The sequence below is a fragment of the Coturnix japonica genome, chromosome Z (genome assembly GCF_054131305.1).
Source record: "Coturnix japonica strain WE chromosome Z, WE-NBRP24, whole genome shotgun sequence".
NCBI lineage: Eukaryota > Metazoa > Chordata > Aves > Galliformes > Phasianidae > Coturnix > Coturnix japonica.
This window is the reverse complement of record NC_140702.1, coordinates 3907858-4152348: the sequence shown is the minus strand read 5'-3', so window position 1 is coordinate 4152348 and position 244491 is coordinate 3907858. Positions and strand designations below refer to the sequence as shown.

Here is a 244491-nt window from a genome sequence, read left to right as displayed (position 1 = left end):
CTCTCCAGGTCTGCACTTACTTATGTCAGAATCAGCTCATATTTCTGTGCTACTGTTTCCCTTTCCTTCTGAAGGGCTTGGATACAACTTGGATTAACCTCAGGAGCAGAGTTCCTGCATAAAACAGCCAGTACTGAAACAGCAACCCAACCTGGCTGCAGACTGAGAGAGAAAATGAGAGTTCACCAAAGTCATGGGACAGGACAGATGTTCATGTTCATGCTAACACTGAACCCAAGTGGCCACATGAGGACAGCATCTAGTAGGAAATCAGATAAAAGCATCCTTTCAGACGTCCCTTTGGAAGGTGGCATCTACCAGGGCACAGCAGACCCGTGTGTTCAGTAACCAGTCTGATGCTTCAGAGCCAGCTGATGAGCTACAGACTGGGGTTTAACCAGTGCAACACACGGAGGGAAAATCTGTCATAAGCATAAAGAAAAAAGAGAAAGGTATCCAAAATGACTAACCAAGAAATGCCCAAACTGCCCATGAAGCATTTCTTCCTGTGGTACAAAACACCACAAGAGGATTTATTTGCTCTTTCAGTTAAATATACCATGAACCTTTAGGGTAACTGACGTCTTGTCTTCGGCTGCTTTGCACGAGTATGTTCCCTGATCTTCATATTCACACTTGTGAAAAATGAGGCTTCTCTTATTTCCCTGGGAAGAAATGCCCACTTTTTTACTTTGACGCAGCTCCTTCCATTCCTAGAAGGGAAAATACCAAGTCAGATCTACACGAGTCCTTCCATCTCTGCACTGAGCATAGGCAGCCTTCAGATCTATGCTTAATTCACCCACTCCCCTAGAATTAATGGAATTGTGCTTACTGGAACATATGCTGAAGCTTAAGCACAGTGCAGTGTTTTCAACATGTAGGAATGGCTATAGAACATGCATAAATTCTGGCTGACCTATGACAGCTTAAAGCACTGTGGAAAACTGTTAACAAGCCCGTTTGGACATCACCTTGAATAAATGACGTTATCCCCAAGTAAGGGAAGGAACAGCTGAGCACCGGGGAGGTACACAAAGTGCCAGAGCAAATTCTCACACTGTCAGGTGCAAAGAAAACTCAGATTTCACCCTAAAAGCCAGATCACAACAAGGCTACAAAATCCTGGCTGAGAATTTCTGTGTTAGAGTTGAAGCTCAAGACTCTACACCAACCAACAATATTTTGTGCAGCAAGACCTCAGGAGTTCACAAGAAACACAAAACAAACTTTCATTTCAACTTGATAAATGAACTCAGGACATAATAACAAAGAGTGCTGAACTGGGCAAGTAAAAGAGCATAAAGAAAAGAGAGCAGTGCAAAAGCTATCAGGCAAAAGCTTAAACTCTCATCCCTTGGAAGTGAAATTAAAGGCTCTCATTCATTTCCAGACAAGTCAGAAAGGAAAACACCATTACATGCCATACCTTGAACCACTTGATGTCCACGTTGGGCCTGGACAGCTCACACTCAAATGTGACCTTGTCCTTTTGTATGATGCTAATGTCTGCCAATGGTTTGCTGATTTACAAATGCAGTTCTGAGAAGGAGAAAGAAGGATGTGGATTTAGTTGGGAATGAGGTCTCTAGGAGCATCTGGCATAAGGAATAATGAAAGGCAGTGCCTACTCTCTATGCTTACTAGAACTTGTCATTAACAACAAAAAAACCTATTGTTTTGAGCACATTATCATTACTTGTGCTAGGGACAATAATGTTACAACAATCCTCTTGATATATCAGGGATACTCTGGTGGCAATGGCCCAGTGCAAAACATTCTTATATGCATTATTGACATAATTGCCAATAGAATATTGGCATAACTGCCAATAGAAGTGATAAGTGCACATTTTGGGACACAGAGCAGAATTTTGTGACAACTCTCAGTCCGGAATATGTTGATGAAGAAGATGTCCTAACAGTGCATGCCAGTGATTTGACAAACCCTGCTCTATATGACACAGTTCGTCTTCAATTTTTGGGAACTTTGATTCCCAGTTGGCTCTTAGGAAAAAAAAAAAAAAAAAAAAAAGCCACCCAAACAACCTAGTCCTCCCTCATCTCACCCTTCTCATCCAGCTGCTGCCTCACAGAAGGGGTAAAATAAAAACTCTCCTGTACTAGCAGAGAGATTTGCAACGGAGTAACTCAAATAAGGATGGGAGACTGAAGGTGCTGGGGAAGACATCCAGGCTTTAGCTACAGGGCATGCATGCAGAATCACAATACAAAGGCCAGTCAGAGAAATCTGAACTTCATGAGAATTAATGGGGTTGTTTCTACATGCCCACCATATCTGCCAGTGTAAAACCTTCCAGTGAAAAAAAGGAAAGCTACATATAGGTGGGGAGAATTGTTGGTGAAATTATTTGTGATATTTCTGCTAAGAATATGCCCAAAATCCTGGAGCAAGACTTCAAGTTAAGCAACTCAGTCTGTGTAAGTAGACTTACAGAAAGGAACCATAAAGCATGTGGAAGGAACTGTAAAGTTAATCCACAGCTAAAACAGAGTAGAGACGAATTGCAGGAGCTTGTTTACTTTGCACAAGTGTGAGCTTTAACCACTGCTGAGCTCCTAGTACAAAAGTCTGAACCAATGCAACAAACCAACCCGTCCATGCTGTACGAAAGAATGTACTGACACCACCAGAACACAAAATTCTATGGCTGAAAATACGCGCAAAAATCATCCAGCCCTTCTCCATTGCTCCAGGACATGCTCAGCTCTTTGTGCCCCAGATATTTCACTAACCTTTTCTGAAACCCACAGTGAAGGCTTCAAAGCCCCTCCAAATAACTAATCCAGTCATCCAACCATTAAAGGCTTTTTTGTTGTATAACTCAAAACCAGCTATCATGTTATGTATGAGCACCTTCAAAGAGCCAACAGAGTCAATGATTTTATTGGAAGCTTCAGATTTTATGACTTGCAGTAAGTGATCACCATAACTCACACTCACATCCCCTGCCTGTAGAGGAGATCCTCCTTGCATCTACAAAGATGCAAGAAGAAAAGAGGCAAAGAAGGGGTAAAAAAAAATCCCATCTCACATTTGGGATTTTTAATTCCAGCCTTGAAGGCTGATTTGCCCACTTAACAGCTGTGCTCTTCAGAAGCAGTTGTTCCACAGTTATTTAGAGAGAAAGACAAGTTTTGTACTTGGTTGTTAACACAGAGAACAGCATAAACACACAAATGAACTCAACTTTGCAGTGTTGTAATGGCTGATGAGGGAAGCCAAGGATCCTTCCACACTGTCAGCCTTCATTTCCAGAGACATACCTTTGGGGGTGATGGTAATGCTGCTCTTGTCATCTCTGGACTCACAGAAGTACTCTCCCTCATCCTCAGCCCGGATCCCTGTTATTGTCAGGGTTCTTCTGACCCCTTCCTCATCAATCTGGAAACGTTTGCTGGGTTTGATCTCAACTGCATTCCTGCACTACACCACCTTCCCTTTGACATGGCTCACTTCCTCTTCCTCTAAGCCACATAAACAGCTGCTTAGTGCTCCCAAAGCGAATGCTCACCAGTTGTTTCCAACTTGAAGGTCATCTTCTGGCCAGCAGCCTCGCAGATGTATTCTCCAGCACCTTTCTTCTCCAGCTGCTCCACAACCAGACGCCGTGTTTTGCCCACAGATTCCATTCTGAACTTTCTGGAGGAGGCAAGCAGTCTTCCATCCTTGTACCATTTTACTCCAGTTGGATCCTGTGCTACTTCACAGCTGAGGGAGGCACTTGCTGCCTGGGCAGCACTCACCTCTTTCTGCACCTTCTCCTGGTTTATAAACACAGGTTTTGGCTCTGAGGGAAGAAAAGAGAAAGTATTGACTGAGGGACTGAAATGAGACCATCTTGCAGGTCTGTATGTACAGCTTGGAACAGGTTTAGGTTACCACTTGTGCCCAAACTAATAGCCTTCACTAGAGAATATCAGCTCTTCTGTTGAAACTAAGTGTCAAATCTAGGCAAGAAAGAACCTAGGAACTGAAGGAACCAAGAGGGTCCTTGAACACCAGTCCCATGGTTGCAAGTCACTATGCAAACATATTGAACCCAAAAGAACATCTGTCCTGCAGGAAGCCAAAACCTGAGTTCCTTTTACTTAAGACCCACTGTGAAACATCAAAACACATAAACATGTGATAGTCAAACCACTGGCTGCCTTTTCATGACCCAGAACAGTACTCCTGGCTTCCTGAACAGACTCCTCATGGCCTCTACCATTGCCACAACTGTGACTGTCAAAGGCACAAAGGAAATATGCTCACCAACGCAGTCCTTAGTTCTTTGTGTGTGATTTGCAGATATCTATTTTACTTTGAGCTCTGGGAATAGTCAGCTCTACCAGGTCTCTTACTGGGAGTAGCAGACTCACCTATCCAGATGCAGCCTCCAACATAAAGGCATAGTAAAAAGGCAGTGTACTACTAGGAGAAGTTCCTGCTTCTCCTGCCATGAAAGGCTGCACGTACAACATGCACTCCAGCCTCACTGCACATACTTATCTTAGTCAAATGTTTCGGTGAACAAGAATTACAGTTTGGGATCTCAGGCACAGGAGAGATTTGAATAATATCTTGAATATTGCTTCCATTGTACATAAATCAGTAATTATTATTCTACAGACAGACTGAAACAGGTCTTTGTGCCATACTAAAACCAAATACTTTCTACAAACCCAGGCAATCAAGTCTAGGGAAAAAACCTCAGAACAGACTACTGCAACTGGATCACTGTATAATAGAAACTAGATTTTACTTTACTGTTCTCTGCTGTATTTCAGACAACACCTGTCTCACCTGTGACATGAATCTTGAAGGTGAGTTTCTGGCCAGCAGCCTCGCAGCTGTACTCCCCTGCATCTTTCTTCTCCACCTGGCTCACCACCAGCCGATGCTGTTTGCCCTCTGACTCCACCCTGAACTTCTTGTTCCAGGTGATCAGTTTCCCCTCCTTGTACCAGTTCACCTCCGTCTTCTCCTGGGCCACCTCACAGCTCAGCGTGGCATTTCCTGTTGGTGCAGCCTTCACCTCGTTTTGTACCTTCTGCTTGTTGATAAAGGCATCCTCTGCTTCTGGAACTGGAAAAACATTGGGTAAAACAGACATTAGATATGAACAGCTTGTGACTGGAAGACATTAAAATTTGCTTCTATGTTGTACTGTGCAATTTCCTGCAGCAACACTGCTTCACAGTGTTTATCACACATTATAATGCATCCTCAGCACAGTCCTTATGGTCATCCCATCCCTCTCGGTAGTCTTTACTATCAGCTGGGACTCCTAATTTTCAGATTTCTTCTAATGAAGACAATGACAGATCTTCATCTGTGTGTCTTTTTGATATTGCTCCACTCTATGCTGGAGATCAGCCAAATACAGCTCAATTAGGAAGACCTCAAAATCAGGAAACCATAGAAAATTAAGAGCAGAAAACCATCTTTTGACTCTACCCTATGGCAATGATATAGCCCTTAATATGGTGAATACTTGGCCTACATTAGATTTTGTAGCTCCGTTTTATGCATAAAGCATGGTTTTCCACTCTCAGCAACCTCTGATTCTTCAGAGAACTGGCTGAGGTCATCTCCTCTTAATACCTAACACATATAGAAGAAAGTGTTTAAAGCCCACCTTACCCTTTGTGACAACAAATGGAGTTAGCATCAGAAAGACATCAAGTGTAATTGGTTAGGCATACACACTTCAGTTAAGGTGGTTCAGTTAATCACCTTGCTAAGTGGTGTCGATTGATACATCGAATCTTTAATTGATTACTTTAATGACTGTTTTATCTGATTCTTTTTTTACCAACAACTGGTTGCTGAGAGCTTTCATGCTAGTTCCTATTTGAGGCGTGGGAGAACAGATAAACCCTAAATAAATGGGCTTCCACTTCTATTAAATGGTTTGCCCTACAAAAGGCTGTAGAAGTGCAGAATATTTCTGACGCACTTACATCATGGATTTCTCTAGTGCTAGCCAGCTTCTAACAGCAGCCCAATTTTGAAGAAGCTTCCTATGCTTGTTTGGGTCCCAGGAAAGATCCCAGGGTCCTGATGTTGATACCAAGACAGAGGCTCCAAGGATGAATGCAGGACTAGCAGGTGTGAGGGGGACTGACATTGTCTTTTATTTGCAGTGGAGACATGGAAGACCACTCATTCAGATCATTCGTGCAAGCATATTCAGGCATACCCAGCTCAGGTGACCGGGAAGGCTCCTGCTCCCCAGCAGTCATGGCAAACCCTTCCAGGACCTGTCCCCTATCTCCTTCCTCCCCGCTGTCACTCTGTGAAGCCTTCTGCTGCCATCCCTTTCCCTTCCTTCATGACTTTCTCCTCTGCATGCTGTCTGAATTCTGAGTGGCAGCAGCTGCCCAGGAGGGTAAGTTCAGCTCAAGTTGCTGTGCTGCTGACCGTTGCAGTACGTGCAATCCCAGGATTCACACCACAGCTCTACCACCAGCACTGCAGTCCACTGAAGGCCAGGGAGCAGGGCAGCAAGCCAATGCAAGAATGCAGTTGATACACTCTACATTTGATCTCCCTGCTTGTATTGACTGTAGAAGCATCATTCTCTCCGCCCATCTCCAACAGCCCCTGTTTTGACTGATGGTTTTCAGGGGAGCTTCAAGTTGGATGTTAAGAAAAACTTCTTCTGAAGAGGAATGGTGATGTGGTGGCACAGCTTTGCAGGGAGCTGGTGGGGTCACCATCCCTGGAAGTGTTCAATAACCATGGAGATGTGGCACTGAGGGACGTGGGCAGTGTGCATGGTGGGATGGGTTGAGGCTGGATGTGGGGATCTTTGTGGTCTTTTCCAACTACAATGATTTGATGAAGATCAGAAGGCTTGCTTATTAGCAAGACAACAAACATGGCCTAGACCAACCAGGTGATGCAAAACTTCTCACAAATGCAATGGAGCTTTGGCCCACTTCAAGTAAGGATTTCAGCGTGCACCACAAATACTGAGAGAATGAGATGGCAGAATCAGCCCTTTTTACTCTAGTTTTCTATAGGTTTCCAAGGTGTGCAGCACTTGTTTCTTTTAAGCAAGAAGGTCTAATCTGCATCCCATAATGCTCAACACTGAGCACCTAACATTCACGATGTCCTTAAAATGGGATTGTTCTGTGCTACCAGTGGAACCCTGGGGTAGAGGAACCCTGAAAATCTTTCTGAGTGCAATGGGAAGAGGATTAATTAAGACTCAGAAAGCCATTGCACTTTGGGAGAAGCTAGTAAGATGAGGATTTCTGTAGTGAAAGAGCCAGCCACTCCAAGAGTACTCATAATCCCTCCTGACTTTCACACCACATCATTTTGCAGTGAGGGCTGGACTGGCACGTCATGTTACAGTGGTACACATGAGAAATACAGCAACGGTAGCTAGGCAAGCACTCTCCACGTATGGCAGAGGAGGAGGTATTACATTACCCTGTGCAGCCATGAGGTCATCCGGTCTGAAAGAGAACAGAAAACCTTTGGTTTCTGAGGCAAACAGCTAATAATAGCCCTCAGCTAGTAAAATTCAAGTGTAAAAGCACTACATTTCTGGGTTTTCCCCCTACACCTCTGCAATAAGACGTGGGCTGGCTTTGGCTGCTGAGGATTAACTTGGTTGATTCCAGTTGTTGCCATAATCTTTCTGTCATCATTTATATTTCATTTTCTCTGACAGATACCTCCCAAATCTATCCTTTCTGTAATCCACTCTTTGCTGAAACTGCCAATTTCCTGAGCCAAAAGCATGAGCTACACAACTCACGGAACAGATCCAAAGGCCACAGAATCACATCCACGTGGTGTGGGAACAGTGAGAGCTGATAGTTTAGAGTCTACACCACAGGCAGCAGCAAAACTGTCTACTACAGGAGCAGAGATATATTGCACACCAGGGACTGAAGGAGCAGAATGCCCCAAGACGGAGAGAGCAAAGACTGCAACCTTTACAAGGGAACAGAACGCAAGCTATGCCCTGCAAGGACACCAGATCTGTGTGAGCAGAAAGGCAGTAGACTCCCAGTACAGTTGCTCCTCCACAGAGCTGATCAAATGCCAAACCTTGACCAGGATTAAGCTCCAATGTGTTCACTGCCATAAGAAAGAAGAGGAGAAAACAGATTCCCTGTCCTGATCAGCTCAGAATACAAGACGAGAACTGTAAAGTTAACAGAGAACAAGTTGACTTATGAGCAAAAACCAGTAGAGTGCAGCTACAAATAAAACAGAAGACAAACCCTCGTCATCAGCCAGCTCACTAATGGTCACTCAGAATGCAGCTGATGTGCCCATGGCTATCTGGAGTCTAAGTTAAAATTTACCGGATCTTGTGCAAAATATACTGACACCAGAGCAATCTCTACTGCAGCTGGAGTGAAAGATCTACCTCCGTGCTAAACTCTCAGACTAATGAGAAACGTACAATTAGAAAGGTATCAATGGATTCACGACTGATCATTACATTTACAGAACATGAAACGAATGGTCGTCAACGTGGGATTCAACAAGCCAAAGGCAAGTGCAATGCCTCTGACTAAAGGTTCTTAGGACACTGACAACCAAACCTTCTCAGTGCAGCCACAGTAGAGATCTGTAAATAGTACTGTTGAAATATCAAGTGCCAGAGCAGTGTTGCACATTGTACAAATCACAGTTGGACATCCATGGACAGCTGATGATAAAAGTAGTCCTAGGGGAAGAGATAGATAAAACATTGTTAAAAACAAATAATCATTTTAGCTGCACGTTTGTAAGCATTTCTTGTCTTCCTCGCCAAAACAATTTCATGGCAGAATCAAGAGGACACGTTCACACAGACATTTCCACAGCCAGACTATGGAAATATGGAATAATCAAAGAATATCAACCAAAATGTGTTTCCTACCAGTTACATCAATATTGAAGGTGAGTCTTCTCCTGGGCCACCTCGCAGCTCAGCATGGCATTTTGAGTCAGTACAGCCTTCACCTCCTTTTGTACCTTGTCCTTGTTTGTAAACACGTCTTCTTTCTCTGCAGGGACATCACAACAGTCACACCGTTTTGCTGTAGTCTGTGGCAGAGCTTACTCCAGTTCCCTGTTTTCACTATACTTGCCCTTGACAGGGAGCATCATGATGCCTCATTAAGACAGGTAAATGCTTTCCCCTCTATTTTGCCTTGGGAAATGATAGGCATATCATATCATATCATATCATATCATATCATATCATATCATATCATATCATATCATATCATATCATATCATATCATATCATATCATATCATACCATATCATACCATATCATACCATATCATATCATACCATATCATATCATATCATATTACATCATATCGCAAAGCTAAACATTTTGCAGTCTGATAGCAGATTTGGACATGAGATTTAGAACACCTGCATGCACTGCTGAACCTCCTCCCTTCTCTTTTTTCCTTCTGATGTCTTTCTACATTTCCAGTAAATCAGAAGGGAACAGCCCTCTAGAACAGGTTGCCCAAGGAGACTGTGGATGCTCCATCCCTGCAGGCATTCAAGGCCAGGCTGGATGTGGTTCTGGGCAGCCTGGGCTGCTGCTTGGCAACCCTGCACATAGGAAGGAGAGGGTTGGAACTGGATGAGCACTGTGGGCCTTTGCAACCCAGGCCATTTATCAGTCTGATTATTGGCATTTTCCACCTCATTGTGTCATTCAAATTTTGTAACCAGATCTCTTCAAACACCTCCCCTTTTCTCACTCCTTGCATGCCCGGTGTGCTCTTGCACTGTAACCCTGCAGACACCAGCTGACTACAAGAGCTGCACAAGTTACCCTCCTTGCCTATGGTTTGTTGCAGTAGTTCATTCCTGGATGGAAAAGCACATGTAGAAAAGTGTTGCTATGACACTAGATGACAAAGAAAGTCCTATAGCCAAAATGTTTTGCACCAGAGAGGCTGTCAGTTGATCCTCCAAACGCAAGACACACCAAATGAAGCGTTCCTTTATCTCTGGGATTCCAAGCATTTTCTCACCTCTGACTTTCACTTGGAATGTTGCTTTGTCATCTTTTGTTTCACAGCTGTAGCTCCCATGGTCTTTCAGGGTCACATTTTTGACCATGAGCTTGCGGTGCGTCCCCTGGGAGATGATGGTTGTCCTCTGGTCCTGCTTCACCTCTGTTTGATCTTTCTTCCATACAACAGCTCCGCTTGCAGCTGACACCTCACACACCAGCTCCAGGTCTTCAGAAGGACTGACTGATATTTCTGGAGTCGTTTTGGGCTTGTTGACAACATTAATGGCTTCATCTGAAGAAAAAAAGAGAAAGTGGTTTACATCCTGACTCAGGCTTATTCAGCACAGCATGAAGATACAGTTAGAACTGATTGTAATGTCTCTGCTCATTACATTTGGGTGATTGAGTTTCACCTCTGGAGGTACTCACATACAAACGTGTGCTTGATTCTCCTGTGTAAGGAAAGAGTAAGTTCTATGCAGACAGTTCTTATTTCTTCTAATCAATTCTGTATTCTGCACATGTTCTTCTGAAGCTAAAATGAAGGCAGCTAAGTAATGTGTTTTCAATACATGAACAAACCTATTCAACACCTTGTGTCTAAGCTAACAAGCAGCGTTTGAGGAGCACATCAGTATTTCATGCCCTTCATTCCATCCAGACACAACCTGCCTGAGGAGCAAGCTGATGGCTGTCAGCTACAGGCAGACCTAGCTTAGTATTGCATTTCTTAGAGCAACAACTGTTGCTTTCAGTCACTGAATATACCAAGGCCAATTGCTATGCCAGGCACATTTATGGCATCAGTGAACAAATAATGAGTTAAAAATTGTAATAGACAGGAGTCATCTATTCTTTTAAAACTAGGTGACCTAAGAAGAACAGTCCCACTAGAGTCAAGCTGTTAAGAACTAATAGCATCAATCAATATCACATAGAAAGATTACAGCGAAAGGTTTTCAGTAGAGCTTCAGTTCATAAATGAAAACTGGGTTATGGAAAAGAGGCTCAAGATAGAAAACAGAAAACAGATCTTAACGCCAGGTTCTGTGAATGCAGCCAGCTGAATTTCACAGATATTGAATTTCAATGACAATTTCTTGTGTTATTTAACCCACCAGCTCCACCCTGAACAGGAACATGTCAGTGACAAGCATTACTCCTCCAGGCTTGACCTGACAGTGCTTTACTTGCACTATGAGCTAATGGCTGTGCTTACAGCACCTCAGGGAGACACCTCAGAGATCACAACGTCCTTCGGGTACAGCAGGAGACACTCAACTCTCCAAATGTGGAGTTTAATTTGTCAAAAGAGGAGACTGGATTCCCATGCTAAGAACTTAGGACCATTTCAGTCATAGGTTTAAAGATGATGTAAGTGCTGAGGCAATTCATGAACTAGAAGAATGAAGCCCAGATGTCAGGGCTCAAGTCGTGACTCCAGCCCCAGCTGCAGCTAAGGCTGTCTTGAATTCATCACAACACAGTTACATTATTTGCTCATACTGTGGATTTGCATAGGGACAACAGGAAGGTCAGAACTGCTTCAACAGAGCTATGCAATCTTTGTGCTAAATACTGTAAACCCACAGGGTTGGACAAATTAAATGAATTAAGTCTGAAGTGCTTTACATGGATTGTGATCCCATGTTTGCCTCACAAACTTACCTGAGACTTTCCAATCAAAAATCAGAGTGTCATCTCCAATTCTGCAGATGTATGTTCCCTCGTCTTCTTTCGTTACACCTGAAGCCACAAGCTTATGCAGTTTCCCTTTATCTTCCGTTGTGAATTTCTTACTGGTCGTGATTTCTTTGCCATTTTTGTACAACTTCACCATGACACTGGCTTCAGAGGTCTCAGAAACAAATTCAGCTTGTTTTCCAGCAACGGCCCTGATAACTCCTCCAGTTGTCTCTTTGTTTATGAAGTCTGCCAGTGCTGAAACAAAATATGGACACACAAAATATGTATGATGGTAAAGAACTGCAGGGACATTGCTGACCATGAGGCATTCATTTATCATAAAACCAAACGTACACGTTTAATCCCAGTTCTAATTGCTGGATTCTAATTCAGAAGCTGGCAAATTGGCAGCTTTTATAAACCACGTACCAGATTACCTTATATCCACAAGTTTAAGGACATACACTGTACAGGGGACGGAGGCAAAAGAAGAAGCCGAAGGCTTCAAGAAAATGTTTAAAATAGGAAAACTGAGGAAAGAATTGGAACAAGCAAACTAGAAGGAAATCAATGGAGGGGGTATCTATTACTGCATTGTAACCCCCTGGCAAACAAAATGAGCCTAAAAGATGGAGATATCACTTAGGACTGAAAAGAAAATCACAATTCCTTTATGGAAATTAATTGGAGCGCAAAAGTTAGATGAGGAAACTGGCCCCTATTAACACACAGTGGAATAATTGACTTCAAAGATTCAAAATCTCACCACTTTCTTAGCCAAAAGTTTAAGCCTATGGGCACGGTCCTATTTTACTCTGGGCAATGGAGTTTGTTTTCCAACTTCTTGTTAACATATCATTTCAAAACAGCGCACACAACTGAGTTGGGTCTGTTGAGACAGCGCAGTCAGAGCTGCTAAAATCAAAGTCTGGATTATGCATGCATTTGTTCTGCAGTTCCAAGAACACGCATGTATAATACAAATTCAACAACATTCTACAGCACGCCTGTCTTTTAGGAGCTCGAGAGCCAGCTGATGGACACTGGGATGCCTGAGATCCTGTCAATACATTTAACTCCATCCTATCATACAGTCAAATTTCATTCATTTTTTCAGCAACTGTCTCTTATCATTGTAGTTCCCTCACCACTGCTGGATGTGAGCCCAGCCACACAAAAGCAGCTGCTGGTTTTCATTGCAGATACTGCAGGAAGGAGGAACAGCCTCCGGACTGGACCAGCTGAGCGTGGCCCTACCAGGATTTGCTCCAAAGGTCTTATTACCAGTAGTGCTTCCTGCTGAAATACATGGGGGTCCTCCTTTGATTCCAACCCCAACCCACCTCACCATGCCCCCTGATAACATCCATCAGGGCCACATCTCCACAGTTCCTGAACACCTCCAGGGATCCCACCACCTCCCTGGGCAGCCTGTGCCAGTTAATTCTGTGGGCAGACCTGCCAGTATGAAATATTATGCTAACGTGACAAAGAGGGAGAAGAAAAGCAAAATTAAGACTAGCTGACAAGCCTTGGCAGGAAGTTCTGCTCTCCATCAATTTAGTCCTGTTATTCAATTCTGTTTGGAGCTGTCTCCATGCCTCTCTGGAGTTTGTTCATTGAGAAGAAGCAATTAAGTAAGCTCTCCAATGCCAAAGTGCATACACTACTCTAGAGCTTTGTTGTTTCTCCATGGATCAACAAGGGTGACAAGCCAGCAGAATATGATGAAGAGCCTCATTCATATTCAGTGTAAAAAAAAAAAAAAAAAAGGCAATTGTTGCTGGGAAGAAGGTGCATTTGCATTTGTGTCATCTGCAGAGGGTACTGCAGAAATGGAAAGTCTTCCACTGGAGCAAACAAAGGGCTCTCATTTATTGCAATCAAGGCCCAGCGTGTGGATCTCAGAGATCAGACCTACACCCTGCAGCAAAACAGAGACCTGCGTGGGAAAGTTCAGTTTCTCTCTACATCTGTGTCAGAAAAAGCCCACCATGGAATGACAGCTAAGGAAACATCCCTGTGACTCTTCACAGGTCTCTTCTACATTTGGGATCACTGCTACAAAAGAGCTGTTGACATCATCTCTCGTGGCCACCCAGAGAGAAGAGCAGGAAGGCTGGGATGCTCTTTTTCCTATCTTTCCCTTCATTTCCTCTATATCTTAGGGACGAATCACAGGACAGAACACAGAAATCAAATGGCTCTACAAAGCAGATTGGCCAGTTCAAGTCAAAACAGCCACTGAAAACACCCCAGATGCTGTCTGACAACAGCTGGACTGTCCGGGAGTCAGGTGAATGCAGTCTGCTGGCCCTGGGCAGGAAGAGGACAGCCCAGACTGTCACATACCTTTCACTGAAAGCTGATAGAGCATTTTATCCCCCTCACAGATGCACTGACAACTTCCAGCATCATCCATTGAGACGCTGTGAATTTTCAGGGTGTGCTTCTTCCCCACAATGTGCAGTTCATATTTTTCACTGGCCTTGAGCTCCTTCCCATCCTTCATCCACTCCACAGTAGCGCCTGTGTCTGAAAGCTCAGCCTGCAATTTGGCTTCCTCACGCAGCCGAGCGGAGATCTTTTCTAGATCTTTGCTCTTATTGCTAAATCTCACTGCAGCACCTGTCAGGAGCAAAGGCCTTGTTATTTCAATTTAGATCAGGCTAACGTGGTCAATGTTTGCTGCAACATCTCTGAAAAAGTATCACCTTCTGTTCCTGCACTCATCATTGTGTCAGTGCTGAGCAATTCAAGATATTTCATTTGCTCTTCTTGCCGGATTTACTAAGTAAAAATCAACCAAACATCTCCTTCTACTGATCAATAATGCTCTAAACATGCTTCTGCAGAGGTTTCCACCCAATGACAAACAGCTCCTCCCATAATGAATGTTTATTTGTTCTACTTGGTCATGCAAAGCTGATTGATAGAGATATTATTGGCATGATTTCTCCCCTACTTCTAAACTATTCCAGTGCAATCAGAAAGGCTGTCTGAACCTGGAGCTGAAAGTACTGCTCTATGGTGATGCAGTGGTAAACCTGCTGACTGAATGCACTGGCCAGTAGCTGTGAACTGCAGACATTCATCAGCTGGCATGAAGCAATCTGGTTCAGATACCAAGCAGCTGGGTAGACTGGCTTACCCTACACTCAGTGCTATCATGTTTAGGTCATTACCAGGACTCATGTCAGTCCATGGGATGCAATTTCAGGTATTTGGTACAGGCAGTGAATGCCTGCAGCCCCAGTTCTAATCATCAGATCACAGCAACTATGCCTTGACTGTAAGAGGAAAGGAGAAGGATCAAAGCAAATACCTCTCACTTTCATCTTGGTGCTGACATCAACATTTTTGGCAACAAATTTCACTTCTGCTCCATCATCGTTCTTGGTGACGTTCTTTATCATTAGGCTGTGAGTAGTTTGGGTTCTCTTGATGATGCAGGTCTCGCTTTCCTGTAAGACTTTACCATTGATGTACCAACTGCCGCAACACGTTGTTGTAAGGTCAATAGTAAACATGGCATTCCTTCCAGGTACAGCTTCACCAGTTGTTAGTGGGGATTTCACAGCCAGGACTGGTTCTGAGGAACAACAACCTGTATGTCTTAATGCTCTTTAGATGCAAGTCTGGGATCTCATTTAGAGATGGAAGATTAAATCATAGGGACATTTCTACTTCTCCCTTTGCATGAGTGCTGGAAGAAGCACTTCTATGCTTCAAATCTGTTACAGAAAGTTCTGCCTCTTGCACATGTGAGATATCAAAAGATAAGGATATTCATGTCTCTGATTAAATCATAGGTACATTTCTACTTCTCCCCACAACCCCTAAATCCCTCAGAGCCCCCTAGAGCTCCTAGTCCTCCTATGGCCCACCACAGCCCCATATCCCCCCTAGATTCCCCCTCAACTCCCTTTACAGCCCCTGCACAGCTCTATAGAACAGTCTTACAGAACTACCTCTAGTAGAAGCAATCTCCACACAGAGATCCTTTCCCAGTGGCACTCAGCCCTTCAGTGGGGTCTAAGAGAGCTGCAGCCAGACTCAAACACAACTGCTCACACAGCTCAGCTGCCTTCACCTGTGCTCCTGACGCTGACACATTGCAGCCCCACATCCCCCTCTGCCCCCCCACAGCCCCACACCCCCCTGTCCTCCCCGCACTCCCCATCAGCCCATCCCACCTCAGTGCTGCCTCTGTCTCTTCTCTCCTCTCCCCGTCCCAGCGCCGGCCTCCCCCGGCCTCCCATTGGGCAGCGGCAGCTCCGCCGGCTCCGATTGGCTGAGCCGCAGTGCGTGGGAGTGGCCGTTGTGGGGGGGGCAGAGGGGGATGTGGGGCTGCAATGTGTCAGCGTCAGGAGCACAGGTGAAGGCAGCTGAGCTGTGTGAGGATATGGGCAGGTATGGGGCTTGAAGGGGTGGTGTATGGAGAGATAGAGGGTTGTGGGGGCCTTAGGGTGATATGGGGCTACTGGGGGCTGTCGGGGACTGTGGGGAGGAATATGAAGTTGTAGCAGATTGTGGGGGTGTAGGTGTGGTATATATATGTACATCTATGGGAATATACATATGAAAAAGATAGATCAATGCGTGTTCTGGGCTGCACTGAAAAAGGGGTGGCCAGCAGGAGAGGGAGGTGATTGTCCCCTCCTGCTCAGCTCTTGTGAGGCCATATTTGCAGCACTGTGTCCAGGCCTGGGAAGGATGTGGAGCTGTTGGGGTGGGTCCAAAGGAGGGCCACTGTGATGATCAGACGGAAATTTGGGTGAAGCTGCCTGATTTTATGAAGCTATTCCCATTATTTTCTTGGTGCTGTGTTTCCCAAATGAGTGGTTTCTGGCTGTGCTGCAGCACCAGTCTGCATGTGAACATCAACTCTATTCACCATCTGGGAAGATCACGACTTCCCTTCTCCCACCAGCACCACTGAATTACAGTTACTCTAAGGAATCCTTAAAGAAGGGTTTATAGCTGTCATGTTATCTGAAGTGCTTGGGGCATTCTGATGCTATTAAGCTCTATGTATTAACAAGTTCAAAAAGAAAAGGTAGGCATCTGATTGTTGTGCCAGTTTCTAAGTTATTTGGAAAGCTGTACCACCCAACCACTCCTTCTGTTTGATGGAGGTGACAAAGCTCAGTTTAATTTCTGACTGCTGTTTAAATTCTGGAGCTCAAGCTGGTTCCTGGAGCAGAAAAAGCTCGGAAGCTGTCCCTCCTACAAGCAGGCACCTCTGAGCAAAATATGACATCTCAATTTCTGATGGTAAGGTCAGGAGATCTGATTCCAGCGTCTAGCTTTTGGCTTCATGCTGTGTTAGTGGGACCTTTGGCATCCAGCACTGACTAACAGCAACTGACAGGCTGGTAACAGTGCACATCAAAGCAGTTATGTGTCAGGATGGGTCAGGAAAATTGTATGGCATTGAGATTTCCTGTCTTTGCTCTCTGCAGATCTAACTAGCTGCTGGAAGAATCCTGTACGCCATGTTCACACCATTTTCAATGAGCTGGATGAGTCTGTTGTTGGCATTTTAATGCAATTGACCAGGCAGGCAATATGTATGGAGTATTTGGCTCTCTCTACAGTAATGAATATTTCAGTGTCTTCAACGTGTGGCTCATTGCTTCCATTTCAGGCTGCCCAGAGAAGCTGTGGATGCCTGTCCTTGGTGTTGAAGGCGAGGTTGGATGGGTGATGGGCAGCCTGAGCTGGTTAGTGGGCAGCCAGCCCATGGCAGGGTGTTTAGAACTGGATGATCTTGAAGGTTTCTTCCAACCCAAGCCCTCCCGTGATCCTATGATTCTGTGATTTCATTCAGGTTTATTGAGATGAGATGAGTTCTCCTAAATGCGCTGTTCTCCATATGATTATAATTGGAGTCTTAAATTATAATTGGGTGACATAAAGCAGACACCATACCTTCTGATGGCCAAAATGAAATGAAATCAATCCTTTACTGTGTCAGTAGTCTGTAACTAGAGCCCATCAGGTAATTCCCAGCCTCCTGCCTGTATCAGTGGCTGCATACAGTGAAAAAGTCTGATGGGAATTTAACCTCTAAAATGTTCAGAAGCAACCAGAGGGTGAATATATTCCCTATGCAAATACCTGCAGGAATAAGCTTGTCATGTATGTCCTCAGGTAGCACAGTAGTTAATGGTGGGACTCAGTAGGTCATGCTGAAAGTTGAGTCTGCTGATCTTGAAGGTCTTTTCCAGCCTACATGACCTTATGCTAATATTTCTGTATTTCTTTCTGTTCAGCTCCCAGAAAACCTCCCACCCAGCCCCCAGCTGACCCCGTGGTGAAAAATAAAACAGAAACCTCAGTGACGCTGGCATGGTCCCCTCCGAAGATGCACCGCCCCATTCCAATCGATGGCTACATTGTGGAACCCAATAAACTAACTGGCTTCACCTGGGTGAGTGCCACAAGTCTCATGTCCCCGTCCCAGAGTTCACGGTGAGCAATCTGTCTGAAGAGGCTGATGATCAGTTCCGAGTGTCTGCAGTCAATGCGCATGGACAGAGCCCGTCTCTGGAATTCCCAGGGAGCGTGCACCTTGGTAAGCACAAAAGCCCCAATGGAAATGGGTCAGTGTGTGCTGAGCAGCTGTGTTGGTTCCCTAAAGTTGTTTTCTTTGACTTGAAGGATAGTAGTGCATTAACACACCAAAGACTTTCCCTTATTCCTAGTTCTCCTATCTCCTATCAACCTCCAGCTACCACTAAAGTGATACAAGTTATGTTTCTGTGACAGAGACATGAATATTATTATCTTTTGATATCTCACATGTGCAAGAGGCAGAACTTTCTGTAACAGATTTGAAGCATAGAAGTGCTTATTCCAGCACTCATGCAAAGGGAGAAGTAGAAATGTACCTATGATTTAATCTTCCATCTCTAAATGAGATCCCAGACTTGCATCTAAAGAGCATTAAGACATCCATGTTGTTCTTCCTCAGAACCAGTCCTGGCTGTGAAATCCCCACTAACAACTGGTGAAGCTGTACCTGGAAGGAATGCCATGTTTACTATTGACCTTACAACAACGTGTTGCGGCAGTTGGTACATCAATGGTAAAGTCTTACAGGAAAGCGAGACCTGTATCATCAAGAGAACCCAAACTACTCACAGCCTAATGATAAAGAACGTCACCAAGAACGATGATGGAGCAGAAGTGAAATTTGTTGCCAAAAATGTTGATGTCAGCACCAAGATGAGAGTGAGAGGTGTTGCTTTGATCCTTCTCCTTTCCTCTTCCATTCAAGGCATAGTTGCTGTGATATGATGATTAGAACTGGGGCTGCAGGCATTCACTGCCTGTACCAAATACCTGAAATTGCATCCCATGGACTGACGTGAGTCCTGGTAATGACCTAAACATGATAGCACTGAGTGTAGGGTAAGCCAATCTACCCAGCTGCTTGGTATCTGAACCAGATTGCTTCATGCCAGCTGATGAATGTCTGCAGTTCACAGCTATCGGCCAGTGCATTCAGTCACCAGGTTTACCACTGCATCACCATAGAGCAGTACTTTCAGCTCCAGGTTCAGACAGCCTTTCTGATTGCACTGGAATAGTTTAGAAGTAGGGAAGCAATCATTCCAATAATATCAATCAGCGTTGCATGACCAAATATAACAAATAAACATTCGTGATGGGAGGAGCTGTTTGTCACTGGGTGGAAACCTCTGCAGAAAAATGTTTAGAGCATTCTTAATCAGTAGAAGGAGATGTTTGGTTGATTTTCACTTAGTAAATCTGGCAAGAAGACCAAATTAAATATCTTGAATTGCTCAGCACTGACATGTAGAAGAGACCTGTGACGAGTCACAGGGATGTTTACTTAGCTGTCATTCCATGGTGGGCTTTTTCTTACACAGATGTAGGGAGAAACTGAACTTTCCCACGCAGGTCTCTGTTTTGCTGCAGGGTTTAGGTCTGATCTCTGAGATCCACACGCTGGGCCTTGATTGCAATAAACGAGAGCCCTTTGTTTGCTCCAGTGGAAGACATTCCATTTCTGCAGTACCCTCTGCAGATGACACAAATGCAAATGCACCTTCTTCCCAGCAACAATTGCCTTGTTCTTTTTTACACTGAGTATGCATGAGGCTCTTCATCATATTCTTCTGGCTTGTCACCCTTGTTGATCCATGGAGAAACAACAAAGCCCTAGAGTAGTGTATGCACTTTGGCATTGGAGAGCTTACTTAATTGCTTCTTCTCAATGAACAAACTCCAGAGAGGCATGGAGACAGCTCCAAACAGAATTGAATAACGGGACTAAATTGATGGAGAGCAGAACTTCCTGCCAAGACTTGTCAGCTAGTCTTAATTTTGCTTTTCTTCTCTCTCTTTGTCACGATAGCATAATATTTCATACTGGCAGGTCTGCCCACAGAATTAACTGGCACAGGCTGCCCAGGGAGGTGGTGGGATCCCTGGAGGTGTTGAGGAACTGTGGAGATGTGGCCCTGATGGATGTTATCAGGGGGCATGGTGGGGTGGGTTGGGGTTGGAATCAAAGGAGGACCCCCATGTATTTCAGCAGGAAGCACTACTGGTAATAAGACCTTTGGAGCAAATCCTGGTAGGGCCACGCTCAGCTGGTCCAGTCCGGAGGCTGTTCCTCCTTCCTGCAGTATCTGCAGTGAAAACCAGCAGCTGCGTTTGTGTGGCTGGGCTCACATCCAGCAGTGGTGAGGGGACTACAATGATAAGAGACAGTTGCTGAAAAAATGAATGAAATTTGACTGTATGATAGTATGGAGTTAAATCTATTGACAGGATCTCAGGCATCCCAGTGTCCATCAGCTGGCTCTCGAGCTCCTAAAAGACAGGCGTGCTGTAGAATGTTGTTGAATTTGTATTATCCATGCGTGTTCTTGGAACTGCAGAACAAATGCATGCATAATCCAGACTTTGATTTTAGCAGCTCTGACTGCGCTGTCTCAACAGACCCAACTCAGTTGTGTGCGCTGTTTTGAAATGATATGTTAACAAGAAGCTGGAAAGCAAACTCCATTACCCAGAGTAAAATAGGACTGTGGCCTTAGGCTTAAACTTTTGGCTAAGACAGTGGTGAGATTTTGAATCTTTGAAGTCAATTATTCCACTGTGTGTTAATAGGGGCCAGTTTCCTCATCTAACTTTTGAGCTCCAATTAATTTCCATAAAGGAATTGTGTTTTTCTTTTCAGTCCTAATTGACTCCATCTATTAGGCTTGATTTGTTTGCAATGTCATGGTGAAGCGGTACAAAAATGGCAAAGAAATCACGACCAGTAAGAAATTCAAAATGGAAGATAAAGGGAAAGTGCGTAAGCTTGTGGCTTCAGCTGTAACGAAAGAAGACAAGGGAACATGCTTCTGCAAAATTGGAGATGACACTCTGATTTTTGATTGGAAAGTCTCAGGTAAGTTTGTGAGGCAAACATGGGATCGCAATCCATGCAAAGCACTTCAGACTTAATTCATTTTATATGTCCAACCCTGTGGGTTTCCAGTATTTAGGACAAAGATTGCATAGCTCTATTGAAGCAATTCTGACCTTACTGTTGTCCCTGTGCAAATCCACAGTATGAGCAAATAATGTAACTGTGTTGTGATGAATTCAAGACAGCCTTAGCTGCAGCTGGGGCTGGAGTCACGACTTGAGCCCTGACATCTGGGCTTCATTCTTCTAGTTCATGAATTGCCTCAGCACTTACATCATCTTTAAACCTATGACTGAAATGGTCCTAAGTTCTTAGCATGGGAATCCTGTCTCCTCTTTTGACAAATTAAACTCCACATTTGGAGTGTTGAGTGTTTCCTGCTGTACCCGAACGATGTTGTGATCTCCGAGGTGTCTCCCTGAGGTGCTGTAAGCACAGCCATTAGCTCATAGTGCAAGTAAAGCACTGTCCGGTCAAGCCTGGAGGAGTAATGCTTGTCACTGACCTGTTCCACTTCAGGGTGGAGCTGGAGGGTAAAATAACACAAGAAATTGTCATTGAAATTCAATATCTGTGAAATTCAGCTGGCTGCATTCACAGAACCTGGCGTTAAGATCTGTTTTCTGGTTTATTTCTTGATCCTGTTATCCATAACCCAGTCCTCATTTATGAACTGAAGCTCTACTGAAACCTTTCACTGTGTATGTTCATGCTGCAGTGCAGCGCTTGTGACCTTTAACAGCACATTCACGTTCCTCTGATCACAGGATCCTTAAGGTTGATTAATACCCTCTAGTCCAACTGCTCACCCATCTCCACCATGATGCTCACCATCAGCTGGCTAAAAACTCAGCAGAGATGATAGATCAAGCACAATACTGGATTTGGGATGGCTAGAGATTCCTAAGATATTGAAGGATTGCTTGCAGGTGGTGTTGGCTCAGGTATTCACCCTGCATCCCACCTCCCATTCTGTTTGGTTGAGAATCATGCATTCTGCAATTTCACTTTGTAATTCAAAGACCCTGGCTTTATCTGTTGAAAAACTGATCTAAAACAAGCCGAGAAGACTCCGTTGGAACTGGTTGATGCAGAACAAAGGCATCCCCAAAGGACAAGTTGCACTGTTTGATGAACATTATTGGATGAGAGCTAAGCTAAGATTTAAAAAGTTCTGGGGCTGTCTCTGAGCATCAAATCCAGAGGAAGCCTGCATGATTCCCTGAGAATGGATACCTCCTACTTTGGTGTAGGGTGAAGGGAACACTAGCAGTAACTCCTATCACAAAATGTCACATGGCTCAGACAAAAAAGCCATCAAGAGGGCTTAATTAGGAGCACCAAATGCTCACAAGTTGGTCTTAGGGCAGGGAAGTAATCTATCTATGTGATACTGATTGATGCTATTAGTTCTAAACAGCTTGACTCTAGAGGGACCGTTCTTCTTTGGTCACCTAGTTTTAAAAGAATAGATGGCTCCTGTCTATTACAATTTTTAACTCATTATTTGTTCACTGATGCCATAAATGTGCCTGGCATAGCAATTGGCCTTGGTATATTCAGTGACTGAAAGCAACAGTTGTTGCTATAAGAAATGCAATACTAAGCTAGGTCTGCCTGTAGCTGACAGCCATCAGCTTGCTCCTCAGGCAGGTTGTGTCTGGATGGAATGAAGGGCATGAAATACTGATGTGCTCATCAAACGCTGCTTGTTAGCTTAGAGACAAGGTGTTGAATAGGTTTGTTCATGTATTGAAAACACATTACTTAGCTGCCTTCATTTTAGCTTCAGAAGAACATGTGCAGAATACAGAATTGATTAAAAGAAATAAGAACTGTCTGCATAGAACTTACTCTTTCCTTACACAGGAGAATCAAGCAGACGTTTGTATGTGAGTACCTCCAGAGGTGAAACTCAATCACCCAAATGTAATGAGCAGAGACATTACAATCAGTTCTAACTGTATCTTAATGCTGTACTGAAGAAGCCTGAGTCAGGATGTAAACCACTTTCTCTTTTTTTCTTCAGATGAAGCCATTGATTTTGTCAACAAGCCCAAAACGACTCCAGAAATATCAGTCAGTCCTTCTGAAGACCTGGAGCTGGTGTGTGAGGTGTCAGCTGCAAGTGAAGCTGTCGTATGGAAGAAAGATCAAACAGAGGTGAAGCAGGACCAGAGGACAAGCATCATCTCCCAGGGGATACACCGCAAGCTCATGGTCAAAAATGTGACCCTGAAAGACCGAGGGAGCTACAGCTGTGAAACAAAAGATGACAAAGCAACATTCCAAGTGAAAGTCAGAGGTGAGAAAATGCTTGGAATCCCAGAGAGAAAGGAACGCTTCATTTTGTGTGTCTTGCATTTGTAGGATCAACTTGCCGCCCCTCTGGTGCAAAACATTTTGGTCAACTAGTGTCATATCAACATTTTTCTACATGTGCTTTTCCATCCAGGAATGAATTCCTGCAACAAACCATAGGCAAGGAGGGTAACTTGTGCAGCTCTTGTAGTCAGCTGGTGTCTGCAGGGTTACAGTGCAAGAGCACACCAGGCATTCAAGGAGTGAGAAAAGGGGAGGTGTTTGAAGAGATCTGGTTACAAAATTTGAATGACACAATGAGGTGGAGAATGCCAATAATCAGACTCATAAATGACCTGGGTTGCAAAGGCCCACAGTGCTCATCCAGTTCCAGCCCCCTCCTATGTGCAGAGTTGCCAAGCAGCAGCCCAGGCTGCCCAGAACCACATCCAGCCTGGCCTTGAATGCCTGCAGGGATGGAGCATCCACAGTCTCCTTGGGCAGCCTGTTCTAGAGGGCCGTTCCCTTCTGATTTACTGGAAATGTAGAGAGACATGAGCAGAAAAAAAGAGAAGGGAGGAGGTTCAGCAGTGCATGCAGGTGTTTTAAATCTCATGTCCAAATCTGCTATTAGACTGCAAAATGTTTAGTTTTATGATATGATATGGTATGATACGATATGGTATGATATGATATGGTATGATATGATATGATATGATATGATATGATATGATATGATATGATATGATATGATATGATATGATATGCCTATCATTTCCCAAGGTGAGTCTACAAACAAGGACAAGGTAGACAAGGAGGTGAAGGCTGTACTGACGCTGAGCTGCGAGGAAGCCCAGGAGAAGGTGGAGGTGAAGTGGTACAAGGAGGGGAAACTGATCACCTGGAGCAAGAAGTTCAAGGCTGAGTCAGAGGGCAAACAGCGTCGGCTGGTGGTGAGCCAGGTGTAGAAGAAAGATGCAGGGGAGTACAGCTGCGAGGCTGCTGGCCAGAAACTCACCTTCAAGATTCATGTAACAGGTGAGAGAGATGTTTCTCATCACAGAATGGCCCATGAGTCCCACTTGGTTTCCAGTTATACCTGAAGTTCTCTAAAGATCCCTGCTGGCGTCCAGCTGCTGTGTTAGAAAGGGAAGGCTCTCCTAAGAGTGCCGTGTAGATTTCCCAGCCTCATGAAGACATCTTGGATGCACAGAGCATGTCGAATTGCCCAAGATGCCTGAATGTGGGGAACTGGATTATGGTCAGTTGTAGTCAGTATAGTCTGAGGAGTGAGCTGCCACCATCTGCTGTAGGGTGAGGTGAGTCACCCACTGCCTTCCACTGAAGGTCACCACTCAGCACAGCACAGCTTCAAATCCCTCAGTCTCATTGGGAAACTGAAGCTTGAATGTTTTCCTATGGGAACCAAGATCAACCCTAACTCTCAGGTGGCTGAAGTTAAGTGCAGTTAACTTGTTTCATGATGTCGTATTGTTTACTACTGAGAATTAGCTGTGGCCTCTGAGTTTCAGTATCTAAACCTTATTTACAATATTGAGGATTTGGTAAAGAAGTGAGATTGGTTTGTAGGTATTCAGTGAAAGAAGTACTCCTGTTGACAGGGACAGAAATGAACACCTTATCAGGAGTCATATCAATATTGCATGAGTACATTGTTCTGTGTAAATGACATTTCAGTTTTGAATAAGAAATATGTAAATCAGCACTGCTTTTCTAGAGTGTAATTCGTAACACCTGTATGTCACTGAGCACAACATGCTTATATTTGGTGTTTGCTTTGGCTTCCAAATTTTGATGAATGTAATCATATTGACCCCCTCTAAAAATAGTTTTTTTAGGAACAATTTAAGCAAAGCTCCAAGAACCACAGAGAAATTATGTTAAAACTGATCTCAAGTGGTGCATATAATGCATCCTTCTCTGCTGCATTAGTAGATTCCCATCTGCTTATGGGGGGAGATTGCAAGGATTTAAATAAGGTTTAAATAAGGAAAATATTTACTCACAAACCTTAATTTTTTCAAACTATTGAATGTAAGAAGAATATTTAATGATATGAATGTGAAGGATATTTAAAGATATGAAGAATATATTTAGCATAGTAATGGACGATGAAGTGTTGGGTCACTGGTAATTAATAGAGAGAACGTATTTAATCTGGATCATGTTTAGTATGAATGAGACCATTCCAAAATTACAAACATACATGAAGTTGTCACAAGCAGCATTTTGTGTTTGGTTTTGAACACATTGGACAGCGTGAATGTAGCTGTGCATCCTAAATGCTCTCCCAATCTGCAGAAGCAGAAGATGCTTTCATCAACAAGCAGAAGGTGCAGAAGGAGGTGAAGGGTGCACCAACAGAAAATGCCACGCGGAGCTGCGAGGTGGCCCAGGAGAAGATGGAGGTGAAGTGGGACAAGGAGGGGAAACTGATCACCTGGAGCAAGAAGTTCAAGGCTGAGTCAGAGGGCAAACAGCGTCGGCTGGTGGTGAGCCAGGTGGAGAAGAAAGATGCAGGGGAGTACAGCTGCGAGGCTGCTGGCCAGAAACTCACCTTCAAAGTCGATGTAACAGGTGAGAAAGGGTACTTTTTGACCTTTCTATTTCTAGAATAATTTCTCGAATATTTATAAAAATGATTATTCTTTTATAAGAATATTTCCTATTGGGTGTCATATTTTTGTAAACCATGACTGGTATTGTTCAGGTCTGCTGGGAAAATGGAGAAAATAGTTCTGAATATATTTCACTTTGTATCTCCTCCATAAAGCTTTAGAAAGTCCTTAGGACAGGCAGCTCCATCCTTTAAAAACTGGCAGAGTTTCCCATTGCTGTGGGAGCAGATCCATACACAGGAAGGTTGTACTTGTGCCTGTCTATCCCCACACACTGGTACAACTGGAGAACTGTGAAGTGCAGCTGATTCTAGGAATGATTTAGAAGAGGGGCATCGTGGTGAGCATTTGGGTGTCAGCCCAATGTCTGATCACTTTTTATTCATCTTGGAAGGTCTTGTCTCATGCTATGGGGAAGATATAACTGAAAGGTTTTCTGTAGATTAATGTTTCTGGGGCATCAAGTAGTTGGCAGCAAGGGGAAGAAAGTGGTGTGGCGAGTCATCCAAGATTCATTGCCATGCTGTGGCTCCAGAGTAGGAAAAACACTTTTGTTTTCTGACCTACTCTGCCTCCCAAGTGACCTGACTAATGTGCCTCCAGGACGATGAGGATATTCCACCATTTGGATGCAGTAGAGGGTTTTTAGAGTTAGGGTACTATGGTTAGGCTGTGGTAGGAATTGATGATCTTCAAGGTCTTTTCCAACCTGGGTAATTCTATGATTCTAATAATGTGAGATAAGCTTAGCTCTTCTCAGGATGGGATGGGAAATAGTGACAAAGTCCTGAACATGGAGTCCTGGTCCGTCACTCTTTGCAGTGAACAGAATGATCCAGTGCTGACAACAGAGGCAGCTACTGGGATCGAAAGAAATGAATGCTATGTGTCTCTGATGCAGCACGGTACATTTCCTGACGCTAAAATTTGTCAGTTTGCACTCAGCTTCAACCAAAATATTTCCTCCTTTGCAGCGAAGTGACTTTAAGAACCCCTCAGGTGATCTCCTACCTTGCTGCACAGAGATAGTTGCTTTGTCACAAAGAGATTACTAAAAGCTTCTTTAGGAAACAAAGCTTCATCAAACAGACAAGCAAATGAAAATCACCCTCCATGGCACAGTTTGCATGTTATCCCAGCAGATTTAGGTGTGTTCTGCCAGGTCAAAGAGATGGTTTTCCATTGTTCCTGTAAGGTGGAAGGGCAGTGGGCACATTCCTATCTTGGACATGAATTATTTTCCCTTCTAAGAGCCAGAAGTGGTATTTACAAACAAGGAGAAGGTGCAGGAGGAGGTGAAGGCTGCACCAACAGAAAATGCCACGCTGAGCTGCGAGGTGGCCCAGGAGAAGATGGAGGTGAAGTGGTACAAGGAGGGGAAACTGATCACCTGGAGCAAGAAGTTCAAGGCTGAGTCAGAGGGCAAACAGCGTCGGCTGGTGGTGAGCCAGGTGGAGAAGAAAGATGCAGGGGAGTACAGCTGCGAGGCTGCTGGCCAGAAACTCACCTTCAAGATTCATGTCACAGGTGAGACAGGTGTTATCTGAAATACAGCAGAGAACAGTAAAGTAAAATCTAGTTTCTATTATACAGTGATCCAGTTGCAGTAGTCTGTGCTGAGGTTTTTTCTCTAGACTTGATTGGCTGGCTTTGTAGAAAGTATTTGGTTTTAGTATGGCACAAAGACCTGTTTCAGTCTGTCTGTAGAATAATAATTACTGATATATGTACAATGGAAGCAATATTCAAGGTATTATTCAAATCTCTCCTGTGCCTGAGATCCCAAACTGTAATTCCTGTTCACCGAAACATTTGACTGAGATAAGTATGTGCAGTGAGGCTGGAGTGCATGTTGTACGTGCAGGCTTTCATGGTAGGAGAAGCAGGAACTTCTCCTAGTAGTACACTGCCTTTTTCCTATGCCTTTATGTTGGAGGCTGCATCTGGATAGGTGAGTCTGCTACTCCCAGTAAGAGACCTGGTAGAGCTGACTATTCCCAGAGCTCAAAGTAAAATAGATATCTGCAAATCACACACAAAGAAGAAAGGACTGCGTTGGTGAGCATATTTCCTTTGTGCCTTTGACAGTCACAGTTGTGGCAATGGTAGAGGCCATGAGGAGTCTGTTCAGGAAGCCAGGAGTACTGTTCTGGGTCATGAAAAGGCAGCCAGTGGTTTGACTATCACATGTTTATATGTTTTGATGTTTCACAGTGGGTCTTAAGTTAAAGGAACTCAGGTTTTGGCTGCCTGCAGGACAGATGTTCTTTTGGGTTCAATATGTTTGCATAGTGACTTGCAACCATGGGACTGGTGTTCAAGGACCCTCTTGGTTCCTTCTTGGTTCCTAGTTTCTTTCTTGCCTAGATTTGACACTGTGTTTCAACAGAAGAGCTGATATTCTCTAGTGAAGGCTATTAGTTTGGGCAGAAGTAGTAACCCAAAGCAGTTCCAAGCTGTACATACAGACCTGTAAGATGGTCTCATTTCAGTCCCTCAGTCAATACTTTTTCTTTTCTTCCCTCAGAGCCAAAACCTGTGTTTATAAACCAGGAGCAGGTGCAGAAAGAGGTGAGTGCTGCCCTGGCAGCAAGTGCCTCCCTCAGCTGTGAAGTAGCACAGGATCCAAGCGAAGTAAAATGGTACAAGGATGGAAGACTTCTTGCCTCCTCCAGAACGTTCAGAATGGAATCTGTGGGCAAAACACGGCGTCTGGTTGTGGAGCAGCTGGAGAAGAAAGATGCTGGAGAATACATCTGCGAGGCTGCTGGCCAGAAGATGACCTTCAAGTTGGAAACAACTGGTGAGCATTCGCTTTGGGAGCACTAAGCAGCTGTTTATGTGGCTTAGAGAAAGAGGAAGTGAGCCATGCCGAAGGGAAGGTGGTGTGGTGCAGGAATGCAGTTGAGATCAAACCCAGCAAACGTTTCCAGATTGACGAGGAAGGGGTCAGAAGAACTCTGGCAATAAGAGGGATCTGGACTGAGGATGAGGGAGAGTACTTCTGTGAGTCCAGAGATGACAAGAGCAGCATTACCATCACCCCCAAAGGTATGTCTCTGGAAATGAAGGCTGACAGTGTGGAAGGATCCTTGGCTTCCCTCATCAGCCATTACAACACTGCAAAGCTGAGTTTATTTGTGTGTTTATGCTGTTCTCTGTGTTAACAACCAAGTACAAAACTTGTCTTTCTCTCTAAATAACTGTTGAACAGCTGCTTCTGAAGAGCACAGCAGTTAAGTGGGCAAATCAGCCTTCAAGTCTGGAATTAAGCATCCCAAATGTGAGATGGGAGTTTTTTTATTCCTTCTTTGTCTCTTTTCTTCTTGCTTCTTTGTAGATGCAAGGAGGATCTCCTCTACAGGCAGGAGATGTGAGTGTGAGTTATGGTGATCACTTACTGCGAGTCATAAAATCTGATGCTTCCAATAAAATCATTGACTCTGTTGGCTCTTTGAAGGTGCTCATACATAAAGGAGCTCATACACTTAGGGACACATCTTTTATGTGCTCCTAAGTGGTTTCTTCTTGTCCATCATCTCACAGGGTGGTGAAATTTGTTGGTTCAGACTTTTGTACTAGGAGCTCAGCAGTGGTTAAAGCTCACACTTGTGCAAAGTAAACAAGCTCCTGCAATTCGTCTCTACTCTGTTTTAGCTGTGGATTAGCTTGACAGTTCCCTTCCATAAGCTTTATGGTTTCCTTCTGTAAGTCTACGTACACAGATTGAGTTGCTTAACTTGAAGTCTTGCTCCAGGATTTTGGGCATATTATTAGCAAAAAATATCACAAATAATTTCGCCAACAATTCTCCCCACCTATATGTAGCTTTCCTTTTTTTCACTGGAAGGATTTACACTGGCAGATAGGGTGGGCATGTAGAAACAACCCCATTAATTCTCATGAAGCTCTTATTTTTCTGACTGGCCTTTGTTTTGTGATTCTGCATGCATGCCCTGTAGCTAAAGCCTGGATGTCTTCCCCAACACCTTCAGTCTCCCATCCTTACTTCAGTTACTCCATTGCAAATCTCTCTGCTAGTACAAGAGAGTGTTTATTTTACCCCTGACTTTTAACTGAGTTAGTTCCATTAAGTGGCTGAAGCCCTAAGTGATCCAAGAATGAAAATTGCAATCAAAATTAGCGTCACTCAGAAGGACAAGGTCACATTTGAGTGTGAGCTGTCCAGGCCCAAGGTGGACGTCAAGTGGTTCAAGGTATGGCATGTAATGGTATTTTCCTTTCTGACTTCTCTGGAAATGAATGAGAGCCTTTAATTTCACTTCCAAGGGATGCAAGTCTGAGCTTTTGCTTGATAGCTTTTGCACTGCTCTCTTTTCTTTATGCTCTTTTACTTGCCCAGATCAGCACTCTTTGTTATTATGTCCTGAGTTCATTTATCAAGTTGAAATGGAAGTTTGTTTTGTGTTTCTTGTGAACTCCTGAGGTCTTGCTGCACAAAATATTGTTGGTTGGAGTACAGTCTTGAGCTTCAACTCTAACACAGAAATTCTCAGCCAGGATTTTGTAGCCTTGTTGTGATCTGGGTTTTAGGGTGAAATCTCAGTTTTCTTTGCACCTGACAGTGTGAGAATTTGCTCTGGCACTTTGTGTACCTCCCCGGTGCTCAGCTGTTCCTTCCCTTACTTGGGGATAACGTCATTTATTCAAGGTGATGTCCAAACGAGCTTGTTAACAGTCCTCCGCAGTGCTTTAAGCTGTCATAGGTCAGCCAGAATTTATGCATGTTCTATAGCCATTCCTACATGTTGAAAACACTGCACTGTGCTTAAGCTTCAGCATATGTTCCAGTAAGCACAGTTCCATTAATTCTAGGGGAGTGGGTGAATTAAGCATAGATCTAAAGGCTCCCTTTGCTCAGTGCAGAGATGGAAGGACTAATGGAGATCTGACTTGACATTTTCCCTTCTAGGATGGGAAGGAGCTCCATCAAAGTAAAAAAGTGGGCATTACTTCCCAGGGAAATAAGAGAAGTCTCATTATTCACAAGTGGTGAACTCTCATTTTCTCTCTCAGTCTGCAACCACGTTGGGTTGCTGTTTCAGTACTGGCTGTTTTATGCAGGAACTCTGCTCCTGAGGTTAATCCAACTTCTATCCAGGCCCTTCAGAAGGAAAGGGAAATAGCAGCACAGAACTATGGTCTGATCTGACATAAATAAGTGCAGACGTGGAGAGTTAAAAGGGATTGTGTGTTGTTCAAGGGATTTTGAAGCAAAAATGTCCTCTAGGTAAGATTTGAGGCTGACATTCCCCATACATTGTGGGCACACAAGCTAAGGAGAGACTAGTGATGAGCATGCAGAGAAGCCAATGGTTCAGACAGGTTTGTAGTTTGGAAAATAAAGATGAGGTGATTGGTGGTAACCAATATGGCTTCATCAAGGTCAAGCCATGGCTGACAAACTTGGTGGCCTTTCATGATTGAGTAACAGCATTGGTGGATAATGGGAGAGCAACTGACATCATCTACTTGGACTTGTGCAGAGCATTTGATCCCGTCCTGCATGACATCCTGGTCACCAAAGTGGAGAAAAATGGTTTTGATGGATGGACCAGTTGCAGGATAGGGAACTGTCTGGATGGTCACACTCAGAGAGTTGCAGTCAATAGCTGAGTGTCCAGGTGGAGGGTGGTGTTGGGACCAGTGTTCTTTAACATTTTTGTAGGCAACGTGGACAGTGGAATCAAATGCAGCTTCAGCAAGTTTGCAGATGACACCATCTGCAAGCATTTGGAGGTAACCAGCTGCAGTGAAGTGAGCAATTTCAGTGCCTATTTCTGATGGTGGCAATGAGTTGAGAAGTCACACTTAATTGACGGTGCCTGTTTCCATTCTGACAAAGGCTGTAGTTGCAGCTGACTTCCCGAGGCTGCCATACGTGGTGGTGACGCAGCCTTGGGCTTCTGCGTTTGCATGACTCCCACCTTTCCTTTCTGTGTCTTGCAGGTCAGCTGGTGCTGGAAGCGGCCGGTATCTGAGCAGGAATGAAGGTGAGTGCAGGAGCAGCTGCTGAGGGGAGGAAGGAAGTCCATGCTAATGAGCTCTGAAGCATCTGCGGGTACAGTACCAGAATAGGCAGCAGTGATGCAGGGAGCTCCCCAGCAGGAAGCTGTCTGATCCAAATGCTTGCTGAGAGTTTGGAAGCCCAAACCCTTATGGTCTCTGTAAGGGTGGCTAATATAAAGACGTTAACCAAGATGGTGGTAAATAGTCAAAGGTTGTTAGCAAAGGAAAACTCACCAATGTCGATGTTTTGACCAGAAAGCTGAGGCAGTCTCAACTGGGGAGCAGTCACCAAGAGATGCTGCCTCAGTGGTGGTCAGCCCTTAAATGAGGTCTCAGAGGAGGTGGAGTCGAGATCCACCCCTTCTGTGAGCACAGCTCCATTACTCTCACCTGTGCTCCCGCAGCTGACCCAACACTTGCCTCAGCTGATTAATCAGAGGTTCAAGCTGTGATTTCCCATACAGTCTCTAAGCTGAAGGCAGCATCTCCTTGATCTGATGGTGGTGTGCCTGAGTGAGGGAGTGATCCAAGCTGGATGCAGAAGAGTCATCTTAATTTCTCTGCTATTTTACTTCAGATGACACCTATTGGGTGTTGGTTTCTTAAAATTTGGATCTAGGAGGTGGCCTCTTCCTTTGCTTCTGGTGAAAGCACAGTAGTGCAGCAGGAGTAGAAGACAAAGAGGTTTTCTTTGTGACAGCAACACCGATTATTTGATTCAAATGTGGAACAGTGATGAAGATGGTGAAGAACAGATACACCTCAAAGACATGCTTGATCACATAAGGAATGAGCATGTGATCCAAGACAGTCAGTGTGGCTTTAGCAGGGGAAGGCCATGCCTAACTAATCAGGTGGTCTTCTATGATGGAGTGATGGCATTTGTGGACAAAAGGAAGGAAACTGATGTCATTGACCTGGACTTGAGTGAGATCTTTGACATGGCCCTCCACCACATCCTTATCTCTAAACTGGAGGGATGTGGATTTGACAGGTGGACCACCTGGTGGATAAGGGATTGGTTGAAAGGCCACAGACAGAGGGTGGTGATTCATGGTTCTGTGTCCAGGTGAAGGCTGATAACAAGTGGTGTCATCCAGGAGTCTGTCTTGGGACCAGTGCTTTTTTACATGGTTATCAGTGACACCATCGATGCAATGGAGTGCACCCTCTGCTGTTTGCTGAGTGGTGCGGCTGATGCAGTGGAAGGAAGGGATGCCATTCAGAGGGAGCTCAACCGAGAGGTTGGCCTAGGTGAATCTAATGAGGTGGAACACAGCAAAGTGCAAGGTTTTGCACTTGGGCTGGAGGAATCCCAGGCATTTCTACAGCCTGGGAGGAGCAGTCCTTAAGAGAAGCCCCGCAGAGAAGGACCTGGGGGTCCTGGTGGATGAAAAACAGAACGTGAGCCATCAGCGTGCTCTTGCAGCTCAGAGAGCAAATGGTCCCCTGGGCTCCATCAGAAGAGGGGATGGCCAGCAGGGACAGGGAGGTGATTGATCTTCATGATCCTTGAGGTCCCTTCCAACCCGGGCCATTCTATGATTCTGTGATTACACTCGCTGTCAGAAATAACGGCAGCTGTACAGAAGCTGGATATATTTTGGGACAGTTCTTGTAACCAGCTGATTTTAAGACCTTGCCCAAGTCGTGAGTCTTAATTGCATGTCAGAAGAAAGCTGGGAAAGTGGTTATTGCTCATTCTTTCTCATTTGCTGATTCTTTCTTTAGTGTTCCTTTTCCAAAGGAGATTCTGGTGATGGAAGCAGTTGAAGAAAGAACCAAAGCAGCTCTTGCCAAGAGTGCTTGAAGTCCCTGTGGAGAGAAGCAAAGAACTTAGGCTTCCTCTGGGATGCTCCCCACCATGTCTCAGGAAGGAGACAACTGCTGTTCCACTTTCTGCTCTGTGTGTGGAAAGGTACGTCTGTGTTTCTTCTGCTTGTTTTTTCTTTCTTTTTCTGGCTTTGAAGGAGAAGGGGTAGAGCAAGGGGAGACCCACTGGTCATTTGTCACCTCAAGAGCAGGATGGATTCTGCATTGACTGTGAAAAACCTGGGCTAGTAGCATGGGCATGTTTCAGGCTGGACTCTTCTTTTGCTGCTTGGTTTCCTTTTGGTTACAGGGAGACAGCTGTCTAAAGGTGTGTTTTCAAACCCACTCTCCAAAACCACGTTTCATTGTTGCAGGTGGTTCAGTGTGCTCTTGCAGTGCAGATGCTGTAGTTTGGTGTAGAATCTGAATGGTTTCTGTTCCTAGGGGAGGACTGGGAGGAGGTAGTGAGAAGAGAATTCAATGCCTGAGGTGTATCTTAGTGAGAAATGTTGGCATGAGGTGCTGAAAGTCTTGAGCTGTCAAAGGCCAGTGAGGCTCAGACTCCTTAACCTGCTGGAGCAGGGTGGAAGCAAGGAGTGGGCACTGCCGTCCCACAGGCTGCACTTGGTTCTGGTCTGCCAGGTCTGTGCTGGCCTGGATTTCTTCTGAGAAGTTTGTTGGAGCTGCTTGGAGTAGTGAAGGGTGGGGAAGAAGTGCTGCTCAAGAGCTAAGGCTCTGCTTGATCATTTTGGATGGATTTAACCATGGTATCTGAAGACATAGTTTCCATCAGACTGATCCCAGCATTGTGCAAGTGTCTCAGCTGAAGCCCCTGAGCAGATGTGTGAGAGCACCCTCCTACTCCAGCTGAGCCATAGGAAAGCTGACTATGCCCAGTAATTACAGCTTCTGCAGATTGAATGTGCTTCCAAGTGTTTTCCTTAGTGATCAATCATGTCCCAGCACTCTGATATTCCATCTCTGTCACAATCTGGAGCATCTCTGCAATCCTTGGTTGCCCATTCCCACCAGCATTTCTTCCTTTCTCTCTTTAGAATCAGTGTGGTGCAGTTCCCTGTGTTTGTGAGCAGCAGCCAGCAGGCTGCAAGAGATCCAATGGCAGATTTCAGCACACAGAGGGATGTGATGGGGACAGACTGTACTTACCGCCATGCAGAAGGGAGTTTTTACTGTCCTCTATCAAGAAGTATGAAAGAATAGAGTTTGAATGTTACTTGTGAGCAGGTGCTGTGCTGTAGGGGATGTCAGGTAACCATTAATTTGGGGGTGCAGGAAGGAGCAGTGAAAGTGATGTATTAGTTTGTGTTTTGACTGTTGGAGTGCAGTTCCATTTTTGGGAGCAAAACTATGGGCTAAGATGGAAAACAGAAGGGAGAAGGCTGATACCTGGATCGTGGGCTGAGCTTTGGTGACTGCAGCCATTTGCAGTCGAAGTTTTGCACAGTGGGGCTCAGAATGGGAGCTGATGATGAATGGGAGCTGCTCAAGGGACAGACTTCCACGTACAAGTTCCAGTGCCTCAATGACTTTCTTGTAGCGAGGAGCCCAAAACTGAACATAAGACTTGAGGCGCAGCCTCCCCAGTGTTGAGTCCAAAGGGATGATTACCTCTCTGCTCCTGCTGGCCACACTATTTCTGATACAGGCCAGGATGCCGTTGGCCTTCTTGGCCACCTGGGCACACTGTTGGCTCATGTTCAGCATCAACCAACAGCCCCAGGTCCATTTCCTCTGCACAGTCCTGCAGCCACTCAGCCCCAAGCCTATAGCGCTGCATTAGGTTATTGTGGCCAAAGTGCAGGACCTGGCACTTGGCCTGGGTGTACCACATCCCATTCACCTCAGCCCAGTGAGGTTGATCCAGCTTATCTAGATCCCTCTGAAGGGGCCTCCCTTCCCTCAGGCAGGTTGACACCAGCTCCCAGAAAAAAGACAAAAAGAGAAGAAAGCAGAAATGAAGAAGGCTTCTCTGAGAGCTGCCCCTGCACCTGCAGAGGTGAGTCCTTGTTATGGACAGACACAGCTCTTGTTGTCAGGGCCTCCATCTGTCAGACATGAATGAGACTGTAAAATCCTGAGGGAAGTGGCGTCCTGTTTCTGCACTTGCTTTGTTTCTTTGCAGTGTTTGAAGTGTTACACAAAATGAAGGATAAATCTCTAAAGCAGGTGGTCGGGATGCTGGCATGATGATGTTACTTATGTAATTAGTGCTATTATTTTGTAGTATGTTAATAGTTTGCTAATAAACAAAAAACAAGGGGGGGTTGGAGGGGTCGGTAACAGAGGAAGGGGTTCTGGTAACAGAGGATGCTGAGAAGGCGGAAATACTGTATGCTTTCTTTGCTTCTGTCTTTAGTGAAAAGGCATTCCCTGAGGAATCCCAGAACCTGGAGGTTAATGAGAGAGTCTGGGGAATGGGAGATTTCCCTTTAGTCAGGGAAGAGGTGGTCCGTGAGTGCCTAGGAAACATTAATGTCCATAAATCCATGGGACCTGATGGGGTGCATCCACGGGTGCTGAGAGAGCTGGTGGAGGTCATTGCTGAGCCGCTCTCTGTAGTCATTCAGAGGCCTTGGAAACTGGGGAGGTGTCTGAAGACTGGAGGACGGCCAGTGTCACTCCGGTCTTTAAAAAATGGCAAGAAGGAGGACCCAGGTAACTATAGGCCAGTCAGCCTCACCTTTATCCCAGGGAAGGTGATGGAACAGCTTGTGCTGGATGCCATCTCCAGAGAACTGGGAGTAAAGCAGGTTATCAGGAGTACTCAGCATGGGTTCACCAAGGGGAGGTCGTGCTTGACCAACCTGGTGGCCTTTTATGAAGATGTCACTGGCTGGGTGGATAGGGGGAGAGTGGCAGATGTAGTCTACCTTGATTTCAGAAAGGTTTTTGATATTGTCCCCCATGACATCCTTATAACAAAGCTGAGGAAGCATGGAATAGATGAGTGTACAGTGAATTGGGTCAAGAACTGTCTGACTGGCAGAGTGCAGAGGGTTGTCGTTGGCGGTGCTGAGAGGGGATTTGATCCAGGTTTATAAATACCTGAGGTGTGGGGGCCATAGTGGCACGGCTGGTCTCTTTTCAGTAGTGTGTGGGGACAGGACTAGGGGTAATGGGGTGAAACTTGTGCATAGGAAGTTCCACATGAATGTGCACTATAACTTCTTTATGGTGAGGGTGACGGAGCACTGGAACAGGCTGCCCAGGGAGGTGGTGGAGTCTCCTTCTCTGGAGATATTCAAGACCCGCCTGAACACCTACCTGTGCAACGTGGTGTAGGGAGCCTGCATTGGCACGGGGGTTGGACTCGATGATCTCTAGAGGTCCCTTCCAACCCCTACAATTCTGTGATTCTGTTGGATTGTGGGAATTCAAGAAAGAATATTCTGAGCAAAAGCTGTGGAGTGAGATAAATGGCATGAGAAAGCAAAGCTGATAACCAAGGAGGGCTCCAGAAGAGAAAACGAAGTCCAATAGGGCATATTTAGAGACAGGTGAAGAACCCTTGATGTCACTGAGGAGTACTAGGGTGCTCTGGAATGTCTCTTGGGCTCCCTACAGCACACATACTTGCTCTGGGGCATGTCTGGATGTCTGTAGAGCTAATTGCGGGGCCCTGAGAGACCTCTGGGGCACATTAGGTGGCACTGGCTTCCATGTAAGTGTTCCCAGGTTCCCAGAAGTCAACAGGGAAGCCTTTGGAGACCCCTTGGGAAGACTCAGTGGGGCCCTAGAGTGATGTAGCAGCTTGTGTTGGTTGCATCTGCTTGGCAGGGAAGCGATTTCCCTGGTGGGAGCTGACTGAATGGGAGGTGATTTCCATGGTTTAATTAATTACCTGGATTATAATTAAATAACACTGTTCAGCGTTCAATCAAGATTATATTTTTCCAAAGTACTTCAGTCGTGCATCTGTAGCAGCTTTGCTAAAATATATCAAGTTTATTCAAAATTCCAGTGATGCTCCTAAAGCACTTGAAGTGCATTTGAGGGGGGGAGTGACAAAACAGCTCTGAGAGAATCATCATCAAATCAGAACATGGGAACGGTAACTAATAGCAGAGATTCTGAAAAGAATATTTAAATTTTCAAATTACATTTTTCTGAAGTTGTATTTCACCAAGTTTCATCAATGTGCACACTGAAAAGCTGACTTGCTATGTTTCTTTTTATAAAAAATCATGTGTTACAATTGAGAAAAGAAGGTATAGCATGGAACATTCTCCAAGTAAAGTGCAAAAAACATTTCTTCACAGTTCCAATTAATGTCTTATGTTTTGTTCAGACTCACTAAATGATGTATTTCAGGGTACATCACATGGGAATATAAGAAGACTATTCAGAGCAGGAGCTGCAGAGCAAGATGAACGGCATGAGAAGGTAAGGCCGGGAACCAAGGACACAGCTTTTGTGTCACTCAGCCACCTGTGGCAGAGGTCAGGATTTCAGCAGGGATTTCTGCAGACGTTCCTTGAACACCCCCAGGGTGGGTGACTCCACCACCTCCCTGGGCAGTCCATTCCAGTGCCTGGCCACCCTTTATGAAGTAATATTTCCTAATGTCCAGCCTGAACCTCTCCTGCCGCAGCTTGAAACCATTCCCTCTAGTTCTATCAATAATGACACGAGAGAAGAGGCCGACCTCCAGCTCAATGCAACCTCCCTTCAGGAAGTTATAGAGAGCAATGAGGTCTCCCCTGAGCCACCTCTTCTCCAGGCTGGACATTCCCATCTCCTGCAGCCTCTCCTCATATGGCCTCATTGTGCTCCAGACCCCTCACCAGCTTTGTTGTCCTTCTTTGAACACGTTCCAATGCCTCAGTGTCTTTTTTGCAGTGAGGGGCCACAAACTGGAAACAGAATTCGAGTTGTGGCCTCACCAGTGCTGGGTACAGGGGGACAGTCACCTCTCTGCTCCTGCTGGCGTCACTGTTTCTGATGCAAAATGTAGGTAAGTGTCACATGTGTGACATCCTTTTTGATAGAGTTCTGTGACTGGAGTTCAATGGATTTGAGAGCTGACTTGAAGCCTGTGGGCATCACCCAGGAGTTGGGGTGAGAGGATGAGGCGTAGGAACAGGAACCTCTTTGGTCGTTATTAACTCCCAACTTTTTGGTCAGGAATCTCTGTGTGTTTCTTTATCATGTAAAGAACAGAGTCATTGTGCAGCTTATGAATGAATTGATTCACGCCTGCTGATTGGTGCTGTTCTCTACAGGGAGCTGCAATGGAAATGGGCACTTGTGGTCCACTGTCCAGCCCCCTCCCGTGTTGGATTTTCTGGGCTTTGAGACACGTCTTCCAGATGCACTTTGTGTTATTTCTGATGTGTTGACCTGTTGAGCTCCAGCCCCAAATGAGGATTCAAGTACTACCACCGCAGTCCATTGGGACTGTAGTATTTCTTGCTAAACAGAATTCGTGTGCACCCTTGTCTTTCGTCTGCACAAAGGATCTTGTAATCATCTCTGTCTGTGTTTCTTTTAGACCCAGAGATGGAGCAGAGTGGAACACAGACTTGGGTGGATCTTCATTCAGGAGCAGGGACACGTCATGCTCATCTGAGGTGTCTGGCTGACAACAAGAGCAGAGAGGTAAGTTTCATAGGGTCGCGTGCACATTTTATTTTATTTTTAATTCATGATGCATAGAGGCGTTCCCCAGACAAAGTGAGCATTTCTCAACTGGACTTTCTAGAAATGAGCTAGGCAGTGAAAATGGGTTTGAAGCATTCCTAAGAGCCCCGCAAGAGAATGCTGAGGGTTAATCTGGCACCCTCCTTTGGAAACGTCCGTTGTCTGTCAGCTCTTCAGCTGTGCCCTAACACCTCCCATTGCGCTGCCACACCAGGATAGAATTCCAAGCCCACACTGAGTCCTGGAATGTTGTGGTGCCGTGTTGGAATCAGATGTGACCACGTGGTCTTGGCTCCCCGCCTTGTGGGGGGTCATGGTGGACCAGGCTGTTGGCCGTTGGTGATGTCATAAGCGGCCGGAATGAGGGGAGGAGCGGTGCGTTCTGTGTTCCTTTGTGGGTGAGCTAGTGGTCGGAGTGGTTGGTTGTCTTGTGTTCTTGTGCCTTTTGTGCCGTTAGTTAGTTAGTGTTGTTAGTTAGTTAGTGTTGTTAGTTAGTTAGTATTGTTAGTTAGTTAGTGTTGTTAGTTAGTTAGTATTGTTAGTTAGTTAGTGTTGTTAGTTAGTGTTGTTAGTTAGTGTCGTTAGTTAGTTAGAGTCGTTAGTTAGTGCCGTTAGTTAGTTAGTTAGTTAGTTAGTTAGTTAGTTAGTTAGTGACTTTATTGCCTTTTTCTTCACACCGTCGTGTGCAGCAGCTTGTAGGTAAGCTGAGCTGGTGTGGGATGGATGGGTGGGCAGTGAGGTGTTGAGAACTGCTGGCTGTCGGAGCTCACAGCACCGTATTGCTTACTCTTGACCATCAGACGTAATTTTCCCCTGGTACACACGTTCCAAAGGGGGTATCAGTAAAGTTGGCACCTGTCCCGTGCTTCTTCCATTGTCTTTGCTCAGTAGTGGAAGCATTGTAAAGTTGCTGGGCGGACAGGCATCACGTAGCCTGAGACTCAGCATGTCTTGCAGCAAGTGGGTGGGAAGGTTGTGCTGTGTGTGTTATTCCATGGCTGTCTTAGCCCTGCTCACTGACCTGCTCTTTCTCTCTCCTCTCCTCACCCTCCGCCCACTGCCTCGGTGCAGCTTTAGCTCTCATTCCATCCGAGCAAAGCGACAAGGAACTGCTGCAGATAGCTTGAGGTGATCTCACTGCCAGGTACGTGCCATGATTTGTCCCCCCACATGGTTTTGCCGCAGGGTATGCGCGGGTAGCTCTGAAGAAGTCTGTCCATACTGTGCTGTGTGAATAGAGAAAACAGAAGTGTGTTTCTGCTCTGTTCCAGAGTCTTCACACTTGCTGTGATGGGCGTCGCGTGCAGTGGGATCAGCCGTGAGCCTGAGGTGGCGGCGACGGAGGTACAGTATGAAGCTCTGTCTGGTCTTTGTTCCCTGTGTTGAGCCATTAGAAGGAGCTGCAGATGTACTCTCCTGCAGGAAAGAATGGGCCAAAAAGGGCCTGGCCAGCTGTCTGCGCCAGTGCCATTGCTGATTAGTCTGGGTAGAGAGAGATGCATCTTTGCATGGCCTGGCAATGCACGCCAAAAAGGGAAATAACTGTGATGAGACGTGCAGCTCCTTCTGAAGTGCTCCTGATAAGGACGGAGCGCATTTGCTGCAGCTTTCTCTGCAGATGTGCTCCTCACCTTGAAATCCTCCTGGTTTGTCCTCAGCTCCTGACCACGGTCTGTGCTTTGTTTTGCAGGCTGATAACATGCGGAAGCCGCAGCTGGTACGTGCTATGTCATCTTTAAACGTACCAGCGATTGCGGCGGCCCATGTTATTAGGAGCCACGTCGCCCAGGGGCCAGATGAGCTCTCCCTTGAGGTAAGCAGTTCCAGGCGTTCCTTGTTGTCATACATGGGAGAGTAGTGTAGGGTGTGAACGCCTCAGGAATAGTCTCAGACACCTTCAGAATATCTCCCTTGCTGTCAAGCTTGAGGATATTCTGCAGCACAGAATTAGGCAGTTATTTGAGCTGTGATTTCCTGCCAGCTGTGCTGAAGCTGGGATTGATGTTTCAATCTCTTGCAGGTTGGAGACATGGTGAGCATTATTGCAATGCCACCAAAGGAGCTGAGCCCCTGGTGGAGAGGCAAGCGTGGCTTTGAGGTAGGCACATGTTTGTGACTAGAGAGCACAACTTGAGTAGAGTCGGGAATCTCAGGTTGGAGCTGCTCTGCCTGCACAGGATGGCTGCTGGATGCAAACAGTTGCCCTGTGTTGGTGTCAGAGGACCTTCCCTTTGGCTCTGGGCTTGCGCTAATGCCCACCTGTCTTTTTGATTTTATTACAGGTTGGGCTTTTCCCTGGTGAGTGCGTGGAACTCATCAGTGGAAAAGTTCCCGATTCCCTAATCAACTCATTGCCAGAGCCAGGTACGTATGTTACATTTGATAAGTGGGTTAGTAAAATGGGATCAAAATGTGGGTTTCAGGGGATTTGTTAATACCCAAGTACAGCAATCTCAGCAAGAGGACTGCATTAAGCTCCTTGGGCACCTCCAGGGATAGGGAAAATATGTTCTTGCGCGTCCTTGTTGGGAATGCTCTTCCCGATGTTACATGCTTTGTCGAGTGCATTATGTTTGGCCTCGTCCAACCGAGCCAAGCCTGAAATTGAAATGAACTGGTTTCTTTGATTTGTTGTGCAGTGCCAAGGAGACGGGGCAAGTTCCTCCCCTTCCTTCGCTCCCTGGTGAAGGCCCGTCCCAGGAGAGCGACGGAGCCGGAGCCGAAGAAGGAAGGGGTGTTTGGCTGTGACCTGGGGGAGCACCTTCTGCGCTCTGGCCGTGATGGTAAGGAACAGCCCATTCCTGAGATCTTGCTCCATTGGGCAAGTTGAGCTAACCGCTGGCTCTTGTTCTGTAGTCCCCCAGGTCCTGCAGAGCTGTGCTCAGTTCATAGAGCATCATGGCGTGGTGCGGGGGATATACCGCCTCTCTGGCGTCATGTCTAAGATCCAGCAACTACGGTAAGAGTGCTGCGACTGACACAGCTGTCAGTAGGGGCACGTGCCATGCTGCGGGCGTTCAGAGGAACCCCTTCCTTTTCTTGACCGTATTTTCTGTGGCTTTGGACTTGTTTTCGTCTTTCTCAAAGCCCTCTACCCAATTCTGTGTCTTTCTCTGCAGCCATGAATTCGATACGGAGCAGGTGCCAGAGCTCAGCGTCCAAGACATTCACAGCGTGAGCTCCCTGTGTAAGATGTATTTCAGGGAGCTCCCAAACCCGCTGCTGACTGACCAGCTGTATGACAAGTTCTTGGTAAGCACAGGGCAATGTCTTGGAAATGATACATACCTGTTCCCTGGGAATCCTGGCCAGTGGTTGCAGCAGTGCCCCAGCTCTGAGGTCTTCTTTCTGTTAGCCCCATAAGGCATGTCTTTGCCACATCCTGCCTCTCACTGATGGCACTTGTGGTGGTGCCGAGAGGTGCTTATTTAAGCTATTCACAATGGTTGTGAGAATTCCCTTTCCTTTGCTGTTCCCCAGCTATTGGTAGAATGGGGTTAATAGCAAAGTGGACTTGGAGAGGAATGCCTGCTGCGAGGAGCTACACTGAGCAATCAGGCAGTAAAGCCCCCAGAGCTTGCACTACTTGGCCTTGATGGCACAGGCTGCGTGCTGCTGTGTTCCCCTGATGCCTCTTGGAAGGCATCGAGTCTGCCTCGGTGCTGACCACCAGCGCGCTGTCCCCATAATTCCCAAACCTGTGGCAGCTCTCCAGCCTGACTGGTGTCTGAATCCCTTCCTGCCTTTTTCCAGGACGCTGCCGGTGCTGCAGAGGAGGAGCGCGTGCAGAGAATGAAAGATGCCATCCAGCAGCTGCCCGCTCCTCACTACAGGTCAGTGCTGCCCTCGGTCTGCTGAGCTCAGCCCTGCTGCCTTTCAGAGGGCGATGATGTGATTCCAGGTGTTGTCTCACACCTGCAACATCATGCCTGTGCACGCTGCAGCGGCTGAAGGCTGCATTGGGTCAATTGATTGGGTCAGATCCTTGGCACGGGGGCACGGTTGGTGCAGCTGATGGCTGCGGCTGTGCTTTGTGGGGCTTGGTGCTGCAGCGTGGTGGCACGGGGAACGTTTTATCTACTTCATATTCAGGGTGGTAGCAATGACAACAACCAGCATGAAGTGATGTTTGTTTTGTGCACTGCAACACGGCTTGCTTTTTGGTGCTGAACATGTGCCTCTCTTGTTTTCCAGGACGCTGCAGTACTTGATGACACACCTGGAATCTCTGGCCAGGAACTGCTCCGTGACCAACATGGATGCTAAGAACTTAGCAATTGTGTGGGCTCCAAACCTCTTAAGGTAAACTTCTTTCTCCATTTCAACATGATGCTTAGTTCTGCTCTCCCCCAACCCCAGGGGACAGTTTCTACTCACTTGTTTATCTGGGATCAGCCAGGAGAATTTCGTCAGTGGCATTGCTGATTGCCCACTGTGGAAGTCTCCGGAGCTCAACTTGACAGTTTTTCTCTGCAAAAGCTCAGACATGGGGAAATGACTTTGGGGAAATGACTTATATGATCTGCCTTTTCTTCAGATCCCAGCAGAGCCCGTCTGCCTGCGCCAGTGAAGCTGCCTGTAAGGAGCTGCAGACACAGTCGACTGTAGTCGAGTTCATCATCAGCCACGCAGATGTCCTCTTCTGCTCCACACCAGCTGTGGGAGAGGGTGAGTGTCTTCCCGCATTAGCTTAATCTGACACTTTGATGTAATCCAGGCCTTCTCCAAGACCTTTGCAAATGCTTTTGCTGTCGAGGAGACAGCAGACTTCTGGGGTTAGATTAGAATATGGCGCCCCATTTCTGGATCCTGAGAGTGTCCAAACCCAAACCTTACATGGAGAAAACTGTCACTGCTGTTAAGATGTTTTGTAAGGAGGTGAAGCTTGATTGAAATGTGGCAACAAAGATTTCTGAGATTCCTGCCCCCTAGTGTTTCTAGGCATTTTTGTTTGCCTGTTATGATACAGAGAGCTGCTCTTAATTATGACTGTGTCCTCTGCCACATGCATACCTGTGAGCACAGAGTTATTTTGATCTCCTCTTCTTTGAGTCGCTTGGATATGCAAGTCTGAGAGAAATGCAGAACTGGGATGGCAGTGCTGTTGCTTTCGGATCCTCAATCTTACCTGTGGTTTTCTCTTGCAGGGCACAGTTCTCTGGATCGACCCAAGTCTGTGTGGGTGTCTCCTCCACCCACAAAGCTGCTCACACTGCAGGAGGCACAGGCTCAGAGAAGCAGCCAGAGCAGCTCTCCTGCAGTGACACAGAGCAGCAACGTCGAGGTGGAGGAGGACCCCACAGCTGCTCAAGGGAGATTCCACACCATCATTGATTTTCCATCTGAAAGGTAAAAAGGACTTCCCTTTCCAGCCCCTGTTTTGATTGGTTGGGTGGGTCTTATTGGTTTATTTTTAGTCCATTATAAGTGAGCCTGCCAGCTCCTGTCCTGTCTGGCTGTGGAGACTTTGCTCATGTGCTCCGCATCTTGCTCGACATGGTTGAGAGGAATTTAGCTAGCAGGACGTCAGGACTGAGCAGATTTCAGCAGAAAGCAGGCAGTGCCAGGAGGAGGGAACTATAGGGGCAACAAACGGGCAACAATTGGCAAGGGCTCGGAGCAGCTCTTTCTTCAACCTGCACAACAACTGACAGCATGCTCTGTTTTCTCACCAGACCGAGGGTTCCCAGCAAGACAAAGGAGTCACCAGCTGGCAGTTGGTGTTCATGCTTTTGCCTGCGCAGACCATCCACTGTGGCTGAACACCAACTGCAGAGCAGTGCCAGGGAGCCCTCCGAAGCCGAAGTCGTGGTCCTGGCAGGTAAGGGTGCAAATCCAACTTTCAAAACACTGCTTGTCAGCAACACAGGTAGAATTCATGCTTTCAGTGGGCTTGTACCTTTTTCTGGCGTTCAAGCCCATGCCTGACATCTTCAGTTGACCCCTGTCTTTCCCAAATGAGTCTCTTGTCAACACAAGAGCTGGACCTGCATGAGTATCACTTTCAAGACAGTGACACTGTTGCCAGAAGCCTATTTGCTTCTGCCCACCACCACTACATAGCCAAATGTCAAGAACCTGTTTCATGATTCATCTTGTGAACGTTCGACACTAACCGTGTGCATCTACTCCTTCCTAGGTGACTCCAGCCCTTGTGTAACCCCAAGACACAGCGCATATGATGATGCAGCATCCTGTGCTTCCATCAATATAGAGCTCATGGGAAGCACAGGATGCTGCAGTTCAAAGGACAACATTGCATGTGAGTGCAGCAATAGAGAGAAGAATGTCCTCCACGTTCAAGCCATAATTAATGCAATCCCTGATGAAGCTCCTGACCTGAGCCTGCCAGACACTACAGGCACTAGCCTAAATTGTAACCCAGTGGCCTTCGAGGACAGACTAGCACAAGCACAGCCCGAATGCCCTGACAGCAGCAATACCATGCAGGCTCAGGTCAGCATCACCGACGAGAAGCCGAGCATCTCGGAGGAGGGCGTAGAATCAGGCCACCAGTCCCAGGCTCCTGGTAACAGCACGGGCTCTGAGCAGCTCTCATGAGACATAAGAGGATGAGTCCCACTGTTCCAGCAGACCTCACACGCCCTCCTTTGTCCCATTGAATAAAGGCACACTCGTGCTCAATCAACACTTTGGCTGCATTCCGAGTCTTCATTCACAGAGATTGGGATGAGTGCAAGAAACATCAAGGCAGCTCAGCTTACAACGCTCTGGCTGTGGGGTGTGTGTGGCCGAGCTCTGGGTGTGTTCCCAATTTCCCTGACAGCACCTGTGAGCTGTCCCTGCAGATCATCTCCAGCCCTGCCATCATCGCGCTGCGGCAGGAGGAGCTCACCCTGACCAACATCAGGCAGTGCTGCCTGCCTCTCTCACTCTCTAGACCAAGTGTAACTACACTGTCGTGGAGACAAATGCTTTCTGTCACATCCTCCATTCCCTGCAGACATTCACTGGTAGGCGGCTCTTGCAGAAGAAGATTCAAGCAGCAGAACCTTTTGCTCAGCTACAGCACACGAATGCTACAAAAGCAGGAACAACCCTCAAGCTCTGGGTCTGTTTGTCTTGCAAAGGCATGAACCGACTGCGTTTGATGGTACCCCCCATCCTTGATTTCCTTCCCTGCTTCTTGTCTGATGGCACTGCTGAGCCAGGAACAAGCTGCCCAGTGTGGCAGAGCATGGTGCAGAGCTGTGCTGGGACCTCCTCCCCTTCCTCTGCTGCAGATCAGTGCCCCACACGTGCCATCGGGATGCTCTGGCACGGGATGTGCCTCCAACCCAAAGCTCCTTCCCACCTCCCAAGGAAAAGCAAAGCAACCCAAGCATCTCCAGCAAAGCTGCCCAGCAGACAGCAGGGAATGCAAACAGCTTCTGGCTGCTCCCCTGCACTCCTGTCCTAAGTAAGAGACCCCACGAGGAATGGCTGGGAAATCAGTGCATGACACGAGAGTGTGCACAGCACTGCGCAAAGCAGTGAGGTTCCACAAGTTTGTGTGTGTGTGTATCTCTGCTGTTAAGAAAGAATGGGAAGACTGCTTTACTGATTCCAAGAGAATTACCTATCCTCAAATGATTTTTCCTGGCCAAAGTTAGAGCCTCTCACAGGTAATCGAGACCAACAGGCTGTTGTTGCACAATCAACAGGCACAATCTAGATGATCAGCTGAGGAAAATAAAGCATCATGTCAAGGGAACTAGATAAGTGAGCAGCTTGAGATCTGCACATTTATGGGATACTCGTGGTCTTAGACAATATTTGCTTAGTGAGGTCACACAGAATGAAAAAAAAAAATCTAATGAATGAAAACATACACAGGAGAAGAAGCCTCTGAGGCTTCTGAAGTGTTATGACCAGGAGACATAAACTCTGTTAAAGCAAACATTTCTCTCTCTTTTTCGTGTTCTTCCAGAGAGGCCTTGATTACCACCTGAACACATGCTGTGGAAGCCCAGCTTATGCAGCACCAGAGCTAATCCAGGGCAAAGCGTCTATTGGCTCAGAGGGATGTAGAGCGGTGTTTGTTTTCCCCTCTTTCCCTTCCCTCTCCACAGAGCATTTCAAGGCAGTGGAGCTCAGGTAGGCTCTCTTGGTTTCCCTTCTGAATTCTGCTAGGTTGCATTGCTTGGTAGCTCTCAGAAACTTGTCTGCAGCAAGGTTTCCATGTAGTTCTATGCATATACTATTCACAATGGTACCCTTCAAAAAGTACTCCAGGTCAGCTTTTGATTTTTTATATTTAATTATTTTTATTATTTTTAAAATCCTGATTATTTTTTTATTTGATGAGCTGAATAATGCATGTGTCCGAAGTCCTGATAATTGTTTTTGACTTCTTGGTGGCAAAGAAAATTAGTAAGTTTCTTCTCTGAGAAGCTGAACAAGTGAGGTTAACTGACAAAACCAGGGAATGTAAAGACCTCCAAGAGTAATTGTTTTCTCTATACTGGACCATAAAATAAACTCATTTTCCACCACTGGAAGAGTTGTGTGACTGTCTTGAGGCCAGAAAGGTTCCTCATCTAAAATTTACTTAATTATTACTCTTTCTGTATTAACAGAAATATTACAAAGCCTGTCAGCTGACCCTAGGACTGAAGGTTGCTATGGGCTTGTCCTCTCAGCTTACTCTCACAACATCTCCTCTTTCTCCATTCTGTGTTCATCACTTTTGGAATGCTCTTTCCAGTGCGTTGGGTATTTTACACAATCTGTTCGTGCTGATATCTTAGCTTGTTGTCTGTCAATAAACAAAATATATAGTGTTAGGAAATAGGTGTGCCGTTCCTGTAGAAGACCTTTGTCTTTGATTTGCAGGAGCTTGCTTATTTCTGAGTCCATCAAGAGTAGTTTACGTTATTCCAAGGTTACAGGGAAGTCACTGGCAGAAATGAGCCTAATCCCCTTATCGGATCAAAGAAAAACACCAACATTAGATTTAAAAAGAAAATAAAAAGGTGCAATTTTTTATGCTTTTTTTCTCAGTTATTTCTGAAAATAATTTCGTACTGCATGAATGCCTTCTACAAATTTGGTACCATATTTGTGCAGTTTGTTTCTTGTATGTAACAAATCTAATTGAGGGTTTGGGAAGCTATTGATATTTCTTTAATAACATTCATTTGCATTCAAATATATTTGGAGGGGAAAATAATTTAACCTTGTATTTTGCAATACAGTGGCCTAATAACACTAAGATATACATGCAAAAATATTTTGAGTTAGATATAATGATTCATTTATTTTTTGGCCTCTAGTAACTTTTCTATTTCAAAATCAATGGAATTTCTTTTTTCCTTATCTCTTGTGATAATACTTCCTTTTTTCTACCTCACTGGTAAAATTCTTGTACAAGTCATGGTTATTTCTTCTGAACCTGTATACTGCAGCTTCTTCCTCCGCTCTGATGAAGGTTACTCTATGCATGATAACGCAGACATAGATGCAGATTTCCAGAGTGTGAACACACATTTTTAATCTCAAAACACATTTTCATTGCAGTGGGTGGTACAAAGAATGCAGGGAAGAAAAGTGACACTCATCACTTCTTTGTTGCTTACAGAGTTCTCAAAGGTAGTCCCGAGTGGGTAAGATAGACAACCTGATTAGTTTTCTTTTCACAAAGACTGTCTAATATTCTTTTAGTGTAAGTCAAGTACTTCATCACTAGATGGCAATGTTGTATGAGACTTCGGACTGTGTTTCCAGAAGGATTTAGTGAGACCTGTGGAAGGAGGTGGTGCAATTTGTTCACAAGAAGGAGCAGCCATTTTTGACAAAATTCTTTTATCTCCTTTGAAGTACCTACAGTGGGGGGTCAGAAACGATAATTTTATTCTTTGTCAAGTACAGAGAAAGACTGGAAGAAAGTTCTTAGGAAATTCAGCACATGCAGAAAAATTAAGCACACCTTTCTTGAAGAGATGTATGTTCACACTTCTCTGTCCTTTTTGCAACTCCTTTGTTATTTATTATAAAATAGTTAATGCTCAAAGACATTTGCTAAGTTAAATCAGCTGTAGGCAAGATTTTTGCCAGTTGGGATTTCTCAGTCCAAAACAAACAAACAAACAAATAAATAAATGAAAGTGAGAAAACAGATACTATTTAAGTGATCACCAAAGCTCTGAAATTATAACTTTTACTGATCTTAAGACATCAGCTGATTATATCTTTTATGGGCTTGCATAATTTAAAAAAGTTATTTTACTTTGTCTTGAAGTTTCTTGGCAATTTAATTCTACATGCATAGAATTTTTTTCCAGCTTGCATGGATTATTTTTGAACAGAAGTAGTGTCAGGAAACATTTTGCACTGAAAAATCATTTGAAATTTCTGCCACTTCAATCTACTTGTGTTATCAATTATGCATTATCAGCACAAATGACCTAAGGAGTACTAGTGTGTTCCACAGTGTGTCCATAATACTGAGTATGATGTTAAGATTACAGTAAAATAGCTTACTTTTAAAATCTGAATATTAGGAATCTAAGTTGCAGAAATAGGTGAGAACATATTTCATCCAAACCAAAGGCAAAGTCTTACTGTGAAAGCAATTCTAAAGCTCAGTTTTCATGGTGAGAAACATGATTTAATACAGGTACACTTAGTTAAACAGTGTCCACAAAAACACAAAACGTTTCCTTGCATTTCTGATATCTTTTCTCCATGTGCACCCCACAGGTGAAGCTGAAGTAGTCGTAGCATCAGTAAATTGGATGTGGTCTTGTCCTAGTGAGTTCATTCTTGCCTGAGGTGCCCATGCTAGATGACTTCTTGCCTTTGGTACCTCTTTAAACTTACAGTTAATTCTGTCCAACATTTTCCTGTACTGACTCCAGAGGTGCTACCAGTTATGTGTTTGTCTGTACCTCTGAACTTCATCGTTATAATTACAGCAAACTGTAAGATAAGGTTAAATGAAAATTGTCCAGAAACCAGAGAATTACAGTCAGTTCTGAGTGGTTATCTTGCTTTGTACTTCCCAAGTATAGCTTTTCAGACGAGTGCTGTTAGTTCTGTGTTCTGGTTTCAGCTGTTGATAGCACAGTGATGTTTTTGTTAATGCTAAGTGTTGGGAGAGCTCTTGGGACCAAGCCAGTCTTCTTACAGGGGAAGAGCTGCTGCCTTTACAGTACAGGGCAGGGGTTAGGGTAGAGCCAAGACAGCTGGCCTCAATTAAGCAGGGAGTTATTTGATACTACATGACAGCATGCAGAAGGCTATAAATCTGTGGAGGAGTTCACTGGGAAGTGCTTGGTGGATGGTAAGACTTTGCATCACCAATGGGGTGTTGGTCTGCAAAAAGTTATATCGTTAACTGGGTGCTGGTCAGAGGATGGTGAGTAATTGTACAGTTGGTTTGTGTGTATATATATATATATGTATGTATATATATATATTCATGTGTATATATAAATTTTAGTTTCCATTCTCCTTTTCTGACTTAGTGAATAGTTTCAGCTTTCTCTCTCAAGCCACTTGCAGGGAAGTAAGTGAATGGCTGCCTGGCTAGGCTGAGTCATGACAGTCCTTTTGGGGCTGGAGGGGTTGAGATCTGGTCAGAATGTGTTAAAAGTAAATTGCTATAAGAGTTGTATTAGTTTAATAGTTACTGGTCACAATGTTACATTTTTCATTTTCAGAGATCAGTCAGAGCTCTTTCATGGAAACCTGTTATTTGATACCTTACTCACTATATATATGATCCCTGCTGCATTATGTATTATTTCTGAGAGATAAATTAAGGTTATCATTTTTCTGCATGGTATAACACTGACCATGAAGCTAGTCTGGTGTTAGTATTTAGTATTGCAGTCATCTTCAGGCTTGAGGAATCTTGTAGCAGGGTGTGGGAGTGATGAACAGGAGTGTTCAAGCCAGTACACTAATGTTTCTATGCCTACTAAATGTGTTTCAGAATTTGCATAAGATTAAACAACTATTAACAAATCTCTTCTAGGAATCTGCCCTGTAGCTAGATATTTATGAGTGGCAAGGAGTTTGAGATGGTATAGGCAGGCACCTAGAACAAAATCCTGAGAAACTAGTAAAATATTTGGAAAATGTATGCTGCCACTCTGGCATTTCTAGAGAGACACGAATCATTGCAACATGCCTATGCCTACAGAGCCATGTTCAACAGTTCAACACTAGTCAGCACCCTGAAGGGAAAACTGAGTGGTGTGGTTGACTTACAAGAGCAAAGGGATCCCATCCAGTAGGACACAGGCAGGCTTAAAAGGTGAGCCATGCCAACCTCGTGAGATTCAGGTGTGGAGCCCTCAGTACAAAAAAGATATGGAGATTTTGGAAAGGGTCCAGAGGAGGGCCACGAAGATGATCAGGGGGCTGGAGCACCTCCCCTATGAGGACAGGCTGAGGGAGTTGGGTTTGTTCAGCCTGGAGAAGAGAAGGTTGCGGGGTGACCTCATTGCAGCCTTTCAATACCTGAAGGGAACTTACTCCCAGGAGGGGAGTAAACTCTTCGAAAGGGCTGACAATAGCAGGACTAGGGGAAATGGTTTTAAGTTGAAGGAGGGAAGATTTAGGTTGGATGTTAGGGGAAAGTTCTTTACTAGAAGAGTGGTTAGGTCCTGGAACAGGCTGCCCAGTGAGGTTGTGGATGCCCCGTCCTTGGAGATGTTCAAGATCAGGTTGGACGGGGCCCTGGGCAATCTGATCTAGTAAATGTGTATGTTTGGTGGCCCTGCTAGGCAGGGGGGCTGGAACTACATGATCCTTGAGGTCCCTTCCAACCTGGATAATTCTGTGATTCTGTGATTCAACAAGACCAATTAGGAAGTCCTGCACATGAGCTGGGGGCAATCCCAAAGATGTAGGTTGGATGGTGAATGGCTTGAAATCAGCCCTGAGAAGGAGGATTTAGGAATGCTGGTGGATAAAAGACTCAACACGACCATCAGTGTGTACTTGCAGCCCAGAAGATCAATGATATGCCATACCTGGCTTGCATCAAAGAAGTGTGGCCAGCAGGTCAAGGGAGGTGATTCTGCCCCTCTGCTCTGCTCTTGTGAGACACCACCTGGGATACTTGCGGGTTCTCAACAAAAGGACACTAAGGTGTTGGAGCAGGTGCTGAGGAGGGCTGCAGAGAGGGTAAGAGGGCTGGAACACCATCCCTAAGAGGATAGGCTTAGATAGTTGGGGATCTTGAGCCTGGGGAAGAGATATCTCAGGGGGAATCTTCCAGCACCTGATGGGGATCTAAAGGAAAGATGGGAAGGGACTTTTTTAAATGGAACTCTTCCATTCAAGGGACTTCCTTACAAGATGGATATGGTCTCAGCTGAAAGATCTTTCCTTCCTTTGCCCCCCAAATTCTGTAGAGTACATGCCATTCTCTCTTAGTTCTGTTTGTATGTCTCTGGCAGAAGACAATTTGAGAGTGTGTTTAATAAGAAATTGTGGAATGAGGAAAGAATATTTGCACCTACTTAATTTGATAAATAATTACGGGGGGAGAAAGAGTAATACTTTAAGACTGAGTTATAATGACTTCATGTTTATTTTAATACCAATGCAGTCAACTTCTGTCATGAACCTTGCTGTTTTGTAATTTTTCAAAATAGATAAGACCAGTTTTGTTCTGTACTTTGTGTAAGGTCCAGAAGAACATCAAAATTCAGTTTTGGTACATGTCATCACTCTGTGCATTACAAGAGATGCCTCCTACACCTTTTTATGCTTTGTCAATGACACAACTGATTATTCTTTTTTGCTCCATGCAGATAGTCTTGCCAATGCCAGTCATGAATCATAGAATCACTATGTTGGAAAGGACCTACAAGATCTTCTAAGTCCAACCATCCTGCCGTTATCGATGCTGTCACAAAGAATGAAGGCGAGCAACATCCAGATTCTTTCAGTAGAGAAACAAGTAAACAGATTAACTAGTAATCCAGAAGAACAAAATGCTTTTGTTTTTAAAAAATAACAGATCTTTTATATGTTCAGGTAATATTTTGCTCTGGGGAGAAGGAATATGGTACAAAGGATAAAATGTATAATAACTCACCAGGCTTCTAAAAATGCACTTTTAAAACTAGAACACAGGTTTGATAATACACATATGAGCTGAATTTTGCCTCAGAAGTCCTCCTGTACAGCCTTGGAAAAATGTTTACTTTCCTACCATCTGTAACACCTGTTAATGCTTGTTTTTGAGGCTGAGCTGACTTCAAGAATTTTTTATTTTTATTTATTTATTTATTTATTTATTTATTTATTTATTTATTTATTGAGAAAAGCAAGCCTATCGGCTTTAGAAAGAAAGAAACTGGTGTAGGTAGAAGCACACCATGAGAATCTAAAAATAGGTAAACAGAGTTGAAAATAGCCAAACACAAGATCTAGCTGAACAGTGCAGTGTGCTATGTGATCCTGCTCTAGGGTAGGAAACAACAAACATAAACACTGATTATCAGCACTAGTAACATTATCTGTATGGACACATATAATTAAGACCACATTGTGCAAGGTGCTGCACAATAAAATGTCATGAAAATGATAACAGTATGAAACATATGAAACAGTATGAAAGAGAGCGTATAAACAGGAGGGGGAATGACTGTGTATGAGGGTGGATAGTGATAGGACAAGGGGGAATGGTTTTAAACTGAGACAGGGGAGGTTTAGGTTGGATCTTAGGAAGATGTTTTTCGCTCAGAGGGTGGTGACGCACTGGAACAGGTTGCCCAAGGAGGCTGTGGATGCCCCATCCCTGCAGGCATTCAAGGCCAGGCTGGATGTGGCTCTGGGCAGCCTGGTCTGGTGGCTGGCGACCCTGCACATAGCAGGGGGTTGGAACTGGATGATCTTTGAGATCCTTTTCAACCCAGGCCATTCTATGGCTGTACAGTTCCATACTGGAACAAATATAAAATGCTAACTATGTAAAACATGGAGTCAAACCTGTGTGATTTGTCCAGACCAGGAGGTGATATGGCAGGCAATATGTATGGAGTATTTGGCTCTCTTTACAGTCATGAATATTTGAGTATCTTCAACATGTGGCTCATTGCTTCCATTCCAGGCTGCCCAGAGAAGCTGTGGATGCCTGTCCTTGGTGTTGAAGGCAAGGTTGGATGGGTGATGGGCAGCCTGAGCTGGTTAGTGGGCAGCCAGCCCATGGCAGGGTGTTTAGAACTGGATGATCTTGAAGGTTTCTTCCAACCCAAGCCCTCCTGTGATCCTATGATTCTGTGATTTCATTCAGGTTTATTAAGATGAGATGAGTTCTCCTGAATGTGCTGTTCTCAATATGATTGTAATTGGAGTCTTAAATTATAATTGGGTGACTTAAACCAGACATCAATCTTTCTGATGGCCAAAATGAAATGAACTCAATCCTTTACTGTGTCAGTAGTCTGTAACTAGAGCCCATCAGGTAATTCCCAGCCTCCTGCCTGTATCAGTGGCTGCACACAGTGAAAAGGTCTGATGGGATTTTAACCTCTAAAATGTTCCAAAGCAACCAGAGGGTGAATATATTCACTATGCAAATACCTGCAGGAATAAGCTTGTCATGTATGTCCTCAGGTACCACAGTAGTTAATGGTGGGACTCAGTAGGTCATGCTGCAAGTTGAGTCTGCTGATCGTGAAGGTCTTTTCCAGTCCAAATGACCTTATGCTAATATTTCTGTATTTCTTTCTGTTCAGCTGCCAGAAAACCTCCCACCCAGCCCCCAGCTGACCCCGTGGTGAAAAATAAAACAGAAACCTCAGTGACGCTGGCATGGTCCCCTCCGAAGATGCACTGCCCCATTCCAATCGATGGCTACATTGTGGAATGCAAGAAACTAACTGGCTTCACCTGGGTGAGGTGCCACAAGTCTCATGTCCCCGTCCCAGAGTTCACGGTGAGCAATCTGTCTGAAGAGGCTGATGATCAGTTCCGAGTGTCTGCAGTCAATGCGCATGGACAGAGCCCGTCTCTGGAATTCCCAGGGAGCGTGCACCTTGGTAAGCACAAAAACCCCAATGGAAATGGGTCAGTGAGTGCTGAGCAGCTGTGTTGGTTCCCTAAAGGTGTTTCCTTTGACTTTAAGGATAGTAGTGCATTAACACACCAAAGGCTTTCCTTTATTCCTAGTTCTCCTATCTCCTATCAACCTCCAGCTACCACGAATGTGATACAAGTTCTGTTTCTGTGACAGAGACATGAATATTATTATCTTTTGATATCTCACGTGTACCAGAGGCAGAAGTTTCTGTAACAGATTTGAAGCATAGAAGTGCTTCTTCCAGCACTCATGCAAAGGGAGAAGTAAAAATGTCCCTATGATTTAATCTTCCATCTCTAAATGAGATACCAGACTTGCATCTCAAGAGCATTAAGACATACATGTTGTTCTTCCTCAGAACCAGTCCTGGCTGTGAAATCCCCCCTAACAACTGGTGAAGCTGTTCCTGGAGGGGATGCCATGTTTACTATTGACCTTACAACAATGTGTTGCGGCACTTGGTACCTCAGTGGTAAAGTCTTACAGGAAAGCGAGACCTGCATCATCAAGAGAACCCAAACTACTCACAGCCTAATCATAAAGAACATCACCAAGAATGATGGTGGAGCAGAAGTGAAATTTGTTGCCAAAAATGTTGATGTCAGCAGCAAGATGAGAGTGAGAGGTATTTGCTTTGATCCTTCTCCTTTCCTCTTACAGTCAAGGCATAGTTGCTGTGATCTGATGATTAGAACTGGGGCTGCAGGCATTCACTGACTGTACCAAATACCTGAAATTGCATCCCATGGACTGACGTGAGTCCTGGTAATGACCTAAACATGATAGCACTGAGTGTAGGGTAAGCCAATCTACCCAGCTGCTTGGTATCTGAACCAGATTGCTTCATGCCAGCTGATGAATGTCTGCAGTTCACAGCTATTGGCCAGTGCATTCAGTCACCAGGTTTACCACTGCATCACCATAGAGCAGTACTTTCAGCTCCAGGTTCAGACAGCCTTTCTGATTGCACTGGAATAGTTTAGAAGTAGGTGAGCAATCATGCCAATAATATCTCTATCAATCAGCTTTGCATGACAAAATAGAACAAATAAACATTCAGTATGGGAGGAGCTGTTTGTCATTGGGTGGAAACCTCTGCAGAAGCATGTTTAGAGCATTCTTAATCAGTAGAAGGAGATGTTTGGTTGAATTTTACTTAGTAAATCCGGCAAGAAGACCAAATGAAATATCTTGAATTGCTCAGCACTGACACAATGATGAGTGCAGGAACAGAAGGTGATACTTTTTCAGAGACGTTGCAGCAAACATTGACCACGTTAGCCTGATATCAATTGAAATAACGAGGCCTTTGCTCCTGACAGGTGCTGCAGTGAGATTTACCAATAAGAGCAAAGATGTAGAAAAGATCTCCGCTCGGCTGCGTGAGGAAGCCAAACTGCAGGCTGAGCTTTCAGACACAGGCGCTACTGTGGAGTGGATGAAGGATGGGAAGGAGCTCAAGGCCAGTGAAAAATATGAATTGCAAAATGTGGGGAAGAAGCACACCCTGAAAATTCACAGCATCTCAATGGATGATGCTGGAAGTTGTCAGTGCATCTGTGAGGGGGATAAAATGCTCTATCAGCTTTCAGTGAAAGGTATGTGACAGTCTGGGCTGTCCTCTTCCTGCCCAGGGCCAGCAGACTGCATTCACCTGACTCCCCGACAGTCCAGCTGTTGTCAGACAGCATCTGGGGTGTTTTCAGTGGCTGTTTTGACTTGAACTGGCCAATCTGCTTTGTAGAGCCATTTGATTTCTGTGTTCTGTCCTGTGATTCGTCCATAAGATATAGAGGAAATCAAGGGAAAGATAGGAAAAAGAGCATCCCAGCCTTCCTGCTCTTCTCTCAGGGTGGCCACGAGACATGATGTAAACAGCTCTTTTGTAGCAGTGATCCCAAATGTAGAAGAGACCTGTGAAGAGTCACAGGGATGTTCACTTAGCTGTCATTCCATGGTGGGCTTTTTCTGACACAGATGTAGAGAGAAACTGAACTTTCCCACGCAGGTCTCTGTTTTGCTGCAGGGTGTAGGTCTGATCTCTGAGATCCACACGCTGGGCCTTGATTGCAATAAATGAGAGCCCTTTGTTTGCTCCAGTGGAAGACTTTCCATTTCTGCAGTACCCTCTGCAGATGACACAAATGCAAATGCACCTTCTTCCCAGCAACAGTTGCCTTTTTTTCTTTTACACTGAGTATGCATGAGGCTCTTCATCATATTCTGCTGGCTTGTCTCCCTTGTTGATCCATGGAGAAACAACAAAGCCCTAGAGTAGTGTATGCACTTTGGCATTGGAGAGCTTACTTAATTGCTTCTTCTCAAAGAACAAACTCCAGAGAGGCATGGAGACAGCTCCAAAGAGAACTGAATAATGGTACTAAATTGATGGAGAGCAGAACTTCCTGCCAAGGCTTGTCAGCTAGTCTGAATTTTGCTTTTCTTCTCTCTGTTTGTCATGTTAGCATAATATTTCATACTGGCAGGTCTGCCCACAGAATTAACTGGCACAGGCTGCCCAGGGAGGTGGTGGGATCCCTGAAGATGTTCAGGAACTGTGGAGATGTGGCCCTGATGGATTTTACCAGGGGGCATGTTGCACTGTTTGATGAACATTATTGCATGAGAGCTAAGCTAAGATTTTAAAAGTTCTGGGGCTGTCTCTGAGCATCAAATCCAGAGGAAGCCTGCATGATTCCCTGAGAATGGATACCTCCTACTTTGGTGTAGGGTGAAGGGAACACTAGCAGTAACTCCTATCACAAAATGTCACATGGCTCAGACAAAAAAGCCATCAAGAGGGCTTAATTAGGAGCACCTAATGGTCACAGGCAGCACCTGTCTTAGGGCAGGGAAGTTATCTATCTATGTGTTATTGATTGATGCTATTAGTTCTTAACAGCTTGACTCTAGAGGGACTGTTCTTCTTTGGTCACCTAGTTTTAAAAGAATAGATGGCTCCTGTCTATTACAATTTTTAATGCATTATTTGTTCACTGCTGCCATAAATGTGCCTGGCATAGCAATTGGCCTTGGTATATTCAGTGACTGAAAGCAACAGTTGTTGCTCTAAGAAATGCAATACTAAGCTAGGTCTGCCTGTAGCTGACAGCCATCAGCTTGCTCCTCAGGCAGGTTGTGTCTGGATGGAATGAAGGGCATGAAATACTGATGTGCTCATCAAACGCTGCTTGTTAGCTTAGAGACAAGGTGTTGAATAGGTTTGTTCATGCATTGCAAACACGTTACTTAGCTGCCTTCATTTTAGCTTCAGAAGAACATGTGCAGAATACTGAATTGATTAGAAGAAATAAGAACTGTCTGCATAGAACTTACTCTTTCCTTACACAGGAGAATCAAGCAGATGTTTGTATGTGAGTACCTCCAGAGGTGAAACTCGATCCCCCAGATGTAATGAGCATAGACATTACAATCAGTTCTAACTGTATCTTCATGCTGTGCTGAATAAGCCTGAGTCAGGATGTAAACCACTTTCTCTTTTTCTCTTCAGATGAATCCATTAATTTTGTCAACAAGCCCAAAACGACTCCAGAAATATCCATCAGTCCTTCTGAAGACCTGGAGCTGGTGTGTGAGGTGTCAGCTGCAAGTGAAGCTGTCGTATGGAAGAAAGATCAAACAGAGGTGAAGCAGGACCAGAGGACAACCATCATCTCCCAGGGGACGCAGCGCAAGCTCATGGTCAAAAATGTGACCCTGAAAGACCAAGGGAGCTACAGCTGTGAAACAAAAGATGACAAAGCAACATTCCAAGTGAAAGTCAGAGGTGAGAAAATGCTTGGAATCCCAGAGATAAAGGAACGATTCATTTGGTATGTCTTGCATTTGGAGGATCAACTGACAGCCTCTCTGGTGCAAAACATTTTGGCTATAGGACTTTCTTTGTCATCTAGTGTCATAGCAACACTTTTCTACATGTGCTTTTCCATCCAGGAATGAATTACTGCAACAAACCATAGGCAAGGAGGGTAACTTGTGCAGCTCTTGTAGTCAGCTGGTGTCTGCAGGGTTACAGTGCAAGCGCACACCGGGCATGCAAGGAGTGAGAAAAGGGGAGGTGTTTGAAGAGATCTGGTTACAAAATTTGAAGGACACAATGAGGTGGAAAATGCCAATAATCAGACTGATAAATGGCCTGGGTTGCAAAGGCCCACAGTGCTCATCCAGTTCCAACCCCCTTCTTCCCATGTGCAGGGTTGCCAAGCAGCAGCCCAGGCTGCCCAGAACCACATCCAGCCTGGCCTTGAATGCCTGCAGGGATGGAGCATCCACAGTCTCCTTGGGCAACCTGTTCTAGAGGGCCGTTCCCTTCTGATTTACTGGAAATGTAGAGAGATATGAGAAGAAAAAAAGAGAAGGGAGGAGGTTCAGCAGTGCATGCAGGTGTTCTAAATCTCATGTCCAAATCTGCTATCAGACTGCGAAATGTTTAGCTTTGTGATATGATGTAATATGATATGAAATGATATGATATGATATGATATGATATGCCTATCATTTCCCAAGGCAAAATAGAAGGGAAGGTATTTTCCTTTCTTAATGAGGCATCACGATGCTCCCTGTGAAGGGCAAGTATAGTGAAAACAGGGAACTGGAGTAAGCTCTGCCACAGACTACAGCAAAACGGTGTGACTGTTGTGATGTCCCTGCAGAGAAAGAAGACGTGTTTACAAACAAGGACAAGGTAGACAAGGAGGTGAAGGCTGCACCAACAGAAAATGCCACGCTGAGCTGCGAGGTGGCCCAGAAGAAGACGGAGGTGAAGTGGTACAAGGAGGGGAAACTAATCACCTGGAGCAAGAAGTTCAAGGTGGAGTCAGAGGGCAAACAGCGTCGGCTGGTGGTGAGCCAGGTGGAGAAGAAAGATGCAGGGGAGTACAGCTGCGAGGCTGCTGGCCAGAAACTCACCTTCAAGATTCATGTCACAGGTAAGACAGGTGTTGTCTGAAATACAGCAGAGAACAGTCAAGTAAAATCTAGTTTCTATTATACAGTGATCCAGTTGCAGTAGTCTGTGCTGAGGATTTTTCCGTATACTTGATTGCCTGGGTTTGTAGAAAGTATTTGGTTTTAGTATGGCACAAAGACCTGTTTCAGTCTGTCTGTAGAATAATAATTACTGATATATGTACAATGGAAGCAATATTCAAGATATTATTCAAATCTCTCCTGTGCCTGAGATCCCAAACTGTAATTCTTGTTCACGGAAACATTTGACTAAGATAAGTATGTGCAGTGAGGCTGGAGTGCATGTTGTACGTGCAGCCTTTCATGGCAGGAGAAGCAGGAACTTCTCCTAGTAGTACACTGCCTTTTTACTATGCCTTTATGTTGGAGGCTGCATCTGGATAGGTGAGTCTGCTACTCACAGTAAGAGACTTGGTAGAGCTGACTATTCCCAGAGCTCAAAGTAAAATAGATATCTGCAAATCACACACAAAGAAGAAAGGACTGCTTTGGTGAGCATATTTCCTTTGTGCCTTTGACAGTCACAGTTGTGGCAATGGTAGAGGCCATGAGGAGTCTGTTCAGGAAGCCAGGAGTACTGTTCTGGGTCATGAAAAGGCAGCCAGTGGTTTGACTATCACATGTTTATGTGTTTTGATGTTTCACAGTGGGTCGTAAGTAAAAGGAACTCAGGTTTTGGTTGCCTGCAGGACAGATGTTCTTTTGGGTTCAATATGTTTGCATAGTGACTTGCAACCATGGGACTGGTGTTCAAGGACCCTCTTGGTTCCTTCAGTTCCTAGGTTCTTTCTTGCCTAGATTTGACACTTAGTTTCAACAGAAGAGCTGATATTCTCTGGTGAAGGCTATTAGTTTGGGCACAAGTGGTAACCTAAACCTGTTCCAACCTGTATATAAAGACCTGCAAGATGCTCACATGTCAGTCCCTCAGTCAATACTTTTTCTTTTCTTCCTTCAGAGCCAAAACCTGTGTTTATAAACCAGGAGCAGGTGCAGAAAGAGGTGAGTGCTGCCCTGACAGCAAGTGCCTGCCTCAGCTGTGAAGTAGCACAGGATCCAACTGGAGTAAAATGGTACAAGGATGGAAGACTGCTTGCCTCCTCCAGAAAGTTCAGAATGGAATCTGTGGGCAAAACACGGCGTCTGGTTGTGGAGCAGCTGGAGAAGAATGATGCTGGAGAATACATCTGCGAGGCTGCTGGCCAGAAGATGACCTTCAAGTTGGAAACAACTGGTGAGATGGGAATTTTTTTATTCCTTCTTTGCATCTTTGTAGATGCAAGGAGGATCTCCTCTACAGGCAGGAGATGTGAGTGTGAGTTATGGTGATCACTTACTGCGAGTCATAAAATCTGATGCTTCCAATAAAATCATGGACTCTGTTGGCTCTTTGAAGGTGCTCAAACTTAAAGGAGCTCATACACTTAGGGACACATCTTTTATGTGCTGCTAAGTGGTTTCTTCTTCTCCATCATCTCACAGGGTGGTGAAATTTGTTACGCGTCTCAACCACGTGGCTTCTGAAGAAGGCAAAGAGGCTGTGTTCAAGTGCACTGTTTCTCCTAGTGATGCTGTGGTCCCCTGGTTCAGGAATGGCGTCAAGATTGAAGCCAGTAAGAAACTCGTGATCTCACAGTAGGACACCAACCACAGCCTCACCATCACCGATCTGACACTGGAAGATGCAGCTGAAATCTCTGCCAGTGCTGAGGGCGTAGAAAGCACAGCCAATCTCAGAGTCCGAGGTAAGGGGCTGTAATGCCCCATTGATAGGCTGTCACTGGTGCTGTGGTTTGTGGGTTTCACATGTTGCCTTTCCTCTGATTATGGTGACGATATGGAATTTTGCTTCCTTAAATAGGGTTCCCCTGAATGCACTGGGACTGGAACCACTGTTTATATTCTTTCTAAAAAAACTGTTTGGTGGATTCACTGTGTTCTTACTGTTATTTTTTCTCACTGATCAGAGGCCTCAGTCTCATTCAAGAAGAAACTGGAGCCTAAAACTGTTGAAGAGAGAGAGACACAGTGACCCTGGAGGTAGAGCTGACCAAGCCTGCAGAAGTCAAGTGGATGAGGAACAGCATTGTATTGAAGGCCAGTGAAAAAACAGAGATCAAAGCTGAGGGAACAAAGTATATCTTGATAGTTAAGGACATCTCCTTTGCAGACAGGGACTTTTACTGCTGCGAGAGTCCTGACGACAAGAGCCAAGCCAAGATCAATATGGAAAGCAAGTGGAATGATTGCAAGGTCTGTAAAGACACTGGATGTGATTTGAACTTGGTTTCAGGTCTTCTCTATGATCACAGTGGCTACTGCCAGCCCTACTTGCCATGGGGGCAGGGAGACACAGCCCTGGGCTTGGACACCATTGTAATGCTTGAAAGAAGGTGAAAGAGAGGGCAGTCTTACCACTAACCCTCTTTATAATCTTTATAAGCAGTCAGAGCTAAAAGAAAAAATAAAAATAAAAACACAAGAGTGCATCTATCTATGGATGCTTTCCTTTCAAGTAAGCTAACGGTGTCTCAGCTGTAGCCCTGTACTTCTGTCCTATTTCCTGCATCCTTTTGTCATGTTTGCTACGGAATGGACAAGGACAGAATTGAAGGTCTATCTGATTTTTGTCTACAAAGCCCCTGCCACCAATTGCTGCTGTGTAGGTCATCAACAGGTACTGAAAGGCTTGATAGCAGGCTTTGAGTACATAAAAGGCTCTTAGAAAGTGGAAGCAAACAATCTGTTCTCTGTGCAGAAATAATAGACCTAAATTGCAATGATAAAGATGCAAGTTATACAACAAAAAAGCTTTTTAATGGTTGGATGACTGGATAAGTCATTTGGAGGGGCTTTGAAGCCTTCACTGTGGGTTTCAGGAAAGGTTAGTGAAATATCTGGGGCACAAAGAGCTGAGCATGTCCTGGAGCAATGGAGAAGGGCTGGATGATTTTTGCGGGTATTTTCAGCCATAGAATTTTGTGTTCTGGTGGTGTCAGTACATTCTTTCGTACAGCATGGACGGGTTGGTTTGTTGCATTGGTTCAGACTTTTGTACTAGGAGCTCAGCAGTGGTTAAAGCTCACACTTCTGCAAAGTAAACAAGCTCCTGCAATTCGTCTCTACTCTGTTTTAGCTGTGGATTAGCTTGACAGTTCCCTTCCATAAGCTTTATGGTTCCCTTCTGTAAGTCTACTTACACAGACTGAGTTGCTTAACTTGAAGTCTTGCTCCAGGATTTTGAGCATATTATTAGCAAAAATATCACAAATAATTTCACCAACATTTCTCCCCACCTATATGTAGCTTTCTTTTTTTTCACTGGAAGGGTTTACACTGGCAGATAGGGTGGGCATGTAGAAACAACCCCATTAATTCTGACAAAGCTCTGATTTCTCTGACTGGCCTTTGTTTTGTGATTCAGCGTGCATGCCCTGTAGCTAAAGCCTGGATGTCTTCCCCAACACCTTCAGTCTCCCATCCTTACTTAAGTTACTTCATTGCAAATCTCTCTGCTAGTCCAAGAGAGTTTTTATTTTACCCCTTTTGTGAGGCAGCAGCTGGATGGGAAGGGTGAGATGAGTGAAGACTAGGTTGGTTGGGTGGCTTTTTTTTTCTCAAACGTCCCTTCCAACCTAAACCTTTGTCTGATTCCTTTGATGATTCTATTTCTCAGCTGCTTGTGTGAGATCTCCAACCTGTCCCCGTTGTCTTTCAGTGCGGCAGATGAAGCTGGTGAAAGGTCTGCAGCCCCTGGAATTCCCTGAGAAGGGAACTGTCACCTTTTCGGTGGAGGTGTCCCATGAGGATGTGGAAGGGACTTGGCAGAAGGACGGCGTGCGGCTGAAGCCTGCACCAAATATCACGATGGGTGTCCAGGGGAAGAAACATTCCTTGACACTTTCTTCTGTGACCCTTGAAGATGCAGGACTCATTTCCTTTAAAGCAGAAGGCATGAATTCATCGGGGAGGCTCACTGTGACAGGTATTGGTTGGTGCAAGGTGTGCTTATCTGCTCCTGTCCCAGATTACTTGAACAGCAGAACCAGCTTTCCTTCCAGCTGCAAAGAATGTTATGCACTGGGCCATTGCCACCAGAGTATCCCTGAAATATCAAGAGGATTGTTGTAACATTGTTGTCCCTAGCACAAGTAATGATAATGTGCTCAAAACAATAGGTTTTTTTGTTGTTAATGACAAGTTCTAGTAAGCATGGAGAGTAGGCACTGCCTTTCATTATTCCTTATGCCAGATGCCCCTAGAGACCTCATTCCCAACTAAATCCACATCCATCTTTCTCCTTCTCAGAACTGCCTGTGAAAATCAGCAAACCATTGGCAGACATTAGCGTCACTCAGAAGGACAAGGTCACATTTGAGTGTGAGCTGTCCAGGCCCAACGTGGACATCAAGTGGTTCAAGGTATGGCATGTAATGGTATTTTCCTTTCTGACTTCTCTGGAAATGAATGAGAGCCTTTAATTTCACTTCCAAGGGATGCGAGTCTGAGCTTTTGCTTGATAGCTTTTGCACTGCTCCCTTTTCTTTATGCTCTTTTGCTTGCCCAGATCAGCACTCTTTGTTATTATGTCCTGAGTTCATTTATCAAGTTGAAATGAAAGTTTGTTTTGTGTTTCTTGTGAACTCCTGAGGTCTTGCTGCACAAAATATTGTTGGTTGGAGTACAGTACATTGCTGAGCTTCAACTCTAACACAGAAATTCTCAGCCAGGATTTTGTAGCCTTGTTGTGAACTGGGTTTTAGGGTGAAATCTGAGTTTTCTTTGCACCTGACAGTGTGAGAATTTGCTCTGGCACTTTGTGTACCTCCGCGGTGCTCAGCTGTTCCTTCCCTTACTTGGGGATAACGTCATTTATTCAAGGTGATGTCCAAACGGGCTTGTTGACAGTTTTCCACAGTGCTTTAAGCTGTCATAGGTCAGCCAGAATTTATGCATGTTCTATAGCCATTCCTACATGTTGAAAACACTGCACTGTGCTTAAGCTTCAGCATATGTTCCAGTAAGCACAGTTCCATTAATTCTAGGGAAGCGGGTGAATTAAGCATAGATCTGAAGGCTGCCTATGCTCAGTGCAGAGATGGAAGGACTAATGGAGATCTGACTTGGTATTTTCCCTTCTAGGAATGGAAGGCGCTGCGTCAAAGTAAAAAAGTGGGCATTACTTCCCAGGGAAATAAGAGAAGCCTCATTTTTCACAAGTGTGAATATGAAGATCAGGGAACATACTCGTGCAAAGCAGACGAAGACAAGACGTCAGTTACCCTAAAGATTCATGGTATATTTAACTGAAAGAGCAAATAAATCCTCTTGTGGTGTTTTGTACCACAGGAAGAAATGCTTCATGGGCAGTTTGGGCATTTCTTGGTTAGTCATTTTGGATACCTTTCTCTTTTTTCTTTATGCTTATGACAGATTTTCCCTCCGTGTGTTGCACCAGTTAAACCCCAGTTTGTAGCTCATCACGGGGCTCTGATGTATCAGACTGGTTACTGAACACACGGGTCTGCTGTGCCCTGGTAGATGCCACCTTCCAAAGGGACGTCTGAAAGGATGCTTTTTTCTGATTTCCTACTAGATGCTGTCCTCATGTGGCCACTTGGGTTCAGTGTTAGCATGAACATGAACATCTGTCCTGTCCCATGAGTTTGGTGAACTCTCATTTTCTCTCTCAGACTGCAGCCAGGTTGGGTTGGTGTTTCAGTACTGGCTGTTTTATGCAGGAACTCTGCTCCTGAGGTTAATCCAAGTTGTATCCAAGCCCTTCAGAAGGAAAGGGAAACAGTAGCACAGAAATATGGTCTGATTCTGACATAAGTAAGTGCAGACCTGGAGAGTTAAAAGGGATTGTGTGATGTTCAAGGGATTTTGAAGAAAAGATGTCCCCTAAGTAAGATTTGTTGCTGACATTCCCCATACATTGTGGGCACACAAGCTAAGGAGAGACTAGTGATGAGCATGCAGAGAAGCCAATGGTTCAGACAGGTTTGTAGTGACACGACATTGTAGAGTTCTGTCTAGTTCTCCTTGGCATAGTTTGGAAAATAAAGATGAGGTGATTGGTGGTAACCAATATGGCTTCATCAAGGTCAAGCCATGCCTGACAAACTTGGTGGCCTTTCATGATGGAGTAACAGCATCAGTGGATAATGGGAGAGCAACTGACATCATCTACTTGGACTTGTGCAGAGCATTTGATCCCGTCCTGCATGACATCCTGGTCACCAAAGTGGAGAAAAATGGTTTTGATGGATGGACCAGTTGCAGGATAGGGAACTGTCTGGATGGTCACACTCAGAGAGTTGCAGTCAATAGCTGAGTGTCCAGGTGGAGGGTGGTGTTGTTACCAGTGTTCTTTAACATTTTTGTAGGCAACATGGCCAGTGGAATCAAATGCAGCCTCAGCAAGTTTGCAGATGACGCCAAGCTGAGCGGTGCTGTTGATGTGCTAGAGGGAAGGGATGCTACCCAGAGGGACCTGGACAGGCTGGAGAGGTGGGCCCTTGGCAGCCTCATGAACTTGAGTGTGGCCAAGTACAAGGCCCTGCACCTGGGTCAGGGCAATGCCAAGCACAGGTACAGGCTTAGAGGAGAATGATTTGAGAGAAGCCTTGACCCTGAGGAGAAGAGTTGGTCTGGAGGGAGGTGTCCCTGCCTATAGCAGTGGGATTGGAACTAAATGACCTTAAAGATTCATTCAATTCTATTGTTTTTCTACCCTTAATTTTGCTTGAAAGGTTTTAGAATAAATGAGATTCTGGTTTCCATGAAAACTGTTTGCAGGGAGCTCCATTGTAGCTAGTAAGTCTATGTTTAAGTTCAAGGGCAATAATGCATTTACTGTGTTGAAGACAGAAATGACGCAGGAATGGATGATGGTTTAGAATAAAACAAAATCCTACTTATTTTCTATGCAAATATGTGTAAGGAAAAGATGCTTGACTCATTTCTGGAAATACCCTGACAAATATATCTCTACTGTTTCACAGCTGGAGATATCAAGATTGTTAAACCACTGGAAGATGTGGAAGTGAATGAATATGGGAGTGCATCTTTTGTCTGTGAGATTTCACACGATGAGGTTCAGAGCCAGTGGTACAAAGATGACAACAAGCGGAAGGCTGATGACAACATCAGAATGCAACAAGATGGTAGGGTGTAAGAGGGGGATCTTTCTCCTGAGTGGGTGGTGGGTTGGAGATCAAGCAGAAAGGACATCTGAAATGAAGTGAAGAGGGTTCAGAAGGGAGTTCCCCTTTTGTTTTGGGACTGAGGTTAGGGTGGAACAAGTGACATGGTGGGAAGCTTAGTGTGGGAAGTGTGATGCTATCCCACCATCCCACACTGCCAGGAGCAGGTAGGAAATGAATGCAGTTCTTTCCAAAGTGGGGGTGAACAGGGCAGTCAGTTCACCTCTCCAAAGAGGTTTTGTCTGACAGTGAGTGTGATCCTTCTGTATCAGGTACTTTGAAGGTGACGGTGGCCGCATTTGTTTAGTCCTTGTAGAAGCCATGTTTAGATTCCGCTTTGGTGGGGATGTGGATGTAAGGGAATGGGTGGTTTAATTGACATGAGAGAACAGGTACTGATGCTGTGAAACCAGATGGATGATGCTCAGCCTGGCCATGTGCCTCAGAGCTCTTTGCTCAAGGAAGCCAAGTGTAGTTGTGGGTTTGCTCTCAAGAGCACAGTTTGGTAGGAATGAGTTGGCAGTTGGACTAGATGACCTTATTGGTCTTTTCCAGCCTTAGTGACTCTGTGGTTCTCTGCTTCAGGAAAGACCTGCTCTCTGACTTACACACGTGTCCAAGTCAAGGATGCAGCAGAATTAAAATCTGTATCAGAAAAGGCAGAATCTCGTGCCCATCTTACAGTTAAAGGTAATTGTGCTTCTGATGACGATTTTGCTTAAATTACCTTATGTTATAAACCAGCTAACATCCTTTGCTCGAATGTCAAGGAAGTTAAACACCACCAGGACCTTTCACAGAAATAAAAACTCCTACCTACCTGCCTTTCTGCCCACAAAATATCCAGCTTGTCTTTTGGGATTTACTTTTGCTAAGTAAAACAGATTATTTTCCTAGGAAGTTGATTTTCTACCTTTAGACTTCAGATTTGTGTTTGAACGTTGAGGGATAAAAAATATAGCTTGACTTCTTCTTCACTTTCTCTTGCTGTTCGAAAAGAGCACAGTTTTTTTTTTTTGTTTGTTTGTTTTTTTAAAATACAATGTTAGGGTATATATATGATGTTAAGTGTGATAAAGAAAAGGGAGACATTTGAGTTAGCACAGTGCTCAAGAGTTCAGTCCCCAGCTTTGCCACTGTTATAATTATAAGGGCAAGAACATCCTAGAAGATGAATTTCTACTAAGTTGAGTCATTACATTTGAGCTACAGAGACCTTTACTAGGTGAAAACTTGTTTTTACGAGCTAAGTTGCTGTATTTAATCAAAGTAATTATGAATGTCCGTGTTTCACTGATGCTCTATTCCATCTTGTAATGTGAGGAGTTTGATATCGGGATGGGAAGGTCATGGTTTGATTTGGATGTTGGACTGGGAATCAGAAGATCTGGGCTCTCTTCAGGTTGTCAGTCTTACTGTCTGACTTCATAACAACATTCCTTTCTATTCTTTGTTTAATGATGTTTTAAGGCATTTTGAGCTGATAGGTGTAGTGTTCATGTGCAGTAATGCTGACGTGAGTAAGTAGGGTGATAATGTAAGGGTTTTTTACATTCCTTCTAAATCTCTGCTTTCTCTTGTTCCATCCTTCTTAAAGAGCAATCCATTAGTCTAGTAAAGGAGCTGTGTGATGAAGATGTGACTGAGCTTGAAGAAGCCAAATTTGAATGCGAGATATCCATTCCTTCTGTGAAACCTCCCAAGTGGTGTCTACGTGGGGAAGTCTTACAGGCTGGCAGAAACTTGATTATGCAGCAAGAAGGCACCATCCACCGGCTGACCATACCGAAAACCACCACTGATATGACAGGCACCATTCAGTTCTCAATTGGCAAATCCAGATCCACAGCCAATCTGCTCGTCAGAGGTAACATATCCTGGCTTGGTTTACATCATGAAGATGGAGAATTAATTAATGTCCAGTCTTCCTTCACTGGGGTCTTTGAAATATTGTGTGTGTGTCTGGAGGGTCTGCTCCATTTCCAGTTCAAAGTCGTTGGACACTAAATGAGACAGCTGCATCTCAGTAAAAGATCTGCTTGTATATTTGTAATGTGCTTACTATTCAGATCTACAGAGCTGAGGTTTTGTCCTTAGCTATAGCAAAGAAGTCAAATCAGGTGAAATTAATTGTATTTCTGAACTAGACAAGTTGAAGTTTGGTAGCACCTAAATTTGATGCAGTTTGTCATTGTCATTGATTTCATCTGAAAGAAACTTCCAGGCTTTTTATCTGCTGTTGTCCCCAGCGTAAGAGTCTCCATTCACATCCTAAAGTACTTGTTATATTTTCAACTCACTCTTACTTGAATAAAAGCCTCAACTGGGAGCAATTTAATAAGCACAGAACAAGAGCTGGACCTTGCATTTGGTAGATAATATACAGTATTACTTTATAGAAATGTAGTCAATGGCATTCCCTATAGACAATCATTTGTTTTATCTTTAGAGTGGTTCAAAGAACCATTGTGAACATGACATTAATTGGAATGGAATAGACGCAAGACACTTTCCTCTTCTTCCAATTGTCCTCATCCTTTCTTCTGAATGGTTCCTGAATGGCAACCTCCTTTACACCAACAATTACAATGACATCAAGAATGTTGGCAATTGCTGCACACTGACAATGAAGCAGGTTAAGCCTGAGGATGCTGGCACAGTGACAGTGAAGTCAGACAAGGTGTCAGAAAGCGCGTGCCTGAAGGTGATAGGTGGGTCTGATCACAGCCCTCCTGGATGTAAGAGATGCTAAGGAGCTCCAGTTCATTCTATTGTGCAGCAATCCTGCTTCTAAAGCTCACCTCTCTGGGGTGACAAATCATCAGGGGCTTTCTTCCAGTGGAAGGTTCCATTGCAGCAGATATCAACGAAGGAGGATGGTTTTGGTGTCCTGCCAAAGCATTCCATTGCTTTTTATCATCATTTTACTTAACACAAGGAGAGTTACAAGAGCAATTTCTTTTACTGCTTCAGTAACATGCAGTGTCAGTTCTGTTGTCTCCAAGGATTTATGACTGCAGGGAGAGATCATTCAGAGTGTGTGTTTTGCCTCTGGAATGACTAATGACCAGGCTGTGAGCAACCCAATCTAGCTGTGAATGTCCCTGTTTATTGCAGGGGAGCTGGGCTAGATGGCCTTTAAGGGTCTGTTCCAATTCTAAGGATACTTTGATTCTAATCTGCTCTCCCCAGCAATTAAGCTCTTTTACTCTATGCACTCAGAGTTTGAAGTTTTTCCTCTTTCTCCTTTCTTTTGCATTTGGTGGATGTTTTTTTTCCCAGTATAAACACCTGATGTGTGAAATAGAAGATAGATAAAGGGAGTCAATAAAACAGGAAAATCAAAAGTGTTTAGCAGCTTATCCTCTTAATACTGAGCTCTGCTGTATGAGCTCTGCTCCATGTGAGGGCGATGCCAGCTCTCCAGCTTTAGAAGAGCTGCATCCCAATTACTTCATATGCTATCAGTCCCACCCATGGCAATGCAGGCTGTCCCTCCTGTTCCCTGTATTCTCTTACTGATTAGTTCAGAATTCCATAAAGCATATTCAGTCAACAGACATGAAACCGCTTTAGGTTCTACATTGGTGTCGTCAGTACTGGTAAAGATTTATTGATCCCTCTTTAAAAATCTGAAAGCAACTGGAAATGTCTCAACTTTTGTATCACGTTGTTCTGTTTTGCCTGTTTAATTGCAGAGAAGCCTGCTGTCTTCATGAAGTGTTTGAATGATGTTTTTTATGAGGAGCGGGGTGCGACTAAATTGGAATGCGAAGTCTCTAAAGAGAAGGTCAAACCAATGTGGAAAAAGGACGGTGTTGTGCTCACTTCTGGCAACAAGTATGAGCTGGTACAGTCTGGGAAGACCCTATGTCCCCTTATCCATGACCTCGAGAAGTCAGATGCAGGATTCTATACCCGTGATATTGGCACAGATGTTGCCAAGTCAAAGGTCGGCGTTCAGGGTAAGTACTGTGGAAAGTAAAGGAGTGCTGAAAGCACATTCAGTGTGGTCACTATGTCTTACACCTATTCCCCGATGAGCTTTAATAGTTTCTACAATAGAACTGTATTTCTGCAATTTAGCACAGTGATGTCTGCAGAATTCCCATTGCTTTTGATGTAAATGTATCTCCTTTTGCCATGAAAATCACCAAACACATCAAGAATGTCCTGGAAATGTTTCCTTTCTAAACATCCCTAAAATGGAGAAATGGTTTGAACACCAGTAGGGGTAGGATGGTAACAAATGAGCTAATAGAAACATTTAATTTCTTGTCATAGGCAAAACCCTTTTTCTCACGCAGCATCCTAGAGTTGTCCTCTCTGTTAGGTTTTTCCCTCTGTAGCTCATTGAATCTTCATTGTGCTCCATGGACTGAGCTGCTCGCCTTGTAGTTCTTCCAGAGCAAAGCCAAGAGATTCACGTCTCTTTTTTTTTATAGCTTTCTGGTAATTCTGAGTGGAGAATGTCTTAGAGAATACATCAGTGAGGAACGCAGCCATGATCTGCAAATCCTGAGTTAAAACACCAGTACTGCTACTCACATCAATCACAAATGCCTTTTCTCCATATAAACCTCATACTAACCCATCTCTTATCTTCCAGAGCTGAATATTGGCATTACCAAATGGCTGAAAAACACTGAAATCCCGGAGGGAGAAGATTGCACTTTTGAATGCATTCTGTCCCATGAAAGCATTGATGAGTTCATGTGGACACTGAATGGAAGCAGAGTGGAAAGTGGTGGACGATTTAAAGCTTTTAACGTGGGTTGGTAAGAGACTCTCCTTATCAAAAGTGTGACTCCTACTGACGCTGGGGAAGTCGATTTTACTGCCCGTGGTCTAACCTCCAAAGCCTCTCTGTCTGTGAAAGGTAATGAGATGGGAGAGATTCTTAGGTCTGATTCCTTCAGCTGTCTTCTGATAAGATTGTCGTGAGAGCTAACTCATAATATGGTTAAAGTGAATAGCAACCTTCTACTTGAACCTTGAAGCACTGAGAATTTCTCTTAAAAATAAGTAAGAGGAGGAACCATTTTACACAAATGTGAGAACTACCCAAAGCACTGGGGTAGTGTTGGAAATGGGCATCTCACTACACCTTGTTCCATTACCAGTAATTCAGGAATGATCTGTTGAGGGAACGGTGGGAGCAAATATCCTCTAAGTATAAGCTGAAGGGATGGCCTTCACATCATCTAGCTGTACAACAAATTCCTATCTAGAACATGTGCATCTGAGAGCATCATCTGAGGCTCCCAGGGTGATCAGTGGAGAGAAGGAAGAGGCAGTTTTCAGACATGGTTCATCATCCTCAATGGGGTAGATTTAAGAGAGAATTAATGGTGCCTGGAATTCTATTGTCTGTACTTTGCAGATTACTGCTGGCTGTAGGATGGCCTCTGTTGCAAGTGCCTCTCTAACTTATCTCCAGCATGTAGATGCGTGTATTTTGAGAGAGGCATCCTACCCTAAGTGTATGTTACTCAAAAAGCATGTTTTCTTTCAGAAAAACCTACTGAGGTAACAAAACAGCTGGAGGATAAGACAGCAGTAGCAGCTGTGAGCTGTCGAAACCTGATGTGAACATGATGTGGTACAAGGATGGCAAAGCAATCAGAAATAGCCAGAAGTACGACTTGCAGCAGGAGGGAACTGGGGCCATTCTGATCATCCATGACTCTACTGCCAAGGATAGCTGGGAGTACACCTGTGAGACAGAGGACTCTGAAACAAAAGCCAGGGTCACTGTGCAAGGTGAGTTGAAAAGCACACTGGGGATGGCATGTAGAGAAGTCGAGGTAAATATCTGCAGCCTGTGGGTGGTGTTTTTCTCTTCTGTTTCCTTGAGCGGGATCAATTCTTAGTTTTCAGAAAATATGATGGATTAAAATCTTTTCCTTAAAATAATCTGGAAACTGAATGATTCTCCAGTGTGATGTGGATCTGGGCAGCCTGGTCTGGTGGTTGGTGGCCCCTTGGCAGGGGGTTTGAAACTAGATGATCTTTGAGGTCCTTTTCAACCCAGGTCACTCTATGATTCTGTGATCATTCTATGAATCTATGATCTTGGGTCTAATTGAGCCAAGAAAAGATGGCAATCTGAATTAGTCTGTATTGAATATGTGTAATCAAAACTATATGCAGTTGATCAGATGAGATCCTACCAGCGCATGTATAATGGTATGAAACTTTCCAGATATCTTCTGGAATGATCAAGCCTATGTAAATGGGTGGACTCTGTGGTCTTCTTGGACTCTTTTCATCTCTATGTGATGTTCTAGAAGTGAGGGCAAAGGAGATTCAGGACACCTCTGTATGCTTGGGACTTGTTGTGGTAACAAATCCCTTTGTCCTACACCCTCATTCCCCTTTTTTCCTTCCAGAAAATGCTAATTATTAAGGAACTTTCAGATCTGCAAATTGAAGAACGTGGAACTGCAGTTTTTACATGTCAGAGCGAGAAAGGCTCATCCTCTGTCATATGGAGGAAAGGCATTGCTGAGCTCAGGCCTGGCAGGAAATACGAGATGGCACAGAAAGGACGAGACCTGCAGCTGACCATAAGAAATCTGGAGAAAAGTGACAGTGACGTGTACACCTGTGACATTGGTGATGCCCAGTCCAGAGCCAAGCTGGTTGTACAAGGTATGTGTGAGAGCCATGTGACTGCGCATCCTGTTTCTCCACTACCAAGACATTATCCTGGTAGAATTTGTACATTTATGGCAGGTCTTTGGGGCTGCAGCTGTCTGGCCTGAATAGCAGTTCACGAGCCATGCACAGAGCGAGCTGCATGGAAAGGGAAAGAACTACCAGCTAGAGCAGTGCCATTGAGAAGTTTATGTATCATTTAAAAACCAAAAATGCTGATGTACGGTGAGGCTGGTGACCCAGAAATCAGTGTGAACTTTCTATCTCTGACCTTTCTGAGTTAAAAATAGTTCTCTAAAGTTCTAGGCAAAAATTCCCTGATGCTGCATTCTGGGTAGTTGTCACGGTTTAAACAAAAATCTACCTGTGTCCGTGACAGGGGGGGCTGCAGGCAAGCGAGGTGCTAGAAGGAGCTGAACCTCTGTCCCAACTACTTCAGAAGCAGCCCGAACCCCCTCATACACGGCTAAGATCTCCTTCTCAGTTGGAGTGTAGCGCTCCTCAGACCCTTTATATGCTCGACTCCAAAATCCCAGGGGTCGGCCTTGGGTCTCTCCTGAGGCTCTTTGCCACAAACTCCAAGTGGGACCTTTCTCTCCAGCAGCAGTGTAGAGCATGTTCTTTACATCCTGTCCCATCCGTACTGGCCCCAAGGCCACGGTACGGGCTATCTCTTGTTTTATCTGCTCAAAAGCCTGCTGCTGCTCAGGACCCCATGAGAAATTATTCTTCTTCCGTGTTACCTGATAGAGGGGGCTCACTATGTGGCTGTAGTTTGGGACATGCATTCTCCAAAAGCCCACTACTCCCAGAAAAGATTGGGTCTCTGTCTTGTTGGTGGGTGGAGACATAGCAGTGATTTTGTCAATCACATCTGCTGGGATGTGTCGATGCCCATCTTGCCGTTTTACACCTAAGAACTGGATTTCCTGGGCAGGCCCCTTCACCTTGCTGCGCTTAATGGCAAAACCAGCTTGCAAAAGAATTTGGATTACCTGTTTTACTTTCTTGAGAACCTCTGCTGCTGTATGGCTCCACACGACAATATCATCAATATACTGCAAGTGTTCAGGAACATTACCCTGTTCCAAGACAGCTTGGATCAACCAATGGAAATGGTTGGGCTGCGCTTCCACCCTTGAGGTAAACGGTTCTAGGTATACTGAACAGCTCTCCAGGTAAAAGCAAACTGTGGCCTACATTTTGCAGCCAATGGGATGGAAAATTAGGCATTAGCAATGTCAATGGTGGCATACCACCTAGCTTCTTTTGACTCCAGTTCATACTGGAGTTCTATCATATCTGGTACAGCAGCACTCAGTGGAGGTGTGACTTCATTCAGGCCACGGTAATCCAGTGTCAGCCTCCATTCTTCACTGGCTTTACGCACTGGCCATATGGGGCTGTTAAAAGGTGAGTGAGTTTTGCTAATCATTCCCTGATTCTCTAATTGGCCATAGCTTGTGAATGGGGAGCAATGAGTCCCTATTGGTGCAGTACTGCCATCTGTGAACCACTTTGGTGGCAATTGGTACCACTTGGTCTTTTACCTGGAGCAACCCCACAGCAGAAGAATCATCTGACAGACCAGGTAAAGCTGACAGCTGCTTAACACCGTTTGTGTAAACAGGATCTATCCCAAAGACCCATTGATACCCCTTGGGATCCTTAAAATATCCCCATCCTAAGGTAATCGATACCCAAAATACATGGAGCCTCTGGACCAGTCACAATAGGGTATTTTTGCCAGTTTTTACCAGTGAGGCTTATTTTGGCCTCCAACATAGTCAATTCTTGGGAACCCCCAGTCACTCCATGGATATCTATTGGTTGTGTCCCTTGGTGACTTGAGGGCATTAAGGTGCATTGTGCAGCAGTGTCCACAAGGCTTTATATTTCTGTGATTGTGATGTGCCAGGCCACCTAATCCGCACAGTCCAGTATACTCTATTGTCCCTTTCCCTGCCCTGGCTGGGGTCAGGGCCACTCTATTTCACTCGTGCCTGAAGTGCAGAAGTGGATGAATTACACCACTTCTTCATATCCTCCCCATGATTACACAGGAAATACAACAAAACAACACGCATGGTCTTATTAGTAGTCATAGTCATTTGCTTGAATACAAGGACGTCTCTTTTTTATGGTTGAGATTTTCGATGATATGGGTCGGGAGGAACTCAGGTTGTTTAGCTTTCTCAATTGGCGATCGTGGGAATCCTGGTCTCCATCATCTGGTACCACCGTGGAATCATCTACATCAGGCACAAGTGAAAGAATTACAATGCAAAACAGCCACCAAGGTGAACACTTCCAAAAGGGGGAAAGTTCCAGTTGCTGCAAGCCACCGAGATAACCAGTAAAGGGGCTGGGAACCAAGGACAGATCTTTTGTGTCACTCACCCACCTGTGCCACCTACAATGAAGTAGATGTCATTTTGCTGGAGTCCATCAATACCATGTCCATCATTTCCCAAAAGCGAAAGAATATGGAAGTAACCACCTGCAGAAAAATGAGCAATTTCATTGCCTATTTCTGATGGTGTCAATGAGTTCAGAGGTCACACTTAATTGCCGGTGCCTGTTTCCATTCTGACAAAGGCTGTAGTTGCAGCTGACTTCCCGAGGCTGCCATACGTGGTGGTGACGCAGCCTTGAGGTGTGCGTTTGCATGACTCCCACCTTTCCTTTCTGTGTCTTGCAGGTCAGCTGGTGCTGGAAGCGGCTGGTATCTGAGTAGGAATGAAGGTGAGTGCAGGAGCAGCTGCTGAGGGGAGGAAGGAAGTCCATGCTAATGAGCTCTGAAGCATCTGCGGGTCCAGTACCAGAGGAGGCAGCAGTGATGCTGGAGGGCACGTGGTGAGTGCGTGGATATGGTGGCACAAACGTGTGCGTGTGCTGAGGAGTTGGGTTGCACACAGGTGCACACAAAGGGGTGTTTGTGGAAGATGTAGGCATGTACGTGTAACCAGGAATGGTTTGCACATGTCTGTGAATGGAATGGAGGGCACACAATGGGGTGCGTGCATGGGGGTGTGCAAAGCAGGCAGGGTGGCACACGGGTGTGCGTGTGCACATGGATAGGGGATGGCTGGGGTTGCAGGTTGACCTGTGCTGAGGTGAGTGGGGGCTCACGGTGTTGCTCAGTGGTAAATTTGTTCACACTGAGTGCTAACAGGAAACTCGCACACCCTTTTTGTTTCAGCTGTGCCAGCGCTGTGATCCCTTGCTGCTGGGATGGGGTGTTGGAAGGATGGTGTGCGTGCTGAGCTCCCATCTCTTGCTGGAATCAAGTGTAGAGCAAAAGGGATGTTTGGGCCAGGTGACTGCAAGAAGGCTGGCTGCTTTGGATGGTGGCAGCTGATGGAAACAGGTGCTCTGGGGACCGTTCAGCTTTTAACAGAAGTCAGGGGTCATGCAGCAAGAGCGACTAGGTTCTCAAATGGCTTCAGACGTGCACACCGAGTACGTCTGCCCTGCCGTGCCATCTCTGCTTCCTTTATGCAGGCATTGTTATGACCACGTGTTGGGCCTGTTTGCTTGTAGAAGGAGGAATGTTAGGTGCAGTTCTCACTGAGAACTTCTGCTAGGATTTCTGTGTAATTTGAATCATGAGTGTTAGCACAGTGAGTTGAAGGAGGGCCCCGGAAGCAAATTTGGTGCTCTTGAAGCACTGTGAGATGAGAAGGTGGGAGGTAACACGTGCTGGCAGGTGTGGAAACAACTTTGGGATTGAGGTGTGGAGGAAAGGGAAGGGAAGGGAAAACGGAAAGGGAAAGGGAAAGGAAAAGGAAAAGGAAAAGTGATGACAAAGCAGATGGCAAAGAGCTTCCTGGGGAGGCTTGGTGCTTGCTTGGGGTTGGATCTGATCAACTTCTTGTTTGCTGGTGTCCATCTGGTGTTTGTGGAGTAGTTTTCATCCCAGGGTCTGTCTGGTAGGACTGGGGCTTGGGCCAGGCCAGGGCGAATCCAGTGTGCTTTGCTCTCGTTCTTAGTGCTTGTTTTTGCTCAGGAGGGCAGGTGGCAATCCTCACGGAGCAAGGCCTGCAAATGGGGTTTGTGGAGGAAGGTCCTGCAGGCCTGTGTGTTTCTTTATCATGTAAGGAACAGAGTCATTGTGCAGCTTGTGAATGAATTGAGTCACGCCTGCTGATTGGTGCTGTTCTCTACAGGGTGCTGCAATGGAAATGGACACTTGTGGTCCGCTGTCCAGCCCCCTCCCGTGTTGGATTTTCTGGGCTTTGGGACACGTCTTCCAGATGCACTTTGTGTTATTTCTGATGTGTTGACCTGTTGAGCTCCAGCCCCAAATGAGGATTCAAGTACTACCACAGCAGTCCATTGGGACTGTAGTATTTCTTTCTAAACAGAATTCGTGTGCACCCTTGTCTTTCGTCTGCACAAAGGATCTTGTAATCATCTCTGTCTGTGTTTCTTTTAGACCCAGAGATGGAGCAGAGAGGAACACAGACTTGGGTGGATCTTCATTCAGGAGCAGGGACACGTCATGCTCATCTGAGGTGTCTGGCTGACAGCAAGAGCAGAGAGGTAAGTTTCATAGGGTCGCGTGCCCATTTTATTTTATTTTTCATTCATGATGCATAGAGGCGTTCCCCAGACAAAGTGAGCATTTCTCAACTGGACTTTCTAGAAATGAGCTAGGCAGTGAAAATGGGTTTGAAGCATTCCTAAGAGCCCCGCAAGAGAATGCTGAGAGTTAATCTGGCACCCTCCTTTGGAAACGTCCGTTGTCTGTCAGCTCTTCAGCTGTGCCCTAACACCTCCCATTGCGCTGCCACACCAGGATAGAATTCCAAGCCCACACTGAGTCCTGGAATGTTGTGGTGCCGTGTTGTAATCAGATGTGACCACGTGGTCTTGGCTCCCCGCCTTGTGGGGGGTCATGGTGGACCAGGCTGTTGGCCGTTGGTGATGTCATAAGCGGCTGGAATGAGGGGAGGAGCGGTGCGTTCTGTGTTCCTTTGTGGGTGAGCTAGTGGTCGGAGTGGTTGGTTGTCTTGTTGTTCGTGTGCCTTTAGTGCTGTTAGTTAGTTAGTTCTGTTTGTTAGTTAGTTCTGTTTGTTAGTTAGTTCTGTTTGTTTGTTAGTTAGTGACTTTAGTTAGTTAGTGACATTAGTTAGTTAGTGACTTTAGTTAGTTAGTGACTTTAGTTAGTTAGTGCCTTTAGTTAGTCCCTTTAGTGTTTTTTTCTTCACACCATCGTGCGCAGCAGCTTGTAGGTAAGCTGAGCTGGTGTGGGATGGATGGGTGGGCAGTGAGGTGTTGAGAACTGCTGGCTGTTTGAGCTCACAGCACCGTATTGCTTCCTCTTGACCATCAGACGTAATTTTCCCCTGGTACACACGCTCCAAAGGGGGTATCAGTAAAGTTGGCACCTGTCCCGTGCTTCTTCCATTGTCTTTGCTCAGTAGTGGAAGCATTGTAAAGTTGCTGGGCGGACAGGCATCACGTAGCCTGAGACTCAGCATGTCTTGCAGCAAGTGGATGGGACGGTTGTGCTGTTTGTTTTATTCCATGACTGTCTTAGCCCTGCTCACTGACCTGCTCTTTCTCTCTCCTCTCCTCACCCTCCGCCCACTGCCTTGGTGCAGCTTTTGCTCTCATTCCATCTCAGCAAAGCGACAAGGAACTGCTGCAGATAGCTTGAGGTGATCTCATTGCCAGGTACGTGCCACATTTTGTCCCCCCACATCGTTTTGCTGCAGGGTATGCGAGGGTAGTTCTGACGAATTGTACCCATACTGTGCTGTGTGAATAGAGAAAACAGAAGTGTGTTTCCGTTCTGTTCCAGCACGTCACAGCTGCTGTGATGGACGTCGCGTGCATGGCCGGGGAGGAGAGTGGGGCTCCCCAGGACAGAAGATCTCCAGCGGAGCCCTACCAAGTGACCGAGGTCATCCCTCTGCATGCTGGTGAGTGAGGGTCTAAAGCGGGGTGGGCAGGGCTGGGGCAGCGAGTGCCCCCTGCTCCACACCAGGACCCCTTGTCACGGGCAGACTTTGCCATGGGAGCGAGCCCAGGGCCGGAGAGGGCAGAGCTCCTTCTGCTCCTGCCTGCCTTTGGCCCCTCTATAGCACTGCTCTCTCTCCTTGCTCAGATGCTGAATTGCTGCCTCTATCTGATGTGGAACAGGAGGCAGCGGATTTCATCCAAGCCAACAGCATCAGCAAGGAAATGGTAAGAGCAGCCATCTCCATCGTGGCTATACCTGCATCTCCAGACGGTCCCTCTGGCTCTGCCTTCAGGCTGCAGGAGGGCTGATGGCTGGGCAGAGCTGCTGCTGTCCTGCAGCTGTCCTGTGCTGCTCCACACCCCGCAACGCCTGGTCCCCCTGGCCATGGTTGTCCCCACTCACTCTCCTCGGTCTCTGTGTGCTTGCCAGGATCTGGTGCAGAAGCTGCGGTTCCTCAACAGCATTTGCATACTGTGCAGCACCGCTGGACAGGAGGGCCTCACACTGAGCCATGATATCTTCTGCTTGCTGAAAAATCAGTGCAAGAAGATTGAGGTGAGGGGACATGGCACCCAGGTAGCTGCACCCTGTGAGAAGGACAGGACAGGGGGAGAGGGAGGCAGGCAAATGATGCACAGACACCCAAGTGCCCCAGATGGGACTCCAGGTGCTGCTGAGAGCTCAGCAGTGGAGGTGGACAGCAGCACCAGTGTGCCAGTGTTTGTCAAGGGCCACTGGGGCGACTCAGGCCCTAGCGGCCGGTGGCAGGTTTGCTGTTGCTGGGTGCTGGCAGCTGCCAGGTGCCATCCTGATTGTGCTTTGCAGGTTCTGTTGTGTGAGGAGCCCATGGAGCAGCTGAGCACCGGCCTGAGATACTGCTGCATGAACACCATTGCTGCCTTGAGGTACCTGCCCAGCCTCTGCTTTTGCCAGCACAACACCGGGCACCATCCTGGTGGCCCTGACGCAGCTCCCCGCTAAGTCTTGGCCCTCGCCCCAAAGCTGGTGACATCAGGACTGTCCTCTGACCCAGAGCAGCCCCGTGGGGGAGGAGGCACCTCCTGGCAGGGCTCCCCATCCCTCTCAGGGAGCCTTGCCCAGGGGAGGACCTGTTCCACCCCTGCCTCAGCACCCAGGCACCTCTCCTAGCATCAGTGTCTCTCTAATTGCAGCACTGTGAATGCAGTTACGGAGGAAGAAATACTCCATCTCTTCAAGGTGTGCTGCAGCGTCGTCTTCTATCTTCCTCCAGCCAGGGCCTTGAACATTTCCCTCTACAGTCAGGTATGTACTGGGCAATCTACTGTTGACCCCATGCCTCTGGGCTGCCGCTTGCATTACTTGTGTCCAGAGATCTATCAAGATGTTTGTGGGATGAATTGGCAGCCTTGCTTGCCCTCACCCCTCTCACTCTTGCCTTAGGCTTGGCAAACAGCCTGTGTTGTAGCCTGCTCTGAGTGCAGCAGCCTTGCAGGGTGCCCCTGTGCACAGATCTGTGGGTATCCTTCCTTGGCAGCCAGAGCGGTTCACAGCAGTCTCCTTGGTATGAAAGGGAACCCTGAAAGACTTCCACAACCCACTGTTCTCTTTACAGACCCTGGAAGCTATGGACGACATGCTGCAGACTGTACTAGATGTCTGTCCCATTGCCACTGTCAAGAGTCGGCTGCAGGGAATCTTGGAGGTCTGTCTATTGTGAAGTTCTGCCCCCAGAGCTCCCTTCTAGTAGTTTATCCCACTCCATGGAAACGGCACTGGCAGCAGCTGGAGCCGGCAAGGGACCCTGGCGGCAGTAGCCCCATGATGGGCTTGGCTTAAGCTCAGGGGAAGCCTGGATGGATGCTGTGATTCCAGCCAGGAGCTCAGCAGACCTGCTTCTCCTGCAGTGGGCATCAGCAGCTCCCAGGCTAACCAGCAGCTCCTCTCCTCACAGGTGCTGCTGCCTTTCAGCATCTCCAAGACACAGGCTGTGTGTGAGAGGGCTTTGGGGCGCATCTGGAAGCTTAGTGGCTTCATGACCAGCAGTTTCTGGCAGCAGGTAAGGAGACATGAAAATTGTGTACCTGTGAGAAAAGCTGCGGCTCAGGTGTGAACCCTCAGAATGCTTTTGACATGAAGGGAGGGTCTTTATCCTTCCTTTGGCCTGTGCTCATCCTGCTCCAGATGCTATTCTCTCATTCTGTTTAACATGCCTTCCCTCCTTTTTTCCTTCTTACTGCAGCCCCTTGGAAAAAATCTTGCCCCTTCTCAGAGGACAGACATTGCCCTTGTAACCCTGGAGAAGATCATTGGGGACTATGGTTTTGATGAGAAGAAGTGGGCTGAGACTATGCTGGATGTGCTTCGGAGAAACCCTGGCACCTGGCTGATGGATGTAAGCAGAGTGAGGCGACCCTGCCTGCCACAGCTCTTGGGAACTGAAGCCATTTGAAGGCAGCAAAGAGCTGTGGGAAGGGCAGTAATAACACAGCCTGGGAGGCAAATGGCTGCAGTCCAGTGGCAGCAGCAGTCTCCCTGTGTTCTCACAACAGGTGCCAGAGATTCTGGGATTCATCCACGCCAACCTGAAGATCCAGAGCACATCAGTCCAGCAGATCCTGCTCTCAGTGCTCGATGTGCTGACCTTCCAGTTTCCCAGGGATGTGCTGAGGAGTGTGTTGACCGACCTCCCACAGAATGACAGGTATCAGCCCAGACAGCCCCACACGTTTGTTCCATGTGAAGAGCAGGGCTCAGAAATGGTCTGGGTGCCAGAGCCAAGGAAAGCTGCAGGACATCCCGAGGAGCAGGCCCTCCATCCCACTGTGCTTTCCAGTGCTGGTGGGCTGCTCAGGGCTGCAGCAGCCAATACCAACCATGGCAGCCCAGAGTCCCCCATCAGGCTCCTGCCTGAGCCGTGGTGCTGTGGCTAAGGCAGCCCTGCTGACACAGCATTGCTCTCTGTTTATAGCACTACCCTGGACATACTGAAGAGTGTGCTGACCCTGCTGGAAGCATCCAAGCGGATCTGGGATGAGCTCAGCAGTGTTCTACAGGACCAACAGCTGTGTGAGATATTGAGCATCAGCACAGAGGAGTTGGGCCTCCTTCGCTTGACTGTGAGTTACTGGACAATGCACTGTGCTCTCCTACAGAGCACTGGTAGCTCAGGCTGGGCTGTGTCTCCCTAGTGCCCTGCCTTGAGCTGCCAAAGCAGCCAGGAGCTGCAGGGTGCAGGATGTCCTGCTGCCTCTGCCTGCCTCTCACTGCTGTGTTGGTTTCAGGCGATGCCTCCCACTGAAGAGCTGTTGAAGGAGCTGTGTAAGCCAGCACTGCTCCAGAAGCTTCTGAATGTGGAAAGCCTGCCAGTGCTCTGGCTGGTGCTCAGACGTCTCGTGCTGCTGTCGGATAGACCTGAGATGGTGAGCAGGACCTTGTCAAACGAAGGCCTCATGTTGACAGCCTGGCGCTGGGGCAATAGGCAACACTGTCCCTTGGCATCTGTCCTCCTGATGGAAAGGAAATTGTGTGTTTTGTACAGGCAATTGAAATCCGGGCCCTGCTTCCAGGCGTCATGGAGAACCTGCTGTTTGCCAACACAGCCATTACTGTGAAGGTGCTGAATATCTTCAGGAATGCAATGCACCATCTGGGGAAGAGGCACGCCAGTCCGTTTGCTCTGGAGCTGGCTGAGAAGATCCTGCCTCTTTTTAATCACGTAAGTCTGTTGTGGGAGGCTGAGCTCTGCGGGTGGGTGCTTGACAGGAGCGTCTTCTCCTTTCTTTCCTTCTCTGGGCTCTCAGGAATGAGATGTCCTGTGGGCTCTGTAGCACTGCTGGCCGTGTCCCTGCTAGTGCAGCTTGGTTGTTCTTGGTGATGTCAGGCCCCTGTGCTGGGGCTCAGCCTACACTCATGCTCACCATGGGCAGTGAGAGTGTGCTACTGAGGTCTGACGTCCTCCTGTTCTCCCTCAGGCGTCATCTGAAGTGCGAGAAGGTTCCATCCGCCTCTTCAGGGATGTGATGGACGCTGTGCTGTGGTCTCAGAAGGGAAGCATGAAGAAGACCGTGCGCAGGGCCCTGCTCCCTCTGCTCTTTCACATGAGTGACGAGACCCCGAGCGTAGCACAGGTACGAATTTCAGAGCTGAGCACTGTGCAGGCAGTGGTGTGCTGACAGCTGAGCAGTGATGTGCAATTGAGAGCAAGTTGAACAAGCATTCAGTCACTGGGAAGTGTGTCTGTGTGTGTGGTGCCATGTCCCTGCATCTGTTGTTCTGCAGGCATCTGGGGAAGCCCTTGTGTCCTGTGCAAAGTTCCTGAAGTGGAAGGAGCTCAAGCAGCAGGTCCGGCAGAAGAACACAGTGGGGATCATGAAGTGTTTGGTGAGGACAATCTCACAGCCCCCACCTTTTTGCTGGGGGAAAGGGGATGCTGGAGGAGGGGTTGCAGCAGCAGCTGTGGCTGCTCTGCAAGCCCCATGCTCTTGTTCTCTTCTTCAGCTGCAGCAGGACAGAAAGGGAGTGGAAGGCCACCTGCAGCAGAGCCTGCCATACCTGGAGGATTCTCAGGCCTCCTTGCGATGCGAGGCTGTCAGATTCATTGGTGAGCCCAACCCCTGCGTCCCTCTTTGGGCCCTGCCCTGGCAGGAAGGCACAGCCCTGAAGCCCCCAGGTACAGCCTGCCCATGCCGGTAGCCACAGTGGGTGCCTTGCTCAGGTCCCCCCTCGGGTGCCGTCCCTGCCTGCAGCATGGAAGGGGAAGCAGCTGGGCTGGCGGGGTTGGGGTCTGAGCTTCTGGCAGCATGTTGGGGAGTGGGTGTCTGACAGAGCTCTTTCCCTAGGGCTGATTGGGAAGCACGCCAGGGAGCAGAGTGAGAAGATGCTGAATGAACTCTGCAGTGGTGAGTGAGGGCAGTGCTGTGTGTGTTGGGGCTGGGGGCAGAGCTGGGCAGCATGCAGCTGTGCTTTGCCCTGCTGCAAGGAAATGCTGCAGGGGCAGAGGATCATTCATGGCAGTCCTGAGCAGTGTCTTCCACTGACCCGTCAGTCTCCCGTACTCCTCCTGGCCAGGAAAAGCAAGGAGTGGGGCTGGCAAGGCCCAGAGGGGAAGCTGGTGGCTCTCTGTAGACTGGGGGTCCCATCTCTGCTCTGTTTCCTTCTGTTGCAGCCCTTCAGCCTTTGGAAGATGACCCCCATCTGACAGTCCGTTCTGTGGCATCTGAGACCATCCAGAAGCTGAGACACCAAAGGCAGAAGGCGGCACCAGCACGGAGAAGGCTCCCAGCACTTTTCCGCTGGTCCTGCATAGCCTTCTGAGGGATAATTCTTGTTCATTAACGTTGGATCCTTCAGTTTTCATGTCTCTTACCATCTCTCTTCCAGAAGATCTTGCGAAGAAAGGCTTTTCCTGTGAGGATGAAACACGGATAGGAAATGTTACATCTAGTTTTGCTGTGGGAGTTCACCTCTGTGTGTGACACATTCATTCTTCTGACAGCTGCTAACACTCAGTTTATTAATAAAAATCATTCCTTTATTACTTTGTGCCTTGCAGATTAATCTGAATGTAAGAAAATTGGGCTGACTTTGTTTGCTTCGCTCAACACTGGCCACATCAAGATAACAAAGGACATTGTTTTCAAGAATAATTGCAGCTATCTTCTTGTTGACTTGTGCTTCTGTGTTTCTGAGAAACACCATCTAGCAATTTCTTTTTCTTTTTCTTCTTTTTTTGCACGAGTCCTGGATGCTGGTGTGTGTTGTGCTCTGTTGTTTGCTGACCAGCAGGTGAGAGGACTGTGTTTTGTGTTAGGTGGTGAGTTTTGTCTATCTCAGGGGCCATCCAATTGGATCCATCCTCTTTTTGCAGTGTTTAGGGACAGTTAATTTGCTGTTGCCTGGAGCTATGTGTGAAGTGCAGGACTAGAAGCTGTGATCGCTGAATCTCCTTGGATGAGCCCCAGCTCAGGTTCTCTCACACCAACCAAGAACATTTTTGCCAGCCCTGTTGTATTGCTGCAGCTCAGTGACTCCGACAATCTTCCCATGGAGTGCCGAAGACGGAGGTGGGAGCCTCCTTGCTGAGATCTGCTAGCAAAGTCCTGAGCGGCTCTAAGGTCGGAGCCTGTTGGGTCGGTAACACTGTGTCATGGTTTTGTGCTGTTGCTGTCCATATTCCACATCATAACATCACATGCAGTATGAATCATTGATTGAGGGTATAAATAGTGGAATCATGTACAAAGGAAAAAGGGTTAAAGAGAAAGTAACTTTATAACTGAACAATACGGATTGCTAAGGGAACGTTATATGGTATTAAAGGTGTTTGAATGGGACAAACTGCTCTGATGGTATAAGAAAGTGTAACTGAGGGTATGTGGAAGTGTAATAGAGGGTATGTGGAATTGTGATCGAGGGTATGTGGAAGTGTGGAGGGAGGAAGGCTGAGGGACCTGGTCTAGGTCCTGCTATCCTGGAAAGGCAGCCTGGGGATCTGGCAGTGTGTGTGCCAAGTGGCTCTGTGCGCCTATGGGTGTGTACTGAAGGGCACCCAGAACTGCCACTTCCCCTTGGGACATAGGCTTGGAGCATCAGTTGCTATGTTACTCTCTGAGAAGAGGATTCGGGCCCCAAGTCTTGAGTCCAGCTTGGTGATTTGGATTGACTCTGGGGCAGCAGTGGATGATCTGCAGCCCTGCAGCTGAGTGCATGAGGCTGATTGTGATCTCTGCTCTGCCATGTACCTACAGCAAATCCCAAGAGCACACAAAGATTGGGTCTGTACCCTGGCCTTCATCCCTGGCTGCCCCATGTTGTTGAGTGCGTACCAAGGAGGCGTGATCAAAGTCTGGAACATGGATAACTTCGGCCCAGTTGGGGAGATCAAAGGGCAGCCCCATCAACGCCATCTGCACCAACTCCAAGCACATCTTCACTGCCTCCAGGTGAGCCTCGGGCTTGGTGCTCCCCAGATCCTGCAGGAGGTGAGAGTGCCCTGTGTTGACTTGTCATCCCTGGGCCTGGGTGGGTTTGCACTGAGTGGGGCCAGGAGCCTGGAGGGCGAAGAGGGCAGAGGGGATCTTGCAGCTTTCTGGTCCCTCAGTGCCTTCCTCTCACCTTGCTGTCTTAGTCTGTCCCCTGCCTGCTCTCTGGGATATCCCCATGCAGGGTCCCCTCTTCCCTGGCGCTGGGCATCCCCTGCTGTTCTTGGGGAGCATTTTGGCAGCAAGACTCTGAAATCCACTCTCTTTTGTTTGTGCAGCAGCCGGAGCTGCGCATCTGACCTGGCTCACCCTGAGCTTCCCTGCAGAGATCTCTGAATCCCAACTGCAACGTCTGCTGACCCTCTGCTCTTCCCTGGGTACCCACTTTGCTCTGCAGTGGGGTGGGGAAGGGCTGCAGATGGGTGAGGATGGAGATGGTTGTGCCAGGAGCGGAGTGTGGACGGGTTGGACCCTGATCCTGCACGACTCCCCCACGGCTGCACACCTGAAGGACAATCCTACAGAGAACGATGGTGCATGGCTGGAGCCCTTCAGAAGGCTGAAGGCTCAGCCCAGGAGTGTCAATGAGGACGCAGCCTCTCCAGCTGCCCTGCTCATGTTTCTCTGCTCAGGGGGCCGACGAGGCCCTGGTCTCACACTGGAGCTTTCTTCTACCTCTCCTGTGGTCCCTTGGAGCATCCCCTGCTCCATCCTGCCCTGCCCCGCGCTGGGCTCGTGGGGGAATGTGGGAATACAAGAAAAGCTGTTCAGAGCAGCAGCTGTGGAGCCAGATCAACAGCCTGAGAACCAAGGACACCTCTGGAAGGAGAAGAAGGGACTCACGGCTCTGATTGGATATGTTAGAAAAAAAAAACTTGTGAAGGTTTATAAGAGATGTGAGAACTTGTAATAAAGGATTTGGATCATTCACATCTGAGTCCGTGCTTCAAATGCTGCAGGGGAATGGCTGCGTTGAGCCCTGGCAGTGGTATTCTCTCCTTATGCGCTCTCACTTCCCTTTGGTCACTGAAGAAACGACTTTTGAACTCGGACTTAAGGATTTCTCTGCATGATCCCATTGGTGCTGAACTCGGATCTCAGAGGAGCTCCAGGATGTGCCCCATAAAGCACAGACCAATTTCTTTCTGCTTTCTGCAGCCCCGTTTGTTTCGTGTCACCAGTCCTTGTTCAAACCACTGCAGGGTGGGAATTTCTGCACACCTTGAAACAGGAGCATCTCTATTGACTTGATGGAGTCTGTCTTTTATCATTCTGGGGATGGGGGAGGGAAGAAGAAAATGCAGTTTCCATGGCCTGGTGGAGGGCACGATGGCATGCGCAGGGTCACCCTGCCATGGACAGGATGGTGGCTGCTCCTGGGTCACAGCTGAGCCCCGTGCTGTGGGGCTGGGCAGGATGGATCACAGGACCCATGGTTGCCCTGTGACGCACAGCACTTTTACAAAGTAAAAGAATCAATTTCCTTAAATATTGAGCATCCATATGTAAATTGCAGCCTAGTGGAATCTTTTCCTATCCAAAAAGCAAATAATTTTTTATCGGTCGACTTTGAAATTCAGGCAAGTGTTCACTTGAAGTGTTATGAAGTGTCAGCTTTTCTAGAGCATTTACTTTTCATGCTCTTAATTTCTCATTATCTCGCCTTATTCTCTTGCCATGTCAGTGTTTTCATTCGATGGCTTCCATGTGACAAGAGCTCTTGCTGTGTGAGCGATACAAATGTAGCTTTAAAAGTGGTACAACTTGCTATTAAGGCAGCTCCCCTCGGGAATTCCTTAAAGCTGCAGTGAGACAAGGGACACAAGAGAAACTTTGCTATGCACAGCAGGCTGAGCCCTCCTGCAGTCCCAGCTATGGAGTGCTCTGCAAAATCTGTCTCTTTTTGCTCCTGATGTGCAGAGGTTTGATCTGCTTTTGCACCAGCAAGAGAGAAGTGACACCTCACACTTATATTTCTGAATATTCTTGCTGCATTCAGTGGGATGTAAGCAATAAATAAAGAAATAAAATAAAAATATCATTGCTTTGGTTCTCAAAAAAAAAAAAAAAAAGAACTGCCCAGCTTAATTTTGCTCCAGATCCTTCACTGCTTTGTTGCCTTTCACTGGACAAGATTTAAGGCCTCAATATCTTTCTTATAGTGATGGGTCCAAAACAGAACACTGATAAACAGACCGGTATTGTGATCAATAGAACTTGAGGAAGAAATTCATCTTTATGAGGAGCTCCTCTTTGAACAGCACCAGGAACTAAGACAGGTGTTTGATTATTTCCTGCTATGAGGCAAAGATGGATCAGCAGATACAGCTGGAATCTATCTCTCTCCTCCCCACTTTATTCCCCACCTTCAGTTCTTTTTGGAAAGGAAATGCTGCAAATCTGGACTTATTTGGGAAATCACCGTGCACACAATGAAGTGAGAAAGCACCGTGCACATGAACAAGGCCAGATCCTGGATCAAGCTTTCAGTGGAAGGGAAATGCCTGAAAGGATTGAGCAAAGTCCTGGCGAAAAATCCCTGGGGTTCCTGTTGGTGGGAAGCTGAACATGAGCCAGCAGTGTGCTCTCACAGCACAGAAAGTTAACCATATCCTGGGCTGCATCAAAAGAAGCACGGCCAGCAGGGCAAAGGAGGCGATCCTGCCCCTCTACTCTGTGCTGATGAGGCCTCATCTGGAGTACTGCATCCAGATGCAGAGTCCTCAGTACAGGAGAGACATGGACCTGTTGGAGCATGGACAGGTCACTGATACATGCCATAGAACTGATTCAAGGGCTGGAACACCTCTCCTATGAGGACAGGCTGAAAGAGCTGGGGCTGTTCAGCCTGGAGTACAAAAGGCTCCAAGGTGACCTGAGAGCAGCCATGAAATCTTTAACAGGGGAAAGGAGAAAGAAATACAAATAAAAGAGTGAGCTTAAGTATTGGATGAAACAATTAAGTGCAGGGCTCAGTTGTATGCACTGGGACTACTGTGGGCTTATATATATCTGAAGACTTTCTGGCTCCAGACTGGAAATTTCCAGTAATACAGGGCAACTAGTTGGGGGTTCTCATTCTTCTGAGAAATCCTTCTGGTCCAAGCACTTATAAGGAGCTCAGGACTTATGAAGCTATTTGCAGAAGGGAGAGGCACAGAATCATAGAATCACCCAGTCACAGAGTAAGAACTACACTGCTGACTGGACAAGCTTGTGAGAGCTTCTGACACCCACAGATCTGATCCACATCCCTTCACTACAGAGTCACCCTCAGTCTCACAGTGGTTGATCCTCAGCTTCAGGAAATCTCTCCCTCCTTCCACAGGTCTACTTTTCTTTATAGACAGAAACAGCTGAAGTCAAGATGTCATTGCTCTCGTTACCCCTGAAGGCAGGAAATTACTTCTTGTGATGGTGCATGTGGTAAAACGGCATTTCTCTCATTCAGTGCTTTGCATTTACTTTACCTTTCTGTGGCTTTATATACTGCTATGGCCAATATTTAATGAAGTCTGGCACAGAGGCAGACCAATTTTCTTTCTGCTTCTATCATTTATAATTCAATCACTTCTTTAATTTTGCATGTAGGAAAATGGAGAAGTCACAATAAAACTGAGTTTGTTTTGTTTTATTTCTCAACTCCAAGGAATCTCTACAATATTTCTTTGTTTCCAGTGCTCTCATCCCCAAAGGCTCTCTATCTCCAACCACTCCAATGTTAATTTTATTAGACTATGCTGTACATAGGATTACTCTCTTATAATCCATTTGCTACTTGTTTATCTCATGTATGATTAGTGTTTCTCTCCTGATTCTTATCTAACACTTACTAAGTATAAGGGTAATCTCGGTACTGGGGTGAATGACTACCCTCAGATTCCCCAAGGGATTAGAATACCATGATTGCTTCGTGATACAAATAGAGAAATGAGACCTGCAGGGTTCTTTGCCATTTTGCCAGCAAATTTGATTCCAGATAGATCAAGAGGCTTATGATGTGTTTGCTGCATATGTGACCAGGATGAGAATAGAACCAGTATTTCCTGGGGCTAAGTCCTGTGTTAATCCACAAGAACACTCTTTTTTCATCTCCATGATTTAATGTGAAGTAAAATGTGACACGATGGCTCTGTGGAAGAAGAAAACAAACAGTGTGCTGGTACAACATTCATGAGCACTAGAACTGATGGACTTTGAGGCTAACTGGAAATGGCTTTGGTTGCTTATGAGAAATCTGTTAGAAAACTGTGCTTAGAATTCCACAGGAAATACAGAGGATCCAAACTAGATGTGAATGTAACTCAAGAAGGGTCTGGATGGGGGCTCTGGCAGAGCCAGAGTTCTTTGTGAACCCCTATGAGGTTTTGGACACGGGTTTGGCATGGAGCAGAATAAAGATACATCACAGTTGAAAAGCATTTATTGGCTACCTATTCTACACTACAGGTGGTAGAACCAGTAACTCAGATTCTGATTCTGATCAGGTTCTGATGTGGAGTGATTTGTTGTCAGTTCTCTCATGGTTCTCCAGTCAGTTCTCCGGTGCCAGGATCTGCCACAGGGCATTCTGACCACGGGCATCATGTTTCTACGCTGCCGCCTGCATTGAACAGGCAACGGGACTGCCCAGCATGTGCAAGGCAGCACCTCTGTCACACCACCAGAATGTTTAAGGCTGTCGGGATTGTTGTTAGCGTCCCATTAACACTGAGGCTAGAGATACCCTTAGGACTGACATTACTATTAGCATTACTTTGATGGTGCCCTATCTGGGTCATTTCCAGGGGATGTCAGGAGTAAGGCACAGTGTCAGGAGAAAAAGAACAGACTCTGTTACTTTATAAACGTGATAATAGAGAGAGTTCATTGGAAAAAATACAACTCTTAAATAATGCAAAGCATGCTTCTGATTGGATGCAGGCATCATCTGGGCTCCGATTAATATTACTTTTAAGGTAAAGATTATTGTTACCTTAATGATTGTTTTTTTGGATTATGATCAGGGTTAAGGTTCCTTTTGCTACAAACTTGTAGCATCATTTTTGTTGTTACATTTGGAGTTAGAGACGATTTTAGAATCAGGGTAAGGGTTAGGATTAGAGTTACATTGCGGGTTAATGCTGTTGTCTTTACAGCTCCTGTGAGGGTTGGGGTCTGGGTCAGGTGTTTAAAAAATGAAATGAAAAAAGAATAAAAAAATATATTGAAAGCTTCAGATTTCATTAATCTTTGTGGGAATCATATAATGTGCAACTCAAATCTACCTCTTCATGCAGTGACTGCCTGTAAATTTGCTAGAGCCTAATATAACATGTCCTTGTGCTTTCCGCTAACTCACCTTCATTTCATTTTCATTACATTTGCTTGGTAGTCAGATTTTGGTGTGTGGATATTTTAAAACAATCTAACTGACATTGGCAAAAGATTAGAAATAAAAAAAAAATATATGCACTGTCAGAAGGATGGTGCTGTGTTGTGCTTCTACCTTTGGCAGCCCCTGGAGAAATGCTGTGGCACACAGAACACCTTTGTATTGCACTGACTGCTGCCATGCAGCATGGATTTAACACACCAAATCCAGAGGAGCATGACTGCATCTAACTGCCCTGAGAAAAACTCCTGTAGCTGAAGAGATGAGGAGGCAGCTGCTCATCTGCAGAACAAGCAGCACTGCCAGACACTGGGCCAGGTGAGCACCTCCTGCTGCAGCGTGATGATGACAGGGCTGGAGATGATCTGCAAAGCCAGCTTCAAAGTGGGAGACATGAGTCAACATGGCAGGAGGACAGAGGTGTTAGGGAGCAGCCAAGGCATCAAAGAGTATCAAAAGGCTTTGAAAGGTATCACAAAGCGACAGCCAGGAAGACTGGGATTATCATGAGCAGCAACCTGGATGCTAGAGATTATTTGCTCCCATACAAAATGGTAGAGATCTTGCTGCTGACATCCCAAAGCCAGGCAAAATGGGAACCCAGAGCTCTGCCTGCACGAACCCCACAGCCATAGCATTGCAAGCTGAGCTGCCTTGCTGTTTGTTGCATTCATCCCAATCCCTGTGAATGAAGACTCGGAATGCAGCCAAGGCGATGACTGAGCATGAGAGTGACTTTATTCAATAAAAGACAGGAGGGCTTGAGAGGTCAAGGGTGAAGATAGGACTCCTCTTGTCAAGATGAGAGTGGCTCAGAGCTGGTGCTGCTGCCTGGTGCCTGGGACTGGCAGCCTGACTCTAAGTCCCCATCTAAGATGCTCAGCTTCACCTCACTGATGCTGCCCTGCTCCTGCATGGTGGTGCTGCTGTTGGGGCACTCGGGCTGTGCTTGGGATGGGCAGCACTGCAAAGGCGCTGGGTCACAATCCAGGCAAGTGACTGTGGTGTCTGGCAGGCTCAGGTCAGGAGCTTCAGCAGAGCCAGGAGATATGAGAGCATGAACGTGGATGAGCCCCTTGTGTCCATCACTGTTACCATGTGGAAGGCTGTCATCCGAATTGCAGCGATTTGTGCTTAATAAGAACTCTCCATTGATGGAAACACACTGCACATAACTACTTGGTTTGGATCTTTGGGGTTGACAAGGGCTCGAATCACCTAGGAAGGCACAGAAACACAAGGGTTAGTGTCAAACGTTTGCAAGTTCAATCATGAAAGAGGTTGTTGATATTTGGTTATAGAGTGGCGGCAGGAAGAAGCAAATAGGCTTCAAGCAACAGAGCCACTGTCTTGAAAGTGATCCTCATACAGGTCCAGCTCTTGTGTTGACAAGAGACTCATTTGGGAAAGACAGGGGTCAACTGAAGATGTCAGGCACGGCTTGAACACCAGAACGAGGTACAAGCCCACTGAAAGCATGAATTCTACCTGTGTTGCTGACAAGCAGTGTTTTGAAAGCTGGATTTGCACCCTTACCTGCCAGGACCAAGACTTCAGCTGAGAGCCCAAAGAAGTGAGAAGGAACAGAACTAGGACAGCTGACTTAAACTGGCCAAAGGATATTCCATACTATATGACATATTGTGGAAAGAGTTTTGAAGGGGGTAAATAGTTCATGTAAATCTCTTCCACTACTAGGAGGCTAACTGGGCACTGATTGGTAGGTGGTGAGCAATTGCTTTTGCATTCAACATAACTATTATCCTTTTCTCTATCTCAGAACATAATTCTATCTCAACCCATGAGTTCTACTTTGTGTTGTTTTTTCCCCCTTCAGTTCTCTCCTGCAATCCACTGGAATGGAGTGGAGTACTGTAACTTTCTCTCCCAACAGAAAAATAAAAACACATTCATTATTATTTATGGAAGACTGACTGCAGTTCATGCTCACTGGTTTGAGGTCTCTGGGCATAACCCTGACTGTGAACAGAAGCAATTGCTGAAACAGTCTGTCAAAAAAAGACTGGAGCTTCCTCTTCCAAAAGGCGGTCCTTAGAAACAATGTCATCAAACAGCTTCCCTGTAAGATAAGGTTATCTGAAAATGCATTTAGAGAGTATCAGAGAAAGATAAGTAACAATGACAGCACAGAGAGCAGAAACTATTTCTTACCTCTAAGACTATAAATATTTCTTTGATGTCTCTCTTACATGATACAATGGGCAAACATGTTGATGACTTCAGTTCTTCATGGCATCAATTTCTGTTTTAGCATGAGGCAAGTCATCCTTAAGAGACCATAAAAGCAAGCGATGAAATCGCTAACTACTGTGACATACCAGGTACCACATCTGACTGCTGTGGAACAGAACAAGCACATATGGGACAGTACACAATTCAACATCAACTCAGCAATGGCTGACATCACTCCCATAGAAATTGTGAAACAGAGCTGTGAAAACTGAAAAACAAAACATTCAGCATTTTCATTGGCATTTTGGTAAAGTTGCTGTAATAATGTAACAATAATGTAATGTAATGTAATAACGTAATAACTTCCTCCATTTTAAAGCCAGAGAATACTGCCCTCTGAACAATGAGGAACAAGATTTGTGGTGCTCTGTTAAACTTTTTCCAGCTCTACAGCATCTTTCAAAAGGCAATGGGACCAGTAGGCTGCATTCCTATGTACCATCCCACCTGCCCCCATGTTCCTGAGAACTCCACAACTCCAACAGAAGATATTATCATATTTAAATGCCTTTTGGCTTACCCCTACAGTAACTTTCTCCATGATTTTTAGTGCAACTTTTTCACCAGTAAGAAGATGCCGCCCGAGTTTTACCTTTGCAAAACCACCTACAAATCAAAACACAGATGCTTAAAGTTGAGCATGAATTCTTCTCTAATATAATATTACAGGTAAAGCAGAGTACCTAGCATACACTGTGTGTAATGCTTTAATTAGAGGAAGAGGTAATCAGCACCATCAATTTCCAACAGGTCTCAAAAATCCAATTCCAAGTTTATACTAATGAAACCTGACTTAGAGAACTGACAAGAGCTGTCAATCTATTCTCAGATTAATTCTAGAGTGGTGAGACAGACTGTTAGGCGTGCTGTTTCTGTACAAAGATGACACTTACCCGTTCCAACTGTTTCATGGAATTCCTAGTACTTGAGAATTTCCTCGTAGTCACTGACAGACATCCTGAAATGTGCAAGAACTGAAGATCCTCCAAGCACGTGCAATGAGGAAGTGCCAGCAGTGTTCACATCCTACTTAGGACATATTCTTAGAGGCAGAAGGGACACTCGTGGCAGATCCAGCAATGCTCATCTTCTCACCAACGTGCATCCCCCTCTCACCCAGCAACAACAAAACACAGTGCATGAAGCTGGCTTCACTTAGGTTAACAATATGGAACATCCCTCAGGGCTTTGTGCCACAGAGCAGTAGCAGGGCTGGACTACAGCTTTAGGAAGCAGTGGAAGCCTTTCCCTGTATGGTTACAGTGTCCCTGCACGCACCCCACAGCCAGAGCGTTGCAAGCTGAGCTGCCTTGATGTTTCTTACACTCATCCCAATCTCTGTGAATGAAGACTCAGAATGCAGTCAAGGCGTTGATTGAGCACGAGCGTGCCTTTATTCAATAGGAGAATGGAGGGAATGAAAGGTCCGGGGTAAAGATGGAACTCATCCTCTGATGTTAAGGAGAAAGTGTCTCAGAGCTCGTGGTGCTTCCTGGTGCCTGGGACTGGAGGCCTGACTCCAAGTCCCCCTCCAAGAGTCTCGGCTGCTCCTCATTAACGCTGTCCTGGTCCTGCTTGGAGGTGTTGTTATCGGGGCACTCGGGCTGGGCTTGCTCTGGGCTGTCCTGGAAAGGCACCGGGCCACAGTCCCGGCTGGTGACTGTGGCATCTGGCAGGCTCAGGTCAGCAGCTTCCGGAGGGATGGGATGAATAAGGGCTTCCACAATTATGACACTCTTCTGTCCTTCGCTGCTGTCACATAGAAGGCTTTCCTTTGAACTGCCGCATCCTGTGCTTCCTAACAGTTCAATACTGATGGAAGCACAGGATGCACCATCATCACTTGCCCTGGGTCTTCGAGGCGCACAAGGGCTGGAGTCACCTAGGAAGGAGTAGATGCACAGCGGTTAGTGTTGAATGTTCACAAGATAAATCATGAAAGAGGTTCTTGACATTTGGCATTTTGTAGTGGTGGTGGGCAGAAGCAAATAGGCTTCTAGCAACAGTGTCACTGCCTTGAAAGTGATCCTTGTGCAGGTCCAGCTCTTGTGTTGACAAGAGACTCATTTGGGAAAGACAGGGGTCAACTGAAGATGACAGGCACAGGCTTGAATGCTAGGAGGAGGTACAAGCCCACTGAAAGCATGAATTCTACCTGTGTTGCTGACAAGCAGTGTTTTTGCTGGATTTTTGCTGGATTTGCTCGCTTACCTGCCAGGAGCACGACTTCTGTTTCTGATGGCTCCCTGGCACTGCTCTGCAGTTGGTGTTCATCCACCGGTGATGTTCTGTGCAGGCAAAAGCAAGAACACCAACTGCCAGCAGGTGATTCCATCCTTCTGGGACGCCTTGGACTGGAGAGAGAAAACAGAGCATGCTGTCAGTGGTGGTGCAGGGTGAGGGAAGAGTTGCACCGAGCCCTTGCCAACAGTTCCCTATTCCTGGCACTGCCTGCTTTCTGCTGAAACACAGCTTAGAAACGCGCTCTGTTTCAAACAGCAGAGGATGCTTCCATTCCTACAGCTCAGCCCTCAAGTCCTGCTGGCTACATTCCTCTCAACCATGTCAAGCAAGATGCGGAGCATGTGAGCAAAGGCTCCACAGCCAGACAGGACAGAAGCTGGCAGGCCTAACTGCTTTCTGAGGAACTGTGCAGACATAAGGGAAGTTCAAAAGCATCTCTGACTCTTATGCTAACACCACCCCGGCCTCAGCTCACTGCCATCTTTAATTTCTAGTGCCAGCAAGTCTGACCAACAGCTCTCCTTAGAGGAGAACAGGAACTGGTTTCAGGCACGTGGCCCTGAAATCAGGAAAACCCCAACGTTTCGTGATACAGCCAGCACAGACCAGGATAGACGCCAGCGTGGCTTTCTGCATCTCGTGACTGCCTGCCCAACCAGGAAGGAAAGGCACCTTGTGTGGCTCCACTGAGCCCATTCGGCAACTGTGTGTTAGTTGAATCCTCAAAGATATAATGGACAAAAAGTAAACCAATAAAACCCATCTGACCAGTTATGATAGGGGCTGGAAAGGGAAGTCCTCTTTACCTTTCAGATGGAAAATCAATGATTGTGTGGAATCTCCCTGGTGCAGCTGTGGGGCCTTCCTCCACTTCGATTTCACTGCTCCTTATCACTGCAGGAGAGCTGCTCTGGCCTCTCAGGGCCTGTGCCTCCTGCACGGTGAGCAGCTTTGCAGCATGAGGAGACTCCAACACAGACTTGGGCTCAGGTTCAGAACTGTGCCCTGCAAGGGAAAACCACAGGTAAGACGGAGGATCAGAAAGCAGCAGCACAACCATCCCAGTTCTGCATTTTTCTCAGACTTGCTTATCCGAGCCACTGGAAGAAGAGGAGCTCAAAGTAACTGGGTGCTCAGAGGTATGCTCATGGCAAAGGACACAGCCACAATTAAGAGCTGCTCACTGTATGAAAAGAGGCATAAAAAAAAAAAAACCAACCCTAGAAGACAGGTCCGGGAACTCAGAAAGCTTTGCTGCCACACTTCAATTATGCTTCACCCCCATTCAGAACATCATAAAGGCAGGGACAGTGTTCTCATTCTCAGGACCCAGCAACAGGGTGCCATGTTCTCATCTAAGCCCAGAAGCCTCCTGTCCCGTTGAGAGTCAAAGTGTATTTGAAAGATCGTGGCCTCAATTAGATCAAGATCAAGATAATGGAGGAAGATACTCACCTGCTCCGTCTCCCATGGCTGACGTGGATTTGGAGCCAAAGAGGCCGTCTGTGTGGCTAATGATGAACTCCACCACTGCTGTCTGCGTCTGGACTTCTATGGAGGCAGCTCCTCCACTGGCGCAGGCTGACTGGCTGTGCTGGGATCTGAAGAAAAGGCAGATTTTACAAGTCATTCCTCCAAGACTGTTTCCCCAGGTCTGAATTTTTGCAGCCCAAAGCAGTCCAACTGGGCTCTGGAGACTTTTGCAGTGGGCAATCAGCATCAGCACCTACGAAATTCTCCTTGATCAACGACACAGCAGTCCCAGCTAAACAAGAGAGCAGAAACTGTCACCTAGGAATTGTGCCCCTAGGGTTGGGGGAGAGCAGTTCAGGCTCTACCTCTGCTGCCAGCCACTTCTGACAGCTTTTACAGGAGAAGAGCACATTAGATGAAGAAGAAGGGAGGATTGCTTTCTTTCTGGAGAGCAGAACTAAGCATTGTGCTCAAACAGAAAAAGAAGATTACCTTAAGAGGTTTGGAGCCCACACTATGGCTAAATTGTGAGCATCCATGTTGGTGACCGAACAGTTCCCAGCAAGAGACGCCAAATGACGCATCAGATGCTCCAGCGTCCTGGAAAACAAGAGGGGCAGATGTTCAGCACCAAAAAGCAAGCTGTGCTGCAGTGCACAAAACAAACCTCACTTTATGGTGGTTGATGTCATTTCTACAGTCCCTGAATATGAAGTAGATAAAATGTTCCCAGTGCCACCACGCCGCAGCACCAAGCCCTGCAAAGCACAGCCGCAGCCATCGGCTGCACCAACCATGATCCCATGCCAAGAAAATGACCCAATCAATTGACCCAGTGCAGCCTTCAGCTGCTGCAGCGTGCACAGGAATGATGTTGCAGGTGTGAGACAACACCTGGAATCGCATCATCACCCTCTGAAAGGCAGCAGGGCTGAGCTCAGCAGACCGAGGGCAGCACTGACCTGTAGTGAGGAGCGGGCAGCTGCTGGATGGCATCCTTCATTCTCACAAACCTCTCCTCCTCGGTAGCTGCACAAGCAGCGTCCTGGAATAAGGAACGAAGGGATTACTGTGTCCAGTTCTGGGCTCCCCAGTACAAAAAAGACAGGGATCTCTTGGAAAGAGTCCTGCAGAGGGCCACTAAGATGGTGAAGGGCCTGGAGCATCTCCCCTGTGAGGAGAGACTTAGGGAACTGGGTCTGTTTAGCCTTGAGAAATGAAGGCTGAGAGGGGACTTGATCCAGGTTTATAAATACCTGAGGTGTGGGAGCCATAGTGGTGAGTCTGGTCTCTTTTCAGTAGTGTGTGGGGATAGGACTAGGGGTAATGGGATGAAAGTACAGCATAGGAAGTTCCGCACATTTGTAAAGATCTTCTTTACAGTGAGGGTGACGGAGCACTGGAACAGGCTGCCCAGGGAGGTGGTGGAGTCTCCTTCTCTGGAGATATTCAAGACCTGCCTGGACGCCTGCCTGTGTGATATGGTGTAGGGAGCCTGCTTTGGCAGGGGGGTTGGACTTGATGATCTCTAGAGGTCCCTTCCAACCCTTACAATGCTGTGATTCTGTGATTCTGTGATTCAGACACGAGTCAGCCTAAATAGCTGCCAAAGGATTGGGAACCGTGGGGCCAGCGTGCTGGTGGTCAGCACCGAGGCAGACTCGATGCCTTCCAAGAGGCATCAGGGGAACACAGCAGCACTCAGCCTGCGCCATCAAGGCCAAGCTCTGGGGGGCTTTACAGCCTGATTGCGTATTGCAGCTCCTTGCAGCAGGCATTCCTCTCCAAGTCCACTTTGCTATTAACCCCATTCTACCAATAGTTGGGGAACAGCAAAGGAAAGGGAATTCTCGCAAGTATGGTGAATAACTTAAATCAGCACCTCCTGGCACCACCAAAAGCGGTATCAGTGAGAGGTAGGATGTGCCAAAGACATGCCTCATGGGGCTAACAGAAAGAAGACCTCAGAGCTGGGGCACTGCTGCAACCACTAGCCAGGACGCCCAGGGAACAGGTACGTATCTTTTCCAAGACATTGCCCTGTGCTTACCGAGAACTGGTCATACAGCTGGTTGGTGAGGAGAGGGTTTGGGAGCTCCCTGAAGTACATCTTGCATACAGAGCTCACACTGTGAATATCACGGACGCTGAGCTCTGGCACCTGCTCTGAATCAAATTCATGGCTGCAGAGAAGGACACAGAATTGGGCAGAGGGCTTTGAGAAAGACGAAAACAAGTCCAAAGCCACACAACATACAGTCAAGAAAAGGAAGGGGTTCCTCTGAACGCCCGCAGCATGGCACGGGGCCCTACTGACAGCTGTGTCAGTCACAGCACTCTTACCGTAGTCGCTGGATCTTGGACATGACGCCAGACAGGCGGTATATCCCGCGCACTACGCCATTCTCCTCAATGAACTGAGCACAGCTCTCGAGGACCTGGGGGACTACAGAACAAGAGCCAGTGGTTAGCTCAGCTTCTTACTCAAGTCCTGGTTCAGGCCATGCCCTTCTCACATCCCATCCACTAAGCCCAGCCAGGCTACTGCTTGCTTCCTCCTTAGAGGAGAAAGCTGGCAGAGACAGCTGAGAGGAAACTGTACAGAGATGTGTTCTTGGCTTTCCAGAAATGCCACAACCTATCAACAGCCTGGAGAAAGTAATTCTGGCAAAGCCACAGACACTGCAAGTTCCATCACAGCTCCCTGGGGAATAGAGGAGTCCAATCCCATGTCCAGAAAAGTTAGGGAAAGGATGCTGGCTGCTCTCTGTGTCCAGAAGGCTTCCTACGTTATCTGGCTGAAACAATTGGAGGATATGACCTCCCTTTCACCTTTACACGCCCAACGGAGATAGATCCAGGAATGGGCTGTTCCTTACCATCACGGCCAGAGCGAAGAAGGTGCTCCCCCAGGTCACACCCAAACAACCCTTCCTTCTCCGGCTCAGGCTCCGTCGCTCTCCTGGGACGGGCCTTCACCAGGGAACGAAGGAAGGGGATGAGCTTGCCCCGTCTCCTTGGCACTGCACAACAAAACAAAGAAACCACTTCATTTCAGGCTTGGCTCCGTTGGACGAGGCCAAACATAATGCATTCAACAGAGCATGTAACAACTGGAAGAACAGTATCAACAATGACAAGCAATAACAGATTTTCCCCATCCCTGGAGGTGCCCATGGAGCTTAATGCACTCCTCTTGCAAAGCTTGCTGAACTTGGGCATTAACGAATCCCTTGATAGTTACATTCTGACCCCGTTTTACTAACCCGCATTATCAGATGTAACATATGTACCTGGCTTTGGCAGTGAATTGACCAGGGACTCAGGAACTTTTCCACTGATGAGTTCCACGCACTCACCAGGGAAAAGTCCAACCTGTAACAAGAACAAAAAGACAGGTGGGCATTAGCGCGAGCCCAGAGCCAAAGGGAAGGTCCTCTGACACCGACACAGGGCAACCGTTTGCATCCAGAAGCCATCCTGTGCAGGCCAATGCTCTGGAAGATAAGAGATAGGTTAGTATGAGGTTTATATGGAGAAAAGGCATTTGTAACCGATGTGAGTAGCAGTCCTGGTGTTTTAACTCAGGATTTGCAGAACATGGCTGCGTTCCTTACTGATGTATTCTCTAAGACATTCTACACTCAGAATTACCAGAAAGCTATAAAAAAAAAGAGACGTGAATCTCTTGGCTTTGCTCTGGAAGAACTACAAGGAGAGCAGCTCAGTCCATGGAGCACAATGAAGATTCAATGAGCTACAGAGGGAAAAACCTAACAGAGAGGACAAATCTAGGATGCTGCGTGAGAAAAAGGGTTTTGCCTATGACAAGAAATGTTTCTATTAGCTAATTTGTTTCCATCCTACCCCTACTGGTGTTCGAACCATTTCTCCATTTTAGGGATGTTTAGAAAGGAAACATTTCCAGGACATTCTTGACGTGTTTGGTGATTTTCATGGCAAAATGAGATACATTTACATCAGAAGCAATGGGAATTTTCCAGACTTCATGAAGACAGCAGTCTTCTCTGCAATTAAACAGCCAAAACAGAACAACGTGATACAGAAGTTGAGACATTTCCAGTTGCTTTCAGATTTTTAAAGAGGGATCAATAAATCTTTACCAGTACTGACAACACCAATATAGAAACTAAAGCGGTTTCATGTCTGTTGAATGAATACGCTTTATGGAATTCTGAACTAATCAGTAGGAGAATACAGGGAACAGGAGGGACAGCCTGCATTGCCATGGGTGGGACTGATATCATATGAAGTAATTGGGATGCAGCTCTTCTAAAGCTGGAAAACTGGCATTACCCTCACATGGAGCAGAGCTCATACAGCAGGCCACAGTATTAAAAGGATAAGCTGCTGAACACTTTTGATTTTCCTGTTTTATTGACTCCTTTTATCTATCTTCTATTTCACACATCAGATGTTTATACTGGGGAAAAAACATCCACCAAATGCAAAAGAAAGGAGAAAGAGGAAATCCTTCAAACGCTGAGCGAATTGAGTAAAAGAGCTTAATTGCTGGGGAGAGCAGATTAGAATCACAGTACCCTTAGAATTGGAAGAGACCCTTCAAGGCCATCTAGCCCAGCTCCCCTGCAATAAACAGGGACATTCACAGCTAGATGAGGTTGCTCACAGCCTGGTCATTAATCATTCCAGAGTCAAAACACTCATTGAATGATATGCGTTCGAATCCCCCCCTGTGGTGCAAGTGGTAGAAGTGCCGCTCTGCTACAGAAGAGGCTCGAACCCCTGTGTTGGACTTGATGATCTCTAAGGTCCCTTCCAACCCGCACGAAACTATGCTACTATGATAAAACAGCCAGTACTGAAACAGCAACCCAACCTGGTTGCAGACTGAGAGAGAAAATAAGAGTTCACCAAAGTCATGGGACAGGACACATGTTCATGTTCATGCAAACACTGAACCCAAGTGGCCACATGAGGACAGCATCTAGTAGGAAATCAGAAATAAACACCCTTTCAGACGTCCCTTTGGAAGGTGGCATCTACCAGGGCACAGCAGACCCGTGTGTTCAGTAACCAGTCTGATGCTTCAGAGCCCGCTGATGAGCTACAGACTGGGGTTTAACCAGTGCAACACATGGAGGGAAAATCTGTCTTGTGCATAAAGAAGAAAGAGAAATATATCCAAAATGACTAACCAAGAAATGCCCAAACTGCCCATGAAGCATTTCTTCCTGTGGTGCAAAACACCACAAGAGGATTTATTTGCTCTTTCAGTTAAACTTACCATGAACATTTAGGGTAGCTGGTGTCTTGTCTTCAGCTGCTTGGCACGTGGATGTTTCCTGATCTTCATATTCACACTTGTGAATCATGAGACTTCTCTTATTTCCCTGGGAAGTAATGCACACATTTTTACTTTGACGCAGCTCCTTCCCATCCTAGAAGGGAAAATATCAAGTCAGATCTCCATTAGTCCTTCCATCTCTGCACTGAGCAAATGCAGCCTTCAGATCTATGCTTAATTCACCCACTCCCCTAGAATTAATGGAACTGTGCTTACTGGAACATATGCTGAAGCTTAAGCACAGTGCAGTGTTTTCAACATGTAGGAATGGCTATAGAACTTGCATAAATTCTGGCTGACCTATGACAGCTTAAAGCACTGCGGAGGACTGTTAACAAGCTCGTTTGGACATCACCTTGAATAAATGACGTTATCCCCAAGTAAGGGAAGGAACAGCTGAGCACCGGGGAGGTACACAAAGTGCCAGAGCAAATTCTCACACTGTCAGGTGCAAAGAAAACTGAGATTTCACCCTAAAACCCAGTTCACAACAAGGCTACAAAATCCTGGCTGAGAATTTCTGTGTTAGAGTTGAAGCTCAAGACTGTACTCCAACCGACAATATTTTGTGCAGCAAGACCTCAGGAGTTGGGGACTTCAACCATCCGGACATCTGTTGGGAAAACCACACGGCGAGCTGCAAGAGCTCCAGAAGGCTCTTGGAATCCATTGATGATAGCTTTCTGGTTCAGGTATTGGACAGACCGACCAGAGGTCAAGCGTTGCTGGACCTGCTGCTCACCAACGCTGAGGAGATCATCAAAGGCATCAAGGTTGGAGGATGCCTGGGCTCCAGCGATCATGCCCTGGTTGAGTTTGTGATCTCAAGCGATGTGGGCCTGGCAAAGAGCAGGACCAGGATGCTCAACTTTAGAAGAGCAGACTTCAAGCTTCTCAATGGAATGCTGGCCAAGATCCCCTGGCGCGCTGCCCTCAAAGATAAGGACGTTGAGGAGAGCTGGCTACTGTTCAAGGATGCCCTCCTGGCAGCACAAGAGGTCTCCATTCCCCTGATTAAGAAAGTGGGCAGGAGAGGTAGAAAACCGGCATGGCTCAGCAAGGACCTGCTAAGAGAACTGAGGGTGAAGAAAGGGGTGTACAAGCTCTGGAAACAAGGCTGTGTCACCCGGGAAGAATACAGGGATGCCGTCCGAACTTGCAGATGTGGGATCAGAAAAGCCAAAGTGCAGGCAGAACTGAACTTGGCGAGGGATGTGAAAAACAACAAGAAAACCTTCTACAGGTACATTGGCCAGAAGAGACAGGCCAAAATGGGCGTACCTACTCTGGTAAATTTAAAAGGAGAAATGGCTTCAACAGATGAAGAGAAAGCTGAGGTGCTGAATGAGTTCTTCACCTCGGTCTTCACTGGTGGCCAGGATTCTAGTCTTTTTCACGTCCCTAAGTCTTGCACCCCCATACCTCCATGTGGGGACCAAGGAGGTAAATCCCTCCCCACTGTAAGGGTAGAGCAAGTCCGAGAGTGCCTCCTTAGACTGAATGAGTATAAGTCTATGGGGCCAGATGGCGTGCATCCCAGGGTCCTGAAGGAGCTGGCTGAGGTGGTTGCTGAGCCGCTCTCCATCATATTTGAGAAGTCGTGGCTGTCAGGTGAGGTCCCGGATGATTGGAGGAAGGGTCACGTCACTCCCATTTACAAGAAGGGGAGCAGGGACGACCCGGGTAACTACAGGCCGGTGAGTTTCACCTCTGTGCCTGGGAAGATTATGGAACAGATCCTCCTGGACAACATGCTTGATCACATAAAGAACAAGCATGTGATCCGAGACAGCCAGCACGGCTTCACCAGGGGAAGGTCATGCTTAACTAATCTTGTGGCCTTCTATGATGGAGTGACGGCGTTGGTGGATGAAGGGAAGGCGACCGATGTCATTTACCTGGACCTGAGCAAGGCCTTTGACATGGTCCCCCATCACATCCTCATCTCCAAATTGGAGGGAGGTGGATTTGATGGGTGGAAAACTAGATGGATAAGCAATTGGTTGAAAGGCCGCAGACAGAGGGTGGTGGTCAATGGCTCTATGTCCAGGTGGAGGCCGGTAACGAGCGGCGTCCCTCAAGGGTCTGTCTTGGGACCGGTGCTCTTTAACATCTTTATTAATGACATCGATGAGGGAATGGAGTGCACCCTCAGCAAGTTTGCTGATGACACCAAGCTGAGTGGTGCAGTCGATACGGTGGAGGGAACGGATGCCATTCAGAGGGACCTTGACAGGCTGGAAAGCTGGGCTCGGGTGAACCTAATGAGGTTCAACACGGCAAAGTGCAAGGTTTTGCACCTGGGCCGGAAGAACCCCAGGCACCTGTACAGGCTGGGAGGAGTTGTCCTTGAGAGCAGCTCGGCTGAAAAAGACCTAGGGGTCCTGATAGATGAGAAACTTAACATGAGCCAGCAGTGTGCTATGGCAGCCCGGAAAGCAAATGGGATCCTGGGCTCCATCAGGAGAGGGGTGGTCAGCAGGGATATGGAGGTGATCGTCCCTCTCTACTCTGCTCTTGTGAGGCCCCATCTGGAGTACTGTGTCCAGGTGTGGAGCCCTCAGTACAAAAAAGATATGGAGATTTTGGAAAGGGTCCAGAGGAGGGCCACAAAGATGATCAGGGGGCTGGAGCACCTCCCCTATGAGGACAGGCTGAGGGAGTTGGGTTTGTTCAGCCTGGAGAAGAGAAGGTTGCGGGGTGACCTCATTGCAGCCTTTCAATACCTGAAGGGAACTTACTCCCAGGAGGGGAGTAAACTCTTCGAAAGGGCTGATAATAGCAGGACTAGGGGAAATGGTTTTAAGTTGAAGGAGGGAAGATTTAGGTTGGATGTTAGGGGAAAGTTCTTTACTAGAAGAGTGGTTAGGTCCTGGAACAGGCTGCCCAGTGAGGTTGTGGATGCCCTGTCCTTGGAGGTGTTCAAGACCAGGCTGGACGGGGCTCCGGGCAACCTGATCTAGTAAATGTGTATGTTTGGTGGCCCTGCTAGGCAGGGGGGTTGGAACTACATGATCCTTGAGGTCCCTTCCAACCTGGGTAATTCTGTGATTCTGTGATTCTATGGTTACAGTGTCCCTGCACGCACCCCACAGCCAGAGCGTTCCAAGGTGAGCTGCCTTGATGTTTCTTGCACTCATCCCAATCTCTGCGAATGAAGACTCAGAATTCAGTCAAGGCGTTGATTGAGCACACACGTGCCTTTATTCAATAGTAGAAAAAAGGGGATGTGAGGTGTGGCGGAATGATGGGACTCATCCTCTGTTGTCTCACGAGAGTGGCTCAGAAGTCGTGCTGTTGCCCTCTGTAGCCTGGGACTCATGGTTTGATTCTACATCCCCCTCCAAAATGTTTGGCTTCTCCTCGGTGACGCTGACCTGAGCCTGCATGATGGTGTTGCTGTTGGGGCACTCGGGTTGTGCTTGGGCTGCGCCGTCCTCGAAAGGCACTGGGTCACCATCAAAGCTGGTGCTTGTGGTGTCTGGCAGGCTCAGGTCAGCAGATTCAGCAGGTATGGGATGAATTACGGCTTCAACAAGGATGACATTATTCTCTTCGTCGTTGCTTTCGTATGAAAGTCTGTCACTTGAACTGCAGCATCCTGTGCTTCCTAACACCTCTATACTGATTGAAGCACAGGATGCTGCATCATAATAAGTGCTGCGTCCTGGCGTTACACAAGGACTCGATTCACCTACAAAGGAACAGATGCACAGCGGTTAGTGTCGAACATTCACAAGATGAATCATGAAAGAGGTTCTTGCCATTTGGCTATGTAGTGGTGGTGGGCAGAAGCAAATAGGCTTCTAGCAACAGTGTCACTGCCTTGAAAGTGATCCTCATGCAGGCCCAGCTCTTGTGTTGACAAGAGACTCATTTGGGAAAGACAGGGGTCAACCGAAGATGTCAGGCACGGGCTTGAACACCAGAAAAAGGTACAAGCCCACTCAAAGCATCATTTCTACCTGTGTTGCTGACAAGCAGTGTGTTGAAAGCTGGATTTGCACCCTTACCTGCCAGTACCACGACTTCAGCTTCAGAGGGCTCCCTGGCGCTGCTCTGCAGTTGGTGTTCGGCCACACTGGATGGTCTGTGCAGGCAGAAGCACGAACACCAACTGCCAGCTGCTGACTCTGCCCTCCTACTGGGAGAACTTGTTCTGGAGAGAGAAAACAGAGCATGCTGTCAGTCATGGTGCAGGGTGAGGGAAGAGCTGCACCAAGCCCTTGCCAATAGTTGCCCATTCCCGGCACTGTCTGCTTTCTGCTGAAACACAGCTTAGAAACACGCTGTTTCAAACAGCAGAGGATGCTTCCATTCCTACAGCTCAGCCCTCAAGTCCTGCTGGCTACATTCCTCTCAACCATGTCAATCGAGATGCAGAGCATGTGAGTAAAGGCTCCACAGCTGGACAGGACAGGAGCTGGCAGGCTCATATATATATAATGGACAAATATTTAACCAATAAAACCCACCCAACCAATGAAGATAGGGGCTGGAATGGGAAGTCCTCTTTACCTTTTAGATGGAAAATCAATGACAGTGTGGAAGGCCCCCGGTACAGCTGCGGGGCCTTCCTCCACTTCGATCTCACTGCTCCGAGTCGCAGTGGGAGAGCTTCTCTGGCCGCTTATCTGAGCCTGTGCCTCCTGCAGCGTGAGCAGCTTTGCAGCAGGAGACACAGACTTGGGCCCAGCCAGAGAACTGTGCCCTGCAAGGGAAAACCACAGGTAAGACGGAGGATCAGAAAGCAGCAGCACAGCCATCCCAGTTCTGCATTTCTGTCAGACTTGCATATCAGAGCCACTCACCGAAGAGGAGCTCAAAATAACCGTGTGCTCAGAAGTATGCTTGTGGCAAAGGACACAGTCATAATTAAGAGCAGCTCTCTGTATCGAAACAGGCAAACAAAAAGCCTAGAAAAACTAGGGGGCAGGGATCTCAGAAAGCTTTGCTGCCACATTACAATCAAACTTCACCTGCATGAAGAACACCTAAACGGCAGTGACAGTTTTCTCCATGTAAGGTTTGGGTTTGGACACACTAAGGATCCAGCAACAGGGTGCCATATTCTAATCTAACCCCGGAAGCCTGCTGTCTCCTCGACAGCAAAATAATTTTCAAAGGTCTTGGAGAAGACCAGAATTGGATCAAGGTTTCAGATCAACATCGAGCTAATGGAGGAAGATGCTCACCCTCTCCCACGGCTGGTGTAGATTCGGAGCAGAAGATAACATCTGCGTGGCTGATGATAAACTCCACAACATCTGTCTGTGTCTGCAGCTCCATGCAGGCAGCTTCACTATTGGAGCAGGCTGACTGGCTCTGCTGGGATCTGAAGAAAAGGCAGATCTTACAAGTCATTTCCCCAAGATCATTTCCCCAAGTCTGAATTTCTGTAGCCAAAAACTGTCAAGATGGGCTCTGGAGACTTCCGCAGTGGGCAAACAGCGATGCCACTGATGAAATTCTCCTGGATGATCAGGGACACAGCAGTCCCAGCAAAACAAGTGAGTAGAAACTGTCATCTAGAAATTGTGCCCCTGGGGTTGGGGGAGAGCAGAACTAAGCATCGTGTTGAAACAGAAAAAAGAAGTTTACCTTAAGAGGTTTGGAGCCCACACTATCGCTAAATTCTTAGCGTCCATGTTTGTCACGGAGCAGTTCCCTGCCAGATTTGCCAGATGTTTCATTAGGTACTGCAGAGTCCTGGAAAACAAGAGAGGCAGATGTTCAGCAACAAAAAGCAAGCCGTGCTGCAGTGCACAAAACAAACATAACTTCATCCAGCTCAGCAGACCGAGTGCAGCACTGACCTGTAGTGAGGAGCGGGCAGCTGCTGGATGGCATCCTTCATTCTGAGCACCCGCTCCTCCTCTGCAGCACCAACAGCGTCCTGGAAAAAGGCAGGAAGGGATTCAGACACCAGTCAGGCTGGAGAGCTGCCACAGGTTTGGGAACAATGGAAACAGCGCGCTGGTGGTCAGCACCGAGGCAGACTCGATGCCTTCCAAGAGGCATCAGGGGAACACAGCAGCACGCAGCCTGTGCCATCAAGGCCAAGCAGTGCAAACTCTGAGGTCTTTACAGCCTCATTGTGGAGCACAGCTCCTCACAGCACGCATTCATCTACAATTTACTATTAACCCCATTCTACCAATAGCTGGGGAACAACAAAGGAAAGGGATTTCTCACTAGCATTGTGAATAGCTTAAATAAGCACCTCCTGGCACTACAAGTACCATCAGTGAGAGGCAGGATGTGGCAAAGACATGCCTCATGGGGCTAACAGAAAGAAGACCTCAGAGCTGGGGCACTGCTGCAACCACTAGCCAGGACGCCCCGGGAAGAGGTACATATCTTTACCAAGACACTGCCCTGAGCTTACCGAGAACTTGTCATACAGCTGGTCGGTTAACAGAGGGTTTGGGAGCTCCCTGAAATACATTTTACACAGGGAGCTCACGCTGTGAATTTCTCGGACGCTGAGCTCGGGAACTTGCTCCGAATCAAATTCATGGCTGCAGAGAAGGAAACAGAATTGGGCAGAGGGCTTTGAGAAAGACGAAAACAAGTCCAAAGCCACACAGAATACAGTCAAGGAAAGGAAGGGGTTCCTCTGAACGCCCGCAGCATGGCACGGGCCCCTACTGACAGCTGTGTCAGTCGCAGCACTCTTACCGTAGTCGCTGGATCCTGGACGCCACGCCGGACAGGCGGTATATCCCCTGCACTACGCCATGCTGCTCTATGAATTCAGTGCAGCTCTGCAGGACCTGGGGGACTACAGAACAAGAGCCAGCAGTTAGCTCAGCTTCTTAAGTCCTGTTTCAGGCCGCGCCCTTCTCACATCCCATCCTCTAAGCCCAGCCGGGCTACCGCTTGCTTCCTCCAGAGAGGAGAAAGCTGGCAGAGACAGCTGTAAGGAAACTGCACAGAGATGTGTTCTTGGCTTTCCAGAAATGCCACGACATATCAACAGCCTGGAGAAAGTAAGTCTGGCAAAGCCACAGACACTGCAAGTCCCATCACAGCTCCCTCAGGAATCGAAAGACCAGAAGAGCTACAAAAAGGATGCAGGATGCACTTTGTGGCCAGAAGGCTTCCTGCATTTTCAGACTGAAACAATTGCTGGCTATGATCCCCCTTTCACCTTTACATGCCCAACGGAGGAAGATGTCAGGAATGGGCTGTTCCTTACCATCACGGCCAGAGCGCAGAAGGTGCTCCCCCAGGTCACACCCAAACACCCCTTCCTTCTTCGGCTCCGGCTCCGTTGCTCTCCTGGAGCGGGCCGTCACCAAGGAGCGAAGGAAGGGGATGAGCTTGCCCCGTCTCCTTGGCACTGCACAACAAAACAAAGAAACCAGTTCATTTCAGGCCTGGCTCGGTTGGATGAGGCTGAACATAATGCATTTGACAGGCCATGTAACAACGGGAAGAGCATTCCCAACAAGGACACGCAAGAACAGATTTTCCCTATTCCTGGAGGTGCCCAAGGAGCTTAATGCAGTACTCTTGCTAAGCTTGCTGAACTTGGGCATTAACGAACCCCCTTAAAGCCACATTCTGACCCCATTTTACTAACCCGCATAATCAAACGTAACATATGTACCTGGCTTTGGCAAGGAATTGACCAGGGACTCGGGAACTTTTCCACTGATGAGTTCCACGCACTCACCAGGGAAAGATCCAACCTGTAATAAGAACAAAAAGACAGGTGGGCATTAGACCGAACCCAGAGTGAAAGGGAAGGTCCTCTGACACCGACACAGGGCAACCGTTTGCATCCAGAAGCCATCCTGTGCAGGCAGAGCAGCTCCAACCTGAGACTCCTGACTCTACTAAAGTTGTGCTCTCTAGTCACAAACGTGTGCCTACCTCAAAGCCACGCTTGCCTTTCCAAAAGGGGCTCAGCTCCTTTGGTGGCGTAGAAACAATGCTCACCAGGTCTCCGACCTGCAAGAGATTGAAACGTCAATCCCACATTCAGCAAATCTGGTAGGAAAACACATCTCAAACGACTGCCTTCTTCTATGCATGACAACAAGGAATGCCTCTAACTGCTTACCTCAAGGGAGAGCTCACCCGGCCCCTGGGCGACGTAGGACTTAATAACATGGGCTGCCGCAATAGCTGGAACATTAATAGATGACACAGCACGCTCCAGCTGCGGCTTCCGCATGTTATCAGCCTGCAAAACAGAGAACAGACCGTGGTCAGGAGCTGCGGACAAACCAGGAGGATTTCAAGGTGAGAAGCACATCTGCAGAGAAAGCTGCAGTAAATGCACTCCGTCCTTATCAGGAGCACTTCAGAAGGAGCTGCATGTCTCATCACAGTTATTTCTCTTCCTGGTGTGCATTGCCAGGCCATGCAAAGATGCATCTCTCTCTACCCAGACTAATCAGCAATGGCACTGGCGCAGACAGCTGGCCAGGCCCTTTTTGGCCCATTCTTTCCAGCAGGAGAATACATCTGCAGCTCCTTCTAATGGCTCAACACAGGGAACAAAGACCAGCCACAACTTCATACTGTACCTCTGTCGCCGCCACCTCTGGCTCACGGCTGATCCCACTGCACGCAGCACCCATCACAGCAAGAGTGAAGAGCTGGAACAGAGCAGAAACACACTTCTGTTTTCTCTATTCACACAGCACAGTATGGACACATTTCCTCAGAACTACCCTTGCATACCCTGTGGCAAAACCATGCGGGGGGAAAAAATATGGCACGTACCTGGCAGTGAGATGACCTCAAGCTATCTTCACACACGACGGTGTGAAGAAAAAGGCACTAAAGTCACTAACTAAAGGCACTAACTAACTAATGGCACTAACTAACTAACGAACAGCACTAACTAACTAACGAACCGCACTAACTAACTACGAATGGCACTAACTAACTAAAGGCACTAACTAACTAAAGGCACTAACTATCTAACGGCACTAACTAACTAACAGCACTAACTAACGGCACTAAAGGCACAAGAACAACAACGCAACCAACCACTCCGACCACTAGCTCACCCACAAAGGAACACAGAACGCACCGCTCCTCCCCTCATTCCAGCCGCTTATGACATCACCAACGGCCAACAGCCTGGTCCACCATGACCCCCCACAAGGCGGGGAGCCAAGACCACGTGGTCACATCTGATTCCAACACGGCACCACAACATTCCAGGACTCAGTGTGGGCTTGGAATTCTATCCTGGTGTGGCAGCGCAATGGGAGGTGTTAGGGCACAGCTGAAGAGCTGACAGACAACGGACGTTTCCAAAGGAGGGTGCCAGATTAACTCTCAGCATTCTCTTGCGGGGCTCTTAGGGATGCTTCAAACCCATTTTCACTGCCTAGCTCATTTCTAGAAAGTCCAGTTGAGAAATGCTCACTTTGTCTGGGGAACGCCTCTATGCATCATGAATGAAAAATAAAATAAAATGGGCACACGACCCTATGAAACTTACCTCTCTGCTCTTGTTGTCAGCCAGACACCTCAGATGAGCATGACGTGTCCCTGCTCCTGAATGAAGATCCACCCAAGTCTGTGTTCCTCTCTGCTCCATCTCTGGGTCTAAAAGAAACACAGACAGAGATGATTGCAAGATCCTTTGTGCAGACGAAAGACACGGGTGCACACGAATTCTGTTTAGCAAGAAATACTACAGTCCCAATGGACTGCGGTGGTAGTACTTGAATCCTCATTTGGGGCTGGAGCTCAACAGGTCACACATCAGAAATAACACAAAGTGCATCTGGAAGACGTGTCTCAAAGCCCAGAAAATCCAACACGGGAGGGGGCTGGACAGTGGACCACAAGTGTCCATTTCCATTGCAGCTCCCTGTAGAGAACAGCACCAATCAGCAGGCGTGAATCAATTCATTCACAAGCTGCACAATGACTCTGTTCTTTACATGATAAAGTAACACACAGAGATTCCTGACCAAAAAGTTGGGAGTTAATAACGACCAAAGAGGTTCCTGTTCCTATGCCTCATCCTCTCACCCCAACTCCTGGGTGATGCCCACAGGCTTCAAGTCAGCTCTCAAATCCATTGAACTCCAGTCACAGAACTCCATCAAAAAGGATGTCACACATGTGACACTTACATACATTTTGCATCAGAAACAGTGACGCCAGCAGGAGCAGAGAGGTGACTGTCCCCCTGTACTCAGCACTGGTGAGGCCACAACTCGAATTCTGTGTCCAGTTTGTGGCCCCTCACTGCAAAAAAGACACTGAGGCATTGGAACGTGTTCAAAGAAGGGCAACAAAGCTGGTGAGGGGTCTGGAGCACAATGGGGCCATATGAGGAGAGACTGCAGGAGATGGGAATGTCCAGCCTGGAGAAGAGATGGCTCAGGGGAGACCTCATTGCTCTCTATAACTTCCTGAAGGGAGGTTGCAGTGAGCTGGGGGTCGACCTCTTCTCTCATGTCATTACTGATAGAACTAGAGGGAATGGTTTCAAGCTGCGGCAGGAGAGGTTGTGGCTGGACATTAGGAAATATTACTTCTGAGAAAGGGTGGCCAGGCACTGGAATGGACTGCCCAGGGAGGTGGTGGAGTCACCCACCCTGGGGGTGTTCAAGGAACGTCTGCAGAAAACCTTGCTGAAATCCTGACCTCTGCCACAGGTGGCTGAGTGACACAAAAGCTGTGTCCTTGGTTCCCGGCCTTACCTTCTCATGCCGTTCATCTTGCTCTGCAGCTCCTGTTCTGAATAGTCTTCTTATATTCCCATGTGATGTACCCTGAAATACATCATTTAGTGAGTCTGAACAAAACATAAGACATTAATTGGAACTGTGAAGAAATGTTTTTTGCACTTTACTTGGAGAATGTTCCATGCTATACCTTCTTTTCTCAATTGTAACACATGATTTTTTATAAAAAGAAACACAGCAAGTCAGCTTTTCAGTGTGCACATTGATGAAACTTGGTGAAATACAACTTTAGAAAAAGGTAATTTGAAAATTTAAATATTCTTATCAGAATCTCTGCTATTAGTTACCGTTCCCATGTTCTGATTTGATGATGATTCTCTCAGAGCTGTTTTGTCACTCGCCACCTCAAATGCACTTCAAGTGCTTTAGGAGCATCACTGGAATTTTGAATAAACTCGATATATTTTAGCAAATCTGCTACAGATGCATGACTGAAGTACTTTGGAAAAATTTAATCTTGATTGAACGCTGAACAGTGTTATTTAATTATAATCCAGGTAATTAAATTAATTAAACCAAGGGAATCACCTCCCAGTCAGTCAGCTCCCATCAGGGAAATCGCTTCCCTGCCAAGCAGATGCAACCAACACAAGCTGCTACATCACTCTAGGGCCCCACTGAATCTTCCCAAGGGGTCTCTAAAGGCTTCCCTGTTGACTTCTGGGAACCTGGGAACACTCACATGGAAGCCAGTGCCACCTAATGTGCCCCAGAGGTCTCTCAGGGCCCCGCAATTAGCTCTACAGACATCCAGAAATGCCCCAGAGCAAGTATGTGTGCTGTAGGGAGCCCAAGAGACATTCCAGAGCACCCTAGTACTCCTCAGTGAGCTCAAGGGTTCTTCACCTGTCTCTAAATATGCCCTATTGGACTTCGTTTTCTCTTCTGGAGCCCTCCTTGGTTATCAGCTTTGCTTTCTCATGCCATTTATCTCACTCCACAGCTTTTGCTCAGAATATTCTTTCTTGCATTCCCACATTCCAACAGAATCACAGAATTGTAGGGGTTGGAAGGGACCTCTAGAGATCATTGAGTCCAACCCCCCTGCCAATGCAGGCTCCCTACACCACGTTGCACAGGTAGGTGTTCAGGCGGGTCTTGAATATCTCCAGAGAAGGAGACTCCACCACCTCCCTGGGAAGCCTGTTCCAGTGCTCCGTCACCCTCACCATAAAGTTATAGTGCACATTCATGTGGAACTTCCTATGCACAAGTTTCACCCCATTACCCCTAGTCCTGTCCCCACGCACTACTGAAAAGAGACCAGCCGTGCCACTATGGCCCCCACACCTCAGGTATTTATAAACCTGGATCCAATCCCCTCTCAGCACCGCCAACGACAACCCTCTGCACTCTGCCAGTCAGACAGTTCACGACCCACTTCACTGTCCACTCATCTATCCCATACTTCCTCAGCTTTGTTATAAGGATGTCACTAGGGACAGTATCAAAAACCTTGCTGAAATCAAGGTAGACTACATCTACCACTCTCCCCCCATCCACCCAGCCAGTGACATCTTCATCATGGAGGCCCTGACAACAAGAGCTGTGTCTGTCCATAACAAGGACTCACCTCTGCAGGTGCAGGGTCAGCTCTCAGAGAAGCCTTCTTCATTTCTGCTTTCTTCTCTTTTTGTCTTTTGTCTGGGAGCTGGTGTCAATCTGCCTGAGGGAAGGGAGGCCCCTTCAGAGGGATCTAGATAAGCTGGATCAACCTCACTGGGCTGAGGTGAATGGGATGAGGTTCAGTGAGGCCAAATGCCAGGTCCTGCACTTTGGCCACAATAACCCCATGCAGCGCTATAGGCTTGGGGCTGAGTGGCTGCAGGACTGTGCAGAGGAAATGGACCTGGGGCTGTTGGTCGATGCTCAGCTGAACATGAGCCAACAGTGTGCCCAGGTGGCCAAGAAGGCCAACGGCATCCTGGCCTGTATAAGAAATAGTGTGGCCAGCAGGAGCAGAGAGGTAATCATCTCCTTGGACTCAACACTGGGGAGGCTGCGCCTCAAGTCTTATGTTCAGTTTGGGGTTCCTCGCTACAAGAAAGTCATTGAGGCACTGGAACTTGTATGTGGAAGTCTGTCCCTTGAGCAGCTCCCATTCATCATCAGCTCCCATTCTGAACCCCACTGTGCAAAACTTCTACTGCAAATGGCTGCAGTCACCAAAGCTCAGCCCACGATCCAGGTATCAGCCTTCTCCCTTCTGTTTTCCATCTTAGCCCATAGTTTTGCTCCCAAAAACTGCACTCCAACAGCCAAAACACAAACTAATACATCACTTTCACTGCTCCTTCCTGCACCCCCAAATTAATGGTTACCTGACATCCCCTACAGCACAGCACCTGCTCACAAGTATCATTCAAACTCTATTCTTTCATACTTCTTGATAGAGGACAGTAAAAACTCCCTTCTGCATGGCGGTAAGGACAGTCTGTCCCCATCACATCCCTCTGTGTGCTGAAAGCTGCCATTGGATCTCTGCTGCTCACAAACACAGGGAACTGCACCACACTGATTCTAAAGAGAGAAAGGAAGAAATGCTGGTGGGAATGGGCACCCAAGGATTGCAGAGATGCTCCAGATTGTGCCAGAGATGGAATCTCAGAGTGCTGGGACATGATTGATCACTAAGGAAAACACTTGGAAGCACATTCAATCTGCAGAAGCTGTAATTACTGGGCACAGTCAGCTTTCCAATGGCTCAGCTGGAGGAGGCGGGTGCTCTCACACATCTGCTCAGGGGCTTCAGCTGAGACACTTGCACAATGCTGGGACCATTCTGATGGAAACTGTGTCTTCAGATATCATGGTTAAATCCATCCAAAATGATCAAGCGGAGCCTTAGCTCTTGAGCAGCACTTCTTCCCCACCCTTCACTACTCCAAGCAGCTCCAACAAACTTCTCAGAAGAAATCCAGGCCAGCACAGACCTGGCAGACCAGAACCAAGTGCAGCCTGTGGGACGGCAGTGCCCACTCCTTGCTTCCACCCTGCTCCAGCAGGTTAAGGAGTCTGAGCCTAACTGGCTGTTAAGGAAAATGTTTCACCTGAGCACTGAGCTTGTTAATAAAATCAACCCTGGAGTACCCACGAGTTCGAGTCTCGACCTGGTTCCTTTCTGCAACACTGGCCTTTGACAGCTCAAGACTTTCAGCACCTCATGCCAATATTTCTCACTAATATACACCTCAGGCATTGAATTCTCTTCTCATTACCTCCTCCCAGTCCTCCCCTAGGAACAGAAACCATTCAGATTCTACAGCAAACTACAGCATCTGCACTGCAAGAGCACACTGAACCACCTGCAACAATGAAACGTGGTTTTGGAGAGTGGGTTTGAAAACACACCTTTAGACAGCTGTCTCCCTGTAGCCAAAAGGAAACCAAGCAGCAAAAGAAGAGTCCAGCCTGAAACATGCCCATGCTACTAGCCCAGGTTTTTCACAGTCAATGCAGAATCCATCCTGCTCTTGAGGTAACAAATGACCAGTGGGTCTCCCCTTGCTCCACCCCTTCTCCTTCAAAGCCAGAAAAAGAAAGAAAAAACAAGCAGAAGAAACCCAGACGTACCTTTCCACACACAGAGCAGAAAGTGGAACAGCAGTTGTCTCCTTCCTGAGACATGGTGGGGAGCATCCCAGAGGAAGCCCAAGTTCTTTGCTTCTCTCCACAGGGACTTCAAGCACTCTTGGCAAGAGCTGCTTTGGTTCTTTCTTCAACTGCTTCCATCACCAGAATCTCCTTTGGAAAAGGATCCCTAAAGAAAGAATCAGCAAATGAAAAAGAATGAGCAATAACCACTTTCCCAGCTTTCTTCTGACATGCAATTTAGACTCTCAACTCTGGCAAGGTCTTAAAATCAGCTGGTTACAAGAACTGTCCCCAAATATATCCAGCTTCTGTACAGCTGCCGTTATTTCTGACAGCGAGTGTAATCACAGAATCATAGAATGGCCCGGGTTGGAAGGGACCTCAAGGATCATGAAGATCAATCACCTCCCAGTCCCTGCTGGCCATCCCCTCTTCTGATGGAGCCCAGGGGACCATTTGCTCTCTGAGCTGCAAGAGCACGCTGATGGCTCACGTTCTGTTTTTCATCCACCAGGACCCCCAGGTCCTTCTCTGCGGGGCTTCTCTTAAGGACTGCTCCTCCCAGGCTGTAGAAATGCCTGGGATTCCTCCAGCCCAAGTGCAAAACCTTGCACTTTGCTGTCTTGAACCTCATTAGATTCACCTAGGCCAACCTCTCGGTTGAGCTCCCTCTGAATGGCATCCCTTCCTTCCACTGCATCAGCCGCACCACTCAGCAAACAGCAGAGGGTGCACTCCATTGCATCATTGGTGTCACTGATAACCATGTAAAAAAGCACTGGTCCCAAGACAGACTCCTGCATGACACCACTTGTTATCAGCCTTCACCTGGACACAGAACCATGAATCACCACCCTCTGTCTGTGGCCTTTCAACCAATCCCTTATCCACCAGGTGGTCCACCTGTCAAATCCACATCCCTCCAGTTTAGAGATAAGGATGTGGTGGAGGGCCATGTCAAAGATCTTGCTCAAGTCCAGGTCAATGACATCAGTTTCCTTCCTTTTGTCCACAAATGCCATCACTCCATCATAGAAGGCCACCAGATTGGTTAGGCATGGCCTTCCCCTGCTAAAGCCATGCTGTCTGTCTTTGATCACATGCTCATTCCTTATGAGATCAAGCATATCATTGAGGCGGATCTGTTCTTCACCATCTTCATCACAGTTCTACATTTGAATCAAATAATTGGTGTTCCTGTCACGAAGAAAACCTCTTTGTCTTCTACTCCTGCTGCACTTCTGTGCTTTCGTCAGAAGTAAAGGGAGAGGCCACCTCCTAGATCCAAATTTTAAGAAACCAACACCCAATAGGTGTCATCTGAAGTAAAATAGCAGAGAAATTAAGATGACTGTTCTGAATCCAGCTTGGATCACTCCCTCACTCAGGCACACCACCATCAGATCAAGGAGATGCTGCCTTCAGCTTAGAGACTGTATGGGAAATCACAGCTTGAACCTCTGATTAATCAGCTGAGGCAAGTGTTGGGTCAGCTGCGGGAGCACAGGTGAGAGTAATCTAGCTGTGCTCCCAGAAGGGGTGGATCTCGACTCCACCTCCTCTGAGACCTCATTTAAAGGCTGACCACCACTGAGGCAGCATCTCTTGGAGACTGCTCCCCAGTTGAGACTGCCTCAGCTTTCTGGTCAAGGCATCGACATTGGTGAGTTTTCCTTTGCTAACAACCTTTGACTATTTACCACCATCTTGGTTAACGTCTTTATATTAGCCACCCTTACAGAGACCATAAGGGTTTGGGCTTCCAAACTCTCAGCAAGCATTTGGATCAGCCTGCTTCCTGCTGGGGAGCCCCCTGCATCACTGCTGCCTCCTTTCGTACTGGACCTGCAGATGCTTCAGAGCTCATTAGCATGGACTTCCTTCTTCCCCTCAGCAGCTGCTCCTGCACTCACCTTCATTCCTACTCAGATACCGGCCGCTTCCAGCACCAGCTGACCTGCAAGACACAGAAAGGAAAGGTGGGAGTCATGCAAACGCACAAGCCCAAGGCTGCGTCACCACCACGTATGGCAGCCTCGGGAAGTCAGCTGCAACTACAGCCTTTGTCAGAATGGAAACAGGCACCATCAATTAAGTGTGACCTCTGAACTCATTGCCACCATCAGAAACAGGCACTGAAATTGCTCACTTCACTGTAGCTGGTTACCTCCTGATTTTGGGCAAATGCGGACACGTAATTGAAGGACACCAGAAAATTGACATCAACTTCATTGTAGGTGGTTAAGCTTGGAAGCAGGACTTGAGCAAGAAAAGCTTCTCAGCTCAGAATCACAGAATTATCAAGGTTGGAAAAGACCTAGAAGATCATCTGGTCCAGCCATTACCAATAATTCCTGGATAAATCATATTCCAAACGTTTCTTGAACACTCCCATGGTTGGTGACTCCACCACCTCCCTGGGCAGTGCATTCCAATGCCTGAATACCCTTTAGGGGAAGTAATATTTCCTAATGTCCAGCCTGAATCTTCCCTTGCGCAGCTTAAAACCATTCCCTCTAGTTCTATCACTGATTACTCGAGAGAAGAGGCCAAACCCCAGCTCACTACAACCTAACTTCAGGAAGTTACAGAGAGTTATAAGGTCTCTTCTGAGCCTCCTCTTCTACAGGCTGAACAATCCCAACACCTTCAGCTGCTCCTTGTAAGCTTTGTGCTCCAGACCCCTTACTACCTTCGTAGCTGAAGATGTTCCAGAACCGGAACGTTTTCTCTCATGGAGGGGCCAAAAACTGAGTAGGTCAGACCTCCTTCTCTCCATCATTGCTGTCATGTGGAAGGGTGTCCTTGGAACTGCAGTGACTCATGCATCCTAAGTGCACTCCATTGATGGAAGTACAACGTGCATCATTGCAACTTGCCGGTGGGTTCCTGAGTTGGCAAGGGCTCGATTCGCCTGGAAGAAGTAGACACACAGCAGTTAGTGTAAACTTTCACTATCCAAGAGGGCAAAGGCTTGGTGCTGCCTGTCAAGCAGGTTTTAAGCAGCTTGCGAGACTCATTTGAGAAAGACAGGAGTCAACCAAAGATGTCAGGCACGGGCTTGAACGCAGGAATACAGAAGGAGGTACAAGCCCACTGAAAGCATGAATTCTACCTGTGTAGCTGACAAGCAGTGTTTTGAAAGCTGGGTTTGCACCCTTACCTGCAGGACCATGACTTCTGCTTCAGAGGGCTCCCTGGCACTGCTCTGCAGTTGGCGTTTGGCCACAGCGGATGGTCTGTGCAGGCAGAAGCAGGAACACCAACTGCCAGCTGCTGACTCTGCCCTCTTACTGGGAGAACTTGGTCTGGAGAGAGAAAACAGAGCATGCTGTCAGTCGTGGTGCAGGGTGAGTGATGAGCTGCACCGAGCCCTTGCCTATATTTGCCTGTTCCCGGCACTGCCTGCTTTCTGCTGAAACACAGCTTAGAAACACGCTCTGTTTCAAATAGCAGAGGATGCATCCATTCCTACAGCTCAGCCCTCATGTCCTGCTGGCTACATTCCTCTCAACCATGTCAAGCAAGATGCGGAGCATGTATGTGAGCAAAGTCTCAGCAGCAGGAAAGGACAGGAGCCGACAGGTGTAACTGCTTTCTGAGGAAACGGTGCTCACAAGTCATCACTGAATGCTCTCTTGTGGGTCAGCTTCGGAGAAGGTAAAAAGTCCTTCACAGAGCGCTCCATGGACAGACTGCTGTGTCTGCTGGGGGACCTGGTTAGGTCTCTGATTCTTACGTTAAAACCTCCTCGGCCTCAGCTCACTGCCACCTTTAATTTCTAGTGCCAGCAAGTCCAACCAACAGCTCTGCTTACAGGAGAAGCACAATTGGTTTCATGTGCGTGGCCCTGAAATCTGGAAAACCCCAATGTTTCCAGGTACAGCCAGCACAGACCAGGATAGACACCAGCATGGCTTTCTGCATCTTGTGACTGCCTGCCCAACCAGGAAGGAAAGGCACCTTGTGTGGCTCCACGGAGGCCAAAGGGCAACTGTGTGTTAGTTGAATCCTCAAAGATATAATGGACAAAAAATAAACCAATAAAAATCATCCAAACAATGATGGTAGGGGCTGGAAAGGGAATTCCTCTTTCTTTATCTTTCAGATGGAAAATCAATGATTGCGTTGAAGTTCCTCAGTACAGCTGCAGGCCCTTCCTCCACTTGTATCTTGCTGCTCCGTGTTGCAACAGGAGAGCTGCTCTGGCCTCTCCTCTCAGCCTGTGCCTCCTGCAGTGTGAACAGCTTTGTGGATGGAGAGACCCACACAGACTTGGGCCCAGGCAGAGAACTGTGCCCTGCAAGGGAAAACCACAGGTAAGACGGAGGATCAGAAAGCAGCAGCACAGCCATCCCAGTTCTGCATTTCTCTCAGACTTGCTTATCTGAGACACTGGAAGAAGAGGAGCTCAAAATAACCATGTGCTCAGAGGTATGCTAGTGGCAAAGGACACAGCCACAATTAATAGCAACTCACTATACTGAAACAGGCAAACAAAAACCCTAGAAAAACTAGGGGGCAGGGATCTCAGAAAGCTTTGCTGTAACACTTCAATCAAGCTTCACCTGCTTGCAAAAAATCTTAACAGCAGTGACCGTTTTCTCCATGTAAGGTTTGTGTTTGGACACACTAAGGATCCAGGAATGGGGCACCATATTCTAATCTAAGCCCAGAAGCCTGCTGTCTCCTCGAGAGTAATAGAATTTTCAAAGGTCTTGGCGAAGCCCTGGATTGGATGAAGCTGTCAGATCAAGATCAAGCTAATGGAGGAAGACACTCACCTGCTCACTCTCCCACGGCTGGTGTGGATTTGGAGCAGAAGATGACATCTGTGTGGCTGATGAGGTATTCCACAACATATGACTGTGTCTGCAGCTCCATGCAGGCAGCTTCACCACTGGCGCAGGAAGATTGGCTCTGCTGGGATCTGAAGAAAAGGCAGATCTTACAAGGCATTTCCCCAAGGTCATTTCCCCAAGTCTGAATTTCTGTAGCCAAAAACTGGGCTCTGGAGACTTCCACAGTGGGCAAACAGTGATGCCACTGACGAAATTCTCCTGGATGATCAGGGACACAGCAGTCCCAGCTAAACAAGTGAGTAGAAACTGCCATCTAGAAATTGTGCACCTGGGTTTGGGGGAGAGCAGAACTAAGCATCGTGTTGAAACGGAAAAAGAAGTTTACCTTAAGAGGTTTGGAGCCCACACTATCACTAAGTTCTTCGCATGCATGTTTATCACCGAGCAGATCCCAGCCAGAGACACCAAGTGTCTTATTAAGTCCCATGGGGACAGTGCACTGGGCTTTGAGAAAGACGAAAACAAGTCCAAAGCCACACAAAATACAGAAAAGGAAGGACTTCTGCAGAGCCTTCCATACGGTCTCACATCACAGCTAGAAGCAGGAGAGCTCTTGTGGCACAAAGCTTGGGGCTGGAGAAATCAAGGCTGCCTCTAAGATAGTGCTTGCAAAGAGACTTGTGCTCTAGACACCTCACAGCTTCAATGTTTTTCTTTGGACATATCCCAGGATTTCAGTGTCCTTCTTGCAGTGAGGGGCCAAGAACTGAACACAGAACTCAAGGTGAGGACTCACCAGTGCCGAGTACAGGGGGATGATCGATTCCCTGCTCCTGCTGACTCCAACCTTCTGCATTCCAACTCCAATCTAAACCATTCCTGCAGTGGTAGTACTTGAATCCTCATTTGGGGCTGGACCTCAACAGGTCAACACATCAGAAATAACACAACGTGCATCTGGAAGACGTGTCTCAAAGCCCAGAAAATCCAACTCTCTGACCTTGGCACAACTCACCAACCAAGAGCCAGGCCTTGACAACTTGGCTGATCTGAGCTCACGGGAGCGGGCCAGACACTGGACCACAAGTGCCCATTTCCACTGCAGCTCCCTGTAGAGAACAGCACCAATCAGCAGGCGTGAATCAATTCATTCATAGGCTTCGCAATGTGTCTATTTCTTTATTAAAAAAAACCCACATCGATTCCTAATCAAAAAAGGGAGGAGTTAATATGGACCAAAGAAGTTTCTGTTCCTACACCTCATCCTCTCACCCCAACTTTCCTTCCTTCATCCCCAACTCCTGGATGATGCCCACAAGCTTAATGGCAGGTCTCAAACCCATAGGACTCCGTTCACAATTCTCCATCAGAATGGATGTTACACTTGTTCTATACACTCAAGCAGACTGAGCAGTGGTATCTCAGTCACTTAAAACACACAGAAGCATCCAAACCCAGAGCACACACATCCCTTCCTGTGGTACTGCAGCCCACAGCTCACCTTCACACCTCTGTTGATTCCTGGTGTTTTACACCCATGCAGCCTCGCTACGGTTCCATGGGTGTCACACAAGACCTGCAGGACCTCTTTCTCTGCAAACCCCACCTGCAGGCACTGGCTCATGAGGTTCACCACCTGCCCTCCTGCGCAAGAACAAGCACTAAGAACGAGAGCAAAGTGCACCGGATTCAACCTGGCCTGCTCCCACCCTCAGTCCCGCCAGGGATGCAGACTCATCCTCAAAGCCAGGCTGGACATCAACACATGTATCATTCTTCAAGCACCCCATCCCAGCAGCAAGGGATCAAAGTGCTGGGACAGCAGAAACAAAAATGCTGTGAGAGTTTCCTGTTGGCACTGAACATGAACAAATCTACCGCTGAGCAACAGGATGTGAGACAAACAGCAGAAAACAACCAACCTGCAGAACTAACTCGTTTGGGGTTGGCCCAGATGTTTGCATGCTCCCTTTCCATGGCCCAGGCCAAGCTTGATGCTTGAAGCTCCTCATTTGCACAGGGGGAGAACACTGCAGATGGGATGTGGTGGCTATGCACACCATGCCTTTCTCTTGCTTTTCCTCTCTCCATCTTCCATTAGCAAACAGCATCTCAAAGTTTTCCTTCCTGAAAAAATCACTGGTTAAATAAGAACTGGCAAGCTTGCTTTTAAAACTGCCTTGTTTATACAGCTTGATGCTTTAAAGCAGAAGCTCACCTAGCACTGTTGGTCAAGTACAATTTGCTCTTGGTCAATCCATGCTGACTATTCCTGAAGATTCTTCCTCTTCTCCAGTTGCCTTGAGATGCCATCTAGAACAAGCTGTTCCAGCACCTTTCTGCGCTTCTTTATACCACAAAAGCTAGGAAAGAAGAAAATATTTCCACAGTAGGCATATACTTCAACGAGGCTCCAGACAAATGGAGACAGAGGAAAGCACTGGCAAGCCAAAGCAGGTCAAAATGTCCCACACAGCGTTAGCTACGGAGACGATAAATCATGCCCCCCAGATTGCTTGCACTACAACACCCATTCTGAAATAATAGAAGCTACCGAGATACCAGTTTATTACAACCCAGAAGTCCTTTAGATCGTGCACTCCCTGGTGTAGTGACACTGGGGGATCAGAATCCATTGAGAAAAGAACCAGGCCTGCTAAGCTCCTTCCCACACTCCCAAGGAAAACAAACCAACTGCACCGCTGCCAGCACAACCCCACAGCACACAGCAGGGAACACAAACAGCTACCCAGTGCTCCCCTTCACTCCCAGCCTAACTACAAGTCCACAGGAGGATTCAGTGGGAAATCAATACAAAACACATGTGAGTGCACACAGGACTGCATAAAGCGAGGATGGAACTGCACACGCATGTGTGTGTGCACAGGGCTGCACGAGTGTCTGCGAGCACATCCCCCTATTGTCCACCCTATAGACTCATATCCCCCCGTATCAGAGAATCGTAGAATGGCCCGGGTTGCAAAGAACCGCAGCCATCACCTAGTTTCAACACCCCTGCTATGTGCAGGGATGCCAACCACCAGCCCAGGTTGCCCAGAGCCACATCCAGCCTGGCCTTGAATGCCTGCAGGGATGGGGCATCCACAGCCTCCTTGGGCAACCTGTTCCAGTGCAACACCACCCTCTGAGCGAAAAACATCTTCCTAAGATCCAACCTAAACGTCCCCTGTCTCAGTTTAAAACCATTCCCCTTGTCCTATCACTATCCACACTCATAAACAGCTATCCCTGTGGGTGTGCACCCACCTGTCAGCTTGCTCTCTTCCCTTCTAAGTCATTCATTCGACTCCTGTCCTCCTTAGAATATTTTACAGGTTTTGACTTGGGGTCAGAGATTTTAAGTGGACCGTCTGGAATTGAAGACTTCTTCACCTGCCTGTTCTGCCAACTGATCTATCTATTTTTCTTCAGTCAGGACTTCTCATGATTAGCAATTAACTTTTTAAAGCCAGCCTCCTACCTATCTCTAGTCTGCATCTTCAGAGTGATAAAATAGGTTTCAACTACAATGAGAAGACTGAAAAAGAAACTTAAGACTGATTTCCCCAGAGCTCTGTAAGTCAAGTCTTTGAGGGAGCGGTGCAGTTCAGTATTACAGGTTTGGAAGGGATGAGAATTAGACAGAACTGCTTCCTTGCTCTGGCACTGGTCTCAAAATAAACACTGAGGAATTTACTGTCTCATAAAGTTCCATTCCACATCAAGTACTTTCCTTCATATGAAAGGTGTGAATTACATACCCACAGTTAATACTGTGTGTTAAGTAGCAGCCTAAGAAGTTCTGTGGATACATGTTGGAAAAGAGTTACGTGGAACAGTTTTGAGTTTGTGGAGACAACTCAGTCTAAAAGCTCAAAGATTCAGCTTTGCATAGCTGCAGTTGTCCCCAGACAATGATGTTCTCAACATTTCCAAGCGATACTTCCACCATTCATTATCTCTAAGGAATGCTTCAGCCTGCCCTGAATGTCAGAATTTCCAACTGGACAACAAAAATATTTTAATTATTTAACTCTCGGGAATATCTAACAAAAAGGAGCAGAAATCACACTACTGCACTTCTCCTTTAAGAAATACCTACTTTTACTTATTAAACTTACCATAAGACAAACATCACACGTTACCACATGCAGTCTTAAGACAAAAATGAAACCTATATGAACAACTAGCCCTCGTACTACACTTTGTTGAACACTTAACAAAGGTGAAGTGATATGATCAGTAACCCCTAATAACACATTAGCCTGCAAAGATACAGCCTTTCTGAAGAAAATTCCTGAGCAATTGGAATAGAAGAATCTCAAATTGTAAGAAATGCTTAGTATCTTAAAGGGCAGACTTAATATGCACAGTATCAACACTAAAAGAGGCTGAGGACAAACTTCTTTTTTATTTTTTAACTTGGAAGTGCTGATACTACAGACACATTTCCGTGGTACATCACATAAATGTAGGTGTCTGTATTGCTAGTCAAACTATTTCCATTGGCATGCTGAACAGATACACGCAAGTACTAGAATGCTATCATGAGGAAGTCAGTAGGTTACATTTAATTTATAAGCAAGATGCAATCAAAAGCACGCTTAAATAAAAGCATACCCTTTTCTTTCACTCAAAATAACAGCCCAGAAAAAAATAAAAACAAAACAAAACCCTCATCAAGAATGTTAAAGAAATTATCTACTAGATCTCGATGGGAAGTAGAAGCACATGCTAGTTTTAGGAACACAGCACTTGTCTCATTATCTGAATGCATCTAAAGGCATGCTGCTTGTGAAACTGGGGAACTTCTATCATTAATAGACAAGTACCGTGCCCTGATAGATGGTTAAACCGCTTGCAGTGCACTGTCAGATCTACAGGCTGGTGGCTGTATGTGCTGTGACCAAATAAACCCCACACTGAAACCTTTCAGAATTTTAGGACCTACAAGGCTTGCATTCATATTTAAATTAAAAAACTCCTAAGCTACACATGTTCTAGGTTTCCATTTGTTAGACACAACATACCTTTGGAAGTAGGTGCCTGAAAGGGTATGCCTTCTACTTGCTTCTCTGACTCTTTGAAAAGAGCAGGAGCAGGAAGTGCAAAGGGCAGCTCATTTCTTAACGCTGACTCTGCATCAACATTCTCTGTGTTTGCACGCTTCTTAGATGCCACTTTTCTTGTCACTGGAGTTGACAGTGTGAATTCCATATCACCCAGTTGAGTATCATGCCTCGAATGCTGCCAGAGATGTAACAAAAGGTTTTCTGATCACAGCCGGAGAAGTTACTGTCAAGGAAATTCTAACAGCTGAGAAGGTCAGACACAATGCTTATAAAAACATCATACACTACTTGTCTATTGAACAAAAGAGTTGAAACCTCTGATTCTCTCCTAGAATAAGTTCGTTTCTTATACACTGTCAAACGCCATTTTTTGATTTGTTCATCTCAGTTCTCCATTTAGGATTAACCCTCACCAGCTTATCTAAACATAACTATGAATTATCACATAGTTTTGCTGCAAAATTTCAATCACATCACTGTGCATGTTCTTGTCTTGAATTTCTTTCGGTACCTTTCAAGCTCTGTCTACCTCTGGCCTAACTCCAGAATCTTATGAACTGTGCCTTATCGCTTCCCGATGTGTTTTAAAATCCTCCCTGACTCCTTTACTTGTTCCTTTGCTTGCTGTTTCTGTGCAAACCAAACACTGGAGTTAGGTTTCTCATCAAACCAACCATGTCCTACAGGCAGAAGGCACCAAAATTTATGCTTAACATGCTTCTTTGCTGAATCTGTATCTCCCTTTGGTCAAGGTCCACTAGATACTTAAATACAGACTAAGCTCTATATACAATGAGAAGCAGATTTCTGGATTAAGTGCTGTATTTTTTCTGTAAGAAACTAGCACTACATCTTCACAGACCTGCTTTGTTCTCTGAGTATTTAGATCGAGCGGAGATTCTTCAAACACTGAAGCTACATCAGAAAATTCCATGGATCCAAACGCATCTGGCACATGGCTGCAGTCTGGCACATCTTCATACGTCAGAGCCTTTTCAGACAGAAATGTTCCATTGAGATTCTTTTGCAGAATTAAAAGGAAAATTTCATCAGAAGATTTCATCACTAAAATCTAAATAAGATTGCTTTGCAAGTTCCAAACTATGGCTAACAGCTAATGCAGGTCCACAAGCCAGCAGCACCAACTTTTATATTATGTTCTTAATACTGTAATTTTGGATTTGACGTTCATATCAAGAGCAGAAGGGAAATTACTCTTAGAGCTCAAGTCATCTTTCACAGCCTGCGTCAACAAGAGCAGCACCTCATAGCCTTTGGTTTGAAGACCCGGACCACAAGCTAGCTAATGATTTTACACAGAATTACAGAGTTCAAGTCATTGTTTGTATTAGGGCTGCAATTCTAATGAAAGCCTTCAAGTTCATCACACTGAATTATCACTGGCACCACAGATATCTCCACAGTACATATGTGATCACAAGCAACCTGGCAACTTCAGACAATTCCAAAGCACTCCACTTGCACTTGGCTACTAAAGTACAGAACAAGGAATTAACATCAGAAATAGCTGCAGCCAAAACCATCTAAGAATCCAAGTCTCTAGGAAACAAGGAAAGCAAATCCTCTCCAGGACCGTGTCTTCTAAAAGGAAACTGATCAGAAAGGTGAGATCTTCCCTCCTTTGACCACCCTCTCATGTAATGTCCATGTCATTTCTAAGTATGCTGCCCAGACCAAGACTGAGGATGCTTCAGAAGAAGACCTTCCTTGCTAAGACAAACAGAACAAGTAAGGTACCAAAATATGTAGAGCCAAACGAGGAAAGGTGCTCTAAGAAGGTAAGCATCACAAGAGACCAACAGGAATGCTTACACAATCCAAACAATGCACAATTTCTGTTCCACAAGCTGCCAAGAGGAATGTGTGCAGTACTCACAGCACACCATGTACACTGCTTACTGCAGTCATACTACTTCGTAGGACCAGTCCAACTTACTAAAACATTTGATCATGAAACACTAAAACGCAGACCTTTCCAATCCAAACAATTCTATGGTTCTGTTTTCATGAGGCTATTTTTGTTCTCTCATTTGTTGTGCTTCCTGAGTAGAATAATCTTGCCCAGAACTTGCCTAGAAGATGTAGTTAAACTTGCTGAAGCCAAAGGCCACAGACTGCTGGACTTTAGCCCAGCTGAGAGTAAGGAAGGCCACAGAGCTTACTCTAACTGCAAGAGAAGGAAGTCAGAAAGAGGAAATGGACAGACTCTGCAAGCATTGACAGATCTTACAGCCCTGATGACTGGAGAAAAGAGATAACACCACCAAGAGATAACAAAAGGAACCCATCCACAGCAGAAAGATCTCAAACCTCAATAGTACTATTGGTCTACGTGGCTGAGCGAGAGGTTGGGAACATGCAGCCAAAGGGACAGGATCAAAGGCCTCCCTGAAATCTAGAAAGATTACATCCTTTGCCTTCATACACTGAGTGGGTGGCCTTATCATAGAACAAAATTTGATGACCAAGACTGGTTGCACACATGCTCCCTCACCGATGTTTAGGCCACCAGACTGTTTACCCGGGCAGAGCTTCAGCACACAGAGGCATTTAGACCAGAACCTTGTGCTGAACTCTAAAACTTACCCCCAGGCTTCCTGACTCTGTGGTACTGGCACGTCATGTTTGGGATGGAAATCTCAAGGGAATGTGCTTGCCACGAGCCTTCTTAGACTGAAGCAAGAGATAGGTTGACACAACTGGTTGTAATTCCGCTAGAAAACAAGAGGATATAGATCTCTTCAGAAAAACAGTCAGTACAAAGAAAATTTCTGCATGTCTGCCATATTTTCCCCTTGATGTGCAACCTTCACGTCTGATCACATTAGGGTAGTTTCAGGCCTCAGCTGATTCACACAATATGTCTGAGATGAAGAAGCAGACCACGCTCGTTTTTGCTTTAAAGTTAGTGTATTGTACAATTGCTGGAAGTGAAAACTAAAGCTGGTGCCAGAATCTCTCTACTGAAGTGAATGGCAAAGCTCCTACTAATTCAGTTTGTACAGCATTTCAGCTGGACTCCCATTTCTGGGGGCAAGTTTCAGCCCAGCTCCAAGGAGCATCGACATTCAGCTGGATTTTCAGCAGCTTTTTGACTACTATGAGAACCGTGGGTACAATGCTTGACAGACTCAGTGTAGTATAATAAGCTTGAATTACTTATCAGGCATTAGAAGTCTTTTGAATTAAGACTGTGAAAATATCACAGACTTAAACTGAAGAAGTCTTTCCCCATGTAGGTCGATTGTTCTCTTTATTCCCTGTACATAAAGAAAAGAAACAGTGACTCCACAAACGATCTAGCCTAGATAAAACTTACATTTTACATCTAGTCTTACTAAAGTTATATGGAAATCTTAACAATCCTTCAAATGCTACCACTTTCTATTTAATAGAAAGACAACTCAATTGCAAGAGACAACTTTCAGATTCAGGTTAAAGCCAGAGTACCCATCATGTTTTAAATCTCTTCTACAGCTTGGAATGTTATTATTGACATTTATACAGCATCTCTAGCAGCACTCAGTTCAGCTTTTCTCATTTGTTTTCGAAAGTTAGTGGAATTAATTTATTTCCTGAAGTATTTGTGAACTGTAATTCTCCAAATTTATTTGGTTGCCTTACCTGATGTGTTGTTATTTTCCACCTATTAGTGAAACATTTCAAAGCAGGGAGTTAAGCCAGCATGTGACATCTGCTGTTCATCCATCAGTTTCTGTTTTGAGTCTGCCTGGACTTCCAGAGATTCATAAGGATTTCAGCATGGTAAAATATAACAGAAAGGTTGAAAAAACACAATTAAAGGAGAAAAAAGGAATAAATGTGAACTTCAGAAATGTAGTTATTAGGTAGACTATGAAGTTCTGCAGTGGTACCTTGCCTCTGAAAGGTGTGAAATATTTCATGTTTGAGAATAAGTGAGTGTTAGAGTCTGTTCATACAGTAAGGTTATTTACTGTAGGAGTGGGCTTAAATACAGAGAATTACTGACATACGTTTATTCCCTCTGATGTTAATGCTGATCTACTCTCTCTTCTCTTGTTGTGAAACACAGAAAGCTGTTACACAGTCTTCATCAAGGTGTCCCAGCTGCAAGAATAAGACCTATACTGAGGAAACAGCTTTCAAGTCATCTCACAGCCCAATCTCAGCATGGTAGTGTTCTGCTGTGCAGCAGTCAATAATTAGCCATGATTTCAGATTCTTTTTTAAATAGTGTTATGGCTACATATTACAAGGAGTAATCAGAAAGAGTCGTCCAACTTCAGCAACTAGTCCCTCTGTGGCAACAGGTCCTGAGTTCTGAATTCAAGTACAAAAGCCTGTCAGCAGATGAGACCTTTTACTAGAGCAGAAGTGACGCTTCTCTCTCTTCTTGATTCCTAGTTCCATGGCGTGCACAGCATGCTGTGCTGCATGCACAGCACAGCTGTTCTGCAGAGCAACAGTGGCACCCAGTGACCAACAGCAGCCATTGTCTGCAAATACACAGCAACTTCCCAGGATCTGCAGCAACAATCTCCCCACACACTCCACTGCACACAGACACTATGAACCTGATTAGACTCAAGCAGCAGACTGAAAACAAGTCAGAGTTTTAGATTCCAGGATATTTGAGGTTCAATAATGTGTGAAATTCAGTTACACAACAGTGCCGAGGTGCCTGCGTTTCAAGCAACTTTCAGATCACAACCATTTAAAATAAAAACAAATTCAGTGCAGAAATAGCAAGCCTGTAACTTAATACCCATGAGATTATCCATTTTTTACTGCGTTCTGACTAAGTTCTAAAATTTGCTCATCCCAGTTCACTTCAACAAGTTCCACCAGTTCAAGCAATGCAGTTCTGAGATCCGGTGTATGTTAGGCAGATAGAACTGAACAGTGCAGAAATAATCTCTGACAGCTTTAAGAACTCCGTTCTGCTTACAAACTCGCAGTCCAAAACTATTCTCAGTTTTAAGGCAATGAATACCTGAAGCAGTTGGATCATCTGCCATTTGCCGCATTCTGCTTCTTGGCATCATGATTAGCACAAAGGGTTTTCTGCTGTCCTACAAAATGGACAAAGTCCTGCTTACAAATGGACCAAGTTTCAGTGTACAGCAGAGTTTGTACCAGACTAAAAAGCCACATCATTCAGTTCATGTGCTCAGGTTGTTATGCACTCAGAAAGGAAACAGAACTAACTGTTGAATTCTGAAGGCAATCTGTGGGGTCCTACATTACCTCCTGATTCTGGAAGAGGAAATTCTAATGGCAAATGCAGAACTTTGCTCTTTGTAGACATGAGAAGAGCTGGCAATTAGGAACATTCATTTCTGGGAAATCAAATAAGCAGGAAAATACTTCTCCTTAAATTCTGTATGCTATCATGGTATAGAATCAGGCTACAGTGCCACATAGGCCAACCAAGCGTAGAACCAAATCCACAAAATACTGGTAGACAAAGCAGCAAAAACAGGGACAATATTCAGCAGACAGGCCTTTCTACCCACAGCTCAGCATGTTCTGCCATCCAAAAAGCAAGGCCTCTTGTCAAGCTCAGCTATTTCCCTTCTCAGTGTATTCTAGCACCACTGATACCCACTGGTATCCTCCTGTAGAGTGCCATCATATTGTCATCATCCAAAGGGAAAACCCACACAGCAGAGCATACAGCACTACACCCATGCTCCAAATATCCGCCTGAAAAACAAAAAGACAAGCTTACAAACCTGAAGCACCTCAAATGGCTTCCTGACAGACTGGATTGTCTGCCCTTGCCAAAGCCCACATATAGCCCATGAAAAGCTGGCTCTTTCCCTCAGGAAAAAAAACCTTATCGTCCCAGAGAAAGCATATAACCCTCATTCAATTGCCCTTCCGCTCAGCTTAGAGCACTACTGAAACCAGCATCTTCACCTTAGCTCATCACACTGCTGCAGTTCCTTTTACAAGGATTTCACTGGCAAAAATGAAATCAAAGCCGTCACAAGGGATTTAGCACAGTTACGTGTTACTGGCTACGAGAGCTGTCAGCACAGTCACCTGTCAGGCTTTGCTGCTGTTCTCTTTATGTAGAGGCACAACAAGGTTCAGACACCTCACAGTGCAATTCTCACTTGGACTGTAAAGAAAAAGGAGGCTTGAAAAGCAGTGTGTGGAAAACAAAGAAACAAGAATTAGAACAACAGTGGGGCCATGGCACTTGTAGGAATTGCTCCGCCTTTAACAGCAGAGCGATTCAAGAAGGATGAGGGCATTGCAAACCAGACCAGTTTGGACAGATTAACAACTGCAAGTAGTGGGTTCCAAAATTCCAGACATCTCTCAGTTTTTAGTACATTATAAATCACAATGCAAATTAATCTTCACATACAACATGGAATCTAAGGAGAAGTCTGACAAAAAAGACTGCACAAAAATGATGGATAATTAGAACACAGCAAATTGCTCTTTCAAAAACTTAGTAATAGAAAGAGATCTCTGAAGCTGCTGTTCTGTAAAGCCCCAAAGCAGTCGCTTGAGGCAGTTCAGGATTAGCCAGAGACAAACCAGCCAGCTGTGTGAACTGAGACCAATTGCACTTTTCTAGTCTGTGGCCACTGACAGCTTCTGAGAGCTACCAAGCAATGCAACCTAGCAGAATTCAGAAGGGAAACCAAGAGAGCCTACCTGAGCTCCACTGCCTTGAAATGCTCTGTGCAGAGGGAAGGGAAAGAGGGGAAAACAAACACCGCTCTACATCCCTCTGAGCCAATAGACGCTTTGCCCTGGATTAGCTCTGGTGCTGCATAAGCTGGGCTTCCACAGCATGTGTTCAGGCGGTAATCAAGGCCTCCCTGGAAGAACACAAAAAATAGAGAGAAATGTTTGCTTTAACAGAGTTTATGTCTTCTGGTCATAACACTTCAGAAGCCTCAGAGGCTTCTTCTCCTGTGTATTTTTTCATTCATCTTTGATTTTGCTTTCATTCAATGTGACCTCACGAAGCAAATATTGTCTAAAACCATGAGCATCACATGAATGTGGAGATCTCAAGCTGCTCACTTATCTAGTACCCTTGGCATGATGCTTTATTTTCCTCAGCTGATCAAACAGCCTGTTGGTCTAAATTACCTGTGAAAGGCTCTAAGTCTGGCCAGGAAAACTCATTTGATGACAAGTAATTCTTTTGGAATCAGTAAGTCAGACTTCCCATTCTTTCGTACCTATCTTACATGTTAATAAAGGCTTCTGGAAATCAGTTTGAAGATCAAGGAACAATTCAGTTCAAGCATATGCAATCACAGGATCCGTACGTCACCTGCAAAAGTCATTTTATTCTATCCAACCCCATGCTCCTATTACAGAACCTTGCATAAGACAGGTGATATACCTACAAAATTATCTACAGCTTAGACTATGAAAACAGGGAGTCTAGCTAGAGAAAATAATCTACCTGTGCTTCTGAGCAATCTGTTAACCACTCTCACACAGTTCAGGCCATTCCAAACAAGATGCAATGACATGTCAGCCACAGAAACAGCTTGATTTTAGGGTGTTTGTTTGGACAAGCCCCTGTTGCATACGGTGGTCAAACATGCATTACTTGGGGGCACATTGTATTTGATTTAACAGATCCTCTTACCTTTGGCTTTGCACAGAGTCCAAAGTCCATCAGCTTCTAATTGTCAATCAGCAGATTTTCCCGGTGGATGAGAAAGCAGTCAGGAATGATTTCCACCCAAGTGCCCAAGGAAACATATTTTCTCTTCTCTTCTTTCCTGCTGTGGACAGTGGTTCCCAGTCTACTCAAAGCTCGCTCGCTCTCGCTGTCTCAGAGATCTTCACTGACTGCTGGCAAGTTCCCATCTTCCAATATCCCAGGTGGGAAATACTAGCTTGTATCTGTTGGAAAGGACCTGGGGACTAGGAGGACAAGTGGTGAGAGACCACAGGCTGAATGCAAGCCAGCAGTGTGCTCTGACAGAAAAGAAGTACAACAAGATCATCAGCTGCATTAAAAAGCAGCACAACCAGACCAGGACAAGTCATTCCTGCTTCAACACTCATTGCACCACATCTACAATACTGTATCTGGTTTTTGGCCAGGAAGGATAACAACCTGAAACAAGTTCTGTGAATGAACTCCAGCCTGTGCAGGGGGCTGAAGCTCCCACTCAGAGAAGAGAAGCTGGGGAGAAAGATGTTTGTTCAGAGTGCAGAGGAACCTCATGGCAGCTTCTCAATGCCTGCGGGGTGGGGAGAGGGGGTGCGTATGAAGGTTGACTGAGGCTCTGGCCAGCAGGTCACGATGGGATAGTGACAGGAAGCAGTCATACACCAAAACAGCAGACTAGATAGAAGGAAATAGCTCTCAAAGCACTGAACATATTACCCAGAGAGAACATGCAGCCTCATCCCTCGCAGAAGGTGATGATGAGAGTGGGAAAAGCTCTTGAGAAACTTGGTCTCACGATTCCCAGAGCAGCAGGTTCAGGCACAAATCTCTACAAGTCACCTCCACACCCAGTTCCTGTCCAAGCCTATAAATCCATCAGCTTCTCAGATGGAAGCCAGTTACTTCTAAAAGGTATAGACAATGCTTTATTTTTCAGTGAGGAAAGGCTCCTTAGATAGAGGGATTTCATAAGATGCCTAGGAAAATGCTCGTGCTGTAATTATTTGCTTTACTGAGAGATACCAGCAGCTTACAGAATGCCAAGCTCTAACCTATTGGTGAGGAAATATTCAAGCCTTCCAGTACCTAACCTGTGCTTCAAGACTTCAGTGACAGAAAATCCATTGGATGGGGCCAGAGGAATGCATCTCACCCCATACCCTCTGTATAGCCACCATTTGTTTAAAGGATCACTCTTCCTTGAGGCACAAAACTAGAGCAGGTTACACAACAGACTGACACCACAAGGGCTTCTCTCTAGATACAAACTGCAGCAAAGAGCATCACAAAAATGTGAAACCAACACTCAGATCAGATCTGTGTCTCTGCTCCGCTCATTCGGAGCATCATGTTTTACTCCCCTTTCAGAGGAAGATACTTCTTCGAGGATAACAAATTCCAGCTCAGCTACAGAACACAGTACCACATAGCAATAATTATCTAACATTTCCTGTAGGGAAAGAATCCTAAGCACACGTTACTGTCTGAGTTTCAGCTGGGACTGAATTATTTTCTTCAGTGTCTGATGTAATACTACGTTTTCATTCTAGAGGCTGAAAATGCATTTAGAGAGTATCAGAGAGAGATAAGTAACAATGACAGCACAGAAAGCATGGAACAGCACCGACAGGACTCTCCAGTTCCCCGTTCTCAATCAGAGAATATATATCAGAATATATAAAATTTTCTACTTAATTTTCAAACCAATGAATCTTGAACCCAGTCTCCACTGAGATATATAAGAATCCTTTCATTTCAGCTTTATTTTTATATTATTGTCTACTGCTAAAGATAAAAACAATCAACTGAAGTGTGGCAGAAATTATTTCTTACCTCTAAGACTATAAATATTTCTTTGATGTCTCTCTTACATGATCCAATGGGCAAACATGTTGATGACTTCAGTTCTTCACGGCATGAATTTCTGTTTTAGCATGAGACAAGTCATCCTTAAGAGACCATAAAAGCATCACTACTGTGACATACCAGGTACCACATTTGACTGCTGTGGAACATAACAAGCACATATGGGACTGTACACAATTCAACATCAACTCAGCAATGACTGACATCACTCCCATAGAAATTCTGAAACAGAGCTGTGAAAACTGAGAAGTAAAACATTCAGCATTTTCATTGGCATTTTGGTAAAGTTGCTGTAATAATGTAATAATGTTGTAATGACATAATGTAATGATGTAATAACTTCCTCCACTTTACAGCCAGAGAATACTGCCCTCTGAACAATGAGGAACAAGATTTGTGGTGCTCTGTTAAACTTTTTCCAGCTCTACAGCATCTTTCAAAAGGCAATGGGACCAGTAGGCTGCATTCCTATGTACCATCCCACCTGCCCCTGTGTTCTAGAGAACTCCACAACTCCAACAGAAGATATTATCATATTTAAATGCCTTTTGGCTTACCCATAAAGTAACTTTCTCCATGATTTTTACTGCAACTTTTTCACCACTAAGAAGATGCCGCCCGAGTTTTACCTTTGCAAAACCACCTACAATTCAGAACACAGATGCTTAAAGTTGAGTGTGAATTCTTCTCTAATATAATATTACAGGTAAAGCAGAGTACCTAGCATACATTGTGTGTAATGCTTTAATTAGAGGAAGAGGTAATCAGCACCATCAATTTCCAACTGGATTCAAAAATCCAATTTCAAGTTTATTTAAATGAAACCTGACTTAGAGAACTGACAAGAGCTGTTAATCTATTCTCAGATTAATTCTAGAGTGGTGAGACAGACTGTTAGGCGTGCTGTTTCTGTACAAAGATGACACTTACCCGTTCCAACTGTTTCATGGAATTCCTAGTACTGGAGAATTTCCTTGTAGTCACTGACAGACATCCTGAATGTGCAAGAACTGAAGATCCTCCAAGCACGTGCAATGAGGAAGTGCCAGCAGTGTTCACATCCTACTTAGGACATATTCTTAGAGGCAGAAGGGACACTCGTGGCAGATCCAGCAATGCTCATCTTCTCACCAACGTGCATCCCCCTCTCACCCAGCAACAACAAAACACAGTGTGTGAAGCTGGCTTCACTTAGGTTAACAATATGGAACATCCCTCAGGGCTTTGTGCCACAGAGCAGTAGCAGGGCTGGACTACAGCTTGAGGAAGCAGTGGAAGCCTTTCCCTGTATGGTTACAGTGTCCCTGCATGCACCCCACAGCCAGAGCGTTGCAAGCTGAGCTGCCTTGATGTTTCTTACACTCATCCCAAACTCTGCAAATGAAAACTCAGAATGCAGTCATGGCACGATTGAGCACGAGCGTGCCTTTATTCAGTAGGAGAAAGGAGGGGGTGTGAAGCTTGGCGGAACGACGGGACTCATCCACTGTTGTCTCACGAGAGTGGCTCAGAAGTCGTGCTGTTGCCCGGAGCCTGGGCCTCTTGGCCTGATTCTACCTGCCCCTCCAAGATGTTTGGCTTCTCCTCTGTAAAGCTGACCTGAGCCTGCATGGTTGTGCTGCTGTCGGGCCACTCGGGCTGTGCTTTCGCTGGGCTTTCCTGGAAAGGCTCTGGGTCACAGTCCAGGCTGGTGCCTGAGGTGTCTGGCAGGCTCAGGTCAGCAGGTTCATCAGGGATGGGGTGAATGAGAGCTTCAACGATGATGACATTTCTTTCTTCGTCACTGCTGTCATATGATAGGCTGTCACTTGAAGTGCCGCATCCTGTGCTTCCCATGAGCTCTATATTGATGGAAGCACAGGATGCGGCATCATCATATGAGCTGCGTCCTTCAGTTCCACAAGGGCTATAGTCTCCTAGGAACGAGTAGATGCACAGTGGTTAGTGTTGAATGTTCAGAAGATGAATCATGAAACAGGTTCTTGACATTTGGCATTTTTTAGTGGTGGTGGGCAGAAGCAAATATGCTTCTAGCAACAGTGTCACTGTCTTGAAAGTGATCCTCGTGCAGGTCCAGCTCTTGTGTTGACAAGAGACTCATTTGGGAAAGACAGGGGTCAACTGAAGATGTCAGGCACGGGCCTGAACTCCACAAGGAGGTACAAGCCCACTGAAAGCAAGAATTCTACCAGTGTTGCTGACAAGCAGTGTTTTGAAAGCTGGATTTGCACCCTTACCTGCCAAGACCACGACTTCTGCTTCAGAGGGCGCACTGGCACTGCTCTGCAGTTGGTGTTCGGCCATATGGAATGGTCTGTGCAGGCAGAAGCACGAACACCAACTGCAAGCTGGTGACTCTGCCCTCTTACTGGGAGAACTTGGTCTGGAGAGAGAAAACAGAGCATGCTGTCAGTCGTGGTGCAGGGTGAGGGAAGAGCTGCACTGAGCCCTTGCCAATAGTTGCCCATTGCCAGCACTGCCTGCTTTCTGCTGAAACACAGCTTAGAAACACACTCTGTTTCAAACAGCAGAGGATGCTTCCATTCCTACAGCTCAGCCCTCAAGTCCTGCTGGCTACATTCTTCTCAACCATGTCAATCAAGATACAGAGCATGTGAGTAAAGGCTACACAGCTGGACAGGACAGGAGCTGGCAGGCTCATATATATATAATGGACAAATATTAAACCAATAAAACCCACCCAACCAATGAAGATACGGTCTGGAAAGGGAAGTCCTCTTTACCTCTTAGATGGAAAATCAATGACAGTGTGGAAGGCCCCAGGTACAGCTGCGGGGCCTTCCTCCACTTCGATCTCGCTGCTCCACGTAGCAGTGGGAGAGCTGCTCTGGCCGCTTCTCTGAGCCTGTGCCTCCTGCAGCGTGAGCAGCTTTGTAGCAGGAGACACAGACTTGGGCCCGGCCAGAGAACTGTGCCCTGCAAGGGAAAAACACAGGTAAGACGGAGGATCAGAAAGCAGCAGCACAGCCATCCCAGTTCTGCATTTCTCTAAGACTTCCATATCCGAACCACTCAAAGAAGAGGAGCTCAAACTAACAGTGTGCTCAGAGGTATGCTCGTGGCAAAGGACACAGTCATAATTAAGAGCAGCTCACTATACTGAAACAGGCAAACAAAAAGCCTAGAAAAACTAGGGGGCAGGGATCTCAGAAAGCTTTGCTGCCACAATTCAATCAAGCTTCAGCTGCTTGCAAAATATCTTAACAGCAGTGACAGTTTTCTCCATGTAAGGTTTGGGTTTGGACACACTAAGGACCCAGCAACAGGGCACCATATGCTAATCTAAGCCCAGAAGCCTGCTGTCTCCTCGACAGCAAAACCATTTTCAAAGGTTTTGGAGAAGCCCTGGATTGGATCAAAGTGTCAGATCAAGCTAATGGAGGAAGACGCTCACCCTCTCCCACGGCTGATGTGGTTTCGGAGCAGAAGATGACATCTGTGTGACTGATTATGAATTCCACAACATCTGTCTGTGTCTGCAGCTCCATGCAGGCAGCTTCACTATTGGAGCAGGCAGATGGGCTCTGCTGGGATCTGAAGAAAAGGCAGATCTTACAAGTTATTTCCCCAAGATCATTTCTCCAAGTCTGAATTTCTGTAGCCAAAAACTGTCAAACTGGGCTCTGGAGACTTCCGCAGTGGGCAAACAGCGATGCCACTGACGAAATTCTCCTGGATGATCAGGGACACAGCAGTCCCAGCTAAACAAGTGAGTAGAAACTGTCATCTAGAAATTGTGTCCCTGGGGTTGGAGGAGAGCAGAACTAAGCATCGTGTTGAAACAGAAAAAGAAGTTTACCTTAAGAGGTTTGGAGCCCACACAATAGCTAAGTTGTTAGCGTCCATGCTGGTGTCGGAGCACTTCCCTGCAAGAGACGCCAGGTGTCTCATTAGGTACGCCAGGGTCCTGGAAAACAAGAGAGGCAGATGTTCACCACCAAAAAGCAAGCTGTGCTGCAGTGCACAAAACAAACATAACTTCATCCAGCTCAGCAGACCTAGTGCAGCACTGACCTGTAGTGAGGAGCGGGCAGCTGCTGGATGGCGTCCTTCATTCTCTGCACCCGCTCCTCCTCTTCTGCAGCACCGGCAGCGTCCTGGAAAAAGGCAGGAAGGGATTCAGACACCAATCAGCATAGATAGCTGCCACAGGTTTGTGAACCATGGGACAGTGCGCTAGTGGTCAGCACTGAGGCAGACTCGATGCCTTCCAAGAGGTATCAGGGGAACACAGCAGCACGCAGCCTGTGCCACCAAGGCCAAGCATTGCAAGATCTGGGGGGCTTTACTGCCTGATTACATAGTGCAGCTACTCGCAGCAGGGATTTTTTCTCCAAAATGCTAATAACCCCATTCTAGCAATAGCTGGGGAACAGCATAGGAAAGGGAATTCTCACAAGCATTGTGAATAGCTTAAATAAGCACCTCCTGGCACCACCACAAGTGCCATCAGTGAGAGGCAGGATATGACAAAGACATGCCTCATGGGGCTAACAGGAAGAAGACCTCAGAGCTGGGGCACTGCTGCAACCACTAGCCAGGACGCCCAGGGAACAGGTATGTGTCATTTCCAAGACATTCCCCAGTGCTTACCAGGAACTTGTCATACAGCTCCTCGGTCAGCAGCGGGTTTGGGAGCTCCCTGAAATACATCTTGCACAGGGAGCTCACGCTGTGAATGTCCTGGACGCTGAGCTCGGGAACCTGCTCCGTATCGAATTCATGGCTGCAGAGAAGGACACAGAATTGGGCAGAGGGCTTTGAGAAAGACGAAAACAAGTCCACAGCCACACAAAATAGAGTCAAGAAAAGGAAGGGGATCCTCTGAACACCCGCAGCATGGCACGTGCCCCTACTGACAGCTGTGTCAGTCGCAGCACTCTTACCGTAGTCGCTGGATCTTGGACTTGACTCCAGACAGGCGGTATATCCCCCGCACCACGCCATGATGCTCAATGAATTGAGCACAGCTCTGCAGGACCTGGGGGACTACAGAACAAGAGCCAGCGGTTAGCTCAACTTGCCCAACGAAGGAAGATCTCAGGAATGGGCTGTTCCTTACCATCACGGCCAGTGCGGAGAAGGTGCTCCCCCAGGTCACAACCAAACACCCCTTCCTTCTCTGGCTCCGGCTCCGTCGCTCTCCTGGGGCGGGCCTTCACCAGGGAACGAAGGAAGGGGATGAGCTTGCCCCGTCTCCTTGGCACTGCACAACAAAACAAAGAAACCAGTTCATTTCAGGCTTGGCTCGGTTGGACAAGGCCAAACATAATGCATTTGACAAAGCATGTAACAATGGGAAGAGAATTCCCAACAAGGACACGCAAGAACAGATTTTCCCTATCCCTGGAGGTGCCCAAGGAGCTTAATGCAGTCCTCTTGCTAAGCTTGCTGAACTTGGGTATTAACAAATCCCCTGAAACTCACATTTTGATCCCATTTTACTAACCCGAATTATCAAATGTAACATACGTACCTGGCTCTGGCAATGAGTTGAGGAGGGAATCGGGAACTTTTCCACTGATGAGTTCAATGCACTCACCAGGGAAAAGCCCAACCTGTAATAAGAACAAAAAGACAGGTGGGCATTAGACCAAACACAGAGCCAAAGGGAAGGTCCTCTGACACCAACACAGGGCAACCGTTTTCATCCAGAAGCCATCCTGTGCAGGCAGAGCAGCTCCAACCTGAGATTCCTGACTCTACTCAAGTTGTGCTCTCTGCTCAAAAACGTGTGCCTACCTCAAAGCCACGCTTGCCTCTCCAAAAGGGGCTCAGCTCCTTTGGTGGCATGTCAATAATGCACACCAGATCTCCAACCTGCAAGAGATTGAAACGTCAATCCCACATTCAGCAAATCTGGTAGGAAAACAGATCTCAAACGACTGCCTTCTTCTATGCATGACAACAAGGAACGCCTGTAACTGCTTACCTCAAGGGAGAGCTCACCCGGCCCCTGGGCGACGTAGGTCTTAATAACATGGGCCGCCGCAATCGCTGGAACGTTCAAAGATGACACCACACGCTCCAGCTGCGGCTTCCGCATGTTATCAGCCTGCAAAACAGAGAACAGGCCATGGTCAGGGGCTGAGGACAAACCAGGAGAATTTCAAGGTGAGGAGCACATCTGCAGAGAAAGCTGCAGCAAATGTGCTCCGTCCTTATCAGGTGCACTTCAGAAGGAGCTGCACGTCTCATCACAGTTATTTTTCTTCCTGGCGTGCATTGCCAGGCCATGCAAAGATGCATCTCTCTCTACCCAGACTAATCAGCAATGGCACTGGCGCAGACAGTTGGCCAGGCCTTTTTTGGCCCAATCTTTCCTGCAGGAGAGTACATCTGCAGCTCCTTCTAATGGCTCAACACAGGGAACAAAGACCAGCCAGAGCTTCATACTGTACCTCCGTCGCCACCAACTGAGGCTCACGGCTGATCCCACTGCACGCAGCACCCATCACAGCAAGTGTGAACAGCTGGAACAGAGCAGAAACACACTTCTGTTTTCTCTATTCACACAGCACAGTATGGACAGAATTCTTCAGAACTACATTCACATACCATGCGGCAAAACCATGCAGGGGAAAAAACATGGCACGTACCTGGCAGTGAGATCACCTCAAGCTCTCTGCAGCAGTTCCTTGTCGCTTTGCTCAGATGATATGAGAGCAAAAGCTGCACCGAGGCAGTGGGCGGAGGGCGAGGAGAGGAGAGAGAAAGAGCAGGTCAGTGAGCAGGGCTAAGACAGTCATGGAATAACACACACAGCACAACTGTCCCATCCACTTGCTGCAAGACATGCTGAGTCTCAGGCTACGTGATGCCTGTCCACCCAGCAACTTTACAATGCTTCCACTACTGAGCAAAGACAATGGAAGAAGCACGGGACAGGTGCCAACTTTACTGATACCCCCTTTGGAACGTGTGTACCGGGGAAAATTACGTCTGATGGTCCAGAGTAAGCAATATGGTGCTGTGAGCTCCGACAGCCAGCAGTTCTCAACACCTCACTGCCCACCCATCCATCCCACGCCAGCTCAACTTACCTACAAGCTGCTGCACACGATGGTGTGAAGAAAAAAACACTAAAGGAACTAACTAACTAACTAACTAACAACACTAACTAACTAACAACACTAACTAACTAATGGCACTAACTAACTAAAGTCACTAACTAACAAACAGAACTAACTAACAAACAGAACTAACTAACTAACGGCACTAAAGGCACAAGACCAAGAAGACAACCAACCACTCCAACCACTAGCTCACCCACAAAGGAACACAGAACGCACCGCTCCTCCCCTCATTCCAGCCGCTTATGACATCACCAACGGCCAACAGCCTGGTCCACCATGACCCCCCACAAGGCGGGGAGCCAAGACCACGTGGTCACATCTGATTCCAACACGGCACCACAACATTCCAGGACTCAGTGTGGGCTTGGAATTCTATCCTGGTGTGGCAGCGCAATGGGAGGTGTTAGGGCACAGCTGAAGAGCTGACAGACACCGGACGTTTCCAAAGGAGGGTGCCAGATTAACTCTCAGCATTCTCTTGCGGGGCTCTTAGGGATGTTTCAAACCCATTTTCACTGCCTAGCTCATTTCTAGAAAGTCCAGTTGAGAAATGCTCACTTTGTCTGGGGAACGCTTCTATGCATCATGAATTAAAAATAAAATAAAATGGGCACGCGACCCTATGAAACTTACCTCTCTGCTCTTGCTGTCAGCCAGACACCTCAGATGAGCATGACGTGTCCCTGCTCCTGAATGAAGATCCACCCAAGTCTGTGTTCCTCTCTGCTCCATCACAGGGTCTAAAAGAAACACAGACAGAGATGATTGCAAGATAATTTGAGCAGACGAATAGGAAGGATGCACATGAATTCTCTTTAGCAAGAAATACTACTTGAGAATCCACAGACAGTTTTTTGAGAGGTAGTATGAATGATGAAGAGAAAGAAAATAGATTCATTAAAATAACCTAGTTAATTATCTCCCCATCAAAAAAGCAAGCTTTCTGGGCACTGTTACCAGCAGCTCCTAGAACACCTTGCACCACAAACTGCGGCACATACATTTTCTTCCCACAGGTCCCTCCCCTTTCTCATTACTGTCAGATTCACTCAGGTTAAAATACATGGATCAGAACAGCCATTCAGTTCTGATGAGGCAGGATCCCACCACCGGGATGTCCCCCAGTCCCATTCCCTGCTTTTCCCAGCATGGGTTGGGAAATCAACAGCAACTGACATCACCTACCCAGACTTCTGCAGGGCCTTCCATTTGGTCTCACATCACAGCGAGAAGCAGGAGAGCTCTCGTGGCACAAAGCTCGGGGCTGCAGAAATCAAGGCTGCCTCTAAGATGGTGCTTCAAACAAAATGTGGAACTGGACATGAGACATGAAAGACAGGGCTGCATGTGCAACATCAGCGCTTCCTGCAGAGCACATCGCACAGCTGTAGGCACACTGCAGAAGACTCACACAGCACCTGAGAGGTAACAGCTCAGGAAGGAAAACCTTACCCCGGGAACACAGCCACAAGCTACTCTCTTCTTCGTGGCCTTCCTTCACACTCAGCATTTCCCTCAAGAGTGCTGCTCAAGGTGATGCTGTCTCCAGCTGTTGGCCACTTGCACTGCTGGATGCTGCACCCACAGCTCATTCTGCTTGGGGCAAAGCCTGCTGGCTTCACTGCAAACCACAGGCACAGGCCACAGCCTGATCCACCTGCTTTGTCTGAAAGGCTTCTAAGGCTGCTCTCATGGGATCCCTTCTGCTGCTCCTTCTCTCTGGGCAGGAAGCTCTACTCTCTCAGCAACAGCCAAGAGCTGGAAGGCTGGAAACGCCTCCAATCCCCACGGATGATTCTGTCTACAAACACAACAGCTGCCTGCTCTTCAGCAGGGGGATGCTCACCCAGCAAAGCGCTCACCCACCAGATACCTTTTCCATAATCTCAGAGCTGTGACAGCAGTGTGCAGCTCTTGGCACTGCATTTCCAGTCAAGGTAAACATAGATCTAAACTACTCCTTCTGTGTTCATACATAGATCCAGTTTGGGCTGGAGATCGAGAGCTCAATACAACAGATATAATGTGAGGTGCAACTGGAAGACGTTTCTCCAAGCCAACAAAAGCCAACTCACCAACCGTCAGCCAGGTCTTGCTAATTCGGATGATCGGAGCATGAGGGAGGGGATCGGACATCGGACCACAAGTGTCCATTTCCACTGCAGCTCCATCTAGAGAAGAGCATCAATCAGCAGGTGAGGATGAATTCATTCCCAGGCTGCAAAATGTATCTGTTCTTTACACAGACAAACCAACATTGATCCCTAACCAAAAAAAAAGGAACGGCAGGAGCTAATACGGACCAAAGAGGTTCTTGTTCCTACGCCTCATCCTCTCATCTCAAGTCCTGGGTGATGCCCACAGGCTTCAAGTCAGGTCTCAAATCCATTGGACTCCTGTCACTGGATTCACCCTGGCCTGGTCCAAGCCCCGGTCCTACCATAGAATCATAGAATTGCCCAGGTTGGAAAATACCTTGAAGATCATCAAGTCCAACCGCAGCCTAACCAGTGACCTAACTGTAAATACCCTACACTAAATCATATCCCTGAGTACCACATCCAAACGGCTCTTAAACACAACCAGGGATGGCGATTCAACCACCTCCCTGGGGAGCCTATTCCAGTACCTAACTACCCTTTTTGTAAAGAAGTGCTTCCTAATATCCAACCTAAACTTGCCCTGCTGCAACTTGAGGCCATTTCCCCTTGTCCTCTCACTTGTCACTAGTGAGAAGAGACCTGCCCCACTCTCACTGTAAGAACCTTTCACGTACTGGAAGAGGGCGATAAGGTCTCCCCTCAGCCTCTTCCCCAGACTAAACAGCCCCAGCTTCCTCAGCCTCTCCTCATAGGGCTGATTCTCCAAGTTTTTCATGAGCCTTGTTGTCCTTCTCTGGACCTGCTCCAGTAACTCCATGTCTTTCCTTTCCTCAGGTCCCCAAAACTGAACACAGTACTCGAGGTGAGGCCTCATCAATGCCGAGTACAGGGGCAGGATGACTTCCCTAGTCCTGCTCACCACACCATTCCTGATACAAGACAGGATGCCATTGACCCTCTTGGCCACCTGGGCACACTGCTGGCTCATATTCAGCCGACTGTCCATCAGCACACCAAGGTCCCTTTCCATCTGGGAGCTTTCCAGCCACACCTCACCAAGCCTGCAGGGTTGCCTGGGGTTGTTGTGACCAAAATGCAGGACCCGACTCTTGGCCCTATTGAAACTCATGCCGTTAGCATGAGTTAACCAGACAGACCCTGGAATGAAGACTGCTCTCCAAAGCCCAGCAGGACACCAGCACACAAGAAGTTGATCAGATCCATCCCCAAGCAAGCACCGAGCCTCCCCAGGAAACTCCTTGCCATCAGCTCCTTCATCGCCTTTCCTTTCCTCCACACCTCAATCCCAAAGTAGTTTCCACATCTGCCAGCACGTGTTACCTCCCACCTGCTCATCGCACACTGCTTCAATAGCACCAAACTTGCTTCCAGGGCCCTCCTTCACCTCACTGTGCTAACATTCATGATTCAAAATACACAGAAATCCTAGCAGAAGTTCTTGGTGAAAACTGCACCTAACATTCCTCCTTCTACAAGCAAACAGGCCCAACACGTGGTCATGAAAATGCTTTCATCACAGAGAAGCAGAGATGGCACGGCAGGACAGACGTAATCAGAGTGCAAGTTTGAAGCAATTCGAGAACCTAGTCGTTCTTGCTGCAGGACCCCTGACTTCTGTTAAAAGCTGAACGGTCCCCAGAGCACCTGTTTCCATCAGCTGCCACCATCCAAAGCAGCCAGCCTTCTTACAGTCACCTGGCCCAAACATCCCTTTTGCTCTACACTTGATTCCTGCAAGAGATGGGAGCTCAGCATGCACACCATCCGTCCAAAACCCTATCCTTGTAGCAAGGGATCACAGCACTGGCACAGCTGAAACAAAAAGGGTGTGCGAGTTTCCTGTTAGCACTCACTGTGAACAAATCTACCACTGAGCAACACTGTGAGCCCCCACTTACCTCAGCACAGGTCAACCTGTAACCCCAGCCTTCCCCTATCCATGTGCACACGCACACCCACGCGCCACCCTCCCTGCATTGCACACCCACGTCCACGCACTGCATTGTATGCCCTCCTTTGCATTCATAGACGTGTGCAAACCATCCCTGGAAACACGTATGTGCCTACACCTTCCACAAATATTCGTTTGTCTGCACCTGTGTGCAACCCAACTCCTCAGCAAACGCACGCGTTTGTGCCACCCTGTCCACGCACTCACCACGTGCCCTTCTCATCACTGCTGCCTCCTCTGGTACCGGACCCACAGATGCTTCAGAGCTCATTAGCATGGACTTCCTTCCTCCCCTCAGCAGCTGCTCCTGCACTCACCTTCATTCCTACTCAGATACCGGCCGCTTCCAGCACCAGCTGACCTGCAAGACACAGAAAGGAAAGGTGGGAGTCATGCAAACGCACAAGCCCAAGGCTGCGTCACCACCACGTATGGCAGCCTCGGGAAGTCAGCTGCAACTACAGCCTTTGTCAGAATGGAAACAGGCACCGTCAGTTAAGTGTGACCTCTGAACTCATTGCCACCATCAGAAATAGGCACTGAAATCGCTCACTTCACTGCAGCTGGTTACCTCCAAATTCTTTTGCTTTTGGGAAAATGCGGACACGGAATTGAAGGACACCAGAAAACTGACAACTACTTCATTGTAGGTGGTTAAGCTTGGAAGCAGGACTTGAGCAAGAAAAGCTTCTCAGCTCCTTGTAAGGCACTAAGTGATGGGATGATTTCCCATACCTACAGATATCCTGTCCTCTGCCACAGGTGGCTGAGTGACACAAAAGCTGTGTCCTTGGTTCCCGGCGTTACCTTCTCATGCCGTTCATCTTGCTCTGCAGCTCCTGCTCTGAATAGTCTTCTTATATTCCCATGTGATGTACCCTGAAATGCATCATTTAGTGAGTCTGAACAAAACATAAGACATTAATTGGAACTATGAAGAAATGTCTTTTTTGCAGCCTGGTCACTCTTCGTCATCGGTATCCAGCAGGAGATCACGAAGCCCTGGAGGCACGGTGGTATCCACGCCATCATCCGAAACTTCGCATATATATATATCATTTATATTATTTTATATAGTACATAATATATAGTATTATGTATATAGTATACTTATACATATAGTATATGTATATATATATGCAGACTGCCACTGTCCAAACGTTCGGCTCCCCCAGCTTTTCCTGGGGGTTGGAGCATTCCCGTTTGGGATTTCGGTGTGGCCTCAGCTTTGTCCCCATCTCCTGGAGCTGTGTGAAGTTTCTACCCAGACGCTTGCCGAGTGCTCCAAGTTGCTCTGAAGCTTCTGGCACGCTTCATCACCATCACTTTCTGCCCCTCTCCTGCTGCCTGGTCTCTCTTCGTCATCGGTATCCAGCAGGAGATCACAAAGCCCTGGAGGCACGGTGGTATCCAGCTCATCATCTGAAACTTCTTCCACCAGATTGGAAGGAACCAGTCCTCTTGTGCCGTCTGTCAGCTCTCCCAGAAACCAGCCATCCTCATCCATGTCTCCACAGATGTAAACGTATTGTCCAGCTGTCAGTGGAAGCTCGTTTTCTGGGTCCTCATTCGGGCCCTCAAAAGGATTGTAGCTGTGACGAGCTATGAATCTTCGTATTGGTGGTGATGGTCTGCGACAATGCATGATGCAGACTGCCACTGTCCAAACGTTCGGCTCCCCCAGCTTTTCCTGGGGGTTGGAGCATTCCCGTTTGGGATTTCCGTGCGGCCTCAGCTTTGTCCCCATCTCCTGGAGCTATGTGCAGTTTTCCTCCAGACGCTTGCCGAGTGCTCCAAGTTTGACGTCAGCCTGCTGGACACTCTGCAAGAGAAGGGCTTCATAGAGCAGCAGCTGTGGAGGGAGCAGGAGAAACAGCATGAGAACCAAGGACACCTCTAGGAAAAGAATGAGTAGCTCCAGGCTTTCAAAGTAGGTCTTTGACCAGGAACTGTTATTGCAGTAGCTTTCCTCCAATTGGTGTGTATGGTTTATAAACGCCCTCGTCTGTCTGCTATAAAAGCATGGCTTTTCGGGCAGTCGATGGATGCCGCCGTATTTAACCATATTGCTGTCTGGCTGTTTGTCCTAGCGCGCTGACCTTTTGCCTTCAGGTTTGCAAACTACTGTCTCAGGAACCAGAGTTATTAGGCATTATCCAGGTTATCGTGTGCTTCTTACTGTTAATAGATTGGATGTGAATCCAATAGGTTCTAATGGTACCAATGGTGCTGGAATCTGCGGGATTAATCATTGAATGTATTAGTAATGCTCGGTTATGATGCTATTAGCCTATCTTAATTTAAAGCCTTTTCTTAATTTGCAAAGGCAAAACCTGGAAAGGAATCTCAGGCAAAGGGATGACCCCGTATCACAGAATGGTGATTACATCTTACTCTTCCACCCAGCTAACAGGGATTTTTCCAATAGGACCACTCATCTCTTGAGAGGAAGGCGCACGCTCATAGAACTGAATGGGAGAGTTGATTTCATTTTCCAAGCAGGTGTTCCACTTGGGCTCTGTATCATGCACTGGCCATGCGGATATGGAGTCCAATGGGAAGAAATCGTTCAGAGCCTGAATGCAGGAGAGAATGTGTGGTGGGTGAGAGAGGAAAGGTGCACTTTGAAGCAGGGGACGCCCTGCTGGCACTGCCTGTCGCATCCACCACCAACACGGTTTGCTCTTTCTCCTGCTCCACAGCTGCTGCTCTGTCAAGTCCTTCTCTTGATCCATGGCTGCTGCCATTCTTCTGGGATTACAACAGGGGGCTGGGAGGGAGGTTTTGGGCAGAGGGAGGGAGGGAGGGAAGTTGATTGGGGGTGGGAGTTGGAGGGGGTGGGATCAGAAAGGATTGTTAGGGTGGGAAATGGTTGGGTGGGAATACTGTCATTTCTTGACTGTTTGCTACGTTCCATGATTAAATGTCTTTGCCATATTTCTGCCTGCCTGCCTGCGGCCGTTCCTTCAGTTCCAAAGCCCACCTCCCCAGGCCCCCAGGCCCACCTTCAGGGCAATGTGGCTTCAGGGCAGCAGAAAGGGCAGTGTCCCAGATCTGCCACCACCATTGGACCCATCCCTCCCCTCCTCAGTCAGTTCTGCGTGGGAATGGAGGGATGAGAAAGGGGGATGGATGGCAATTCTAATTAAGGGAGAGCTGAGTGGCTCAGCCTGGAGTGGAGGAGGCTCACTGCCATCCCAGACACAGCCATCAGTCCCCAGGTGCAGAGAGGACTGAGCCAGGCTGCACCCTGCAGCACCCAGCAGCAGGATCCCAGTCTGAGGCCTGCCTAGGTCGTGTGGCTGCGCTGCAGGCTGAGCTATGGAGAAAGCCCCACTTGGAGATTTCTTCGCTCCCTGAATGTTCCCCCCTTTCTCCATCTTGCTCTGCTCCATCCCCAGCCGCAGCCCGGCGTCCCCGACATGTTGCTGTGCTTGCAGAGCTGGACTTGGCCCTTGACCTGTACAGGCCCCTGTCCCCACCTGTCGGATATCCACCTTGCCTTCTCACCCCTCTCTCTAGATCCAGTTCATGCCCCATCTATCTCACCTCCATGTCCCACCTACGTCCTCTCTACGTCTTTTGCTCTCCCCCAAACCACCCTCACGGTGCCTTACCTCCTGGCAGCCTCAGGGAAGGAGCACCCGGTGCCCTGAGCCCACAGGCCCAGCCCTGCACAGCACTGCACACACCACTGTCATGGCGGCGCCCGGGGCTGCCGCACAGCATCCTGGGAGTGGTAGTTCCTGCAGCTCCCAGCAGGCCCAGGCGAGGGCAGAGGGGAGCAGTGCTGTCAGCCGGGAGCTCGCCCAGAGAGCCCGATGTTCGGAGCACTTCACACCAGGAACTTTGGACTCGGCTGCTTCTGGCCACAACGTCCCTGAGCTGCTCAGGAAGCACAACTGTCTCACCCTCTGACAGCTGGGCTGTGCAAAGGAGGCTGCAGTTGCAGGCTCAGCTCTGCCCTGTTCCAGCAATGCACTTCCTTACAACTGGAGCACTGGCACGCTTGCTTCTTGCTTCAACGGAGCAATCGCCCACCGCTTTGCACACCTCTGTGCTCGTGACAATGGACACCACCCCATCCTTGCACACACACACACACACACACACACACACACACGGAATCACAGAATCACAGAATGACCCGGGTTGGAAGGGACCTCAAGGATCATGTAGTTCCAACCCCCCTGCCTAGCAGGGCCACCAAACATACACCTTTACTAGATCAGGTTGCCCAGGGCCCCGTCCAACCTGGTCTTTAACACCTCCAAGGACGGGGCATCCACAACCTCCCTGGGCAGCCTGTTCCAGGGCCTAACCACTCTCCTAGTGAAGAACTTCCTCCTAACATCCAACCTAAATCTTCCCTCTTTTAACTTAAAACCATTTCCCCTAGTCCTGCTATTATCAGCCCTTTCGAAGAGTTTACTCCCCTCCTGGGAGTAAGTTCCCTTCAGGTATTGAAAGGCTGCAATGAGGTCACCCCGCAACCTTCTCTTCTCCAGGCTGAACAAACCCAACTCCCTCAGCCTGTCCTCATAGGGGAGGTGCTCCAGCCCCCTGATCATCTTTGTGGCCCTCCTCTGGACCCATTCCAAAATCTCCATGTCATTCTTGTACTGAGGGCTCCACACCTGGACACAGTACTCCAGATGGGGCCTCACAAGAGCAGAGTAGAGAGGGACAATCAACTCCCTTTACCTGCCGACCACCCCTCTCCTGGATGGGTGGAGATCCCATTTGCTTTCTGGGCTGCCAGAGCACACTGCTGGCTCATGTTAAGTTTCTCATCTATCAGGACCCCTAGGTCTTTTTCAGCCGAGCTGCTCTCAAGGACAACTCCTCCCAGCCTGTACAGGTGCCTGGGGTTCTTCCGGCCCAAGTGCAAAACCTTGCACTTTGCCGTGTTGAACCTCATTAGGTTCACCCGAGCCCAGCTTTCCAGCCTGTCAAGGTTCCTCTGAATGGCATCCGTTCCCTCCACCGAATCGACTGCACCACTCAGCTTGGTGTCATCAGCAAACTTGCTGAGGGTGCACTCCATTCCCTCATCGATGTCATAAATGAAGATGTTAAAGAGCACCGGTCCCAAGACAGACCCTTGAGGGACACCGCTCGTTACCAGCCTCCACCTGGACATAGAGCCATTGACCACCACCCTCTGTCTGCGCCCTTTCAACCAATTGCTTATCCATCTAGTTGTCCACCCATCAATTCCACTTCCCTCCAATTTGGAGATGAGGATGAGATGGGGGACCATGTCAAAGGCCTTGCTCAGGTCCAGGTAAATGACATCGGTCGCCTTCCCTTCGTCCACCAACGCCATCACTCCATCATAGAAGGCCACAAGATTAGTTAAGCATGACCTTCCCCTGGTGAAGCCGTGCTGGCTGTCTAGGATTACGTGCTCGTTCTTTATGTGATTGAGCCTGTTGTCCAGGAGGATCTGTTCCATAATCTTCCCAGGCACGGAGGTGAGACTCACCGGCCTGTAGTTACCTGGGTCCTCCCTGCTCCCCTTCCTGTAAATGGAAGTGACGTGACCCTTCCTCCAATCGTCCGGGAACTCACCTGACAGCCACACACACTTACCACCGCGTCCTTGCACACCCTCTTCCCACAGAGTCCAGAGCACATTAATGTCTTCTGACACTCACACTCAGAGAGAAAATGTCAAGGGGGAGCATGAGCATGTACATAAAGGATGTACGGACCTACAGTTAAGGATGTGGTTGTGCATCTGAGTCTGTGCCTGCAGACAATGCAAGCGCTATGCATTGTCAACCAATGGAAATGATCAAACAGCTGCTTTGGGACAGACTGTCTGTAGGGCTCAGGCAGTGTGGCCTTCCAAGGTACTTCAGGTGTCTCAAAGAACAGAGGCAAGCAGTGATGATTCCTTTCTCTCTCGATTTTAATACTTGAAGGTAGAGCGCTTGAGAAAGACTTTGGAGGCTTTCCTCAGCCTCCTCCTTTCCTTGTACCTTTACAAAAGCGGACTGCCAAAAACCAAGAAGACTGGACACACTTTTTGGGTTTGGTTGTTTTTATTTTTTTTAGAATATTATAATATATATAATATATATTATATATTACACATAATATATAGTATATAGTACATAATTATATACTATATATATATTATATAATATATAATATTTGTTGTTGTTGTTTTGGTGTATTTTGTGAATTTTTTTGGTTTTTTTTTTTTTTAATCCAGTCCAATGAAATAAATCCTCAGTCATACAAGGGATGAATTTTTAAGGTCTTGCTGCTGATGGACCACACTCCACTTGAACATCAAGTGGAGCAGGAGGTAGCCTTCATCCAGAAAGGTGGAATCTTGATAAGATGTTGATGTCTTATGGAGAGGAATTTCGGTGTCCCCCAGGCTAAGCCAACACACAGGCACAGATTTCTGGATGGTGACCATCACTTTCTGCCCCTCTCCTGCTGCCTGGTCACTCTTCATCATCGGTATCCAGCAGGAGATCACGAAGCCCTGGAGGCACGGTGGTATCCAGCTCATCATCTGAAACTTCTTCCACCAGATTGGAAGGAACCAGTCCTCTTGTGCCGTCTGTCAGCTCTCCCAGAAACCAGCCATCCTCATCCATGTCTCCACAGATGTAAATGTATTGTCCAGCTGTCAGTGGAAGCTCGTTTTCTGGGTCCTCATTCGGGCCCTCAAAAGGATTGTAGCTGTGACGAGCTATGAATCTTCGTATTGGTGGTGATGGTCTGCGACAGTGCATGATGCAGACTGCCGCTGTCCAAACGTTCGGCTCCCCCAGCTTTTCCTGGGGTTTGGAGCATTCCCGTTTGGGATTTCCGTGCGGCCTCAGCTTTGTCCCCATCTCCTGGAGCTGTGTGCAGTTTTCCTCCAGACCCTTGCCGAGTGCTCCAAGTTTGACGTCAGCCTGCTGGACACTCTGCAGCTTCTGGCACGCTTCTGGGCCTTCAGGGTGGTTGTGGGCCTTCAGGGCCTGGCACTGCCTCTCCAGGTTGCTCAGGGCCTCTTGTTGCTCTGCAGCCTGAACACCCACCTCTGCTACAGCCCGACGGCAGGCCCTGGCCCCGCTGCAGGAGGCGGGTGGCTGCCCCTCCACGTGCTCCAGGATGTAGTGCAGGAAGCGCCTTCTCTGCTCCTGCAGCTCACACTGGAGGCGCTTGCTCTCCACGGCCTGCTCTCCACGGGACTTCCAGCAGAGCTGCCGCTGGACTTGCTGCTGCATTCTGCGGTCCGCTCTGCTGCTGCCGCTCCTCAGCAGCGCCTCCGCCAGCTGCCGCTGCAGATGCCATGCGTGGCGGATGGTGTCGTTGCGCCGCTTCTGCAGCAGCTCCGTCATCTGGCGCAGCTGGGCCTCCTTCTCCCGCAGCAGTTGGCGAATCTCTGCTTCCCACTGCCTCAGGCTCTGCTCCCGCAGGCGCTGCAGCTTTGACACCCGCACCCGCTCCCACTTGGAGCGCAGTTTGTCGGCCAGCAGCTGCCGCTCCCGCTCTGCCGCCTCCTGCCGCTCACGTCTCTCAGCAGCGCAGCGGCGCTGCAGCTCCTGGGAGCGGAGCCGCTCACCCTCCAGCTGGGCCTGCAGTGCCTTCAGCTCCTGCCTCTTCTCCTCCCGCTGCGCAGGGCAGGCAGGGGGCTGTGCCGGGCCCCGGCGGGGTGAGGGCCGGCTTCCAGGGAGCCCCAGGTCTTCCTTGGCTGTCTCTGGCACCTAGAACCAGAAAATCATACCATAACAGAATGGTCTGTGTAGGAAGGGGCCTTCAAGACTCTCCCGTTCCAAGCCCATGCCAAGGGCAGGGACAGCTTCCATTAGCTCACGTTGCCCAGAGGTGCCTCCAGTGGTGTCTGCGGAGCCTCCCCTCCCTCCCCAGGCTGAACAATCCCCACTCTCTCAGTGTGTCATCTCACCTGGACGTGAGCGTCCTTCATGGCCGGTCGACTGGAGCCCTGCTCTGCACAGTGGCGGCGCAGAGCTCCTTCTCCGTCCTGGGAGCAGGACATTCCGTTGCGGAGCTCGTCTTCCAAGCTGCCCACGACGTACTGGTTGAAGAGCCTCCTCTCCAGCTCCAGCTGCTGCTGGAGGTGGCGGATGCAGGCGGGCTGCTCCCCATCCGTCTCCCAGCGCAGCTTGCTGAGGACGTCCTGCAGCTGGGCATGGGCCGCCTCGCTGCAGCTGGGGGGGTTCCTCAGCACCTTGGCCAGCTGCTGCTGCAGCTCCCGAGCCTGGCGCAGGGCTGCATCGCACTCCCGCTGCAGCAGCTCCTTTGTGGCGCGCAGCTCGGCCTCCTTCCAGCGCAGCAGCTGCCGGGTCACCGTCGCCCGCTGCCGCTGCTCCCACTCCTTCAGCTGCTGCTCTTCCTGGGCCTGCTGCTTCTCCCAGGCACAATGCAGTTGGTCGGCCAGCAGCTGCCGCTCCCGCTCTGCCGCCTCCTGCAGCTCACATCTCTCGGCAGCCCAGCGGCGCTGCAGCTCCTGGCAGTGGAGCCGCTCGCCCTCCAGCTGGGCCTGCAGCACCTCCAGCTCCCAGCTCTTCTCCTCCTGCTGTGCAGCGCAGGCTGCGGGCTGTGCCGGGCCCCGGCGGGGAGAGGGCCGGCTGCACTTGCCTTGTCCCCGTCCCGCACTGCCTCGCAGCACGGCCATGGCAAGATCTGAAGCTGAAGAGACCTTCGGCCTCCAAAAGCTCTGGCCAAAGGCCACCAACAATCGCTCTGCTCTCACTCGTGGGGTCTGCAAGGACAGCTGCCCCTGACCCCGTAGCGCCCACTGCCTCTCGTCCCTGTCGCAAGGGTGTGCAGACAGTGAATGCCTTGGGTGTGCTGCGCCAGCACCTTCTGTGCTGTGTGCTGGCCCAGCTCATAGTGGAGGGCGGGGCAGTGGCCTTCAGCTATTGGACAGTGAGGCCTTCTGGCCCAGCTCATAGTGGAGGGCGGGGCAGTGGCCTTCTGTGCTAGATTCTGCTCATAGATTCCACGTGTGAGAGGTAGATGTGTTTTTGCGGCGGAATTTGTCAGTATTATCAAGCTCATCTGGAGTTATAAGTTCAATGGTGCCATGCTTATTTGGAATTGTTTTAATTATTTTTTAAAGAAACTAAGGAGTATTTAAAAACCAAACAGATGGAAACACACACAAAGATGAAAGGAAACAAACAACAACAACAACAAATCCTTCCCTCCCCAACCAATCCAGACTCCGATCTTTCACTGGAATCACTTGATAAGCATTAACCCTTGGCAGCTGGCTTTGCCGTAATTGCTTCCCAGAGCTTGGCCTGCGTGCTTCTTAACAATATTATCTCTGGGTGGCTGTGGGTGGTGATGTCAGTCCTGAGAACGGTTCAACTTCACACTGGGGTTAACACAGTTTGTACAGGTCGTCCTGGCTCACCAGCACTCCCTGCACTGTGGTACCATTCCTTTTGACACCTTCATTCCTTGCTTTTATCCACCTGATGATGACTGACGTGTAACTATCCATGGTATCTCCAACTTCCTAACAAACTGGGATTTGAATCAAGGGACCTATCTGCTATCAGTTAGATGTGGTCACAGAAGAAACCCATCATAAAGCCCTTTGCAACGTGATGTAGTGTCATGGAGTCATTGATTGTAACACCAGTCCAGGAGGCCCATTGGGAACACGGTTGTTGGAAAGTGTCTAAGTTTTGATAAGAGATGTGAATGTGCTGGGGTCACCCTCTTGTAATTTATATGGTGGGGTGCCCTACGCACTCTGTTCTCTGAAATTTCTATAGACTATATCAATACCTGAACTGGCCAAATCAGTCTTTATCCTGAACCATTTGGATTGCCTTGGAGATGCTCAAATGGAAAATTCTATTTGTATTTAGCCTTGGAGCAATGTTCAGAGTTGTAGCGTGGTATAGTGATAGTGCTGCCCAAATCGAGTGTTCAGCTCAGTTCAGAGCTGACTGCTGGACCGAGAATCTCTACGATATTAGAGAACATATTTGCTCTATAAATTGTCCTGGCAAAACATAAAGTCATCTTTGAAAACACCACCTGGCAAGTCCACATGTTGTCAAATTGGACTAGACATGCTTTTGAAGAATTAAACTCACAAGTGCAACAAGCATTGCAAATGGCACTGCAACAACACTTAGTGCTTGATATGTTAAAACTTAACAGAGTGCATGTGGCATGCAAAGTGTAATCAAAGGGTAATGTATTTCTGTTCGTAATGCTACAGCCTTCCTAGAAGAAGCTTGAAGACAAGAGATCATAGAGCAAACATCTGAACTGTTCCACTCGGACCATCCTCTGACATTCTGGATGCTTCTCCTAACCAGGATTTCCTGCATATTGCACTTTAAAAAGCACTATGTTCTGGGAATGAACACTGACGTCACTCGACACCATGTGCAGCGGATGGGTGATCACCGTGTGAGCTGTGGAGGCTGCTGTGCAGGGCTGGGGATGGCACCTCCCCCATCTTAACTTAGAGGCCAGATGGGGATTGATTGGGAAATAAATTCCAAACTCACATTAAAATAAGTTTTGTATTGGCTCTGGTGTTCCGAACAATGTATATCTGGCAGTAACCTCCACCTGTGGTGCAGCAGTTTGGGCAGTGATGTTGGCAGTGTTTGGCAGATGCTGCTAGTGAGCTGTGTCTGCAGGGGCAGCACGAGTGCCACTCTGCTCTGCTCCCAGATTTATAAACACGATGGAACTCAGGTTGGAACAGATGGAAGAATTCACTGGGTCTTACGTCTTCTGCAGATCTGCAGTCGGTTCATGGAGCTGAAACAATTCATCTCCTTATTGCTCCTGAAAAAGATTTTGCATAAAACAGTTGACATGTGATCACTGAAAATTGGAGAGTTACAGCAACACAGGAAAGAATTTACAGAAAATGGCTTATTTTATGAGGAAAAACTTGCATTACTTCAGGAGTTTGGTGTAATTCTGTCTCCCGGCAGAAAGTTCCCAAGGTACAGACAGAAAAATCTTGGCAAAAATCATCAGGTACTGCACTTTCACTTGACTAAGTGCTATTGAGACATTGTATAGTGGAATCTGCAGGAAAGGTTGTGAGGGGATTTCCCCAAGGAGAAGTGAGATTTCAGGAACGGGACACACTCAGAAAACCCAGAATGATATTGAGGCAAATGTAAAAACGGCTGCTACAAAGCCAGTGATAACAAGAAAGAATTCACTTCCAGGAGTTTTTCAGAGCCCAGTTAAAAAGATTCACGGCACTGGCTGTAGGATCCTCTTTATTTCAAACAATCTGGATTTCTGAGCTAACTTTAGTTTACTTCCAATGAGAGCTGTGATTCAGACCAAGGTATTTCACAAGAAAACACCACTTTCCCAGAGTTCAGATTTGTTCCTAAGAAATCCCAACAAATCCCAGAGCTCTGGTGTCATGGTTTTGTAATTTTGTAATTTTGCTATCAGTATTCCACATCATAACATCATGTCAAGTATGGATACTTCTGTTGAATGTGCAGTCCACAGAAGAAGACTACATATCCCAGAGAACAACAGGAGTAACAATAAGTCACGGGACCAGGACTCTATATAATCTCGTTCCCAGGCTGGAGTGCCCTCCTTCTTCTCTCGAACTTCTGGGAGAGTGGGAAGCGTTCCAGCCGTGTCGCCTAGAGTTCACAGTAGGCCTCTCGGTTTTCGGAGACTCTCTCTCTCTCTGTTTCGTTCGATTTGTTAGCCTTAATTATATTATATTGTGTTATCTTGTATTTCGATATCATATTTAGTAAAATAAGTTTTTCCTCCTTAGATTGTCGCTGTTTTATCCCACTCCCCTTTTCCCCCTCCTTTCCAGGCCCCGGGGGGGGGGGCGTGGGGTGGCTTCCCCTGTCACGGGCATAGGTAAATCTAAGTAACCCGTGACAGATTTTTTGGTGGAGAATGCGGGCATAGAGCTTTTTAGCTTTTAGAACAACTCTCTCTTTGCTCTTAAAGAGCTTCGTTACGGGAGTGTTGGGAGTGTTATCTTTCCGTAGCTGCTCACAGAGAACGTGACCTTGAAATACCAGACAAATTGTCAACATTAAGGGCTGCTGCACATTCTCAGCATTGCTATCTAACTTTTGTGTAGAAAACAAAGGGATTTCTTTCTCCCTTAGAGCAAAGCTAGCTAGCTCTGACTTTTACAGAGCCTGCCAGCTATGAATCCACTCTTCATCCCAGTTGCTCTGTTTAAGGGATTGAAAGCAATTATGATCTTCTTAAAGTATTGGTCAACTATTAACACCATAATTTGGTGTTGTGGAATTGTGCAGATATATAGCCTAATAAGGTGGATACTGATGGAGACACCTGCCTGGTACTTTTACGAGATGTGGTATGGTCAGAATTTTGGCATCTACACCTCAGATGGAATTGTGAATCTTACAAACACTTGCATCCCAGATGGAACAGGCAATTTTACAAATACTTGCATCCCAGATGGAACAGGCAATTTTACAAAAACCACCATGTTTAATTCATTGTACAGGCTAAAAAAACCCTTTTTATTTGGGTTGTACTCTCAGATTTCCACACGCTTTTCAATAACTGAGATAGGGTTCATACTTGCACTCATGTTATCACTATCAATGCATGCATATATGTTCCTATGCATTCGTTCTATGCGCAAGTCCCCTCCAGAACCAGAGAATGATGACTGGCAGGGAATATGGAAAGGTTTAGGAAAAGTCTTAGAAGCATGGGGACCCGCAGTGTCATGGGATTTCACTCTTGAACACCTAAGGGACCCTAAGAAATTAAGTGAGTATTTGGGTCAGAGATCTAAGGAGGTAAACCTTATGTGGGGTTTGGCTTATGCATACCGTGCTTTGTATCATACTATTCTGGAGAGAGAGAGTTTCCGATCTGAGATTCAAGCCCAAGTTAATTCTGATCAGTCACAGGAGGCATCAGTAGCAATATCAGTTGCCCCTGTGGAAGGCAAGAAATGGAAACGGGTGTCCACGCGTCTAGAACGAAAAGAAGGAGAAGCACAGGGGGGGGCTGCAGAAGACCCAGGTGCCGGGCATGGAGCAGTACCGAAAAAAGCAAAGGCAAAAACCAAGAGGCATGAAGAAGAGACTGATGATGAGGAGGAAATCACCTATTGTCGACCTCTGAAGCTGACTGAAATCCAAGGCTCAAGAAAGGAGTTCACACGGCGTCAAGATGAAGGTATCCTTGCTTGGTTGCTTCGCTGCTGGGACAACGGGGCCAACAGCTTGTCTCTAGATGGTAATGAAGCTCGCCAACTAGGAAGCATTGCCCAAGATGCAGGTATCGACAGAGGGATTAGCAGATGTTCGGATGGAGCTGCCACTCTCTGGTTGCGGCTGTTAGAAGCCGTGAGAGAAAGGTACCCCTATAAGGATGCTTTGAAGCCTAAATTTGATAGTTGGAATACCGTCCAAAAAGGTATTCAGCGCCTGAGGGAATTGGCCATGGCGAAAATGTTGTACAGCCCTGATCCAAGCGAACTTGACCCTGAGAGAGTGAGGGCCGATCCTGACATGTGGCAGAAAATCACAAGTACAGCACCAGAGAGAAATGCACAGTCATTGGTATCAGGATCTAAAGGATTCGTGGACAGATGGCCCCGAGTTGTTGAGCTGATTATAATGCTTCAAACCATCGATCAGCAGCTCCCCCAACTGCATGCCGCAGTTTCTGCCATCTCACGGCTAGAAAACCGAGTAGATGAAATGTGCAAGAAATTGTTTCCATCAACTAATTGTAATGATCCTGTAATAGTATCAGAAACAACTGATGAAGGTCAATCCTCGTACGGGCCACCAGGTCTAATGAAGGATCTGATCAAACTAGTCCAGTCCTACTCCCCACCTGCATCATCAAAAGTCTCAGCTGTTAAACGCACACGCTTCCCAGCTCGAGCAAAGAACAACAGTACGATTGCACCGCGTGTTTCCATGTGGCGCTACCTACGTGACCGTGGAGAAGACATGAGGAAGTGGCATGATCAGCCTACTTCTGCACTACGAGCACGGGTGAAAGAACTACTAGACATACCAACCACCAGTGGAGTTGCTCCAGTCATCACAGGTAACCAATAGAGGGGCCCTGCCCTCAGTCAGGGGAGGGAAAGGGATAATAGAGTTTATTGGACTGTGTGGATTCGATGGCCTGGCACATCAGAACCACAGGAATATAAGGCGCTGGTGGATACCGGTGCACAGTGCACCCTAATGCCCTCCAGTCATGAAGGGACAGAATCAATCCATATTTCTGGAGTGACTGGGGGCTCTCAAGAATTGACTGTGCTGGAGGCTGAAATAAGCCTCACTGGCAAAGACTGGCAAAAACATCCTATTGTGACTGGCCCAGGGGCTCCATGTATACTGGGTATTGATTACCTCAGAAGGGGGCATTTCAAGGATCCTAAGGGGTATCGATGGGCCTTTGGGATAGCTGCTGTAGACATGGACAACATTAAGCAGCTGTCTGTTTTGCCTGGCCTGTCAGAGGACCCGTCTGTTGTGGGGCTGCTACGAGTAAAAGAGCAGCAGGTACCGGTTGCTACAAAGACAGTGCACAGACGGCAGTATCGCACCAACAGGGATTCCTTGCTCCCCATTCATGATTTGATTCGCCAGTTGGAGAATCAGGGAGTGATCAGTAAAACTCACTCACCTTTTAACAGTCCCATATGGCCAGTGCGTAAAGCCAGTGGAGAATGGAGGCTGACAGTAGACTACCGTGGCCTGAATGAGGTCACACCCCCATTGAGCGCTGCTGTGCCGGACATGTTGGAACTCCAGTACGAGCTGGAGTCAAAAGCAGCCAAATGGTATGCCACCATTGACATTGCCAATGCCTTCTTCTCTATTCCTTTGGCCGCAGAATGCAAGCCACAGTTTGCCTTCACCTGGAGGGGCATTCAGTATACTTGGAACCGTTTGCCCCAGGGGTGGAAACACAGCCCAACCATTTGCCATGGGTTGGTCCAAACTGTACTGGAACAGGGTGGTGCTCCTGAACACCTGCAGTACATTGATGACATTGTTGTGTGGGGCGATACAGCAGAAGAAGTTTTCACAAAAGGAGAGCAGATAATCCGGATTCTTCTACAAGCTGGCTTTGCTATTAAGCGAAGCAAAGTAAAAGGACCTGCCCAGGAAATTCAGTTCTTAGGTATAAAGTGGCAGGATGGACGTCGTCACATCCCAGCAGATGTGATCGACAAAATCACTGCCATGTCTCCACCAACTAGCAAGAAAGAGACACAATCTTTCCTGGGTGCAGTAGGCTTTTGGAGGATGCACATTCCAAACTACAGCCTCATTGTAAGCCCCTTTATCAGGTAACGCGGAAGAAGAATGATTTTGCATGGGGCCCTGAGCAGCAGCAGGCTTTTGAACAGATTAAACAAGAGATAGCCCGTGCTGTAGCCCTGGGGCCAGTACGGACTGGACAGGATGTAAAGAACATCCTCTATACTGCTGCTGGAGAGAAAGGCCCTACTTGGAGTTTGTGGCAAAGAGCCTCAGGAGAGACCCGAGGCCGACCCCTGGGATTCTGGAGTCGATCATATAAGGGGTCTGAAGAGTGCTACACTCCAACTGAGAAGGAGATCTTAGCTGCGTATGAGGGGGTTCGGGCTGCTTCCGAAGTAGTCGGGACTGAAACACAGCTCCTTTTGGCACCTCGACTGCCAGTGCTGAACTGGATGTTCAAAGGACAGGTTCCCTCCACCCATCATGCTACTGATGTCACCTGGAGCAAGTGGATTACGCTGATTACACAGCGAGCGCGAATGGGAAACCTCAATCGTCCAGGAATCCTAGAGGTAATCATGGACTGGCCTGAAGATAAAAAGTTTGGAACATCACCAGCAGAAGAGGTATCACGTGCTAAAGAGGCCCCACCATACAACGAATTACCAGAAAATGAAAAGAAATATGCCCTATTCACAGACGGATCATGTCGCATTGTAGGGAAGCATCGCAAATGGAAAGCTGCTGTGTGGAGCCCCACACGACAGGTTGCAGAGGCCACTGAAGGTAAGGGAGAATCAAGTCAGTTTGCAGAGGTAAAAGCTGTCCAGCTGGCCTTAGATGTTGCTGAACGGGAGAGGTGGCCAATGCTGTATCTTTATACTGACTCATGGATGGTGGCAAATGCCTTATGGGGGTGGTTACAGCGGTGGGAACAAAATAACTGGCAACGGAGGGGAAAATCTGTTTGGGCCGCTGAACTATGGAAGGACATTGCTTCCCGAACAAAGAATATGGTTGTAAAGGTGCGTCATGTGGATGCACATGTGCCCAAAAGTCGGGCTACTGAAGAACAACAAAACAACCATCAGGTAGATAAAGCTGCTAGAATTGAGGTGGCTCAAATCGACTTGGATTGGCAGAATAAGGGCGAATTATTTCTAGCTCGATGGGCTCATGAGACCTCAGGCCATCAAGGAAGAGACGCAACATATAAGTGGGCCAGAGACCGAGGGGTGGACTTAACCATGGACGCTATTGCGCAGGTTATTCATGATTGTGAAACATGTGCCATAATTAAACAAGCCAGAAGGATGAAACCTCTCTGGGAGGAAGGGCGATGGCAAAAGTATAAATATGGGGAGGCGTGGCAGGTTGATTATATCACCTTGCCACGATCTCGCAGTGGTAAGTGTTATGTACTCACTATGGTAGAGGCAACCACTGGGTGGCTTGAAACATACGCAGTACCCCATGCAACTGCTCGAAACACCATATTAGGTCTTGAGAAACAAGTCCTGTGGCGACATGGCACCCCAGAAAGAATTGAATCTGATAATGGGACACATTTCAAAAATTCTCTTATAAATACTTGGGCCAAAGATCATGGCATTGAGTGGATTTATCATATTCCCTACCATGCACCAGCTTCTGGTAAAATTGAACGATATAATGGGTTGTTGAAAACTATGTTGAAAGCAATGGGTGGTGGAACATTTAAGCACTGGGAGAAGAATCTGGCAGAAGCCACTTGGCTGGTCAATACTAGAGGATCTGTCAATCGTGATGGTCCTAGTCAATCTAGCCCCCTACACACTGTAGAAGGAGATAAGGTCCCTGTTATACATGTAAAGAACATGTTGGGAAAAGCTGTTTGGGTCCTTCCAGCTTCTGGAAAGGGCAAACCTATCCGTGGAACTGTCTTTGCCCAGGGACCTGGGTGCACTTGGTGGGTAATGCAGAAGGATGGGGATGTTCAATGTGTGCCACAAGGGAATTTGATGCTGGGGGAGTGCAGTCAATAATTTTATGTATCTATATATATATATATATGTTTGCATGTGTAGTGTATTTTAGTTATTATAGTTGTACATTTAGTTATGTTACATGCAATTCTACTATTTAGCTATCACAATTTTACATACGTGTATATATATGTATATATATGTATATATTAACCATGATGTAATAATGTAGAATAAGGGGTGGAATGTCATGGTTTTGTAATTTTGTAATTTTGCTATCAGTATTCCACATCATAACATCATGTCAAGTATGGATACTTCTGTTGAATGTGCAGTCCACAGAAGAAGACTACATATCCCAGAGAACAACAGGAGTAACAATAAGTCACGGGACCAGGACTCTATATAATCTCGTTCCCAGGCTGGAGTGCCCTCCTTCTTCTCTCGAACTTCTGGGAGAGTGGGAAGCGTTCCAGCCGTGTCGCCTAGAGTTCACAGTACGCCTCTCGGTTTTCGGAGACTCTCTCTCTCTCTGTTTCGTTCGATTTGTTAGCCTTAATTATATTATATTGTGTTATCTTGTATTTCGATATCATATTTAGTAAAATAAGTTTTTCCTCCTTAGATTGTCGCTGTTTTATCCCACTCCCCTTTTCCCCCTCCTTTCCAGGCCCCGGGGGGGGGGCGTGGGGTGGCTTCCCCTGTCACGGGCATAGGTAAATCTAAGTAACCCGTGACATCTGGAAATAAGGAACTATAAGGGAAACAATGGCTGAGCTCGTATGTCTGCTTTGGGAAACCAAACAATCCCATTAAGTAACGCCCCCATGAAAGCCAGCAGCACTCTTCCACTGACGCAGTAAAGATCCCTGTTGCATACTGGTGATGGATTGGCTGCAATGGAAACCTCTTTTCTAAAGGTTAACAATCCCCCCAAAGCCTGGACTGCCTCATGGCTGTAACTCGTTATCTATCTGGAAAATGTCAGGTTGGCCGGTGTCCATTGTCACATGCAGCATTAAGTGTCCCGAGGTCTTTACCAAGGAAAATGTTTGTCACAGACAGGTAACTGCCAGCAAAGAACGTCCAGCATTGTCTGCACTGGAGCAAGCAAACAGCAAAGCAGAGCTTTTGACAAAGGACAAAGAGAAAAGTTCCCATGTGTACTGATCTCTACAAGAACCAACAGAATAATGGCAAGAAGGGATTACCTTATATCAGAGAGGTGTTGCAGTACAACAGGAGCTTCTCTGTATTTTGAATGTCCAGCCTGCAGTAACAAAGCAAGGTGGCACAGCGATGGAAAAAGGACTCGTTACTGCAGGCTGCCAGGACGGGCTGCAAGGGACCTGCAAAAGAAAAGGGTTTTTAAATGGCTGCACAGATGTTGGGGCAGAACAAATAAACTGGTGACTGATGGCTTTTCAGGGCTTTATATGCAACCGGAATAACTGGGTTGGTTCTGGGCACATGGTGCACAACTCAGGTAGAACTAGGAATGGCGTGGCATTGACTGCACCTACAAACCACCGAGTGCCATCCTCCTGAAGTGGAGTACATCTCATCAAGCATTATACGACACACTGAAGGCAACAGTATTTGTGGGCACCTGCTAGATGACACTGTCAGGTGAACAAACTGACCAACAGCAAATGCCTTCAGTGCAGAAGTGGCACCGTGTGAAGAGGCAGCAGCCCGTGCAGCCTCTGTCTGCAGCGTGTGCACCAAAAAGCCATCCTGAACACAGTCCTGCCTGTCAGTAAGACCCCAGAGATAGAGTCAGCAACTAAAGAGACCAAGTGACAGAAAGCATACTATGGATTTACAGTCCAGCTCGTGTCTAGCAGTTTGAGGCATGTTTTGTCAGAGCAGCCCAATGCTTTGGTCCATTAGTGCTTCAGAACAGAAGCAGACAGCAACTTGTCTATAGGCAACTGATTCTACCAAAGAGAAAAGCACTGCAGAAAGTCTTATCTCCAGCTGCTGAGAAATCAATTCCCAGTCCTACCTCCATTCAATTAAGCATGACTCCTCCTTCTCCAAGGAGGATCCTCTATGAGGAGCAACATGGCAAAACGTGACCCTCTCACGTTACTCCACTATCCTTCAAACCAAGGCATCTAGCATCTCAAGCTTGGATTCTGGCAGGCAACAGGTTAGGAGGCAGTGGGTTCTTTCCTCACCAATCAGATCTTACAGCCGCACTGACCTTCCTATTTAGCAAAGCCAGACCCAAATCTCTCTTGTGCAATATTATGGCTGGTTTTGAAACTTGCAGCACATCCCTGTAATGGGGGCCGTGTGTTTCCCACATAGCTGGATTTGGGCTTTGGCATGAAAATTTGCAGTTGCTTTCTTTGGAACAGCAACAACCTACCTGTTAAGGGAGCTTGATGAAGATTTTCCACTCTCTGAGTACGATCTGACACAGCATCTGTTCCACAGCTTTTAGCAGGCCACTGGTGAGATGATACACTCACATTGGAGTTATTACATTTCATTTCTCAAATTTCATTCTGTTAAAGACAGTGTTTCAATTAAGAGAATGTACAGGTATTCCATAGGTACTTGAAGGAAATCTAAGCAATGATCCCTACAGTCTCGCTGTATAAAACTCCGCTGAGAGTCTGAAAAAAAATTCAGGAGTTAACTGCTGGAATAATTCAAGATCTGCCCACGCTGTACAGAACACTGAGTCTGTTCTTTTGCACTTTACTTGGAGAATGTTCCATCCTATAACTTCTGCTCTCAATTGTAACACATGATTTTTTATAAAAAGAAAGATAACAAGTCAGCTCTTCAGTGTGCACATTGATGAAACTTGGTGAAATACAACTTTAAGAAAAGGTAATTTGAAAACTTCAATATTCTTATCAGAATCTCTGCTATTAGTTACCGTTCCAATGTTCTGATCTGATGATGTGTCTCTCAGAGCTGTTTTGTCACTCCCCCCCTCAAATGCACTTCAAGTGCTTTAGGAGCATCACTGGAATTTTGAATAAACTTGATATATTTTAGCAAAGCTGCTACAGATGCATGACTGAAGTACTTTGGAAAAATATAATCTTGATTGAACGCTGAACAGTGTTATTTAATTATAATCCAGGTAATTAAATTAATTAAACCAAGGAAATCACCTTCCAGTCACTCAGCTCTCACCAGGGAAATCGCTTCCCTGCCAAGCAGATGCAACCAACACAAGCTGCTACATCACTCTAGGGCCCCACTGAGTCTTCCCAAGGGGTCTCCAAAGGCTTCCCTGTTGACTTCTGGGAACCTGGGAACACTCACATGGAAGCCAGTGCCCCCTAATGTGCCCCAGACGTTTCTCAGGGCCCCACAATTAGCTCTACAGACATCCAGACATGCCCCAGAGCAAGTATGTGTGCTGTAGGGAGCCCAAGAGACATTCCAGAGCACCCTAGTACTCCTCAGTGCACTCATGGATGCTTCACCTGTGTCTAAATATGCCCTACTGGACTTTGTTTTCTCTTCTGGAGCTTTCCTTAGTTCTCAGCTTTGCTTTCTCATGCCATTTATCTCGCTCCACAGCTTTTGCTCGCAATATTCTCTCTTGCATTCCCACCTTCCAACAGAATCACAGAATTGTAGGGGTTGGAAGGGACCTCTAGTGATCGAGTCCAACCCCCCTGCCATGGCAGGTTCCCTACACCACGTTGCACAGGTAGGTGCTCAGGCGGGTCTTGAATATCTCCAGAGAAGGAGACTCCACCACCTCCCTGGGCAGCCTGTTCCAGTGCTCCGTCAGCCTCACCGTAAAGAGGTTCTTGCACACATTTGTGCGGAACTTCCTATGCAGAAGTTTCAGCCCATTACCCCTAGTCCTGTCCCCACGCACTACTGAAAAGAGACCAGCCGTGCCACTATGGCCCCCACACCTCAGGTATTTATAAACCTGGATCAAATCCCCTCTCAGCACCGCCAACGACAACCCTCTGCACTCTGCCAGTCAGACAGTTCACGACCCACTTCACTGTCCACTCATCTATCCCATACTTCCTCAGCTTTGTTATAAGGATGTCATGGGGGACAGTATCAAAAACCTTTCTGAAATCAAGGTAGACTACATCTACCACTCTAGCCCCGTCCACCCAGCTAGTGACATCTTCATAAAAGGCCACCAGGTTGGTCAAGCACGACCTCCCCTTGGTGAACCCATGCTGAGTACTCCTGATAACCTCCTTATCACCCAGTTCTCTGGAGATGGCATCCAGCACAAGCTGTTCCATCACCTTCCCTGGGACAGAGGTGAGGCTGACTGGCCTATAATTACCTGGCTCTTCCTTCTTGCCCTTTTTGAAGACTGCAGTGACATTGGTCATCCTCCAGTCTTCAGGCACCTCCCCAGTTCTCCAAGACCTCTGAAAGATTACAGAGAGCGGCTCAGCAATGACCTCCACCAGTTCTCTCAGCACCCGTGGATGCACCCCATGCACCCATCCCATGTATTTATGGACATTAATGTTTCCTAGGCAATCACAGACCACCTCTTCCCTGACTAAAGAGAAATCTCCTATTGTCCAGACTCTCTCATTAACCTCCAGGGTCTGGGATTTCTGAGGGAGAGCCTTTTCACTAAAGACAGAAGCAAAGAAGGCATTCAGTGTTTCTGCTTTCTCAGCATCCTCTGTTATCAGAACGCCTTCCTCCCCCCCTTGTTTTTTGTTTATTAGCAAACTATTAATATACTACAAAATAATAGCACTAATTACTAAGTAACATCACCATGCCAGCATCCCGACCACCTGCTTTAGAGATTTATCCTTCATTTTGTGTAACACTTCAAACACTGCAAAGAAACAAAGCAAGTGCAGAAACAGGACGCCACTTCCCTCAGGATTTTACAGACTCATTCATGTCTGACAGATGGAGGCCCTGACAACAAGAGCTGTGTCTGTCCATAACAAGGACTCACCTCTGCAGGTGCAGGGGCAGCTCTCAGAGAAGCCTTCTTCATTTCTGCTTTCTTCTCTTTTTGTCTTTTGACTGGGAGCTGGTGTTGATCTGCCTGAGGGAAGGGAGGCCCCTTCAGAGGGATCTAGATAAGCTGGATCAACCTCACTGGGCTGAGGTGAATGGGATGTGGTACACCCAGGCCAAGTGCCAGGTCCTGCACTTTGGCCACAATAACCCCATGCAGCGCTATAGGCTTGGGGCTGAGTGGCTGCAGGGCTGTGCAGAGGAAATGGACCTGGGGCTGTTGGTTGATGCTCAGCCGAACATGAGCCAACAGTGTGCCCAGGTGGCCAAGAAGGCCCACGGCATCCTGGCCTGTCTAAGAAATAGTGTGGCCAGCAGGAGCAGAGAGGTAATCATCCCCTTGGACTCAACACTGGGGAGGCTGCGCCTCAAGTCTTATGTTCAGTTTGGGGTTCCTCGCTACAAGAAAGTCATTGAGGCACTGGAACTTGTACATGGAAGTCTGTCCCTCGAGCAGCTCCCATTCATCATCAGCTCCCATTTTGCAAAACAGCAAAACTTCTACTGCAAATGGCTGCAGTCACCAAAGCTCAGCCCACTATCCAGGTATCAGCCTTCTCCCTTCTGTTTTCCATCTTAGCCCATAGTTTTGCTTCCAGAAATGGAACTCCTCTTTAACAGCCAAAACACAAACTAATACATCACTTTCACTGCTCCTTCCCGCACCCCCATAGGAATGGTTACCTGACATCCCCTACAGCACAGCACCTGCTCACAAGTATCATTCAAACTCTATTCTTTCATACTTCTTGAGAGAGGACGGTAAAAACTCCCTTCTGCATGGCACTAAGGACAGTCTGTCCCCATCACATCCCTCTGTGTGCTGAAAGCTGCCATTGGATCTCTTGCAGCCTGCTGGCTGCTGCTCACAAACACAGGGAACTGCACCACACTGATTCTAAAGAGAGAAAGGAAGAAACGCTGGTGGGAATGGGCACCCAAGGATTGCAGAGATGCTCCAGATTGTGACAGAGATGGAATATCAGAGTGCTGGGACATGATTGATCACTAAGGAAAACACTTGGAAGCACATTCAATCTGCAGAAGCTGTAATTACTGGGCACAGTCAGCTTTCCTATGGCTCAGCTGGAGTAGGCAGGTGCTCTCAGACATCTGCTCAGGGGCTTCAGCTGAGACACTTGCACAATGCTGGGATCATTCTGATGGAAACTATGTCTTCAGATACCATGGTTAAATCCATCCAAAATGATCAAGCCGAGCTTTAGCTCTTGAGCAGCACTTCTTCCCCACCCTTCACTACTCCAAGCAGCTCCAACAAACTTCTCAGAAGAAATCCAGGCCAGCACAGACCTGGCAGACCAGAACCAAGTGCAGCTGGTGGGACGGCAGTGCCCACTCCTTGCTTCCACCCTGCTCCAGCAGGTTAAGGAGTCTGAGCATCACTGGCCTTTGACAGCTCAAGACTTTCAGCACCTCATGCCAACATTTCTCACTAAGATACACCTCAGGCATTGAATTCTCTTCTCACTACCACCTCCCAGTCCTCTCCTAGGAACAGAAACCATTCAGATTCTACAGCAAACTACAGCATCTGCACTGCAAGAGCACACTGAACCACCTGCAACAATGAAACATGGTTTTGGAGAGTGGGTTTGAAAACACACCTTTAGACAGCTGTCTCCCTGTAGCCAAAAGGAAACCAAGCAGCAAAAGAAGAGTCCAGCCTGAAACATGCCCATGCTACTAGCCCAGGTTTTTCACAGTGAATGTAAAATCCATCCTGTTCTTGAGGTAACAAATGACCAGTGGGTCTCCCTTTGCTCCACCCCTTCTCCTTCAAAGCCAGAAAAAGAAAGAAAAAACAAGCAGAAGAAACCCAGACGTACCTTTCCACACACAGAGCAGAAAGTGGAACAGCAGTTGGTCTCCTTCCTGAGACATGGTGGGGAGCATCCCAGAGGAAGCCCAAGTTCTTTGCTTCTCTCCACAGGGACTTCAAGCACTCTTGGCAAGAGCTGCTTTGGTTCTTTCTTCAACTGCTTCCATCACCAGAATCTCCTTTGGAAAAGGAACACTAAAGAAAGAATCAGCAAATGAAAAAGAATGAGCAATAACCACTTTCCCAGCTTTCTTCTGACATGCAATTAAGACTCACGACTTGGGCAAGGTCTTAAAATCAGCTGGTTACAAGAACTGTCCCAAAATATATCCAGCTTCTGTACAGCTGCTGTTATTTCTGACAGCGAGTGCAATCACAGAATCATAGAATGGCCCGGGTTGGAAGGGACCTCAAGGATCATGAAGATCAATCACCTCCCTGTCCCTGCTGGCCATCCCCTCTTCTGATGGAGCCCAGGGGACCATTTGCTCTCTGAGCTGCAAGAGCACGCTGATGGCTCACGTTCTGTTTTTCATCCACCAGGACCCCCAGGTCCTTCTCTGCGGGGCTTCTCTTAAGGACTGCTCCTCCCAGGCTGTAGAAATGCCTGGGATTCCTCCAGCCCAAGTGCAAAACCTTGCACTTTGCTGTCTTGAACCTCATTAGATTCACCTAGGCCAACCTCTCGGTTGAGCTCCCTCTGAATGGCATCCCTTCCTTCCACTGCATCAGCCGCACCACTCAGCAAACAGCAGAGGGTGCACTCCATTGCATCATTGGTGTCACTGATAACCATGTTAAAAAGCACTGGTCCCAAGACAGACTCCTGGATGACACCACTTGTTATCAGCCTTCACCTGGACATCGAACCATGAATCACCACCCTCTGTCTGTGGCCTTTCAACCAATCCCTTATCCACCAGGTGGTCCACCTGTCAAATCCACATCCCTCCAGTTTAGAGATAAGGATGTGGTGGAGGGCCATGTCAAAGATCTCGCTCAAGTCCAGGTCAATGACATCAGTTTCCTTCCTTTTGTCCACAAATGCAGTCACTCCATCATAGAAGACCACCTGATTAGTTAGGCATGGCCTTCCCCTGCTAAAGCCACACTGACTGTCTTGGATCACATGCTCATTCCTTATGTGATCAAGCATGTCTTTGAGGTGTATCTGTTCTTCACCATCTTCATCACAGTTACACATTTGAATCAAATAATTGGTGTTGCTGTCACAAAGAAAACCTCTTTGTCTTCTACTCCTGCTGCACTACTGTGCTTTCACCAGAAGCAAAGGGAGAGGCCACCTCCTAGATCCAAATTTTAAGAAACCAACACCCAATAGGTGTCATCTGAAGTAAAATAGCAGAGAAATTAAGATGACTCTTCTGCATCCAGCTTGGATCACTCCCTCACTCAGGCACACCACCATCAGATCAAGGAGATGCTGCCTTCAGCTTAGAGACTGTATGGGAAATCACAGCTTGAACCTCTGATTAATCAGCTGAGGCAAGTGTTGGGTCAGCTGCGGGAGCACAGGTGAGAGTAATCTAGCTGTGCTCCTGGAAGGGGTGGATCTCGACTCCACCTCCTCTGAGACCTCATTTAAAGGCTGACCACCACTGAGGCAGCATCTCTTGGAGATTGCTCCCCAGTTGAGACTGCCTCAGCTTTCTGGTCAAAACATCGACATTGGTGAGTTTTCCTTTGCTAACAACCTTTGACTATTTACCACCATCTTGGTTAACATCTTTATATTAGCCACCCTTACAGAGACCATAAGGGTTTGGGCTTCCAAACTCTCAGCAAGCACTTGGATCAGACAGCTTCCTGCTGGGGAGCCCCCTGCATCACTTCTGCTTCTTCTGATTCCGAACCCGCAGATGCTTCAGAGCTCATTAGCATGGACTTCCTTCCTCCCCTCAGCAGCTGCTCCTGCACTCACCTTCATTCCTACTCAGATACCGGCCGCTTCCAGCACCAGCTGACCTGCAAGACACAGAAAGGAAAGGTGGGAGTCATGCAAACGCACAAGCCCAAAGCTGCATCACCACCACGTATGGCAGCCTCGGGAAGTCAGCTGCAACTACATCCTTTGTCAGAATGGAAACAGGCACTATCAGTTAAGTGTGACCTCTGAAGTCATTGCCACCATCAGAAATAGGCACTGAAATTGCTCACTTCACTGTAGCTGGTTACCTCCTTATTTTGGAAAATGCGGACATGGAATTGAAGGACACCAGAAAATTGACATCTACTTCATTGTAGGTGGTTAAGCTTGGAAGCAGGACTTGAGCAAGACATGCTTCTCAGCTCAGAATCACAGAATTATCAAGGTTGGAAAAGACCTACAAAATCATCTGGTCCAACCATTACCAATACTTCCCGGCTTAATCATATTCCTCAGCACCACATCCAAACGTTTCTTGAACACTGCCATGATCGGTGACTCCACCACCTCCCTGGGCAGTGCATTCCAATGCCTGAATACCCTTTCCGACAAGTAATGTTTCGCAATGTCCAGCCTGAATTTTCCCTGGCGCAGCATAAAACCTTTCCCTCTAGTTCTATCAGTGATTACACAAGAGAAGAGGCCAAACCCCAGCTCACTACAACCTCCCTTCAGGAAGTTATAGAGAGTTATAAGGTCTCCCCTGAGTCTCCTCTTCTCCAAGCTGAACAATCCTAGCTCCATCAGCCGCTCCTCATAAGGTCTTTGCTCCAAACCCCTCACTACCTTCGTAGATGAAGACGTTCCAGAACCGCAAGGTTTTCTCTCATGGAAGGGCCCAAAACTGAAGAGGTCAGACCTCCTTCTCTCCATCATTGCTGTCATGGGGAAGGCTGTCCTTGGAAGTGCAGTGACTCATACATCCTAACTGCACTCCATTGATGGAAGCACAACGTGCATCATTGCAAATTGCTGGTGGGTTCCTGTGTTGGCGAGGGATGGATTCACCTGGAAAGAGTAGATACACAGCAGTTAGTGTAAACTTTCACTATCCAAGGAGGCAAAGGCTTGGTGCTGCCTGTCAAGCAGGTTTCAAGCAGCTTGCGAGACTCATTTGGGAAAGACAGGAGTCAACCAACGATGTCAGGCACGGGCTCGAACGCAGGAATACAGAAGGAGGCACAAGCCCACTGAAAGCATGAATTCTACCTGTGTTGCTGACAAGCAGTGCTTTGAAAGCTGGATTTGCACCCTTACCTGCCAGGACCACGACTTCTGCTTCGGAAGGCTCCCTGGCACTGCTCTGCAGTTGGTGTTTGGCCACAGGGGATGGTTTGCCCAGGCAGAAGCAGGAACGCCAACTGCCAGCTGGTGACTCTGCCCTCTTACTGGGAGAACTCAGTCTGGAGAGAGAAAACAGAGCATGCTGTCAGTTGTGGTGCAGGATGAGGGAAGAGCTGCACCGAGCCCTTGATGACAGTTCCCTATTCCTGGCACTGCCTGCTTTCTGCTGAAACACAGCTTAGAAACGCGCTCTGTTTCAAACAGCAGAGGACGCTTCCATTCCTACTGCTCAGCCCTCAAGTCCTGCTGGCTACATTCCTCTCAACCATGTCAATCAAGATGCAGACCATGTGAGTAAAGTCTCCACAGCAGAACAGGACAGGAGCTGGCAGGCGTAACTGCTTTCTGAGGAATGGTGCAGCCATAAGGGAAGCTCAAAAGCATCTCTGACTCTTACATTAACACCTCCTCGGCCTCAGCTCACTGCCATCTTTAATTTCTAGTGCCTGCAAGTCTGACCAACAGCTCTGCTTACAGGAGAAGCACAATTGGTTTCAGGTGTGTGGCCCTGAAATCTGGAAAACCCCAGTGTTTCCAGGTACAGCCAACACAGACCAGGATAGACGTCAGCATGGCTTTCTGCATCTCGTGACTGCCTGCCCAACCAGGAAGGAAATGCACCCTTGTGTGGCTCCACTGAGCCCGTAGGGCAACTGTGTGTAAGTTGAGTCCTTGGAGATGTAACGGACAAAAAGTAAACCAATAAAAATCACCCAAATAATGATGATGGGGGCTGGAAAGGGAATTCCTCTTTCTTTATCTTTCAGATGGAAAATCAGTGATTGCATCCAAGTTCCTTAGTACAGCTGCAGGCCCTTCCTCTGCTTGTATCTTGCTGCTCTGTGTTGCAACAGGAGAGCTGCTCTGACCTCTCCTCTCAGCCTGTGCCTCCTGCAGTGTGAGCAGCTTTGTGGATGGAGACACCCACACAGACTTGGGCCCTGCCAGAGAACTGTGCCCTGCAAGGGAAAAACACAGGTGAGACAGAGGAGGAAGCAGGAGCACAGCCATCCCCATTCTGCATATCTCTCAGAATTGCTCATCCGAGCCACTGGAAGAAGAGGAGCTCAAAATAACCGTGTGCTCAGTGGTATGCTCGTGGCAAAGGACACAGCCACAATTAAGAGCAACTCACTGTATCGAAAAAGGCAAACAAAAAACGTAGAAAAACTAGGGGGCAGGGATCTCAGAAAGCTTCACAGCCACACTTCAATCAAGCTTCACCTGCTTGCAAAAAATCTTAACAGCAGTGATAGTTTTCTCCATGTAAGGCTTGGACATTCTCAGGACCCAGCAACGGGGCACAGTATTCTAACCTAAGCCCAGAAGCCTGCTGTCTCCTCGACAGTAATAGAATTTTCAAAGGTCTTGGCGAAGCCCTGGATTGGATGAAGCTGTCAGATTTAGATCAAGCTAATGGAGGAAGGTGCTCACCTACTCCCTCTCCCAAGGCTGGTGTGGATTTGGAGCAGAAGAGGACATCTGTGTGGTTGATGAGGAATTCCACAACAGCTGACTGGGTCTGCAGCTCCATGCAGGCAGCTTCACTGGCGCAGGGAGATTGGCTCTGCTGGGATCTGAAGAAAAGGCAGATCTTACAAGTCATTTCCCCAAGATCATTTCCCCAAGTCTGAATTTCTGTAGCCAAAAACTGTCAAACTGGGCTCCGGAGATTTCCGCAGTGGGCAAACAGCGATGCCACTGACGAAATTATCCTGGCTGATCAGGGACACAGCAGTCCCAGCTAAACAAGTGAGTAGAAACTGTCATCTAGAAATTGTTCCCCTGGGGTTGGAGGAGAGCAGAACTAAGCATCGTGTTGAAAAGGAAAAAGAAGTTTACCTTAAGAGGTTTGGAGCCCACACAATCGCTAAGTTCTTCGCGTCCATGTTTATCACCAAGCAGATCCCAGCCAGAGACACCAAGTGTCTCATTAAGTCCCATGGGGACAGTGCACTGGTGGTCAGCACTGAGGCAGACTTGATGACTTCCAAGAGGCATCTGGGGAACACAGAATCACAGAATGACCCGGGTTGGAAGGGACCTCAAGGATCATGAAGCTCCACTCCCCCTGCCTGGTAGGGCCACCTATCTTCCACATTTATTAGACCTGTCTGTCCAGGGCCACATCTAACCTTGCCTTGAATACCTCTACAGATGGGGGATCCACAACGTCCCTGGGCAGCCTGTTCCAGGACCTCAGCACTCTCCTAGTAAAGAACTTCCCCTACCAACCAACGTAAATCTTCCCTCTTTCAACTTAAAACCATTTCCCCTTGTCCTGATATTATCAGCCCTTTCAAAGAGTTAACACCCCTCCTGATTATACACACAGCCCGTGCCATCAAGGCCAAGCTTCTATCTCTTCTTGATTCCTAGTTCCATAGCTTGCACAGCATGCTGTGCTGCATGCACAGCACAGCTGTTCTGCAGAGGAACAGGGGCACCCAGTGACCAACAGCAGCCATTGTCTGCAAATACACAGCAACTTCCCAGGATCTGCAGCAACAATCTCCCCACACACTCCACTTCACACAGACACTATGACCCTGAATAGACTCAAGCAGCAGACTTAAAACAAGTCAGAGTTTTAGATTCCAGGATATTTGAGGGTCTATAATGTGTGAAATTCAGTTACACAACAGTGCCGAGGTGCCTGCGTTTCAAGCAACTTTCAGATCACAACCATGTAAAATAAAAACAAATTCAGTGCAGAAATAGCAAGCCTGTACCTTAATACCCATGAGATTATCCATTTTTTACTGCGTTCTGACTAAGTTCTAAAATTTGCTCATCCCAGTTCACTTCAACAAGTTCCACCAATTCACGCAACGCAGTTCTGAGATCCTGTGTATGTTAGGCAGATAGAATTGAGCAGTGCAGAAATAATCTCTGACAGCTTTAAGAGCTCGGTTCTGCTTACAAACTCTCAGTCCAAAACTATTCTCAGTTTTAAGGAAATGAACACCTGAAGCAGTTGGATCATCTGCCATTTGCCGCATTCTGCTTCTTGGCATCATGATTAGCACAAAGGGTTTTCTGCTGTCCTGCAGAAATGGACAAAGTCCTGCTTACAAATGGACCAAGTTTCAGTCTACAGCAGAGTTTGTACCAGACTAAAAAGCCACGTCATTCAGTTCATGTGCTCAGGTTGTTATGCACTCCCAAAGGAAACAGAACTAACTGTTGGATTCTGAAGGCAATCTGTGGGGTCCTACATTACCTCCTGATTCTGGAAGAGGAAATTCTAATAGCAAATGCAGAACTTTGCTCTTTGTAGACATGAGAAGAGCTGGCATTTAGTAACATTCATTTCTGGGAAATCAAATGATGTGTCTCTATTTTTACTACAGATAGTATAGGGAGCAGCCAGTTGAAGAACCAGATACAAAAAATCCGCCCATTGGCAAGAAAATACTTCTCCTTAAATTCTGTATGCTATCATGGTATAGAATCAGGCTACAGTGCCACATAGGCCAACCAAGAGTAGAACCCAATCCACAAAATACTGGCAGACAAAGCAGCAAAAACAGGGACAATATTCAGCAGACAGGCCTTTCACAGAATCACAGAATCACAGAATCACAGAATTACCCGGGTTGGAAGGGACCTCAAGGATCATGTAGCTCCAAACCCCCTGCCCAGCAGGGCCACCAAACATACACCTTTACTAGATCAGGTTGCCCAGGGCCCTGTCCAACCTGGCCTTGAACACTTCCAAGGACGGGGCATCCACAACCTCACTGGGCAGCCTGTTCCAGGACCTAACCTTTCTACCCACAGCTCAGCATGTTCTGCCATCCGAAAAGCAAGGCCTCTTGTCAAGCTCAGCTATTTCCCTTCTCAGTGTATTCTAGCACCACTGATATCCACTGGTATCCTCCTGTAGAGTCCCATCATATTGTCATCATCCAAAGGAAAAACCCACACAGCAGAGCATACAGCAGTACACCCACGCTCCAAATATCCGCCTCAAAAAACAAAAAGACAAGCTTACAAACCTGAAGCACCTCAAATGGCTTCCTGACAGACTGGATTGTCTGCCCTTGCCAAAGCCCACATATAGCCCATGAAAAGCTGGCTCTTTATCTCAAGAAAAAAAAACCTTATCGTCCCAGAGAAAGCATATAACCCTAATTCAATTGTTCTTCCACTCAGCTTAGAGCACTACTAAAACCAGCATCTTCACCTTAGCTCATCACACTGCTGCAGTTCCTTTTACAAGGATTTCACTGGCAAAAATGAAATCAAAGCCGTCACAAGGGATTTAGCACAGTTACGTGCTACTGGCTACAAGAGCTGTCAGCACAGTCACCTGTCAGGCTTTGCTGCTGTTCTCTTTATGTAGAGGCACAACAAGGTTCAGACACTTCACAGTGCAATTCTCACTTGGACTGTAAAGAAAAAGGAGGCTTGAAAAGCAGCGTGTGGAAAACAAAGAAACAAGAATTAGAACAACAGTGGGGCCATGGCACTTGTAGGAATTGCTCCGCTTTTAACAGCAGAGCGATTCAAGAAGGATGAGGGCATTGCAAACCAGACCAGTTTGGACAGATTAACAACTGCAAGTAGTGGGTTCCAAAATTCCAGACATCTCTCAGTTTTTAGTACATTATAAATCACAATGCAAATTAATCTTCACATACAACATGGAATCTAAGGAGAAGTCTGACAAAAAAGACTGCACAAAAATGATGGATAATTAGAACACAGCAAATTGCTCTTTCAAAAACTTAGTAATAGAAAGAGATCTCTGAAGCTGCTGTTCTGTAGAGCCCCAAAGCAGTCGCTTGAGGCAGTTCAGGATTAGCCAGAGACAAACCAGCCAGCTGTGTGAACTGAGACCAATTGCACTTTTCTAGTCTGTGGCCACTGACAGCTTCTGAGAGCTACCAAGCAATGCAACCTAGCAGAATTCAGAAGGGAAACCAAGAGAGCCTACCTGAGCTCCACTGCCTTGAAATGCTCTGTGGAGAGGGAAGGGAAAGAGGGGAAAACAAACACCGCTCTACATCCCTCTGAGCCAATAGACGCTTTGCCCTGGATTAGCTCTGGTGCTGCATAAGCTGGGCTTCCACAGCATGTGTTCAGGCGGTAATCAAGGCCTCCCTGGAAGAACACTAAAAAGAGAGAGAAACGTTTGCTTTAACAGAGTTTATGTCTTCTGGTCATAACACTTCAGAAGCCTCAGAGGCTTCTTCTCCTGTGTATATTTTCATTCATCTTAGATTTTGCTTTCATTCAATGTGACCTCACTAAGCAAATATTGTCTAAGACCATGAGCATCACATGAATGTGCAGATCTCAAGCTGCTCACTTATCTAGTTCCCTTGGCATGATGCTTTATTTTCCTCAGCTGATCATCTCGATTGTGCCTGTTGATTGTGCAACAACAGCCTGTTGGTCTCGATTACCTGTGAGAGGCTCTAAATTTGGCCAGGAAAAATCATTTGATGATAAATAATTCTCTTGGAATCAGTAAGGCAGTCTTCCCATTCTTTCTTACCAGCACCCATCTTACATGTTAATAAAGGCTTCTGGAAATCAGTTTGAAGATCAAGAAACAATTCAGTTCAAGCATATGCAATCACAGGATTTGTACGTCACCTGCAAAAGTCATTTTATTCTATCCACAATCTCATCCTACATACAGATCCTTAGAAGGTTCCTTAGGCACACCAACCCCATGCTCCTATTACAGACCCTTGCATAACACAGGTGATATACCTACAAGATTATCTACAGCTTAGACTATGAAAACAGGGAGTCTAGCTAGAGAAAATAATCTACCTGTGCTTCTGAGCAATCTGTTAACCACTCTCACACAGTTCAGGCCATTCCAAACAAGATGCAATGACATGTCAGCCACAAAAACAGCTTGATTTTAGGGTGTTTGTTTGGACAAGCCCCTGTTGCATACGGTGCTCAAACATGCATTACTTGGGGGCACATTGTATTTGATTTAACACATCCTCTTAACTCTGGCTTTGCACAGAGTCCAAAGTCCATCAGCTTCAAATTGTCAATCAGCAGATTTTCCTGGTGGATGAGAAAGCAGTCAGGAATGATTTCCACCCAAGTGCCCAAGGAAACATCTTTTCTCTTCTCTTATTTCCTGCTGTGGACAGTGGTTCCCAGTCTACTCAAAGCTCGCTCGCTCTCGCTGTCTCAGAGATCTTCACTGACTGCTGACAAGTTCCCATCTTCCAGTATCCCAGGTGGGAAATACTAGCTTGTATCTGTTGGAAAGGACCTGGGGACTAGGAGGACAAGTGGTGAGAGACCACAGGCTGAATGCAAGCCAGCAGTGTGCTCTGACAGAAAAGAAGTACAACAAGATCATCAGCTGCATTAAAAAGCAGCACAACCAGACCAGGACAAGTCATTCCTGCTTCAACACTCATTGCACCACATCTACAATACTGTATCTGGTTTTTGGCCAGGAAGGATAACAACCTGAAACAAACTCTGTGGATGACCTCCAGCTTGTGCAGGGGGCTGAAGCTCCCACTCAGAGAAGAGAAGCTGGGGAGAATGATCTTTGTTCAGAGTGCCTTCCAGTAGCCTTAGATAGAGGGATTTCATAAGATGCCTAGGAAAATGCTCGTGCTGTAATTATTTGCTTTACTCCGAGATACCAGCAGCTTACAAAATGCCAAGCTCTAACCTATTGGTGAGGAAATATTCAAGCCTTCCAGTACCTAACCTGTGCTTCAAGTCTTCAGTGACAGAAAATCCATTGGAATGGGGCCAGAGGAATGCATCTCACCCCATACCCTCTGTATAGCCACCATTTGTTTAAAGGATCACTCTTCCTTGAGGCACAAAACTAGAGCAGGTTACACAACAGACTGACACCACAAGGGCTTCTCTCTAGATACAAACTGCAGCAAAGAGCATCACAAAAATATGAAACCAACACTCAGATCAGATCTGTGTCTCTGCTCCGCTCATTAGGAGCATCATGTTTTACTCCCCTTTCAGAGGAAGATACTTCTTCAAGGATAACAAAATCCAGCTCAGCTACAGGACACAGTACCAAGTAGCAGTAATTATCTAACATTTCCTGTAGGGAAACAATCCTAAGCACAAGTTATTGTCTGAGTTTCAGCTGGGACTGAATTATTTTCTTCAGTGTCTGATTTAATACTACGTTTTCATTCTAGAGAAACAATGGAGATAGCGCAGTGATGCTTACAGCTGCTGCCAGGCAGCGTTGTACAGAGCCACAGTCAATCTCAGCTGAGAGCCCAAGGAAGTGAGAAGGAACAGAACTAGGACAGCTGACTTAAGCTGGCCAAAGGATATTCCATACTATATGACATATTGTGGAAGGAGTTTTGAACGGGGTAGAACTTCATGAAAATCTCTTCCACTACTAGGAGGCTAACTGGACACTGATTGGTAGGTGGCGAGCAATTGCTTTTGCATTCATCATAACTATTATCCTTTTCTCTATCTCAGTAAATAATTCTATCTCAACCCATGAGTTCTACTTCGTGTTTTTTTTTCCCCCTTCAATTCTCTCCTGCAATCCACTGGATTGGAGTGGAGTACTGTAACTTTCTCTCCCAACAGAAAGTGCATAATGTTTTAATTAGATGAAGAGGTAATCAGCACCATCAATTTCCAACTGGTTTCAGAAATTCCATTTCAAGTTTATCCAAATGAAACCTGACTTAGAGAACTGACAAGAGCTGTCAATCTATTCTCAGATTAATTCTAGAGTGGTGAGACAGACTGTTAGGCGTGCTGTTTCTGTACAAAGATGACACTTACCCGTTCCAACTGTTTCATGGAATTCCTAGTACTTGAGAATTTCCTTGTAGTCACTGACAGACATCCTGAATGTGCAAGAACTGAAGATCCTCCAAGCACGTGCAATGAGGAAGTGCCAGCAGTGTTCACATCCTAGTTAGGACATATTCTTAGAGGCAGAAGGGACACTCGTGGCAGATCCAGCAATGCTCATCTTCTCACCAACGTGCATCCCCCTCTCACCCAGCAACAACAAAACACAGTGCATGAAGCTGGCTCCACTTAGGTTAACAATATGGAACATCCCTCAGGGCTTTGTGCCACAGAGCAGTAGCAGGGCTGGACTACAGCTTGAGGAAGCAGTGGAAGCCTTTCCCTGTATGGTTACAGTGTCCCTGCACGCACCCCACAGCCAGAGCGTTGCAAGCCGAGCTGCCTTGCTGTTTCTTGCATTCATCCCAGTCTTTGTGAATGAAAACTCGGAATGCAGTCAAGGCGTTGATTGAGCACGAGCGTGCCTTTATTCAATAGGAGAAAGGACGGAATGAAAGGTCTGGGGTAAAGATGGGACACGTCCTCTGATGTTAAGGGGAAAGTGGCTCAGAGCTTGAGCTGCTGCCTGGTGCCTGGGACTGGAGGCCTGACTCCAAGTCCCCCTCCAAGAGGCTCGGCTGCTCTTCAGTAACGCTGTCCTGGTCCTGCTTGGAGGTGTTGCTGTCAAGGCAGTCGGGCTGCGCATGGGCTGGGCTGTCCTGGAAAGGCACCAGGCCACAGTCCAGGCTTGTAACTGTGGCATCTGGTAGGCTCAGGTCAGGAGCTTCTGGAGGGATAGGATGAATGAGGGCTTCAACAACGATGACATTCTTCTCTGCATAACTGATGTTATATGGAAGGCTTTCATCAGAACTGCAGCATCCTGTGCTTCTCAACAGCTCTTCATTGATGGAATCACTGGATGCATGATCGTAACATGCCCTGCGTCTTGGGGATATACAAGGGCTCGGGTCACCTAGGAAGGAGTAGATGCACAACGGTTAGTGTCGAACGTTCACAAGATGAACCATTAAGAGGTTCTTGACATTTGGCTATGTAGTGGTGGTGGGCAGAAGCCAATAAGCTTCTAGCAACACTGTCACTGTCTTGAAAGCTATCCTCGTGCAGGCCCAGCTCTTGTGTTGACAAGAGACTCATTTGGGAAAGACAGGGGTCAACCAAAGATGTCAGGCATGGGCTTGAACGCCAGAAGGAAGTACAAGCCCACTGAAAGCATGAATTCTACCTGTGTTTCTGACAAGCAGTGTTTTGAAAGCTGGATCTGCACCCTTACCTGCCAGAACCAAGACTTCTACTTCAGAGGGCTCCCTGGCACTGCTCTGCAGTTGGCGTTTGGCCACAGGGGATGGTTTGCCCAGGCAGAAGCAGGAACGCCAACTGGCAGCTGCTGACTCTGCCCTCTTACTGGGAGAACTCATTCTGCAGAGAAAACAGAGCATGCTGTCAGTCGTGGTGCAGGGTGAGGGAAGAGCTGCACTGAGCCCTTGCCAATTGCTGCCTGTTCCCGGCATTGCCTGCTTTCTGCTGAAACACAGCTTAGAAAAGCGCTCTGTTTCAAACAGCAGAGGATGCTTCCATTCCTACAGCTCAGCCCTCAAGTCCTGCTGGCTAAATACCTCTCAACGATGTCAAGCAAGGACATGGATCCAGAGAATGTCGTTGGTTCCGGCTGCTTTGCTCTCCTGGGGTGGGCCTTCACCAGGGAACGAAGGCGGGTGATGAGTTTGCCCCGTTTCCTTGCCACTGAGCAACAAAACAAAGAAACCAGTTCATTTCAGGCTTGGCTCAGTTGGATGTGGCTGAGTGCAATGCATTCGACAGAGCACGTAACAACAGGAATTACGTTCCCAACAAGGACACACAAGAACGGATTTTCCTCATCCCTGGAGGTGCCCAAGGAGCTTAATGAAGTTCTCTTGCTAAGCTTGCTGAACTTGGGCATTTACATACCCCCTGAAAGCCACATTCTGACCCTATTATACTAACCCGCTTTGTCAAATGTAAAATACGTACCTGGCATTGGCAAGGAATTGACCAGTGACTCAGGAAGTTTTCCCCTGATGAGTTCCACGCACTCACCAGGGAAAAAACCAACCTGTAATAAGAACAAAAAGACAGGTGGGCATTAGCGCAAGCCCAGAGCCAAAGGGATGGTCCTCTGACATCGGCACAGGGCAACTGTTCATGGCAAGAAGCCATCCTGTGCAGGCAGAGCAGCTCCAACTTGAGATTCCCGATTCTGCTGAAGTTGAAATTATAGTCGAAAGCGTGTGCCTACCTCAAAGCCACGCTTGCCTCTCCACCAGGGGCTCATCTCCTTTGGTGGCATATCAACAATGCACACGATGTCTCCAACCTGCAAAAGATGAAACATCAATCCCAGCTTCAGCACAGCTGGCAGGAAAGAACAGCTCAAATAACTGCCTTCTTGTGTGCTGCAGAATACCCTCAAGCTTGACAGCAAACTCCTCCCAACCCAGAAAAAGTCTAAGCTGCAACAGAACCTTCGAAGCTTCATCTCGCAAGATATACTAAAGGTGTCTGAGACTATTCCTGCTGCGTTCACAACTTCTACTACTTTCCCATGCATGACAACAAGGAACGCCTGGAACTGCTTACCTCCAGAGAGAGCTCACCCGGCCCCTGGGCGACGTGGCTCCTAATAACATGGGCCGCCGCAATCGCTGGTACGTTTAAAGATGACACAGCACGCACCAGCTGCGGCTCCCGCATGTTATCAGCCTGCAAAACAGAGAACAGGCCGTGGTCAGGAGCTGAGGACAAACCAGGAGGATTTCAAGGTGAGGAGCACATCTGCAGAGAAAGCTGCAGCAAATACACTCCGTCCTTATCAGGAGCACTTCAGAAGGAGCTGCACATCTCAACAATCGTTTCTCTTTTTGGCGTGCATTGCCAGGCCTTGCAAAGATGCATCTCTCTCAACACAGACTAATCAGCAATGGCACTGGCGCAGAAAGTTGGCCAGGCCCTTTTGGGCCCATTCTTTACTGCAAGAGAGTACATCTGCAGCTCCTTCTAATGGCTCAACACAGGGAACAAAGACCAGCCAGAGCTTCATACTGTACCTCCGTCGCCGCCACCTCAGGCTCACGGCTGATCCCACTGCACGCGACACCCATCACAGCAAGTGTGAACAGCTGGAACAGAGCAGAAACACACTTCTGTTTTCTCTATTCACACAGCACAGTATGGACAGACTTCCTCAGATCTACCCGCGCATACCCTGTGGCAAAACCATGGGGGGGGACAAATCATGGCACGTACCTGGCAGTGAGATCACCTCAAGCAATCTGCAGCAGTTCCTTGTCGCTTTGCTCAGATGGAATGAGAGCTAAAGCTGCACCGAGGCAGTGGGCGGAGGGTGAGGAGAGGAGAGAGAAAGAGCAGGTCAGTGAGCAGGGCTAAGACATCCATGGAATAACACACACAGCACAACCGTCCCATCCACTTGCTGCAAGACAAGCTGAGTCTCAGGCTACGTGATGCCTGTCCACCCAGCAACTTTATAATGCTTCCAAAATTGAGCAAAGAAGACAATGGAAGAAGCACGGGACAGGTGCCAACTTTACAGATACCCCCTTTGGAACGTGTGTACTGAGGGAAAATTACGTCTCATGGTCAAGAGTAAGCAATACGGTGCTGTGAGCTCCGACAGCCAGCAGTTCTCAACACCTCACTGCCCACCCATCCATCCCATGCTGGTTCAGCTTACCTACAAGCTGCTGCGCACGACGGTGTGAAGAAAAAGGCAATAAAGTCACTAACTAACTAACTAACTAACTAACTAACTAACTAACTAACTAACTAACTAACGGCACTAACTAACTAACGACACTAACTAACAACACTAACAAACAACACTAACTAACAAACAACACTAACTAACTAACAACACTAACAAACAACACTAACTAACTAACAACACTAACTAACTAACAACACTAACTAACAACACTAACTAACTAACGACACTAACTAACGACACTAAAGGCACAAGAACAACAAGTCAACAACCACTCCGACCACTAGCTCACCCACAAAGGAACACAGAACGCACCGCTCCTCCCCTCATTCCAGCCGCTTATGACATCACCAACGGCCAACAGCCTGGTCCACCATGACCCCCCACAAGGCGGGGAGCCAAGACCACGTGGTCACATCTGATTCCAACACGGCACCACAACATTCCAGGACTCAGTGTGGGCTTGGAATTCTATCCTGGTGTGGCAGCGCAATGGGAGGTGTTAGGGCACAGCTGAAGAGCTGACAGACAACGGACGTTTCCAAAGGAGGGTGCCAGATTAACTCTCAGCATTCTCTTGCGGGGCTCTTAGGAATGCTTCAAACCCATTTTCACTGCCTAGCTCATTTCTAGAAAGTCCAGTTGAGAAATGCTCACTTTGTCTGGGGAACGCCTCTATGCATCATGAATTAAAAATAAAATAAAATGTGCACGCGACCCTATGAAACTTACCTCTCTGCTCTTGCTGTCAGCCAGACACCTCAGATGAGCATGACGTGTCCCTGCTCCTGAATGAAGATCCACCCAAGTCTGTGTTCCTCTCTGCTCCATCTCTGGGTCTAAAAGAAACACAGACAGAGATGATTACAAGATCCTTTGTGCAGACGAAAGACACGGGTGCACACGAATTCTGTTTAGCAAGAAATACTACAGTCCCAATGGACTGCTGTGGTAGTACTTGAATCCTCATTTGGGGCTGGAGCTCAACAGGTCAACACATCAGAAATAAAACAAAGTGAATCTGGAAGACGTGTCTCAAAGCCCAGAAAATCCAGCACGGGAGGGGGCTGGACAGTGGACCACAAGTGTCCATTTCCATTGCAGCTCCCTGTAGAGAACAGCACCAATCAGCAGGCGTGAATCAATTCATTCACAGGCTGCACAATGACTCTGTTCTTTACATGATAAACACACAGAGATTCCTGACCTAAAAGTTGGGAGTTAAGAACGACCAAAGAGGTTCCTGTTCCTACGCCTCATCCTCTCACCCCAACTCCTGGGTGATGCCCACAGGCTTCAAGTCAGCTCTCAAATCCATTGAACTCCAGTCACAGAACTCCATCAAAAAGGATGTCACACATGTGACACTTACATACATTTTGCATCAGAAACAGTGACGCCAGCAGGAGCAGAGAGGTGACTGTCCCCCTGTACTCAGCACTGGTGAGGCCACAACTCGAATTCTGTGTCCAGTTTGTGGCCCCTCACTGCAAAAAAGACACTGAGGCATTGGAACGTGTTCAAAGAAGGGCAACAAAGCTGGTGAGGGGTCTGGAGCACAATGGGGCCATATGAGGAGAGGCTGCAGGAGATGGGAATGTCCAGCCTGGAGAAGAGATGGCTCAGGGGAGACCTCATTGCTCTCTATAACTTCCTGAAGGGAGGTTGCAGTGAGCTGGGGGTCGGCCTCTTCTCTCGTGTCATTATTGATAGAACTAGAGGGAATGGTTTTAAGCTGCAGCAGGAGAGGTTCAGGCTGGACATTAGGAAATATTACTTCTCAGAAAGGGTGTCCAGGCACTGGAATGGACTGCCCAGGGAGGTGGTGGAGTCACCCACCCTGGGGGTGTTCAAGGAATGACTGGATGTTGTGTTGAGGGACGTGATTTATTGGGAGCTAGTGGTAATAGGAGAACGGTTGGACTGGATGATCTTTTAGGTCTTTCCCAACCCTCGCGATTCTATGATTCTGTGATTCATACGCTAAGAAGCAAGGAGAGGCTCTTTTGTTAAATCTTTCAGTAGAGAGAAGACTTGATATTTGCTTCTCCCGACAACAGAAACACGGTACCAGCTTTCTAAGCCAACCCACCTACAGCAGGCAGACAACGCATATGTAAAGGAGCACGCACATCCCCTCCGGCATCACTTGAGACGACAACCCACCTTCAGATCTCTGTGCATTTCCCTTGTTTTACAAAGATGCAGCCTCGCTGCAGCTCCATGGGTGTCACACAAGGCCTGCAGGACCTTCCTCCACAAACCCCATTTGCAGGCCTTGCTCCGTGAGGATTGCCACCGGCCCTCCTGAGCAAAAACAAGCACTAAGAACGAGAGTAAAGCACACTGGATTCGCCCTGGCCTGGCTCAAGCCCCAGTCCTACCAGACAGACCCTGGGATGAAAACTACTCCACAAACACCAGATGGACACCAGCACACAAGAAGTTGATCAGATCCAACGCCAAGCAAGCACCAAGCCTCCTCAGGAAACTCTTTGCCATCAGCTCCTTCATCACCTTACCTTTCCTCCACACCTCAATCCCAAAGTTGTTTCCACACCTGCCAGCACGTGTTACCTCCCACCTGCTCATCGCACAGAGCTTCAACAGCACCAAATTTGCTTCCGGGGCCCTCCTTCAACTCACTGTGCTAACACTCATGATTCAAATTACACAGAAATCCTATCACAAGTTCTCAGTGAGAACTGCACCTAACATTCCTCCTTCTACAAGCAAACAGGCCCAACACGTGGTCATAACAATGCCAGCATAAAAAGAAGCAGAGATGGCACGGCAGGACAGATGTACTCGGTGTGCACGTCTGAAGCCATTTGAGAACCTAGTCGCTCTTGCTGCATGACCCCTGACTTCTGTTAAAAGCTGAATGGTCACAACAACACCTGTTTCCATCAGCTGCCACCATCCAAAGCAGCCAGCCTTCTTGCGGTCACCTGGCCCAAACATCCCTTTTGCTCTACACTTGATTCCTGCAAGAGATGGGAGCTCAGCACGCAGACCATCCTTCCAACACCCCATCCCTGCAGCAAGGGATCACAGCGCTGGCACAGCTGAAACAAAAAGGGTGTGTGAGTTTCCTGTTAGCACTCAGTGTGAACAAATCTACCACTGAGCAACACCGTGAGCCCCCACTCACCTCAGCACAGGTCAACCTGTATCCCCCGCATTCCCCTATCCACGTGCACATGCACACCCGTGTGCCACCCTGCCTGCTTTGCACACCCCCATGCACACTCTGCATTGTGTGCCCTCCTTTGCATTCACAGACATGTGCAAACCATCCCTGGGAACACCTACGTGCCTACACCTTCCACAAATATCCCTTTGTGTGCACCTGTGTGCAACCCAACTCCTCAGCACACCCATGTGCAAGCATACATTTGTGCCACCGCATCCATGCACTATCCATGTGCTCACACACACTCACACAACCACATCCCTTAGTGCAGCCCTGTGCACACACATACAGACACATGTGTAACCCCTTCCTTTCACTCCCAAAGTGCACGCACACACCGGTACCACAATGTCCTTGTGCAGCTCCAACACTCTGCACACCCCTGTGCACACACATATATGTGCATGCTCGTCCTTGCACACATACCCACAGACCTACACACACCTGAGCAACCCCACTGGTTTATACACTCATGGACACAAATGTGTGTGCATCACCATCCATGCACAAATACACACACAAACACATACACACACACACACACGGATCCCCACTGCTTTGCACAACCCTGTGCACACTCACGTGTGTCATGCACTGATTTCCCAGCCAGTCCCCGTATGGTCACTTACTTAGGACAGGAGTGCAGGGGAGCAGCCAGAAGCTGTTTGCATTCCCTGCTGTCTGCTGGGCAGCTTTGCTGGAGATGCTTGGGCTGCTTTGCTTTTCCTTGGGAGGTGGGAAGGAGCTTTGAGTTTGAGGCACATACCGCGCCAGAGCATCCTGATGGCACAAGGGGGATCAGGGCCCCTCTATTGGTTACCTCGGTGGCTTGCAGCAAATGGAACTTTCCCCCTTTTGGAAGGGTTCACCTTGGTGGTTGTTTTGTGTTTTAATTCTTTCAGTCGTGCCTGATGTAGATGAATCCACGGTGGTACCAGATGATGGAGACCAGGATTCCCACGATCGCCTATTGAGAAAGCTAAACAATGTGAGTTTTTACTGACCCATATCAACAAAAATCTCAACCATAAAAAAGAGACGTCTTCGTATTCAAGCACATGACAACAATAAGACCATGCATGTTGTTTTGCTGTATTTCCTCTGTAATCATGGGGAGGATATGAAGAAGTGGTATAATTCATCCACTTCTGCACTTCAGGCACGAGTTCCTTAGAATTGGAAGAGACCCTTAAAGGCCATCTAGCCCAGCTCCCCTGCAATAAACAGGGACATTCACAGCTAGATCAGGTTGTTCACAGCCTGGTCATTAGTCATTCCAGAGGCAAACCACATACTGAATGATCTCTCCTTCAGTCATAAATCCTTGGAGACAACAGCATTGACACTGCATGTTACTGAAGCAGTAAAAGAAACTGCTCCTGTAACTCTCCTTGTGTTAAGTAAAATGATGATAAAAAGCAATGGAATGCTTTGGCAGGACACCAAAACCATCCTCCTTCGTTGATATCTGCTGCAATGGAACCTTCCACTGGAAGAAAGCCCCTGATGACTTGTCACCCCAGAGAGGTGAGCAGGATTTAGAAGCAGGATTGCTGCACAACAGAATGAACTGTAGCTCCTTAGCATCTCTTACATCAAGGAGGTGTGTGATCAGACCCACCTATCACCTTCAGGTGCGCGCTTTCTGACACCTTGTCTGACTTCACTGTCACTGTGCCAGCATCCTCAGGCTTAACCTGCTTCATCGTCAGTGTGCAGCAATTGCCAACGTTCTTGATGTCATTGTAATTGTTGGTGTAAAGGAGGTTGCCATTCAGGAACCATTCCACGTCCTCGTCATCATGGGACAGCTCGCAGGAGAAGACAGCAGAGCTCTCTTCTTCAATTTCCACATCCTGCAGCTGCTTCGTTACTTCTACATTGCGGGCTGTGGGGAAACAAGGTGAACTGTTACCACTGTTACTATAAATCATACTGGGATGTGGTAGAATGGTTGGACTAGATGATCTTTGTGTAATCTTCTCAATGAAGATTATACATTTATAAAGTTAGCAGGAGAGAACGGCAGAAATCAACCTCAAGAAGAGAAATCTGAGGTGAAATAGGACATGGAAGAGGCCACCCGCCTTGCTCATACCTTCAGCTGTCAGCGTGGCCTCAGTCTCTGCACACCAGCATCATCGGGCTTCAGCTTCAGAATCTTGAGCTCTGCTGAATGCTTATCCCTCTTGATCTTGTACTTCTCAGAGGGCTCGATGGGTGGGTGGCACTTGAACCATTTCACAACCTTTGCAGAAGGCCTGAAGTCACAGGACAGGATGACAGAATGACGTTCCAAAACTGTCTTGTCCTCCAACTTCCTGGTGATTTGTATATGGTAATCTGCAAAGCAGGGGTGGAAGAGAAGAAAGGATGAGGACAAGTGGAAGAAGAGGAAAGTATCTTGCGTCTATTCCATTCCAATTAATTTCATGTTCACAATGGTTCTTTGAACCACTCCAAAGATAAAACAAACGATTCCCTATAGGGAATGCCATTGACTACATTTCTATAAAGTAATACTGTATATTATCTACCAAATGCATGGTCCAGCTCTTGTCCTGTGCCTATTAAATTGCTCCCAGTTGAGGCTTTTATTCAAATAAGAGTGAGCTGAACATTTAACAAGTACTTTAGGATGTGAATGAAGACTCTTACACTGGGGACAACAGCAGATAAAAAGCCTGGAATTTTCTTTCAGATGAAATCAATGACACACTGCATCAAATTTAGGTGCTACCAAACTTAAACTTGTCTAGTTCAGAAATACAATTAATTTCACCTGATTTGACTTCTTTGCTATAGCCAGGGACAAAACGTCAGCTCTGTAGATCTGAACAGTAAGCACATCACAACTATACAAACAGATCTTTTACTGAGATGCAGCTGTCTCATTTAGTGTCCAACGACTTTGAACTGGAAATGGAGCAGACCCTCCAGACACACACACAATATTTCAAAGACCCCAGTGAAGGAAGACTGTACGTTAATTAATTCTTCATCTTCATGATGTAAACCAAGCCAGGATACGCTACCTCTGACGAGCAGATTGGCTGTGGATTTGGATTTGCCAATTGAGAACTGAATGGTGCCTGTCATATCAGTGGTGGTTTTCGGTATGGTCAGCCGGTGGATGGTGCCTTCTTGCTGCATAATCAAGTTTCTTCCAGCCTGTAAGACTTCCCAAGTAGATACCACTTGGGAGGTTTCACAGAAGGAATGGATATCTCGCATTCAAATTTGGTTTCTTCAGGCTCAGTCACATCCTTGTCACACAGCTCCTTTACTAGATGAATGGATTGCTCTTAAAGAAGGAAGGAACAAAAGAAATCAGAGATTTAGAAGGAATGTAAAAAACCCTTACATTATCACCTACTTACTCACATCAGCATTACTGCACGTGAACACTACACCTATCAGCTCAAAATGCCTTAAAACATCATTGGAAAAATAACTGAAAGAAAGGAATGTTGAAAAGAAGTCCGACAATAAGACTGACAACCTGAAGAGAGCCCAGATCTTCTGATTCCCAGTCCAACATCCATATCAAACCATGACCTTCCCATCCCAATATCAAAGTCCTCACATTACGAACTGGAAAAGAGGTTCAATGAAACACGGACATTGATAATTACTTTGGTAAAATATAGTAACTTAGCTCTGAGCAAACCCACACCTACACTTGGCTTCCTCGAGCAAAGAGCTCTGAGGCACATGGCCAGGCTGAGCATCATCCATCTGGTTTCACAGCATCACTGCCTGTTCTCTCATGTCAATGAAACCATCCATTCCCCCACATCCACATCCCCACCAAAGCAGAATCTAAACATGGCTTCTACAAGGACTGACCGAATGCGGCCGCCGTCACCTTCAAAGTACCTGATACAGAAGGATCACACTCACTGTCAGACAAAACCTCTTTGGAGAGGTGAAGTGACTGACCTGTTCACCCTCACTTTGGAAAGAACTGCACTCATTTCCTACCTGCTCCTGGCAGTGTGGGATGGTGGGATAGCATCACACTTCCCACACTAAGCTTCCCACCTGTCACTTGTTCCACCCTAACCTCAGTCCCAAAACGAAAGGGGAACTCCCTTCTGAACCTTCTTCACTTCATTTCAGATGTCCTTTCTGCTTCATCTCCAACCCACACCCCCTCAGGAGAAAGATGCCCCTCTTACACCCTACCATCTTGCCGCATTCTGATGTTGTCATCAGCCTTCAGCTTGTTGTCCTCTTTGTACCACTGGCTCTGAACCTCATCGTGTGAAATCTCACAGACAAAAGATGCACTCCCATATTCATTCACTTCCACATCTTCCAGTTATTCTAAACCATCATCAATTCCTGAGTCATTTCTCTCTTAAACACAGTCAATGCATTACTGCCCTTGAACATAAAGACAGACTAGCTAAAACTGAACTCCCTGCAAACAGTTTTCATGGAAACCAGAATGTCATTTATTCTAAAACCTTTCAAGCAAAATTAAGGGTAGAAGAACAATAGAACTGAATGAATCTTTAAGGTCATTTAGTTCCAATCCCCCTGCTATCGGCAGGGACACCTCCCTCCAGACCAACTCTTCTCCTCAGGGTCAAGGCTACTCTCAAATCATTCTCCTCTAAGCCTGTGCCTGTGCTTGGCATTGCCCTGACCCAGGTGCAGAGCCTTGTACTTGGCCACACTCAAGTTCATGAGGCTGCCAAGGGCCCACCTCTCCAGCCTGTCCAGGTCCCTCTGAGTAGCATCCCTTCCCTCTAGCACATCAACAGCACCGCTCAGCTTGGTGTCATCTGCAGACTTGCTGAGGGTGCATTTGATTCCACTGTCCATGTTGCCTACAAAAATGTTAAATAACACTGGTCCCAACACCACCCTCCACCTGGACACTGAGCTATTGACTGCAACTCTCTGAGTGTGACCATCCAGACAGTTCCCTATCCTGCAACTGGTCCATCCATCAAAACCATTTTTCTCCACTTTGGTGACCAGGATGTCATGCAGGACGGGATCAAATGCTCTGCACAAGTCCAAGTAGATGATGTCAGTTGCTCTCCCATTATCCACTGATGCTGTTACTCCATCATGAAAGGCCACCAAGTTTGTCAGGCCTGGCTTGACCTTGATGAAGCCATATTGGTTACCACCAATCACCTCATCTTTATTTTCCAAACTATGCCAAGGAGAACTAGACGGAACTCTACAATGTCGTGTCACTACAAACCTGTCTGAACCATTGGCTTCTCTGCATGCTCATCACTAGTCTCTCCTTAGCTTGTGTGCCCACAATGTATGGGGAATGTCAGCCACAAATCTTACCTAGGGGACATCTGTACTTCAAAATCCCTTGAACATCACACAATCCCTTTTAACTCTCCAGGTCTGCACTTACTTATGTCAGAATCAGCTCATATTTCTGTGCTACTGTTTCCCTTTCCTTCTGAAGGGCTTGGATACAACTTGGATTAACCTCAAGAGCAGAGTTCCTGCATAAAACAGCCAGTACTGAAACAGCAACCCAACCTGGCTGCAGACTGAGAGAGAAAATGAGAGTTCACCAAAGTCATGGGACAGGACAGATGTTCATGTTCATGCTAACACTGAACCCAAGTGGCCACATGAGGACAGCATCTAGTAGGAAATCAGATAAAAGCATCCTTTCAGACGTCCCTTTGGAAGGTGGCATCTACCAGGGCACAGCAGACCCGTGTGTTCAGTAACCAGTCTGATGCTTCAGAGCCAGCTGATGAGCTACAGACTGGGGTTTAACCAGTGCAACACACGGAGGGAAAATCTGTCATAAGCATAAAGAAAAAAGAGAAAGGTATCCAAAATGACTAACCAAGAAATGCCCAAACTGCCCATGAAGCATTTCTTCCTGTGGTACAAAACACCACAAGAGGATTTATTTGCTCTTTCAGTTAAATATACCATGAACCTTTAGGGTAACTGACGTCTTGTCTTCGGCTGCTTTGCACGAGTATGTTCCCTGATCTTCATATTCACACTTGTGAAAAATGAGGCTTCTCTTATTTCCCTGGGAAGAAATGCCCACTTTTTTACTTTGACGCAGCTCCTTCCATTCCTAGAAGGGAAAATACCAAGTCAGATCTACACGAGTCCTTCCATCTCTGCACTGAGCATAGGCAGCCTTCAGATCTATGCTTAATTCACCCACTCCCCTAGAATTAATGGAATTGTGCTTACTGGAACATATGCTGAAGCTTAAGCACAGTGCAGTGTTTTCAACATGTAGGAATGGCTATAGAACATGCATAAATTCTGGCTGACCTATGACAGCTTAAAGCACTGTGGAAAACTGTTAACAAGCCCGTTTGGACATCACCTTGAATAAATGATGTTATCCCCAAGTAAGGGAAGGAACAGCTGAGCACTGCGGAGGTACACAAAGTGCCAGAGCAAATTCTCACACTGTCAGGTGCAAAGAAAACTCAGATTTCACCCTAAAAGCCAGATCACAACAAGGCTACAAAATCCTGGCTGAGAATTTCTGTGTTAGAGTTGAAGCTCAAGACTCTACACCAACCAACAATATTTTGTGCAGCAAGACCTCAGGAGTTCACAAGAAACACAAAACAAACTTTCATTTCAACTTGATAAATGAACTCAGGACATAATAACAAAGAGTGCTGATCTGGGCAAGTAAAAGAGCATAAAGAAAAGAGAGCAGTGCAAAAGCTATCAGGCAAAAGCTTAAACTCTCATCCCTTGGAAGTGAAATTAAAGGCTCTCATTCATTTCCAGACAAGTCAGAAAGGAAAACACCATTACATGCCATACCTTGAACCACTTGATGTCCACGTTGGGCCTGGACAGCTCACACTCAAATGTGACCTTGTCCTTTTGTATGATGCTAATGTCTGCCAATGGTTTGCTGATTTACAAATGCAGTTCTGAGAAGGAGAAAGAAGGATGTGGATTTCGTTGGGAATGATGTCTCTAGGAGCATCCGGCATAAGGAATAATGAAAGGCAGTGCCTACTCTCTATGCTTACTAGAACTTGTCATTAACAACAAAAAAACCTATTGTTTTGAGCACATTATCATTACTTGTGCTAGGGACAATAATGTTACAACAATCCTCTTGATATATCAGGGATACTCTGGTGGCAATGGCCCAGTGCAAAACATTCTTATATGCATTATTGACATAATTGCCAATAGAATATTGGCATAACTGCCAATAGAAGTGATAAGTGCACATTTTGGGACACAGAGCAGAATTTTGTGACAACTCTCAGTCCGGAATATGTTGATGAAGAAGATGTCCTAACAGTGCATGCCAGTGATTTGACAAACCCTGCTCTATATGACACAGTTCGTCTTCAATTTTTGGGAACTTTGATTCCCAGTTGGCTCTTAGGAAAAAAAAAAAAAAAAAAAAAAAGCCACCCAAACAACCTAGTCCTCCCTCATCTCACCCTTCTCATCCAGCTGCTGCCTCACAGAAGGGGTAAAATAAAAACTCTCCTGTACTAGCAGAGAGATTTGCAACGGAGTAACTCAAATAAGGATGGGAGACTGAAGGTGCTGGGGAAGACATCCAGGCTTTAGCTACAGGGCATGCATGCAGAATCACAATACAAAGGCCAGTCAGAGAAATCTGAACTTCATGAGAATTAATGGGGTTGTTTCTACATGCCCACCATATCTGCCAGTGTAAAACCTTCCAGTGAAAAAAAGGAAAGCTACATATAGGTGGGGAGAATTGTTGGTGAAATTATTTGTGATATTTCTGCTAAGAATATGCCCAAAATCCTGGAGCAAGACTTCAAGTTAAGCAACTCAGTCTGTGTAAGTAGACTTACAGAAAGGAACCATAAAGCATGTGGAAGGAACTGTAAAGTTAATCCACAGCTAAAACAGAGTAGAGACGAATTGCAGGAGCTTGTTTACTTTGCACAAGTGTGAGCTTTAACCACTGCTGAGCTCCTAGTACAAAAGTCTGAACCAATGCAACAAACCAACCCGTCCATGCTGTACGAAAGAATGTACTGACACCACCAGAACACAAAATTCTATGGCTGAAAATACGCGCAAAAATCATCCAGCCCTTCTCCATTGCTCCAGGACATGCTCAGCTCTTTGTGCCCCAGATATTTCACTAACCTTTTCTGAAACCCACAGTGAAGGCTTCAAAGCCCCTCCAAATAACTAATCCAGTCATCCAACCATTAAAGGCTTTTTTGTTGTATAACTCAAAACCAGCTATCATGTTATGTATGAGCACCTTCAAAGAGCCAACAGAGTCAATGATTTTATTGGAAGCTTCAGATTTTATGACTTGCAGTAAGTGATCACCATAACTCACACTCACATCCCCTGCCTGTAGAGGAGATCCTCCTTGCATCTACAAAGATGCAAGAAGAAAAGAGGCAAAGAAGGGGTAAAAAAAAATCCCATCTCACATTTGGGATTTTTAATTCCAGCCTTGAAGGCTGATTTGCCCACTTAACAGCTGTGCTCTTCAGAAGCAGTTGTTCCACAGTTATTTAGAGAGAAAGACAAGTTTTGTACTTGGTTGTTAACACAGAGAACAGCATAAACACACAAATGAACTCAACTTTGCAGTGTTGTAATGGCTGATGAGGGAAGCCAAGGATCCTTCCACACTGTCAGCCTTCATTTCCAGAGACATACCTTTGGGGGTGATGGTAATGCTGCTCTTGTCATCTCTGGACTCACAGAAGTACTCTCCCTCATCCTCAGCCCGGATCCCTGTTATTGTCAGGGTTCTTCTGACCCCTTCCTCATCAATCTGGAAACGTTTGCTGGGTTTGATCTCAACTGCATTCCTGCACTACACCACCTTCCCTTTGACATGGCTCACTTCCTCTTCCTCTAAGCCACATAAACAGCTGCTTAGTGCTCCCAAAGCGAATGCTCACCAGTTGTTTCCAACTTGAAGGTCATCTTCTGGCCAGCAGCCTCGCAGATGTATTCTCCAGCACCTTTCTTCTCCAGCTGCTCCACAACCAGACGCCGTGTTTTGCCCACAGATTCCATTCTGAACTTTCTGGAGGAGGCAAGCAGTCTTCCATCCTTGTACCATTTTACTCCAGTTGGATCCTGTGCTACTTCACAGCTGAGGGAGGCACTTGCTGCCAGGGCAGCACTCACCTCTTTCTGCACCTTCTCCTGGTTTATAAACACAGGTTTTGGCTCTGAGGGAAGAAAAGAGAAAGTATTGACTGAGGGACTGAAATGAGACCATCTTGCAGGTCTGTATGTACAGCTTGGAACAGGTTTAGGTTACCACTTGTGCCCAAACTAATAGCCTTCACTAGAGAATATCAGCTCTTCTGTTGAAACTAAGTGTCAAATCTAGGCAAGAAAGAACCTAGGAACTGAAGGAACCAAGAGGGTCCTTGAACACCAGTCCCATGGTTGCAAGTCACTATGCAAACATATTGAACCCAAAAGAACATCTGTCCTGCAGGAAGCCAAAACCTGAGTTCCTTTTACTTAAGACCCACTGTGAAACATCAAAACACATAAACATGTGATAGTCAAACCACTGGCTGCCTTTTCATGACCCAGAACAGTACTCCTGGCTTCCTGAACAGACTCCTCATGGCCTCTACCATTGCCACAACTGTGACTGTCAAAGGCACAAAGGAAATATGCTCACCAACGCAGTCCTTAGTTCTTTGTGTGTGATTTGCAGATATCTATTTTACTTTGAGCTCTGGGAATAGTCAGCTCTACCAAGTCTCTTACTGTGAGTAGCAGACTCACCTATCCAGATGCAGCCTCCAACATAAAGGCATAGTAAAAAGGCAGTGTACTACTAGGAGAAGTTCCTGCTTCTCCTGCCATGAAAGGCTGCACGTACAACATGCACTCCAGCCTCACTGCACATACTTATCTTAGTCAAATGTTTCGGTGAACAAGAATTACAGTTTGGGATCTCAGGCACAGGAGAGATTTGAATAATATCTTGAATATTGCTTCCATTGTACATAAATCAGTAATTATTATTCTACAGACAGACTGAAACAGGTCTTTGTGCCATACTAAAACCAAATACTTTCTACAAACCCAGGCAATCAAGTCTAGGGAAAAAACCTCAGAACAGACTACTGCAACTGGATCACTGTATAATAGAAACTAGATTTTACTTTACTGTTCTCTGCTGTATTTCAGACAACACCTGTCTCACCTGTGACATGAATCTTGAAGGTGAGTTTCTGGCCAGCAGCCTCGCAGCTGTACTCCCCTGCATCTTTCTTCTCCACCTGGCTCACCACCAGCCGATGCTGTTTGCCCTCTGACTCCACCCTGAACTTCTTGTTCCAGGTGATCAGTTTCCCCTCCTTGTACCAGTTCACCTCCGTCTTCTCCTGGGCCACCTCACAGCTCAGCGTGGCATTTCCTGTTGGTGCAGCCTTCACCTCGTTTTGTACCTTCTGCTTGTTGATAAAGGCATCCTCTGCTTCTGGAACTGGAAAAACATTGGGTAAAACAGACATTAGATATGAACAGCTTGTGACTGGAAGACATTAAAATTTGCTTCTATGTTGTACTGTGCAATTTCCTGCAGCAACACTGCTTCACAGTGTTTATCACACATTATAATGCATCCTCAGCACAGTCCTTATGGTCATCCCATCCCTCTCGGTAGTCTTTACTATCAGCTGGGACTCCTAATTTTCAGATTTCTTCTAATGAAGACAATGACAGATCTTCATCTGTGTGTCTTTTTGATATTGCTCCACTCTATGCTGGAGATCAGCCAAATACAGCTCAATTAGGAAGACCTCAAAATCAGGAAACCATAGAAAATTAAGAGCAGAAAACCATCTTTTGACTCTACCCTATGGCAATGATATAGCCCTTAATATGGTGAATACTTGGCCTACATTAGATTTTGTAGCTCCGTTTTATGCATAAAGCATGGTTTTCCACTCTCAGCAACCTCTGATTCTTCAGAGAACTGGCTGAGGTCATCTCCTCTTAATACCTAACACATATAGAAGAAAGTGTTTAAAGCCCACCTTACCCTTTGTGACAACAAATGGAGTTAGCATCAGAAAGACATCAAGTGTAATTGGTTAGGCATACACACTTCAGTTAAGGTGGTTCAGTTAATCACCTTGCTAAGTGGTGTCGATTGATACATCGAATCTTTAATTGATTACTTTAATGACTGTTTTATCTGATTCTTTTTTTACCAACAACTGGTTGCTGAGAGCTTTCATGCTAGTTCCTATTTGAGGCGTGGGAGAACAGATAAACCCTAAATAAATGGGCTTCCACTTCTATTAAATGGTTTGCCCTACAAAAGGCTGTAGAAGTGCAGAATATTTCTGACGCACTTACATCATGGATTTCTCTAGTGCTAGCCAGCTTCTAACAGCAGCCCAATTTTGAAGAAGCTTCCTATGCTTGTTTGGGTCCCAGGAAAGATCCCAGGGTCCTGATGTTGATACCAAGACAGAGGCTCCAAGGATGAATGCAGGACTAGCAGGTGTGAGGGGGACTGACATTGTCTTTTATTTGCAGTGGAGACATGGAAGACCACTCATTCAGATCATTCGTGCAAGCATATTCAGGCATACCCAGCTCAGGTGACCGGGAAGGCTCCTGCTCCCCAGCAGTCATGGCAAACCCTTCCAGGACCTGTCCCCTATCTCCTTCCTCCCCGCTGTCACTCTGTGAAGCCTTCTGCTGCCATCCCTTTCCCTTCCTTCATGACTTTCTCCTCTGCATGCTGTCTGAATTCTGAGTGGCAGCAGCTGCCCAGGAGGGTAAGTTCAGCTCAAGTTGCTGTGCTGCTGACCGTTGCAGTACGTGCAATCCCAGGATTCACACCACAGCTCTACCACCAGCACTGCAGTCCACTGAAGGCCAGGGAGCAGGGCAGCAAGCCAATGCAAGAATGCAGTTGATACACTCTACATTTGATCTCCCTGCTTGTATTGACTGTAGAAGCATCATTCTCTCCGCCCATCTCCAACAGCCCCTGTTTTGACTGATGGTTTTCAGGGGAGCTTCAAGTTGGATGTTAAGAAAAACTTCTTCTGAAGAGGAATGGTGATGTGGTGGCACAGCTTTGCAGGGAGCTGGTGGGGTCACCATCCCTGGAAGTGTTCAATAACCATGGAGATGTGGCACTGAGGGACGTGGGCAGTGTGCATGGTGGGATGGGTTGAGGCTGGATGTGGGGATCTTTGTGGTCTTTTCCAACTACAATGATTTGATGAAGATCAGAAGGCTTGCTTATTAGCAAGACAACAAACATGGCCTAGACCAACCAGGTGATGCAAAACTTCTCACAAATGCAATGGAGCTTTGGCCCACTTCAAGTAAGGATTTCAGCGTGCACCACAAATACTGAGAGAATGAGATGGCAGAATCAGCCCTTTTTACTCTAGTTTTCTATAGGTTTCCAAGGTGTGCAGCACTTGTTTCTTTTAAGCAAGAAGGTCTAATCTGCATCCCATAATGCTCAACACTGAGCACCTAACATTCACGATGTCCTTAAAATGGGATTGTTCTGTGCTACCAGTGGAACCCTGGGGTAGAGGAACCCTGAAAATCTTTCTGAGTGCAATGGGAAGAGGATTAATTAAGACTCAGAAAGCCATTGCACTTTGGGAGAAGCTAGTAAGATGAGGATTTCTGTAGTGAAAGAGCCAGCCACTCCAAGAGTACTCATAATCCCTCCTGACTTTCACACCACATCATTTTGCAGTGAGGGCTGGACTGGCACGTCATGTTACAGTGGTACACATGAGAAATACAGCAACGGTAGCTAGGCAAGCACTCTCCACGTATGGCAGAGGAGGAGGTATTACATTACCCTGTGCAGCCATGAGGTCATCCGGTCTGAAAGAGAACAGAAAACCTTTGGTTTCTGAGGCAAACAGCTAATAATAGCCCTCAGCTAGTAAAATTCAAGTGTAAAAGCACTACATTTCTGGGTTTTCCCCCTACACCTCTGCAATAAGACGTGGGCTGGCTTTGGCTGCTGAGGATTAACTTGGTTGATTCCAGTTGTTGCCATAATCTTTCTGTCATCATTTATATTTCATTTTCTCTGACAGATACCTCCCAAATCTATCCTTTCTGTAATCCACTCTTTGCTGAAACTGCCAATTTCCTGAGCCAAAAGCATGAGCTACACAACTCACGGAACAGATCCAAAGGCCACAGAATCACATCCACGTGGTGTGGGAACAGTGAGAGCTGATAGTTTAGAGTCTACACCACAGGCAGCAGCAAAACTGTCTACTACAGGAGCAGAGATATATTGCACACCAGGGACTGAAGGAGCAGAATGCCCCAAGACGGAGAGAGCAAAGACTGCAACCTTTACAAGGGAACAGAACGCAAGCTATGCCCTGCAAGGACACCAGGTCTGTGTGAGCAGAAAGGCAGTAGACTCCCAGTACAGTTGCTCCTCCACAGAGCTGATCAAATGCCAAACCTTGACCAGGATTAAGCTCCAATGTGTTCACTGCCATAAGAAAGAAGAGGAGAAAACAGATTCCCTGTCCTGATCAGCTCAGAATACAAGACGAGAACTGTAAAGTTAACAGAGAACAAGTTGACTTATGAGCAAAAACCAGTAGAGTGCAGCTACAAATAAAACAGAAGACAAACCCTCGTCATCAGCCAGCTCACTAATGGTCACTCAGAATGCAGCTGATGTGCCCATGGCTATCTGGAGTCTAAGTTAAAATTTACCGGATCTTGTGCAAAATATACTGACACCAGAGCAATCTCTACTGCAGCTGGAGTGAAAGATCTACCTCCGTGCTAAACTCTCAGACTAATGAGAAACGTACAATTAGAAAGGTATCAATGGATTCACGACTGATCATTACATTTACAGAACATGAAACGAATGGTCGTCAACGTGGGATTCAACAAGCCAAAGGCAAGTGCAATGCCTCTGACTAAAGGTTCTTAGGACACTGACAACCAAACCTTCTCAGTGCAGCCACAGTAGAGATCTGTAAATAGTACTGTTGAAATATCAAGTGCCAGAGCAGTGTTGCACATTGTACAAATCACAGTTGGACATCCATGGACAGCTGATGATAAAAGTAGTCCTAGGGGAAGAGATAGATAAAACATTGTTAAAAACAAATAATCATTTTAGCTGCACGTTTGTAAGCATTTCTTGTCTTCCTCGCCAAAACAATTTCATGGCAGAATCAAGAGGACACGTTCACACAGACATTTCCACAGCCAGACTATGGAAATATGGAATAATCAAAGAATATCAACCAAAATGTGTTTCCTACCAGTTACATCAATATTGAAGGTGAGTCTTCTCCTGGGCCACCTCGCAGCTCAGCATGGCATTTTGAGTCAGTACAGCCTTCACCTCCTTTTGTACCTTGTCCTTGTTTGTAAACACGTCTTCTTTCTCTGCAGGGACATCACAACAGTCACACCGTTTTGCTGTAGTCTGTGGCAGAGCTTACTCCAGTTCCCTGTTTTCACTATACTTGCCCTTGACAGGGAGCATCATGATGCCTCATTAAGACAGGTAAATGCTTTCCCCTCTATTTTGCCTTGGGAAATGATAGGCATATCATATCATATCATATCATATCATATCATATCATATCATATCATATCATACCATATCATATCATACCATATCATATTACATCATATCGCAAAGCTAAACATTTTGCAGTCTGATAGCAGATTTGGACATGAGATTTAGAACACCTGCATGCACTGCTGAACCTCCTCCCTTCTCTTTTTTCCTTCTGATGTCTTTCTACATTTCCAGTAAATCAGAAGGGAACAGCCCTCTAGAACAGGTTGCCCAAGGAGACTGTGGATGCTCCATCCCTGCAGGCATTCAAGGCCAGGCTGGATGTGGTTCTGGGCAGCCTGGGCTGCTGCTTGGCAACCCTGCACATAGGAAGGAGAGGGTTGGAACTGGATGAGCACTGTGGGCCTTTGCAACCCAGGCCATTTATCAGTCTGATTATTGGCATTTTCCACCTCATTGTGTCATTCAAATTTTGTAACCAGATCTCTTCAAACACCTCCCCTTTTCTCACTCCTTGCATGCCCGGTGTGCTCTTGCACTGTAACCCTGCAGACACCAGCTGACTACAAGAGCTGCACAAGTTACCCTCCTTGCCTATGGTTTGTTGCAGGAATTCATTCCTGGATGGAAAAGCACATGTAGAAAAATGTTGATATGACACTAGTTGACCAAAATGTTTTGCACCAGAGGGGCGGCAAGTTGATCCTACAAATGCAAGACACACAAAATGAAGCGTTCCTTTCTCTCTGGGATTCCAAGCATTTTCTCACCTCTGACTTTCACTTGGAATGTTGCTTTGTCATCTTTTGTTTCACAGCTGTAGCTCCCTCGGTCTTTCAGGGTCACATTTTTGACCATGAGCTTGCGGTGCATCCCCTGGGAGATGATGCTTGTCCTCTGGTCCTGCTTCACCTCTGTTTGATCTTTCTTCCATACGACAGCTCCGCTTGCAGCTGACACCTCACACACCAGCTCCAGGTCTTCAGAAGGACTGACTGATATTTCTGGAGTCGTTTTGGGCTTGTTGACAAAATCAATGGCTTCATCTGAAGAAAAAAAGAGAAAGTGGTTTACATCCTGACTCAGGCTTCTTCAGTACAGCATTAAGATACAGTTAGAACTGATTGTAATGTCTCTGCTCATTACATTTGGGTGATTGAGTTTCACCTCTGGAGGTACTCACATACAAACGTCTGCTTGATTCTCCTGTGTAAGGAAAGAGTAAGTTCTATGCAGACAGTTCTTATTTCTTTTAATCAATTCTGTATTCTGCACATGTTCTTCTGAAGCTAAAATGAAGGCAGCTAAGTAACGTGTTTGCAATACATGAACAAACCTATTCAACACCTTGTCTCTAAGCTAACAAGCAGCGTTTGATGAGCACATCAGTATTTCATGCCCTTCATTCCATCCAGACACAACCTGCCTGAGGAGCAAGCTGATGGCTGTCAGCTACAGGCAGACCTAGCTTAGTATTGCATTTCTTATAGCAACAACTGTTGCTTTCAGTCACTGAATATACCAAGGCCAATTGCTATGCCAGGCACATTTATGGCATCAGTGAACAAATAATGAGTTAAAAATTGTAATAGACAGGAGCCATCTATTCTTTTAAAACTAGGTGACCAAAGAAGAACGGTCCCTCTAGAGTCAAGCTGTTTAGAACTAATAGCATCAATCAGTATCACATAGATAGATTACTTCCCTGCCCTAAGACCAACTTGTGAGCATTTGGTGCTCCTAATTAAGCCCTCTTGATGGCTTTTTTGTCTGAGCCATGTGACATTTTGTGATAGGAGTTACTGCTAGTGTTCCCTTCACCCTACACCAAAGTAGGAGGTATCCATTCTCAGGGAATCATGCAGGCTTCCTCTGGATTTGATGCTCAGAGACAGCCCCAGAACTTTTTAAATCTTAGCTTAGCTCTCATCCAATAATGTTCATCAAACAGTGCAACTTGTCCTTTGGGGATGCCTTTGTTCTGCATCAACCAGTTCCAACGGAGTCTTCTCGGCTTGTTTTAGATCAGTTTTTCAACAGATAAAGCCAGGGTCTTTGAATTACAAAGTGAAATTGCAGAATGCATGATTCTCAACCAAACAGAATGGGAGGTGGGATGCAGGGTGAATACCTGAGCCAACACCACCTGCAAGCAATCCTCCAATATCTTAGGAATCTCTAGCCATCCCAAATCCAGTATTGTGCTTGATCTATCATCTCTGCTGAGTTTTTAGCCAGCTGATGGTGAGCATCATGGTGGAGATGGGTGAGCAGTTGGACTAGAGGGTCTCAATCAACCTTAAGGATCCTGTGATTAGAGGAACATGAATGTGCTGTTAAAGGTCACAAGCGCTGCACTGCAGCATGAACATACACAGTGAAAGGTTTCAGTAGAGCTTCAGTTCATAAATGAGGACTGGGTTATGGATAACAGGATCAAGAAATAAACCAGAAAACAGATCTTAACGCCAGGTTCTGTGAATGCAGCCAGCTGAATTTCACAGATATTGAATTTCAATGACAATTTCTTGTGTTATTTTACCCTCCAGCTCCACCCTGAAGTGGAACAGGTCAGTGACAAGCATTACTCCTCCAGGCTTGACCGGACAGTGCTTTACTTGCACTATGAGCTAATGGCTGTGCTTACAGCACCTCAGGGAGACGCCTCGGAGATCACAACATCGTTCGGGTACAGCAGGAAACACTCAACACTCCAAATGTGGAGTTTAATTTGTCAAAAGAGGAGACAGGATTCCCATGCTAAGAACTTAGGACCATTTCAGTCATAGGTTTAAAGATGATGTAAGTGCTGAGGCAATTCATGAACTAGAAGAATGAAGCCCAGATGTCAGGGCTCAAGTCATGACTCCAGCCCCAGCTGGAGATAAGGCTGTCTTGAATTCATCACAACACAGTTACATTATTTGCTCATACTGTGGATTTGCACAGGGACAACAGTAAGGTCAGAATTGCTTCAATAGAGCTATGCAATCTTTGTCCTAAATACTGGAAACCCACAGGGTTGGACATATAAAATGAATTAAGTCTGAAGTGCTTTGCATGGATTGCGATCCCATGTTTGCCTCACAAACTTACCTGAGACTTTCCAATCAAAAATCAGAGTGTCATCTCCAATTTTGCAGAAGCATGTTCCCTTGTCTTCTTTCGTTACAGCTGAAGCCACAAGCTTACGCACTTTCCCTTTATCTTCCATTTTGAATTTCTTACTGGTCGTGATTTCTTTGCCATTTTTGTACCGCTTCACCATGACATTGCAAACAAATCAAGCCTAATAGATGGAGTCAATTAGGACTGAAAAGAAAAACACAATTCCTTTATGGAAATTAATTGGAGCTCAAAAGTTAGATGAGGAAACTGGCCCCTATTAACACACAGTGGAATAATTGACTTCAAAGATTCAAAATCTCACCACTGTCTTAGCCAAAAGTTTAAGCCTAAGGCCACAGTCCTATTTTACTCTGGGTAATGGAGTTTGCTTTCCAGCTTCTTGTTAACATATCATTTCAAAACAGCGCACACAACTGAGTTGGGTCTGTTGAGACAGCGCAGTCAGAGCTGCTAAAATCAAAGTCTGGATTATGCATGCATTTGTTCTGCAGTTCCAAGAACACGCATGGATAATACAAATTCAACAACATTCTACAGCACGCCTGTCTTTTAGGAGCTCGAGAGCCAGCTGATGGACACTGGGATGCCTGAGATCCTGTCAATAGATTTAACTCCATACTATCATACAGTCAAATTTCATTCATTTTTTCAGCAACTGTCTCTTATCATTGTAGTCCCCTCACCACTGCTGGATGTGAGCCCAGCCACACAAACGCAGCTGCTGGTTTTCACTGCAGATACTGCAGGAAGGAGGAACAGCCTCCGGACTGGACCAGCTGAGCGTGGCCCTACCAGGATTTGCTCCAAAGGTCTTATTACCAGTAGTGCTTCCTGCTGAAATACATGGGGGTCCTCCTTTGATTCCAACCCCAACCCACCCCACCATGCCCCCTGATAACATCCATCAGGGCCACATCTCCACAGTTCCTGAACACCTCCAGGGATCCCACCACCTCCCTGGGCAGCCTGTGCCAGTTAATTCTGTGGGCAGACCTGCCAGTATGAAATATTATGCTATCGTGACAAAGAGAGAGAAGAAAAGCAAAATTAAGACTAGCTGACAAGTCTTGGCAGGAAGTTCTGCTCTCCATCAATTTAGTCCCGTTATTCAATTCTGTTTGGAGCTGTCTCCATGCCTCTCTGGAGTTTGTTCATTGAGAAGAAGCAATTAAGTAAGCTCTCCAATGCCAAAGTGCATACACTACTCTAGGGCTTTGTTGTTTCTCCATGGATCAACAAGGGTGACAAGCCAGAAGAATATGATGAAGAGCCTCATGCATACTCAGTGTAAAAAAGAACAAGGCAATTGTTGCTGGGAAGAAGGTGCATTTGCATTTGTGTCATCTGCAGAGGGTACTGCAGAAATGGAATGTCTTCCACTGGAGCAAACAAAGGGCTCTCGTTTATTGCAATCAAGGCCCAGCGTGTGGATCTCAGAGATCAGACCTAAACCCTGCAGCAAAACAGAGACCTGCGTGGGAAAGTTCAGTTTCTCCCTACATCTGTGTAAGAAAAAGCCCACCATGGAATGACAGCTAAGTAAACATCCCTGTGACTCGTCACAGGTCTCTTCTACATGTCAGTGCTGAGCGATTCAAGATATTTAATTTGGTCTTCTTGCCAGATTTACTAAGTGAAAATCAACCAAACATCTCCTTCTACTGATTAAGAATGCTCTAAACATTTTTCTGCAGAGGTTTCCACCCAGTGACAAACAGCTCCTCCCATCACGAATGTTTATTTGTTATATTTGGTCATGCAACGCTGATTGATATTATTGGAATGATTGCTTCCCTACTTCTAAACTATTCCAGTGCAATCAGAAAGGCTGTCTGAACCTGGAGCTGAAAGTACTGCTCTATGGTGATGCAGTGGTAAACCTGGTGACTGAATGCACTGGCCGATAGCTGTGAACTGCAGACATTCATCAGCTGGCATGAAGCAATCTGGTTCAGATACCAAGCAGCTGGGTAGATTGGCTTACCCTACACTCAGTGCTATCATGTTTAGGTCATTACCAGGACTCACGTCAGTCCATGGGATGCAATTTCAGGTATTTGGTACAGGCAGTGAATGCCTGCAGCCCCAGTTCTAATCATCATATCACAGCAACTATGCCTTGAATGGAAGAGGAAAGGAGAAGGATCAAAGCAACACCTCTCACTCTCATCTTGGTGCTGACATCAACATTTTTGGCAACAAATTTCACTTCTGCTCCATCATCGTTCTTGGTGACGTTCTTTATCATTAGGCTGTGAGTAGTTTGGGTTCTCTTGATGATACAGGTCTCGCTTTCCTGTAAGACTTTACCATTGATGTACCAACTGCCGCAACACGTTGTTGTAAGGTCAATAGTAAACATGGCATTCCTTCCAGGTACAGCTTCACCAGTTGTTAGTGGGGATTTCACAGCCAGGACTGGTTCTGAGGAAGAACAACATGGATGTCTTAATGCTCTTTAGATGCAAGTCTGGGATCTCATTTAGAGATGGAAGATTAAATCATAGGTACATTTCTACTTCTCCCTTTGCATGAGTGCTGGAATAAGCACTTCTATGCTTCAAATCTGTTACAGAAAGTTCTGCCTCTTGCACATGTGAGATATCAAAAGATAATAATATTCATGTCTCTGTCACAGAAACATAACTTGTATCACTTTAGTGGTAGCTGGAGGTTGATAGGAGATAGGAGAACTAGGAATAAGGGAAAGTCTTTGGTGTGTTAATGCACTACTATCCTTCAAGTCAAAGAAAACAACTTTAGGGAACCAACACAGCTGCTCAGCACACACTGACCCATTTCCATTGGGGCTTTTGTGCTTACCAAGGTGCACGCTCCCTGGGAATTCCAGAGACGGGCTCTGTCCATGCGCATTGACTGCAGACACTCGGAACTGATCATCAGCCTCTTCAGACAGATTGCTCACCGTGAACTCTGGGACGGGGACATGAGACTTGTGGCACTCACCCAGGTGAAGCCAGTTAGTTTATTGGGTTCCACAATGTAGCCATCGATTGGAATGGGGAGGTGCATCTTCGGAGGGGACCATGCCAGCGTCACTGAGGTTTCTGTTTTATTTTTCACCACGGGGTCAGCTGGGGGCTGGGTGGGAGGTTTTCTGGGAGCTGAACAGAAATAAATACAGAAATATTAGCATAAGGTCATGTAGGCTGGAAAAGACCTTCAAGATCAGCAGACTCAACTTTCAGCATGACCTACTGAGTCCCACCATTAACTACTGTGCTACCTGAGGACATACATGACAAGCTTATTCCTGCAGGTATTTGCATAGGGAATATATTCACCCTCTGGTTGCTTCTGAACATTTTAGAGGTTAAATTCCCATCAGACTTTTTCACTGTATGCAGCCACTGATACAGGCAGGAGGCTGGGAATTACCTGATGGGCTCTAGTTACAGACTACTGACACAGTAAAGGATTGATTTCATTTCATTTTGGCCATCAGAAGGTATGGTGTCTGCTTTATGTCACCCAATTATAATTTAAGACTCCAATTATAATCATATGGAGAACAGCGCATTTAGGAGAACTCATCTCATCTCAATAAACCTGAATGAAATCACAGAATCATAGGATCACGGGAGGGCTTGGGTTGGAAGAAACCTTCAAGATCATCCAGTTCTAAACACCCTGCCATGGGCTGGCTGCCCACTAACCAGCTCAGGCTGCCCATCACCCATCCAACCTCGCCTTCAACACCAAGGACAGGCATCCACAGCTTCTCTGGGCAGCCTGAAATGGAAGCAATGAGCCACACGTTGAAGACACTGAAATATTCATTACTGTAGAGAGAGCCAAATACTCCATACATATTGCCTGCCTGGTCAATTGCATTAAAATGCCAACAACAGACTCATCCAGCTCATTGAAAATGGTGTGAACATGGCGTACAGGATTCTTCCAGCAGCTAGTTAGATCTGCAGAGAGCAAAGACAGGAAATCTCAATGCCATACAATTTTCCTGACCCATCCTGACACATAACTGCTTTGATGTGCACTGTTACCAGCCTGTCAGTTGCTGTTAGTCAGTGCTGGATGCCAAAGGTCCCACTAACACAGCATGAAGCCAAAAGCTAGACGCTGGAATCAGATCTCCTGACCTTACCATCAGAAATTGAGATGTCATATTTTGCTCAGAGGTGCCTGCTTGTAGGAGGGACAGCTTCCGAGCTTTTTCTGCTCCAGGAACCAGCTTGAGCTCCAGAATTTAAACAGCAGTCAGAAATTAAACTGAGCTTTGTCACCTCCATCAAACAGAAGGAGTGGTTGGGTGGTACAGCTTTCCAAATAACTTAGAAACTGGCACAACAATCAGATGCCTACCTTTTCTTTTTGAACTTGTTAATACATAGAGCTTAATAGCATCAGAATGCCCCAAGCACTTCAGATAACATGACAGCTATAAACCCTTCTTTAAGGATTCCTTAGAGTAACTGTAATTCAGTGGTGCTGGTGGGAGAAGGGAAGTCGTGATCTTCCCAGATGGTGAATAGAGTTGATGTTCACATGCAGACTGGTGCTGCAGCACAGCCAGAAACCACTCATTTGGGAAACACAGCACCAAGAAAATAATGGGAATAGCTTCATAAAATCAGGCAGCTTCACCCAAATTTCTGTCTGATCATCACAGTGGCCCTCCTTTGGACCCACCCCAACAGCTCCACATCCTTCCCAGGCCTGGACACAGTGCTGCAAATATGGCCTCACAAGAGCTGAGCAGGAGGGGACAATCACCTCCCTCTCCTGCTGGCCACCCCTTTTTCAGTGCAGCCCAGAACACGCATGGATCTATCTTTTTCATATGTATATTCCCATAGATGTACATATATATACCACACCTACACCCCCACAATCTGCTACAACTTCATATTCCTCCCCACAGTCCCCGACAGCCCCCAGTAGCCCCATATCACCCTAAGGCCCCCACAACCCTCTATCTCTCCATACACCACCCCTTCAAGCCCCATACCTGCCCATATCCTCACACAGCTCAGCTGCCTTCACCTGTGCTCCTGACGCTGACACATTGCAGCCCCACATCCCCCTCTGCCCCCCCCACAACGGCCACTCCCACGCACTGCGGCTCAGCCAATCGGAGCCGGCGGAGCTGCCGCTGCCCAATGGGAGGCCGGGGGAGGCCGGCGCTGGGACGGGGAGAGGAGAGAAGAGACAGAGGCAGCACTGAGGTGGGATGGGCTGATGGGGAGTGCGGGGAGGACAGGGGGGTGTGGGGCTGTGGGGGGGCAGAGGGGGATGTGGGGCTGCAATGTGTCAGCGTCAGGAGCACAGGTGAAGGCAGCTGAGCTGTGTGAGCAGTTGTGTTTGAGTCTGGCTGCAGCTCTCTTAGACCCCACTGAAGGGCTGAGTGCCACTGGGAAAGGATCTCTGTGTGGAGATTGCTTCTACTAGAGGTAGTTCTGTAAGACTGTTCTATAGAGCTGTGCAGGGGCTGTAAAGGGAGTTGAGGGGGAATCTAGGGGGGATATGGGGCTGTGGTGGGCCATAGGAGGACTAGGAGCTCTAGGGGGCTCTGAGGGATTTAGGGGTTGTGGGGAGAAGTAGAAATGTACCTATGATTTAATCAGAGACATGAATATCCTTATCTTTTGATATCTCACATGTGCAAGAGGCAGAACTTTCTGTAACAGATTTGAAGCATAGAAGTGCTTCTTCCAGCACTCATGCAAAGGGAGAAGTAGAAATGTCCCTATGATTTAATCTTCCATCTCTAAATGAGATCCCAGACTTGCATCTAAAGAGCATTAAGACATCCATGTTGTTCTTCCTCAGAACCAGTCCTGGCTGTGAAATCCCCACTAACAACTGGTGAAGCTGTACCTGGAAGGAATGCCATGTTTACTATTGACCTTACAACAACGTGTTGCGGCAGTTGGTACATCAATGGTAAAGTCTTACAGGAAAGCGAGACCTGCATCATCAAGAGAACCCAAACTACTCACAGCCTAATGATAAAGAACGTCACCAAGAACGATGATGGAGCAGAAGTGAAATTTGTTGCCGAAAATGTTGATGTCAGCACCAAGATGAAAGTGAGAGGTATTTGCTTTGATCCTTCTCCTTTCCTCTTACAGTCAAGGCATAGTTGCTGTGATCTGATGATTAGAACTGGGGCTGCAGGCATTCACTGCCTGTACCAAATACCTGAAATTGCATCCCATGGACTGACATGAGTCCTGGTAATGACCTAAACATGATAGCACTGAGTGTAGGGTAAGCCAGTCTACCCAGCTGCTTGGTATCTGAACCAGATTGCTTCATGCCAGCTGATGAATGTCTGCAGTTCACAGCTACTGGCCAGTGCATTCAGTCAGCAGGTTTACCACTGCATCACCATAGAGCAGTACTTTCAGCTCCAGGTTCAGACAGCCTTTCTGATTGCACTGGAATAGTTTAGAAGTAGGGGAGAAATCATGCCAATAATATCTCTATCAATCAGCTTTGCATGACCAAGTAGAACAAATAAACATTCATTATGGGAGGAGCTGTTTGTCATTGGGTGGAAACCTCTGCAGAAGCATGTTTAGAGCATTATTGATCAGTAGAAGGAGATGTTTGGTTGATTTTTACTTAGTAAATCCGGCAAGAAGAGCAAATGAAATATCTTGAATTGCTCAGCACTGACACAATGATGAGTGTAGGAACAGAAGGTGATACTTTTTCAGAGATGTTGCAGCAAACATTGACCACGTTAGCCTGATCTAAATTGAACTAACAAGGCCTTTGCTCCTGACAGGTGCTGCAGTGAGATTTAGCAATAAGAGCAAAGATCTAGAAAAGATCTCCGCTCGGCTGCGTGAGGAAGCCAAATTGCAGGCTGAGCTTTCAGACACAGGCGCTACTGTGGAGTGGATGAAGGATGGGAAGGAGCTCAAGGCCAGTGAAAAATATGAACTGCACATTGTGGGGAAGAAGCACACCCTGAAAATTCACAGCGTCTCAATGGATGATGCTGGAAGTTGTCAGTGCATCTGTGAGGGGGATAAAATGCTCTATCAGCTTTCAGTGAAAGGTATGTGACAGTCTGGGCTGTCCTCTTCCTGCCCAGGGCCAGCAGACTGCATTCACCTGACTCCCCAACAGTCCAGCTGTTGTCAGACAGCATCTGGGGTGTTTTCAGTGGCTGTTTTGACTTGAACTGGCCAATCTGCTTTGTAGAGCCATTTGATTTCTGTGTTCTGTCCTGTGATTCGTCCCTAAGATATAGAGGAAATGAAGGGAAAGATAGGAAAAAGAGCATCCCAGCCTTCCTGCTCTTCTCTCTGGGTGGCCACGAGAGATGATGTCAACAGCTCTTTTGTAGCAGTGATCCCAAATGTAGAAGAGACCTGTGAAGAGTCACAGGGATGTTTCCTTAGCTGTCATTCCATGGTGGGCTTTTTCTGACACAGATGTAGAGAGAAACTGAACTTTCCCACGCAGGTCTCTGTTTTGCTGCAGGGTGTAGGTCTGATCTCTGAGATCCACACGCTGGGCCTTGATTGCAATAAATGAGAGCCCTTTGTTTGCTCCAGTGGAAGACTTTCCATTTCTGCAGTACCCTCTGCAGATGACACAAATACAAATGCACCTTCTTCCCAGCAACAATTGCCTTTTTTTTTTTTTTTTTTTACACTGAATATGAATGAGGCTCTTCATCATATTCTGCTGGCTTGTCACCCTTGTTGATCCATGGAGAAACAACAAAGCCCTAGAGTAGTGTATGCACTTTGGCATTGGAGAGCTTACTTAATTGCTTCTTCTCAATGAACAAACTCCAGAGAGGCATGGAGACAGCTCCAAACAGAATTGAATAACAGGACTAAATTGATGGAGAGCAGAACTTCCTGCCAAGGCTTGTCAGCTAGTCTTAATTTTGCTTTTCTTCTCCCTCTTTGTCACGTTAGCATAATATTTCATACTGGCAGGTCTGCCCTCAGAATTAACTGGCACAGGCTACCCAGGGAGGTGGTGGGATCCCTGGAGGTGTTCAGGAACTGTGGAGATGTGGCCCTGATGGATGTTATCAGGGGGCATGGTGAGGTGGGTTGGGGTTGGAATCAAAGGAGGACCCCCATGTATTTCAGCAGGAAGCACTACTGGTAATAAGACCTTTGGAGCAAATCCTGATAGGGCCACGCTCAGCTGGTCCAGTCCGGAGGCTGTTCCTCCTTCCTGCAGTATCTGCAATGAAAACCAGCAGCTGCTTTTGTGTGGCTGGGCTCACATCCAGCAGTGGTGAGGGAACTACAATGATAAGAGACAGTTGCTGAAAAAATGAATGAAATTTGACTGTATGATAGGATGGAGTTAAATGTATTGACAGGATCTCAGGCATCCCAGTGTCCATCAGCTGGCTCTCGAGCTCCTAAAAGACAGGCGTGCTGTAGAATGTTGTTGAATTTGTATTATACATGCGTGTTCTTGGAACTGCAGAACAAATGCATGCATAATCCAGACTTTGATTTTAGCAGCTCTGACTGCGCTGTCTCAACAGACCCAACTCAGTTGTGTGCGCTGTTTTGAAATGATATGTTAACAAGAAGTTGGAAAACAAACTCCATTGCCCAGAGTAAAATAGGACCGTGCCCATAGGCTTAAACTTTTGGCTAAGAAAGTGGTGAGATTTTGAATCTTTGAAGTCAATTATTCCACTGTGTGTTAATAGGGGCCAGTTTCCTCATCTAACTTTTGCGCTCCAATTAATTTCCATAAAGGAATTGTGATTTTCTTTTCAGTCCTAAGTGATATCTCCATCTTTTAGGCTCATTTTGTTTGCCAGGGGGTTACAATGCAGTAATAGATACCCCTCCATTGATTTCCTTCTAGTTTGCTTGTTCCAATTCTTTCCTCAGTTTTCCTATTTTAAACATTTTCTTGAAGCCTTCGGCTTCTTCTTTTGCCTCCGTCCCCTGTACAGTGTATGTCCTTAAACTTGTGGATATAAGGTAATCTGGTACGTGGTTTATAAAAGCTGCCAATTTGCCAGCTTCTGAATTAGAATCCAGCAATTAGAACTGGGATTAAACGTGTACGTTTGGTTTTATGATAAATGAATGCCTCATGGTCAGCAATGTCCCTGCAGTTCTTTACCATCATACATATTTTGTGTGTCCATATTTTGTTTCAGCACTGGCAGACTTCATAAACAAAGAGACAACTGGAGGAGTTATCAGGGCCGTTGCTGGAAAACAAGCTGAATTTGTTTCTGAGACCTCTGAAGCCAGTGTCATGGTGAAGTTGTACAAAAATGGCAAAGAAATCACGACCAGTAAGAAATTCACAACGGAAGATAAAGGGAAACTGCATAAGCTTGTGGCTTCAGGTGTAACGAAAGAAGACGAGGGAACATACATCTGCAGAATTGGAGATGACACTCTGATTTTTGATTGGAAAGTCTCAGGTAAGTTTGTGAGGCAAACATGGGATCACAATCCATGTAAAGCACTTCAGACTTAATTCATTTAATTTGTCCAACCCTGTGGGTTTACAGTATTTAGCACAAAGATTGCATATCTCTGTTGAAGCAGTTCTGACCTTCCTGTTGTCCCTATGCAAATCCACAGTATGAGCAAATAATGTAACTGTGTTGTGATGAATTCAAGACAGCCTTAGCTGCAGCTGGGGCTGGAGTCACGACTTGAGCCCTGACATCTGGGCTTCATTCTTCTAGTTCATGAATTGCCTCAGCACTTACATCATCTTTAAACCTATGACTGAAATGGTCCTAGGTTCTTAGCATGGGAATCCAGTCTCCTCTTTTGACAAATTAAACTCCACATTTGGAGAGTTGAGTGTCTCCTGCTGTACCCGAAGGACGTTGTGATCTCTGAGGTGTCTCCCTGAGGTGCTGTAAGCACAGCCATTAGCTCATAGTGCAAGTAAAGCACTGTCAGGTCAAGCCTGGAGGAGTAATGCTTGTCACTGACATGTTCCTGTTCAGGGTGGAGCTGGTGGGTTAAATAACACAAGAAATTGTCATTGAAATTCAATATCTGTGAAATTCAGCTGGCTGCATTCACAGAACCTGGCGTTAAGATCTGTTTTCTGTTTTCTATCTTGAGCCTCTTTTCCATAACCCAGTTTTCATTTATGAACTGAAGCTCTACTGAAAACCTTTCGCTGTAATCTTTCTATGTGATATTGATTGATGCTATTAGTTCTTAACAGCTTGACTCTAGTGGGACTGTTCTTCTTAGGTCACCTAGTTTTAAAAGAATAGATGACTCCTGTCTATTACAATTTTTAACTCATTATTTGTTCACTGATGCCATAAATGTGCCTGGCATAGCAATTGGCCTTGGTATATTCAGTGACTGAAAGCAACAGTTGTTGCTCTAAGAAATGCAATACTAAGCTAGGTCTGCCTGTAGCTGACAGCCATCAGCTTGCTCCTCAGGCAGGTTGTGTCTGGATGGAATGAAGGGCATGAAATACTGATGTGCTCATCAAACGCTGCTTGTTAGCTTAGAGACAAGGTGTTGAATAGGTTTGTTCATGTATTGCAAACACGTTACTTAGCTGCCTTCATTTTAGCTTCAGAAGAACATGTGCAGAATACAGAATTGATTAAAAGAAATAAGAACTGTCTGCATAGAACTTACTCTTTCCTTACACAGGAGAATCAAGCAGACGTTTGTATGTGAGTACCTCCAGAGGTGAAACTCAATCACCCAAATGTAATGAGCAGAGACATTACAATCAGTTCTAACTGTATCTTAATGCTGTACTGAAGAAGCCTGAGTCAGGATGTAAACCACTTTCTCTTTTTTTCTTCAGATGAAGCCATTGATTTTGTCAACAAGCCCAAAACGACTCCAGAAATATCAGTCAGTCCTTCTGAAGACCTGGAGCTGGTGTGTGAGGTGTCAGCTGCAAGCGGAGCTGTCGTATGGAAGAAAGATCAAACAGAGGTGAAGCAGGACCAGAGGACAAGCATCATCTCCCAGGGGATGCACCGCAAGCTCATGGTCAAAAATGTGACCCTGAAAGACCGAGGGAGCTACAGCTGTGAAACAAAAGATGACAAAGCAACATTCCAAGTGAAAGTCAGAGGTGAGAAAATGCTTGGAATCCCAGAGAGAAAGGAACGCTTCATTTTGTGTGTCTTGCATTTGTAGGATCAACTTGCCGCCCCTCTGGTGCAAAACATTTTGGTCAACTAGTGTCATATCAACATTTTTCTACATGTGCTTTTCCATCCAGGAATGAATTCCTGCAACAAACCATAGGCAAGGAGGGTAACTTGTGCAGCTCTTGTAGTCAGCTGGTGTCTGCAGGGTTACAGTGCAAGAGCACACCAGGCATTCAAGGAGTGAGAAAAGGGGAGGTGTTTGAAGAGATCTGGTTACAAAATTTGAATGACACAATGAGGTGGAGAATGCCAATAATCAGACTCATAAATGACCTGGGTTGCAAAGGCCCACAGTGCTCATCCAGTTCCAGCCCCCTCCTATGTGCAGAGTTGCCAAGCAGCAGCCCAGGCTGCCCAGAACCACATCCAGCCTGGCCTTGAATGCCTGCAGGGATGGAGCATCCACAGTCTCCTTGGGCAGCCTGTTCTAGAGGGCCGTTCCCTTCTGATTTACTGGAAATGTAGAGAGACATGAGCAGAAAAAAAGAGAAGGGAGGAGGTTCAGCAGTGCATGCAGGTGTTTTAAATCTCATGTCCAAATCTGCTATTAGACTGCAAAATGTTTAGTTTTATGATATGATATGGTATGATACGATATGGTATGATATGGTATGATATGATATGATATGATATGATATGATATGATATGATATGATATGATATGATATGATATGCCTATCATTTCCCAAGGTGAGTCTACAAACAAGGACAAGGTAGACAAGGAGGTGAAGGCTGTACTGACGCTGAGCTGCGAGGAAGCCCAGGAGAAGGTGGAGGTGAAGTGGTACAAGGAGGGGAAACTGATCACCTGGAGCAAGAAGTTCAACGCTGAGTCAGAGGGCAAACAGCGTCGGCTGGTGGTGAGCCAGGTGTAGAAGAAAGATGCAGGGGAGTACAGCTGCGAGGCTGCTGGCCAGAAACTCACCTTCAAGATTCATGTAACAGGTGAGAGAGATGTTTCTCATCACAGAATGGCCCATGAGTCCCACTTGGTTTCCAGTTATACCTGAAGTTCTCTAAAGATCCCTGCTGGCGTCCAGCTGCTGTGTTAGAAAGGGAAGGCTCTCCTAAGAGTGCCGTGTAGATTTCCCAGCCTCATGAAGACATCTTGGATGCACAGAGCATGTCGAATTGCCCAAGATGCCTGAATGTGGGGAACTGGATTATGGTCAGTTGTAGTCAGTATAGTCTGAGGAGTGAGCTGCCACCATCTGCTGTAGGGTGAGGTGAGTCACCCACTGCCTTCCACTGAAGGTCACCACTCAGCACAGCACAGCTTCAAATCCCTCAGTCTCATTGGGAAACTGAAGCTTGAATGTTTTCCTATGGGAACCAAGATCAACCCTAACTCTCAGGTGGCTGAAGTTAAGTGCAGTTAACTTGTTTCATGATGTCGTATTGTTTACTACTGAGAATTAGCTGTGGCCTCTGAGTTTCAGTATCTAAACCTTATTTACAATATTGAGGATTTGGTAAAGAAGTGAGATTGGTTTGTAGGTATTCAGTGAAAGAAGTACTCCTGTTGACAGGGACAGAAATGAACACCTTATCAGGAGTCATATCAATATTGCATGAGTACATTGTTCTGTGTAAATGACATTTCAGTTTTGAATAAGAAATATGTAAATCAGCACTGCTTTTCTAGAGTGTAATTCGTAACACCTGTATGTCACTGAGCACAACATGCTTATATTTGGTGTTTGCTTTGGCTTCCAAATTTTGATGAATGTAATCATATTGACCCCCTCTAAAAATAGTTTTTTTAGGAACAATTTAAGCAAAGCTCCAAGAACCACAGAGAAATTATGTTAAAACTGATCTCAAGTGGTGCATATAATGCATCCTTCTCTGCTGCATTAGTAGATTCCCATCTGCTTATGGGGGGAGATTGCAAGGATTTAAATAAGGTTTAAATAAGGAAAATATTTACTCACAAACCTTAATTTTTTCAAACTATTGAATGTAAGAAGAATATTTAATGATATGAATGTGAAGGATATTTAAAGATATGAAGAATATATTTAGCATAGTAATGGACGATGAAGTGTTGGGTCACTGGTAATTAATAGAGAGAACGTATTTAATCTGGATCATGTTTAGTATGAATGAGACCATTCCAAAATTACAAACATACATGAAGTTGTCACAAGCAGCATTTTGTGTTTGGTTTTGAACACATTGGACAGCGTGAATGTAGCTGTGCATCCTAAATGCTCTCCCAATCTGCAGAAGCAGAAGATGCTTTCATCAACAAGCAGAAGGTGCAGAAGGAGGTGAAGGGTGCACCAACAGAAAATGCCACGCGGAGCTGCGAGGTGGCCCAGGAGAAGATGGAGGTGAAGTGGGACAAGGAGGGGAAACTGATCACCTGGAGCAAGAAGTTCAAGGCTGAGTCAGAGGGCAAACAGCGTCGGCTGGTGGTGAGCCAGGTGGAGAAGAAAGATGCAGGGGAGTACAGCTGCGAGGCTGCTGGCCAGAAACTCACCTTCAAAGTCGATGTAACAGGTGAGAAAGGGTACTTTTTGACCTTTCTATTTCTAGAATAATTTCTCGAATATTTATAAAAATGATTATTCTTTTATAAGAATATTTCCTATTGGGTGTCATATTTTTGTAAACCATGACTGGTATTGTTCAGGTCTGCTGGGAAAATGGAGAAAATAGTTCTGAATATATTTCACTTTGTATCTCCTCCATAAAGCTTTAGAAAGTCCTTAGGACAGGCAGCTCCATCCTTTAAAAACTGGCAGAGTTTCCCATTGCTGTGGGAGCAGATCCATACACAGGAAGGTTGTACTTGTGCCTGTCTATCCCCACACACTGGTACAACTGGAGAACTGTGAAGTGCAGCTGATTCTAGGAATGATTTAGAAGAGGGGCATCGTGGTGAGCATTTGGGTGTCAGCCCAATGTCTGATCACTTTTTATTCATCTTGGAAGGTCTTGTCTCATGCTATGGGGAAGATATAACTGAAAGGTTTTCTGTAGATTAATGTTTCTGGGGCATCAAGTAGTTGGCAGCAAGGGGAAGAAAGTGGTGTGGCGAGTCATCCAAGATTCATTGCCATGTTGTGGCTCCAGAGTAGGAAAAACACTTTTGTTTTCTGACCTACTCTGCCTCCCAAGTGACCTGACTAATGTGCCTCCAGGACGATGAGGATATTCCACCATTTGGATGCAGTAGAGGGTTTTTAGAGTTAGGGTACTATGGTTAGGCTGTGGTAGGAATTGATGATCTTCAAGGTCTTTTCCAACCTGGGTAATTCTATGATTCTAATAATGTGAGATAAGCTTAGCTCTTCTCAGGATGGGATGGGAAATAGTGACAAAGTCCTGAACATGGAGTCCTGGTCCGTCACTCTTTGCAGTGAACAGAATGATCCAGTGCTGACAACAGAGGCAGCTACTGGGATCGAAAGAAATGAATGCTATGTGTCTCTGATGCAGCACGGTACATTTCCTGACGCTAAAATTTGTCAGTTTGCACTCAGCTTCAACCAAAATATTTCCTCCTTTGCAGCGAAGTGACTTTAAGAACCCCTCAGGTGATCTCCTACCTTGCTGCACAGAGATAGTTGCTTTGTCACAAAGAGATTACTAAAAGCTTCTTTAGGAAACAAAGCTTCATCAAACAGACAAGCAAATGAAAATCACCCTCCATGGCACAGTTTGCATGTTATCCCAGCAGATTTAGGTGTGTTCTGCCAGGTCAAAGAGATGGTTTTCCATTGTTCCTGTAAGGTGGAAGGGCAGTGGGCACATTCCTATCTTGGACATGAATTATTTTCCCTTCTAAGAGCCAGAAGTGGTATTTACAAACAAGGAGAAGGTGCAGGAGGAGGTGAAGGCTGCACCAACAGAAAATGCCACGCTGAGCTGCGAGGTGGCCCAGGAGAAGATGGAGGTGAAGTGGTACAAGGAGGGGAAACTGATCACCTGGAGCAAGAAGTTCAAGGCTGAGTCAGAGGGCAAACAGCGTCGGCTGGTGGTGAGCCAGGTGGAGAAGAAAGATGCAGGGGAGTACAGCTGCGAGGCTGCTGGCCAGAAACTCACCTTCAAGATTCATGTCACAGGTGAGACAGGTGTTATCTGAAATACAGCAGAGAACAGTAAAGTAAAATCTAGTTTCTATTATACAGTGATCCAGTTGCAGTAGTCTGTGCTGAGGTTTTTTCTCTAGACTTGATTGGCTGGCTTTGTAGAAAGTATTTGGTTTTAGTATGGCACAAAGACCTGTTTCAGTCTGTCTGTAGAATAATAATTACTGATATATGTACAATGGAAGCAATATTCAAGGTATTATTCAAATCTCTCCTGTGCCTGAGATCCCAAACTGTAATTCCTGTTCACCGAAACATTTGACTGAGATAAGTATGTGCAGTGAGGCTGGAGTGCATGTTGTACGTGCAGGCTTTCATGGTAGGAGAAGCAGGAACTTCTCCTAGTAGTACACTGCCTTTTTCCTATGCCTTTATGTTGGAGGCTGCATCTGGATAGGTGAGTCTGCTACTCCCAGTAAGAGACCTGGTAGAGCTGACTATTCCCAGAGCTCAAAGTAAAATAGATATCTGCAAATCACACACAAAGAAGAAAGGACTGCGTTGGTGAGCATATTTCCTTTGTGCCTTTGACAGTCACAGTTGTGGCAATGGTAGAGGCCATGAGGAGTCTGTTCAGGAAGCCAGGAGTACTGTTCTGGGTCATGAAAAGGCAGCCAGTGGTTTGACTATCACATGTTTATGTGTTTTGATGTTTCACAGTGGGTCTTAAGTTAAAGGAACTCAGGTTTTGGTTGCCTGCAGGACAGATGTTCTTTTGGGTTCAATATGTTTGCATAGTGACTTGCAACCATGGGACTGGTGTTCAAGGACCCTCTTGGTTCCTTCTTGGTTCCTAGTTTCTTTCTTGCCTAGATTTGACACTGTGTTTCAACAGAAGAGCTGATATTCTCTAGTGAAGGCTATTAGTTTGGGCACAAGTGGTAACCCAAAGCAGTTCCAAGCTGTACATACAGACCTGTAAGATGGTCTCATTTCAGTCCCTCAGTCAATACTTTTTCTTTTCTTCCCTCAGAGCCAAAACCTGTGTTTATAAACCAGGAGCAGGTGCAGAAAGAGGTGAGTGCTGCCCTGGCAGCAAGTGCCTCCCTCAGCTGTGAAGTAGCACAGGATCCAAGCGAAGTAAAATGGTACAAGGATGGAAGACTTCTTGCCTCCTCCAGAACGTTCAGAATGGAATCTGTGGGCAAAACATGGCGTCTGGTTGTGGAGCAGCTGGAGAAGAAAGATGCTGGAGAATACATCTGCGAGGCTGCTGGCCAGAAGATGACCTTCAAGTTGGAAACAACTGGTGAGCATTCGCTTTGGGAGCGCTAAGCAGCTGTTTATGTGGCTTAGAGAAAGAGGAAGTGAGCCATGCCGAAGGGAAGGTGGTGTGGTGCAGGAATGCAGTTGAGATCAAACCCAGCAAACGTTTCCAGATTGACGAGGAAGGGGTCAGAAGAACTCTGGCAATAAGAGGGATCTGGACTGAGGATGAGGGAGAGTACTTCTGTGAGTCCAGAGATGACAAGAGCAGCATTACCATCACCCCCAAAGGTATGTCTCTGGAAATGAAGGCTGACAGTGTGGAAGGATCCTTGGCTTCCCTCATCAGCCATTACAACACTGCAAAGCTGAGTTTATTTGTGTGTTTATGCTGTTCTCTGTGTTAACAACCAAGTACAAAACTTGTCTTTCTCTCTAAATAACTGTTGAACAGCTGCTTCTGAAGAGCACAGCAGTTAAGTGGGCAAATCAGCCTTCAAGTCTGGAATTAAGCATCCCAAATGTGAGATGGGAGTTTTTTTATTCCTTCTTTGTCTCTTTTCTTCTTGCTTCTTTGTAGATGCAAGGAGGATCTCCTCTACAGGCAGGAGATGTGAGTGTGAGTTATGGTGATCACTTACTGCGAGTCATAAAATCTGATGCTTCCAATAAAATCATTGACTCTGTTGGCTCTTTGAAGGTGCTCATACATAAAGGAGCTCATACACTTAGGGACACATCTTTTATGTGCTCCTAAGTGGTTTCTTCTTGTCCATCATCTCACAGGGTGGTGAAATTTGTTGGTTCAGACTTTTGTACTAGGAGCTCAGCAGTGGTTAAAGCTCACACTTGTGCAAAGTAAACAAGCTCCTGCAATTCGTCTCTACTCTGTTTTAGCTGTGGATTAGCTTGACAGTTCCCTTCCATAAGCTTTATGGTTTCCTTCTGTAAGTCTACGTACACAGATTGAGTTGCTTAACTTGAAGTCTTGCTCCAGGATTTTGGGCATATTATTAGCAAAAAATATCACAAATAATTTCGCCAACAATTCTCCCCACCTATATGTAGCTTTCCTTTTTTTCACTGGAAGGATTTACACTGGCAGATAGGGTGGGCATGTAGAAACAACCCCATTAATTCTCATGAAGCTCTTATTTTTCTGACTGGCCTTTGTTTTGTGATTCTGCATGCATGCCCTGTAGCTAAAGCCTGGATGTCTTCCCCAACACCTTCAGTCTCCCATCCTTACTTCAGTTACTCCATTGCAAATCTCTCTGCTAGTACAAGAGAGTGTTTATTTTACCCCTGACTTTTAACTGAGTTAGTTCCATTAAGTGGCTGAAGCCCTAAGTGATCCAAGAATGAAAATTGCAATCAAAATTAGCGTCACTCAGAAGGACAAGGTCACATTTGAGTGTGAGCTGTCCAGGCCCAAGGTGGACGTCAAGTGGTTCAAGGTATGGCATGTAATGGTATTTTCCTTTCTGACTTCTCTGGAAATGAATGAGAGCCTTTAATTTCACTTCCAAGGGATGCAAGTCTGAGCTTTTGCTTGATAGCTTTTGCACTGCTCTCTTTTCTTTATGCTCTTTTACTTGCCCAGATCAGCACTCTTTGTTATTATGTCCTGAGTTCATTTATCAAGTTGAAATGGAAGTTTGTTTTGTGTTTCTTGTGAACTCCTGAGGTCTTGCTGCACAAAATATTGTTGGTTGGAGTACAGTCTTGAGCTTCAACTCTAACACAGAAATTCTCAGCCAGGATTTTGTAGCCTTGTTGTGATCTGGGTTTTAGGGTGAAATCTCAGTTTTCTTTGCACCTGACAGTGTGAGAATTTGCTCTGGCACTTTGTGTACCTCCCCGGTGCTCAGCTGTTCCTTCCCTTACTTGGGGATAACGTCATTTATTCAAGGTGATGTCCAAACGAGCTTGTTAACAGTCCTCCGCAGTGCTTTAAGCTGTCATAGGTCAGCCAGAATTTATGCATGTTCTATAGCCATTCCTACATGTTGAAAACACTGCACTGTGCTTAAGCTTCAGCATATGTTCCAGTAAGCACAGTTCCATTAATTCTAGGGAAGCGGGTGAATTAAGCATAGATCTGAAGGCTGCCTATGCTCAGTGCAGAGATGGAAGGACTAATGGAGATCTGACTTGGTATTTTCCCTTCTAGGAATGGAAGGCGCTGCGTCAAAGTAAAAAAGTGGGCATTACTTCCCAGGGAAATAAGAGAAGTCTCATTATTCACAAGTGGTGAACTCTCATTTTCTCTCTCAGTCTGCAACCACGTTGGGTTGCTGTTTCAGTACTGGCTGTTTTATGCAGGAACTCTGCTCCTGAGGTTAATCCAACTTCTATCCAGGCCCTTCAGAAGGAAAGGGAAATAGCAGCACAGAACTATGGTCTGATCTGACATAAATAAGTGCAGACGTGGAGAGTTAAAAGGGATTGTGTGTTGTTCAAGGGATTTTGAAGCAAAAATGTCCTCTAGGTAAGATTTGAGGCTGACATTCCCCATACATTGTGGGCACACAAGCTAAGGAGAGACTAGTGATGAGCATGCAGAGAAGCCAATGGTTCAGACAGGTTTGTAGTTTGGAAAATAAAGATGAGGTGATTGGTGGTAACCAATATGGCTTCATCAAGGTCAAGCCATGGCTGACAAACTTGGTGGCCTTTCATGATTGAGTAACAGCATTGGTGGATAATGGGAGAGCAACTGACATCATCTACTTGGACTTGTGCAGAGCATTTGATCCCGTCCTGCATGACATCCTGGTCACCAAAGTGGAGAAAAATGGTTTTGATGGATGGACCAGTTGCAGGATAGGGAACTGTCTGGATGGTCACACTCAGAGAGTTGCAGTCAATAGCTCAGTGTCCAGGTGGAGGGTGGTGTTGGGACCAGTGTTCTTTAACATTTTTGTAGGCAACGTGGACAGTGGAATCAAATGCAGCTTCAGCAAGTTTGCAGATGACACCATCTGCAAGCATTTGGAGGTAACCAGCTGCAGTGAAGTGAGCAATTTCAGTGCCTATTTCTGATGGTGGCAATGAGTTGAGAAGTCACACTTAATTGACGGTGCCTGTTTCCATTCTGACAAAGGCTGTAGTTGCAGCTGACTTCCCGAGGCTGCCATACGTGGTGGTGACGCAGCCTTGGGCTTCTGCGTTTGCATGACTCCCACCTTTCCTTTCTGTGTCTTGCAGGTCAGCTGGTGCTGGAAGCGGCCGGTATCTGAGCAGGAATGAAGGTGAGTGCAGGAGCAGCTGCTGAGGGGAGGAAGGAAGTCCATGCTAATGAGCTCTGAAGCATCTGCGGGTACAGTACCAGAATAGGCAGCAGTGATGCAGGGAGCTCCCCAGCAGGAAGCTGTCTGATCCAAATGCTTGCTGAGAGTTTGGAAGCCCAAACCCTTATGGTCTCTGTAAGGGTGGCTAATATAAAGACGTTAACCAAGATGGTGGTAAATAGTCAAAGGTTGTTAGCAAAGGAAAACTCACCAATGTCGATGTTTTGACCAGAAAGCTGAGGCAGTCTCAACTGGGGAGCAGTCACCAAGAGATGCTGCCTCAGTGGTGGTCAGCCCTTAAATGAGGTCTCAGAGGAGGTGGAGTCGAGATCCACCCCTTCTGTGAGCACAGCTCCATTACTCTCACCTGTGCTCCCGCAGCTGACCCAACACTTGCCTCAGCTGATTAATCAGAGGTTCAAGCTGTGATTTCCCATACAGTCTCTAAGCTGAAGGCAGCATCTCCTTGATCTGATGGTGGTGTGCCTGAGTGAGGGAGTGATCCAAGCTGGATGCAGAAGAGTCATCTTAATTTCTCTGCTATTTTACTTCAGATGACACCTATTGGGTGTTGGTTTCTTAAAATTTGGATCTAGGAGGTGGCCTCTTCCTTTGCTTCTGGTGAAAGCACAGTAGTGCAGCAGGAGTAGAAGACAAAGAGGTTTTCTTTGTGACAGCAACACCGATTATTTGATTCAAATGTGGAACAGTGATGAAGATGGTGAAGAACAGATACACCTCAAAGACATGCTTGATCACATAAGGAATGAGCATGTGATCCAAGACAGTCAGTGTGGCTTTAGCAGGGGAAGGCCATGCCTAACTAATCAGGTGGTCTTCTATGATGGAGTGATGGCATTTGTGGACAAAAGGAAGGAAACTGATGTCATTGACCTGGACTTGAGTGAGATCTTTGACATGGCCCTCCACCACATCCTTATCTCTAAACTGGAGGGATGTGGATTTGACAGGTGGACCACCTGGTGGATAAGGGATTGGTTGAAAGGCCACAGACAGAGGGTGGTGATTCATGGTTCTGTGTCCAGGTGAAGGCTGATAACAAGTGGTGTCATCCAGGAGTCTGTCTTGGGACCAGTGCTTTTTTACATGGTTATCAGTGACACCATCGATGCAATGGAGTGCACCCTCTGCTGTTTGCTGAGTGGTGCGGCTGATGCAGTGGAAGGAAGGGATGCCATTCAGAGGGAGCTCAACCGAGAGGTTGGCCTAGGTGAATCTAATGAGGTGGAACACAGCAAAGTGCAAGGTTTTGCACTTGGGCTGGAGGAATCCCAGGCATTTCTACAGCCTGGGAGGAGCAGTCCTTAAGAGAAGCCCCGCAGAGAAGGACCTGGGGGTCCTGGTGGATGAAAAACAGAACGTGAGCCATCAGCGTGCTCTTGCAGCTCAGAGAGCAAATGGTCCCCTGGGCTCCATCAGAAGAGGGGATGGCCAGCAGGGACAGGGAGGTGATTGATCTTCATGATCCTTGAGGTCCCTTCCAACCCGGGCCATTCTATGATTCTGTGATTACACTCGCTGTCAGAAATAACGGCAGCTGTACAGAAGCTGGATATATTTTGGGACAGTTCTTGTAACCAGCTGATTTTAAGACCTTGCCCAAGTCGTGAGTCTTAATTGCATGTCAGAAGAAAGCTGGGAAAGTGGTTATTGCTCATTCTTTCTCATTTGCTGATTCTTTCTTTAGTGTTCCTTTTCCAAAGGAGATTCTGGTGATGGAAGCAGTTGAAGAAAGAACCAAAGCAGCTCTTGCCAAGAGTGCTTGAAGTCCCTGTGGAGAGAAGCAAAGAACTTGGGCTTCCTCTGGGATGCTCCCCACCATGTCTCAGGAAGGAGACAACTGCTGTTCCACTTTCTGCTCTGTGTGTGGAAAGGTACGTCTGGGTTTCTTCTGCTTGTTTTTTCTTTCTTTTTCTGGCTTTGAAGGAGAAGGGGTAGAGCAAGGGGAGACCCACTGGTCATTTGTCACCTCAAGAGCAGGATGGATTCTGCATTGACTGTGAAAAACCTGGGCTAGTAGCATGGGCATGTTTCAGGCTGGACTCTTCTTTTGCTGCTTGGTTTCCTTTTGGTTACAGGGAGACAGCTGTCTAAAGGTGTGTTTTCAAACCCACTCTCCAAAACCACGTTTCATTGTTGCAGGTGGTTCAGTGTGCTCTTGCAGTGCAGATGCTGTAGTTTGGTGTAGAATCTGAATGGTTTCTGTTCCTAGGGGAGGACTGGGAGGAGGTAGTGAGAAGAGAATTCAATGCCTGAGGTGTATCTTAGTGAGAAATGTTGGCATGAGGTGCTGAAAGTCTTGAGCTGTCAAAGGCCAGTGAGGCTCAGACTCCTTAACCTGCTGGAGCAGGGTGGAAGCAAGGAGTGGGCACTGCCGTCCCACAGGCTGCACTTGGTTCTGGTCTGCCAGGTCTGTGCTGGCCTGGATTTCTTCTGAGAAGTTTGTTGGAGCTGCTTGGAGTAGTGAAGGGTGGGGAAGAAGTGCTGCTCAAGAGCTAAGGCTCCGCTTGATCATTTTGGATGGATTTAACCATGGTATCTGAAGACATAGTTTCCATCAGAATGATCCCAGCATTGTGCAAGTGTCTCAGCTGAAGCCCCTGAGCAGATGTGTGAGAGCACCCTCCTACTCCAGCTGAGCCATAGGAAAGCTGACTATGCCCAGTAATTACAGCTTCTGCAGATTGAATGTGCTTCCAAGTGTTTTCCTTAGTGATCAATCATGTCCCAGCACTGTGATATTCCATCTCTGGCACAATCTGGAGCATCTCTGCAATCCTTGGTTGCCCATTCCCACCAGCATTTCTTCCTTTCTCTCTTTAGAATCAGTGTGGTGCAGTTCCCTGTGTTTGTGAGCAGCAGCCAGCAGGCTGCAAGAGATCCAATGGCAGATTTCAGCACACAGAGGGATGTGATGGGGACAGACTGTACTTACCGCCATGCAGAAGGGAGTTTTTACTGTCCTCTATCAAGAAGTATGAAAGAATAGAGTTTGAATGTTACTTGTGAGCAGGTGCTGTGCTGTAGGGGATGTCAGGTAACCATTAATTTGGGGGTGCAGGAAGGAGCAGTGAAAGTGATGTATTAGTTTGTGTTTTGACTGTTGGAGTGCAGTTCCATTTTTGGGAGCAAAACTATGGGCTAAGATGGAAAACAGAAGGGAGAAGGCTGATACCTGGATCGTGGGCTGAGCTTTGGTGACTGCAGCCATTTGCAGTCGAAGTTTTGCACAGTGGGGCTCAGAATGGGAGCTGATGATGAATGGGAGCTGCTCAAGGGACAGACTTCCACGTACAAGTTCCAGTGCCTCAATGACTTTCTTGTAGCGAGGAGCCCAAAACTGAACATAAGACTTGAGGCGCAGCCTCCCCAGTGTTGAGTCCAAAGGGATGATTACCTCTCTGCTCCTGCTGGCCACACTATTTCTGATACAGGCCAGGATGCCGTTGGCCTTCTTGGCCACCTGGGCACACTGTTGGCTCATGTTCAGCATCAACCAACAGCCCCAGGTCCATTTCCTCTGCACAGTCCTGCAGCCACTCAGCCCCAAGCCTATAGCGCTGCATTAGGTTATTGTGGCCAAAGTGCAGGACCTGGCACTTGGCCTGGGTGTACCACATCCCATTCACCTCAGCCCAGTGAGGTTGATCCAGCTTATCTAGTTCCCTCTGAAGGGGCCTCCCTTCCCTCAGGCAGGTTGACACCAGCTCCCAGAAAAAAGACAAAAAGAGAAGAAAGCAGAAATGAAGAAGGCTTCTCTGAGAGCTGCCCCTGCACCTGCAGAGGTGAGTCCTTGTTATGGACAGACACAGCTCTTGTTGTCAGGGCCTCCATCTGTCAGACATGAATGAGACTGTAAAATCCTGAGGGAAGTGGCGTCCTGTTTCTGCACTTGCTTTGTTTCTTTGCAGTGTTTGAAGTGTTACACAAAATGAAGGATAAATCTCTAAAGCAGGTGGTCGGGATGCTGGCATGATGATGTTACTTATGTAATTAGTGCTATTATTTTGTAGTATGTTAGCAGTTTGCTAATAAACAAAAAACAAGGGGGGGTTGGAGGGGTCGGTAACAGAGGAAGGGGTTCTGGTAACAGAGGATGCTGAGAAGGCGGAAATACTGTATGCTTTCTTTGCTTCTGTCTTTAGTGAAAAGGCATTCCCTGAGGAATCCCAGAACCTGGAGGTTAATGAGAGAGTCTGGGGAATGGGAGATTTCCCTTTAGTCAGGGAAGAGGTGGTCCGTGAGTGCCTAGGAAACATTAATGTCCATAAATCCATGGGACCTGATGGGGTGCATCCACGGGTGCTGAGAGAGCTGGTGGAGGTCATTGCTGAGCCGCTCTCTGTAGTCATTCAGAGGCCTTGGAAACTGGGGAGGTGTCTGAAGACTGGAGGATGACCAGTGTCACTCCGGTCTTTAAAAAATGGCAAGAAGGAGGACCCAGGTAACTATAGGCCAGTCAGCCTCACCTTTATCCCAGGGAAGGTGATGGAACAGCTTGTGCTGGATGCCATCTCCAGAGAACTGGGAGTAAAGCAGGTTATCAGGAGTACTCAGCATGGGTTCACCAAGGGGAGGTCGTGCTTGACCAACCTGGTGGCCTTTTATGAAGATGTCACTGGCTGGGTGGATAGGGGGAGAGTGGCAGATGTAGTCTACCTTGATTTCAGAAAGGCTTTTGATATTGTCCCCCATGACATCCTTATAACAAAGCTGAGGAAGCATGGAATAGATGAGTGTACAGTGAATTGGGTCAAGAACTGTCTGACTGGCAGAGTGCAGAGGGCTGTCGTTGGCGGTGCTGAGAGGGGATTTGATCCAGGTTTATAAATACCTGAGGTGTGGGGGCCATAGTGGCACGGCTGGTCTCTTTTCAGTAGTGTGTGGGGACAGGACTAGGGGTAATGGGGTGAAACTTGTGCATAGGAAGTTCCACATGAATGTGCACTATAACTTCTTTATGGTGAGGGTGACGGAGCACTGGAACAGGCTGCCCAGGGAGGTGGTGGAGTCTCCTTCTCTGGAGATATTCAAGACCCGCCTGAACACCTACCTGTGCAACGTGGTGTAGGGAGCCTGCATTGGCACGGGGGTTGGACTCGATGATCTCTAGAGGTCCCTTCCAACCCCTACAATTCTGTGATTCTGTTGGATTGTGGGAATTCAAGAAAGAATATTCTGAGCAAAAGCTGTGGAGTGAGATAAATGGCATGAGAAAGCAAAGCTGATAACCAAGGAGGGCTCCAGAAGAGAAAACGAAGTCCAATAGGGCATATTTAGAGACAGGTGAAGAACCCTTGATGTCACTGAGGAGTACTAGGGTGCTCTGGAATGTCTCTTGGGCTCCCTACAGCACACATACTTGCTCTGGGGCATGTCTGGATGTCTGTAGAGCTAATTGCGGGGCCCTGAGAGACCTCTGGGGCACATTAGGTGGCACTGGCTTCCATGTAAGTGTTCCCAGGTTCCCAGAAGTCAACAGGGAAGCCTTTGGAGACCCCTTGGGAAGACTCAGTGGGGCCCTAGAGTGATGTAGCAGCTTGTGTTGGTTGCATCTGCTTGGCAGGGAAGCGATTTCCCTGGTGGGAGCTGACTGAATGGGAGGTGATTTCCATGGTTTAATTAATTACCTGGATTATAATTAAATAACACTGTTCAGCGTTCAATCAAGATTATATTTTTCCAAAGTACTTCAGTCGTGCATCTGTAGCAGCTTTGCTAAAATATATCAAGTTTATTCAAAATTCCAATGATGCTCCTAAAGCACTTGAAGTGCATTTGAGGGGGGGGAATGACAAAACAGCTCTGAGAGAATCATCATCAAATCAGAACATGGGAACGGTAACTAATAGCAGAGATTCTGAAAAGAATATTTAAATTTTCAAATTACATTTTTCTGAAGTTGTATTTCACCAAGTTTCATCAATGTGCACACTGAAAAGCTGACTTGCTATGTTTCTTTTTATAAAAAATCATGTGTTACAATTGAGAAAAGAAGGTATAGCATGGAACATTCTCCAAGTAAAGTGCAAAAAACATTTCTTCACAGTTCCAATTAATGTCTTATGTTTTGTTCAGACTCACTAAATGATGTATTTCAGGGTACATCACATGGGAATATAAGAAGACTATTCAGAGCAGGAGCTGCAGAGCAAGATGAACGGCATGGGAAGGTAAGGCCGGGAACCAAGGACACAGCTTTTGTGTCACTCAGCCACCTGTGGCAGAGGTCAGGATTTCAGCAGGGATTTCTGCAGACGTTCCTTGAACACCCCCAGGGTGGGTGACTCCACCACCTCCCTGGGCAGTCCATTCCAGTGCCTGGCCACCCTTTATGAAGTAATATTTCCTAATGTCCAGCCTGAACCTCTCCTGCCGCAGCTTGAAACCATTCCCTCTAGTTCTATCAATAATGACACGAGAGAAGAGGCCGACCTCCAGCTCAATGCAACCTCCCTTCAGGAAGTTATAGAGAGCAATGAGGTCTCCCCTGAGCCACCTCTTCTCCAGGCTGGACATTCCCATCTCCTGCAGCCTCTCCTCATATGGCCTCATTGTGCTCCAGACCCCTCACCAGCTTTGTTGTCCTTCTTTCAACACGTTCCAATGCCTCAGTGTCTTTTTTGCAGTGAGGGGCCACAAACTGGAAACAGAATTCGAGTTGTGGCCTCACCAGTGCTGGGTACAGGGGGACAGTCACCTCTCTGCTCCTGCTGGCGTCACTGTTTCTGATGCAAAATGTAGGTAAGTGTCACATGTGTGACATCCTTTTTGATAGAGTTCTGTGACTGGAGTTCAATGGATTTGAGAGCTGACTTGAAGCCTGTGGGCATCACCCAGGAGTTGGGGTGAGAGGATGAGGCGTAGGAACAGGAACCTCTTTGGTCGTTATTAACTCCCAACTTTTTGGTCAGGAATCTCTGTGTGTTTCTTTATCATGTAAAGAACAGAGTCATTGTGCAGCTTATGAATGAATTGATTCACGCCTGCTGATTGGTGCTGTTCTCTACAGGGAGCTGCAATGGAAATGGGCACTTGTGGTCCACTGTCCAGCCCCCTCCCGTGTTGGATTTTCTGGGCTTTGAGACACGTCTTCCAGATGCACTTTGTGTTATTTCTGATGTGTTGACCTGTTGAGCTCCAGCCCCAAATGAGGATTCAAGTACTACCACCGCAGTCCATTGGGACTGTAGTATTTCTTGCTAAACAGAATTCGTGTGCACCCTTGTCTTTCGTCTGCACAAAGGATCTTGTAATCATCTCTGTCTGTGTTTCTTTTAGACCCAGAGATGGAGCAGAGTGGAACACAGACTTGGGTGGATCTTCATTCAGGAGCAGGGACACGTCATGCTCATCTGAGGTGTCTGGCTGACAACAAGAGCAGAGAGGTAAGTTTCATAGGGTCGCGTGCACATTTTATTTTATTTTTAATTCATGATGCATAGAGGCGTTCCCCAGACAAAGTGAGCATTTCTCAACTGGACTTTCTAGAAATGAGCTAGGCAGTGAAAATGGGTTTGAAGCATTCCTAAGAGCCCCGCAAGAGAATGCTGAGGGTTAATCTGGCACCCTCCTTTGGAAACGTCCGTTGTCTGTCAGCTCTTCAGCTGTGCCCTAACACCTCCCATTGCGCTGCCACACCAGGATAGAATTCCAAGCCCACACTGAGTCCTGGAATGTTGTGGTGCCGTGTTGGAATCAGATGTGACCACGTGGTCTTGGCTCCCCGCCTTGTGGGGGGTCATGGTGGACCAGGCTGTTGGCCGTTGGTGATGTCATAAGCGGCCGGAATGAGGGGAGGAGCGGTGCGTTCTGTGTTCCTTTGTGGGTGAGCTAGTGGTCGGAGTGGTTGGTTGTCTTGTGTTCTTGTGCCTTTTGTGCCGTTAGTTAGTTAGTGTTGTTAGTTAGTTAGTGTTAGTTAGTTAGTATTGTTAGTTAGTTAGTGTTGTTAGTTAGTTAGTATTGTTAGTTAGTTAGTGTTGTTAGTTAGTGTTGTTAGTTAGTGTCGTTAGTTAGTTAGAGTCGTTAGTTAGTGCCGTTAGTTAGTTAGTTAGTTAGTTAGTTAGTTAGTTAGTTAGTTAGTGACTTTATTGCCTTTTTCTTCACACCGTCGTGTGCAGCAGCTTGTAGGTAAGCTGAGCTGGTGTGGGATGGATGGGTGGGCAATGAGGTGTTGAGAACTGCTGGCTGTTTGAGCTCACAGCACCGTATTGCTTACTCTTGACCATCAGACGTAATTTTCCCCTGGTACACACGTTCCAAAGGGGGTATCAGTAAAGTTGGCACCTGTCCCGTGCTTCTTCCATTGTCTTTGCTCAGTAGTGGAAGCATTGTAAAGTTGCTGGGCGGACAGGCATCACGTAGCCTGAGACTCAGCATGTCTTGCAGCAAGTGGGTGGGAAGGTTGTGCTGTGTGTGTTATTCCATGGCTGTCTTAGCCCTGCTCACTGACCTGCTCTTTCTCTCTCCTCTCCTCACCCTCCGCCCACTGCCTCGGTGCAGCTTTAGCTCTCATTCCATCCGAGCAAAGCGACAAGGAACTGCTGCAGATAGCTTGAGGTGATCTCACTGCCAGGTACGTGCCATGATTTGTCCCCCCACATGGTTTTGCCGCAGGGTATGCGCGGGTAGCTCTGAAGAAGTCTGTCCATACTGTGCTGTGTGAATAGAGAAAACAGAAGTGTGTTTCTGCTCTGTTCCAGAGTCTTCACACTTGCTGTGATGGGCGTCGCGTGCAGTGGGATCAGCCGTGAGCCTGAGGTGGCGGCGACGGAGGTACAGTATGAAGCTCTGTCTGGTCTTTGTTCCCTGTGTTGAGCCATTAGAAGGAGCTGCAGATGTACTCTCCTGCAGGAAAGAATGGGCCAAAAAGGGCCTGGCCAGCTGTCTGCGCCAGTGCCATTGCTGATTAGTCTGGGTAGAGAGAGATGCATCTTTGCATGGCCTGGCAATGCACGCCAAAAAGGGAAATAACTGTGATGAGACGTGCAGCTCCTTCTGAAGTGCTCCTGATAAGGACGGAGCGCATTTGCTGCAGCTTTCTCTGCAGATGTGCTCCTCACCTTGAAATCCTCCTGGTTTGTCCTCAGCTCCTGACCACGGTCTGTGCTTTGTTTTGCAGGCTGATAACATGCGGAAGCCGCAGCTGGTACGTGCTATGTCATCTTTAAACGTACCAGCGATTGCGGCGGCCCATGTTATTAGGAGCCACGTCGCCCAGGGGCCAGATGAGCTCTCCCTTGAGGTAAGCAGTTCCAGGCGTTCCTTGTTGTCATACATGGGAGAGTAGTGTAGGGTGTGAACGCCTCAGGAATAGTCTCAGACACCTTCAGAATATCTCCCTTGCTGTCAAGCTTGAGGATATTCTGCAGCACAGAATTAGGCAGTTATTTGAGCTGTGATTTCCTGCCAGCTGTGCTGAAGCTGGGATTGATGTTTCAATCTCTTGCAGGTTGGAGACATGGTGAGCATTATTGCAATGCCACCAAAGGAGCTGAGCCCCTGGTGGAGAGGCAAGCGTGGCTTTGAGGTAGGCACATGTTTGTGACTAGAGAGCACAACTTGAGTAGAGTCGGGAATCTCAGGTTGGAGCTGCTCTGCCTGCACAGGATGGCTGCTGGATGCAAACAGTTGCCCTGTGTTGGTGTCAGAGGACCTTCCCTTTGGCTCTGGGCTTGCGCTAATGCCCACCTGTCTTTTTGATTTTATTACAGGTTGGGCTTTTCCCTGGTGAGTGCGTGGAACTCATCAGTGGAAAAGTTCCCGATTCCCTAATCAACTCATTGCCAGAGCCAGGTACGTATGTTACATTTGATAAGTGGGTTAGTAAAATGGGATCAAAATGTGGGTTTCAGGGGATTTGTTAATACCCAAGTACAGCAATCTCAGCAAGAGGACTGCATTAAGCTCCTTGGGCACCTCCAGGGATAGGGAAAATATGTTCTTGCGCGTCCTTGTTGGGAATGCTCTTCCCGATGTTACATGCTTTGTCGAGTGCATTATGTTTGGCCTCGTCCAACCGAGCCAAGCCTGAAATTGAAATGAACTGGTTTCTTTGATTTGTTGTGCAGTGCCAAGGAGACGGGGCAAGTTCCTCCCCTTCCTTCGCTCCCTGGTGAAGGCCCGTCCCAGGAGAGCGACGGAGCCGGAGCCGAAGAAGGAAGGGGTGTTTGGCTGTGACCTGGGGGAGCACCTTCTGCGCTCTGGCCGTGATGGTAAGGAACAGCCCATTCCTGAGATCTTGCTCCATTGGGCAAGTTGAGCTAACCGCTGGCTCTTGTTCTGTAGTCCCCCAGGTCCTGCAGAGCTGTGCTCAGTTCATAGAGCATCATGGCGTGGTGCGGGGGATATACCGCCTCTCTGGCGTCATGTCTAAGATCCAGCAACTACGGTAAGAGTGATGCGACTGACACAACTGTCAGTAGGGGCACGTGCCATGCTGCGGGCGTTCAGAGGAACCCCTTCCTTTTCTTGACCGTATTTTCTGTGGCTTTGGACTTGTTTTCGTCTTTCTCAAAGCCCTCTACCCAATTCTGTGTCTTTCTCTGCAGCCATGAATTCGATACGGAGCAGGTGCCAGAGCTCAGCGTCCAAGACATTCACAGCGTGAGCTCCCTGTGTAAGATGTATTTCAGGGAGCTCCCAAACCCGCTGCTGACTGACCAGCTGTATGACAAGTTCTTGGTAAGCACAGGGCAATGTCTTGGAAATGATACATACCTGTTCCCTGGGAATCCTGGCCAGTGGTTGCAGCAGTGCCCCAGCTCTGAGGTCTTCTTTCTGTTAGCCCCATAAGGCATGTCTTTGCCACATCCTGCCTCTCACTGATGGCACTTGTGGTGGTGCCGAGAGGTGCTTATTTAAGCTATTCACAATGGTTGTGAGAATTCCCTTTCCTTTGCTGTTCCCCAGCTATTGGTAGAATGGGGTTAATAGCAAAGTGGACTTGGAGAGGAATGCCTGCTGCGAGGAGCTACACTGAGCAATCAGGCAGTAAAGCCCCCAGAGCTTGCACTACTTGGCCTTGATGGCACAGGCTGCGTGCTGCTGTGTTCCCCTGATGCCTCTTGGAAGGCATCGAGTCTGCCTCGGTGCTGACCACCAGCGCGCTGTCCCCATAATTCCCAAACCTGTGGCAGCTCTCCAGCCTGACTGGTGTCTGAATCCCTTCCTGCCTTTTTCCAGGACGCTGCCGGTGCTGCAGAGGAGGAGCGCGTGCAGAGAATGAAAGATGCCATCCAGCAGCTGCCCGCTCCTCACTACAGGTCAGTGCTGCCCTCGGTCTGCTGAGCTCAGCCCTGCTGCCTTTCAGAGGGCGATGATGCGATTCCAGGTGTTGTCTCACACCTGCAACATCATGCCTGTGCACGCTGCAGCGGCTGAAGGCTGCATTGGGTCAATTAATTGGGTCAGTTCCTTGGCACGGGGGCACGGTTGGTGCAGCCGATGGCTGCGGCTGTGCTTTGTGGGGCTTGGTGCTGCAGCGTGGTGGCACGGGGAACGTTTTATCTACTTCATATTCAGGGTGGTAGCAATGACAACAACCAGCATGAAGTGATGTTTGTTTTGTGCACTGCAACACGGCTTGCTTTTTGGTGCTGAACATGTGCCTCTCTTGTTTTCCAGGACGCTGCAGTACTTGATGACACACCTGGAATCTCTGGCCAGGAACTGCTCCGTGACCAACATGGATGCTAAGAACTTAGCAATTGTGTGGGCTCCAAACCTCTTAAGGTAAACTTCTTTCTCCATTTCAACATGATGCTTAGTTCTGCTCTCCCCCAACCCCAGGGGACAGTTTCTACTCACTTGTTTATCTGGGATCAGCCAGGAGAATTTCGTCAGTGGCATTGCTGATTGCCCACTGTGGAAGTCTCCGGAGCTCAACTTGACAGTTTTTCTCTGCAAAAGCTCAGACATGGGGAAATGACTTTGGGGAAATGACTTATATGATCTGCCTTTTCTTCAGATCCCAGCAGAGCCCGTCTGCCTGCGCCAGTGAAGCTGCCTGTAAGGAGCTGCAGACACAGTCGACTGTAGTCGAGTTCATCATCAGCCACGCAGATGTCCTCTTCTGCTCCACACCAGCTGTGGGAGAGGGTGAGTGTCTTCCCGCATTAGCTTAATCTGACACTTTGATGTAATCCAGGCCTTCTCCAAGACCTTTGCAAATGCTTTTGCTGTCGAGGAGACAGCAGACTTCTGGGGTTAGATTAGAATATGGCGCCCCATTTCTGGATCCTGAGAGTGTCCAAACCCAAACCTTACATGGAGAAAACTGTCACTGCTGTTAAGATGTTTTGTAAGGAGGTGAAGCTTGATTGAAATGTGGCAACAAAGATTTCTGAGATTCCTGCCCCCTAGTGTTTCTAGGCATTTTTGTTTGCCTGTTATGATACAGAGAGCTGCTCTTAATTATGACTGTGTCCTCTGCCACATGCATACCTGTGAGCACAGAGTTATTTTGATCTCCTCTTCTTTGAGTCGCTTGGATATGCAAGTCTGAGAGAAATGCAGAACTGGGATGGCAGTGCTGTTGCTTTCGGATCCTCAATCTTACCTGTGGTTTTCTCTTGCAGGGCACAGTTCTCTGGATCGACCCAAGTCTGTGTGGGTGTCTCCTCCACCCACAAAGCTGCTCACACTGCAGGAGGCACAGGCTCAGAGAAGCAGCCAGAGCAGCTCTCCTGCAGTGACACAGAGCAGCAACGTCGAGGTGGAGGAGGACCCCACAGCTGCTCAAGGGAGATTCCACACCATCATTGATTTTCCATCTGAAAGGTAAAAAGGACTTCCCTTTCCAGCCCCTGTTTTGATTGGTTGGGTGGGTCTTATTGGTTTATTTTTAGTCCATTATAAGTGAGCCTGCCAGCTCCTGTCCTGTCTGGCTGTGGAGACTTTGCTCATGTGCTCCGCATCTTGCTCGACATGGTTGAGAGGAATTTAGCTAGCAGGACGTCAGGACTGAGCAGATTTCAGCAGAAAGCAGGCAGTGCCAGGAGGAGGGAACTATAGGGGCAACAAACGGGCAACAATTGGCAAGGGCTCGGAGCAGCTCTTTCTTCAACCTGCACAACAACTGACAGCATGCTCTGTTTTCTCACCAGACCGAGGGTTCCCAGCAAGACAAAGGAGTCACCAGCTGGCAGTTGGTGTTCATGCTTTTGCCTGCGCAGACCATCCACTGTGGCTGAACACCAACTGCAGAGCAGTGCCAGGGAGCCCTCCGAAGCCGAAGTCGTGGTCCTGGCAGGTAAGGGTGCAAATCCAACTTTCAAAACACTGCTTGTCAGCAACACAGGTAGAATTCATGCTTTCAGTGGGCTTGTACCTTTTTCTGGCGTTCAAGCCCATGCCTGACATCTTCAGTTGACCCCTGTCTTTCCCAAATGAGTCTCTTGTCAACACAAGAGCTGGACCTGCATGAGTATCACTTTCAAGACAGTGACACTGTTGCCAGAAGCCTATTTGCTTCTGCCCACCACCACTACATAGCCAAATGTCAAGAACCTGTTTCATGATTCATCTTGTGAACGTTCGACACTAACCGTGTGCATCTACTCCTTCCTAGGTGACTCCAGCCCTTGTGTAACCCCAAGACACAGCGCATATGATGATGCAGCATCCTGTGCTTCCATCAATATAGAGCTCATGGGAAGCACAGGATGCTGCAGTTCAAAGGACAACATTGCATGTGAGTGCAGCAATAGAGAGAAGAATGTCCTCCACGTTCAAGCCATAATTAATGCAATCCCTGATGAAGCTCCTGACCTGAGCCTGCCAGACACTACAGGCACTAGCCTAAATTGTAACCCAGTGGCCTTCGAGGACAGACTAGCACAAGCACAGCCCGAATGCCCTGACAGCAGCAATACCATGCAGGCTCAGGTCAGCATCACCGACGAGAAGCCGAGCATCTCGGAGGAGGGCGTAGAATCAGGCCACCAGTCCCAGGCTCCTGGTAACAGCACGGGCTCTGAGCAGCTCTCATGAGACATAAGAGGATGAGTCCCACTGTTCCAGCAGACCTCACACGCCCTCCTTTGTCCCATTGAATAAAGGCACACTCGTGCTCAATCAACACTTTGGCTGCATTCCGAGTCTTCATTCACAGAGATTGGGATGAGTGCAAGAAACATCAAGGCAGCTCAGCTTACAACGCTCTGGCTGTGGGGTGTGTGTGGCCGAGCTCTGGGTGTGTTCCCAATTTCCCTGACAGCACCTGTGAGCTGTCCCTGCAGATCATCTCCAGCCCTGCCATCATCGCGCTGCGGCAGGAGGAGCTCACCCTGACCAACATCAGGCAGTGCTGCCTGCCTCTCTCACTCTCTAGACCAAGTGTAACTACACTGTCGTGGAGACAAATGCTTTCTGTCACATCCTCCATTCCCTGCAGACATTCACTGGTAGGCGGCTCTTGCAGAAGAAGATTCAAGCAGCAGAACCTTTTGCTCAGCTACAGCACACGAATGCTACAAAAGCAGGAACAACCCTCAAGCTCTGGGTCTGTTTGTCTTGCAAAGGCATGAACCGACTGCGTTTGATGGTACCCCCCATCCTTGATTTCCTTCCCTGCTTCTTGTCTGATGGCACTGCTGAGCCAGGAACAAGCTGCCCAGTGTGGCAGAGCATGGTGCAGAGCTGTGCTGGGACCTCCTCCCCTTCCTCTGCTGCAGATCAGTGCCCCACACGTGCCATCGGGATGCTCTGGCACGGGATGTGCCTCCAACCCAAAGCTCCTTCCCACCTCCCAAGGAAAAGCAAAGCAACCCAAGCATCTCCAGCAAAGCTGCCCAGCAGACAGCAGGGAATGCAAACAGCTTCTGGCTGCTCCCCTGCACTCCTGTCCTAAGTAAGAGACCCCACGAGGAATGGCTGGGAAATCAGTGCATGACACGAGAGTGTGCACAGCACTGCGCAAAGCAGTGAGGTTCCACAAGTTTGTGTGTGTGTGTATCTCTGCTGTTAAGAAAGAATGGGAAGACTGCTTTACTGATTCCAAGAGAATTACCTATCCTCAAATGATTTTTCCTGGCCAAAGTTAGAGCCTCTCACAGGTAATCGAGACCAACAGGCTGTTGTTGCACAATCAACAGGCACAATCTAGATGATCAGCTGAGGAAAATAAAGCATCATGTCAAGGGAACTAGATAAGTGAGCAGCTTGAGATCTGCACATTTATGGGATACTCGTGGTCTTAGACAATATTTGCTTAGTGAGGTCACACAGAATGAAAAAAAAAAATCTAATGAATGAAAACATACACAGGAGAAGAAGCCTCTGAGGCTTCTGAAGTGTTATGACCAGGAGACATAAACTCTGTTAAAGCAAACATTTCTCTCTCTTTTTCGTGTTCTTCCAGAGAGGCCTTGATTACCACCTGAACACATGCTGTGGAAGCCCAGCTTATGCAGCACCAGAGCTAATCCAGGGCAAAGCGTCTATTGGCTCAGAGGGATGTAGAGCGGTGTTTGTTTTCCCCTCTTTCCCTTCCCTCTCCACAGAGCATTTCAAGGCAGTGGAGCTCAGGTAGGCTCTCTTGGTTTCCCTTCTGAATTCTGCTAGGTTGCATTGCTTGGTAGCTCTCAGAAACTTGTCTGCAGCAAGGTTTCCATGTAGTTCTATGCATATACTATTCACAATGGTACCCTTCAAAAAGTACTCCAGGTCAGCTTTTGATTTTTTATATTTAATTATTTTTATTATTTTTAAAATCCTGATTATTTTTTTATTTGATGAGCTGAATAATGCATGTGTCCGAAGTCCTGATAATTGTTTTTGACTTCTTGGTGGCAAAGAAAATTAGTAAGTTTCTTCTCTGAGAAGCTGAACAAGTGAGGTTAACTGACAAAACCAGGGAATGTAAAGACCTCCAAGAGTAATCGTTTTCTCTATACTGGACCATAAAATAAACTCATTTTCCACCACTGGAAGAGT

The 244491-nt window shown here is 46.7% G+C and overlaps 14 protein-coding genes and 4 long non-coding RNA genes across 43 annotated transcripts; 7 read left to right on the top strand and 11 right to left on the bottom strand.

The window, feature by feature from the left end:
* Positions 1 to 8322: 8322 nt before the first annotated feature.
* Positions 8323 to 10300, bottom strand: LOC146753593 (uncharacterized). Its single transcript, XR_014940066.1, has 3 exons — positions 10027 to 10300; positions 8904 to 9030; positions 8323 to 8708 (listed from the first exon to the last, which is right to left on the bottom strand). It is a non-coding gene; the product is annotated as an uncharacterized LOC146753593 (long non-coding RNA).
* Positions 10301 to 21883: 11583 nt separating this feature from the next.
* LOC146753592 (obscurin-like protein 1) lies at positions 21884 to 27640 on the top strand. The gene is made up of 5 exons (XM_085529389.1): positions 21884 to 22097; positions 23183 to 23458; positions 24238 to 24492; positions 25777 to 26052; positions 27345 to 27640. Exons 4-5 carry the CDS (start codon positions 25878 to 25880, stop codon positions 27638 to 27640), a joined length of 471 nt encoding a protein of 156 aa, XP_085385515.1. The 5' UTR covers positions 21884 to 22097; positions 23183 to 23458; positions 24238 to 24492; positions 25777 to 25877.
* A 9240-nt stretch (positions 27641 to 36880) lies between these two features.
* LOC146753591 (rho GTPase-activating protein 32-like) lies at positions 36881 to 46247 on the top strand. 4 transcript variants are annotated; one of them, XM_085530653.1, is made up of 16 exons: positions 36881 to 38339; positions 39448 to 39554; positions 40668 to 40740; positions 40868 to 40940; positions 41287 to 41409; positions 41617 to 41694; positions 41879 to 41960; positions 42236 to 42379; positions 42453 to 42555; positions 42716 to 42848; positions 43350 to 43429; positions 43791 to 43898; positions 44134 to 44264; positions 44744 to 44945; positions 45272 to 45417; positions 45736 to 46247. In XM_085530653.1, exons 4-16 carry the CDS (start codon positions 40887 to 40889, stop codon positions 46155 to 46157), a joined length of 1806 nt encoding a protein of 601 aa, XP_085386779.1. In that variant the 5' UTR covers positions 36881 to 38339; positions 39448 to 39554; positions 40668 to 40740; positions 40868 to 40886; the 3' UTR covers positions 46158 to 46247. The 4 variants fall into 4 exon arrangements, with proteins under 4 accessions (XP_085386779.1, XP_085386781.1, XP_085386780.1 ...); XM_085530655.1 differs by lacking the exon at positions 36881 to 38339 and adding an exon at positions 38340 to 38395; XM_085530654.1 differs by lacking the exon at positions 36881 to 38339 and adding an exon at positions 38431 to 38910.
* Positions 46248 to 51679: 5432 nt separating this feature from the next.
* On the top strand, positions 51680 to 63314 carry LOC146753590 (obscurin-like protein 1). The gene is made up of 8 exons (XM_085529388.1): positions 51680 to 51797; positions 56964 to 57239; positions 59153 to 59428; positions 60315 to 60590; positions 61530 to 61548; positions 62113 to 62265; positions 62646 to 62883; positions 63297 to 63314. The coding sequence occupies exons 1-8, from the start codon at positions 51680 to 51682 to the stop codon at positions 63312 to 63314; spliced, it is 1374 nt and encodes a 457-aa protein (XP_085385514.1).
* Positions 61579 to 72717, top strand: LOC146753589 (obscurin-like). Of its 2 annotated transcripts, XM_085530660.1 has the most exons (12): positions 61579 to 61864; positions 62113 to 62375; positions 62598 to 62727; positions 62801 to 62883; positions 64349 to 64615; positions 64939 to 65051; positions 65773 to 65926; positions 67638 to 67799; positions 68424 to 68528; positions 69436 to 69705; positions 71537 to 71803; positions 72448 to 72717. In XM_085530660.1, exons 5-12 carry the CDS (start codon positions 64357 to 64359, stop codon positions 72618 to 72620), a joined length of 1503 nt encoding a protein of 500 aa, XP_085386786.1. In that variant the 5' UTR covers positions 61579 to 61864; positions 62113 to 62375; positions 62598 to 62727; positions 62801 to 62883; positions 64349 to 64356; the 3' UTR covers positions 72621 to 72717. The 2 variants fall into 2 exon arrangements, with proteins under 2 accessions (XP_085386786.1, XP_085386785.1); XM_085530659.1 differs by having other exon boundaries at positions 62598 to 62883.
* Positions 72628 to 85984, top strand: LOC146753588 (uncharacterized). Of its 4 annotated transcripts, XM_085530627.1 has the most exons (23): positions 72628 to 72717; positions 73354 to 73601; positions 74231 to 74492; positions 77200 to 77354; positions 78937 to 79043; positions 80108 to 80180; positions 80308 to 80428; positions 80614 to 80693; positions 80899 to 81024; positions 81295 to 81374; positions 81642 to 81753; positions 82064 to 82153; positions 82403 to 82507; positions 82691 to 82843; positions 83001 to 83152; positions 83420 to 83567; positions 83733 to 83870; positions 83990 to 84166; positions 84423 to 84578; positions 84730 to 84831; positions 84949 to 85051; positions 85290 to 85349; positions 85616 to 85984. In XM_085530627.1, the coding sequence occupies exons 7-23, from the start codon at positions 80326 to 80328 to the stop codon at positions 85762 to 85764; spliced, it is 2034 nt and encodes a 677-aa protein (XP_085386753.1). In that variant the 5' UTR covers positions 72628 to 72717; positions 73354 to 73601; positions 74231 to 74492; positions 77200 to 77354; positions 78937 to 79043; positions 80108 to 80180; positions 80308 to 80325; the 3' UTR covers positions 85765 to 85984. The 4 variants fall into 4 exon arrangements, with proteins under 4 accessions (XP_085386753.1, XP_085386754.1, XP_085386755.1 ...); XM_085530628.1 differs by lacking the exon at positions 77200 to 77354; XM_085530629.1 differs by lacking the exons at positions 72628 to 72717; positions 73354 to 73601; positions 74231 to 74492 and having other exon boundaries at positions 75361 to 77354.
* A 10445-nt stretch (positions 85985 to 96429) lies between these two features.
* On the bottom strand, positions 96430 to 102155 carry LOC146753587 (rho GTPase-activating protein 32-like). The gene is made up of 10 exons (XM_085530661.1): positions 102069 to 102155; positions 101655 to 101798; positions 101119 to 101221; positions 100826 to 100958; positions 99738 to 99820; positions 99268 to 99375; positions 98758 to 98903; positions 98109 to 98307; positions 97270 to 97412; positions 96430 to 96940 (listed from the first exon to the last, which is right to left on the bottom strand). The coding sequence occupies exons 3-10, from the start codon at positions 101139 to 101141 to the stop codon at positions 96516 to 96518; spliced, it is 1260 nt and encodes a 419-aa protein (XP_085386787.1). The 5' UTR covers positions 101142 to 101221; positions 101655 to 101798; positions 102069 to 102155; the 3' UTR covers positions 96430 to 96515.
* A 5130-nt stretch (positions 102156 to 107285) lies between these two features.
* Positions 107286 to 114203, bottom strand: LOC146753586 (rho GTPase-activating protein 32-like). 2 transcript variants are annotated; one of them, XM_085530637.1, is made up of 14 exons: positions 113574 to 114203; positions 112645 to 112716; positions 112176 to 112298; positions 111986 to 112063; positions 111720 to 111801; positions 111306 to 111449; positions 110786 to 110888; positions 110493 to 110625; positions 109921 to 110000; positions 109706 to 109813; positions 109300 to 109439; positions 108623 to 108815; positions 108118 to 108263; positions 107286 to 107798 (listed from the first exon to the last, which is right to left on the bottom strand). In XM_085530637.1, exons 1-14 carry the CDS (start codon positions 113670 to 113672, stop codon positions 107374 to 107376), a joined length of 1926 nt encoding a protein of 641 aa, XP_085386763.1. In that variant the 5' UTR covers positions 113673 to 114203; the 3' UTR covers positions 107286 to 107373. The 2 variants fall into 2 exon arrangements, with proteins under 2 accessions (XP_085386763.1, XP_085386764.1); XM_085530638.1 differs by lacking the exon at positions 113574 to 114203 and adding an exon at positions 112844 to 113102.
* Positions 114204 to 117880: 3677 nt separating this feature from the next.
* On the bottom strand, positions 117881 to 139112 carry LOC146753585 (maternal embryonic leucine zipper kinase-like). Of its 6 annotated transcripts, none has more exons than XM_085530671.1 (17): positions 138765 to 139112; positions 135936 to 138477; positions 134981 to 135147; positions 131948 to 132412; positions 130910 to 131583; positions 129165 to 129293; positions 128261 to 128477; positions 125449 to 125593; positions 125153 to 125357; positions 124732 to 124874; positions 124027 to 124339; positions 123213 to 123358; positions 122392 to 122728; positions 121592 to 121736; positions 121121 to 121342; positions 120342 to 120385; positions 117881 to 118594 (listed from the first exon to the last, which is right to left on the bottom strand). In XM_085530671.1, the coding sequence occupies exons 13-15, from the start codon at positions 122480 to 122482 to the stop codon at positions 121294 to 121296; spliced, it is 285 nt and encodes a 94-aa protein (XP_085386797.1). In that variant the 5' UTR covers positions 122483 to 122728; positions 123213 to 123358; positions 124027 to 124339; positions 124732 to 124874; positions 125153 to 125357; positions 125449 to 125593; positions 128261 to 128477; positions 129165 to 129293; positions 130910 to 131583; positions 131948 to 132412; positions 134981 to 135147; positions 135936 to 138477; positions 138765 to 139112; the 3' UTR covers positions 117881 to 118594; positions 120342 to 120385; positions 121121 to 121293. The 6 variants fall into 5 exon arrangements, with proteins under 6 accessions (XP_085386797.1, XP_085386796.1, XP_085386799.1 ...); XM_085530670.1 differs by having other exon boundaries at positions 121592 to 122728; positions 124027 to 124148; positions 124246 to 124339; XM_085530673.1 differs by having other exon boundaries at positions 121592 to 122728; positions 131948 to 132053; positions 132319 to 132412.
* A 128-nt stretch (positions 139113 to 139240) lies between these two features.
* LOC146753583 (rho GTPase-activating protein 32-like) lies at positions 139241 to 184513 on the bottom strand. Of its 5 annotated transcripts, none has more exons than XM_085530640.1 (18): positions 149213 to 149378; positions 147007 to 147102; positions 146117 to 146227; positions 145565 to 145671; positions 144455 to 144527; positions 144257 to 144328; positions 143788 to 143910; positions 143598 to 143675; positions 143332 to 143413; positions 142918 to 143061; positions 142742 to 142844; positions 142449 to 142581; positions 141870 to 141952; positions 141655 to 141762; positions 141250 to 141389; positions 140579 to 140771; positions 140072 to 140217; positions 139241 to 139750 (listed from the first exon to the last, which is right to left on the bottom strand). In XM_085530640.1, the coding sequence occupies exons 6-18, from the start codon at positions 144308 to 144310 to the stop codon at positions 139329 to 139331; spliced, it is 1809 nt and encodes a 602-aa protein (XP_085386766.1). In that variant the 5' UTR covers positions 144311 to 144328; positions 144455 to 144527; positions 145565 to 145671; positions 146117 to 146227; positions 147007 to 147102; positions 149213 to 149378; the 3' UTR covers positions 139241 to 139328. The 5 variants fall into 5 exon arrangements, with proteins under 5 accessions (XP_085386766.1, XP_085386767.1, XP_085386768.1 ...); XM_085530641.1 differs by having other exon boundaries at positions 146117 to 146195; XM_085530642.1 differs by lacking the exons at positions 145565 to 145671; positions 146117 to 146227; positions 147007 to 147102; positions 149213 to 149378 and adding an exon at positions 144899 to 145107.
* On the bottom strand, positions 154484 to 176131 carry LOC146753584 (uncharacterized). Of its 2 annotated transcripts, XM_085530633.1 has the most exons (7): positions 175784 to 176131; positions 174992 to 175035; positions 173057 to 173244; positions 168586 to 168724; positions 167420 to 167557; positions 156924 to 159805; positions 154484 to 156723 (listed from the first exon to the last, which is right to left on the bottom strand). In XM_085530633.1, exons 6-7 carry the CDS (start codon positions 157653 to 157655, stop codon positions 155470 to 155472), a joined length of 1986 nt encoding a protein of 661 aa, XP_085386759.1. In that variant the 5' UTR covers positions 157656 to 159805; positions 167420 to 167557; positions 168586 to 168724; positions 173057 to 173244; positions 174992 to 175035; positions 175784 to 176131; the 3' UTR covers positions 154484 to 155469. The 2 variants fall into 2 exon arrangements, with proteins under 2 accessions (XP_085386759.1, XP_085386760.1); XM_085530634.1 differs by lacking the exons at positions 173057 to 173244; positions 174992 to 175035; positions 175784 to 176131 and adding an exon at positions 170503 to 170691.
* An 84-nt stretch (positions 184514 to 184597) lies between the features above and the next one.
* LOC146753582 (uncharacterized) lies at positions 184598 to 186891 on the bottom strand. The gene is made up of 6 exons (XM_085530666.1): positions 186773 to 186891; positions 186432 to 186509; positions 186167 to 186248; positions 185770 to 185896; positions 185427 to 185572; positions 184598 to 185108 (listed from the first exon to the last, which is right to left on the bottom strand). The coding sequence occupies exons 1-6, from the start codon at positions 186884 to 186886 to the stop codon at positions 184684 to 184686; spliced, it is 972 nt and encodes a 323-aa protein (XP_085386792.1). The 5' UTR covers positions 186887 to 186891; the 3' UTR covers positions 184598 to 184683.
* A 347-nt stretch (positions 186892 to 187238) lies between these two features.
* On the bottom strand, positions 187239 to 193451 carry LOC146753581 (uncharacterized). 2 transcript variants are annotated; one of them, XR_014940043.1, is made up of 6 exons: positions 193211 to 193451; positions 192734 to 193000; positions 190083 to 192079; positions 188649 to 188755; positions 187439 to 187511; positions 187239 to 187311 (listed from the first exon to the last, which is right to left on the bottom strand). It is a non-coding gene; the product is annotated as an uncharacterized LOC146753581 (long non-coding RNA). The 2 variants fall into 2 exon arrangements; XR_014940042.1 differs by having other exon boundaries at positions 188649 to 192079.
* A 388-nt stretch (positions 193452 to 193839) lies between these two features.
* On the bottom strand, positions 193840 to 200290 carry LOC146753580 (uncharacterized). Of its 3 annotated transcripts, none has more exons than XR_014940047.1 (4): positions 200022 to 200290; positions 197914 to 198026; positions 197044 to 197197; positions 193840 to 194416 (listed from the first exon to the last, which is right to left on the bottom strand). It is a non-coding gene; the product is annotated as an uncharacterized LOC146753580 (long non-coding RNA). The 3 variants fall into 3 exon arrangements; XR_014940048.1 differs by having other exon boundaries at positions 197051 to 197197; XR_014940046.1 differs by lacking the exon at positions 193840 to 194416 and having other exon boundaries at positions 195260 to 197197.
* An 842-nt stretch (positions 200291 to 201132) lies between these two features.
* On the bottom strand, positions 201133 to 207104 carry LOC146753579 (myosin-binding protein C, slow-type-like). Of its 2 annotated transcripts, XR_014940033.1 has the most exons (4): positions 206425 to 207104; positions 205389 to 205515; positions 205069 to 205193; positions 201302 to 201577 (listed from the first exon to the last, which is right to left on the bottom strand). XR_014940033.1 is itself a non-coding variant. In XM_085530624.1 (3 exons), exon 3 carries the CDS (start codon positions 201603 to 201605, stop codon positions 201276 to 201278), a length of 330 nt encoding a protein of 109 aa, XP_085386750.1. In that variant the 5' UTR covers positions 201606 to 205193; positions 205389 to 205515; positions 206425 to 207104; the 3' UTR covers positions 201133 to 201275. The 2 variants fall into 2 exon arrangements, 1 of the variants encoding a protein (XP_085386750.1); XM_085530624.1 differs by having other exon boundaries at positions 201133 to 205193.
* A 706-nt stretch (positions 207105 to 207810) lies between these two features.
* LOC146753578 (uncharacterized) lies at positions 207811 to 213849 on the bottom strand. 2 transcript variants are annotated; one of them, XR_014940040.1, is made up of 5 exons: positions 213774 to 213849; positions 211607 to 211908; positions 210941 to 211207; positions 208751 to 208966; positions 207811 to 207962 (listed from the first exon to the last, which is right to left on the bottom strand). It is a non-coding gene; the product is annotated as an uncharacterized LOC146753578 (long non-coding RNA). The 2 variants fall into 2 exon arrangements; XR_014940039.1 differs by lacking the exons at positions 207811 to 207962; positions 208751 to 208966 and having other exon boundaries at positions 210376 to 211207.
* A 5290-nt stretch (positions 213850 to 219139) lies between these two features.
* Positions 219140 to 224028, top strand: LOC146753577 (obscurin-like protein 1). Its single transcript, XM_085529387.1, has 4 exons — positions 219140 to 219856; positions 220626 to 220880; positions 222165 to 222440; positions 223733 to 224028. The coding sequence occupies exons 3-4, from the start codon at positions 222266 to 222268 to the stop codon at positions 224026 to 224028; spliced, it is 471 nt and encodes a 156-aa protein (XP_085385513.1). The 5' UTR covers positions 219140 to 219856; positions 220626 to 220880; positions 222165 to 222265.
* A 10358-nt stretch (positions 224029 to 234386) lies between these two features.
* LOC146753576 (rho GTPase-activating protein 32-like) lies at positions 234387 to 242637 on the top strand. Of its 3 annotated transcripts, none has more exons than XM_085530610.1 (16): positions 234387 to 234784; positions 235837 to 235943; positions 237058 to 237130; positions 237258 to 237330; positions 237677 to 237799; positions 238007 to 238084; positions 238269 to 238350; positions 238626 to 238769; positions 238843 to 238945; positions 239106 to 239238; positions 239740 to 239819; positions 240181 to 240288; positions 240524 to 240654; positions 241134 to 241335; positions 241662 to 241807; positions 242126 to 242637. In XM_085530610.1, the coding sequence occupies exons 4-16, from the start codon at positions 237277 to 237279 to the stop codon at positions 242545 to 242547; spliced, it is 1806 nt and encodes a 601-aa protein (XP_085386736.1). In that variant the 5' UTR covers positions 234387 to 234784; positions 235837 to 235943; positions 237058 to 237130; positions 237258 to 237276; the 3' UTR covers positions 242548 to 242637. The 3 variants fall into 3 exon arrangements, with proteins under 3 accessions (XP_085386736.1, XP_085386735.1, XP_085386733.1); XM_085530609.1 differs by lacking the exon at positions 234387 to 234784 and adding an exon at positions 235147 to 235299; XM_085530607.1 differs by lacking the exon at positions 234387 to 234784 and having other exon boundaries at positions 235315 to 235943.
* The last annotated feature ends 1854 nt before the right edge of the window (positions 242638 to 244491 follow it).

Bases quoted from the DNA above. Each gene is read 5' to 3' on its own strand.
- LOC146753592 (XM_085529389.1), top strand. From the start codon at position 25,878: ATGGAGGTGAAGTGGGACAAGGAGGGGAAACTGATCACCTGGAGCAAG. The intron at 26,053-27,344 runs GTGAGAAAGGGT...TTCCCTTCTAAG, and splicing joins CTTCAAAGTCGATGTAACAG to AGCCAGAAGTGGTATTTACA.
- LOC146753591 (XM_085530653.1), top strand. From the start codon at position 40,887: ATGGGCGTCGCGTGCAGTGGGATCAGCCGTGAGCCTGAGGTGGCGGCG. The intron at 43,430-43,790 runs GTCAGTGCTGCC...CTTGTTTTCCAG, and splicing joins CTGCCCGCTCCTCACTACAG to GACGCTGCAGTACTTGATGA. The intron at 43,899-44,133 runs GTAAACTTCTTT...CCTTTTCTTCAG, and splicing joins TGGGCTCCAAACCTCTTAAG to ATCCCAGCAGAGCCCGTCTG.
- LOC146753590 (XM_085529388.1), top strand. From the start codon at position 51,680: ATGTATGCTGCCACTCTGGCATTTCTAGAGAGACACGAATCATTGCAA. The intron at 51,798-56,963 runs GTGTGGTTGACT...TGCTCCTGACAG, and splicing joins CCTGAAGGGAAAACTGAGTG to GTGCTGCAGTGAGATTTACC. The intron at 62,266-62,645 runs GTAGGACACCAA...AAACTGTTGAAG, and splicing joins AAGAAACTCGTGATCTCACA to AGAGAGAGACACAGTGACCC.
- LOC146753589 (XM_085530660.1), top strand. From the start codon at position 64,357: ATGAAGCTGGTGAAAGGTCTGCAGCCCCTGGAATTCCCTGAGAAGGGA. The intron at 65,052-65,772 runs GTATGGCATGTA...TTTCCCTTCTAG, and splicing joins TGGACATCAAGTGGTTCAAG to GAATGGAAGGCGCTGCGTCA. The intron at 69,706-71,536 runs GTAACATATCCT...GTTTAATTGCAG, and splicing joins AGCCAATCTGCTCGTCAGAG to AGAAGCCTGCTGTCTTCATG.
- LOC146753588 (XM_085530628.1), top strand. From the start codon at position 80,326: ATGGACGTCGCGTGCATGGCCGGGGAGGAGAGTGGGGCTCCCCAGGAC. The intron at 84,579-84,729 runs GTACGAATTTCA...GTTGTTCTGCAG, and splicing joins AGACCCCGAGCGTAGCACAG to GCATCTGGGGAAGCCCTTGT. The intron at 85,350-85,615 runs GTGAGTGAGGGC...CTTCTGTTGCAG, and splicing joins GCTGAATGAACTCTGCAGTG to CCCTTCAGCCTTTGGAAGAT.
- LOC146753587 (XM_085530661.1), bottom strand. From the start codon at position 101,141: ATGTCCAAGATCCAGCGACTACG. The intron at 98,308-98,757 runs GTGAGTATCTTC...TTTCCCTTGCAG, and splicing joins AGCCATGGGAGACGGAGCAG to GGCACAGTTCTGAACCTGAG. The intron at 97,413-98,108 runs GTAAAGAGGACT...TTCTCTCTCCAG, and splicing joins ATTGATTTTCCATCTGAAAG to TCCAAGGCGTCCCAGAAGGA.
- LOC146753586 (XM_085530637.1), bottom strand. From the start codon at position 113,672: ATGGAGCAGAGAGGAACACAGACTTGGGTGGATCTTCATTCAGGAGCA. The intron at 112,299-112,644 runs GTACAGTATGAA...TCTGTTTTGCAG, and splicing joins CAGAGGTGGCGGCGACAGAG to GCTGATAACATGCGGAAGCC. The intron at 111,450-111,719 runs GTACATATGTTA...TTTGTTGTGCAG, and splicing joins CAATTCCTTGCCAAAGCCAG to TGCCAAGGAGACGGGGCAAG.
- LOC146753585 (XM_085530668.1), bottom strand. From the start codon at position 125,321: ATGGAGAGAGGAAAAGCAAGAGAAAGGCATGGTGTGCATAGCCACCAC. The intron at 124,875-125,152 runs GTTGGTTGTTTT...GTTCTTGCGCAG, and splicing joins CAAACGAGTTAGTTCTGCAG to GAGGGCAGGTGGTGAACCTC. The intron at 124,340-124,731 runs GTGAGCTGTGGG...TGTTCTCTACAG, and splicing joins GAATCAACAGAGGTGTGAAG to GGAGCTGCAGTGGAAATGGG.
- LOC146753583 (XM_085530640.1), bottom strand. From the start codon at position 144,310: ATGGGTGCTGCGTGCAGTGGGATCAGCCGTGAGCCTCAGTTGGTGGCG. The intron at 143,676-143,787 runs GTAAGCAGTTAC...AATCTCTTGCAG, and splicing joins CGGGTGAGCTCTCCCTTGAG to GTTGGAGATCTGGTGTGCAT. The intron at 143,414-143,597 runs GTAGGCACACGT...TTCTTATTACAG, and splicing joins GAGGCAAGCGTGGCTTTGAG to GTTGGGCTTTTCCCTGGTGA.
- LOC146753584 (XM_085530633.1), bottom strand. From the start codon at position 157,655: ATGGCCGTGCTGCGAGGCAGTGCGGGACGGGGACAAGGCAAGTGCAGC. The intron at 156,724-156,923 runs GTGAGATGACAC...TTCTGGTTCTAG, and splicing joins TGAAGGACGCTCACGTCCAG to GTGCCAGAGACAGCCAAGGA.
- LOC146753582 (XM_085530666.1), bottom strand. From the start codon at position 186,886: ATGCGGGAGCCGCAGCTGGTGCGTGCTGTGTCATCTTTAAACGTACCA. The intron at 185,897-186,166 runs GTACGTATTTTA...TTTGTTGCTCAG, and splicing joins CAATTCCTTGCCAATGCCAG to TGGCAAGGAAACGGGGCAAA. The intron at 185,109-185,426 runs GTAAGGGTGCAG...ACTCCTTCCTAG, and splicing joins AGAAGTCTTGGTTCTGGCAG to GTGACCCGAGCCCTTGTATA.
- LOC146753579 (XM_085530624.1), bottom strand. From the start codon at position 201,605: ATGTCTGTTTTACCCAATGTTTTTCCAGTTCCAGAAGCAGAGGATGCC.
- LOC146753577 (XM_085529387.1), top strand. From the start codon at position 222,266: ATGGAGGTGAAGTGGGACAAGGAGGGGAAACTGATCACCTGGAGCAAG. The intron at 222,441-223,732 runs GTGAGAAAGGGT...TTCCCTTCTAAG, and splicing joins CTTCAAAGTCGATGTAACAG to AGCCAGAAGTGGTATTTACA.
- LOC146753576 (XM_085530610.1), top strand. From the start codon at position 237,277: ATGGGCGTCGCGTGCAGTGGGATCAGCCGTGAGCCTGAGGTGGCGGCG. The intron at 238,085-238,268 runs GTAGGCACATGT...ATTTTATTACAG, and splicing joins GAGGCAAGCGTGGCTTTGAG to GTTGGGCTTTTCCCTGGTGA. The intron at 240,289-240,523 runs GTAAACTTCTTT...CCTTTTCTTCAG, and splicing joins TGGGCTCCAAACCTCTTAAG to ATCCCAGCAGAGCCCGTCTG.